At 40.5% G+C, this 275,834-nt stretch overlaps 1 protein-coding gene and 1 pseudogene across 1 annotated transcript; one reads left to right on the forward strand and one right to left on the reverse strand.

The window, feature by feature from the left end:
* Nucleotides 1-64,701: 64,701 nt before the first annotated feature.
* LOC138091092 (nuclear receptor coactivator 4-like) lies at nt 64,702-79,179 on the reverse strand (annotated as a pseudogene).
* A 35,446-nt stretch (nt 79,180-114,625) lies between these two features.
* On the forward strand, nt 114,626-243,284 carry MPP7 (MAGUK p55 scaffold protein 7). Its single transcript, XM_068986756.1, has 16 exons — nt 114,626-114,632; nt 115,374-115,492; nt 162,092-162,169; nt 164,492-164,572; nt 178,574-178,705; nt 181,718-181,799; nt 182,701-182,786; nt 186,581-186,655; nt 186,848-187,044; nt 187,516-187,580; nt 215,727-215,897; nt 232,292-232,372; nt 238,420-238,513; nt 240,232-240,340; nt 241,388-241,531; nt 243,105-243,284. The coding sequence occupies exons 1-16, from the start codon at nt 114,626-114,628 to the stop codon at nt 243,282-243,284; spliced, it is 1,701 nt and encodes a 566-aa protein (XP_068842857.1).
* The last annotated feature ends 32,550 nt before the right edge of the window (nt 243,285-275,834 follow it).

Consider the following 275,834-nt stretch of genomic DNA (forward strand, 5'->3'; position numbering starts at 1 on the left):
TTATAATATCTGCTTTAAAATTCAAGCCTGCTAATTCCAACATCTTAGTCATTCAGAATATATTTCCACTGACTGATTTTTCTTTTAAGTATGGATTACATTCCCCTGGTTCTTTACACATATAGTAATTTTTATGGTATAGAGGGCATTACAGATGACACATTGCAGACACTTCAGAATCTCTTATATTCCTTGAAGAGTGTTGACTTTTGTAATTGCAGGCAGTTATATTACTGAGTGATCTATTTTCACTTGTGGAGTCTTGATTATTTAGGGCATGTCTGTTTGTGTTTTGCTCTTACTCCTGGGGTAAATCCCTCAGTCCTGGGACGTACCCTCTACTTGTCAGGGAGAGCCCTTCTATGGTTTCAAAAACAAGAGAAAACTCTGTGATGTCTACCCAACTCCTCTAATTCAGTAGGTTTCAAAATTCTGTACTTTGTTTGCTTTTTGGTGGGAATGGCTAGAATCTCTGTTCAACTTTCTGTCTTGTGTCTTTTGTTTTCTGAAGACACTGCGCAGTCCACCCAGTGTATGCACAGTTGAGTCATTAGAGGGTTTGAGAGGGTTTATATTCAGACTCTGGGGCTTCCTCCTTCATGGCTCCCTTTTTTCCAGGATTTCCATCAATATCCCACCACTCAGCCATGCCACTCTCCTTCTATCCCTCAGTCCAGTAAGTCCAAGGCTTTCTTCTTGACTCCCAGCCACCTTTATACTGCCTAAAGCTTTCACCTGGCTTCTCCCCAGTGCCTTCAAACCATCAAAAAATTTTTTTCGAGTTTATAATTGCTATATCAAAAGTAAGGCCAGTGCAGTACAATCTACTCCACTCTTATCAACACTAAAACCCACAGATAGTATTCTCATTGGTGAGCACTAGCAGATGTGTTTGGTGGATGCAACGTGGTATCTGTTGGGAAACTATTCACAGCTTCTTGTCTCATTCATTCTCATATCACCTCAAAGTAGAGAGAAAAGAGGAGTTATCAGTCTTCCCATTGTACAAAAGCAAAACCCCTAATAGAGAGAAGGGGAGAAAGTGCTTATGATCAGAGTATTTTAGCCAGTGGATTGAGAGTGGGCTTCATATTTATTTTGCTTTTGTTGGTCAAGGTTCAAATCAGTACAGTTACGAAGCAAAAAAGTTTTATAGACATGTGCATGCCCTCAGTTACAGCAAAACTTCATTATTTCAGATGCTACACTTTGGTGATTTAAAATACCAATGTAATTCAATTTTACATGTCTATTAAAGAGTTTTGCAACTGAAAAACAATTAGAAATAGTAAAAGAATATAGCAAACTGGTTGGTTTTAAAAGTAATACACAAAAAACTTTTCTAAACTCAGAAAAGAAGATGAAAATATCAGGTACGAGAGACAGTGTTCACCCAGTCACAACAACAAACCAAAAATGTGAAGCACTTAGGAATAAACTTAAGGAGGAAGTATTCAAGGAATACTGAATTGCTTGTGATTCAGCTCAAGGCAGTAATCAAGGCTGCTGCTGCTGCTGCTAAGTCGCTTCAGTTGTGTCCGACTCTGTGCGACCCCATAGATGGCAGCCCACCAGGCTTCCCCGTCCCTGAGATTCTCCAGGCAAGAATACTGGAGTGGGTTGCCATTTCCTTCTCCAATGCATGAAAGTGAAAAGTGAAAGGGAAGTCGTGTCCGACTCTTAGCGACCCTGTGGACTGCAGCCTACCAGGCTCCTCCATCCATGGGATTTTCCAGGCAAGGGTACTGGAGTGGGGTGCCATTGCCTTCTCCAATTCAAGGCTGAATGCTATCTAAATTGATAGATATCCCAATTAATTGGAGGAGATGGAGCAGGCCAGATGACTTAGATTAGGCTACAGATTATTAATAGGTTCAAAGAGTAGCCAGGGTCATTTTGGAAAAGAATAGAAAAAATGAACCGTATCCCTTTATAATACATTTTAACATATGGTATAATAAATATAAAATATGATACGATAGTGGTTAAAATGGTGTGGTAGCATAAAAAATACACTGGTTAAAACTGTGGTAATTAAAATAAATACAGTAATGGAAAGAACACAGAGTCCAGTATACATAAAAGTTTAGTATTAAAAAAAATATTTCAAATCAGTGCTACATTGTATTTGGACAAATGGAAAGCCATTATACAGAACTGGGTTTATACTTTATTCTTTGTACCAAAATAAATTCCAGCTCTATAGAGAATGTAAAAGCTAAAAATAGAACTATGAGGTATTAAAAAAAAATGGGTCAAAATGTTTATAATTATGGAAGTCTTCCAATGGAGGAGAAAAGCATATAAATCTTCCTTCTTTTCAGTAGAAAAATAAGATCAGAACTATGAGTTTCTTTATTTGGAATAGAAATCAACTTTTAATCAAAATGTAGTTAAGGAAAAATCTCAAGGTGGAAGCATTTTTGTTTTTATATTTTTCAGGAATGACTGTGAGTAAACTTCTGACACTCAAAGAGAAAAACGAGAATCCTACCAGGACTTTATAAACTTACAGACTTCATCCATGTCACATTAAAATTCTGCCTGACTGGAAAAAAGGAACACTAGGAAAAATGTTCAGTTTTAAGGAGTTTACACTTTTAAAAACTATAAAATAGGCCTTCAGGAACAATTATTCTGTACTTCCGAAGATGTGAATTTGAACACTGAACCTCTTTATTGCATGTAAGTGAAAGTTCTAATCGGTTTTACTTATTTTTATCTTTTATTTAAAAATTCAAAAGTAGATCCAACAGAGATGACATTTTTTATTAAGCAGTCATCAAGAGTCCATTCTATTAATGAGGCCCTAAATGTTTAAGCCAAATAAGAAAAGCATTCATGGTTCCCAGGACAGAACAACAGTGTGTGTGAGGACAAGCACGTCTTTACTGTCATTGAATGTGGACAGAGACCACGTCAATGTCAACAACTGAAAGATACAAAGACATTTTCTTGTTCACCAGGTCAGGGGGACGGAGGGAACCCCAAGCCAAGTGCCATTTATTTCCTCTTATCTTATAAGGAGTTATTATCTGAGCTATTTTTGGTCCATGGAGCTCTTCCAATCACCTCTATTCTGTGCAGCACAATCAGCCAACGCCAGGCCAGGGCACAATGGCTGCCCTGTGCTGAGCTTCTAGGCTCTGGTCTGGGAATCAAAGTTTCACTTGGGTCTTGACTTGAAAAACCATGTTCTAAACATGTCCCTAAATAGTCAAGTGTGATTCACCCCCATTGGTAAAAATAGAAACCTCACTGGAACAATGGGAAATGGGTTAAACTGCTTCTGTCAAATAAATAATGAAATAAACAAATTCGGGCTCCAGTGAATCTGTAAATCTGAGTCTTTAAAAATCATGAAATATAAAACACAAGTTTTTAGTTCTCTTTATCCCACCCTTCTCATAGTATTAGAGACATTTTTTTACTGAATTACTACGCTGATCTGCCAGATTTCCTTATTATGGTCAAACAAGAAAGACAAATATTTTTTTTCTAGCTGCAGATATTTTTCATTCTTCTGCTGATGACAGTCAAATGAATATGAACTAAGCCAGGTAAAATGTAGAACACTTGTATTTTTAAGGTGTCTTTCCAAGGCATTTTCTCTCAGATGAATTAAAACATTTTTTAACCTTTTTGGCAAGTTGAAATCAAAGCCTGAGTGGCCCTAAGGCGCTGCCTTGCTCCTAGTTTGGGCTGTGCTGCACGATGAGCTATTTTTACTGCCGGCTTGGAGCCATCTGGTTTTCCCTGTGAAGGTTCACGGCGGCATTTTTCAGAGCAGCCAGTCACATGTACTCTTTCCCCAAGTCCAGGCTGGTGACCTGGAGAGGAATGTGTGAGACACTCTAGCATCTCCAGCCTTGTTGGTCCTCTGCTGTTAGTTGATACTCATGGTCCTCAGGGCTGAACGCTGGGCTTAGTGGCTACCAACCAGCTCTTAACTCCCTTTTGTACAGTTAGTGCTGAAGTTTGTAGGGAGAGCTGGAGCTGGGGTTTACAAAGCGCCTGGTAAATCGCCCGGCCTTTACCACCATGGTGGGATAAGGCCCACCCCCGCCATCCCCGCCCCATCACATTTTCTGCCTTGTTTCTGGGATCAGTGCGCCAGATGAATGTTAAGGAACTGAGTGCTTTGTTACAGTAGAAATATGCGGTGGACAGACATTAGAAAAACATCCAGAGCAGACTTATGGGGAAGAAGAACTTGTCTCACTCTGCTCCCGCAGCCTCGGGCAGGGCGCTCTCACGCTTCTCCAGGAGCGAGCGTTCCTGAGAGCTGCGGTGACTCTCACCCCGCACCCCAGGAAAGCCTTGCTAATGATCTGGACCCTTTTGTTGGTCTTTTTCGTTTAAAAAATTGCAACTGAAGTGTGGCCTGTCACCATTTGGAGAAATGTAAGTTTCTTTACCTTTCAACACCTTTCAATTCAATGACTATTTATAAGGTGCCTGGAGGACCTACCCTGTCTCTGCACCTCTGACCTCTCACGTTTCCAGACGACACCACGGAGGAAAGCCGCCCCCCTTCTCTGCAAGATAAACAGAGTTCTTTTCATTCTGCCAGACTGCTTTAGGTCCTAGGGTCTTTTGCTGACACTATCTACTAGAAGTGCAGAAAAAAATCCCAGTAATTAATATGGGATTGTATAAATGAAAATAATAGATTTTCATTGACCCAAGAACATTTTTCTGCATCATCACATCCCCCAAAGTCTTTGGTGTCCAGCTCTAGAATGGATGCTCACAGCCAGACAGCACTGGGTTCGGACAAGCCTCTGAGACTTAGAGGGTCAAGGTCGGCTGTGTCCTATGTGGACTTCATTGCTACGCAGCGGATTTTTCCCTTTAAGGATTTTCTTAATATTGGTCCGGACTATTCCTCACCCCCAGTCATATTTTCTTACTAATTACTTCTACCACTTATTCAATGACTCCTTTCAACTACCAGCCAATGGTGTTGACCCTGTCCATGAGGCAAACCTTCACCTAAAATCACTCTATGTGGTTGTTAAGAACACTGGCTGTGGAGCCAGATGTCAGCTCCATCACTTAGGAGCAGTGGACAAGTCATGTAACCTCCCAGAGCCTCAGCTCTCTCATCTATACGAAGGAATAAAAATGATGATACCTACTTTTCAGGGTTATGATGAGGATTAAATTAATCCTGGGGTCTATAAACCAGTGAATGCCTGTGAACTTGAATGGGGGAATTAGTTACATCTGGCCCATTAGTTTTTCAAAGTTTTGGTATCATTAAGCACATCACTGGATCTTATTATTTAATGTGTTAAGAAAGAAAAAAAACCACTTTGATTATCATATAATTTTTATTGTGTCAGCAACAGTCTCAGTATATTTAGTTTCTCTCTTTTAAAAATTATTTATTTGAAAAAAAAATTAAAAAATAATTTATTTGTTTTTGGCTGTGCTGGGTTTTCATTGCTGCTCGGCTTTTCCCTAGCTGTGGGGGCGGGAGGCTACCTTTTAGTTGTGGGGCATGGGCTTCTCATTGCGGCGGCTTCTCTTGTTATGGAGCACGGGCGGTAGGACACTCAGGCTTCAGTGGTTGTGGCTCATGGGCTTAGCTGCTGTGAGGCGTGTGGGATCTTCCCAGATCAGGGATCAAACCTGTGTCCCCTGCACTGGCAGGCAGATTCTGTTTCTCTTGGGTCCCATCCCTGATAGGGTCCACTAGACAGCCAAGAAAAACCAAAGACTCCTTGAATTAATACATGTGCTGAGTACTTACAGTCATTCCTGGCACATAATAATCATGATATATTTGTTCAATATTATTATCTCATTTAATTCTCACAATAACTGCTAAGAGGTAAATATAGCCATTATCGTCTGCTGGAACATATGCTTATGAAGGCAGGGATTGTCTTTCTGTTTTGTTCACTGTGTATCCCCAGAACCTAATATGTATCTGGCACATAGTAGACAGTTGACAGGTATCTGTTTAACAAATGTCCAGATCCCAGTTTTGCTAGTCATGGCTTGCAGACATGCTGCAGTCTAAACAAATTCTTTAAAAAAACAATTTTATAGAGAAAACTTAATCTGAAGGTTAAGAGTGACAGTTGAGAGTTTTGACTTTGACACACGGCAGACAGGTTTAATTACCAGCTGTGCCAATTATCAATTATCTAAATTTGGGCAATTGAGAATTCCCAGGCAGTCCAGTGGTTAGGACTCCAAGCTTTCACTGCTGAGGGTGTGTGGGTTCAGTCCTTGGTCAGGGAACTAAGATTCCACAAGCCACGTGGTGTGACCAAAATAATAATAATAATGGGGTAATTAACATAATTAAACTAGCCTCCATTTTCTCATCTAAATAACAGAGATAATAATATATATCCCATATGTTTACTGTGAGGACTGAATGCAAGAATCCAGGTAAGGTATTTAAAAGGTATTCACTATTACTTTTATTTAACATGGAGCAATTTAGGTGTACAGAACACTAGCATGAAAAGATCTTTTTCACTTGGTATCTATTTTCAGACCTATAATTAACCTTTTACTGGTTTTCCAAAACAGTCTGCCCCAAAGATATATTCTGTTCTCTCTCTTTTGTGGGATAGAAAATTGCTTACATGTTTGAAACATCAGCTCTTTTTTCTGACTTTGATCAGCATCATTATGGTTTGAAACCTTCCAGATCCAAGTTCAGGATGGGTATAGGTCTGGGAGTGGTGAACTTCTTGGATCCTCCATGGGAAGGAAGCTTCTCTGAGCAGAGTGTTTCAGGATGGGCGCTGGCTCTGAGGGGATCCCAGGGCCAGCCTCTCCCTTCTGGGATGCAGGATGGTTAGGGAGCTCTCTGTTCCCATGATCACATCCGGTTACAGTGAAGGGGATGAGCTGTACCGGGGCCATTCCCAGGTCCTTCCCTTGTAACGAAGCACTGTAGAACACACACGTACACATCCCAAAAGACACATTAGAAATTGAACATGTGGAAACAGATGATCTGAAATAGAAATTAATGGAAATGAAATAATTATTTTAAATTACTGAATAAAATACAACTATATATCCACAACTGTGAAGCAAAGACTTGGACCCTACCCTGAATACTAAGAGCATGGAAGGCAAAAAGGGTATGAAAAGAATTTGCAATAATTTCAACATGACCAGCTCCTCTATCTGTAAGCAATTGGTAACTTCAATAGTTATATTCATTTTTTAAGTAGGCTTATTGTAAGTTTCCTCTTTCTTACTAGTCTTGTAAAAAATAAAAGTAATTTCAATGATTTTACTTTGAAAGAGTCTTTTTTCCTCTACCAGATTAATTTTCCTAAAATACCATTTTCCTCACATGCGAAAAAGCTTTAGCAATTTCTTTTGGCTTTCAAAACTGATCCAAATTTCTCAGCCTGGCGATCTGGGTTATTCCATGGTTGTCCAACTCTTCCAGACCAAAATTTTCTGCTCCAGCTGGAATTCTCATTTTTCTCCAAACTTACCTTCGTACTCCTGCCTTGAACACCTTAACCATAAGGAATTCCAAAGGAAGTCCCTCCACAAGCCCCTCCGCGCCCTCCTCCCCCACCCCCCCGCCTGCCCAATTAATTTCTCTTCCTCCGATTTGTGCTGGTCTCTCACACTTTCCTCCTCCAGAGACACTAAGTGACTCCTTAGTAGACCTGTCCCAGGTGTGACAGGAAGTAAACACAGGATCCTCACAGAACCTTCAACAGAGCATTTTCCCTTCCCGAGGCAAAGAAGGTTAAATGTGAAGTTTTATGAATGGCGTCTTCAATTTTCAAATATTTAAATACCCTCTCTGAATTCAGGTCCTTAATTATTTCCGTGTGAGTGAAGTGAGTGCAAGTCGCTCAGTCATGTCCGACTCTATAGTCCATGGAATTCTCCAGGCCAGAATACTGGAGTGGGTAGCCTTTCCCTTCTCCAGGGGATCTTCCCAACCCACAAACTGAGCCCAGGTCTTCCGTATTGCAGGCAGATTCTTGACCAACTGAGCCACCAGGTTACTTCCATGTAACCAAATGTAATTCATAATGCAGCTAATTTAGAACACACAATCTCATTCTGAGTAAATGAATAAAGCCAGCAAAACTTTTGCAAGGAAAAATGTCTTCGAAAGGGATTCCTAAAGCTTCATCATGTTATATTTAGAAAGTGGTTCTTTAGTTAATAAGTTTATAACTTTAAAAATAAATTTTTAAGTAAATTTATTTTAATTAATTTATTTTTATAAATAAATTTACCTATTTATTTATAAATTTATAAGTCATAACCTGCTTCATGAAATACAGTTTTAAAAACACATTGTCTACAGATGGTGTTTATCTAGATTTAATGTCACTTAAGCAGGGAAGTGAAAAAAAGCCACGAGAAAAAGACACTATTTCATGTCCCTGCACACAGAGATAGAGGACTGTGTATCTTTAAAATTATTTATTTATTTATTATTGCATTTTTATGGTGGCTGTGCTGGGTCTTCGTTGCTGTGTGCAATGCGTCTAGCGGAGGCTACTCTCTAGTTGCAGTGCACAGACTTCTCACTGTGGGGGCCTGTCTCATTACAGATTGTGGGCTCCAGGGCATGTGTGCTCAGCAGCTGCAGCTCACGGGCCTAGTTACTCTGGGGCATGTGGAATCTTCCTGCTGAACCCATATCCCCTGTACTGGAAGGCAGATTCCCAACCCCTGGACCACCAGGGAAGTATCTGAAAGCACCTTCACGTGAACATCCTGTGACCTTTCAACAGAGAATCCCAACTTGGTAGGTGAGCCATGTAGGGAAGAAGGAACTGGGTATCCCAGGAGAGACTTGAGATCGGTGAGGTCCCGTACACAGTGCTTTGATGTGTTTTCCCACTTAAAGATCCTAACACCTCGGCACCACGAATGTTGTTATCCCCATTGTTATGGTTAAAGGCATTGCAATTATAGGCTCAGTGCAAGAGCTGGATTCTTTATTTCAATCCAAGGTAAACAAAATGACGATTACCTGTGACAGAAGGCCCACCCTGTTGGGAGAGTTATATACAAGGAGGCATGAAGGTGAATGCAAGCTTGCCACAGGTCTAAGTAGATGACACGTTGTCATAACAGAGGCACTCAGAATGACAGCATATGGTCGTGTGGCTTGGGCAGCACACAGGCAAATGTGGGCATCACAAGTTTGCAACTTTTGTTATTCTTGGCAGGTGGCACTGAAGTGTCTTGTCTTACCAAAAGCAGCACATTGCAGCAAATTTCCAGCAAATGGAAATGAAGCATCTCAAGGAGGGATGTCTTTTCCTAATCTCTGCCAAGGCGCCAATGGGTTGGTGGAGGCTGCCATGAAAGCCCTTCCTTCCTTCAACCGTTGATGATCCCAAGCCTCTCCTTGGGGGTCTCCATCACCGTGGTCTCCCTGCCCCTGTATCAATGTGGCAACACTTCCATGGTTTCCATCACCACCAGCCCTTGTAGACCTTCTTAAAATAGTTTTTTAAAAAGTTCAGTTCATTTCAGTTCAGTCGCTCAGCCGTGTCCGACTCTTTGCGACCCCATGAATTGCAGCATGCCAGGCCTCCCTGTCCATCACCATCTCCCGGAGTTCACTCAGACTCACATCCATCAATCGAGTCAGTGATGCCATCCAGCCATCTCATCCTCAGTCATCCCCTTCTCCTCCTGCCCCCAAGCCCTCCCAGAGTCTTTTCCAATGAGTCAACTCTTCTCATGAGGTGGCCAAAGTACTGGAGTTTCAGCTTTAGCATCATTCCTTCCAAAGAAATCCCAGGGCTGATCTCCTTCAGAATGGACTGGTTGGATCTCCTTGCAGTCCAAGGGACTCTCAAGAGTCTTCTCCAACACCACAGTTCAAAAGCATCAATTCTTTGGCGCTCAGCCTTCTTCACAGTCCAACTCTCACATCCATACATGACCACAGGGAAAACCATAGCCTTGACTAGACGGACCTTAGTCGGCAAAGTAATGTCTCTGCTTTTGAATATGCTATCTAGGTTGGTCATAACTTTTCTTCCAAGGAGTAAGTGTCTTTTAATTTCATGGCTGCAGTCACCATCTGCAGTGATTTTGGAGCCCCCCAAAATAAAGCCTGACACTGTTTCCACTGTTTCCCCATCTATTTCCCATGAAGTGATGGGGCCAGATGCCATGATCTTTATTTTCTGAATGTTGAGCTCTAAGCCAACTTTTTCACTCTCCTCTTTCACATTAAGGAATTGTATTTAGAAGTTTTAAGTGCTGGAGGACATCGTATTTTTTTTCAGAAGTCATTTTTTATGAATCTTGATTTCATAAAGTTTTGTAATCAACAGAAGAGTTTTGCTAGCATGTAAAATGGCAAATACAAATAGAAAGGATGCTGCTGCTTCGTTTTGGAATGTCTAGCCTTGAAGTTTTGGGATATTGACTTTATCAGCTAATATACAGAATACATATACATGTATTGGCTTCTCAGGTGGGTCAGTGGTAAAGAATCCTCCTGCCAATGCAGGAGACACAGGAGACACAGCTTCAATCTCTGGGATGGGAATATTCCCTGGAGGAGGAAATGGCAACCAACTTCAGTATTCTTGCCTGGAGAATCCCATGGACAGCGGAACCTGGTGGGCTACAGTCCATGGGGTCGCAGAGTCAGACACAACTGAGCACGCAGATATACATACATATAATCTCTTAAAAATAAACTTTGCTTTTTAAAATTAATTTTTGTTGGAGTATAGTTGCTTTACAATGGTTGTATTAGTTTCTGCTGTAAGGCAAAGAGAATCAACTATATCCCCTCTTTTCCGGATTTCCTTCCCATTTTAGGTCATCACAGAGCAATGACTAGACTTCCCTGTGCTCTATAGTAGGTGCTCATCAGTAAACATTTTTAAAGCAGTTTTAGCCTTCTTGAAAAATTCCACAGATGGTACGGAGAATTCCCATATTTACCCTGCGCCTAGTTTTCCCTTTTAGGAATATAGCACATTTATCACAATTAATGAACTAATATTGATACATTGTGATTAACCAAAATCTATATTTTATTCAGATCTCCTTAGTTTTACATGGTATCCTTCTTCTCTTCCAGGATTCCATTTGAGCTACCATATGACATCTACTTGTTATGTCTCATTAACCTTCTCTTGGCTGTGACTGTCTCAGACTTTTCTTGTTTTTGAAGATCTTGACAGTTTTGAGGAGTACACTGGTTAACTATTTTGGGGAATGTCCCATGCTGGGATTTGTGTGATATTTTTCCCATGATCAGACTGGGGTTCAGGGTTCTGGGAAGAAAGACCACACACACTGTCAACATGACTTATCACTGTTGATGCTGGCCTTGATCACCTGGCTAAGATGATATCAGTCAGGTCTGTAATCTCAAATTTATTATTACTTAGGGTGTCTTTATAAACTCTTTTGCTTACATGGTTTCTTTTTTAACCTTAGAATTTAAGCTTACACATCAGAGACTTATCTATTAAGTTCCTTTGTGGCCTGCTCTTTAGCAGGGAGAGGGAATTCAGGGATAAAGGAAAACTGCGTGAGTTAAGAAAACAGAGGCAGTGAAGCAAGAATGCTAAATTTAGGAGAGTCTCCTAAAGCACCATCTTTGTGGGCGGTGCACTCGAGTCCTAGGCGAACCCTCTGGATGTGTGTGCACAGTCGCAAGTTGTGTCTTTCCCTGCAGCTTTCACGGCTTTCTGTTCTGCTATGGGGGCTTCCCTGGTGGCTCAGTGGGAAAGAACGTGCCTGCCAATGCAGGAGAGACAGGTTCAACCCCTGGGTCGGGAAGATGCCCTGGAGAAGGAAGTGGCAACCCACTCCAGTATTCTTGCTTGGGAAACCATGGACAGAGGAGCCTGTTGGGCTACAGTCCATGGGGTCCTAAAGAGTTAACGACTAAGTAACAACAATTCTGCTATGGCTTCTCCTTACACATTTCTTAATCTTCTATATATAAAAAGGAGTCAGTTTCCAAGTGGCTTGATCAGGAAGCATCTGCTTTCCAGGTCAGCACGAGTTAATGAAGGATGGTGGATCGTAGTCTCCAGGGGATGTTAAGTAGAGCAACAGTGATTCAGCACGCGATTCTCCCTTGTGAACTCAGCGAGGTAAGTACAAAGATGACTGATAATTAAATACAAATTCTTAGTAACTCACTTCACTCTCTACTTTTCTCAGCCTTTCTATCAATGGCTTCCTTTCTCAATGTAAATGCTTACTCCAATCATAAGTAAATATGACAAAATGAAGGTAATCACTGTTCCTTGGGGCTGTTCTTGCACAGTGACTATAGCTAAATAGTAAGAAGACTCATTTGGGGGTACTTTTATCATTGTTCTCTGTTTATAATCATGGCAGAAAGAACTTTGGTCTTTCTCAAAAATGCCAAATGCAATTAAAGAATGATTTTCTTATCCTAACTTCAAATGCCATGGATTGAAGAGTAAAGTTGGGAGGATGGAGGCATATTTGATTCAGTATGAGAAATGTTAAGTGTGTGTGTATGTGTGTGTGTCAGTCAGACAGATGTGTATTACAGGCACATCTGAGACCACATAAAGCCTGAGGCTTCTCAAGTAAGCACACCAGCATTTAAGCAATTAACAGGTCTCATCATCCCAGAGGTCCTTAACTGTAACAATGGTGATATACCATGCTGAAGCCCACATACAGGTTTGTACAGAGGTGTTCATGGGGTCATTGGTAATCAAGGTTCCTTCACCCACATATCATGATGACATTTTTCACCCCTTTTCCTAAAGAGATATTACCAGCAGACCCCAAACTTCTTGGCACCAGGGACTGGTTTTGTGGAAGACAATTTTCCCAGAAGAACAGAGCAGAAATGTAGAGAGGCAGGTTTGAAGACAGAGAAAACTTCATGTGACTTCCTCATGACTTTTTAGTTTCTGGCTCCTGGGCTCTTGGCGTGCTTTTGCGCCAAGTTCCTTCAGCCGTGTCTGACTTTTTGTGACCACATCGACTGTAGCCCTCCAGGCCCCTCTGTCCATGGGATTTTCCAGGCAAGAATACTGGAGAGGGGTGCCATGCCCTCTTCTAGGGGATATTCCCAACCCAGGGATCAAACCTGTGTCTCTTATGTCTCCTGCATTGGCAGCCATGTTCTTTATCACTAGTGCCATCCGGGAAGCCCTCAGGCTCTTGGAGACTGGCTTATTTTTGCTTATATTTGGATGGTATAAGGCACCCCTCTTATCTTTAATTAATTTTGAACTCTATTATTAGGGTACAGGAATTACTTTTTCAGTGACTTTGAAGCACCATGTCAGACATTGTAAAGACTGCATTTTTTATATCTTAGTTACTTCATCTTCTGTTGTGCCATCAACCAGCCATACGGAGAGTCTATGCCATTCCCCAGCCTTTCCCCTCACTGGCTCCCTGTGGCATGTGCTGGGTCTCTTCCTTTATGGATACCTGCTAATTGTAACTTGAACTGATAGAGAGAAAGCATGCTAACCAGCACAGGGAACGGCTGCAACTAGAAGCACGGATCTCTACCTCAAGGGCTTCAGCTCTGTCCTAATTCTGGTAAATAGGATTAGCACTCTTAACCCATTACTATCCCCCAAAAGAACATTATAGTGACAAGTGGGTGTCCACTATCTTTAACGACTTTTGTTGAAGAAATGAAGGAGATGATGTGAAATAGCGATCAGTCTATTAATTCTCATACCCTGTCAGCTCCCTTGCCTTCTGAAGCTTTTAACTCATTGTATTTTTCTTTCCACCTCTGGGGCCATCCATGCAAGGCCAGCCTGTGAGGTGCAGAGAACTGATTTTTTACACAACGGTCTCTAAGTCTTCACATTAGAGTCTCTTCTTCCTGCCTGTTGCTCCCTGGATCTAGAACCTTGTCCCTCTTCACTGGGATGACTCCTGATTCAGTGACTCCTCATTTCCTTCACGACCGTGTCCTCAGAACCTTCAGGATTCTGTTCCCACAGCTCCCTTGGTCTCCTTATCATCGGTACAAAACTTGTTTGCTGGTGGATCCACCAGGGTCTTTGTCTTATGCCCAGCCTGTCTTGGCAAACAGTATGTTCTTCATAGATTTGTCTGATAGACTGACTTAGTGAATGAATGCCTATTTAAGCACTTAATGATTTTATTCCAACATTAGCAACTAAATAGAAAGAAGTCTCCTTTGCCCCTCTCTGAAAGAACATGGCCCACATGGGGAAATGGAGAGAAGGCCTACATGTCAATGAATGCTTGAAGTATTGATCCAAATATCAGGAATGCAAAAACACAAAAACAACGACAGGAAAAAAAAAAAAAGAGAGAAAGAAAAAAATATCAGGAATCCATGCAACAGAATAAAGACTTCTAATTATTGCCTCCCAGACCATGCTGCCCTCTCTGCCCTGCCAGGTACCTCCACCCTTCCTGACCAGACTAACCACCTGGCCTTCTTTCTGTTCCTTCAGCATGTCACTTCTCTTCCTCGCTTAGGGCCTCTGCCCTGCTGTTTCCCCCACCAGGAAGGCCATAGTCTTAGAACTTTGCAGAGATGGGGTATCTTATTTAGGTGGCAACACAAATGTTATCATTTCTTGTAGAGCATTTCACCTTAGAGTATTTCTCTCTCCTTTCCCAAATTAAAGTCACTCCTTCATCTCTCAAGTCTCTGTTTTCTTCTTTGCTCTGATCCCTCTCTGTAACTTCATCTGTTCAGTGGTTCGTTATTTGCCTTCCCTGGCTGATGAATAGCTTCCATATTGTCTTGTTCAAGACTATACTTAGCAGAGTGCCAGTCCATGGCAGGAACTAATACTTGGTAATTCATATTGATTACCTGTTTGGTGAGTTAGTGAATAAAAGAATAATCAAAAATTATGACCAACCTAAATAGCATATTGAAAAGCAGAGACATTACTTTGCCGACTAAGGTCCATCTAGTCAAGGCTATGGTTTTTCCAGTGGTCATGTATGGATGTGAGAGTTGGACTGTGAAGAAAGCTGAGCGCTGAAGAATTGATGCTTTTGAATCACATTGTTGGAGAAGACTCTTGAGAGTCCCTTGGACTGCAAGGAGATCCAACCAGTCCATTCTGAAGGAGATCAACCCTGGGATTTCTTTGGAAGGAATGATGCTAAAGCTGAAACTCCAGTACTTTGGCCACCTCATGTGAAGAGTTGACTCACTGGAAAAGACTCTGATGCTGGGAGGGATTGGGGGCAGGAGGAGAAGGGGATGACAGAGGATGAGATGGCTGGATGGCATCACGGACTCGATGGACGTAAGTTTGAGTGAACTCTGGGAGTTGGTGATGGACAGGGAGGCCTGGTGTGCTGCGATTCACGGGGTCGCAAAGAGTCGGACACGACTGAGCGACTGAACTGAACTGATATTAATTATTTAATCCCAAAGAAAGAATTTTAGTGACAGAATCTTAGGTTTTATTGTGGAATACACTTTTTGGAAAGTTTTCCCCCCAGTGTGTTCATACCAAGCAATTTAATCCCTTCTCTGCCCTCCCTCTTTCTTCTTTTAAACATAAGTAGGTCTCAACAGTAAGTTAGCGTCTCAGAATACTCTGGGACACATTTTCAGACTATCATTTAGAATTCCTTTTATTATAAGAGTTTTGTAAAGAAACATCTTTTAGGTAATGAGGTTACTGTGTCCTCCAAAGAGCTTTATTCTCTGGAAATGACAGGAAAAAAGGTTGGTCTCATTCTTTGTATTAGGACTCCTGTCCTAATGTCTCTTTCAGTTCATGTTTATCCTAACATTCTTTCCTTTTGTTCGACTTTTGTCGAACGCCATTTCTTCTCAATACTATAAAATTTGCAGAGTTGTTGGATGAAGTGTGGGTGTGTGCTCAGTGGTATCCCACTCTTTACAATCCTATGGACTGTAGCCAGCCATGCTCCTCTGTCCATGGGATTTTCCAGGCAAGAATAATGGAGTGGCTTGCCATTACCCATCCATCTCGTGTCTCCTGCATCGGCAGGCAGATTCTTTACCACTGAGCCACCTGGGAAGCCCTTTGGATGAAGTGCTTCACTTCAAATAGCCTATTTCAGAACCTCGTGGGAACGACAGAGAGAACAAACAGAAGAAGAAAGCGGCTAGAGTGTTAAGCAAGCGTGGTCTCCAGGTGAGAGCCGCTTCACTGCCTTTCTGCAGGGGCTGATGCAGTCTGAGAGCTCAGATGACTCTAATTTCAGGTCACTGGTCTTCACCTCCACTCCCTCCACCCCCTTTGCCTTCAGTCTTCAAAGTTCTCTCATCCCTGAGGGTTGTCATTCCTCTCTTTCTTAAATTCCCTCCATTACCTGACTTTTCCAATTTATCTTCTAAATTTCTTTCGGTAGCCTACTTTTTTTTGATTAAAGCTTTATTTTGTACTTTGGATTCTCAGTTCTTGCTATAAATCTGTTTACAGTGTAATTCATTGTACACTGTGTGTTGGGTAAATAGTAGTTATACGGAAAGGGTATTTGTCAAATTCTATAAGACAACTGAAGGGGGCCGATACCAGATCGTATTAGACACTTTTGATGGCCATCAGGTGTTGCGTTTATTTTCTTCTGTTGTGGAAGTATTAGCCCCCGGATACCGTCAAAGTTTGCCTTTACCATTCTCTGCACCTTATTCATTTTCTATTAATTTTTTTCTAATTATAAAAGTAATTACACGTTAATACGGAACAGGGAAAGGTAATTAAAAAAACACTCCAGCATAATCTTGCCAAGGGTGAAAACACTGCACGCCTTTTCTTTGGATGTCAATTTCTTCCTAAATCTTATGCAGCATTAAAAACAAATACCCAAGAGATCGCTCTAAATCCAGGCGATGCTGAAGATTAGCTGTTATTCACCAAGTTCATATGGAAATCAAAGACTCTTGGTGGAACAAGGAAGCTCGCTCTCAGCAAAGGAACCTGGGTACCCCGAGTTCCTTTCAAGGAGGTACCTCTTGCAGAAGACCGCGAGTTCCGCAGCCACCTGGGAGCCGAGTGGAGCGGGAGGAGGCGGAGCTTCCATGATTGGCATAGAGGGAGAGAAGTTACAGGGCTGCCACCAATCAGGACTCAGCTTTGTTTTCCCGTAGTGACCAATGAGAGAAGCGCTCCTGGGAAGCCTGTTTCCAAATGGAGACACCCACTTCTATTGCAACCAATCACCAGGCGCCTCTTATACGGCACCCGCCGTGCTCTCGCCCCGTGGGCGGAGCTTTCATACCCCGCCCCTCCGGCCGTGGCTCCGCCCCTCTGCGGGCGGGGGCCAAGGCGGTGACTCGCGGCTGGAGCCGGGGTGGGGGGGCCGGGTTCCCGGCTCCTGAGTCCTGCGCCTACCGTCGCGGTGCCGAAACCCGCAGGCTGCTGATTGTCCTTAGTGGTGGCCACGGCCGCAGCCGCCGTACTTCGGTCCCGGGCTGCCGACGCCTGAGAGAGCGCTCCTCCCGCGGCCACGGCCGCTCGGAGCAGGTAAGGGGCGCCAGGGCTGCAGCGCGTGTCCGAGCCCGAGCCCGAGCGCGGGTCGGGCGGCGGGCCAGCTCCCTGCTCTCCCGCCGCAGCCACGGGCCGATCGGGCCGCGTCTCCCAGAGACTCCCGCCCGCCTCGGGCGCCTCCGCCGGGATCCGCGGCCGCTGCACCTGGCAGGCGGTGGGGGCGGGACCCCCGGAGTCCCGGACGCGGCGGGACTCGGGGCGGCGGCCGGGCCGGCGGGGCGGGGGATGTGCAGGTGGAGGGAAACACGGAGTTGACTCAGCCGGGCTCCGGGGAGAAGGACCTGCTGATAAGCGGTGAGCAGCCCCGCGGCTTTTTATTTTTTTAAGCGAGAAAGGTATCTGCACTTAGATGGTGTGAGTTACACATTCCTGGAAACGGCGCTTTGCACTGCGCTTACCCAGGCACACGATTTACTTCTTATTTATTATTTTGAAATTCAAAGTAGCCTCTAACGTGAACTTACTTGGGGCTTTTTCTTCCGTGACAAGCAGACCCAGCAGTGTGACTCACCTTTGTCTGGGCTGCAGTGGGGGCCGGGTGGTTGGGGTGAGGCAAGGATGCTGAGCTGGTGTGGAAGATGGTGGGGGTGGGATTTTTTTTTTTTTTTTTTTTGGCCTCTCTCCGTGGGTGGGTGTTGAATTGCGATTCTTATTTCTTTAAACGTTAGCATTCGAATAATTATAATAATAAAAAAATCCTTTTCTAAACATAGTCTCTGGGCTTTAGGTTTTAGGGGGCTGCACCTGCTACCCAGGCAGTAGTACTCTGCAGACAAATAAGCAGTTGACTGCAATGATGTGATTCACCTCTAATGAAGCACCTTGATCGATGTTACCTTTTCTCTGACGTGCTTAAGCCTTTTCTCACTTTCCATTTGTTCACAAGTGAAATGAAGGTCACTAGTTTGAGTAGTAATGGCACAGGGAGGACTCTCGCAACAGTCCTCCCTTCCAGGTGCACTGCATTGAGGTCTTTTAATTGAGCAGCTCACCGCACTCCATCAACATTAGCATCCGCTTAACTCTCCAGATGCAGGTGCATCAACTCAAGGCCCTAAAGATGAAGGGAATTCTGCCCCAGATCACTTGACTTGTGCTCTTATACACCTGTTAAGGGGTTTAATGCAGGATCCAGGAAGATTCTTGCTGTCAATCAAGCTTCTGCGTGCAGGTTTGATTCACATGAACACCAGTCAGAGGTGGAGATGGTTATTTCCAAGTGAAATATTCTCTTAGACCTTTTTTTCTTCTAGGTTGCTAAGATAGTTTGAATTTCACCAGAAAGGTCATTTTTCACACAGGCAAGAAAACCTAGAGGTGCCACGTCTATTTTGACCTAGTGAAAAATCTCTATTTTAAGTTTTGGGAGGTTTTCCACATTAGAAAATGTTTTCTTTGTTTGCATCTCTGGCTTAGCATTGGGCTTGAGTAGTGTTTTCTGAATTCAGTTGAATTAGTTAATATTCATAAGGGAAGTAAGAATGAAGGGTAATACATTTTGGTTATGATTTTTTTTTTGCAGGAAGTTTTTGCTATAAATTTAGAAGTGTCAAACATGTAAAATCCTCCATCCTTTGATCAGAGTAACACAAGGGAATTTGAGGATTAATCGCAAGTAGGTTTAGTTGGATGGATGGGAGGGACTCCTTGAATAATGCCAAGGCGTGGGGAATCCTAGGGAGTTGTTAGGTTATGTTAAATTTATTAGTCATCAGGAACATGGAAATGCATTATTTATTACTGAATGGAACTATTTGATCATGAAGTAACCCCTTGTATTCATGGCAGGTGCTCTGCTGGGTGGAACATGTACATTTTGAAATAACTTATTTGTCAAGTAAAGCATCCTTCACACAGGCCTTGTTAGTCCAGTTCTGATTCTGTTTACTCATTTGTTCTTTTTTGCACTCAATGTCTTTACTTAATTTTTACTCTTTTGGTCAAATTAAAATTTATAGCACCCAAGCAGAACATTTCATAAAGAAACCTTTATCTGCTGATTTGTACAGAAAGTGATCTTTCTTTTGATGAGCATCTCTTGCATTGTGATGTGGGAAGTTGGAGAAAGATTTATTCTGTTTGCAGAGTGGTGGTGGTTTAGTCGCTAAGTTGTGTCCGACTCTTTGTGATCTCATGAACTGTAGCCTGCCAGGTTCCTCTGTCCGTGGGATTTTCCATTCAAGAACACTGGGTTTGGTTACCATTTCCTTCTCCAGGGAATCTTCCCAACCCAGGGTACTGAACCCTACTGTCCTGCATTGCAGGCGGATTCTTTACCACCGAGCCACCAGGGAAGCCTTGTAGGGTTTTTACCTGTATTCTTGCCTAGGGATCATAGCCCTCCTGTGATGTGAAGGGGTTCTACCCATCAAAAAAGATTTAATTACAACATTACAGTACTTCCACTAGATGGTGCACCGGGTGCTATTTAATGCAGATTTCAGGTTTTTTTAAAATAAGCATTTCACTGAAAAAGATACAAACGTACACCAGCTGTCATCACTGAAGTTCCGACAGAATTGCAATGAGTGATTTAAGTGAGCTTTATTAAATGAGATTAATTGGATGGACATGGCAGCTGAATTTAAAGTAAAGGAAGTTGTTAGTAATTTTAGAAATAACCTGTGAGAAAACTGGTTCTTGCTGTAGACAGGTACCTGGAACAGTGTCAATTTATTGGTCTTTATTTCTGTACACTTGAACCTGTTTGTTTTTAATGGTTTGTGTTTTGTTTGAATCTTATGTGAACTATGATGAGCTATTTGAGTGTGGTTTTATGCCTCCTATGAACAAACACGTAAACAGTTTTTTTCAGGTTCTGTAAAATTGTTTTTTTTTTTGCTTTTTCCTTGAATGCTCACTTAATAAGTCTTTCTATTCTTTTAGAAAAGCATGATTATCAGCTTCAAGTAGGAAAGAGAGAGGAGCTTTCTCTCCTGGAAGGCAGGAACTGTTGGCTTGCTAGTTACTGGTTAATTGCTGCTCACTAATTGTTACAGAAGGGAGATGAGAAAACATAGCTGCTGCTTTGATAATGCCACACCAGGTATAGAAATGACAGTGGAGAAGAAGGACTGGTTAGGGTGATTGCATTTTGTGAGGTGCTGCAGAAAACACTGGACTTTTAAAAGGCAAGATGAGCACTCAGGTGGGAAGGTGTTTGGCGGGTGCTATGTGTCTGTATAATTCAGTTCCACTGACTTTACGTGGGCAGGAGAGCTTTGGTATAATTTCTTGGAAGTAGTTCTGGTCCTCAGGGGATTTGATGGAGCTTTGGGAAGGGGAAATAAGTTGGTGACACTCCTTCTAGGAGGGAAGCTCCTGGCAGAGCTGCCAGCTCTTGGGAGAGTGTGGGCTGGGGCACGAAGGGTGGGTGGTTGTAAGCAACCGGGGAGATGAGAAAGCTGCCCGAGCGTGGGCTTCCTGGAGTTCTCTGTAGCTGAGCCCACAGAAGCAAGTCTGAGTATTCTCAGTCGTGTTTATAGCGGTCCCAGGGCCAGGCTTGGGCCACAAATTTATGTAAAATAAGCAGAATCCTGAAGTTGGTAAAATGAATGACTTTTGTATGCAAGTGAACAGCTTAAAAGAGTTATTTGGCATATGTTAGGTTCTAAAATTATGGTTCAGTTCAGTCACTCAGTTGTGTCCGACTCTTTGCGACCCCATGGACTGCAGCACGCCAGGCCTCCCAGTCCATCATCAATTCCCAGAGTTTACTCAGACTTGTGTCCATTGAGTCAGTGATGCCATCCAACCATCTCATCCTCTGTCATCCCCTTCTCCTCCCTCCTTCAATATACTTACTTTTGATAATGTTCTTTTACTCCCTCTAGAAACAGGCTTTATTAGAAATAAGTAGCCTTGAATATGGAGAAGGCAATGGCACCCCACTCCAGTACTCTTGCCTGGAAAATCCCATGGATGGAGGAGCCTGGTAGGCTGCAGTCCACAGGGTCTCGAAGAGTCAGAAACGACTGAGTGACTTCACTTTCACTTTTCACTTTCATGCATTGGAGAAGGAAATGGCAACCCACTCCGGTGTTCTTGCCTGGAGAATCCCAGGGACAGCGGGCTGTCTATAGGGTCTCACAGAGTCAGACACTACTGAAGCGACTTATCAGCAGAAGCATAGCGCTTTTGCTGTAGTTTGTATGTGTATACCAGAAAAGGGGCTTCCCAGGTGGCTCAGTGGTAAAGAATTCCCTGCCAATGAAGGAGACACAGGAGATGCAGGTTTGATCCTTGGGTCAGGAAGAGCCCCTGGAGGAGGAAATGGCAACCTGCTCCAGTATTATTGCTTGGAAAATTCCATAGAGAGAAGAGTTTGGTGGGTTGCAGTCCATGGGGTCACAAAGAGTCAAATACGACTGAGCAAGTACATGTGTATGTGTACATATGGCAAAAGTCTGATCAGCTTTACTCAGGATTAAAAACTTGCTCTTTGCAAGACAATGTCTCTGTATGTGTACTTAAAGTAGTTTGAATCTTGAGAATCAAATACTTCTGAGAGTTATAACTTCTTTTTCTGGCACTTGGAAGTTTGTGGAAATGATGTTGTAAAAATCTGGAGTTGAGCCAAAGAGAAAATCGTTTATGGAGCCATGGACCAAGACTTAGGAAGTTTCTACAGCTGATACAGAAACCATTTTTTCTTCTCTTCCTAATATGGCTTGTGATTTGACTTGAGGAGATTCTTTTTCGACCTTTGTGCTCTTTCCATGTTTTGAATTGAGTTCCCAGTAAGGCCCATCAGAGTTGACTGTTTTTTAGACGATTTCATCAGGGGACAGTGTTTAGGGGGAGGAGATGTTGGGCTGTGGGCAGTGAGGAGAGGAACTAATATAATTTTGATCTGTTTAGAGTATTTTTAAATAGGATCAAAATTTCTTATTTTGGAATTTTCAAAATGATATCATTTCATTTTTAACATATACAAAGTTGAGTATAAAAACTTTAAGCTGAGGTTCTCAAGCTTTACCATGTCTCAGAATCACTGCGGGGAGGGATTGTTAAAATTCCAGCGGCTGCTTCATTCTCATATTTTCTAAGTTCTCAGGTTTGGGAATAGGCCCTGCGAATACGTATTGCTAATAAGCTCCAGGGTGATGGCTCGCGATGCTTCTGGTCCAGGACCGCACTTCGAAATCCGCTGACATGATTCCAGGGGGAATGTAAATGTAGTGGTGAAGAACCCAGACTTTGACGTTTGAAAGATCTGGCTTTGAATCCCTGCTCTGCTACTTAGTACTTTCTTTGACAACAGGCAAATTTCTTACCTCTGGTTTTCATTTCTAAAATGGAAATAATGTAGTATTATGATGTTGGGAGTATCACATGACCTTGAATGTATGTAAAAAGTCATATACGACAGTGCCTGGAGGATTATAAGCATGCTGTAAATGCTGGCTTTTAGTCATACAAATCAATTAGTGAATGAAATACATAGGATCCTGAATCTTTTAAGTTGAAGTATGTTCCTTAAGGACAGAAGCATTTACATTTATCCTCATTTCCCTGCAGTGTGCTGTGGGAGAGATATATGAGTGCTTGACTTCTGTTTAATGAATGAAGGAGCTGTTTGTGGATCCTAGTAAGTTTCAAGAAACCTTTTTTACTGACGTAGAATATTGACATTGGTAGTATGTTTCTTTCCCCCGCCTTAAAAGATTGAACTCTTTGGTCAGAATATACTGGAGTTTAGCTATAATCATTGTAGTCCACATTTTATAGAGCAGGAGTCTTAGAGGTGGCTTTTGGGCATTCATTGCAGGAGGGAAGTCATCTTTTGAATACCTGCAGGCTCCCCTGGGGAGGGGTGACTGCCCTTGATGCCCTGGAGGCATTCATGGAGGTCCCACCCCAGCTGCTGGACACCTGGCTCCCTCCCTCACCACTGCCACCGCCCCCCCCCCCCCCCATCACCAAGAGCCCACCTCTCTCTGGCGGACATTCCCCCCTTCACCAGCCCCGCATGCCATCACTTCCTGGCACAGTCAACCGTTTATTTCCGTTGTAGCAGTTGTCACATGCTTACTGTAATTTTATCTGTTTCCTCTTTACGTTTCCTTCATTGGATGTCAGCTCTGAGGGTAGGGATCTGATCTTCAGCTGTGTCCCCAACGTGGGGCGCAGTGTCTAGTGTGTGGGGACTTGCTACATACTGTGATGGGGTGTATGAGGTGGTCGGGACTGGGACCCTCCCCAGTTGAGGGTGCAGACTGGAGTTACTGGCCTACTATCAACACTGGTCCAGGCAGAGCCACTCATGTTATTTTATTGTGTTTTCCCCCTTCCCGCATCAGCACTCTCTCCTGGGCATAAATGTAATTTCATTGAGTTCTGCCACGTTATTACCTGGGCTGGCTGTGGCTTGCTCCTACTCCCCACATTCTTGCTAACATTTGATCATTTCTGACCTTATAATTTTTTCCAATCTGATGCCACAGATGGAACAATCTTGAGCACATATGTTACTGTTCTTATTGGCAATTCTCTGTTTACTAGTACAGTTAAGTATCCTGTCAGATGCTTCTTAGGTGTGTGGGTTTTGCCTTTTGCGAATTGGCATTGACATGTTCTTTGCGTTGGGTTTCTTTATCTTCACATGTTTCAGCCTTAAGTTACAGAAGGTTTTTTTCTTTTTTTTTTTTTTTGTATATTCTTGATGTTAATCTCATTAGATTTTAAACGGTGCAAATATTTCCTTAGTTTTTTTTTGCATGTCGTTTTTTTATTGAACAGAATGTTAATTTTTGTTACAATTTGATCCATCCATTTATTCCACCTTCCGGGTCTTGTTTAGGAAATGTTTCTTCATTCTTAGTTAACAAAGGTGGCTTTCTAGTTTGTTCCAGTTCCACACTGGTTTTTGTTTTTATTTTTGCTATTACAACTTATGCTTTTGAACTGTGGTGTTGGAGAAGACTCTTGAGAGTCCCTTGGACTGCAAGGAGATCCAACCAGTCCATTCTAAAGGAGATCAACCCTGGGATTTCTTTGGAAGGAATGATGCTAAAGCTGAAGCTCCAGTACTTTGGCCACCTCATGCGAAGAGTTGACTCATTGGAAAAGACTCTGATGCTGGGAGGGATTGAGGGCAGGAGGAGAAGGGGACGACCGAGGATGAGATGGCTGGATGGCATCACGAACTCGATGGGTGTGAGTCTGAGTGAACTCCGGGAGATGGTGATGGACAGGGAGGCCTGGCGTGCTGAGATTCATGGGGTCGCAAAGAGTCGGACACGACTGAGCGACTGAACTGATTAAACTTATTTATATATTTTGCTGTGTGGAAGCGAGTCCCATCTGTGCGTCTTCAAAATTATTTAAGCTGGTGGTTTTCAACTCTGGCTTTATGTTAGAATTAACTGGATAGTTTTTTTTTAAAAAAAGACATGCCTGTTTATCCCAGATTAACTGAATCTTCTAGGGAGTGGAGCTCCTGCAGTTGAATTTTTAAAAAGGGCCTCTGATGATACTGATCTAGAGCCATGGTTGAAACCATGTATCAAAGATACCTATTTGCAGTGCAATAATAGAGACACACAGAGAGAGAGTAGCATTGACATATGTGTACATTAGATGGCTGGTGGGAAACTGCTGTGTAAAACAAGGAGCTCAGCCTGGTGCTCTGTGACAGCCTAGAGGGGTGGGAAGGGGTGGAAGGAGGCTCAGCAAGGAGGGTACACAGGTGTACTTAGGGCTGATTCACGTGGCACGGCAGAAACCAGCACAACATTGTAAAGCAGCTGTACTCTAATTAGAAAGAAAAGAGGAAAAGATAGCTATGGTTTTTCAATACAGTTTTCGTTTCTCCATGTTCTGTGTCTTTGTTGGATTAATTCCTAGGTATATCAGTTTTCGTTTATGTGTGAATGACACTTTTGACTCCTGTTCTCCCCATTTTTTCTCCCTTGTGGAGGGAATCCTACTGATACAGATGTGTCTGTATATATTGATGTAAGTCAGTTAGCTAACCTGTCTATATTTAACCTTTTCTGTGGGCGTAGCAATTGTGCTGAGTCTGTTGTATTTTAATGGCTACTTTTTCTTTTGGGTGTACTATGAAGGTGATTATTTCATCTTTACATAATGGCCGTGTGTCTTTTCCTTCCACGTCTCACCACCTTGCTCCGTGTTTGGTCTCTTCACTACATTTGTCTAGACTTGTGGTGATGAGTGAAGATTAGCAGAGATAGAGGCCACTTGATCGCTTTAACACCCTAGGGTGAATTCGGCCTTAGTTTTGACCAACCTAGATAGTATATTCAAAAGCAGAGACATTACTTTGCCGACTAAGGTCCATCTAGTCAAGGCTATGGTTTTTCCTGTGATCACATATGGATGTGAGAGTTGGACTGTGAAGAAGGCTGAGTGCCGAAGAATTGATGCTTTTGAACTGTGGTGTTGGAGAAGACTCTTGAGAGTCCCTTGGACTGCAAGCAGATGCAACCAGTCCATTCTGAAGGAGATCAGCCCTGGGATTTCTTTGGAAGGAATGATGCTAAAGCTGAAACTCCAGTACTTTGGCCACCTCATGTGAAGAGTTGACTCATTGGAAAAGTCTCTGATGCTGGGAGGGATTGGGGGCAGGAGGAGAGGGGGACGACCGAGGATGAGATGGCTGGATGGCATCATGGACTCGATGGACGTGAGTCTGAGTGAACTCCGGGAGTTGGTGATGGACAGGGAAGCCTGGCGTGCTGCAATTCATGGGGTCGCAAAGAGTCGGACACAACTGAGCGACTGAACTGAACTGAACTTTGCCTTTAGTCAGGAGATTTCATTTTTTACAGTTGTATTTGATTTCATTAAGAAATTGTGACTTCATTGTTGCGGTTTAAAAAACGCGAGAGATAAGCACAGAATTCTCTTCCTGATCTTGGCAAGGAAGCCAACCTAGATGGTATATAGCTTTTCTTAACCCAGAAAAGTTACGGTTGTCTGTATTGAGGCTTTTAAATTAAAATTAAAATTTTTAAGTTAAATATTTGATTATTTTCATCAGGCTCTTCCAAAGTAAGTTGTATGTAATGACTCCCCTTATAACAAACTGGAAGTTGTTCTGCATCTTAAACTGAATTTTAAAACATTTGCTCAAGTATAAGATATACCTAGAGAAATGCATACACCAGGTACCTAGAAAGATGTAATGCAACTGTCCTAAGTGTGCAGGTCACTGAATTTTCACAAAGCAGACACACTGTGTAACCAGCACTTGGGTGAAGACACATAACGTTACCGGGACCCTGGATGCCAGTCCCCTGCTCATTTTCGCTATCTTGACTTGTAACCTTGTGGAGTTAAAAGTGCTCTGTCCACTTGCTCCTGCTGGGCTGCCAACTTTTGGTGCTTCCTTTGAAGGAGAAATCAAAGTCACCTCTGATAGCTCTTTTGAAGATGCATGGCCTTGACCTCAGTTCTCACAGCTGCAGTTTTCAGACCTTTGGTCCCAGTATACTTCACACTCTTAAAAATTAAGGATGTTTTTGTTTGCATGGGTTGTATCTCTTAGTATTTACTGGCTTGCAGTTTCAAACAGGAAATTTTATTTATTGTATTTAAAGGCACAGCCTCTTAACATTGTCACATATTTTTAATGTCATGGATGTCCTGAAAGGTTCTTGAGGAGCCCCTGAGTTCCCAGATCCTGAGAGCAAAGAGCTGGCTCCTGAAACCTCCAGCATAGCTGAGCGCCAGCCCCTCATTCTGCTCTGTCTCCTTGGGGTGCTGAACCAGATCCAGCCTCTTCTCTTCCTCCCAAAGTGATCTTCTTAGAAGCAGGGACTTGCTACATCTTGGCTCAGCAGGGCTGTATTTTTTCCCAGTGAAAGAAAGCTTAGTAACACTAGGAAAGCAAATATTTCTGAGATTGGCAATTCCAGACCTGTACGAAGGGGCCCATTTTTCTCTCTTGACAGCATAAGCACATCTGTAAGCATGCTATTACTTGGCTGATTTTCCTCTCTTAAGATGGAGATAATCACAAAGAAACCTGCAAGAAATGTCCTGTGTCTGTGTATCAAAAAATATTTGCTTGGTGACATCATCATAATTAAGAAGAGTTATAACAGGTAGTAACCTGTGTTGATGCTTTCAGTTTAATGTGTGGTTTAACCTGTTCTTCTGTTCTTTTATTTCCTGTAAATGGTAACCTGATCTTGATTTGATTCAGTGTCTATTTTTTGGGACAATATTGCTTCACAGTGGTGTGGTGTACTTGTAGCTGGATTCAGACAATGTTGGTTGTCTCTTTGTAATATTCATAGTCATTAATAATCATTCTCTAGGTCCATTATTTTATTTCTCAGTCACTCAGTTGTGTCCAGCTCTTTGTGATCCCACGGACTGTAGCCCGCCAGGCTCCTTTCTCCATGGAATTTTCCAGGCAAGAGTACTGGAGCGGATTGCCATTTCCTTCTCAGGGGATCTTCTTGACCCAGGGATTGAACCTGTGTCTCTTGCGTCCCCTACCTTCTTTATCATTGCTCTTCCTGGGAAACCCCTTTATTTTATTAGGGGTTTGCAAAATGGTGATGTTTAAATTCTGTCTCCCTTTCTAATTTATTAGGATATCTTTATAAAGAGGAATTATATGATTTGAGATATAGTTAGTATAGAAGGCAGGTTAAATATTTGGTTTAAAAAATTAGTTTTCAACATTATAGGATTATAAGACAAGCAGGTTCAGGATGAAGAAATGGGTTCATCATTTTTCTTTGAAACAGCAACCTAAATTGTGTTGGTTTGCAGAAGTAAATCCAAAGGAAACTATGAATAGAAAAGTCCTTTTGTTGTATTCTTAAAGTAGCTTAACTTATTTGAAGTAAAAAAAATAATGGTAGACACTTCTTGGTGCTGTTAGGGACTTTTGTTTTTAGTTAAACCAAGACTTCTCTTGCCTCCACAGTGATGTATTTATTATGTATGACTATCCGTTCGGGTATCTTACACCGTGTTCTGAGACCAGATTTGAAAGTGTAAAAGGCATCCTGCCTTGAAAGGGTTGACAGTGCAGTAAAATAGGTGAAAAGCTGACCTTTAAAAATCATTTGTTTATTATTATTTTTGACTGCACCAGATCCTTGTTGCTGCTCGGGCTTTTCTGTAGATGTGGCAAGTCGGGGCTACTCTCCAATTGCAGTGCTTGGGCTCTGTGGGTTCTATTTATGACAGTATTTCCTCCTCTTAAAAATTTATAATACTGAGAAACAGGTGATAGAAAGTAAGCCATCTCTTAGGAGAAACCGAAAGCGGTAGGTGACACATTATCTGGGCTGCAAGTCAGATGGAGTAGACGGTCTGTTGGAATTCGGGTGAGAGAAAGAGGGAGGGTGCTTCCAGCCTCTCCCGGCAGGCGGTGCCAACTGTGAGTGGAGCAGGTCCTTCGGCTTCAGGTCGGGCTGGTTTTCAGCTACCCCTCCCTCCCCACATTCCATCTCGTCACTTGAGCGATACTTAGTACCTCGATGACAAAAGATGATATCAATATTTGTGTACGTTTGTGAAACCCCTCGTGGCACCTGATTAGTAAGAGCTGTCAGCAGTGGGATTCTTCAGACCTTCCTCTTCTGTGTGTTTCAGGTTGGTGTCCTTGGAAAAGTGTACATAGTTCAAGCACTGAGGTTTGTTAACTTGTTTTTGGTTCAGTGTCTTGAACTTTGTAAATGACAAAGAATGATGTTGGATTGGCTTCTGGTGTTCTCCATGTTTCTGATCTCCAGAGGACTCTCGAGCTGGGTAATTAAATGTACTCTTTTGTGTATGGATCCTAAAATATCCCTCAGGGACAGACTGACTGGTATGGCAGGACTGCTTATCAGAGTAGACATTTTCCTGTCTGAGCCTAATTGTGGACTTGGAAAAGCCTCAGAACACTTTAACAGACAGGGGCGGACTTGGAATTTACAAATAATAGCCAGTCTCAACCAAGCACTGTGCTAAGCTAGCTCTCTTTAGATATTTACGCTTAATTCTTACAGCAGCCTGTTAAGTTATTGTCATTTTTATTTTACAAATGGAAAAAAAAACAAGTCACAGAAAAGTTAAATACTTGGCCCTGAGTCATATAACTAGGAAGTGATAAAGCTTGGACTCAAAGCCAGGTCACCTGTTCTTCTAAAACATTGGAGTCCAGAAATTAAGAGACTACCATATGATTTAAATTCATATTGGACTTCTTCTCTTTTATATGTCTTCAGTCTTTTTTTCTTTGGCTTCTGATCTTAATCTGGAGAAACACAAGTCTGACTGACTTTGGCCAGTGTACTAAAATTTTTCACCACAGTGCACCCCTCAATAACAGAAATTTGCCTAGGAGAAGGCTGAGGCTCTTCAAAGAGTAGCCCACCGTGAGCATAAAGTTGTTCTGAAGTTTTGTTTGATTTGACAGTTGCAACATCATTTGCCATTGTGTAACATTGACATTCCAGAAAAGTGAAAAAGTGTGAAAGTGTTAGTCACTCAGTCATGTCCGACTCTTTGTGACCCCATGGACTATAACCCGCCAGACTCATCTGTCCATGGAATTCTCCAGGCAAGAATACTGAAGTGGGTTGCCATTCCCTCTCCAGGGGATCTTCCCAATCCAGGGATCAAACCCGAGTCTCCAGCATTGCAGGCAGATTCTTTACCTACTGAGCCAGCAGGGAAGCCCCAACATTCCAGAAAGAGGTGTCGTTTTCACGCCCACCCTTCATCCTCCACAAGAGACCTCAGTTGGAGAAACAAGTTTGTCGGACTTTGGGACTTTGCGGTGATGTCCTGATCACAGGTGGGGTTTAGATAATTCACCCTGTTGCGGTAGTGGGGTTGGATGGGGAAGGAGGGCAGAGGGACCCTGGTGAGGGGTTGACTTGGTGGGGGCGCTGTGGCAGGGGTGGGTCGGATGCGGATTTGGGCGGAATGATGGAAGGGATTTCACGCCAGATTGGGGAGCTTCGTTCTCCTACTGCTCAGACAGTGTAGCTTCTGCTCGGCTCAGTTTCTGCCCCGGCTTTTCTCCTTGCTCCTGTGCCTCAGTTGTGGGAGTGGCTCCATGGATGTGCGTATGGATGCCCTTGGCCCAAATTCAGGCGTCCTCCCCACCGCATGCCACTGCCTATTATCTCAGTTCCGGCCGTCCTTTCTGTGTGAGCGACTCTGAACTGCCGCAGTGCCAGCGGACTCCGGTCCACTGAGCCCACCTGGGCCTCATTTGTGGAGGCAGGTGTGCAGTCACTTTGTGGCATCACCTGGATGTTTGAGTGTCTCAGAGTTAGCATTAATTTCAACTGCTCTTTCATCTAAAACCAACGGTGACCTCTTTAGGCCGTCTGTGGTTGGGCCGGGAGAGAACATCTGGAAGTCCACCGTGCATCCCACTCAGATCCCTGTCTTATCAGCCGAAGGGACCGGACTCCCGAAGGGTGGATCTGAGGCAGCACCAGGTGGACCTCTTCCTCTGGCCCGTGGTTCCTGGGCACCTACCTGCGGGAACGTCAGGGCTTGTGTCGTGTTCCCAGGAGGTCTGCAGGAATGGTCCACGTGCTTCCTTTAAGGCAATGTGTATGAACAGCAGGTCCTCTGAGTTTTTCAGCTAAACCTGTCTTCCTCCCACCTTGTGGGGCGCCCAGGCTGAATTCTGAACGGTGACTCCGCCTCCAGTCTCCTGTGTCCTAGACACTGTTTCTCCAACTCGCTTCCTAGTTTAATTGATGTTTATTGCCCTGGTCACTGAAAATCTTAAGGCCTTATATCGTAACGGTTAAGAATGTAAACTGTAAGACAAAAAATATTTTTGCAAACCTCCTGATTGAGGTATGATTGACATACAAAAAGCTGAATATACTTGATGTCTGCGATTTATTTGGTTTCGAGATTCACATATGTCTGGAAACCATCACTGCACTCTGTGCCAGGAGCCTATTCATCACCTCTGGGAGTTTCTTCCTGCCCTGGCTCAGGTGGTAAAGAATCTGGCTACAGTGCAGAAGACCTGGGTTCAATCCCTGAGTCGGGAAGATCCCCTGGAGAAGGGTATGGCAACCCACTCCAGTATCCTTGCCTGGGGAATCCCATGGACAGAGGAGCCTGGCGGGCTACAGTCCATGGGGTACCAAAGAGTCAGACACGACTGAGCGCCTCAGCACAGCACATAGGGCCTGGAGGCTGATGTTCTCGTCATTGCGTTTGTCAGTGAGCAGATGCTCTTGTGTCTTCCTTGGTGCTACTTCGTGGCTGCTGCTCCTCGGACACCACGTCTGCTTGTCTCTTGTCCAGGCAGCTTGGCCAGCGCGTCCCTGCCCTTTACCATCCCTTCTCGACCATGTGGCGGTGCAGATGTGATCATCCTTTTTGGAAGTGGCCATGCATGCTTTGGCCCTCCCATTCTAACCCTGTGACTTTCGAAGCCTGTCCTATCTAGGCCCGCTTGTGGTTATTTTCCATTACTCTTTCTTACCGACCTTCTACTTTGGTCACAAGTTGGGTGTATTCTGGGACATGCATCGCCTTCCATGTAGTCTGGGCCAAGTCACAGGCACGTGCCCACCTTCTGACCCTGGACAGTTGAGATTTTGTTGTATGGAGGTTCCTGGATTGGAGATGCTCAAGCCTCGGTCCTCATACCCCCTCTTGGCTGGGCCCTGGCCTTATGTTAGAGGTCTGGAGTCTAAGTAATTTCGTTGCTCTATTATTAAACTGGAGTCTAGAGCGCTAGAAATTGCACCATCTTTTTTATGCCGAAATTCTGTTACAGGTCTTTTGTTCCTGGCGGTGTGAACTGCAGCATCTTTGGTTGCTTCTTTATGTCTTACTCTTCCTAAAGCGTGAAAGTGCTGGGTGTGTGCACAGTAGTGTTGTCTTCTATGTGCCTTTGTCCTCTTAGTTTAAAGAATCTTGGCAGTTGCTAAAATGAATACCTGGTTGATTAAAAAAAGGAGGATACAAGATGCAAGAGCTCACGTGTTCCTTGTCCTCTGGAAGCCCTTCAGCCGTGGCGGGTCCCCTGCTGTGCTCTGGGTACAGTGGGGAAGCCCCAGGTGCCCAGGCCTTTGTCCCATTCAAAAGGCCTGACCTCCGTTGAATGTTCTTCTTTCCTGGGCACCCATGGTCATCCTGTGTCATAATAATTCTACGGGACCATTTAGCTAGAGTTAAGATTTGATCTCCTTGGGTTTGGTGTGAGGGGCACTTTAAGAAACGGAGGGGGCGGCATGAGTAGATGAACAGACGTGTCCTTGGAGGGGGCATTGCCCTTCTGCTTACGTCCTCCTGCCCATCTGTTTACAGGGATGGTTAAGAGAGTAACTGGCTTCTTCTAGAAGCTGTTGTGTGTCTCCATGGTGAGCTGAGGAGGAGCCCAGGAGACTGGTGCTGGGTCTCTCCTGGAGGAGAGGAGCCTTTGGGCTTCCCCAGGAGGACTGGCCCTGGGAGATGCGGGGGCAGGACAGGGAACCGGGAGTGGATGGAGGTGGGAGGGAGATGATGAGCTTAAGTAGCAGCTTCTTACTTCTGGAATCTTTCTCTCAGCTCCCCTGAGAGACATGGATGCTTTCCCAGTTGTCGCCACTGAGGACTGGCCCATAATTAAGGCCCACCCCATAGGGGAATGGGCTTCCCTTGTGGCTCAGATGGTAAAGACATTGCTTGCAGTGCAGGAGGCCCGGGTTTGATCCCTGGATCGGGAAGTTCCCCTGGAGAAGGAAATGGCAACCCACTCTAGTATTCTTGCCTGGAGAATCCCGTGGACAGAGGAGCCTGGCCATGGGGTCACAAAGAGTCGAATACGACTGAGCAACTAGCTGCATAGGGGAATATCAGTTCAGATCTGCTAATTAGGCTCTTCTGGAATACGTCCAGAATAGAAGTTGGCTACGTGGCAAAGATGTGAACTTCACCCAGTGGAGCTGGGGTCATTCAGGCAGCAAAATGGATTAGATATATTCTGGGAGGTATTTTCATTAGGTTGAGAGCCTTGGATCCTTTTTTCCTTTTGAATAATTGGGGTAAAATTTCAGAAACATTTGAATGACAAGGAGACCAGAGTAAACATCGCATGACCTTCACCCCAGATGAACAGATGTTAACATTTTGGCTTATTTATTTCAGTTTTTTTTTTTTTAATGAAAGAAAGGAAACGTGCTAGATAAAGTTGAAGCATAATTTGTCGTCCCTCCCAGTTCTGTTGGCTTTTCTTTGCCACGAGCAATTGTGAATAGGAATTTGTATCCTTCCATCTTTTTCTAAATGTGCTTAAACATATGGTTGTTTCTGTTATCATAAGGGCATATACGGTGTTAAAATGATCAGCAGCAGGAAAGATATAATGCATGCTTTATTCTGTTACTTGCTTTTGAAAAATTGTTTTGATAGTAGCTAGTCATGGAAATAAGGAGATCAGATGACATTTTCAATTCTAATTTTTTATATTGTCTGCAGATGTCTTTTTGTACCTCATTGCTAATGGAAATCCATCATTGGTTCCCTAACATTTAATAGAAATCTTTTTGTTTGTAATGACTTAAACTGGTTAGAAGTTTAAAAACTGGTACTGTAAGTTGAAAGCCTAATTTGTGGCTGAGATTTCTACATGTACTTTGGGAGGCTAGTCTCAATTATTTTCTGCTCCAAAAAGATGCTGCAAAGATATTGCAATGGGTGTGGAATCGTTTGCAGGGGACAAGTGGGTGGGTGGCTGGGAGTGTCTGTCTTAAGCTGACATGTGCAGAAGCGCTGTTGCTAGGACTGCTTAGGGAAGATGGGATTGTGGGGGAGTGTGTTATTAGATGTTTTTCCTCCTTTTCTTGGCTAACAGTTATTAGTTTTTTTTTTAAATTATTAACACAATGTCTCCTTTGGTTTAAGAAGTATATCTTTCTTAAGCATAACATTAGTGCTGATAATATTAATCTCACTTGTTCTTCTCAGCAAGCTTCCATTATCATTGTCCACACTGTCTGGTGGGCATTGCAACTGGATTGATCATATTGACCTCACGCAAAGACTTAACATGGAAAAACAGGTCCACTTTTAAATGTACCCAAGTCCTGTGTATGGCATGATTATTTCGTTTCCTATCTGAGATTAGCAGCTGTAGAGTCATCTTTGAATTCCAACATGTATTTTTCATTTTTAGAGCTGCTTTCGCCCCTTGACATCCTATTGCACTAATTTCTTGGTCATGGCATTTCTGTCTTGGTCTGAGTTTGCTCACCTCTGACCTTGCTGCTGCTGCTTTAGCTGCTGCTTCACTGAATATACTGCTTTGGAGTCCTCTATGCCCTGTTATTGTTGTTCAGTCGCTCAGAAGTGTCTACCTCTTTGTGACCCCACTGACTGCAGCACACCAACCTTCCCTGTCCTCTACCATCTCCCAGAGTTTGCTCAAACTCATGTGCATTGAGTCAGTGATGCCATCCATCCATCTCATCCTCTGTTGTCCCCTTCTCCTCCTGCCTTCATTCCTTCCCAGCATCAGGGTCTTTTCCAATGAGTCAGCTCTTCCCTATTAGGTTTAAAAACACTCCTTGCTTTGCACTATTTTCAAAGAAGACTTCTCCCCTGTGGACCCTTAAGGGCTCTGAAGTTGCTGTAATCAAGCCCCAGTTCTAGCACTTATCAACTATATTAACCTTGAATATGCTGTAAATAGCTGAAGCTCCAAGACTCATTGGAAAAGACCCTGATGCTGGGAAAGACTGAAGGCAGGAGAAGGGGACGACACAGGATGAAATGGTTGGATGGCATCACAAACTCAATACACATGAGTTTGAGCAAGCTCCAGGAGATGGTGAAGGACAGGGAAGGCTGGTGTGCTGCAGTCCACGGGGTCTCAAAGAGACAGACACAGCTGAGTGACTGAACAGCAACATGTTGTAAATATTCTGAGACTCAATTTTCTCATGTGTTAACTGAGCATCAGGTTATAGGGGTGTGAAGGGCTTGAAGTCAGAGAACACACTTGAAGTACACTCGCTGGCACGGTCCACTGTTCAGGCTAATCAGATCGTCTTTCTCCCTTCACCCAGCTTCCATTGTTTTTCATATTGTGCTACTCTCTAAGCATTCAGCTTTAACCTTTAAAAACTATAAACTTGATCTGTAATCAGTTGAGTCTCACTGACCTTTTATCCCCTTCGCTTCCAATCAGACCTTTGCATATATGTAAACCTGGACTCCTGGAAATATGTACGCCTGCATGGCTGGATGCTTCAGGATTTTCTACCTATGGTATCTTCCTTTATATTCACATTCTGCCCATCCTTTAATAATCCCACTCAAAGATCCTCTTTTCTGTTGTGTTTTTTTTAACACTATACAACCATGGATTATTTTGTTTACCTTTAAATAATAACTTGTTGTTTAGTATTTTTATTTTTAATTTTTTTTAACATTTTGGGCCATACCTCGAGGCATATAGGACCTTAGTTCCCTGATCAGGTCTCAAACTTGTGCCCCCTGCGTTGTAAGGCAGAGTCTTTCTTAAAAAAATTTTTAATTTTATATTGGAGTATAGCCAGTTAACAGTGTTGTGATAGTTTCAGGTGGACAGCAAAGTGACTCAGTCTTACATGTAAAAATGTCTGTCCTCCTCAAACTCCCCTCCCACCCAGACTGTCAGATAACATTGAGCAGAGTGCCCTGTGCTGTACAGTAGGTCCTTGTTGGTTAACTATTTTAATTATAGCAATGTGTACATGCCCATTCCAAATTCCCTAACTGCCCTTTCCCCCTGTTGTTCTGCACTGGTAACCATAAGTTGTTCTCTCTGAGTCTGCTTCTGTTTTGTAGATAAGTTCATATGTATCATTTGTTTTCAGCTTCTGCATCTAAGGACTGTCATGCTGAAGGCAGAATCTTAACCACTGGACCACCAGGGAAGTCCCGGTTTAGTACCTTTATGTGGAAGCTATTTCCTTATCTGAGTTGTAAGTCCCTTCTGGACTGGACTCCTGTTTTCAACTACTGTTCTAGCCTGGCCAATGCCAGGTACTTAATAACATCTTGATAGACGCTTGCTACTTGGTAACATTCATACTCTGGGGTTGAAGTCTTTTTGGCCAGGACTACTTTACACGTGCATGAATATTGGTACTTGTGGACTCAGCAAGAGCTGGTACTGCAGGAGTATGATGGTGGGGTATAAGGTGGACAGGATTTCTGCTTGTGTTTGAAGGGAAGACTGCTGTCAGAGCTGGGAGGAGAGTGTGCTCAGTAGGGCGTGGGAGGCCCAGGTCGTACCTGGAGCAGAGGGGCCTATCTAGTCTGGGCTCACCCTCAGGAAGTGGTGGTTAAACAGAACCTGAGCATGGCTGACAGCATGGGGCCTGGAACAGTGTTTCAGGCCAGGGGATCAGTGTCCATGAAAACTGGGAGCTGAGACAAAGCTTGTTGTAGACTGCAGGTATTTAAGACTGGAACTCTGTTTTTTTTCCCTTATAAATTTTTAATTGAAGTATAATTGATTTACAGTGTTGTGTTAATTTCTGCTGTACAGCTAAGTGATTTATTATTCTTTTCCCCTATGATTTCCCTGGTGGCTCAGATGGTAAAGCGTCTGCCTACCAGGATAGAATGCGGGAAACCCAGGTTCAATCCCTGGGTCGGGAAGATCTCCTGGAGAAGGAAATGGCAACCCACTCCAGTATTCTTGCCTGGAAAATCCCATGAACGGAAGAGCCTAGTAGGCTACAGTCCATGGGGTCGCAAAAAGTCGGACATGACTGAGCCACTAAGGGACTTATTAAATATTCTTTTCCCCTATGGTTTTCACAGTATTGAATGTAATTCCCCAAGTTGTACAATGGGACCTTGTTGTTTATCTGAGACTGGGGCACTGAATGTGAAGGGGAATGTGATCCTGGATGAGCTGGTGAGGGGAGGAGGGGTTATATTGTCTAAGGTCTTCTTAAGCCATATTCTAGATTTTTAGATTAGATGCTAAGAGCAAGTTTTCAGGTTGGAAGTGAGCGAATACATTAGGAAGTGAGATAACACAAGATAGACATGCGTGAATGTATACACACACAAACACACACAGAGCTTTTTTTTAACAATTGCTCTTTAGTCATGTGGAGGCAGACAGTTGTTAAGTCCATAGGAAGGATGATTGGGAGGCTGGGGAGGTGCGAGGTGGTGTGCAATGGGGGGAAGTGGGCTAATTGGGCTAATTTCAGGAACATGAGGAGGACAACAGGCGTGGTGAATGGTTGAATGTAGGAGGGAAGGAGGGATCAGCCTCCACAGGGACCCTGAGAGTTCTAATGTGGGCTTCGAGAGGCAGGTCTGGGAAGTAGCAGGAAGACGTTCATTTTTAAACGTGTTGCGTCTGAGGGGTGTCTGCACATGGAGTGAGGATGCTGTTGGTCACAGGCTGGATCTTGGGCAGGAAGGGGGAGAACTACAGCTTCTGCTTACGGGTGACGATTGTTCCTTCATTTGCTATTCTTTAGTGGCAACATTTTTGGGTTCAACAGTACCTTTCAGGTACATAACAATTTTAGCTGACTGTTTCCCAAAAGTCTGTCCAGTACTGTTATTTAAAAGGCACAATGTTAGGCTCTGGGCAGACACAAAGAGGGAAATTATCTAGTTTTCCTCTTGGGACCTTAGCATTTAAAGATAAACTACCTAAACATTGAACAAAGCAGAATGAAACATGATTAGAAAGGCAAATAATGAGGGTCATTGTTTACAGATTATTTATGGTGCAGACTTTGAAAGCATGCAGAAACCCAGGAGGGCATGGGGAGGGAGGGAGTTGATTTTTACCAGAAGTTAGGTTTCTTTCCCTTTCAGTAGCAGGAAGCAGGGACGAGGTTGTCCAGTCAGCCTCCAAGATCTGTGGTCTGAGCAGGGTGACACTTGAGTCTATGATGTGGGCCCAGCGTGAGCGTTGGGTGCATGGCTGTGATTGTTCTGTAGATGGGTTTTACTACTGGTTATAGGGAAGTCAGAGTTCTAGTCTATTAAAAAGCTATGAGAAAATTAGCATATTTTATGAACCTGTATTGTTTGCATGGTGTTACTGTTGTGTGAAATACTGTTGATGGTTGAAGAATATGGGGCACAGTTTAGAGAGACTTCAGTTCAGTTCAGTCGCTCAGTCGTGTCCGACTCTTTGCGTCCCCATGAATCTCAGCACGCCAGGCCTCCCTGTCCATCACCATCTCCCGGATTTCACTCAGACTCAGGTCCATCGAGTCCGTGATGCCATCCAGCCATCTCATCCTCGGTCGTCCCCTTCTCCTCCTGCCCCCAATCCCTCCCAGCATCAGAGTCTTTTCCAATGAGTCAACTCTTCGCATGAGGTGGCCACAGTACTGCAGCTTCAGCTTTAGCATCATTCCTTCCAAAGAAATCCCAGGGCTGATCCCCTTCAGAATGGACTGGTTGGATCTCCTTGCAGTCCAAGGGACTCTCAAGAGTCTTCTCCAACACCACAGTTCAAAAGTATCAATTCTTCGGCGCTCAGCCTTCTTCACAGTCCAACTCTCACATCCATACATGACCGCAGGAAAAGTCATAGCCTTGACTAGACGGACCTTAGTCAGCAAAGTAATGTCTCTGCTTTTTAATATACTATCTAGGTTGGTCATAACTTTTCTTCCAAGGAGTAAGCGTCTTTTAATTTCATGGCTGCAGTCACCATCTGCAGTGATTTTGGAGCCCCAAAAAATAAAGTCTGACACTGTTTCTATAGTTTCCCCATCTATTTCCCATGAGATGATGGGACCAGATGCCATGATCTTCATTTTCTGAATGTTGAGCTTTAAGTCAACTTTTTCACTCTCCTCTTTCACTTTCATCAAGAGGCTTTTTAGCTCCTCTTCACTTTCTGCCATAAAGGTGGTGTCATCTGCATATCTGAGGTTATTGATATTTCTCCCGGCAGTCTTGATTCCAGCTTGTGTTTCTTCCAGCCCAGCGTTTCTCATGATGTATGCTGCATGTAAGTTAAATAAAGTGACTCTAAATGTAGTACTTTACTTTGCCAGCGAAGGTCTGTCTAGTCAAGACTATGGTTTTTCCAGTGGTCATGTATGGATGTGAGAGTTGGACTATAACGAAAGCTGAGTGCCGAAGAATTAATGCTTTTGAACTGTGGTGTTGGAGAAGACTCTTGAGAGTCCCTTGGACTGCCAGAAGATCCAACCAGTCTATTCTAAAGGAGATCAGTCCTGGGTGTTCATTGGAAGGAGTGATGTTGAAGCTGAAACTCCAATACTTTGGCCACCTGATGCAAACAGCTGACTCATTCCCACCTGATGCTGGGAAAGATTGAGGGCAGGAGCAGAAGGGGACGACAGGGGGTGAGATGGCTGGATGGCATCATCGACTAGATGGACATGGGTTTGGGTGGACTCCGGGAGTTGGTGATGGACAGGGAGGCCTGGCGTGTTGCGGTTCATGGGGTCGCAAAAAGTCGGACATGACTGAGTGACTGAACTGAACTAGTCAACATTCTGAGATGTGTATCTCTATGCATGCATGCATAGTAAGTTGCTTCAGTAGTGTCCAACTTTTTGCTACTCTATGGACTGTAGCCTACCAGGCTTCTCTGTCCATGGGATTCTTCAGACAACAAAACTGGAGTGCGTTGCCAGGCCTCCTCCAGGGGATCTTCCCGACCCAGGGATCGAACCCAAGTTTCCTGCGTTGGCAACTGTTCTTTACCACTAGCACCACCCAGCCATCACTTTGTCTGTCTAGGGATGGGAAGTCTAACAAATGCAGGGCTTTGAGCTGTTAATGTAAAGAGTGACTCCTGGGAGAGAGGCACTTGCATCTTGTGATGGTTTTCTTGATGCTATTGCCTTAAAGTAGACAGAAGACTTTTAGACTCTTTGCTTTCAAAAGTTCTTAATGATGACCCCTTAGATGTTACGGTGGGTGTAGGTGGGTTTTCATATTTCACTCAGTTTACTCTCCTTTCTGTGGTAAATAACTGCTTACGGATGTTTCCAGTTACCTGGTAACTGTACCAGTAAAGAGGTCACCTAAGAGATCTGGACAAATACATTGATCCAAGTGCTGTTACTCTTTTTTAGGCTGATCTTTCTCTCGATAGAAGTCTTTTGTGATTGTGCCAAATGATACAGAAAAGACTTCTGATTAATTTAGATGGCACTGACTTACCAGTCTCTTTCAGTCTGCTCCAGGTAACATTTGAACCTTTACACCAGGTAGTTTTGATCATAAAATGATATTGTGGGTTGTTTCACTTGGTTGGTGATGAAGTCACTATTTTTCATAGGAGGTAGTAAGGTTTAATAACTAGTGTATGAAACATCTGAAACTGCTCCAGCATCTCCAGCCCTCAGTTTCTGGAAAGCCTTATACCTTCCAGTTCTTTTTCTTCCTTCCTTTTATGTGTTTTTAAAAGTGAAAGTATGTACGACATTAAAATCCAAGCAAATTTTTATGAGTATTCAGTTAATGAATCTAGTTGAGGGAGGCCTTTAGCTGTATTTGATGACTCATCAGCAGTTGCTACTGGAACTGAATTATTTTGTAGTGCTATTTTCAGCTGTTAGGTGGTTGCAAATCACAATTCCACAAAATGTCACCACTTTTCATTATTTGAGTCTCTATCAATACCTGACATTACCTGTGTTAATTATTTTATATATGTACACATTGATGTATATGAATTTATATCATATGTATTTAATACATGTACAGATATAAATAAAACTTTTACAAGTACATAAAGTACCCTTGTCACAGTATAACATGATGGATTTTTTATAAGTTGGACACACCTGTGTAAATAGCAGATGTATTTGCATATATTTCAGTATACTTTACAAGTAATTACCTTAGGTTCATGTAACAGGAAGAAATGTTCTACGGCATGAATCTAGAGGTGCATTATAGTTTGGCTGAAGATGTCTGATTGTTTACATCTTGGGTATCTTTTTGACTTAAATGCTAAAGGTCAAGCTACGTAGGCTAGAATCTTGATCATCCACCAGTCTCAGTGTCAGAGGTGATTCTTAGTCTTGCCTCCTTCAGCTGCCCAAGTGCATCACTGTTGCTCCGAAGCTGTATGGGAGGATCTCAGCCCTGCCCTTAGACTTCTGTCAAGGAAGATGGATTTGTGTATGTCTCATGAAAGTCTTGTTAAACACTTGTTTGAATGAAGCAGTATTTAAACTCATGTATGTATACATGTACTTGTGTGTATATATATATACATGTATGTATATACGTGTGTGTCTGTGTATATACACACACACATTATACTAGCTATTTTAAAATACACTCCTGGATCAAGCCAGTATCATGAGCACAGCATTGTTATATGATGTTTTATGGACGGACTGAATTTTACTGAACTGTTGGTTGATGTGATGTTGATAAGTGTTGTCAGGAAATTAGTTTATGCTGTGCTTAGTGGCTCAGTCATGTCCAACTCTTTGTGACCCCATGGATTGTAGCCCTCTAGGCTCTTCTGTCTTTGGGGATTCTCCAGGCAAGAATACTGGAGTGGGTTGCCATGCCCTCCTCCAGGGGTTCTTCCTAACCCTGGGATCGAACCCCGCTCTCCCTCATTGCAGGTGGATTCTTTACTGTCTGAGCCACCAGGTAAGCCCAGGAATACTGGAGTGGGTAGCATATCCCTTCTCCAGGGGATCTTTCCAACCATGGAATAGGACTGGGGTCTCCTGCATTGCAGGTAGGTTCTTTACCAGCTGAAACACCAGGGAAGCCCAAAATTAGTTTCCCTTCTCAGACAAAGCAGATGAGTTTCAGAGTCTGTGACCACTGTCTGTCCACAGATGTCTCTTCTCTTCCCAACAGGACAGGCTGCACCTGGCAGCTCTGCTTGAGTCTACCCTGCTTAGAAATGTTGAGCACTTTTGGCCTTTCTGAATTGTTCAGTGGCTAAGTTGCATCTGACTCTTTTGCAACCCCATGGACTGTAGCCCACCAGGCTCGTCTGTCCAGTGGATTTCCCAGGCAAGAATACTGGAATGGATTGCCATTTCCTTTTCTGATTTTTTTTTTTCAGTGTTTCATGTTTTCGTTTGTGCATTAATGGCATCCTGCTTTCCGGGTCTTAGTTGCAGTGCATGGGGTCTTCGATCTTCAGTGTGGCATGTGGCATCTTTTAGGCTGTGGCATGCTAATAACTCTTAGTTGGGGCACATGGGATCTAGTTCCCTGACCAGGGATCAGACCAGGGCCCCCCGTGTTTAGAACACAGTCTTAGCGGCTGGACCACCAGGGAAGCCCAGTAGCATCCTGTGTTTAGGATGATGTTATTTTTCTCCTTTTGTACTTTTCCTTATTGTTTACATTGTTTATAATGAGTGTTCATCACTTCCCCTTGCAACAGGAGCTTTTTTCCTAAATCAACTTCATTGGGATATTATTTTTTATTTCTGTTATTTATCTATCATAAAATGCAGATTTCAAGTGACTCTCTCTGTGAATTCTGACCAATTTATACCGCCAGTCAAGACAGGATATTTCATCACTCTACAAAGTCCTTTCCCAGTGAGTCCCCCCAACCCCAGCTCTGGCAGCTACTCAACTGCTTTCTGTCTCTTTCTACTACATGTATCTTTTCTAGTTTCATGTAGATAATACAATACAATATATAGTCTTTTTGTGACTGGCTGCTTCTGCTCAGCATAATGTTTTAAAAAATTAAAACAAATCTTATACAATGCTTAAAGGCTACTTTTCATTTACAGTTATTACAAAATATTGGCTATAGATTAATATTTTAATTAAAGCACCCCAGTTGCCATCCATGACAAAGCAGAGCATTTCTACCTTTAATTATTGTGAATCTGGTTCTCTGGAGCCTGCCAGCTGTTTTGCTTACTGTTGTACTAAAACATCCAAAAGCAGATGGTTGGGGGCAGTCCCATCCTTGCTGTTTGTTTGTGTCATTCAAGGAAAAGTAACACCTGCTTATTTCAAAGAACTTTCATCTTCAAAACAGCTCTCTCCTCCTCAAAACCAGTAGCCCAAGCAGTACAGCTGCTCATATCTAATAAATTCCAGTCCAGCCGCTTCCTCAGAGCCGTGCTTAACTTGTGATCGTTTGGTATTTTCATATATCTTTCACAATAAACTTTCATTTCCTACTGAACAGCTAAGAAAATAGGACGGGGGGAGGTGGTGGTGGGATGAATTGGAAGATTGGGATTGACATATATACGCCACTGATACTAGATATAAAATAGATAACCTATGGTATAGCAGAATAAACTCGACTCAGTGCTCTGTGATAATCTAAATGGGAAGGAAGTCCGAAAAAGAGGGGATATATCTATAGCTGATCTACTTTGCTGTATAGTAGAAATTAATACAACATTGTAAAGCAACTATACTCTCCTCCAAATTAAGAAAAAGTTAAGCAAATCTTAAAAAAAAAAAAAGGCCGGAAGATATTCATGTCGTGGAAACTAAATTTTGACCTGCGTTGAGTAGTTTGTTTATTGCTCATTTATATATTTGGCTCCTTTTGTGTGGTTTGTCTTTTTTGCTTGCTGGACTTGAGTTTGGATGCACACAGCAGTAAGTGGCTGCTTGCAGTGAACAGTAGCGGGGAGCAAGACCTTAGTTCCCAGACCGAAAGTCTTAACCACTGGACCTCAGAGGCCAGCCACTGGGTCCTGGGCCCCTAGTCGTCCTTGCCTGCTTTTACAGAAAGAATCCTGGTGAACAGGCAGAAGGTAAAGAGAATACTTAAAATGTTTATTGAAAAGTACAGCAGAACTCAGAGTTGCATCTTTGGGAGTTCAAATCCTTTATAAGGTGGCTGTTTTCTGGGCCTTTGTCATCTCTTAGGCCAGTCATATTGCTTTGCCCTCCCCCTCCCATGCTAATTTGTCTCAGGACCCTCCTCTGGGTGCTCATGCACCCCTCAGCCAAGATGGATCTCGAAGTGAAGGCTTCTGGGAGGAGCAAGACTCCTATGGCCTGGTGTTGCCCCTGGACTTTAGATCCCCAAGGAGCCTTTCGGTGTGTGTAGTGTCTCTTGTCCCAAGAAGCGGGGCGGACAGAGATCCCTTAATCCTTTGCTCAAATAGGGTTTTGCCCCCCTCTGTTCTGCCATGACTATTATCCAAAGGTGTTTATAAGAGACAAGGCCCCATTTCTGTTGTACTTCCGTTTCTGGAGGACAAACTGGAGGCTGATTGTAAATCCCTTCCCTGGAGCCCACCTATCTCTTGTCTCAGGAAATGGAAACAGGAGGCCAGTTGTACATGTCTAACCCAGAGCCCATCTGTCTCCTGCCTCCGACTAGCAGCTCCATGAATACACGGGCCATGTCTTCCATTCCCCACTGTATACTCGGCACTGAAAGGCAGGGACTGCCTTGTAGGAAATCTTCTCACATTAGTTGACTCACTGAGTGATTGAGTCCATGCAGAGCTCAGCAAAGATTTCCTGGAGGGCCAGCTAGTAATTGTTTGATGCTTCGCAGGCTCCGTGGCTCTGTTGGCAGCTACTCAGCTCTGCCATTTTAACCCCTGCGTGGTGTGCACACTGGGTGAATGAAGGGGACTGTGCACCAGTGAGCCTTGCTGTGTAGAAATGGCCAGCTTGCTGTAGTCCGCTGGCTCCCCCAGACAGTGTATCGTGATAACATTTCTGATTAGGTTCCCTGTGATGCAGATTTTACCCAGAAGGCAGCCTGAGTGCAGGGAGCACTTGGGTTGCCTGTTGGTCAGAATTAACTGAAACAAGACCCAGTTCTTGAGCTCTTGACTACATGCTGGACACCCTAGAAACTAGGACACAGAGACTGGCTTCCTGACTAGGAGAAGCAGACATGTGAGACACAATGAGGCAGGCTGTCCTCAGGACTGTGAGGGGGACACACGTGGGTCTCGGGATGTCAGAGCTGTGGGATGATGGGCTGGGTGCGTGTGCCGAGTGCTGTCCATGGGACACCTGCTTTACTTCACAGCAAAGCTTTGGAGAAAATACTACAAGGACGTGAAGCTCAGGAAATCAGGGGATGGAGACAGGCCTTGTGGTTTGGGTCAGTGAAGGGTTATCTTAGAGTCAGACTCAGATTCAGGTCCTGCCCAACCTCTTCCTTTCAACCTGGGCCAGTTGTTGACCCTTAAAACTCAGAGGCTTGTTGTGAAGATCAGATGTGTCTTACAAATCAGTTAACACAGAAGCACTCATACTTCGAAATTTTCAGGTCATGAGGTTCTTGTGGTGAAGGCTAAAAATACATTGGAAACGTAGGTCTGGAAAATTTGAAAACCCATCTCTCCTTCCTACTCCACTTACTATGCTCATAACCTTTCACTAAAAAAAAATAAAAGAGCACAATTTGTGTTAAAATGTATTAATTGACTCGATCAAATTAAAGCTATGAAATCTATTTCTTGGTGGTTGAACAATGGAATCTGTTTCTTGGTGGTTGAGAAACTTACAGGAATTTTACACTGTGAAACTATAAGAAAAAGATTCTAAGTAGAGTTAATCTTTTTAGGTGTAAAGGCATCTTGATGTGAATTGGGCTCGCAGTCCTGTCCCTTTCGACTCTCCCATGTTCTATCCCTTACCCAGGGTTACTTTTTGCATCTTGAATTTCTTGGCTCAGGTCTGCCTGTAAACTCAGTGCGTCTATGGGAACTTGGGGAAGTCTCCTCTTTTCACACCTGACTTCTCAAAGGGCTGTGTGTGCTGAGCACTGCTGTTTCCTCACGGCATGTTCACAGTGCACGAACGGTACTCGTTTCTTCCTTTCTGACCATCACTATTTGCAGATGTGTCTTTGCCGGTTCTGCCCTTGAAACCTGCCTTCCTACCTCCACCCTCCATCTAATAAAACTGGGATGATGGTGGGTGTCTTTTAAGTAGTGTTTTTCTTTCTCTGAGTATAAACAGCCTTTGGAGATGATTGATGCCTTTTCCCTGAAACTCCGTCCCCTTTGCATCTGCGATGGTGCCAGTGAATTCGCTCTTTAGACTCAGCTCTGTGCACGTCCTTGCCATCCTTCACTCCCTCCCCCCATAAATTCCTTGGGCTGGCATTTAGGATCCTTCTTCGCTGATCGTAGCTCCCACTTCCATTCCAACACTTACCTTGTATTTTCTCCCAACTGTAATAAACAGTTTCCTTAGCGTGTCTCCTGCTTCCCACTCCCATATGTTTGCTCAAGCTGTCGGAGCCGGCGGGGATTCGTGCTGGGGCTCCGCAGACTCTCCTGGCATTTCTGTAATACTCAGAAATTCTCTGAGGCCAGGATTGGTGTCTGTCTCGCTTGTCTCCACTCTTACTCGGTGGTCCAGGCAGACACTGGGAAGGTAGAATTAAATGCTGAGCCGCTCGTCTGCCCTTGGGGCCGTCCTTAGGCTCTGGTGGTTGGGTTCAGGGCTGAGCGGAGGTTCCCTGCATGGATGTCCTCTGTTACTGACCAGACTGGGATCCAGGGTCCCCCGGCTCAGTTGCTGCTCTTAGTCCCGGTCTCTGTTAGGCTGGGGCTTCTTCACTCAATCCTCCTTTTCTGGGGATGGATGCCTCTGGAGTGGAGAGAGTCTGGGGCTCGGAGCTCTGTGGAACTGCCTCCCTGGAGGGCAAACCACATCCCTCCCCACCTGACTCCCAGGTGTGTTAGAACACCTGCGTGACTGGGGACAGTTACCTGGCAGAGGAAGAGCTGCTGCCTGTTGCCTGTCCTCTCAGTGTCTCACGACAAGACCACTTCTCCACCCGATATGTGGTCTGTTCTGTAGCACCAGCTGGGTGTTATAATTAACTTTTGACATCGTCTTCCTGGAGGCAGTGCCAGGTCAATCTCGCAAGACTGTCCCCCTTTTCCCCCGCGCCAACCACAAATCCAGGCTGCACCTGTGCTCCTGACTCCCCAGGAATACATTGGAGGGTCCCACGACCCCCTTCTTGGATTCAGTTACTTTGCTAGAGTGGCTCACTAGATCACCTGTTTATTAGAAGAAGATGCAGCCTGGGAATAGCCAGATGGGAGAGATGCAGGGGGGGGGCATGGGGGAATGGGCAGAGTTTGCATTCCTTCTCCAGGTGCCATGTACCCTGCACCAACACCCGTTCACCAGCCAACTAGTTCTCTGAACTCAGCATGTGTGTGTTAGTCGTTCAGTCATCTCCGACTTTGCGACCCCATGGACTGTAGCCTGCTAGGCTCCTCCATCCATGGAATTCTCCAGGCAAGAATACTGAAGTGGGTTGCCATTTCCTTCTCCAGGGGATCTCAGGGATCGAACCCAGGTCTCTTGCATTGCAAGCAGATTCTTTATTGTCTGAGCTTCTATAGAAGCCCTCTGAACTCAGTCCTGGGGTTTTTATAGAGGCCTTGTTACACAGATATGGTTGATTAATTTCTCTGGCCATTGGTGATTGAACTCAGTCGCCAGCCCCTCCCCGTTCCCTGGAAGTCAAAGGAAGAAAGTGAAAGTCACTCATTTGTGGCTGATCTTTGTGACCCCATGAACTATACAGTCCATGGAATTCTCCAGGCCAGAATACTGGAGTGGGTAGCTGTTTCCTCTCCAGGGGGCCTTTCCAGCCCAGGGATTGAATCCAGGTCTCCCACATTTGCAGGTGGATTCTTTACCAGTTGAGTCACCAGGGAAGCCTGGAGGTCAGGGTGGGACTCAATGTTCCAACTCTCCAGTCGAGGTTGGTCGCTTGGCCAGCACCCCATCCTTCTGTGTGTATGTGTTAATCACTTCGTTGTGTCACTCTTCGAGACCCGTAGACTGTAGCCCACCAGGCTCCTCTGTCCATGGGCTTCCCCAGAGTCACCTTATTCACACCAGCTCAGGTGTGGTTGAAAGGAGTTTGTTATCAGTAACAAAAAATACTATTATTGCTCTTATCAGTTAAGAAATATCAGAGGTTTGGGGAGCCAGGTAGAGGAGGAAGATCAAATATATGTTAATTATAAGTCACATACCTAGGTAGGTACACTCTCCTGACAATTCCAGCCCCTGAGTCATGATGAAGTTTCTCACATCCATTAGATGTTTTGCCTTGCTCCTGTTTGAACTGTTAAAAAATTACTTATGACAGCTGTGAAAGTAAGGCTGACTTTATTCAATAGAGGCCATTGCGATGAGTGGAGGGACCACTGTGGCGGGCTGTTGGAGTCAGGGGCATGGTGGAGTGGGGAGACTGGACTCAAGTACACAGACAGCTTGAGCGAATAGGAGTTTATATCCAAAGTCAGGGGTCAGGATGGACATCCTTGTGCGGAGATTTACTGAAAGGGGAGAGCAGGGGAGGGACTGAGGATTCTGTCCAAACCAACCTAAGAGGATTCCTGTTGAAGGCAGGCCAGGGTGATGGGCCTTACCTGGGGGGTGGAGGGAGCTGCGCCCGACCAGATACCGAGGGTGAGATGTTCTGGTTAAACTGGCTGAGAAGGATTCTTGCTGAAATTGGGCGATGCAGGAAGCCCTGGAGTCAGGCCTGGATTATGAAGGATTTCAGGGGATCCTGAGGGTGCTTGGTCAATGACAGGAGCTTCCTTATGCTCTCAGCTGCAGCTCCTCGAAGTCTAAGCCGGTGGTCTTTCATCTCGCTCTCCTCTCCCCGTTGCCTGCTCCCCTCCTGCCTGCAGCAGGGTCAGCTCCAGGATCCCTCCCCTGCTCTCCTGACTACCTGGGTCCTGCTTCAGAAATACCGCAGTGTTGATTTTAAAGGCTTTCCGTGTATGTCTCATGAGCTAATCCAGTTTTTCATAGTCATAAACATTGATGGAAAAATGTAGCATTGGAGTACTTCAAGATCCTGCTGTCAGTGGTGAAGTGTGCTATCATCCCCCCCGCCCCCATTGTTTGATATGAACAGTTGCTGTTTTCTTAATATTTATTTGGAGAGCTATGCCAAGCACAGCCTCAGTACCTGTAACCTCCATCCTCCCATCACATCAAATCCCTAATTCCTTAAATTTCTAGAGCTCCTGGTGGCCTTTTCATTGTGTTTAGGTACAAAGCAATTTGATTATGCTACCACCAAGGAATTTCAGTTTTCCTTAACAGTGTTTTGTAATTGCATCCGGCTGAAATGTGATCAGGTGCTTAGATACACAGATAAGCAGCAGCCTGAAGGCACCTCTTCTCACGTGTGATACTGGGGTGTGTTAGGCTTGTCAAGTTTCTGCAGCAGGAGTTCTTGACTGGGCACATGGACAGAGTCTTCTGGCTCCACGGTCTGCCTGGATTAGGTGCAGCTTTCTGTGAAGGTCGGTGGTTTTCACGAGATCCAAAAATATCACTGGATTCTGAAATGCCAAAGGCCATTGTACTCAGTATTATTTATGGAACTGAAATGGTAACATAACACATGGGTGGCAGTTTTTAAATGTGCCTAGTTTAGGACTTGTGATGGTGGACACCTAGTGTATTGCATTGTGCCTTTTATTGAGCTGTGCTGTTTCACCCTAATTCACTAGTTCAGTCAAAAATATGTACGTATATATATATATAGAGAGAGAGTCTGTAGGAGTCTGGCAGCTTGTGGTTATCACATGAGCAGACATTACCACCTCGCCAGTTGGAAGATGTTCCATGTCAGTCACTGGAGGCTTCTTATGCCCATGGCTCACACTCAAGGGTCACCTGATGGGGAGAGCTGTGCTGTGGAGACGTATACTTGAAGGTCAGAGGAAGAATGGAGGTGGTGTTGACCTTGAATAAGGACTGTGACTTTTCACTGGTTCCTGGTGTTATAGAACAGAGTTCAGTGGAATTGAACACTTTGGAGTTGATATATTTTAAAGAGTAAGAGTAAACTGGAGACTAAGGGTGTTGCATTTGAGGAGCAGTTTCCTCTGCAGGGTTGAGCCCCGAGTGTTTTCCTTGTCTGATGTAGGCCCTTTCTTTGCCCCCTTAGCTGTTCATTGCAGCAGTAACCTGGTATTTCCACAGCCACTGTTTTACTTTTCTGCTTCACGTAGGACTCTCTCCCCTAATACGCAGCCTGCCCTCGGAGTGGGGACTGCACCGTCTCTGTCTCTGGCTCTGCTTGCCTGATGGAGTGGAAAGAACATGAAGTTCTAGACCGGGGTCTTCTGCATCCTGTTGTGTGGATCTGGGACAGGAAGGGTGAAGTGAGGTGTAACCTGCCTCAGAGGGTCGTGGGTCACATGAAATCATAGCTGTGTATTCAGCATTGCTAGGATCTGCAGGAGTGTGTTTTTATTTCCTACTCTAAATGTCAGCCTAAGTCTAAGTGTGTGCTCAGTCGTGTCCAGTTCAGTTCAGTCGTTCAGTCGTGTCTGACTTTTTGTGACCCCATAGACTGCAGCACCCCAGGCCTCCCTGTCCATCACCAACTCCCAGAGCTTGCTCAAACTCATGTCCATTGAGTCGGTGATGCCATCCAACCATCTCACCCTCTGTCATCCCCTTCTTTTTTCAATCTTTCCCAGCATCAGGGTCTTTTCCAGTGAGTCAGTTCTTCCCATCAAGTGGCCAAAGTATAGGAGTTTCAGCTTCAGCATCAGTCCTTCCAATGAATATTCAGGAACTGGAATGAATGCCATGAGCTCTTGCCCTCCAGGCTCCTTTGTCCGTGGGATTCTTCCAGGCAAGGTTACTGGAGTGGGTTGGCATTTTCTCCTCCAGGGGATCTTGCCGACCCAGGGCTTGAACCTGTGTCTCCTGCATTGGCAGGTGAATTCTTTACCACTGAGCCACCTGAGCCCGGCTCTGTAAGTGTTAGCACATGATTATAAATGCCTTACCTGGAAACTTTTGTGTCCACCCCTCCCCCCAACATAACCTATCTGCCTTTTTCTCATTGAAAAACAAAAACAAAGCCCCCATCCGCAAACAAAAGCCTGCCTCCTTGTTTATTGCATTTCTGTAAGGTACCTCAGATCTTTAGGGGGAAGGAGTCAGTATGAATTCATAAATACTTCTTTTAACTGTTGATATAATTTTTTTTTCTGAAGAACATTGGTAGTTCTAGAATATCTTATGGCTGATTTAAAACAAAACAAAAATAAAACATAGTTCTTTTCATCTTTGAAAGATACTTTTGTTAGGAGTTGATAGTGGTGTCCTATTTTCTGCGACCTGGAGAGGCAAGTGTGTAAGAAGCTTACTTGGAGCTTACAGGTAATTCTGATGGACCATTTATTGACCATGATACATGACTTAACGTTCGCTGACTATTATATGTCAGGCACTGTGAATAGCATTTAGTTACATTTCACACTTTGAGGAAGACATTGTTATTTCTGTTTAGGAGGAAAAGAATGCTGGTGGGTGGCAGAGCTTGGATTTGAGTCCAGGTTTGAATGACTCAAAAGTCCAGTGATTGTTTGCCCTGGCTGTACTGCTGATTCACTGGGGAGTCTTACTGGTGCTGGTGAAATTCTGTTTCATGGCTTACATTTTCTTCAGTTCAAACTAGCTGTGATTATAATGTTCATGTCTGTGATTAATAATGTTCTCCAGTGTCTGAGTTACCAGTTAATTTATTTCTGTTGTCTTTTTCTGTTGGCTCTGTCTCTTGATATGTCTGATAATTTTTGGTTGAATATTGGATATCTTAGAAAACTGCAGTGTCGTAGTCTGTTGGGGTCCCACTGAAAGCTGGTCTGTTCAGTTCAGTTCAGTCGCTCAGTCGTGTCCGACTCTTTGTGACCCCATGAATCTCAGCACGCCAGGCCTCCCTGTCCATCACCAACTCCTGGAGTTCACCCAGACTCGCGTCCATCAAGTCCGTGATGCCATCCAGCCATCTCATCCTCAGTCGTCCCCTTCTCCTCCTGCTCCCAATCCCTCCCAGCATCAGAGTTTTTTTCCAATGAGTCAACTCTTCGCATGAGGTGGCCAAAGTACTGGAGTTTCAGCTTTAGCATCATTCCCTCCAAAGAAATCCCAGGGTTGATCTCCTTCAGAATGGACTGGTTGGATCTGCTTGTAGTCCAAGGGACTCTCAAGAGTCTTCTCCAACACCACAGTTCAAAAGCATCAATTCTTCGGCACTCAGCCTTCTTCACAGTCCAACTCTCACATCCATACATGACCACAGAAAAAACCATAGCCTTGACTAGACGGACCTTAGTCGGCAAAGTAATGTCTCTGCTTTTTAATATACTATCTAGGTTGATCATAACTTTCCTGCCAAGGAGTAAGCGTCTTTTAATTTCATGGCTGCAGTCACCATCTGCAGTGATTTTGGAGCCCCAAAAAATAAAGTCTGACACTGTTTCCACTGTTTCCCCATCTATTTCCCATGAGGTGATGGGACCAGATGCCATGATCTTCGTTTTCTGAATGTTGAGCTGTAAGTCAACTTTTTCACTCTCCTCTTTCACTTTCATCAAGAGGGTTTTTAGCTCCTCTGCACTTTCTGCCATAAGGGTGGTGTCATCTGCATATCTGAGGTTATTGATATTTCTCCCGGCAATCTTGATTCCAGCTTGTGTTTCTTCCAGTCCAGTGTTTCTCATGATGTACCCTGCATAGAAGTTAAATAAGCAGGGTGACAATATACAGCCTTGACGTACTCCTTTTCCTATTTGGAGCCAGTCTGTTGTTCCATGTCCAGTTCTAACTGTTGCTTCTTGACCTGCATACAGATTTCTCAAGAGGCAGGTTAGGTGCTCTGGTATTCTCATCTCTTTCAGAATTTTCCACAGTTTATTGTGATCCACACAGTCAAAGGCTTTGGCATAGTCAATAAAGCAGAAATAGATGTTTTTCTGGAACTCTCTTGCTTTTTCCATGATCCAGCGGATGTTGGCAATTTGATCTCTGGTTCCTCTGCCTTTTCGAAAACCAGCTTGAACATCAGGGAGTTCACGGTTCACATATTGCTGAAGCCTGGCTTGGAGAATTTTGAGCATTACTTTACTAGCGTGTGAGATGAGTCCAGTTGTGTGGTAGTTTGAGCATTCTTTGGCATTGCCTTTCTTTGGGATTGGAATGAAAACTGCCCTTTTCCAGTCCTGTGGCCACTGCTGAGGTTTCCAAATTTGCTGGCATATTGAGGGCAGCACTTTCACAGCATCATCTTTCAGGATTTGAAACAGCTCAACTGGAATTCCATCACCTCCACTAGCTTTGTTCATAGTGATGCTTTTTAAGGCCCACTTGACTTCACATTCCAAGATGTCTAGATTAGTGATCACATCATCATGACTATCTGTTTGTGAAGATCTTTTTTGTACAGTTCTTCTGTGTATTCTTGCTACCTCTTCTTAATATCTTCTGCTTCAGTTAGGTCCATTACCATTTCTGTCCTTTATCGAGCCCATCTTTGCATGAAATGTTCCCTTGGTATCTCTAATTTTCTTGAAGAGAGCTGGTGGGATTTAGTAATTCTCCTCTGCCTGGTGGGGCTCCAAACTCCAGTTTTTGTCAGATGAGATAGACTGTCTCTGCACAGCTTCTCAGTTCCTGAATTCTATTAACTTTTCATCCCTGTGGCTTGGTTTGCTAATGAACCAGTGAGTGCTTTGAGAAGAAAGGCAGCTCAGACTGCTCGATTTATTTCTTTGTGCTTTTCTTCTCACTGGAATTCTGGCCCCTCAAGTTCTAGTTGCCCTATTAGTTCTTGAAGTTACAATTTTTGTCTTCCCAGTCCAGTCACACTGACTGAGGCTCCTTTTAAAACTGTTTTTTTTTTTTTTAATAGTTTTAATTTTTTTTTTAACTTATTTTTTAAGCCCCGACTGTGCAACCTGTGGGATCTTAGTCCCGACCAGGGATCAAACCTGCACCCTCTGAATTCAAAGTGCAGAGTCTTAACCATTGGACTGCCAAGGAAGTCCTAATTCTTTTTTTTTTCAAACAATTGTCTTCTTCTTAACGTCTTTATTTGCACTTCTTACGAATTGGGAGAAAGCAGTGTTGGGTACATCTCAGTTTATGTACTCTTAAAGGGTACATCTCAAGATCCCTTTTCTCCAGGATCTTGGCCAAAGTGGGACTTCCCACTTTGCAAGGTGTGTTTGTTTTCTTTTTAGCTTTCAGATAGATTAAAAAAATGTTTATCCATGTTTTCTAGTTTTTTTTCTTATTATCCTTGTTTGGAATTAATTGTTAGGTAGAGCATAAACTGTTCTTTGTTAGTTTTTATAATTGTTACATTTATTTGTGCTTGACTTTTGAAATTGACAATTAGCCAAAGACTGATTTTGATGGAATTTTATGACTTTTTTAAAAAAGAAATAAAAATGTTTATTTCTCAAAACAGATAATTGAACCTAATTGAATTTCATTAAAGATTTCATAAAGCTTTCAAGCTTTATGAAAGTAATTTTCTCTGTCTTGATTACATATGAATGTAATTGTATAGTTTACTACTTTCTGAGAATTTTAATAAATGAAAATTTTATCTCTTTGTATTTTGCTTACTGTGAGACTATTTTAAAATTCTTAGATTGAAGATAAGCTAGAAATATTTTGAAAAATTGACATTTGCAAACTGTAAATACTGAAAATCCCTTAAAGTCCTCATATTGTAAATGATTTATATTAGGATATTTGTTTTCCCATCCTCATGAAAAACTTTTGAAGTTACGCCTGAAATAATAAACAAGATAAATATAGAAGGCTAAGACTTTGGCATTAATTAAATAACGTAATAAAAGATCATCTCACATTTGACCTTGCATACATACCTTGGTAATCCTTCTCTTTCTCAACCTAAATACCTCTTTGCATGGAAGGTTATTGCATGAAGCATTGGTACTAAGCAGACTGCCCTGGTATCTTTTTTTTTTTTTTGCTCTGGTATCTTAAAACACAGCATTCATCCTATGCGTCCTAGACTAGTAATTTTTCAAACGTTTGGAAAGGCAAAATAAGCAGAATTCTTTTTTGAGCTCAGTATAACCTTTAGGTTGAATTATGAAGCTAGTTACACAATTCGTTACTAAGACTGAAATCCACTATTATTTTTATAGAACTCTGAATTGCTTAATTTGCTGCCTGTCAAGGAAACTTTGAACACTATGTCAGAAACCAGTGAAGAAAAGAAAATTTAAAAATCATTTTACTTCTGGGTAATATTTTTAGTAGACTTATGAAAACAACATTTATATAGAAGAGTATGAAATCACAAGAAATTTCAAGATAAATCAACACAAGTTATGAATGAAGATTTACTAATAGAACTCCGTAGAACTCTTGGAGACACACAGTTGGAAGAACATTATTTGTACATACTACCAGCACACTGCGGGACTTGAAATATTCTTAATGATCAGTGAACAAATCAAAGGATATAAGATGCTGTAGAAACATTCACAAGTTTGTTCACTGATAGTACAGTGGCATTGATCAAAAGTATAAAGTTGTTTTGAAAAAAACTTTGTTTCAAGTTATTATTATTTTTATCCACAGAGAAGCTTTTATATAAAAGTTTGCTATAAGTCTGAATTCTTTATCAAGTGATATTGTTAAAAATAGTGAATCTAACAACATCCTAGCTGTCTTAAAGTTTACTTCTGGCCCTCCATCTTTCCCCACCCCCTTTTCTTGTCTTTATGCCAAGAAATGGAATCAGTATGCCAATGTCACTGTTTCATACTTCAGTGTCAGTAGACCCAAAGAAAGGTTTTGTCAAGAGTTTGAGTGTAAGAAGAATTAGTTTTTCTGTGTGTAGATGGTTCTCACTTTCTGGATTTGATTTTAAATGTATTACCTTGTGTGAGCAAAGTTTATTGTTGTTGAGGCTGTATCTGAAATATGAAGAGCTTATCTGTGCTTCATCAATGAGCTCAGAACCCAGTATAAGAAAGTTTGTTTACAGAAACAAGCTTATTAAAAAATCTGAGCAGATTTTCTTTGGATGTGTTGTATGAATTTTTAATGTAATATCTTCCCTAATACTTTGTATTTCAGTTTCCTGATCATAATTATAGGATATAAGGAGAGCATAGTTGATTTGTTTCCCCAAAAGCAGACATCCGGGCCCCAGAAAAATATTTCTAACCTGTGCCGTGACATGAAACATTGAACTGAATTTGCTGCTTTTTCATCCTTGGTGGCTCAGATGGTAAAGCATCTGCCTACAATGCAGGAGACCGGGGTTCGATCCCTGGGTCGGGAAGATCCCCTGGAGAAGGAAATGGCAACACACTCCAGTATTCATGCCTGGAAAATCCCATGGACCGAGGAGGCTGGTGGGCTACACAGTCCATGGGGTCGCAAAGAGTCCGACACAACTGAGTGACTTCACTGACTTCACTTTTTTTTAACACTGTGGAGGTGACTTCTAGGGGAGTCACTTAGTTCTTAATCTACTGTGGGTGTTTTTGGGCTAGAGTCCATCTGTGGAGCCTTGAACCTTCTACGGGATTGTGGAACATTTTGAAATGTATACAGTTTCTTGAGAACAATCTGTATCCTTGCAGTTGGTCAGGCTGACATGCCTCGGAAAACCTCCAGTCCTCACCTTAACCAGGTGTGGTCGCCCGGTAACCTTCGGGCATGTGTGTACTTGCTCATTTATTCACTCAGCATATATTAAAAAAAATTATTTATTTGGCTGTACCAGGTCTTAGTTACAGCAATCGGGATCTTTGACCTTTGTTGTGCCATGAGGGATCTAGTTCCCTGACCAGGGATCAAACCTGGGTCCCCTACATTGGAAGCATGGAGTCTTAGCCATCAGCATACATTTAATGAGCTTCTCTGTGCCAGGCATTGTGGAATAGAATTTATATTTCTTAAGAAATCTTTGATTTCTTGGAGAGGAAAATCAGATACTTAAACATAAATGTATTACATAAAATGATTGATTAAATAGGCCTTGAAACTGATGAGGGAATTGTGAAGTTTCGAAAGATGGCCGTAGTGTTAAACCTTCTGTTTTTAATTATATAAGAATTGAATAAGTACTTCAGTTCAGTTCAGTCACTCAGTTGTGTCCGACTGTTTGCGACCCCATGAACTGTAGCCCACCAGGCTCCTCAGTCCATGGGATTTTCCAGGCATGAATACTGGAGGCAGGCCTCCTTGTCCATCACCAACTCCTTGAGTTTACTCAAACACATGTCCATTGAGTCAGTGATGCCATCCATCCATCTCATCCTCTGTTATCCCCTTCTCCTCCTGCCTTCAATCTTTCCCAGCATCAGGGTCTTTTTCAGTGAGTCAGTTCTTCGCGTCAGGTGGCCAAGGTATTAGAGTTTCAGCTTCAGCATCAGTCCTTCCAATGAATATTCAGGACTGATTGCCTTTAGGATGGACTGGTTGAATAAGTTCTTAGAATCCTAAGAATTAGTAGGCTTTTCTTTAAAAGGTAACTTAGAACTCAGGATGCTGTGGGCATGTTAGTTGTAGAAATTGTCTGGAGGACCACAGTCCTGTGGTCTGGCTGCAGCATCTGCAGAGGTCTGTAGAAGTTGCGGGTGTCCTTGGATTGTCTGTGTCTCTTCTCGGTTCATCTTCAGCTGCCCACCACCCCCCGGGCCCTCGCCGCCACCTCCTGCCCCGGAGCCACCCCTGCCCTCTTGTCCCCTGTCCAGATGTTGTCGTTCATTCACTCCCTCTTCCCCACACTGTTCCCAGTCCTCATACCCATGGACCTTGGTCAGGCTCAATTCTGATGGCTGGGGTCTTCTATCAGTGCCAAATTATGTACAGAGTGACATTTCACTCATCCTGAAAGAAGTGACATTCCTGGGCAGGAGTGTCCTGTTTACTGTCTATTCCCTCTCCTCTCCTCCTTCCAGTGCTTCTCTACAGACTTTCTGGGATACATCTTAGTTTTATGCCCAGAAATGTTTCTGGTTGTTTAACCCACAGATATGACAGCATGCTGGTATTCTCTCTCTGGGTTGGGATGCTCTGGGATCAGAATTTTGTTAGCTGGTTAAAATCCACCAGGAACAAGCATTTCAACAATATATTTATAGAATTAAGAAAAAATGAGTTCCTACCTCTTTCCTACACATTTTTTCCCCCAGAATCTCTTTGCACTGAGTTTGAATGAGCCCCATAATTTGCAGATAAAAGGGGCGAGTGCTAAAAATTCAAGATTCTCCAGTTTCCATGTTGCAACAAGTTCATGTTTGTTGTTTGGGTGCAGATTCCTGCTGGAATCCTCCCCTCTCCCCCAGACCCCACCCCAGGTCTCCCACCCTTATTCAGTGGTTTTCAAACCTGCGGTACATAGCGATTTGTGGAGGCTTTGAGTGTGGACCCCTGACTTTTGTACAGGCTCCCCTGTGTACACATGCCACGGGCTGGCTTCCTGAGGTCTCCCTGGGCTGATTGCGTGTGCTGGGGTGGGACATGGGTCCCCAGCCTAAATGCACTGTCGATGCGTAAGACAGTAAGCTTGACCTTGCTTTTCCTTGGCCATTCCTGTGCTTGTGGCTGGAGACCCAGCTAAAGAAGAGGCAGCAGAATGACTCAGTCAGGTGCATTCTGCCCTAGATTTCACTCTGAGATAAATCTTTTTCATGGTTCTTTGCATAATACACATTATCTCCACCCAGGATAATTCCATTGAATAGGTTTTAAATAATTATCTCTAGTCTCATTTTTTATTTGCTAGTTCAGCTATAATCTAGGAATCCTTAGTATTTAAAAGGATAAGATCAGATATTCACTCAGGATAGTTCAGCACTGATGTATTTATTAGTTGTGTTCGCTGTGCATGAGTGCTAAGTGACTTTGTCTGAGTCTGCGCCACCCTATGGACTGTAGCCTGCCAGGCTCCTCTGTCCATGGGGTTCTCCAAATAAGGATACTGGAGTGGGTTGCCCTGCCCTCCTCCAGGGGATCTTCCTGACCCAGGGATTGAACCCACATCTCTTCCATCTCCTGCGTTGGCAGTCAGGTTCTTTACCACTAGTGCCACCTGGGAATAGCTTTGCAAAATTAGAATTTAAGGACATATGCCCAATGCTTTTAGGTAATCCCTCCCTCCCTGAGACATCTGTTACAACAATGTCATTGCTTTCCAGAGCAGTTCAGTTTGCTCAGTTGTGTCTGACTCTGTGTGACCCTATGGACTGCAGTACACCAGGCTTCCCTGTCCATCACCAACTCCCAGAGCTTGCTCAAACTCTTGTCCATTGAGTTGGTGATGCCATCCAACCATCTCATCCTCTGTTGTCCCCTTCTCCTCCTTTCCAGATGGTCACTTTTTATTTTATTGGGCCTGTTTTTTCCCCTTTCCTGTCTACAGCAATTTAATCCTCAGAGGTTAGGGTGAAGAAACACAACCCTTGAACCACAAGACAAGCAAGAAAGACAGCCCTTGAACTGCCAGACAAGTTTAGCAAGATTTTCAGAATCTGTATACCTTGGCTCCTTTGTGAAATTAATGGTTTTAGAAATGTTCTCAAGTGGTGGAAGTGAAGTGAAGTTGCTCAGTTGTATCCAACTCTTTGCGACCCCATGGACTGTAGCCCAACAGGCTCCTCCGTCCATGGGATTTTCCAGGCAAGAGTGCTAGAGTGGGTTGCCATTTCCTTCTGCAGAGGATCTTCCCAATCCAGGGATCGAACCTGGGTCTCCTGCATTGTAGGCAGATGCTTTACCGTCCGAGTCACAGGGAAGCCTCTCAAGTGGTTGAGGGCAGAGTAAAAAGAATCTTTCGGAGACATTGTCACAGTTTCTTCATCCAAAGAGATCACAGTGCAGTTGAAGACAGCCCAGACATAGGACTGGACGTAGCACAGGTCTCTCTTTTTAGCAACTGGGAAGTGATGTCTCAGTTGCGTGGACACAATTGCTTGGTTTGCTTTGTGTAACTGTTGGAAAAATTCTGAAATTGCAAAACCAGAACTGAGAATGGATTAGGAACTAACTAGTTTAGGAATCTATAGACCAGAAGACCCAAAGCAAAAGAAACTGCCAAGGTTTGAATGAAGAGGTAGAAGGGAGCAGGGGCCCCATGTGTTGGTGCAGATACACTGGAGTCAGGACACTGTGTGTTAAGAGTCTGATCCACGGTGATGCTGCGAGTGGAGCCGTAGCTGCAGTAACGATACTGTCCTTGCAAACGTGGACCTTTCCCCAGTGTACTTCAGTGTCACTTGATTGATCCATTGTTGCCTGCTTGTTTATTTTCTTAGATAAATTCCTACAAATAAGTCAAGTTGTTGGTTCAGAGGGTGTAGACATATTTAGAATTTTGGTGTATCATCATGTGGTTTCTTTCTTAAATAGGGAAAAAAAGGCATTCGTTCACATTACAGAAATATTGGATGTTTTCATTTTCAAATTTCTAATTTATCAGAAATATAATTTTTAGGGTTTGCTACAGAGCTGAAGTTGTGAAAGCTGCTTTTGTGACTATGACAAATTCTCCTTTTAAAAAGTGAAATTATGGCACCCTCTGCTGAATTTGAAAGGAATTGCTGAATGGTAATGTGCAGGTTTGATTAAGAAAACAAATAAATGTGCACTTTAGACTTTCTTGTCCCTTGTATGGTGATTTTTGTTACTGGTCATTATTAGGCAGTGTGATGATGGATGGTTGATTAAACCCATATTTTTTTGACTGTGAGGAGCATTTTTAAAAATTTATTGTTTAAACTTTTTGTTTTATATTGGAGCATAGCCAATTAACAATTTTGTGATAGTTTCAGGTGAACAGAAAAGGGACTCAGCTATACGTACACATGTATCCATTCTCCCCCAAACTCCCCTCCCATCCAGGCTGCCACATAACATTGAGCAGAATTCCCTGTGATGTACAGTAGGTCCTTGTTGGTTATCCATTTTAAGTATAGCAGAGTATACATGTCCCTCTCAAACTTGCTACCTATCCCTTCTCACCATTCTTCCCCAATGGCAGCCGTAAGTTTTTGCTCTAAGTCTGTGAGTCTGTTTCTGTCTTGTAAATAAGTTCATTTGTATCATTTCTTTTTAGATTCCACATAGAAAGGGTGTCACGATATTCCTCTTTCTCTGACTTCACTCAGTATGACAATCTCTATGTCTGTGTTGCTACAAATGGCATTATTTCATTCTTTGTAATGGCTGAGTAATATTCCATTGTATATATTAAACCCATAGTTTGATGTGGGCAGAAGATCTCGAGTGAGCAGGTTTATAGAGGCAGGAAATGATGGGGTGTGCAGAAAATTAGAGTGAGTCCATGTGGTGCTTTGCAATGAAAGAAACTGGTAAGAACAGAGGGCTGGTATCCTTTTTGGAATTTAAACTTTATCATGAACGTGCTGTTGAGTCATTGGATAGTTTTTTTTATGTTTTTTTTTTTCCAGCAGTAACCGGATTGTTTAATATCTTAGAGGATGCTGGCAGCAGTGGGCAGGAGGGTTGGAGGTGGGGACAGAGCAGCTGGAGAGTCAGGCATTTACTAAGTAGGGTCCCAGAGAGAGAGAAAGAGAACAAGAGAGAGACAGACAGAGTTCTGAGGAGCTGGGTAATATACTTGGTTTGTTTGTAAAGAAACTTCATCACAAAACTTCGAGCATACAGGGAGGTAGAAAGAGCAGTACAGTGAACACCACATGTCTGTCTTCTGTGATCCTCGTTCTTCTCTCTCTCCTTTCCCTTCCCCTCTTTCTCTCTCCTGGAGTATTTGAGAGTAAGCTGCAGATGTCTTTACTGGACATTCTCAGTACATCAGCAAGCATCTCTCCAGAATGACTTCATGGGAGAGATGTCCAGGGAGATAAAATCTGGAAAGTTTAGGATTTGAGGGTAAAGATGACAGGTTCTGTTATATCCTGTAAGAGGTGGCATGAGGGCACAAAGGCTTGGTTTAATGGTTAGTTTGTGCTTCTCTGGCATTTTCCGCTTTTCCTTTTGAGACACTGGGAGATGGATATATGGTGAACACTTAACATTTTACATAGAAACTTTCAAAAGTTTTTTTTTTCTTATCAGAAGAAATGTCAAGCATGCTCAGTGGTTGAAGAGGCCAGTGTTCTTGGCTGAGGCCATGGCCCAGGCCGCTTCTCCCAAGGAGGAGAGAGAGGTCACTGCAGAGGAGGGGGCCAGCCTTCCCCTCGAGGTGGAAGAAGAGCCAGGCCCTTGGATGGTGTGAGAAGGCAGGTGTGCACTAGTGCAAGCATCATCTGACCTGCCCATGAGGCAGACCGTGCACACACACCAGGCAGGCCCCTGGCACCTGCACAGGCTGCTTGCCTCGGGGTGGTGTAGAGTGGGGAGCCGGAAGTGCCAGTGGACACTGGGCATAAATGCTGACATTTGAAGATAGGAAATTTGCTGACTCTGGTCTAATAACTTTCACATCATGATGAGTGGGACTAGCAACTCTCCCTCCTTTGGGCAGGAAAACTAGGAAGGGGGTGGGCAGAGGCATATGATACCCACCCTGCTATCTATAAAATAGATAACTAATAAGGACCTGCTGTACAGCACAGAGAACTCTAGTCAATATTCTGTAATGGCCAAGAAGGAAAAGAATATAAAAAAAGCGAATATTTATCTATATATAACTGAATCACTTTGCTGTACCTGAAACTAACACAACGTTGTAAATCAGCTATACTCCAATAAAAAAATAGACTAAAAATAAAAAGCAAAAACAAAATATAATCGTAGCAGAAATCCATTGTACTAAATATCCATCGTAGCAGGATCCAACAGTGGACCCACTGTTGACTCATTCATTCTTTCCTTCAACAAACATTAGGGAGCCACCTATTATTGTATACTGGCAAACACTATTGTAAGACACTGGGAATTCTTTTTTTTTTCTTAGAAAAGACATGGAACTTTATTTGGGTTCAAGTTCTACCTGTTTTTTTTTTTGGCTGTTATGCTTTTAATAAATGGAGGGAGATACAAAATGCATGGATGCAAAAGAATGGTTTACATACTCATTAGCATAGTGATTAATGTTAATTTAGGGTTACACAATGTGTTAAACCTCAACTACAAAGTTTCCTGCAACCTAAGATAATGGAAAAGCTGCTTAAGTTTTTACCCACCACCTTTAAAGTTCTAAATGGTATCTGGAAGAGCCAAAAAGTAATAGGCTCCTTTCAGCTGTGGTTAAGAACTCTAGTGAAGCTGTATGGCAGTGACAGTGGGACCGTGATGTTTCCCCAAAGGGGCTTTCCAGATGACCACATCACAGTCTTTAAAGGTATTTCCAATAACAGGCAAGTTGAGTGGCTTAATAGTTTAAAAGTGGAAAGCAGCTACGATGTCTCATTTTAGAGAATTTTAAAACATGGTATAAATACCACCTCTTTTCTACAGAGAAACTTTTTAAAGCACGGACATAACTTTAAGGATACTAAGGAAACATCGATAGTTTTCATAAAGCTTCAGTAAACACCCCAAGGCACAAGTGTTCAAAACTTCCTATTCACTAAAATGTCACTGCGTTATACTTTTATTAGAGGTATAGGTATGCTGTGCTTGCAGTGAGCGGACGTTTAATTTATGCCTAGTTAAAAGCACCAGGTGTCAAGTTCAGCTTTCATTTACACAGGATGCACCAATAACACTTAGGATAGTGAATAGTTCAAGTACATTTCCAACATACTTTGCTTTTTGATTAGCCAGCACTGGGGTTCTGCTGCCTGTAGTTCTTCAGAATATTTTGGAAGAGGCTAGAACTACTCTGAACATAGTCTTCAACAATATGGAGCCCTTCTGAAAGAGATGTTTTTTCATAATAACATTTAGAGAAGGAAATAAAGACAGATCTTGCAAAATCTGAATGTCTTTCAAAAGAAGAAAAATAATGTAGAATCTGGCACCTAAGCTAAAATGTTTTGTGATAAATGTCAAAAATTGCCAAGACTTTCAATATGTGTTTTGGTAAGAGAAAACCACTATATTGGCAAGGTTAATGATGTAAAATACAATAGTATATTAATTAAATAGAAGAATTCACCATTAATGGAAGAAAACCCACAATAAGGGAAGCATCCAAAGACTGCCAATCAAAAGGTAATTTTACTAGCTTTAGAACACATCAACACACTTTGATTATAGAACTATTTCATTTTTAAAACTACAGTGTTTTAATGTACTTCTAAAAACCACCCAATCTAAGCAGCCATGGAGGCTTATGAGAAAGACCTACCCACTAAGATGCTTTTCTAGCATAGGGGTGAATTAATACTTCTGTAAGAAAGAACCTGAGTCACCTCAGCATCAACAAATCGCCTTTTTCTTTTACACAGTAATTCATAATTTGATAACTAATTCTCTTTACTAGTCGAAATTGGGGAGGAAAGGAACTACATCAGACCCAGAGACAATGATTTTGGAAGCCACAGTCACTCAGCTCATGGATTTGTGATAATCTGCAGAAAATTTGGTTGACTAGTACTTGATTCCTTCACATCTGTAGAGGAGTTCAATACAATCACTTTTCTTTATCAACTTTAAGCTGCATACAGGCAAAGAGATCACAAACTGCTGGAAGGCAGTAACGGTCTGGGGGAAAGTTGTGTTCTTCCTGTAGGGCCGAATTAAGTAATACTTCCTTGGCCTTCTTTCGAAGTAGCCACTTGTCCTCTCCTGAGGATAACTGGCTAAGATCTCCTTTCTTCTTTCCTGGCAAGACCCAGTCAGCTGTGTTAAAGGGACACCAGGCAGTGGCCAAGGGGCTTGTAAGCTTTTGTTTGCCAGCCCTGTCCTCTGTAAGAGGCACTTCCTTGTTGGGATATCCTTCTTTGTGTCAGGGGGTCATGAGCCACTCTGACAAGGGAGTGTCCCTTCTGACCTGGAAGGAATCAGCAATTCTAGAAGCCCTTGCCTTGGGCGCCTTAGCTTGCTCTGCTGCCTCTCTTCTGGATGGAGACAGCCACATGTTCAGGGAATCTTTACGTTGCTCAGGTCCAGGTCTTGGTTCCACAGGCATACCATTTTTATCCTTTCCTTCTTTCTTCAGAAGCCATGTACACAGAGCTTCCTTCTTGCGATTTTCATCACACACACACTGCAAAACTTGTTACAGGGCTCATTGGCTTTGCAGACCTCCTCTACTTTATATGGATCTTGATGGTTCTGGACAAGCCAATCCTCAGTAGTCAGGCTGGGGGTGGACAAGGGTTTCTTGGCCTCCAAGTGGTCACTCAGGCATTTCAGACTGCCCAGGTTCTCAATCTCCACACCTTTGGGCTGGTTACCCTGACAACAGGGACAGGAATTGGACTTGACAAGCCAATCATTCACATTGTAGGACGCCTGGAGCACCTGGAACAAGAGCTTAAACTTCTCACTGGTGGTTTCACAGCCGCCATTCTTGGGCTTCTCAAGCTTATGGGATTCCTGGGGAGCTGCCAGCCAGTCAGAAAGATCCATCTCATCTTGATCAAGAGGCTCTAGATCTCCAAGCTTTTCGATTTCCATGGCGTAAGAACTGGCAGTAGAATAGCTGTTAGACTTTTGGTAACTTAGTTTTTCAGAAACTTCTTGTTGCTGACTCTTGTGGAGCCAGTTTTCCAAACCCTTTAGGTTGCCCCAGACTTTATTCAAGAAACTGCAGGCTCTAGCAGACGTCTGACTGTTCTCCAAGGCCTGCTTCTGGTTGAGCCAGTTCTGGAGATTGGTGCTGGGCAGGTAAGGAGCCTGGTGACCGACGGCAGGATTGCTTCCAAGGAGCCATTCACTGAGAGGGACAGCTGTGGTGCTGTTTGGCGACTTCTGCTCTGGCAATGGGATATAGCCTCTCTTCTCTAAGGACCCAATATTTGATGAACTAGCATGAGCTCAGGAATTTGAATGGTCTTGAGAGACCCAAATGTGTTGATTGCCTGGCACAGGGCAGTTATGTCGGCTTCAAAGAGGGGCGGGGCGCTCTCTGGGGCCCCAGGATAAAGCAGCGTCCTGCTTGCTGGGCAGCTCGTGCGCTGGGGCCTAGCTTGAGAGGAGGAGCAAGGTGCAGAATGAGTACCTCACAGGACCAGAGTGGCTGCCCCACTAATAAAGAACCCCTCTTGAGGTGTTGTGATGCACGGAGGGACTTGGAGCTTGCTATTGGTGGAGTTCTCCGGGCTGAGCAGCAAATTAAAGATAACTTTCGAGAGGTCAAAGCCCAGATTCACAGCTGCATAAGTCGCCACCTGGAATGCCTTCGAAGCCATGAGGTGTGGCTGGATGAACAGGTAGATCTCATCTATCAGCTTAAAGAGGAGAGGCTTCAGCAGCAGGCCCAACAGCTCTACTGGCTACTGGGCCAGTTCAACTGTCTTATTCATCAGCTGGAGTGCACCCAAAACAAAGACCTAGCCGATCAAGTCTCAGCTTGCCTGGAGAGATTGGGCAGTCTGACCCTCAAACCTGAAGATTCTACCTGTTTCTTATTGTTGTTGTTTTGTCGCTAAGTTGTGCCCAGCTCTTTTGCAACCCCATGGACTGTAGCCTGCCAGGCTCCTCTGTCCATGGTATTTCCCAGGCAAGAATATTGGAGTGGGTTGCCATTTTCTTCTCCAACTGGGAATTTCTGTAGCTGATATTCTAGTGGGAAAGACAGTAGACTAGATAAATGAAATGCAGCAATTAGATAATGATGAGCACAAAGAAGAAACAGTAAGTGAGGGTAGGTGTCTGTGTGGAGATTCTGGAAAGGGTGGCCGAGGGAGTCTACTGAGTTGCCATTTGGGGAGAGACCCATGCACCCCAATAGCTGTGCCCGTGTGCTCAGAGTCTGTCATTTGCTGTCCCCACCTGGAGCTGTCTCCCCTGAGAAACGCACATGTAGGAAGTGTCGTACAGCCAGTCTCCCTGTGGCCTTTAAAATTTTTTTCTATCTCTGCATGGGCTGTTTTTTCAGCTATATTTGCCCTCTAACCCTAAGATTTCTTTACATAAATGAATCCTAAATTGAGTTTCTCCTTATCACATTGTATCTTCCAGAGTGTTAGTATAAGACAGTGTGTCCGTAAGTCCACTCAAAGGCTTTGCAGAGCTCTGTGGAATGTTCTTTTGTGTAAACCGTGGTTTTTGAACAATGACTGGCATGTTACTTCCCTTAGCGACTTAATTTTTGTTCCATCCTCACATGAAACTTTGGAAATGTTAGCTTTTTCCCCCTTTTCTATTCATTCATTTCACCCTGGAAATGAAAATAATTCTTTTCAGAGTTGTGATATGCAGACTAAAAATTTACAAAATATAGTCAGTAGATTTCTGCAACTAATATTAATGGTTTAAATGTTGAAGTAGTTGAAGAAAATAACATTAGAAGGTATGTGAACAAAGAGATGCTCAAAGTTAATTACTCTTGGGTATCACTGACTCCAGGTGTGAGGTTCTCCGCTATTTAATACTTGAAGGGCCAGTGCAGAACAGGTACTCTTTTCATCAATAGTAGGTTTCACTTTTTCTGTACAATATAACATTAGGGTTTTGAATTGTTCTTAAGGGGGTTGTTCTCTTTGTTTTCAGCTTTTTTGTATCATTAAAGTAGATGAGGTCTGTATAGTCAAAGTCCATATAGATAAGGCTGTGGTGTTCCCAGTGGTCATGTATGGTTGTGACAGCTGGACCATAAAGAAGGCAAAAGTGCCAAAGAATTGATGCCTTTGAACTGTGGTGCTGGAGAGGGCTCCAGAAAGCCCCTTGGACTGCAAGGAGATCAAAACAGTCAATCCCATGAGGGAGATCAATCTTGAATACTCTTTGGAAGGACTGATGCTGAAGCTCCAGTAATTTGGTCATCTGATGTGAACAGCTGACTCATTGGAGAAGTCACTGATGCTGGGAAAGATTGAGGGCAGAAGGAGAAGAGGGCATCAGAGGATAAAATGGCTGGATGGCATTACCGATGCAATGGACATGAACGTAGGCAAACTTCAGGAGATGGTAAGGGACAGGGAGGCCTGGTGTGCTGCAGTCCATGGGGTCACAAAGAGCTGGACATGACTGAGCGACTGAACAACAGCAAAGTAGATGAGAATGTTAAAAGATAGGAACTTGAACAAAATCTCATGTGCAATAACGTGAGGGTTTCCTTTAAGAGTATGGAGGAAAATTTAGTACAAAGTTGTCTGTGTTATAAATGAAGAGGGCTTTTGAGTTAGATGTTTTATTTTATCACTATCATGGCTTTAAAAATGCACATATAAATGTGCATTAACTCTTGTAGTTTAACTCTTTGGTCCTGTCCTTAGAAAATACAGTTAACATTGGTGTTATGACATAATTAATATTTTGCACATAAGAATTGATTTTTGGAAAGTTTATTTTTTTGATGTTTCTGTTGCAGGCCTGAGAAACTGACAGCAGTATACAATCTGCATAATTTCTGTTATCAATAAACCTATGAAATCATGTTTATAAATGTCCAGATTCATTTCAGATGTTTTCAGCAGGCTACATTTCAAGGCACTACTATTTTGAACCACACAATATTGATTAGTACCTAGTAAACAGCAGTGTAAATACTTACATGATTATGTCATTTAGAAATCATGCCACTGATTTCTGCACATGATCAGTTTACCCGTCAGGAGTGGCTCGGTTGTGCTTCAGTAGCACACAGCCCAGTAGCATGCTTGCCTCTGGCTTCTGCTATCTGTCCATCATGTGTTGGTGGGGGTGCTGTTCCATGCTGTCTGTTAGGCACGTGGGCTGATGGAGATGCTGGTGTCTGGAACGTGGGAAGCTTGTGAAAAACAGGTGTCAAATCCCATGGAGGCTCTTAATTGCATTTTCCTGGAAGTAAACAGCCTGTTGGCTCCATTGTTACTACAGGTCAAGGCGTCAGGGTCCATCGGAGAAGTGTCGTCAGGTGGCTCCAGAGCAAGTGAGGGTGTGGATTTGAGAAGGGCCGCTTTCTTACTTGTAAATACAGGGGATAAGATAAGAGGGTATCCAGGGGAAGACTGAGGGCGTGGAGAAGCTAGCATTTGGGCATCTGCTGTGTTCTCAGTGCTTCAGATATTTTTATTTAGTCATCATCACAAGACATAATGAGTCCTAGGAATGATTTCTCTCTGACTCTTGAGGGGACTGAATGGATGGGATTAATTAAGAGTGAAGAGATGGCTTGTGTAGTGTGGTTACCAACCTGCCCCTTGGAGTCACACACTGACGTTAGAATCCCCTCAGGCTGTGGCTTAGGGCAAGTGGCTTAGAATTATTTCCTCATCTGTAAGACACTGATAACAGTGCATGTTATGAAATTATTGGGAAAATTAAATGAGACATGTTGCACGTTTAACCCTGGTAGCTCAGAGGTTAAAGTATCTGCCTGCAATGTGGGAGACCTGGGTTCGATCCCTGGGTTGGGAAGATCCCCTGGAGAAGGAAATGGCAACCCACTCCGGTACTCTTGCCTGGAGAATCCCATGGACGGAGGAGCCTGGTGGGCTACAGTCCACGCGCTCGCAAAGAGTCAGACATGACTGAGCAACTTCACTTTCACTTTCTGAGAAATTGAGTGCATTCAGTGGTGTCTGTCACTCACATTTATATATGTGTGTGTGTGGCTGTATTTTTTCTTTGGTTTTATTTGATTTCCCAAGGTCTCATACCTTGTGAGTTGTGCATGTAGGAATGGATAGAATCAGGGGACTGGACTGTCTCCCACAAAAGCCTGTCTTCTTTTCACTGGTTGGTTGGTTGAGTCGCTAAGTCGTGTCTGACTCTTGCGACCTCATGGACTATAGCCCACCAGGCTCCTCGGTCCATGGGATTCTCCAGGCAAGAATACTGGAGTGGGTTGCCATGCCCTTCTCCAGGGTTCTTTTCACTATAGGGCTTTAAATATTTGCTGCTGCTACTGTTAAATCACTTCAGTTGTGTCCGACTCTGTGTGACCCCTAGACGGCAGCCCACCAGGCTTCCCCATCTCTGGGATTCTCCAGGCAAGAACACTGGAGTGGGTTGCCATTTCCTCCTCCAATGCATGAAAGTGAAAAGTGAAAGTGAAGTCACTCAGTCGTGTCTGACTCAGCGACCCCATGGACTACAGCCTTCCAGGTTTCTCCATCCATGGGATTTTCCAGGCAAGAGTACCGGAGTGGGGTGCCATTGTGATTGGAGGAAATGAGAGGTGGAGAGTGATGAAAGTGTGATTGAAGAGTATACATAAAAGCTGTCATGTGTTGATTGGCTCCTATGGGTTAGGTATTTTACTTATGTCATTGCATTTAATCTCATTTCGTTAAATAGCCTGGCCGAGATTTTGGAGTTCACCTGGAGGGCAGGGCTGGGCTCTGATCTGAGGTCTGTCTCGTGTCCACTCTACCCTCTCATCTTTAGTCTGTGCTGTCTCCCTGTACGTAAAATCATGAAGTTACACTGACCTCGAAGGATCAGGTCAGAGTTCTGGAAGCTCTTGAGCCCTTAGCAGCTTGGAGCTGGTCACACAGAGCAGCACTTCTGACTGGGGGCTATTTGCAGTTCTGAGGGAGGTATGGTGATACAGGCTCCAGCTTCAAAGAAGTCTAGTGGGGGACATAAGCCCAATTGATGTGTCTTAATGGTCCAAAATGGCTGGTTTCTCCAGTAGAGAGGACTTCAGGGAATGCTGGTGGAACTTTGGGAAGCGTCTGGAATTGAGAATTAGTCAAGGAAAATGGTTGCAAAGAGTTGGACACGATTAAGCGACTAAGCACGCAAGCACACACATGCAAGGAAAATATAACTCAGAAATTATCAATTCTCTCCTGTCCCCAGCAGTTAGAGGAAAGAGTTAAACGCAACAAAAAAGTGGTTTGTTCATGGTTGATGATGTAATCTTGAAGACTGTTCAAGACTTTTTAGTAGTGTGTGTATGTGTGTGTGTGTGTATAAGTTGCTCAGTCATGTCCAACCCTTTTGTGACCCCATGGACTGTAGCCCGCTAGGGTTCTCTGTCTATGGAATGCTCCAGGCAAGAATTCTATAGTGGGTAGCCATTCCCTCCACGGGATCTTCCAGACCCAGGGTTCGAACACAGGTCTCCTGTTTTGTAGGCAGATTCTTTAACATCTGAGCCAGGGTGGTAGAAGATAAATACAATGAAAAAAGGTCATCATCAAAAGAGAGGTTTTAGCGTGGGGGTGGGACTGTGCACAGCTGGAAAGGCTGCTGGTTTTCCTTGTGGACCATCTGAGAATAAACACGGGCCATGGGGCACTGGTTATGGTGGATGGTTTGGGTCATTTGGAGTGGGGTCACAGCTGGTGAGCACAGTTCATTCCTTATACCTGGGGCAGATGGGTGAGTGATAGGCACTGCCTCCCATGAGCACCCTGGTGCCCCTTCCAGCAGGTGACCTGGGGCTTCTGTGATTTTCCTGACAGCCTTGAAACCTGGGTGTCCTCACCTGGGGGTCAGAAAGCAGTGTTTCTTAGGTTTCCTCTTCTGAGTCATCAAAGGTTTATGTTGTTGTTCAGTTGCTCATTCATGTCCGACTCTTTGTGACCCCATGCAGCACACCAGGCTTCCCTGTCTTTGACAGTCTGCTAGAGTTTGCCCAAACTCATGTCCATTGAATCAGTGATGCCATCCAACCATCTTATCCTCTGTCATCCCCTTTTCCTCCTGCCTTTAGTCTTTCCCAGCACCACAGTTTGAAGGCATCAATTCTTCAGTGCTCAGCCTTTTTTACTGTCCAGGCCTCACATCTGTACATGACTACTGGAAAAACCATAGCTTTGAAAGGTTCGTATAGACAAACAAACCTTTGCCTAGAAAAGTTTATAGGATGCTTTCAATGGGAGCCCTCTTTTCTGTGGCTTTTGTATTTTCCTTTCCATTTGTGATATGTTAAGTTTTGTGTTGCATACCGATTGAACCCCAGTGACTTGGTAAAACGTGAGGATGTTTTAATTTTTTTAAGTGTTCCCCTTATTTTTTGCTTTCTGCTTTTGGTTATATAAAGCATAGTTTCATACATATGGCACCAAATGTATTGTCAGTGGTAAACATTTTTTTATTGTCTATGTTTACTGACAAAATCTAAGATTCTTGAAATAGACAAAATTGAAATGTGATTTGGGTTTCTGAATAGGAACTGTGTAGTCTAAAATTTCATATCTTTTATTTTGGATACATTTCTGCATAATAAAAAACTGACAAAAATTTGAACTGACTTTCTTTGAATACTTAAAGAATAACCAATAAAATTGTTGCCAGAAATCATGCTACTCTTGGCCCCTAAAGTCACTGACACATAGGGTGTAATGTGTAGGATACTGCCAGCAAATCTGACGCTCTGCTCTCTTGGAAATAAATTTATACTTGGGAGTAGGGTCACACCCATCATTTGCATATTGTCTGTGTTGAGCTCAATACCACAGAGTGTAAAGTGTTTACTGTCTACCTTTTGTCGAACATTTTTGCATGCCTGGGCCATGTGAAGCAGTTCTCAAACTTTGGGGTCTCTGGACCTTTTTACACTCTTAAAAATTATTGAAGACCCCAAAGAATTTTGTTTATGTATATTGATATTTACCATACTGGAAATTAAAACAAATTAAAAAACACGGTTTCAATTCACTTAAAAAGAAGAGTACTAAACTTGCTGCATGTTAACATAAGTTATGTTTTTAGGAAAAATGACTATTTTCCAAAAATGAAAACATGAGTGAATTGAAGATTTCTTTAATGCCTGGCCTAATTGGAGACAGTTATGTGCTTAGATCTCCATCTACTTTCCATTTTTGCTCTTTGTTTTGGTTGAAGGATGAAGACAAACCAACCTTTCTCCTCCCTTTCCCAGCCATAGATTTGTGTATTTTAATAAGCTGTTCAGTTAATCGTAGCTATTCTGTTAACTACAGTTGATCCTTGAGCAGTGTGAGGTTTAGGGACGATAGCCATCCATGAAGTTGAAAATCCACTTATAACTTGTAGTTGGCCTTCTGTCTCTATGGATTCAATCCACTGTAGATCCTGTGGTCCTTTCAAATCTATGCCAATGGCACCGCGCAGATCAAACCCCTTGTTTGAGGCCAACTAACTGTACATCATAGCTCGACATGGGGTAGTTTCAGTGTTGCAATATGGAATCTGCAAATATATAAATAGATGTATCATATTGGGACTTTACAATCTGATGGTATATCCTGCATTTTGAATGGATCTTTTTTTAAACAATATAATTATTTTAAAAAATTTATTTATTTGGCTGTGTTGGGTCTAAGTTGCGGCATGTCAGATCTTTCACTGCGGTTCACAGACTCTCTGGTTGTGCTGAGGGCTCAGTAGTTGCAGTGTGAAGGCTTAGTTGCCCTGCAGCATGTAAAATCTAAGTTCTGGACCAGGAACTGAACCTGCGTCCCCTGCCTTGCAAGGTGTATTATTTTTTTTTAATACTTCATCTTGCTTTTATCAAAATGTTTTAGAATAGTTTAAGTAGAGTATCTTTTTAGAGAAACAGATTAACTTTTTAAAATTCAAGTTTAATTACTTTATTTCCTTCACAAGGTGTATTCTTAACCACTTTACCATCAAGGAAGTCCCTGAATGGATCTTTCATTCACATATTTAAAAAATATTATGCATGGAAAATTTAAAAAATGTACTGGTTCACTATCCAAAGGTTGAAACACAATACCAAAAAAAAAAATCACTTTCGTGCATATCTCCACTGATCTTCTCAGAAGAGCCTGGAGGTTTGCGGATGCTGATGTACCTGTACAGAGCAGGAACAAGTTCCAGGATTTTGGTTAACACAGTGCCTTGCAAGGCGGTGACACCCTATAGTGGACACAAGTTTTATAAAGTTCTACTGGGTTGGCCAAATTGTTCATTTGGGTTTTTCCATAACATGGAAAAACTTGAGTGAACTTTTGGGCTAACCCAGTATTTTTATGCTTGAGTGTTTACACTTTATCATTAGCAATGCCTCAAGGGTCAGTTATTACTTTTACTACTTCGTGAAGGGCATTCTAAAGTCAGCCTTTTTGTTCACTTCTGTTTTTTTTTTTTCTTTATGAAAGTGCTTGGCAGGGAAGAATACTCTTAATAATTAGGATGAATAGTTTCTGTTTGCTACTGTTTTATTGGTTTGTGCTGAGGTAACAGTGGTTTTATCCACCAGTGCTTTTCATCATTCGTGCAAATGTCCACACAGTGCAAAAGGCAAGTAACATCTTGATATTTTTATGAGCGTAGTTTGATATCGAAGACCACCTGTGAAAGGATCTGAGAGATCACTGGGGTCTGCAGACCACACTGTGAGAACTGATGGCATAAAAGGTTTAAATGCCATTTTCTGTAAGCAGATTAATGCCACTTATCTACATTGCTTCCTTTATTTTCTAACAATTATAATTTATGAAAGTTTGAATAATGTAACAGATACCAGTGTGCTGCTTACATTGGCTAATGCAACTCATCTTTCAGGTAGAATTTTATTTTTTTTAATGTCAGATTTGTTAAAAAAAAAAAAGAAAAAAAGAGAAAGTTTACTCTTTTTTCACTATATTAGGTTTTGAAAGTGTAACTTGAAAATATTTGTGATCATGAAGTAATTTACAGATGAATTACCGGCCACAATTATTGTCTCTTGAAATTATGAGATATTATTATGATTATTAGTTTACTTATGATGACAGTTAATTAAACATTTTCATGTTGTTGAATACTCCTCCAAATAGAGAGGACATGAGTTTGGAAAATTAGCTCTGGCACTTGATTTCCTGTTTATCTGTGTTAATAACTGTGTGTATGTGAAATATTGTGATTTATAATAAATGTGTCTATGTAACCCTTTCTGCTTCTGAAACCCTTGAGATTTCCTAAGTGATAAGAGTAATAAAAGTGCCTTTTGTTTTTACTAACTACTTTCAGTCATCAGTTCAGTTCAGCTGCTCAGTCGTGTCTGACTCTTTGCAGTCATACCTTTGTGTTAATGGGGTGACGTTTGGGAAGCCCTTGTGGATGGAGCTAGTTGCTGAGGGACCACCCTTGATTGGAGGTTTGCAACTTTCAGTTGAAACTGAAGGGGCTGGAGAGTGAGTTCAGTCACCAAAGGTCAGGGATTTAATTAACCATGCCTGCGTAATGAAGCCTCCATAACACCCGAAAAGTGTAGGGTCTGGAGAGCTTCCAGGTTGGAGGACATGTGGAGATCTGGGAAGGATGTTGCTTTTGGGGAAGGCATGGGAATTCCGCTCCCCGCCCCACACACCTTACCCTGTGTGTCTCTTCTCTCTGACTGTTCCTTACGCTTTCCTTTTATAACTAGCCAGCAATGTAATAAGTGGGCTTCCCAGGCGGCATTAAGTGGTAAAGAATCCGGCTGCTAATGCAGAAGACGCGAGAGACTAGGGCACGAGCCCTGTGTTGGGAAGATTCCCTGGAGGAGGGCATGGCACCCCGCTTCAGTATTCTTGCCTGGGAAATCTCACGGACAGCGGAGCCTGGTGGGCTACAAAGAGTCGGGCATGAGTGAGCACCCCCCTCAATCTAATAAGCCAGTGTTCCCCTGAGTTCTGAGGGCTGCACCGGAGGGAGTTGTGGGAACCTCTGATTTGTCAGAAGCACAGGTGACAGGTGATAACCTGGATTTGATATCGACATCAGAAGGGGGCTCATCTTATAGGACTGAGCCCCCACCCTGTGGGGTCCGATGCCGTCTCCAGATAGATGGTGTCAGAACTGAGTTAGATTGAAGGATGCCCAGCTGGGTCACAGGATTGCTTGATGTGTAGAAAATCACACCTGGTGTCAGAGGTGTAATAGTGTTGTAGTGCAGTATTGAGAGTAGAGGAGACACACAGGAGAAGTGTGTGTGCACATTAATAAAAATTTTTCAGAAAATTATTTCACTGCATACAATTAAGACAATTTTTTTTAAAATGGAAATCTTAGAAAGCTTTCTGCTACAGATACATGCACTTCTGTGGTTGACCACTAGATGTCGCAAGAGCCCCGGGAGCCCCTAAAGGGTTGCCCAGGGCGGGTAGAAATTGAACATTGTAGGCTCTAGACCTTCACATATTTCACTGTTTCCACATGATCGATGCCAGCAGAACCTGATACAGTGTGATATATAGAAGCAAGGTATGACTGGAATAATGAAATTTCAAAAATAAGCCCTTTTAAAGGAGGGTTGTAATAGTTCTGTTGGGGATTGTAAACGTTTCAGGTGCACTTGACGCTGGTTTCGTTCCTGGCGTTCGGGTCTCTCTTTTTTGTTTTTTATGGAAAGATGGATTGAACTTCAATTTAAGAATATTCGGTAATCCCTCTCAGGACATACTGTAACAGCTGGTATTTTTGTGTTGTAGTAAATCGATTCCATACAACAGTCAGTAATAATCACAACTGGGTTCTGACAAATTCCAAAGCATTTTCAGTAAGTTTAGCCAAAGAAAATATCATGATTACTACAGAAATTTAACTCAGTTTGAAAGTTAAAGCCAGCAACTCCGCTTCGTTCCACAGAATATTAACCATTTTCCCCGTTGAGATTTTATCAAGCCACTTATTTTTTTTATTGATATACTTGTATATGTTCTGAGAAGATAATTACCTTGTAGCGTATATTTCTTAAATAATACATTTTTGGAAAAAATTACCTTGAGTGTTTACTGTGAAATAAAAGGTGAGAAATGCTATGATAAAATCTTCTATCTCAGGCATACGTGGAAGGCTGCAGCATCAACTCAGAAGGATGTTTTGATGTGAAATGCAAGGTGGTTTTTAGTTTTAATAGGATGTTTGTTATAAGCATAAATAGATTTATTATATGTTGTATGTGGTTTATGAAATTGAAACATTGTAAATTCTTTAAGGCTTGAAGAAAGTTGTAGTTTGCATGGTATAGATTATGTAGTATGTGTATTTCTGTAGTTAGGTAATCTGTACCATACAAATTGTGATTTATGGCATAAAGAACTTAAATTACATACATACACACTATAATAAATACCTGCATATATACGTTTTGTCCTAATGATAGAAGTATGTGTGCATACATTTTACAAATTATAACCGTTTTTCCTTTTCTTCTCGGCAGCAGAACAAAAGTTTACTAATTGAATGCATTTTTAAAATTATGTATGGTCTGTTTTTTATTTTCTTTGTGTTTGAATCGAGGAAAACTTTTATGTAGTTGACTCTGAATCTGGATTGTTAGGATAGCTTATGAAAACAAAGCAGTGTTACCTTTTAAAATTATGAGGGAAAATAGCTTCAGAGATGTGTGTTAATGAAACCTTGATTTTCCCTTTTTGTCTTATTTTTAGCTTAGTGATTTGTATTTTCACTTGGTATTTAAAATAACTGCCATCACATTTTTAATTAACACAGAGAGGATCTCTGTATGGATTTGTATGCATATTTTCACCACGTCAACCTTTGTAACATAAAACAGAACTCAAGACACTGCATCCAGTTACTTGGTCCAAGATAGTCTTTTTGATGGTGAATATTTTTATAGTAATATTTACTTTGATAATTAAAAAGCTGATTTAGAAAGCTTTAATAGAATTTTATAGTTTGGGTTTCTTCATGAAGAATTTGGCGAGCTCATTTTCTTTATTCTGTAATGTGAATCAGCAATTTAAACGCTTTTAAGAACTGAAGTGAGCCAGTTTTTCAAATGTTTACAGTATCAGTTTTTCTTGTTAATATATGTTAAAATATGCTTTTAAATCACTGATCTTGCTTTATAGAGAACGGGGTGTTGGGGGGGAATGCACTAAAAAGTGAGTTTAAACACATTGTGTGGTTCTTCTGATTTCTGAAAAATGTAAATGTGGTGTATTTTCCGTTATTAGGCAGCTGTGGTCCAAATTTAAACCACATGGCCTCCCTCTAGGTGTCAGGCCAAGGTAAATTTTAATCTTGCTACTTTGATGTTTTCATTTTATAATCTCATTACCTGAATTTAAAAAACCCAGTCATCATATTCATTGTTTGCAGTATGCTGTTTTGTATCCTCTGGCTCATTGGAAGGTCAAGCAATTCTAAATTGCTATTATCTTCATTTGCACATAAGGAAATTAAAGCTTAATAAGGTTAAACAACTAGATCACGGGGCTAGCAGGATTAGAGGCTAAGCCAAACACTAGAGCCCTTGCTTTTAGTTATTACACAATAATGCCTTTACTGCTTATTTGGGGATAAACATTACTGAAAACAGTTATTTAAAGAATCAATATTTTTCAAGATCCAGCAAAGCTTAGGTTTTACTACAACAATTTATTTTCGTTTATTAGCTTGGATTGTTAGGTTTCGTTTAGATTATCAACAGTTCTGTAAATCTAAAATGACATCTTGCTTTAATCCTAAAATTCTTTCAAGGTCGTTTGTGATCTTCAGTTAGCAAATTTGCAGTTGTTGTATTAGGATGATCTACTTAAATTAGTTATAAGTTGTTGACAACTTACAGACTCTTTTTTACATTTAGAAATACAGTTTAGAATTCTAATGAAGGGGAAGAGTTTTAGAAAGACACTGGCTTACAAAATCTTCCTTAAGTCCTCCATCTGTACCGTCAGCGATTTTCAAAGCAACTGTAAAAATCTTTACAGAAGGCTTGACACATGCACGAAGTACTTGTGTGTTTTTAATTAGAAGTCCCATGTCAAAATCAAAAACTCTCCCACTTCCTATTTGTCTGTGCTCTCTAGACGAAAAACGGTGAAGCTTGTGATCTCATAATGTGTTGGGATCGGCATTTTGAATTAGTTACAGCAAGTTGCAATGTAGCCATCCTGCCTCTTCTATTTTTTAATGTGTTCCTTTTCTTTGTAGAAACGGCCTGCACGGGGACACACAGATCTCGGTAGTCGGCCCGGGAGTGGCTGCAGGGGTTGGCATCTCGGCCGCCTTCCAGGGGAGTGAGTTGGCAGCACTGGGCCGGCCTCAGCATCATGCCCGCGCTGTCCACAGGCTCGGGGAACGACACAGGTACAGAGCCCATGAGGACGCTTTCCTTCCCATCCTTATAAACATCCTTTCCGCACTGAAAACCGGCGTTGCTTTAAGCCAGTGCAGACAGGTCATGCTTGTTGTTCGGTAACCAACCCCAGGGCCATCACCTTGGCTTTCCAGGATGAACGTTGCCTCGGTGTGGGCTGAAGTGGCTTTCTCCGGGTAGTGACGGCTCCTGCTGATGCTCTTGTCCTCTCCTGCGCTTTGGAATAATGTCGTATATTTACATTTGTTTTGAATTAAGTTTTTTAAAGATACAGAAGAGTGTAGACAGTTTTCATGCTACTCATATTACCCTCCACTCCAGTTTAATCATAACTATGAATTTCTTGGGCCATATTTGCTCAGACCTCTCATTTTTTTCTATATCCCTCCTGCCCCCTCCTCCCCTCTTTTGCCATTTTCTTTCTTCCTGCCTAGAGATAAAAACTGTTCTGCAGTTGATATATGTCATTAAAGGACTCAATTAAAACAAACATTTCACCTTGTTATCACTTGTAAGAATTAGTGATACTTAGAATAAAGATTTCCAAGAAAGGGAAAAAAGCTCACGCATGTAGGTATGTGTGAAACGCCCTCCTCTGCTCTGATTCAGGAGGTGGGGTGGGGGTGGTCAATGCCCCTTTTCTGGAATTCCCGAGTTAGCACTTTAAAAAAATGTAAACTCCTGGACCCTCCTCAGAATTATTAAAACAGAATGTAACTGGGGTTGGGGAGCTGTAGCTTGCATTTTTTTTAAAAGTTGTCTAGTTTTATTGAGAGTGAGTGGGGGCTGCTCTCTAGTTGTGGTACATGCGCTTCTCAGTGTGGGGCTTCTCTTGTGTCAGAACACAGGCTCAGTAGTTGGAGCACAATTAGCTGCTTCCTGGAATGTGGGATTCTCCTGAATCAGGGATCAAACGCCTTGTTCTCTGCATTGGCAGGCGGATTGTTATCCATTGCACCACCAGGGAAGTCCAGCTTGTGTTTTTAAGACCACTCGAAAGCAGGGGTGGCATAGAATGTGACTATGAGGGATGTCCTTTGTGGCACTGACCACACTGAATTGGTCCCCACAGCCTTCTGCAGCCACTGAGACCCATCTCATCCTGGACAGGTCCAGGCACCGTAGGTTCGAAAGAGCCGAATCACAGATGTGATTTTGGGTCGTGTAGGTTACCCTGGCCTTTTCGTTTGCACTGTGTACTCAGGTCATTCGTCGCTATTTCAAGCTGAGATATACTTATTCACTTTGGCAAATTTTGTCTCCTCTTTATCCATCAAGAGTGATGTTTTTCTACTGTGATTTATGCTGAGCATTAGTTTTACTTAGGAAGTGATTTTGATTTTTAAATTGCATGAAAATCTTTTTTTCTCAAGACGTGAGCTTGGAAGCAGCTCCTTTGGAAAAAACAAATTTCTCTTTTTCTTTTCAATTTTTATATAGTCCCACATTGTGTTTGACTATATAAAATGAATGATTTAAGTTTCCGTAGTGGTTTGGGAAATTATAGATAAAATTTATTTGAACCATAAATTTGCTACACTTTATGTAATGAAAAAGTTTTATGCTTTGCCATTCACCAAAAAATGTCTTAGTTTAATTGAATGCAAAATATTTTTGTTGATTACACTTAACATGGGGAATGATTAAAATGGAGTATTTATAGTTTAGGCGTCAATCATAAAAAATACCATAGGCTCTTTAGAATGGAGAAAAGATACTCCATACTGCCTGCTTGGTGCACACCTCAAATGCTGCTGTGACAGTGCAGCAGTATTGCAGTGTGGCTTTGTAGTATTTTTTTGCCCAGCATGTCCCAACAAGGTTGGAAATGGCAGAGGAGACTGTTACAAGAGTCACTGTAGTCAGGGGAGCCCCAGGGTGTGGGCACCTGTGATGTGCTCAGGTTCCCTGTCCTTCCCTGGAGGCCACATGCCCTTGGCCAGTCAGGGGTCATTGTTGCTGTCAGCAGGTTGCTTAGCAAGGAGGTTGCTGTTCTCTCAAGTCTCCCAGGGGACAGTTAGCATAGCTGAAGGCAGACCTCATGCAAGAAGAGGGGACGACTCACAGTGATCCCAGAGCTCACGTGGGGAAATAGTTCCTGTGTAAACTTCTACCACTTCTTTCTCTAACAGCAAACAGTTAGTTATACAAGTAAGGCAGAAGAACATTGCTGCCGTCAAAGATACATAGATAAAAAAGGAAAGAAAATCTTTTCAACCACTTTTCTCCCTCACCCTCCATCTCCTTTTCTTTCTGTTTGATGAGGGTCCTGCAAGAATTTTCTGTACATTAAACATTTACATGCATGCATATGTAATTTTCTGTACATTAAATACTTACATGCATATGTACGTAAAAGTGTATGTACATAAATAACATTGTTTTGTTTTTTTTCTTTGTGTTTTAATCACAGATTTTATCATACTGTATGGATTATTCCATAGCTTTTCTTCTACACCAAGTACTATGTCTCAGAGAGGTATTTCTATGAGGTGTGTGTGTATGTATATGCCTGTATATATAGATATATGGATATCCTCCAATTTCTTTTAAGTGAATGCATAGTTTTCTATTGTGTCACAGTTTAACGAACCAGACTACTCTTAATGAAAGCCCTGGCTTTGTTACTTTTGTATTATTTTAGGAGAAAAGATGTATGCATTTAATAGATGTTGCCAGATTGTTCTGCAGAGGGGTTGGACCACTTAACAGTATGTGGACATTGCATTCAAAATCATTTCCCCTGTGTTCTTGCCAATATTCAGTATTATGTCCTTATCATTTTTACCCATCTGATGGGGGAAAACAGGGTGTCTTAAGTGTGAAGTGTGCACCACTCCTGACATTGAGCACATTTTCACTTTTTTAATGGACATTTATTCCTCTGGTTTGTTTGTTCATATCCCTTTCCCATCATTCTGTTGGTTTATCACTTTCTTATTTATTTGCAGTATCTTTTTATTTGTGTTTTGGATATTAATCCTTTGGGTCATTTTAGGTTGAACACCATTTTTCCTCATCAGTCATTTGTCCTTTTTTTCTTCCTTAAGTAGTACCATTGTTAAATAGAAGTTGAAAATGTTCATATGGGCAGGTATATTCTGAATGGGGAATGCTTTTTTCCTTCTGCTTAGGAAGACCTTTCCAAGAGGATTTCAAAATCTTATTTTAATAATTAAAAAAAAATTGTATTTACATTATTTGAAATTTCAGTCCAACTAGTTTGCACATGGAAGGAGACAGGGATCTAATAAAATCTTAACTTATTTCCCTGTTGAAGAATAGGCAGTCTCTGTCTGCCACCTACTCTGGAGGAGAGTGTGTCTTGCCCCCTTTCCTTCCGGGTGAAGTATCCATGTAAGTTGTTTGGAATAATTTGTCTCTTCTCTCCCATCAATTTATTCAGTCTGTATCAGTGTGGATTCTTGGATGTTTGTTTATACTTTGGGACATCACCCAGTTCTACTTCATTTATTTGGTTGTTCAAATTGCCCCAGCTTTGGGCACAGGAGCTTTTCCAGTTCATTTCTTTGACATACCCCCATCCACAGAGGGTTTGTTTTTAATCTTTCCTCCCTTTGGGCACGATGAGGTGCTCCGGGTTGATCTTGCCATGCCCCATTTAGAATCAGCTAGTTTTCAAAGGACAACTGGTTACTGTTATTAGGGAATGGAGTAGAAGCCAAGATCTGGATGATAGCTTTGCACAGTGTGGTTGCACATATATGAACATTTCTATATGCAATCATCTGTAAGTATATTAAGCTAAATATGAGCATGGCTCTGAAGTTTCCTTAGGCTTTCCTTGTGTTTGATGACATTAATGGTTTTTGTGAGTACTTAGTGATGTCTCCAGCTCTAATCCGTAGGAAATAAGTTGTTTTAGCCTCTTTCTCTTGTCTGTAAATCCCACTGGCTGCCATATATCCATCATCCTTCTACCTAATTATTTATTTACACAGTTTATGTGTATAGTAGTATCTGAATTGTTACCTGTCCTCTTTGAAAAACAGCTTTTATCAACCAGAGAGCTGATCTTGTTTTGTTCCTGTGATAGTACCATTCTGTTCTGAATTTTATGGGATCATTCTTTCCCTGCCTAGTGCTTAAATGTTAGTATTAGTTTTATAAATTCATTAGGTCTGGATTTTACAAATATCATATGATGTGAAATGTAATATATATACAGAAATGCATATAAAACTTTTTATAATACAGTTTTAAAAGTGATTATGATTCAAGTGACCACCACCTGAGTAAAGAAATTGAACACTCTGAGGGCAGTCCAAGCACTTCTTCCCATTCAGCACCTCCTCTTCCCTGGTAGCTCAGACTGTGAAGAATCTGCCTGCAACACAGAAGACCTGGGTTCAGTCCCTGGGTCGGGCAGATTCCTTGGAGAAGGGAATGGCAACCCACTGCAGGATCCTTGCCTGGGAAATTTCCATGGACAGATGAGCCTGGTGGTCTATAGTCCATGGGGTTGCAAAGAGTTGGACATGACTGAGCGACTCACACACACACACACACACACACACACAACTTCTTTAGAGATGGACAGAAAAGGAAAAGATTGCTACCTCACATGGTGCACAAAAAATACGTTTTAAACATCCCTAGGCACTTTGGTTTAATTTTGCCTGTCGTTAGAATTACAGTGTATGAATTTTTTTTTTTAGGTGACTATGTAGAATGTGAAAAAAATAACAAATTATAAAATTTTTTAAGTGGATACATAAAACAAATATTACAAAATCCAGAGGAAAAGCAAAATATTTTAACTGCTTGACATACCTCTGTACTTGCTTTTCTTCTGTATTTTTTGACTATCTACTTTTTGATTGTCTCTGCCTGTGACAAAGATATTGTAATATTGACTTTAAGACCATCTGGTCTGTAAAGGGGAAGCGCAGGTTACTTGTATAGATGGTACTTCTGACACACAGTGGTTCTGACACCAGTTCTGTGGTTTTTTTTTTTTCTTTCCTCTGTGACTCCAGCTGGGTGTCTTACAGTTCAGTTTTGACACACATTGACACACCTCACAGGTTATGGGTGCAGCTCCCTGAGACTTATCCACCATTTCAGATACCGATTACAAGCAATAGGTCCTCAGGTTACCCCAATTTCTATCTAGCTCGGCTGCAAATCAGAGGTTCCCATAACTGCATCCTTGCATTCAGTCATGTGCTAGAACAGCTCAAAGGACTAAGGGAAACATTTAACTTGTCTTGGTCAGATTGTTGTTGTTTAGTTGCTAAGTCGTGTCTGACTCTTTTGAGACCCCGTGGACTGTAGCCCACCAGGCTCCTCTGTCCATAGGATTTCCCAGGCAAGAATACTGGAGTGGGTTGCTCTTTTCTTCTCCAGGGAATCTTCCCAACCCATGGACTGAACTGGTGTCTCCTGCATTGGCAGGTAGAATCTTTACCATCTGAACCACCAGGGGAGCCCTTTGTCAGGTTATATTATATCACATAATAAAGGACATGGTGAAGGATACAGGTGAAGAGATACCTAGGGTGAGGTTTGGAAGGGTCCAGAGATCAGAAGATTCTATCCCAGGGAGTTGGGGTCCATCAACCTCCTGGTGTGTAGAAACTCACTGGACCCATAGTACTGGGGTTTTTATGGTGGCTTCAACATGTAAGCGTGACCCATGATTAACTCCGCCTTCAGTCCTTTTCCTTCTCCTCCAGAGTGTGGGAGTGATCCTGTCTCTTCATCTCTTGTATCTGTTGCTCACTGTGGTCCATGTGTAGTGATAGCTCATGGTATTGAATAGTTTTAATTTTCATTTCTTGGTTATTTATGAGGTTGGACACATTTTCACATTGGCGACTTAGATTTCCTCTTTGCTGAAGTACTAGTTTAAATCTTCCACTCATTTTTTAAGTGCCTGGTCTTCTGTGTAGGACATGTTTTTATGTTATGGATTCTGTGCTTCATAAGCTTTGCTGGTTACCCGTGTGATACCATCTTTCTCGATCTGGGGCCATCTTCTCCTCCATGCTTCCTTCCCTGGTCCACATGTAGGAGGTGCACATTTCAGTGTAGCTCATTACCATGGACTTAATGGTTAGTGATGTCTGTATTTTATTCATGAAATATTTCCTTAGCTTACGGTCAGGAAGTTGCTCCTCCTTTGTTTTACATTTTGATTGTAATGCGCTAGAACAGATTTTCGTATAAGGTGTGAGTCGGGCTCCAGGATGTCCAGTTGTCCACCATGAGGTTGTGAAGACCACCTTCTCTCCCCTGCTCACACAGCTGCCCACTAGTACCCTGGTTACAGTGTTGATGTCAGTGTGACTTGTATCATCCTCATTTTTAGTTCTAGGTCTCAAAAGGAATTACGTCAACGTTTCTTGTTTCTTCTTTGTCATATTTGCTTAAAGTTTTGTTCATGTATGCCTTTTATTAGATTAAAGAAGTTTCCTTTTATTCTTAGTTTGCAGAAAAAATTTTTTAATGATTAGCCATTGAATTTTGTCAAGTGCTTTTTATTTATTCATTGTAATCAATATAATTTGTTTCATGTAAATCTCAATATAACAAATCTCACTGATTTTTAAAAACTTTATTTTATATTGGGGTATAGCTGATTAACAATGTTATGATACTTTCAGGTGAATAGCCAAGGAACTCAGCCATACACGTACATGTGTCTATTCTCCCCTAAACGCCCCTCACATCCACATAACACTGAGCAGAGTTCGTTCCATATGGTATACAATAGGTCCTGGTTGGTTTTCCATCTTACTTAGATGTGTGTGCCTATCCATCCCAAACTCTCTATCCTCCCATCCCTTCCCTGGCATCCAGTCTGTGAGTCTCTTTCTGTTTTGTAAGTTCATTTGTATCATTCCTTTTTAGAGTCTATGTTTAAGGGATGTCATATGATACCCCTCTTTCTGTCTTACCTCACTTAGTATGACAATCTCTAGGTCCATCCATGTTACTGCAAATGGCATTATTTCATTCTTTTTTAATGGCCGAGTACTATTCCATTGTATATACATGCCAATAAACTGTGGAAAATTCTGAAAGAGATGGGAATACCAGACCACCTGACCTGCCTCTTGAGAAACCTATATGCAGGTCAGGAAGCAACAGTTAGAACTGGACATGGAACAACAGACTGGTTCCAAATAGGAAAAGGAGTACGTCAAGGCTGTGTATTGTCACCCTGCTTATTTAACTTATATGCAGAGTACATCATGAGAAACGCTGGGCTGGAAGAGGCGCAAGCCGGAATCAAGATTGCTGGGAGAAATACCAATAACCTCAGATATGCAGATGACACCACCCTTATGGCAAAAAGTGAAGAGGAACTAAAAACCCTCTTGATGAAAGTGAAAGAGGAGAGCAAAAAAGTTGGCTTAAAGCTCAACATTCAGAAAACTAAGATCATGGCATCTGGTCCCATCACTTCATGGGGAATAGATGGGGAAACAGTGTCAGACTTTAGTTTTTTGGGCTCCAAAATCACTGCAGATGATGACTGCAGCCATGAAATTAAAAGACACTTACTCCTTGGAAGGAAAGTTATGACCAACCTAGATAGCATATTCAAAAGCAGAGACATTACTTTGCCAACTAAGGTCCATCTAGTCAAGGCTATGGTTTTTCCAGTGGTCATGTATGGATGTGAGAGTTGGACTGTGAAGAAAGCTGAGTGCTGAAGAATTGATGCTTTTGAACTGTGGTGTTGGAGAAGACTCTTGCGAGTTCCTTGGACTGCAAGGAAATCCAACCAGTCCATTGTAAAGGAGATCAGCCCTGGGTGTTCTTTGGAAGGAATGATGCTGAAGCTTAAACTCCAGTACTTTGGCCACCTCATGCGAAGAGTTGACTCATTGGAAAAGACTCTGATGCTGGGAGGGATTGGGGGCAGGAGGAGAAGGGGACAACCGAGGATGAGATAGCTGGATGGCATCACGGACTCGATGGACGTGAGTCTGGGTGAACTCCTGGAGATGGTGATGGACAGGGACGCTTGGTGTGCTGCAATTCATGGGGTCGCAAAGAGTCAGACATGACTGAGCAACTGAACTGATATACATACCACATCTTCTTTGTCCAGTCCTCTCTCAATGGACATTTAGGTTGCTTCCATGTCTTGGCTATTGTAAACAGTGCTGCAGTGAACACTGGCGTGCATGTATGCTTTTGGATCATGTTTTTCTCTAGATCTGTGCCCAAGAGTGGGATTGCAGGGTCATGTGGTAGTTCTATTTTTAGTTTTTTTTTTTTTTTTAAGGAGCCTCCCTACTATTCTCCGTAGTGGCTGTATCAATTTACATTCCCAACAACAGTGTCGGAGGGTTCGCTTCTCTCCATACCCTCTCCAGCATTTATCATTTGTGGATTTTTTGATGACAGCCATTCTGACTCATGTAAGGTGATATCTTATTGTAGTTTTGCTTTGCATTTCTCTAATAATTAGTGATGTTGAACATCTTTTCATGTGTCTCTTGGGTCTTCTGCCTATTTTTTGAATGGGTTGCTTGTTTTAATTCTGTTACATATCATGAGCTGTTTGTAAAATTTGAAGACTAATCCCTTGTTGGTCACATCATTTACAAATATGATCTCCCAGTCTGTGGGTTGTCCTTTCATTTAGTTTATTGTTTCCTTTGCTGTGCAAAAGCTTTTGAGTTTAAGTAGGTTCCATTTGTTTATTTTTGTTTTTAATTTACATTTTTCTGGGAGATGGATCAAAAAAGATACTGTTGTGATTTATGTCAGAGTATTCTGGCTATGTTTTCCTCTAGGAGTTTGGTAGTGTCCAGTCTCACATTAGGTCTTTAATCCATTTTGAGCTTATTTATGTATTTGGTGTTAAAGAATGGTCTAATTTCATTCCTCTTTTTTTTTTTTTTTAACATGTCCAGTTTTCCCAGCACCATTTGTTGAACAGACTGACTAATCTCACTAAGTTTTGAATGTCAAACCAACTGGCATTTTAGGGATAAATCCAATTTGCTCGCAATTTATCATCCTTTTCATATAGCCTGCTTAATTTGATTTGCTCATGTTTTATGTCCAACTTTAATATCTATGTTTATGAGTGAGTTTAGCCTGTAATTCTCCTTTCTTATTATCTCAGATTTTCACGGTTGTGCAGTGTGTTGGAAGGGGTCTTTACTACCTGGCTAATTATTTTGAAGTTATACTTTCTCTTTCTCTTTTTTTTAGTAGCTATCTTAGAAATTACAACATGCACCCTTTATTACAAAATCTCCTCTTAATCTGTACCTTTATTGTTATCCTGTATTCTTGCCTAGAAAATCCCACGGGCGGGCTACAATCCATAAGGTCTGAAATAGTTGGACATGACTGAGTGAGCACACGTGGACAAGTGAAAAAAATCCAAACAATGAAGAGTCTTTTATTTCATCTGTAGAGCATCTTACAATTTGGTATTTTAATCCAAAATAACTTTTCCAATGTAGAAATCTTTAGAGCTTCCACTATCAAAGGTCTGCTTCGTTTATCTATTGATCAGTGAAGGTCTGCTGATGTCCAGCTCTCTGTGTGATCATGTCCGACGTGCTTCCATTGCCTTCATTTTGAAAGGTATTCTTACTAAGCATAGAATTCTAGGTTAGAATTGTTATTTTTTCAGTGTACTAGGAGCCAGAAGATGAACACATGATATCTTAAAAGCTGCTGTATAGAAATGAGTTGTTAGGCTCTATGTGTTCATGGTTCCCTTTCACAGCAAGTCGAGCTCATTTGACATGTGGTTAACTGGTAGCTGTTCTCTGTGAACAAAAAGCAGTGTGTGAATCCACGTTTGGGTATAGTTTTTTTTTTTTTTTTGGTTATAGTCTACATAGTGCTTGTGTTCCTTTTAAACTGAAGCTGTACACTTATTTTCATCCTTGTCTCTGCTCACACAATGTTTATGAGCCAAATGTAGAGGTTCTGTCCAAGTAGTGTGGGTTTTTCAGTGGTAAATAGAAAAATCACCGTGTGGCATTTTCTCCCAGGGGCTCACAAGTGGAGTCTGTGTCTCAGCTTCTGTCCTGCCCATAGTTTCTTGCAAAGGTATGGTCAGCATCTGCCAGCGTGACTACGTGATAGCAATCACTCTTCCTCGTGCATACCTTCACCACTGTGGAGTCCAACAGAATCATCTCAAGCAATAATTTTGCCAGTAATTTTCATTCATTGCGTAATATTTGTCTTTCAGTCTGAGGCTTATTTTGCAATCTTTATGGCTACGGTGTGACCTGTTTTAGCTATACTCCTTATTTATCTATAAGGAGTGTAGTATTTAGTGATGTCTGTGTAGTTTTTGTTTTTTTTTACTTTTAAGTTTTTTAAAATTGTAAAATGCACGTAAAATTTGATACATTAACCATTTGAAGTGTATAATTTAGTAGCATTCATTATATTCAAAATGTGCAAACATCACCACTATTTATTTCCAAAACATTTTCATCACCCCAAACAGAAACCCTGTATCCACTTAACGATAACTCCACTTGCCCCCCACCACCAGTGTCTGGCAGTCACCATTCCACTTTCTGTTCTGCCTGTTTTAGATATTTCCTGTAAATGGAGTTATACAATATTTGTCCTTTTGTGACTGACTTATACCACTTAATATAATATTTTCAAGATATATCCACATTATGATCTATGTATCAGAACTTCATTCACTTTTATGGTTGAAGAATATTCTTCTGTATGTATATATGTATGGATTCTTCTGTATGCTGAATTTTGTTTACCCATTTTTCTGTTGATGGATGCTTGAGATGCTTTTAGTTTCTGGCTGTTGTGAGTAATGCTGTAATGTACATTGCAGTTCAAGTATCTGTTTAAATCTTTGATTTCAATTCTTCTAGGTGTGTACCTCGGGACAGAATTTCCTGGTCAGATTCTGAGTTTAGCTTTCTGAGGAAGCACCAGACTGTTTTCTGCAGTCTGCACCATTTTATATTTCCACCAGCAAAGAATGAGAGCTTATATCCTCATCCATTCTTGTTATTTTATGTATGTTAAAAGTTACAGTCATCCTAGTAGGTGTGAAGTGGTAGCTCATTGTGGTTTTTGTTTGCATTTTCCTAATGACTAATACTGGTAACGATTGAAGGCAGGAGGAGAAGGGTACAAAAGAGGATGAAATGGTTGAATGGCATCAGTAACTCAATGGATATTAGTTTGAGCAAGCTCTGGGAGATGGTGAAAGACAGGCAAGCCTAGCGTACTACAGTCCATGGAGTCTCAAAGAATTGGACATGATTTAGCAACTGACCAACAAATGACTAATGATGTTGAGCTTTGTTTCATGTGCTTGTTGGCCATTTGTACAGTTGACCCTTGAATGACACAGGTCAGTTTTTTCTATATCGTTATGCTTTTGTACATTACATCCCCATGTCTTATTTTTGTTATAACTGTAATTTTGTACCTTTTATTCCTTTTGCTCGTTTTGTCCAACTTCCACCCTTGCGTTTGGCAGTCACTAGTTCTTATTATCTGTGAGCTGCTTGTTGTTGTTTTTTAGATTCCACATATAAGTGAGATCATACAGTATTTGTCTTTCTCTATCTTATTTCACTTAGCATAATACTTTCGAGGTCCAGCCATGTTGTTATAGATGGCAAGATTTCATTTGCTTTTTAAAAGGCTGAATAATATGCCTCTGTGTGTGTGTGTGAAATATTTTCTCTATCCATCTGTCAGTGGACATTTAGGTTATTTCCATATCTTGGCTATTATAAGTAATGCTGTAATGAACATATATCTTTTTGAGTCAGTGTTTTTATTTTCCTTGGATAAATATCCAGAAATGGATATACTGGATCATATGGTAGTTCTACTTTAAATTTTTTTTTTAAGAACTCCGTACTGTTTGGAAAAGACTGTGATGCTGGGAGGGATTGGGGGCAGGAGGAACAGGGGACGACAGAGGATGAGATGGCTGGATGGCATCACTGACTCGATAGACGTGAGTTTGAGTGAACTCTGGGAGTTGGTGATGGACAGGGAGGCCTGGCGTGCTGCAATTCATGGGTCGCAGAGTCGGGCACGACTGAGCTACTGAACTGAACTGATACTGTTCTCCATAGTGGCTGCACCAATTTGCAATCCCCCAACAGTGTACTAGGATTCGCTGTTTTTCACATCCTTATCAGAACTTATTTCTTACCTTTTTAATACTAGCCATTCTAATAGGTGTGAAGTGTTATCTCACTGTGGTTTTGATTTGCATTACTCTAATAATTAGCAGTGTTGAACATCTTTTCATGTACCTGTTGGCCCACTGTATGTCTTATTTGGAAAAATGTCTATTTGGATAATCTGCCTTCTTTTTAACCCCTTATGAGATATATGAATGGCAAATATTATTATTTTGTAGGTTGCCTTTTGATTTTGTGGATGGTTTCCTTTGCCACGCAAAAGCCTTTTAAATTTACATAGTCTTGCATGTTTATTTTTGCTTTTGCTGCTTTTGCTTCCAGTGTTAAATCCCAATAATCATTGCTAAGGCCAGGGTCAACGAGGCTTCCAGCCTGTTTCCTTCTAGAAGTTTTATCATTTCAGATCTTATAGTCACATCTTTAATCCATTTTGAGTTAGTCTTTTGTGTAAGATAATGATCTAGTTTCTTTTTTTTTTTCTGTCTTGGCTGTCCAACACCAGTTACTGAAGAAACTCTCCTTTATCCATTGTATATTCTTAGCTCCTTTGTCATAAATTGAATGACCGTAGATGCCTATTTCTGGGCTCTCTATTCTGTTCAGTTGGACTATGTGTCTTTTTTTTTCTTTTTATCATCTTACGATACTGTTTTGCTTACTATAGCTTTGTGATATAGTTTGAAATCAGGGAGCATTATGCCTCCACCTTTTTCTTCCTTAAGCTTCCCTTACCTATTGGGGTCTCTTATAGTTCCATACAAATTTTATGATTGATTGTTCTATTTCTGTGAAAAATGCCATTGAAATTCTCATAGGGATTGCACTGAATTTGTAGATTTCTTTGGGTAGTAGGGACATTTTAACAATATTAATTCTTCCAATCCATAAGTGTATGGAATATCTTTCCGTTTATTTGTGTTTCTCAGTGTCTTTCATCAGTGTCATAGTTTTCAGTGAACAAGTCTTTAACTTTATTGGTAAAAATTATTTCTAAGTATTTTATTCTTTTTGATGCAATTGTAAATAGGATTGCTTTCTTAATTTCTTTTTCTGAGAGTTTAGTGTATGGAAACACAGTAGATTTCTGTCCATGATTTTGTATCCTGCAACTTTAGTGAATCCATTTATTTATTCTAACTTGGTGGAGTCGTTAGGGTTTTCTATATATAATATCTTGTCATCTGTAAAGAGTTACAGTTTTACTTCTTCCTTTTTGATTTAGATGCCTTTTACTTCCTTTTGTCTGATTGCCGTGACTATGACTTCTAATACTTTGTTGACTAAAAGTGGTGAGAGGGAGCATCCTTGTTCTGCTCCTCATCTTAGGAGAAATGCTTTCAGCTTTTCACCTCTGACTATGATATTAGCTCTGGGTTTGTCATAGACGGCCTTTATTATATTGAGATGTGTGTCCACTCTACCCCCTCTGTTGAGAGTTTTTATCATGAAGGTGTGTTGAATCTAGTCACATGGTTTTTCTGCATCTATTGAGATGATCATATGATTTTTATTATTTACTCTGTTAATGTGGTATATCTCATTGATTTGCAGATGCTGAACCATCCTTGCATACCTGAAATCCCACTTTCTTATGGTGCGTCAACTTTCTAATGTAATGTTGAATTTGGTTTGCTAATATTTTGTTGAGGATTTTTACAGCTATGTTCATCAGGGATATTGGCTTGTGATTTTCTTTTCTTGCATTGTCCTTGCCTGGTTTTGCTATTAGGGTAATGCAGGCCTTGTAAAATGAGTTTGGAAGTGGTCCTTCTATTTCTTGGAAGAGTTTGAGAAGGATTGGTGTTGATTCTTTGAATGTTTGGTATAATACACTGGTGCAGCCATCTGGTCCTGGACTTTTGCTTGCTGAGAGGTTTTTGATTACTAATTCAATCTCCTTACTAGTAATGTCTGTCCACATTTTCCTTTCTTTATGATCCACTCTTTGTAGGTTGTATGTTTCTAAGAAATTTACCCATTTCTTCTAGGTTGTCCAATTTGTTGGTGTATATTGTTTGTAGTAGTCCCTTAATGATACTTTCGTTTTTGTAGTATCAGTTATAACAGCTACTCTTTCATTCTTAATTTATTTATTTGAGTCCTTTTTTTTTTTTCTTGGTAAGTTAGTTTTGTTTCTTTTCAAAGAACCAGCTCTTGGTTTTATTGATCTATTTTCCCCCCCTTTGTTCTTTTTATGGTCCTTGAGTTATAAAGCTTGTTTATTTGAGATTTTTCTTGTTTCTTGAGTAAGGTATTCATATCTATGAAATTCCCTCTGCTTTTGCTGCATTACCTAAGTTTTGGTATGTTGTATTTCCATTTTTATTTCTTTAAAGGTACTTTTTGACTTCTCCTTTGATTTCTAAATTGACCCATTAGCTGTTCAGTAACGTATTATTTAATGGCCACATATTTTGGTATTACATCTTTTTATCTTGTATCCCTTAACTAGTTATTGTGGGTATAGTCATGCTCACAGCTTTTGCCTTTTAAACTTCACATTGACTTTTTAAGTGATTAATCCACTACCTTTTCTATGTATTTACCTTTACCAATGAGATTGCTACTTTTACAGATTTTCCTGTTATTAAGGAGCATCATTTCTTTTCAGCTTAAAGTCCCTTTAACATTTAAGGCCTGTTTAGTGGTGATGAACTACTTTTGCTCTTACTTGTCTGGAAAACTCTTCTCTTAATTCTGAGTGGTAATTTTGCCTGGTAGAATATTCATGGTTGAAAATTTTATTTTTTAGCAGTTTGACTATATCATGCCACTTCCTCTGGGCTGCAGTTTCTGTTGAGAACCTACTCATCATATCATGGGGACTCTCTTTACATAAGAAGTTGTTTGTCTCTTGCTGCTTATGAGATTCTGTCCTTGTCTTTAGCTTTTGACGTTTTAATTGTAATGTGTCTTGGTGTGGTTCTCTTTGAGTTCATTGTATTTGGAGTTCTCTGGGCTTCCGGGATCTGGGTGTTGTTTCCTTCCCCAGGTTAGGGAAGTTTTTAGTTAGTATTTCTTCAAATAAGTTTTCTGCCGTTTTTCTCTCTCTTCTTCTGGGACCCCTATATTTTGAATGTTAGTTTGCTTACTGTTGTCTCATAAGTTCCTTAGCTGTCTTAACCCTGTACCTCCTTTTTTAAATTTCCTTCTCCTCTAATTTCCTCTTCTGTGTCTTTGAGTTCACTGATCCTCTTTTTCTTATTCATATGGTCTACTGTTGAACTCCTTTAATGTAGTTTTAGGTCCATTATTTTATTTTTGAGTTCTGTTACTTCTCTTTGGTACTTTTTATATTTTCTGTCCCTTAGTTGTACTTCTCACTGTGTTTATCCATTCTCCTCCTGAGTCAAGGGAGCAACTTTATCACCATTATTTTTTCCTTCTTATGAGGTCAGTGACATATGACTGTTCATCAAGGTTTTTTCCCTAGGTTTTTACCTTATTCTTTCATTTGGGATGTATTTCTCTGTATCTTCATTTGCTTGACTCTGTTGGTTTCTATGTATTAGATGAAATAGCTACTTTTCCAAGTCATGAAGGGTTGGCCTTGTGTAGGAGATGAACCTTATTTTTCAACCCTGCCCTAGCTGTTGTCTCTAAAACCTTTGTGATTTTCCAACCATCCTATTTTATTTTTAGGAGCTTCCAGCTGCTGAGGGTGTGCCAAGACTAGTCATTGTCCCAATGGGGAGGATCTTGTTCAGCATCTAAGTTCAGGGTCTGATTGGAAGCCAGACACTCAAGCAGTAGCTTTTAAAGGATGTAGCTATATATCACATCTTATGAGTGTAAGCCCTGCTGTCTACAGACCTGGTGAGCTGGAGGTGTCCCCTGGGTGGTATGGGAGATGCTAGTGCTCTGGGGAGTGTGAAGATGTTGCACACTGGCTGGAATGAGAGGAGGTGTACATAGTTGGCATCTACTGAAAAAAGAAAAAAAAATGAGGAAAATAAGATGGTGCTCACTGGTCTTAGCAAGGCAGAGGAAGAGTATGGAAGATGACACCCACCAGAAAGGAAAGAAAAAAAAATGCACCTGCTGGCTTTAGCAAGTGTCTACTGAAAAAAGTGCACAGCCTGAAAGTTGAGAATTATATTCTATTTGGCAAACTTTCTGAGCACTTAAGCCCAAGAGGCAGCCTCTCAGACCACTTTGAAAGACTATTCTGAAGAGGTAAGGGAGGAGCCAGGATATATAGGAGTTTGGAACAAAAATCAGGTAGTTGGAACATCAAAAGATTACTGATAATTAAAAAAACCAGACATGTCATGTTAATGAAATTACCAGTTTTCTGTGTATGGGAGGATGTGAGGATTTGGACTCACTGAAGTCATTCCTTTGATAGTAACCTTAGCTAGCTAGGGCCATCTGTCCTGGTTTTCTCCATCCTGAATCTCCCTCAGGGTGGAGTTTGCCGGGGGTGGGAAACAGCTGCGGTGGCTGACGGCTAAATGGCTGCATCATTCTTTGTTTACTGATATTCATGGAGGACTTCGTCCACACAAGGCAGGAGAGTAGGGAGATGGTCCCCACCAACTTCTGTCCTTGGAGAGAATCCTAGGAGCCCCCTGCCCCTCAGACCAACACTTTAAAGTTAGCAAATAAATCTTTTTCACTTAAAGTCTGGGTGATTTCTCCAAGGCTCTTTCTGTGCTGGTCCTGAGGTGGGCGAATCTGTGTAGGGGCCCTTTAAGGCTGTTCCTCAGTTTCCCACAGTCCAGTGGGTCTCGTGGGTACGAGCCCCGCTGTGACCACACTTTAATTTAATTAACAGTGTTTTAGGGTATAGTGTAATTGCAACTCTGTGCTAGTCTCAGCGTGAATGAAGAATGGAGCATCCTGAAATTTTCTTTGTTGGCATGGCATGATATGGCTGACAACACTTTATAATGACACTTTAACTTTTCCAACAGGATTCTAAAAAGGGCACTTTAACAAAAATATTTGGAGTCTTCAGTTTCTATTGAAGTGATTTTTTTTTTTTTTTTAAGTTTGGCATTCAGATTGTTCCCTCTTGAAGTGCGATGCATTGTCAGGCCTGTGTTTTCTTCCTTGCTTGTTAGGAAAGACCTCTTTCAGGGACTCATACATCACCTTCATTACTTGTCATTTTCACCTTTACCTGTGTCATCAAAGGTAAAAGCCAATAATGTTAGTGTATAGGCATGTATTTGATAGGAGAGGACATTGAATGAGGGTTAATATTGTAGGCTGTAAGTCTGTTAGTGAATATTATGTTTGCTTGCCTTTGTAACCTTGAACATTTGGTACTCAGATCATAAATACTCAGAAGATCAGGAACCTCTATGTTTGTGTTACTATTTTCCATCACTGTTTTATGCTTCTGTGAGACTGAACATCTGACTTGATATAATTGTTATTGTGTAAAGCATTAATTTTCCAAATACAAGTAGCAATAAGGAGATACCATGGAAGTTGATGAGAAGGAACAAGAGTTCTGATTGGCATAACCTCTGCATCACCTGTACGGCTTTTGTAACAATGATAGCACTAGATTTCTGCAAAAAAAAGCATCCCTTTGTTGAAAATTTGAATATGGGTCAACAAAATTTTGATTTTTTTTCTCTTGGACAGTGCTAAATTCCCAGTGGGAAAAAGTGCCTGCAGACTATCTAAGGGACCATTGGACCCTGAAATGTTCAGAAGGAGATACCTTAAGAAAGAAGAATTGATCTGCTGTTTCATAATGCTGTAAACCTAAAACTAATACTGTTACATATGTTTATTAATTTTATTTCAATAATAGTAACAAGTAGAATTAATCTATTCTCTTGTATTATTTCGTGAGAGACTTTAAACCCAATTCCAAACTTGGAAAAGTGCCTTCCTTGCTCCCCCAGCAATCTCTTGATCGGTAGAACATACGGTGCAAAGTGACATTTAAATTAAAGGGGGCGTTTTTGGTGGTCTTTCTATGAAATAAATGAGGATAGTTATATCAAGGGTCTCTTTTTACAGCTCAAATCTCATATATACTTGTGTGTACGGCATGTATGTGCTAGGGCTTCCCTAGGGGCTCAGACGGTGAAGAATCCACCTGCCAATGCAGGAGACATGCGTTCGATCCCTGGGTCGGGAAGATCCCCTGGAGAAGGAAATGGCAACCCACTCCAGTATTCTTGCTTGGAGAATCCCATGGACGAAGGAGCCTGGCAGGCTAAAATCCATGGGTCACAAAAGAGTCAGATACTGCTTAGCAACTAAACAATGATAACAAATATGTGCTAACTAAAATTCACCAAATCAATAGCTTTGTTTTGCAATATTTTTCCTTATCACAAAAGAAATTTTGCCTAAGAAGATACTCTTAATATTATCTTAGGGTTTAGTTTTCAAAGGTTATTGGCAGTTTGAGTGACCTTGGTAGATTTTAAATCCGTGTTGCATGAAATTGTTCATTATAAAATATTCTTTTCTCTTTGACAGTTGGAACTTTAGTGGGTTTATATTGCCCTGGGAAATTGGCATGCAAGAGATGTGACTGGTTTTTCCTTTTAGAAGAATACTTGAGGGACACACAGTGAGCAGTTACAAAACCAAACTGTCACCAAATTGGTTAACCCCTTGTCCTAGCCAAGGAAGCTGTTTTTCTGATTGGATTTGTACAGCCAATAATGAAACCAATGCTGATACTGCAACAGAACTAGCTTTATTAAACAGTCAAGGGATGGAGAAATGGGAACCTAGTTTGAATATCAGTTTCTCAAGCCAAATGAAATTAAGACACAACATATATGGGGGCAGGGGCTCGAGGTAAAAGGGAGGGACTTGGGAAGAGAGGGAGGAATGTTCATGAGTTATTCGAGAACAGGGGTGTGGTTTGGACGCCTTTTCAATCCTTGTATGGGCTTTTCTGGTTATTGTCATGGCAACTGTCAACTGTCTTGGGTTGATGGGTGTGTCATTTAGCTAATGGGTTATATTAACTGTGGCATGAGGCCCAAGGTCACTGGAAGGCAAATCTTCCACCATTTTGGGTTTAGCTGGTTCCAGCCAGTTCTTGTTCTTGTTCTTGTTTTTCTTTTTGCAGCTTCCTTCTGAAACTTCCTTCTAGGAAGAGCAGGAGTATAATTCTGGTACATCCACCTTGGTAACAAAACCAGGAAGATGGTTTTATGCTGTTAAGATGTGATTGAACAGTAATTATAAGGCTATTGAAATCACTACAATTTAAAAACATTTTATTTGCCCAAACTCACATTATATGTTAAACTTCTCTTTCTGGTTTAGTATACTTGAACCTCCTAAAATTTTAAATACTGTTCAAGAAGTATGTGTGAACATGTTTTAAGATACAGGATAGACTCGCTCGAGGCTATATATTTAGCTGCTTTTTGACAAGTGAGGATTGTGGGGGAAAAAACCACTCTTGTAAATATCGTGAAAGGGTTTTTGTGATAGCCGATATTCCTTAGACTGACTTTTTATGACATAGTTTGAATGCAAACATGTTATTTAGGATTGCCTTCATTATGTAGGGATCTAGTGTAGTATTTGATTTCATTTTTTTCCTGGAAAGGTAATTCAGTGATGTAGCACTCATAGTAGAATGATTTCTCACTACTCACCTGGTTTGCAAGGCTACCTTTATCTTACACTCAATTCTTTATGTGCACTAGGTCTCTTTCCGGATGTTCTCTTACATTTTAGCAGCTTTAACTGGCCCCTCCTGGAGTTTGAGGGTGGGGTTTACCGCTGGTGATTATGATTTCTGTTGCAGACAAAATTTCAAGCAGTTTAAAGAAGATAGACTGGAAGGGCGGGAAGTGTTTAGGTTAGCGGTTATCAGTTTCAAACCACCGGTTTATTTTCAGCTTAAAATAAAATGTAGTTACACTATAGATCATTCCATTTATTACTAAAATTTCTTTTTGGAAGTGCTTTGTCCTCATTAGTTAGAAACTGTCTCACCTACCACATCTTTTCCCCATGGAAACAGTTTTTAAATGTTTTTGCTAACCTAGGTTTTCTTTGGAGTACAGCTATTACATGATTGTGAAGCAGATTGTTCTTGGGGATGTTGTGAAGGGTTTTGCAGGAGAATCCTGGAAAAGAAAGCCATTGAAGATGATTCTGTCTCTTAAACTTGGCTTGGGACTTTCCTTTCACTTAATTGTTTATTAATTCAGCTAACAAATTGCCAAGAGGAGATGATAAAAAGGATAGTGGCAGTTACCTGTTTAGCTGCTAAGGGTGGTCCAGGTGTATTTCTTCCATTCATCCCACTGTAGAACAGGGAGGTGTAAGTTAGGTGCTGAGCTCTTTCTTTTATCTCTGTGGTTCTTGCAGTTGTCCTGGGAGAAACGCTTACCTCTCTTTCTGTGCAATCCGTGAACAACCTTCTGCTTAACTCGGTTTCTCTTCTTGATGAACGCTGGTACCTTCTGGTCTGTTCATTATTTACCATTCAATACACTGAAGCTACAGGAGTAAGATCAGAGTTAAGGTGAGGTTGCTGTCCTGCAGTGCAAGTTAAAATCCAGATAGACTGTTTGACTTGGTCTCACTACATGTTATGCTAAATTTTAAATATATTACAAATGGTGAAATAAATGGAAATAAATCCTATTGTACCATTAACTGCAATACAGTGCTTTAGCTTTTGTGGCCAATGGTTCCAGGCCAGGAGGCCCTGTAACTGGTTAAATACAGTATAAATGCATCCAGTTTTCTAGAAGACAGCTTTAGGCTGTACTTTATACGAGTTTTACAGATAATTGCCCCTTTGCTGTGGCTTCATCTTCATCTTTTGGAATCAGAGTTCCGTCACCCTGGCCGGGGTGGAGGACACTGGTGCAGGACCGTGGACTGCCAGTGCGTAGTTGGCTACACCTTGGACTTGACCTGAACTTAGAGACGGTGTCTAGAAATGGAAGTTATGTACAAGTGTGTGCACTTACCTCTGTTAGTTTTCCCTGATTTATAGACTTTCAGGTACAGGATACCTTGTTTTATTGCACTTCTTACTGATTTTACAAATTAAAGGTTTGTGGCAACCCTGCATTGTCAGATGATGGTTAGCATTTTTTAGCAATAAAATATTTGTTAATTAAGGCAAGCACATTGGGTTTTTGGACATAATGCTGTTGAACACTTAATAGGCCACAGTATAGTGAATCATAATTCTTATGTGTACTGTGAAACCAGAAAATCTGTGTGACTCACTTAATAGTGATATTTGCTGTCTTATGGTGGTCTGGAACCAAAGTGCAGTGTCTCTGAGGTAGGCTTGTAATCCTATAAGCTGTTACTAAGCAATCTGCCACTTTATAATTATTTAAATTATTAATATTTTGCATAGTTAAAAACCCAGCCTGCTGAATGCTTTAATAAGTTATTTGCAGTTGAGAGGGAGAGAGAGTGTGAAAAAGAGAATGCCTCTGTTCAGGGTTGAATTAAAATATTTTAGTAGTATAGGTACTTTTGGAAATAAAACCTAGTTTAAATGAGAAAAATTGAGGCCTGTTATGAATGGCACCGAACAGTGCTGATTATTTTACCTTTGACAAAGTGGAAAATTTAAAGCTTGGTGTATCCCATTTTATTAATATAATAAAGTTTTATAGTGTTGTTCTGGGCGTCGATATATGTTCTTTAGTGTTTATTAGCCCATGGTTATAGTAAAACGTTTTAGTTCTATGCCTGGCTATTCTGTACAGAATGCAAATATTAAAGCGAAGGGAAAAAAATTGAATCTCTATCTTTCTCTTCCCCAAGTCTTTTTCTATATGATTTCTAAATATTTTGGTTGTGTATGGCATCTAATATGATTGGACACAGAGAACATCTTTTTTATCATTTAACGTAGGTTAATAGCTTCCCCAGACTTGTTCTAATAATGAAGCTATGAGGGAAATGACAAGAATGGTGGTTTTAAATTTCTCTAGACTCACAGTAAATTTTTCCATCCTGATGGCAGGAATCTTGAGCATCTGGAATCTGTGAGAAGAGCGAATTGTTCATGGCGGGAAGACTGTCATCAAATTCTGAGCCATTTATTCTCTTAGGAACTACTGTCCTGTACAGAATATTATATTTTTACGGAGGCACTTTTCTGGAACTGGGGAAATATCTTCACTTCTTCATGTATTCTGTGTTTTTGAGATGTTATTTTGAGAATTAGTGTCACATCTTGTCATTAATTTCCATTATTTATATTATTATGTTCATATTTATATTAATTAATCATTTATATTTGTCCAAATATAGTTTTGAAAAAGCAATAGAAAATAAACTGTCTTAAAGATTTCTTTCTGGTTTATATAGGTAAATCTATGATCTATACTTTGTCATCTAATTTCTTCAGTTTTCAGAATATCTACAATATATATTTGTGATACTTTCTACCTATATTATGGCATAGATGTAATTCTTCAAATGTTTGCTCTGGAGAGGGAAGGAAGGAGTGTGCGAAATTCGCTGTTAAGTTTTGGTGAAAACGTTTCTCAAATCAGGAGTCAAGTTTCTGATTAGCCCTGGATCATGCTGGGCGTTTACAATAAGTTTAAGCTGGTAGAAATTTCTCATTTTCTTTTTAAAATTCTTGTATGTGTGTGTGTGTGTGTGTATGTGTTTAAAGACAGTAAAACCTTTTTCCCTGTTCAGTAGGTTTTTGACTCTGAACGAGACTCTCCTGAGTCTGTGGGCATCTGCCTCACCTGCTCTCCTTGTGTTTGGATGTAGTGTTGCTGAGGCTGGGCTTGATTGTTATGGCAGGGCAGGTAGGTGTCATTGCCTAAGACCAGCATGAGCCAGCATCTTTGATTGGGCTGCTTCCTATTAGGTCTTGCTAGTGTGTTCATGCATTGTGGATACCTACTCTAGGTATCGGAGAAGGCAATGGCAACCCACTCCAGTACTCTTGCCTGCAAAATCCCATGGACAGAGGAGCCTGGTAGGCTGCAGTCTATGGGGTCGCACAGAGTCGGACACGACTGAAGCAACTTAGTAGCAGCAGCAGCAGCACTGTAACAGCTCAGTAGTTTGTTCACTTAGGTAAGATGCTCTTCTGCTTCCCAGTTTAGCAGTGTTTAGTCTGTGGGCATCTGCCTCACCTGTTCTCCATCATCAGCTCAGATGAAACACGAGGCCTGTGGGGGTCCTTCCTCCTACACACGGTTCTGTTACTCAGGTGTCCAGGAGCATGGGTTTCTGGATGGATAAATAGTCTTAGTGTCTTATCTGTACTTTACTCTGAAGATTCCTTCTTCCTCCACTAAATCACGATGCTCGGTGTCCTGCCCACCCCTCCTGCCGCCTGGCAGTGCTCCCACTCCACCACTGCCCCAGGGGACCTGCGGCCACTTTGCCATCAGACTGTGGACATCCTGTCCCCACTGCTGTGAGGTTAGTCCTTGTCGCTGCTTTGAATGGTTATCTACTCATCACTTTGATCTGGCCCCAGAGGGACTTTAAGTCGCAGTGGGATTTGTTATTTTCATTTAGACTTCAAGTTTGCACCAGCAGCCATGAACCATCTTCCCTCTAATGAGCAGTAAAATCATAGCCCCCCGCCCTTTGCCCACTTCTCTCCAGACTTTCTGAACCCCTGCACTAGGGTAGGTTAGGGGCTTCTGTTTTTTGGTTTGCCCTTGGATTACTTTTGATGTGGTCCAGATGCTGTGTCTAACGCTTCACAGTCTCCTTGATAAAAGACACTTCTCTCTTGTTTGACAAAAGTGATAACTCTGGTCACTTTCCTCTGTTACAGAGCGTTAGGCCTTTTTCTCATCTGTGCAGGAAATAAACATGTTGCCTGATTTCTTTTTTTATCCATTATTCCTGTTCCCCATCCACCACTCTGTTTTAATGATTCAGAAGAAAATTTTCACAAGAAAGATCAGTTTTGCAAAGTGGTTTGTGCCAAATGGTGAAGTCTCTGTGACTTTTTGGTATAAGTTCTTGACTGATGCAGTTTTCTTGACTTTTGGAGATGCTGTATTCTGTGTGGAGGATGTCTGTGTAAAGTTTCAAGTTCCAGAATCTTTTATATTTTGATAGAACTGTATCTCTTTGGAAGATAAAAGTCAGAGATGTTTCAGCACTTAAACTGTAAACAGAAATCCTTAAAGAGGAATTCTTGGCTTTTTTTTTTCTTTTTTCTTTTTCTTTTTTGATTGGAGTATAATTACTTCATAATGTTGTAGTAGTTTCTGGTATATTCTTGGCTTTTTTCTTATGAAAATGTTAATTATATCAAGAACTCATGGGAAAAATTGCTGAGAGACCAATTGTTAAAAGGTTCAAAGACAAGATCTGTTGTTTTTTTTTTTTTTTAAAGACAATTACTACCTCTTGAGATGGATTATGCTGCTGGCTGGTTTTGCCTCTATCTCTGCATGCAGCCGGGTTCCCTGAGGCTTAGTTTCGCCAAAAGGAGGACGATATGAGTGATTTTATGACAAAGCTGATCCAGTATCTGATGAGCCATTTTCCACTGTCCTCTCAAGAGGCAATGACCCCAAGATCCAGAGTGATTGAATAATTTGAACGAACATCTGTTGTCAGGTCTGCTCTGAGTCATTTGTTTTTGCGAGGCCATTCCGGCGTGGTGTGGCTCTTCATCTCCAGAGTGTTTCCTTGTATGTCTGACCTTGGCAGGGCAGACAAAGAGAGGAGGATATATAATTATCTCAGTGAAGGGATTACTAGTATTCTTCTATAATCACATGAAGCGTGTTAAGATGAGTCCAATTATTCAACCTGTTTAGGCTGAATGATGAATGATGGGCTCCCAGGAGCTTCAGTCTGGATTTTGAATTAAGCTTGTAAGTCGACATACATACATAAGCCATTGTCATAAGAACTTTGTCAATGATTACATGACTTTGATATAATCAAAATTATAGTTATTGCCACTTCTTGCAAGTGATTGTTGCATGATGCTTATTGAGAAAGCTTTAAGCGATTTTAAAGCTGGGACTGTTTGGCATTTTTCTTCTTCACTTGTATAGGTGTCTAGACTGACCCACCTCGGGGATCAGATCACTTTTTTCATTTCTCTTCTCTCTAGTTCACACTTTACCCAGTACGTGGGGTCCATCACTGCCTGTCTTTATTGCCTGTTGTGAAAAGCTGTCCAGCAGTATAACCTCACATTTTCTCCTCTGTGATGCCTTGGCATACACATACATTTTAACATTTAATTTGGAATTTATTTTAAACATGCTTATGAGGCTATACAGTGAAATGAGGCATCACTCTGAGCTTTACGAATAGCTCATTTAATCATTATTATTACCCTAGTCAGGCTAGTATAACTGTGCCTTTATACAGTTTAGAAACTGGATGCACAGAGATGTGAACCAATTAACAGCTGCAGTGTTGGGACTTGTATTTATGTTACTTGGCTGCAGAGTCTAAGCATCTTCCCCAGGGCCTTTGTCTGTGCATTTCTTTTCCCTATAGGGTTTTTCTGCCTCCGACTTCATCATCCCCGGTTGATGTCTGTTCTTTGACCATCTCAGCACAAGCTTCGTTTTCCCGAGGAAGCTCTCCCTGAGCTTGTTCAAGTCCCACTCTTACACTGTCGTGGTTTACACCCCCTCCCTTGCAGCAGTTCACAGTTAGAGCTTCACATGTGTATTCACAATGTATGATGCCTGTTTCCACTGGCACACTGCGGCATGACTGTCGTTGCTTCCCTTTCTCTCCCTCCCCCTATATTCCCATCCCTAAACACTCGGGTCCATGGTGAGTACTCCGTATTTGCAGAATGAAGGCTGGAAAGGACCTGGAGGAATTTTGAAATACAGAGGAATTCAGGAGTTTGCCAGCTCCCTTTCACACATTCGAGACGTTGTCCATTTGTTATGTTAAGCCTGTTCCTGAAACTCTGAGGTCAGACAGTTACCGTGCTTGTTTTGTCTTCCAGATAATCTTGGGTCCTGAGGGAGGGGACTATGACAGCAGTAGCGATCTCCAGGAAGTTAATTATTTAGTGAGTTGGTGTAAGATATCTGGAAACAGTTACACTTTCAGGGGATAGCCAGTAGCAGCGGTCCACTGTGGCTAGAACAGAATTGGAGAGTGAGGCATGAAACTTTTAAAACTGTAAAAATAATGTCTATTTTGTATAAAATCAAACAATGCAAAAATATGTGTGTGTGTATATATGTGTCGTATATATATGCACAGCAAATATGAAGTATACACACATATAGTAAAATGTAAGTAATTATTTCCTGTTCCTTTTAGTTTCTCTTCCTGGATTAAATGCTGATAGAGTTGGATATAGATTTAGGCTCCCTGGAAGTGGGATGAATGAGGGAATGAACGAGCCGGATCAAAGGGAATGCACGTAGGCTTAAAATCCTCATATTGCCAGTAAACTACCAATTTATGATTTCCCTGCTTTATTCATCTTTCCATTCTCTCAGGTGACTCTTTCCAACCTTTTCTTTCTCACACAGACTTTTGATCCTGTGTCCTCACTCCCCATGGGCAACCGCGTTTCATAGTTTACTGAAAATACTGCTACGATCCATCCTGAGGGAGTCACTGCAGGTCCCCCCACCCCGCCCCAATATCTGCCTCCCTCCTGGGAGCCCTGGGTACCCTGTCCACATGTGCACTGACCCTGTTCCTCTCATCTCTTGAGAGGGGGCCACCAGCAATGCCCCCGTGGTCAGCATTTCCCCTGCAGTAGATCAAAGCCCTTAGTGCACATATGGTCTATTTTTTTTTCATCTTAAAAAACCTTCTTTATCCCCCCACCCCTGCAGACATTGATTCTTTTTTGTACCAACCCTCCTCCTAACAGCAGTCAATATTTGCTCTTGCCAGTGTGTCACCTGCTATTGTTAATGCTCCTCAGCCATCGCCAGTCCAGGCAGCTGGACCTCTCGGGCAGTTCCCCCTGCCCTGACTGTGGCCTCTCCTGCCTCAGGTCGGTCATCCTTCCCGCCACACTGGGCCACCAGGACAGCACATGTCTGTGTCCCTCCTCCTCGTGTCAAGTGTGTTATCTTAAGCCTGTCTGTGAAACTCTGAGGTCAGACAGTGGAGACCCCAGGACTCAGTCCTTGGCTCCTCTTTCTACTGTGTCCACGCTCACACCCGTGGGGTCTCATCCAGGCTCTTGAGTTTAAATACCACCCCCCTGCCCAGGGCTCCTACGTGTATGTCTTCAGCTCAGGCCTCTCCGCTGAGCCCCTGACCCCTCCCTCCAGCTGCCCGCTGCATCTCCCCAGGACATTCAGTCCACGTCTTCAGCTCATCGGGTCTGAAACTGAGCTTCTCGTCTCCCTTGGCAGCAGCTTCAGTGTTGGCAGTCATGTTTGTTTCTTTTTTTTTTTCTTCTCCTATCCCACCTTCAGTCAGACAGAAATTCATCGTTGGCTCTTCCCTCAGAATCTGTCCAGAATCCCCATGCTCCTTATACCTCCCTCTGGCTACTGCCTGGGTGCCGGTCCTCTTTCGTCTGGGTCACTCTCAGACCCTCTGACTCGTTCTCGGCCTCTGTGCTCCCCTTCCCCCTCTTCTCAATGTAGCAGCTGGAGCAATGCTCTTACAATGTCACTCAAATCATGTTACTCCTTTGCTCAGAAACCCAGCAATGGCAGTGTCCCTATGAAGTAAAAGTTAAGTTCTTTGCAGTGTCTGTCCTACAAGGCCCTGCGAGACCTGGTCCCTGTTTCCTCTCTGACATCAACTCGCCCCCCCTTCTCTCCCTCTGCCTGTCACACTGGGCGCCTTGCTCTCCTCTGATGCTCCAGGCTTAGAGGCTGGGTTTTCTGTGTTGTCTGGTCCCTCTCCCTGAGTGCTTGTCCCTCAGATGCCCACCAACTCTGTCACCTTCTTCCTGCCTCTGACCACCAGAGTGTGTTCCCTGACCACCTCCTCTGTCCCTGTCCGTGCCGGTGGCCCAGCCCTGAATCTGCGTACACAGCTTGGGTTTCTCTTTTTCTATCAATATCTGTCACCTTCTTACATACTGTATAATTTACTTACTTGTGTTTATTATTTGCCTTCCCCCTAGAGTGTTATCTCGGCTTCCCAGGTGCCGCAGTGGTAAAGAATCCGCCTGCCAGTGCAGGAGACTCAAGAGATGCGAATTTGATCCCTGGGTCGGGAAGTTCTCCTGGAGTGGGAGATGGCAACCCGCTCCAACATCCTTGCCTGGAGAATTCCATGGACAGAGGAGCTTAGGGTGCTACAGTCCATGGGGTCACAAAGAGTTGGACACGACTGAGTGACTGTCACATACATGAAATGTTATCTAGGGCTCTTTGCTGATCTATCCAGACACCTTGAATAGCATCTGGCCTGGAGAAGGTACAGTGGTCAGTGGATGCTGACTGAATGAATGAGTGTACATCCCACCAAGTGACTGCTGGGCGTCTGCTCTCATGCCCTGTGGTTAGTCACTCAGTTGTGTCTGACTCTGTGACCCCATGGACTGTATTCCACTAGGCTCCTCTGTCCATGGGATTCTCCAGCAAGAATACTGGAGTGAGTGGCCATGCCCTCCTCCAGGGGATCTTCCCAACCCAGGGATCGAACCCAGGTCTCCCGCATTGCAGGTGGATTCTTGACTGTCTGAGCCACCAGGGAAATCACTTTCATGCTCTAAGAATGGGTATTTGCGAACTTAATTATCTCCTAAATTGATAAAAGAAAATGATATGCTTTAACTTAAAAAGATTTGTTTATTGGCTGTACTGGATCTTCGTTGCTGCGTGTCGGCTTTTCTCCAGGTGCGGCAGGTGGGGGCTTCTCGTTGCGCGTGGCTTCTCCTGTTGCAGACACAGGCTTCGGGTACACAAGCTTCAGTAGTGGTGGGACATTGGCTTAGTTGCTCCACGACATGTGGAAGCCTCCCAGACCAGGGATTGAACTCGTGTCCCCTGTGTTGGCAGGTGGATTCTTAACCAATGGGCGACCAGTGAAATCCTGCTTTGACTTACAAGAATCATATTATTTCTTAGATTGAACATTACTTTATATACTGATTTTGCGGGGCATCTATTTCTTCTGCCACCATTTGACTGTTCATGTGCTATTGCCCATTTTTCTCTTTTACTCATCTTTTATTATTCTTGATATCAATCACTTGGTTGTTGGAGATAACTTTTGGCCGTTTCTCTGTAAACTTCCTTGGTTTTTTTGATGCATGAAAATTTTGTCACAAATTCTACCATAATTTTTTTTTTTTTTGATTTCTAGGTTCTTTGTTTTCTAAGACAAACATTTAACTCCAAGATGATAAAAATACTCTTTGAGATTGTCCTCTAGATTATATTTGGAATATTTGATCCATTTGTAATTTGGGTGTCCCAGTTAGGCATTTAACTTTTCTTTTGAGGGATCTCTTGAAGGTTTTTGAGTAGAAGGTTTATGTGATGGGTTATTCTGGGAGACATAGTTTAAGTCCTGACTGCCACTTACTGGCTAAGTGTATGTCCTCCTGTAAAATGGAGACAGGAATAGGACCTGCTGATGGAGAGCATGAAGTGAGGTGGCCTGTAAAGCACTTTACCATAGCTCATACCACAGTATTAGGTATGGTTAATACTACTGGGAACTGCTTCTGGTAGTAATTTTTACTAAGTATTATTTTGGGAAGCTTTAGGGGTTGGTGGTAGGAAGGATAGATTAAGGAGGGGGAGACAAAAGAAACAGATGTAATTTTTAGCAGCTAGTTTTATTCGGTGGGCTTCCCAGGTGGCTCAGCTGGTAAAGAATTGGCCTGCAGTGCAGGAGACCTGGGTTCGATCCCTGCGTGGGAAGATTCTGTGGAGGAGGGCATGACAACCCACTCCAGTATTCTTGCCTGGAGAATCCCCATGAACAGAGGAGCCTGATGGGCTACAGTCCATGGGGTTGCAAAGAGACACGACTAAGCACAGCAAAGCACAGTTTTAGGCAGGGTGAGAATCACTCAGGGTCTGACCATGATTATAGCAAACTTTATGCAGAGTTAGAATTACTATCATATATTTTAGTAAATGGGTAAATCTTACAAAGTAATGAAATTTTAATGTAAGGATGACACTTTATCATTTTCTTCTGGTTAATGTATTATGACTTCGGGTGAATTGTTTATTCAGCATGATTGGGTCAGTGTTACCTGCCTTTCACAATCCTTAATCAAATCTCCTGGTTCTGACTTACATACAAGATCCTGATAGAAAGCTTTACAATACTACTCTTATCTAAATATTGCAAAAAAAAAAAAAAAAAAAAAGACAAACAACTTACTTGAAGTTGCTAAAGCACCAAAGTATTTATGCATGAGTGCTCAGTTGTGTCCAACTCTTTGCGACCCCATGGACTGTAGCCCACCAGACTCCTCTATCCATGGTATTTTCCAGGCAACAGTGCTGGAATGGATTGCCATTTGCTCCTCTGGGGCATCTTCCTGACCCAGGGATTGAACTCCATCTCTTCTGTCTCCTGCATTGGCAGGCAGATTCTTTACCACTGTGCCACCTGAGAAACCAGTGGTTAAGAATCCACAGTTTTCATATCTGTATGTAAAACAGTGAGCCTTTCCAGGTAGTGCTAGTGGTGAAGAATCTGCCTCCTGATGCAGAAAATGCAAGTGGCATGGGTTTGATCCCTGGGTTGGGAAGATCCCCTGGAGTAGGAAATGACACCATACTGCAGCATTGTTGCCTGGGAAATTCAATGGGGAGAGGAGCCCAACAGGCTACAGTCCATGGGGCCACAAAAACACTACAGCTGACCCTGTCATTTGTTTTGCCAGGCTTCAGAAGGCATCAAGATCATACTCTGAGCATAGGTTGTTGAGAGAGAACAAGCATGTACAGTGGACCCTTGAACAACATGGACCTGAACCGTGCAGGTCCACTTACATGCAGAGTTTTTCACTAAGCATGGTACTGCGTAGTCAGCATGAGGTTGAATCTGTTCTTGTGGACGGCAGATGTAGAGGGCAGCTGTGGTGCTTGGTCTTCTGTGGGTGCCCTGGATACCAAGGGACGACAGTGAGTGGTTGTTTTTATTCATCTTTAAAAAAATGACAAGTGTTTCACCCTGCAGTGCAGCAAAGCTCAGAGAAGTCAGCACATGTAGCTCCAGTCAGGTACCTAGGTCAATGATGTGGTGGTCCACACATGTGTTGGCTTAATGAACTGCCTGGTGGAATGGGCAGTTTATACTGTATGGAAAGCATTCTCCATAGGATGTTATTCTTCATGACGTCAGACGGCCAGCATTTGTCATCTCACCTTCTTCTGGAAAGGGGAGAAGAGGTTACTACTGAGCTTGTAGATAACAGGCTTCAGTACCAACTCAGAGATCTTTCGAGCATCTTTGCGTCTCTCTGCAATTGGCTCCTATTACTGTGAATACCTTCCTTACCCCAGCAGACTCACCCTCCTGGGCTTTTCTTCCTTTTGGGCCCCAGCCCATGGCCTGCCAGCTTCATTCTGACCCCACTGATGGCTCTCTGCTTAAAATTGCTGTAATAATTATTATATATATATTAATCAGGTGACCCTCAACCTATTTTAGTTTTGCTGTTATTGATTTCTTTTTCTCCACATATAAAATGCACTAATTTAAAAGTATCTTTTTTTCTGTTGGAATATTTTTATGAAATAAGTTTATTGAAACCCTCCCCAGGCATCCTGGACAGTGTCCTGTGTTGTATGTGCCCAAATATAAGGTGAGTTTTTTTCCTCCATAAGATGATCTCTTAGAGAAGAGAGAGCTGGCTTATAGTCAGGTCCGTACAAAATCTCTTACAGAGAACTTTCTCTGTTTATTCACATGCACAAAAGTGTGTGGAATGGGGAAACTGAAAGTATTCACATATAATGAAATTCATAATTTTAGAAATTATTGAGAGTTCCTTTGACAGATTTTTTTTTTAAAGGAGACAAAGTTTAGACTAGATTTAATTATCCCTTGAAGAAGGATTAAAAACCTCACATTTGCAATTGATAGAATTTTAAAAAGTAGGTAAGTAGGTTTGTTGAGGAAAAACCAATCAGCTTTACCCAGATTCTCAGTGATGGCATCTCAAATATTCAAAACGGTGTTGCATCTCAACTGACCTGGAAGTGAAAACAATCTATTCTAATTCTCAAGTGGCACTTGTGATGAGAAAGAATCTCACTCTGAAGAATTCAAATGGTCGTGTGAAATGTGCAAATGGGGCAAAAACACTATCTACATTAATGTATTTTTCTTCATAGGTAATTCACAGTAAGAGTTTCTAACTAAATTGCAATTTAAATGTTAGAGGCGGTCATGAACATCTTAGTAACATCACTGACATTTGTCTGTGTTGTCAGCTGCCTGAATATCTATTTATTTTGCTTGGAAGAGAAAAATGTTTCAGATCTTAATTGGGCAAATAGGAGATCATTATATTTGGGATTGAAAGATGCTTGCTCATATATGGACTGCATTCTGTGTCATCCAAGGTTGTGAGCTCTCTGGGGAGAGATAGCATTACATTATGGACTTAGTTCTGTGCCTGGCGCTCTGACTCTGAGAGCTGATTCTTGGGAATGGAGCCTTCACGGCCCCAACTCGGGTGTTCTTCCTGCCTAAAGGTTTCTTGATGTCATCTTCCTCCCCCTGGAGGAACTGACCACTTCCCCTGCCTCTGCCCCACAGTCTAACCTGGTCCTGCACATAACTTTGTTGTAGACGCCTGTGGACAAGAAATCACGTCCGACTTGTCTTAGACCTTCAGAGCTGTGGATGCTCTGGGTTCATGAGTGCCTAGATGTTTATGGAAATGAGCTTGGATGACTACAGAAGAGCACAGGTTGACTTTCATGGCCCCAGTTCTTGTTCAGGGAACAGGTGGATTTAGGAAAAAGTTTTAAAGACACACATTGCTTTCTCAACTCTTGTTCTGGCTCTCTGAATTTCAAGGACCATTGTATTTCATAGTGTTCTTCATGATTGGGACTCAAGGAACTGAACATAGGACTCCTTTAAAGCACATGTAAGTACACAGACCTAGTTTTAGATGTGGACTTGAGGTGTTTTCTGGGGCTGGGTCACTGGTTTGAGTGGCAGTGCTTTTCCTTGTTGCCTGCATTGACACTGCTTGCAGCTAGCAATGCTCTTTGCTGGCAGCTCTTTTTTACCATCTTTTGAATTTCTGATTGGCATGGTCCTGTCTCTCTGGCTTTGTTTTGTGGTACAAGGTATGGATACCAGGGGCTTCCCTGGTGGCTCAGCTGGTAAAGAATCTGTCTACAATGCAGGAGACCCTGGTTCAATCCATGGGTCGGGAAGATCCCCTGGAGAAGGGATAGGATAGTCACTCTGGTATTCTTGGGCTTCCCTGATGGCTCAGACAGTAAATAATCTGCTTGCAATGCGGGAGACCTGGCTTTGATCCTTGAGTTGGGAAGATCCCCTGGAGGAGGGCATAGCCACCCACTCTAGTATTCTTGCCTGGAAAGTCCCCATGGATAAAGGTGCCTGTTGGGCTACAATCCATGGGGTTGCAAGGAGTCAGACATGGCTGAGTGACTAAGGACAGCACACAAGATTGGGGAGATGAAGAGAAGTGAGTGTTGTTGTGCTCTAGTGGACCATGCAAGTGAGGATTGCATAGAGCTAGAGAAGCACAGAAAACTCAGGCTTCTGTGCTTTGACTAACAAAGAAGTTATTATTATTTTAAAAATTGAGCCTAACATGGATTATTCCCACAAAAAGCTAAGGTGTATGTAGGTAAGTTGAACAGTTTCCATGTATAGAAGACCAGAGTGGTTTCATTTCTGAGTATGGTGTTTTGTCCAGTTGGCACCTATCGCTAAGCTGGGTGTCTAGTTACAAGCGTTGCACTGAGATTTTCCTTGTTAGGAAACAAACTGAGGAAAGATGGATATTGTTATTTTTAATCAATGCCTGTGAATTGTGAATTGTTTGCTGAATCCTTACAGCGACTGTATTTACCACAATTTCTTCTTTTGTTTCAGCTTTATTTTGAGATAATTATAGAGTCACATGTTGTAGGAAATAACACAGAGAAATCCTGTGTACTTTCACCAGTTCCCCTGCGGGCACATTATTCGTGACTGTGGTGGTGTGTCACAGCTGGGAGAGCGTCATCCACACCAGTGGTTCCCCTTTGTCAATTTCCCTGGTTTTACATGTGCTTATGCGTGTCTGTGTGTGTGTGTGTATTTATTTAGTTCTATGCAGTTTTACCACATATGTAGGTTATCATTTCTTTTTCAACACGTGAGGGTAACAAGGTTTATATAAATTATGTGAAATACTTAAAGTGGAGACCTGGGGTTTGCATCTAGGACTGTTCGATCCAGATTTTTGCTTTTTTAGTAATAATAATGATGGATAACAGTCGTAATCGGTAATACAATGGCTGAAACTTGCATTACATGTGAAACATCAAGTATTTACCATGTGCCAGGACTGTTAAAGTGTATGAACTCATTTAATCCCCCCAAGAGCTGTACCATATAAATTATATCACAGTTGAATTTGTATCATACAGCTCTAATCATATTACTAAGGAATAGGTAATCATTTTTACTACGCCTGAAATCGGTAATAGAATAGTGAAATTCTACCTTCCTTTTACATAATTTCATAGTTTGAACCTCTGACCTTAAATGCTGATCTTGGTGGTTGTGTGTGTGTATGTATTTGTATAAACTGAGACCTGTACATTGACTTAGGTTGAGATACCATAAGAATATTTTTACTGAATTGTAAATAAGTGCTAGTTTAGGAAGGGTGCCAGGTTTTTATGGGAACAAATATAAACCACCAATACTTAAGAATGTAATTGGGAGAAGGTTTTATTTATTTACTTTTCCCTAGAGTATTTTAGATCTTTGTGGCCAAATATAGTCCCAGGAATGTTTCAATTTAATTGAATCTCAAGTTACATATCTCACTTCCAAAGTGGTACCGAATGTATTTGGTTGTGAGTTAATCACGTTATCAGAATATTATAACGCTTTAGGAAGATAACAGCTACACTGATCAGAAGGCCATCATTTACGAATCTTTGCTGGTGGAATATCTTGTAAAGCTGTCTCTCTGATGAACAGCAGCACTTATTCAGACCAGAAATAACAACAGTCCCATGTGCTAGTAAATCCCAGGAGGTCTCGGTGTTTTTGTAGACAGCAGACAGAAATAAAAGGAATTTTGTCCTTTTTACCTCATGTAATCCTGCTGGAAAATGAAACATGTGCTCTGAGTTGATACTGACTTCTGCCAGGTCACCTCCCTGAAGAGTCCGGGCAAGCACTGTTGCAACAGTTCTTGGACAGGAATCTGCCGGCCCCTGAACGCGATGGATGGTCTGCACAGCCTGCTCCTGGGACACTGTGCTACTGTCTGCTCGAGGGAGCTTCCAGCGAGAACATGCGTGACCTGCATCTGTTGCCTTGACTCTTCTCAAGGGCATCACATACCCTCAAATTAGAGTTGCATTTAGGCTAAGTGCTGCAGAGTTTGTTGTTGTTAAAAAAAAAATAGGGTGGCTACAAACAATGCCACACCAAGTACGGTTTCTTCTGGCTTACTTTTTAGAACTTGACTTTGGACGTTCGATAATGCAAATGTTTTTGAAGCTATATATTATTAGGAACCGTTTGGAAACCACAAAACCTTTTTAATGGACCATGCTATCAATTTTCTGCTCTTCTAAAGAAGTTTTTCCTATTCATGACTCACTTCACTCTTTGGCTAACGTCGAGGGAAATGTAATAACGATTAACGGAAGGAATGTATGCGTTTTCTTCTTTTCGATTTTTTTTTTTGAAAGCTTGTACATATTTTTTTTTGTTTCGGGTTATGCAAACTTGGAGGGCTGTAAAATGTTGACCACCACAGGAGGTAAAAACAGGCCTGCTGTACATATATCTTTAGAATTTAAAAATCCAAAAGCTTCCTTTGTTTTTTGGAGAAGAGTTTTGCTTGATGGCCCAGAATACAGATCCAGTAAAAATGACATGTTCAGCCATCAATTACACACACCTTAAGTGAAATTAATGAGATCACTCTGAGATTACACTTTGTGTTTTATTTTCGTTTTATAGGTCTGTATGAGCTGTTGGTGGCTCTGCCAGCCCAGCTGCAGCCACATGTGGACAGCCAGGAAGACCTGACCTTCCTCTGGGATGTGTTTGGTGAAAAAAGCCTGCATTCACTAGTCAAGGTAAACCATGGTGATGTCAGATTTTTCTTTGCGGAAAAACATATGGAAAAATATTTTGAGCGCCATCCAGTAAACCAGAGATCAAATTATTGCCCTCCAAAAACAAAACAGCCTTGTTCCATTTCACTGACAGGCGTGGAAGTTGTTAAAAAAGATTCTACCAAAAATACATAGATGATTTCACTTAATGGTGGCAACCTGGCTGTGCATACTAATAGAGCAAGCCTGCGCCTGCCCTTGTTTAGAAAAAGAATGTGAAATAGTCGCAAGAAGGTTTAGACTCCTCATGGTCAACATTCATGAGCTGGAGTTTAACTTAAATAAATAAATGTTCGCAGCAAAAATTAGAAGGAATATATTTTCTGAGGTTAAGGATGGCAGCTGTTCAGTAGCCACATTAATTTAAAATAATTTCCTCTAACAAAGTCAAATGAAATTCTAGCAAGCTGTTTCTCTTCTTGGCCCAGCGCCACTGACATGGTATTTTGTGTATAAATACACTGACGCTAAATAGGAATAAAAAACAGTGTTTGGAGACCAGTTTCGCCAAGCGTCATACCCTGGAAATGATCAACCACCAGAAATCAGATCTTGCCACACAGCAGTGCTGGGAGTGATCAGGAGTCTTAAAATAGTAAAACGAGAACAAGGAACTTACTGGAAAATATGCCACTCTTGCTTCTGGAAATATGAATTGCATTTTCTCCCATTTAACTCAAGCTGAAAGGAATTTAAAGTCTTACAGAGTCTGCAGGAGATAGAAACTTATGCTTCAACAGTGTCTGATCCTATACTTAATTCAGCTCCATCTGTTACGGTTGTCTGTTGTGATAAGAGGCTTTTTGACTGATGTATAGTATTTGGAAATGAGGGACCATTGTTTCACAGGACAGGACAATTCTTACTGCATTTTTTTTTTTTTTCTCATCAAATTTGCTGAAATTTGTGTGCTTTAAGTCTAGCAATTCTCAAGAGATTAGTGTTGATCTGTGGCATTTTCCTAGCTTTACATTTAAAGAATGCTTTATTGTGTGTGTTGTTTTAATTTTTTTTTTTAGTTTTTGTATTATTGCCAAGATATCTTTGTATTCTAAATAATTTTAGGTAGTTTAGTTACTCTCTTGGGATGTATTAGAAATGGTCTTGGGCTAATAATTGGTAAAGTTTATGACTTAGTGAAGCAATCATGAAAATACTCCTGTATTAAATGTTTGGAAGTTGGATAGTTATGGATTGTTTAGATTGATTTGATCTTGATAGAAGGAATAAAATACATTTCAAATAGCACCATCACTTCTTAATCAGTAAACAAATATGCCCCCCAAACAATGGATGTGTATGTTTGTATTTATTTATATTGTGGCTACTATCTCAGTTTCCTTGCTTATAAATGGAAATTATATTATCTATTGATAAGATTTTTAAAATTAAACTTTTTAGTTTATATTGGAGAATAGCCGATTAACAATGTTGTGATAGTTTCAGGTGGACAGCAAAGGGACTCAGCCATATATATGCATGTATCCATTCTCCCCCCAACTCCCCTCCTGCCAGGCTACCATATAATATTGACAGAATTCCCTCTGCTACACAGTAGGACCTGCTTGATTATCCATTTAAAATGTATCAGTATGTACATGTCCTTCCCAAACTCTTGAACCATCCCTCCCCCCATCCTCCTGCCCCTTGCAACCATAACTTTGTTCTCTAAGTCTGTGAGTCTGTATCTGTTTGACAAGGTTGTTTGTTGACAGAGAGTTTCCAATAAAATAGTGAAGCTCTTAGTTCTTTTGGTAGTTATATAGGTTAGGTGAATAAATTATTAAGAAGAAGCTTAATTATCATAGCATGTGAAGGACCAAAAAGAATTGACAGAGATGGTTGTTATTTTTAGTATTAAAATAATAAAACTTAAGTGTAAAAAATTCTTAGTTACACTAGCTGTTGAGTTTTCAGCATAAGTTGTTATTCAAAGTATGTGTCCATAATTAAGTGGCTAGGAAGCATATTGTTACCAATATCTGGTTTATAAAAACAATGTAGCAAATAAATGGATGTTGCTAGTCTTTAAATAGCATAGTAACATTTGCTCTATTCCAAATGTTTTTCAGTAATTGCCATAAAATGTATTTTAAAATTTAGTTTTATTATGTAATTCTAGTATGTTCTCAGTTTCTTACTAGATGCTGCCCCCCCTCCTTTTCTCATGCACAGACTCAAGGTGTCCTTTGACTGACCCATTATGTTAGTTTTCAAGTAGGAAAACCTAGGATGCCTCCAGAAGGCAGGTCTCACGGGATCAGGAGCGTAGTTTAAACAGCTGGAACAATCTGCTTACCCGTCTTCCAAGAGCCTCTACTGCAGGGTGGAGGAGAGCAGGCTTCTGCTTCTATACATAAATCTCGGTAGAGCAAAAGGAATTTGTTTGAAAAGATTCATTTTGTGTGCTTTGATGTTATGCTCTTTTGCCTGCAGTTAACGCTGTTGGTACATGATTTAGAACTGGGTGAACGGAAAACTTGATTTTATTCTAGCCCCCAATCTTCACAGTTCTCATCTTTTGATTAAAAAAAGAAAGTGGTTGTTAAATTGCCTCGCAGTTTTAAATGCAGACAACTTGCTGATCTGATGTAAAATACACTTAAGAAGAGGCAGGTTTGGTGCTGGGGTCTGCAGCAGGTATGGCATGCCACCTTAAGATCTTGAGCTCCATTCTGAGGGGAATACTGTAGGTTGTGAGTTGTCATTGGAAGAGAACCATGATGATCCTATACTGTAACTGAAGATTTTTTTAAAAGAAAAATTTCTAAATAGAAAAGTTGAATAATAAAAACCATGAATATGAGATTCCAAAAAGGAGTTAAGTTTAAATCAGAAGAAAGTTGATATCGGGACTTCCCTGGCAGTCCAGTGGTTAAGACTCTGTGCTTTCAATGCAGGGGGTATGGGTTCAGTTCCTGGTCAGGAACCTAAGATTCAACATACTGTGTGGTATGGCCAAAAAATAAAAAACAAATAAATAAAGAAGATAGATGGTACCTATTGAAGACCTTGGAAATATTATATATAAGAATGGAAATATCCTATCTAATGTGAGACCAGACAAGGACATCAGTTTCCACATTATCTAGTGAAGGTGATGGACACACAGAGCCACATTTTGGAACTGTGTTTTTGCAAGTTTATAGACCCATGAAGCATGTTGTTTGTGCCCAAATCCCATTTCCAAATCTTATCTCCTATCCTTGTGGTTTTTCCTTTTGAAATTCCTTTACTTTAAATTTTATATTATTCAGTTACATTGTGTGTATTTTTATAATCTGGATTAAGTTCATTTTAAGCCAACAAAATGTGGCTTAAAGACTTACTTAACTATTAATTTTAAAAAAGATCAGTAGTTCTCTTTCTTCAAGAAATTTTTGTTCTTATTTCACAATTGTGTTGGATTTCTAGGATAAGAATATAAAAATTTTAGTACCTTTTAAATAGCTGCCTATGTTTTTTTTTTCCCTTGCCTTTTCAAATAGTTGCATATTTGTGTGGGGCAGGAGAAAAAAAGGTAGCAATCTGAATTTTATTCTTTTGGAGAGTCTGAAGTATTTCAACAAAACACAACTATTATTTCCAAGGAAAATTTCCTGTTATGATTACATTGTTGTGTATATTTTTTGTGATTTCAGTCTTAAAGGAGTCATGGTAAAACTCAACCAGACCCTGATAACATTTAGTTACATAGTTTTAATTTCTGATGCTTGACTGTTTTGTTCATGCTGTCTTTGTTGAGGTCTCACTCTGTGCCAGACAGTATGTAGGACACCAGGGATAAGCTTTCTAATAGAGCAGGTTTAGCCCCTTGTTTTATAGGGTCTTCAGCCCCCCAGAGGACATGGTGATGCGCATTCCACGGTGGCCCACGGTCTCAGCTTTTTGATATGCAGAAGGGGCATCCCTCAATGCTGGCCTCAGAGAGGCGCTGGAGGAGGAACTGGTATTTTCAGCTAAAACTGCATGTTGAAGAAATCTTCTCTATTCTGAGTTTGTTGAGTGTATTTTTTTTTTTAGTCATAAATGGATGTTGGATTTTTTTTTCAAATGATTCTTTCACATCTACTGTTTTGATCATATAGACTTTCTTTATCCTGTTGCTATGATGGATTACTTTATTCCTTCTGAATATTGAACCAGACTTTGCGTTCCTGGGAAAAATCCCACTTGGTTTTGGTATATAGTTCATGTTATCCTTGGTTGGATTTGATTTGCTAATGTTTTGCTGAGGATTTTTACATCTCTGTTCATAAGAGATATTAGTCTGTAGTTTTCCTTTCTTGTAATGTCTTTATCTGGTTTTGGTAATGCTTGGTGTATAGTTAGGAAGTATACTCTCTGCTTCTATTTTTTTACTGGAAGAATTTGTAGAATATTGGTAGGATTTTTTCCATAAATTCACCATTGAAACCATCTGGGCCTAGTGCTAGCTGTTTGGGAAGGTTTTTAACTATTGATTTCTTTGGTAGATATAAGCCTATTTAGATCACCTATTTATTTTTGTGTAGAGTTTTTGTCATTTGTATCTTTCAAGGAATTGGTGGAATCATGTAAGTTACCAAATTTGAGGGCATGGAATTGTTTATAATCTTTTATTATCTTTTTAATGTCCTTAGGATCCATAATGATGACTCTTCTTTCATTTTTGATATTATTAGGAGTTTATGCCTCATTTTCTTATTAGCCTGGCTGTGGGTTCATCAGTTAATCTTTTCAAAGAACCAGCTTTTGGTTTCACTGAATTTTTTTTTTCCTGTTTCAATTCTGTTGCTTTTTGCTTGTATTTTATTCTTTCTTTCTTTTTTTCCTCCTTGCTCTTTTCCCTCTAGTTTCCTAAGGGAGAAGCTTAGAAAATTGATTTTAGTTCTGTTTTTTTTTTTTTTTATGTTCAATGCCATGCTTTCCCTCTAACCACTACTTCTGCATCATTCCACAAATTTTGTTAAACCATATTTTCATTTATTGCAAAATGTTTAAAAAATTTATCTTGAAACTTCTCCCTTGGCCCATGTGTACTTTAGAATTGTTGGTTAGTTCCCAAACATGTGGAGATTTTACTGCTGTCTTTCTGTTATTGATTTCTATTTTAACTCCATGTGACCTGAGAGCATATCCTATATGATTTCCATTTTATTAAGGTGTATTATGGTTCAGAATGTGGTCTGTCTTGTTCTGTGTGAGCTTGAGAAGAATGTGTATTCTGCTGTTGTTGGATGAAGTATTTGATTAAGTTGGTTGATGGTGCTAAATACTGATTTTCGGCCTGCTGGATCTGTCAATCACTGATAAAAGAGTGTTGGAGTTTTCTAGTACAGAAGTGGCTTTGTTCATTTCTTCTTGCAATCTTATCAGTTTTGCATCCTGTGTTCTGAGGCTGTCTTGTTAGATGCATGCACACTGAGGATTATGATGTTTTCTCAGAGGGTTGACTCTGTTTTCATCATGTAATACCCTCCTGTATCGCTTACAGTTTACTTTGTTCTGCTGTCCACTTTGTCTGAAACTGATGTGGGTACTGCAGCTTTCTTTTGGTTAGTGTTAGCATGGTCTATTGGAGAAGGAAGTGGCAACCCACTCCAGTGTTCTTGCCTGGAGAATCCCAGGGATGGGGGAGCCTGGTGGGCTGCTGTCTATGGGGTCGCACAGAGTCGGACACGACTGAAGTGACTTAGCAGCAGCAGCAGCAGCAGCAGCAGCAGCAGCGTGGTCTATCTTTCTCTCTTTCTTTCTTTTAATCCATCTATATTTATAGATATATTTGTCACACCCAGGAGAGCTGGGTGTGTTCTATTTGTAAGATGGGTTCTTATAGACATTAGTTTCTTCCCTTTTCAATCTACTCTCATAGTCTTTGTCTTTCAATTGATATATTTAGACCATTCATATTTAGAGTGTTTGTTGATATAACTGGTTATATTTGCCATGTCTGCCACTGATTTCTGTTCATAGCACTTGTTCTTTTTTTTTTTTTTAAATCACCCTCTCTCTTCCTACTCTGCTTTTAGGTGAACATTTTATATGATTCCATCCTAACATATCAAATTTTTTTTAGTGCTTGCCATTATTGAGTTTGCTACATACATTAACAGCTAATCTAGGTCTACTCTGAAGTAACACTGTACCTTGTTGCAGGTAGTTGCAGGTATCTTATAAAGAATATTCTTAATTCCTTTTTCTATGTCCTTTATAGCATTGCTGTCATTCATGTCACCTATCCATATACTATCATCACCCAATGCATTGCTGTTATTCTTTGAACAAAGAGTTGTCAGATCAATTAAGAGTAGGAAAAATAACAGATTTTGTTTTACCTTTATTTACTCCTTCTCTGATGCTCTTCTTTTCTTGATGTATTTCTAGTGCCTGACCTATATCACTTTCCTTGTCTCTTAAAGAATTTCTTTTAACACTTGTTGCAAGGCAGGTCTACTGACAGCAGATTTCTTTTAAAGTTTGTGTGTTTATTTCTCCGTTACTTTCAAAGTACAGTTTCATTGGATACAGAATTCTAGAGTGGTGGTTTTTCCTTTCAACACTTGAAATATTTTACTCCAGTTTCTCCTTGCTTACATAGTTTCTGATGAGGTGTCTGATGTTATTCTTGTCTTTGCCTTCTATAGGGAAGGTGTTTTTTCACTTGGAATTATTTCAATATTTTCTCTTTATTTTTGGATCTTGCAGTTTGAATATGGTGTACCAAAGGGTAGATTATTGGGCATTTATTCTGTTGGATATTTTCTGAGCTTCCTGGATCTGTGGTTTGGTGTTTTGTTGTTAATTTTGGAGAATTCTCAGTCATTATTACTTTGAGTATTTCTTCTTTTTCTCTTTGTTACAGAAGATGTATGGAACGTGTCCCATAGTTCTTGGATATGGTGTTCCTTTTTAAAAATTTCATCTCATTTCTCTTTGTTTCAGTTTGGGGAATTTCCATTAACATATTTTCAGTCTTACTGATTCTTTCCTTGGCCGTGTCCAGTCTACTGATGAGCACATCAAAAGCATTCTTCATGTCTGTTATGGTGTTCCTTGTTTCTAGCATTCGTTTTGATTCTGTCTTAGAGTTTCCATCTCTCTGCTTACATTTTCCATCTGTTCTTGCATGTGGTCCACTTTTTCCATTAGCGCTATTAGCCTATTAATCATGTGTATTTTAAATTCCCTATTTCATAGTTCCAACTTCTGTGTCAGAGTTGAGTCTTTTTCGGATCCTTGCTTTATCTCTTCAGACTGTGCTTTTATTGCCTTTTATTATGCTTTGTGATTTTCTATTGAAAGTTGGACATGATGTATTGGGTAATAGGTACTGAGGTGATTAGGCTTTACATGTGAGTTTTGGCTTTGACCTGGCTGTGTTTAATGTTTGCTGAAGCTCTCAGTACCCGAGGCTCCAGTTTCCTTAGTGTCTCTCCCTCCCCTGTTCCCTTTGTCTTTCTTTAAGAATGCTCTTGGAGTCTGTATCTTTGGCTGTCTCAGTTATAACCCAGTGTTATTTTACTGGAGCCCTTTTGGTGATGGTGAGGTCTTGGAGAGAGGAATTGTTATATAATATTCTGATTAAATGTCAGTACCTGGGATATGAGGACCTTCAAAAGCATTTCTTAGCCTTTTTTTTTTCTTTTTTTTTTCCCCTTTTTTCCCTTATTTGAGATAGGAAGGCTGGGAGATGGGGATGTGGTTGTTTTCTTACTGCCGTTTTCCCAGGTCAAATACGGCTCTGATAAATAAAGCCACTCTCTTGGAGGGATAGCTCAGTTGGTAAAGAATCCACCTGCAATGCAGGAGACCTCGGTTCAATTCCTGCGTTGAGAAGATCCGCTGGAGAAGGGATAGGCTACCCACTCCAATATTGTTGGGCTTCCCTTGTGGCTCAGCTGGTAAAGAATTTGCCTGCAATGCAGGAGACCTGGGTTTGATCCCTGGGTTGGGAAAATCCCCTGGAGAAGGGAAAGGCTACCCACTCCAGTATTCTGGCCTGGAGAATTTCATGGACTGTATAGAAACCCCAGACTGGAACAGACTGTACTGGGGTTGCAAGAGTCTGACATGACTGAGCGACTTTAACTTTCACTCAGAGGGAAGGGGTTTCTCAGGTGATTCTAAAGGTAAAGAACCCACCGGCCAGTGCAGGAGGCGAAGAGACATGGGTTCAATTCCTGGGTTGGGAATATCCCCTGGAGGAGAGCACGGCAACCCACTCCAGTATTCTTGCCTGGAGAATCCTATGGACAGAGGAGCATGGTGGGCTACAGTCCACAGGGTCGCAAAGCAACTGAAGCAGCTTAGCATGTATGCATGCTTGGAGAGGAGAGAGCTCTTGGCCTTTGTATTGCAAAATGGTTACTTTTCTCCTTCCCCTGCTTGAAACACTAGGGGATTTTCTCCTGTTTTCACCATGAGAACTTGGTAGGGCTTTTTTTTTTTTTTCTTTTGAGTAGAGCTCTTTGAGGAAAGTGCAAGGTTCTCCTCCAAGACCGAGTCCCTCAGACTAGTTACCTTTGCCCAGCATTAATTTGTCAAAATGACTGGTTAAGGGTTTCTGCAAGTTTCTGGCTCGAGCAGTTTCTACCCCTGCTAAGTTGATTTCAGCCATGATTTTCCCTCCCGATTCCAGGTGACAGTTAGTCCTGCAAGTTCCTTTCCCTTCACATGTCTGAGCTGAAACCAGACATCTTCCTTTGCCCTCTTTTTTGGTTATGATTTCATTATTGATTTGCAAGAGTTCTTTATTTTGGATAACTGCTTCTTACCAAATTATAATTGAAAATATTTAATTTCTCTTCTTAAAGATGCCCTGCAGTTTTATTTTTAATGAAACACATGATGTCATGGGCAGGGTAGTTGACACGTGGAAGCTAGATATGAGGGATAACTTAGTGGCAGTTTATTTTCCATCTCTGTATGAATGTGAATTCGTGAAGTCTTTAATGCTTGTGAAGTTAGGTAGGATTTTAAAAGTGAAAACCTTACTCTTGAGTCTGAAAATAAGTCTTGAGCAGATGCTCAGAAAGCAACCTGTGAATGAGAATGTACTTTAAAAATTTTATATCTCCAACCTGGAAACTTCAGGAAATGAAAAACCAGCTTGAAGGTAATGCTTGATCTTAATCTTCCAATAATTCCAGTTTTCTTAATCATTAGCACCATGAGACTTGCCTGGAAAGTAGTTATTTCCAGGATAATTGATATAGTCAAGCCATAAAGGAGAGAGACAGATAATTTTATTGGGTAGTGGTTTTATAATCATGCAGGCACTCCACATTCTTCTCTTCTTTTCATCTAGAAGCAGTGGAAAGCTTCGTATGGGGCTGGGGAAGGTGATATTTACATGGTAGTAAATCAGCTTCAAGGCTGAAAGGCTATTTTACAAGAAGCTTGCTGGTCCCAGCTCTTTAGACACAAATTGTGCTGTTTTGGAGGGGAGAGAGGGGTGTGGGGTTCAGAGAGAAAGCCCGCTGGGGAGGTTATGTTACTTGCCTCTGCAATCCCATTTGCCTTGGTGGGAGGAAAAGGAAAAGGCAGTCAGACACTGCGAATGATCCCCGGCCACCTGGGCTGACGGAGGGGAGAGCTGGGTGTCAGCAGCTGGTAACGCTCCTCGGCCAATCAAAGGTAATTGTTTGGCCAGCTCTATTGGAGCCAGACGAAGTTATTTCTTACGTTATAGTTTACATTTTTTCAGGCACAGAAACATGTAAAGTCTGCTGAAGATATGAATTCCTGAGACCCTGAGTAAATTGTTGCCTTTGTAATTCACACTCTCAAAACAGAGGCCATATGTAATCCTTCTTAGAGATTTGCTCAGGACTGGGGATGGGGGGACCCAGGGGCCAGGACTGAGGGTACTTGATAGGGTTGCTTCCTCCTGCTGGGTGTGTGTTTCACATCATGGAACAGCACCTTTTGAAAGTTGCTGTGAGATTTAGATATTTATTTGAATATGCTTTGCTTTAGAGCAGTCATCTTAATTTGCATATATTCATAATTGACTAACAGGGAGTCTGTTTACTCCACACACTCATGTGGGGTATCCTACCTGATTTAAAGAGCAGTTCATTCCCTATTACTCAGCCATAGAATGGAATGAAATTGGGTCATCTGTAGAGATCTAGATGGACTTCGAGACTCATACAGAGTGAAGTAAGTCACAAAGAGAAAAATAAATATTGTATGTTAACACATACATATGGAATCTAGAAAATGGTACTATGAGCCTATTTGCAGGGCAGAAATAGAGATGCAGACGTAGAGAACGAACTCGTGGACATAGCAGGGGAAGGAGAGGGTGGGATGAATTGACAGGGTAGCATTGAAATACATACATTACCTTGTGTAAAATAGATAGCCACTGGGAAACTGCTGTATAACACAGGGGACTCAGCTCAATGCTCTGTGATGACCTAGAGGGGTATGATGGAGGGGCCGTGGGAGGGAGGCTTAAGAGGGAGGAGATATATATATATTTATACATATATATATGTGCACACACACGTACATACAATTGATTCACGTTGCTGTACAGCAGAAACTCAGAAACTAACATAACTTTATAAAGCAATTTTATTCCAATAAAATAGTAAAAAAAGGAAAGAACAATGTATTCCTTAGAATGGGTAGAGGCAGGAAACCAGTAATCCTCTCACTTCCTTGTAGAGGTGATTCCTGCTATTCTCCAATTCCAGAGAACTGGAATTTCAGTAGGAATACATGGAACTTCTCTGGATTTTCTACCTAGCAGTGGGGTTGCTGGGCAAAGTTGCGCATCCCCCTTCATTAGGTTCTGCTGAGTTGTTCTGTAGGTGTGGTTGGACATAGCCAGCAAGGGAATGATTGGCTCAGGGAGTTGTATGTTTGCAGTTCTGGTGCCTGGATCAGCTCTCATTTCCACCCTGATATCTGGACTGTGGTGTTTTTGGAGACTTCACCGTAAGGCGAGGGCGGGCAATTGTTTGTGTCCTGTTACTAGGATGCTGTTGGGCCATGAGTGTGGTCTTCCTGCTCTGAATTGGTTCTCAAAGTACATTGACTATAGATGGTTGTGGACCCAGAGAGGAAAAGGGAGGGGCCTGTTCCTCAGGGCCCCGATGGACTATGAGGTGGCAGGGTCACTTAGAGCTAGGTCCTCGCCTCTCTGGGCTGTGTTGGAAGGTGTGCAGGAACACACATGCTGTTCACAGGAGACTCAAGGTTGAGGTGGAATTTCACATAACAGATTTGAACATGCTTTTGTGGGCTGGCTTGGAGACCTCGCTGCCATTTTAAACAGTGTTTCTAGAATTGTCTTTGCGACCCCATGGACTTCAGCACGCCAGGCCTCTCTGTCCCTCACCATCTCCCAAAGTTTGCCCAAGTTCATATCCATTGCACCAGTGATGCTATCCAGCCATCTTGTCCTCTGACGCCCTCTTCTCCTTCTGCCGTCAATCTTTCCCAGAATTAGGGACTTTTCCAATGAGTCCTGGACTTATGTAGTTTCTAGCATGTGTCTCCAAATCTTAAAAAAAATTAGAAGCAGAAGTAAACTTTTGGTGTAAACTCCATTTGATCTGGAGGGAGGGATTGGATAATATTCCCTGGAGTTTAGTTTGGTGCGTCAGGCACTCAGCTCATAATCATTAAGTGAATGAGTGGGTTCCCTATGTGGCTGAACAGGTAATTTCTAGAGGGAGGAATCTTGGAAGCTCCAGGGACAGCTTTGATTATTCAGATTACCTTTGGACTTTTGTCTGCCTCTTTTTTCCTTTTTTCTCCCACTCTTGCAGTCATTTCATTCTCCTTGTGTTGGTCTAGCTGCCTTGCGAGCAGTGCATGAATCATGGACTTTTGGGGATACTGAGGAGTGTTCCGTGCCCACTCTTGCCCTTCATGGGGACACACGTCTGCAGTAGTGGCTCAGAGCTGGGGCCCTGGAGCCACATTGCTGGGTCTCAGATCCTGGCTGTGCCAAGGACATGTACCAACAGTAAGACGACAGTAACAGTCATAGTGTTTTACTTCACGGTGTCTCCTTTTCCTTATGTATTAAGGGGAGACAGTAGTAGTTATGAGGACTGAATGAATGAATATATGAAATATGCTTTAAATGGTCTGGTACATAAGTCGCTATGGTTGTTATCATCTTAAACCTACATTTCTTTCTGTTTGCTATGTTCAGTGCTTATCCCAGAATTTACACTGTTTTCTTTTCATCATCCCTTTGGCTACATTCTGCTTTTTTCACGATGATGTTGTCTTGCCTTAATAAACTTTTGTTCTTGCCTTTTTACTTCCTTGCTCTCACTCTGTGAAATTGCAGTGGAAATTGATATAGTCTATGATTTGAAACTCTTGAAAAAGTTCTTGAGTTGGCTAAATGTGTTTTCTAACTTTTCCTTCACTTTTAAAATGTCATAGAATATTTGGGGCATGAGGAAAGGCAGAATCACAGCTTGAATACCCGCATATTCACCACACAGCATAGGAAAGAAAACACTGCAGGTTCGGTTGAAGCCTGAGTGTCCTTTCTTGTTTCTGTTTTTTTTTCCTCGCCTGCCAGAGGTCACCTTATCTTGAATTTCTGTTCTGGAAAAATACAAAATACTACTTTGTGCGTTTGAAAACTTTTTATAATTAGAATGATAGTCAACAACTTTCTGTCTTTTGTTGTTGCTGTTGTTGAACATTTTGCTGTATATTTTGAGATGTATTTATGGTGATACAGATAACTCTGATTCAGTACTTTCCATGGCTATATGGCATTCTTTGACTTAATTACAAATTGTTTATTCTCTTGGTGATGGCTGCTTACATTGAAAGATTGTCCTTCACATTCAAGATGCCTTCACTTGGAAACCAGTGTTGTCTCCTTGTCACTTTGAGCAAACCGTGAACTTGGGCAAACGTCGGGAGAGGGTGAGGGACAGGAAGGCCTGGCCTGCTGCAGTCCATGGGGTTGCAAAGAGCTGGACATGAACGGGCGACTGAACTACAAAGAGTCCTCTGGGGCAGACAGGAGATGCTGCTCTAGAGTGGGTGCATCTCACGCTTCTTTAGGTATGACCAGGTTACTCTTCTAAGCTTGTTTCCTGTTACATTCCCACCAGCGGAAGGAGAGTCTCCATTGCTTTATGTCTGTGTTAACACTTGGAATTAATTTTTGCCAACAGGGTCAGTTTGAAATATTGTCCGCTTATTTGAGTTTCTGCTCATCTGAATACTAGAGATTGAGCTATTCCAGTCTCCTTTCTCTGATCTTTGGCTGTTGTTTCTCTCTTGTTGCGTGTCTTCATCTGGCTGATTTGTGGGAACTACTTCATATATCTGGTACTGGATCTCTGTTTGTATGTGTTGTGTCTTCTGGTCTCTGCTCCGTTCACTTTTTATGATAGTTTATTGCATCCAAGCATACATTTGCACAGATTCTATTTGTCTTAAATGCAGAAGACAGAGCATCTTGGACAGACCCACCACCCAGTACAAAATCCTTCGCTCGTGGGTCTAGGAGGACATATAGTAGGGTGTGAGGTGTGTAGACTTCACCCAAGACTGAGGTCTGAGTTATTTTTAAATGCTGATTCTGTGACTCTTTGCACTCATCTAATATTGTAAGCATCTATGTGACGTATTTTGGCACCTACTGTAGTTATGGGTATGGTGTTCATTGAAGCCAGTCCTTTCTGGCAGGAGCTGTGCATAATCCATCCTTGCATATTCCACGTGGCTTACAGGTGATGTAGGTGTTGAGGGGAGGGTTGCTGTTGAGAGGGACTGGACACCTTCCCTTGCAGGCTTCACTCTGCCCAGTTTGGTTACCATTTATTTTACAAATACTCGAGTGCCCGCTGAGGGCATAGTGACTTTTGCTCACATCCCATTGAGTTTGTTTATGGCAATACTATGGTCCTTCATAAATAACTGATACTGTAGTTTTGTTTTTTAAATCACTTTCAGTTAGAATTCAAGTTGTGGAAGTTGTGTCATCTTTATTACAGATAGATGACAGTAAAGATTTTAATCCACCTGTTTTAAAATGAAAGGTACTGTTAATATTTTTTAGATGTCAGTACAGATAGTAGGAATGAGAGGTGTTCTTTGGGGGTCATGATTTGAATATGTGTATGGATGATTTTATTTTTCTTTCCATCTTCACATAAAATATTTAGAAAATCTGTAACATTTTCAAATGAAGTACTTTCAAACGTTTCAAAATGTTATTTAAAATGCTCTATTGGAATTTTTAAAACCAAGACTTTAATGCAATTTTATTATTTAAAAAACCCTCAAAGTGAAATCATAGGCTTTTGTGTATATAAAATGCAATGAATTAATTTTAAATGATTTTGCACTGAGTCACAGAAACATCTACCCTGCCATCCCTCCGTTGGTAATACTATTTGCAGGCACATGTGAGGTCACATTGGCTGTGTCCCTTGATGTGGGCGAAAGACTTGTGGAGTCAATAAAATGTGAGTGAACATGAGATGTGACTACAGCCAGGAGCCCCGAGGAGCCGGGCCGTGGTTGCCTCGTCTCTGGCCATTGCTGGTTATCGGGAGTGTGAGATACTGGGGCACCCTCCACTTGGCCTGGCAGGTGGGCATGTGAGCAGAGTCCTCAGGACTTGGAGTGTTAACGGGACCACAGGCTTCACTGTTAGAAGCCGCTAAGACTCAGGGGGTGGTTATCACCACCGGTTACCCCACTCAGACCCAACAGGGGCCTTTGCTGTGTGGTGGTACTCTATTTTTCACGTTCAGCTGGGTGATGTAGCGCTGAAGATAAATGCGTGTTCACAGTGCAGCCTTCGCTTGAAGCTTGTTCCTTTAAGTGGTTGCTATTGATCTGACAGTCGTGCTATAAAAAGTTAGTGTTTGCAGGGCAGAAATAGAGACACAGACATAGAGAACAGATGTGTGGACGTGGGGCACAGTGGGATGAATTGGGAGATTAGCAATGACATGTATATATACTACCATATGTAGCTTTCCACAGCTAGTGGAAAGCTGCTGTGTAGCACAGAGGCTCAGCCCGATGCTCTGTGATAACCTAGAGGTCGGGGATGGGTCGGTGGGAGAGAGGCTCAGGATGGGGGGGGGGGATATATGAATATGTATGGCTGATCCACTTTGTTGTACAGTGGAAACTAACACAACATTGTAAAGCAGTTGTACTCCAATAAAAATTTTTATATGGAAATGCAAAAAGAAAATGGTTAAAAGGGTAAATATTATGCATGTTTTACCATAGTAAAGAAGATGCATAAAGAAAAAAGAAGATGCATAAAAAAGTTAGGGTTTGTTTTCTTATCAAAACTTAGTAATATTTTCTTTCTTGATACGCATGCATCTCCCTCCTAACTGCTATGTCAAGGCTTGGGGAAAGGAGACGTGCGTTTTACAGTCTCACTGGTTTTTTGTGATGTTCCCAGTGCAGTCGGGTGTGCTGGCCTGGGTCCTCCATCTCTAACTTCATATTCTTTCTCATCATGACTACATCTATGTTATTCTCACAGTTTCTTGTTTTCTTACTAAATTTCATGAGATTGTTTTGGGTTGACATGAGGACTTTCAAGATCAAAATATAAAATGTGTGTGTACATACATACCTTCTGATAGACCTTTGCTAATTAATAAATGGCCTTTAATATATCCAGTCATGTATTTTGCATGCAATTAGTGTTTCAATAGTGCCTTCCTTTTCTTTTATACCTGGGTAGAACAGCAGCTATATGTGATTTTTTCCCCTTATTTTCATTTCTGTGTTTAGTTCAGTTAGAAGCCAAATGGAACAGTGTTAACTGTCAACTTAAAAAATACACTGTATTTATGCACTTCATTTGTTCAAGTTGGTATGTTTTAGATTATGCAGGTGATAAAAATTTGATTTTCACTACGTGATAAACTTGACTTACATCTTTGGTTTCCAATTTGAGTAAATATTTGTGTGGTCACTGTTGTGTGCATACCAAGATTCAGATCATTGCCTTGCCATGCTTTTTGATCTTCTGTCCTTCCACTAGGTGGCGCTCGCTCCTTTAGGAAACCTGAGCATTCAAGGAACTTGCTGGTTGTTACTGAAGGATTACAAATAAAAAGAAGCAAATGCAGGCCAAAGCAGTATGAAAAACATGTGAAATTTCCTTATGTCCTATAAAGAGCCATAGAACTTTGTGATAGAGGTCGTTATTATTAGTAATATGTTTCCAAGGAATATATTTCCAAGTGATTTTATTACATAGGTCCTTCGTATAAAAAGTACTTAAACATTTCTCATACCTGGTGTTAGGTGGTTGGGATATGATGGCAAAAAATAGACATGGTGGTCTGTATTCTATGTGACTCTTGAAATAAATACTCAAATAATCACTTAAATAAGGGTAAATTTTATAGCCATATACAGAGAGGTTTTTGGTACTTAGAATGTGTAGGAGTGGGCGTGGTAGGAGTGTTTGCTCATGTTTGGGAAAGTTTTGCTGAAGAAGTGATTATTGAGCTAGTTAATGATGTCTAAGGGATGCTTAAGAACTAGCTGGGTAAGAGTGGATTGAGGCAGGAATTTCACAACGAGCATCACTGTGTTGGGGGTTCTCTGACTGCACCCCAGTGTTGTCGAGGGATCCAGCAGGCCTTTTCAGTTTGGAGACTTTGTTCTTCAGTTCTTATGCCTTTGATAATTTCCTTTCCTCAGTTCTTTTGCATCTTTCTGGAAGTCATTTTAGCTATGTACTGGTCTTTCTCGATTAGCAGTCTGATTTTTTTTTCCCTTCTGCTCTTTCTGAAAGATATCCTCAACCTTTCCTTTCCATCTTTCTATTTAATTTGTAAAAAATACGCTGTTAAAATTGTAATTCCAAATATGTTTGCGTGTGTGTCTGTGTCGCTGTTCCTTTTTCATAACATCCTAATCTTATACCATGGGTGCACTGTAGAATTAAGAATAATTAAAACAAAATGCCCCACCTCTTATGTATTGATTGCTTATTATGTGCCACGTGCTTTTCAAAGTTTTACATACCTAGTTTAGTTCTTCGAGTAACTCTGAGAGATGTGTACTAACTAGTCTTTATCCCTATTGTGAAGATTAGAACAGTGTACTGCTTTGACTGAAGTTACACAAGCAGTTAAGTGGTGGATCTGGTCTGGAACCCGGGTTGGTTCTGTGAATTTAACATCTAGCTTTTCTGCAGACTTAAACAGACATTTCTCCAAAGAAGACATATAGATGGCCAATGAACAGATGCAGAGATGCTCAATATCACTAATTATTAGAGAAATGCAGACTGAAACCAGGAATTATCACCTCACACTAGTCAGAATGGCCATCTTCGAAAAGTCTACAGATAATAAATGCTGGAGAGGGTGTGGAGAAAGTGAAACCCTTCTACACTGTTGGTGGTAATGTAAATTGCTGCAGCTACTATGCAGAATAGTATGGCGGTACCTTTAAAAACTAAAAATAGAGCTACCATATGATCCAGCAATTCCACTGCTGGGCATCTATCTGAAAAAGACAAAAATTCTAATATGAGAAGATATCTGCGCCCCAGTTGTTCACAGCAGCACTATTTACAACAGCCTAGACATGGAAGCAACCTGAATGTCCATTGACAGATACATGGATTAAGAAGATGTAGAATATTATTGAGCCTCAAAAAAAGAATAAAATATTGCCATTTGCAGTAACATGGATGGACCTCAAGATTATCATAAGTTCAGTAAGTGAGAAAGAGAAAGACAAATAACATGTGATGTCACTTATGTGTGGAATCTAAACTATGACACACATGACCTTGTTTACACATCAGAAACAGACTCACAAACACAGAAAACAAACAGGGTAAGTGGCTAGGGGAGGAATAAATGTAGTGTTTGAAGGTAACAGACACACTACTATATATAAAGTAAGTAAATAACAGGGACCTTCTGTATAGCACAGGGAGCTATATTCAATATTTTATAATAACCTGTAATTATTAATCTATAAAATAATCTTAAAGAATACACACACACGTATAAAACTGAATCACTTGCTGTACACCTGAAACTAACACAATATTATAAATCAACTACAGTTCAATTTTTAAAAATCAAGCTATTCTGCTGGTGTATAGATACTCAGTGGAATGGTTTTGATTTTATTTTCAATTCTCTATTGTTTTGTTAATAAATCCTTCTTTACTCTGGGACTTTATTTCTGTTGGTCTGCTTGGTGTTTGTCCTATTGAAGGCTTCTGTCAGATGTCTGTTCATTCTTGGTTATCTGCCTGTATTTAATAGTGAGGTGTTAAGAGACTCATGGGAGGCTCTTGGTCTGGAACTGGTGGACTTGGAACAGTGGTTTTTCAAATTGGGAGGGGAGTTGGAGAGAACCGAGGAGAAGGGGAGATTTTGCAATATTTGAAGACATTTTTTGATGGTCAGGGTTTGAAGGGAGAGTGCTGCAGGCATTTAGTGGATAGAGGCCAGGGATGCTGCTAAGAAGCCCAGGACAGGCTCCCGTAACAAAGTATCATAGCCAGTCTAACATCTGAGTAGTGTCAAGGTGGAGAAACCCAGCTTTGGAGTGAAGGGAAGAAAAATTGGCTACTGTTGGTTGTGGAAGGTTGCATATTGCCTAATGTAGAGGCCTTTCCCCCTGCAGTTTCGGGTGTTCTCATCATGGAAACCTGAGGTCTGCTGCCTGGGACTCAGCGTGGCTGGCTGCGTGGCACTCTGGGAAGGGGAAGGGAGAAGACCCCCGTCAGGGTCAAGCTTTCGTCCCCCCCCCACGCCTGGTCACTAAGCATCACAGTATCCCTGGACCAGATTCGCTTCTTCCTGTACTGCTCCCAGTCTGTTCTCATTCTGTGTTGTGGCTTCCCTTTTCTATTAATAGAAATTCATTGTCTGGTCTCTGACTGCCACATAACCACTAGTTTTCATTTTTTTTCTTAAAAACATCATTTTAGTGCATCTGAGGTTGGAGAAGAGATTCCTGTCTGGTGTAAATCACTAAACTTAGTAACCATAAATGTCACAGTCATTATTATTAATACTGCAATCCATCAGCTTCTTATACCAAAATTTATTCATTTTCTTAGAAGTTTTTCTTATCAAGTCCTAGGTTACTTTGAAATGCAGCTTATATTGGGGCCATGGGCTAGAGTCTTTCCTTTAACTTAAAAATTACTTCCTTGGCGGTCTAGTGGTTAAGACTGTATCTTCCAATGCAGGCGGTGTGGGTTTGATCCCTGCTTGGGGAGTTAAGATCCCACATGCATCTTGGCCAAAAAAACAAAAGGTAACAAACAGAAACAATATTGTAACAGATTTAATGAAGACTTAAAAAAATTAAAAAATTTTTTCAGAATATTGTTTTGGTACCTTAACATTTGCCAAAGTTAGTCAGTAATCTTTTTTTTTTTAATGTTTCATTATGAATTTAAGGATTAAAAAAAAATATTTGGTAGGTGTCAATTCATTGTAGTCATCCCTTTTGAAGCTCCAGTCACCCCACCTTTGGCCCATGGGAACCTCTTCAGTTTGGCTCTTCGGTTTTTGACCCAGCACTGTTGGACTGTGCTCCTGTGTTTTTCAGCCTGAGAGGGTGTCTCAGGCTTAAAATACACCTTTTTTTTTGCCCTGTGTATTTTAAGGGAGATTCACAGAAATGGGATGCTGTCTTTTTCAGATACCGTCAGTTCCTAACAGTGACCAATAGAAACTCCCTTACTCTGCTGTTCACAGCTTCTCATTTGCTTTATTCTATTTTTTACTTGGCTCAGAGGTTAAAGTGTCTGCCTGGAATGCGGGAGACCCGGGTTCGATCCCTGGGTCAGGAGGATCCCCTGGAGAAGGAAATGGCAACCCACTCCAGTACTCTTGCCTGGAGAATCCCATGGAGGGAGGAGCCTGGTAGGCTACTAGTCCATGGGGTCGTAAAGAGTCGGACACAACTGAGTGACTTCACTTCACTTCACAATGCCTGTTGGCTTCCCTGGTGACTCTGATGATAAAGAATCTACCTGCAATGAGGGAGACCTGGGTTTGATCCCTGAGCCAGGAAGATCCCTGGAGAAGGGAATGGCAACCCACTCCAGTATCCTGCCTGGAAAATCCCATGGACAGAAGAGTCTGACTGACTATAGTCCATGGGATCTCAAAGAGTCGGACACCACTGAGCAACTCACGCTTACTTCCTTTAATGCCTACTAGGTGATCAGTGAGTTTATTTATTTTCCATGTATTCTCTCCCATCTCTTTCTAGTTTTTGGTGCTTGTATTTGACCCACATTCCAGATCTGCTTTTTCACCCTTAGTCCCACCATTCGTCTAGCGTTGGATTGTTTGGTGACCAACAGTCTTTATCCTGAAGCTTCTGTGATTTTTTTTAGAAATTCATTCCCTAGTAGCTTTCTCGTGGGCAGGGCTCATGGGAACAGTTTTCCTAAAAGTTCTTGTGGTCTTTGTATTAATATTTGAGGGTCAGTTTGTCTGAAATGGAAATCTTGGGTATCTTAAGTATGTTCCCTCTTCAACTCCTGGCATACAGTGTTCCTGCCTGAGTCTGATGCCAACATAACTTCTTTCCTTTATATCTGTTTTTGTCTTGATGATTAAAGGATATTTTCCTTTTTATTTTTAAATTCTTAAAGAATCGTTCTCATTGTTGGCTGCTAGTTTTCCCAAGTATTCACTTGCCCTTTTTATCACATGCTTTTATTTCATGGTAGTTTTTTAATCCCTCCAAAATACACCTCTCCTCATCTCTACTTCCTAAGGGCAAAATACTATTCTGACTTTAAACTTTAGGGTTCATTTTGGGCTTCCCCTATGGCTCAAGTGAAAGGCGAAAGATTTATGCAATCCGAGGAGAAACCAGAATATATGCCAACAGCTCAAGTGGTAAAGAATCTGCCTGTAGTGCAGGGGACACAGGAGACATGGGTTTGATCCCTGGGTCGGGAAAATCTCCTGGAGGAAGGCATGGCAACCCACTCCAGCAGTCTTGCCTGGGAAATCCCATGGACAGAGGAGCCTGGCGGGCTTCAGTCCATGGGTTTGCAAAGAATTGAATGCGACTGAGCACACCCACTTGACTGTTCTTAGAAGTTTTGATGGGACTGCACGGTATGTAATTGTATCTCTGTGTCTGACTGTCTTTTACTCGAATGATATTGATGTGGTTCACTTATGTTATGAGTAGAGAGTTCATTTGCCTTTGTTGCTGAAGGATATTCTGTTCTGTAAGTACACTGCAGTTTATGGAGCTGTTGATGGACATTCTGACTGTTTTTGATTTAGACTGTGTGGATAAAGCTGCCGTACAGGTCCTTGGTTTACTCCTGGATGTGTTGGGTGTGTGCAGTGCGGCGTACACACACACACACATTTCTTGGGTGTATGTAGTTAATAACGGTGGCAACAGGGTCTTGTGCAAAGTGTTTGTTCCTGTTCCCACCACACGCAGGGCACTTGCTGCTGCCCCACACCCATCCTGACCGGCCGTTGGTGTTGTAAGGGGTTCTGTTTCATTCTATTTCGTTTTTAAACTACCTACGGTATTCCAGTGGGTTTCAAATTTGGATTCCCAGCGATTTTTCAGGCGTTTGTTGGCCATTTGGGCATCCTTTCTGATGAGGTTAGGATCAGTTAAGGTTGTTAGGTCTTCTGCCCAGTTTTCTCTGGTTGTGTGTATTACGAATACCTCCTGCCCTCTATGGTTTTCCTTGGTGAACTGAAGTCCCCAGGTGTAGCATAGCAGAGTTGATTCATCTTTCCTCGGTGGTTAGTGCGTTTTGTATCCTGCTCAGGAAAACCACGGGTACTTCAAGGTCATGGAGATGCTTCCTGCGTCACTTGCAGATGCTTTATTATCTTGCCTTCCACATTTAGATCTGCCATCTCTCTCGAGTTGATTTTGTGGTGTGGGGTGAGATAGGCATCCATTTGTGGAAAGGCTAGCCTCTCCCCGCAGCTCTGCAGCACCACCTTCCTCATGAGTCTTGTGTCCAGATATGCACGGTCTGTTTCTGGGCTCTCTCGCCTTTTCTTTCTGTCCTTAGGTCAGTGTCATGCTGTCTTAAGTACAGGAAAACCTGTTAGGGTTTGACTGTTATTGCGTTGGATTCCTAGTTCAATTTGGGTAGAATAGATACCTTTACAGTACTGGATCTTATAATTCACACGTATGGTCTATCTTTTCATTTACTTAGGTTTTTCATTTCTCTTAGTAACACTTTATAATTTTAATTTACATCCTGCATATCCTTCATTTGGAGACGGAAATGGCAACCCACTGCAGTATTCTTGCTTGAAAAATCCCATGGATGGAGGAGCCTGGCAGGCTACAGTCCCTGGGGTCGCAAAGAGTTGGACAGGACTGAAGCAAGTTCACTTCACTATCCATCATTAGTTTCTTTTTAGGTATTTAAAATATTATTTGTAATTGTTTGCTGCTGCTACATGGAAATGTATTGATGCAGTATAGTGTCCTTGTACCCTGCAATTTGCTTAATTCACTTAGAAATTTGATTTATTTACTGTAGTTTTGTTGTTATTAATAGTGGCAGTTTTATTTTTTTCCATTTTCATCCTTATATTATCTATCCATCTATCAGTCATTTATTTTTCTGTGTATTTACCTCATGCTTTTCATTCCAGGACCTCTAGTAGCAGTGTTAAATGGACATTATAATGATGAGTCTTTCCCCATGAATTCTCTTTTCCACCTTTCTTCATTACTATGTGATCTAAATTTTGTTTCTTCATTGTATTGTTTGTTTCCCTTAACTGTAACTTTCTATGTCTTTTGATTGTCTTTCTAATCTCTCTCCATGTTTGAGTGAAATGAGTCTCTTTGTACCTTTAGAGGGTGGAGGGAGGTCAGCTGTGTGAGACTGGGTGATACTCGAGAGCAATTTTTCTAGATTTGTGCCTCCCGTTGCTTCTTTGTCTGTTGCTGTGAAATGTGAATAATGATCAAAAAGGTTTTTCTCCGCGCAGGTACCATTTTCTTCCTCGTAGACTCTTCTCTCTCTGGCCCCTCCTGCACTGACTCAGAGCTCTCTCCGCCTTGTCCCTCCAGGCTTCTGTCTTGCTCACACTGCTTTTGTTTCCAGCATCTCTGTCTCACGGTCTCTCTTTACGCGAGGGAACTTATGCTGCCATCTTGCCTCCACTTGGCTTATATTTATTTTTTTAAAAAATCATTGAAACACTTTATGTCCTTTCAACCAAATCCAGTGATATACAGTCTATAATGTGAGAAGTCATAATGCTTATATGATTATTGAAAACGTTAGAGGAACCAATCCCCGTGAAGTGTCAAGAACAGTACCAGGCTGCAGTAAGCACACAGTGTTGGTTGGTCTTAGAATTATTAGTAATAATTAGTAAATGCCATATTCATACACTCAGCAAAGTAAATAACTACTTGAATACAGTGTTAAAGTTGGTAGTGATTCAAAGAAAAATGTAGAGAATAGGACTAGTTTATTACTAGTCTGACTCATTTTTTGGCGAACATGTATAATTAGATATACAAGGAGCAATCAGTATAATTTCTATAACTCAGAAAAGCCCTTTTTGGGGAAATATTGCATTCTTTAATATTTTATTAGGTTTATTTTTCTCGTTTGGAACGTGATGAAAAGCATTATTTCATCTCAGCTGGAAAAGCAATTCTCTGCTACCTCTTGTTGGCAAGTATTTTGTTAGACCCACATTATCTGAGTTGGTATCACAGACTCTTGATACCTGAACAGTAGCTGCTTTGGCAGAAGTAGAAAACAGAGCAGGAGTCTAGAATGAAATAAGATTTATACATGTGCTACCCAGAGGTTTTTAATCTTCCTATATAAATCAGAAGTGGGAGAGGATTGAATAATGTCTAGCTTTTTTTTTTTTTTAACAGTTTTTCATACAGTTCCAAGAGTATTCCTTTTTTTTTTTTTTTGAGTATTTCAAAATCACACATTTTACCTAGTGATATATTTATTTCTACTATATTAAAATTATCCATGGTGTGTTGAAGTCCCTAACTTAACATTTTGGTAAAATATGCTCTTGAAATTCATTAGGACAGTTTGATTTGGTATCTTGCAACTTTAGGAAGCTATGCTGCCAAGGTCTGTGACATCATTCTCTCTGTAGGCCAGTGAAAGTCCATTGCATCATCTGGATCTGGCAGTCTGTGGAGTCTGCAGAGATGTTAGCACATGCTCCCCCGTGCTGCTGGACAGTGATGACTTGGCCTTGGCAAAGCTACTGAGCGTGTCCAGGGAAGGACTGCAATGATCTAGGGGACGGTGGAGCCACTGGGGTGGAAACAGTTTGGTGCTTGACGAACTGCATGAGACAGGGAGGCCAGCCGCTCTCCCTCTCATTTCTCATGAGACCCTCTCTGGAACAGGACATGAGCAAGATGTAAGATGGGCCAGAAAGGAAAGACATTACAAAACTATCAAACGTGTGCTCTGGAGAAAGACTGATCACAAGTGTAGAAATGCAGTGCAAGTGTAGGATATCATAATTGAGACTTACATAGACCACGTGCCAGTGTTACTGATGATTTGTTTGTCTGTGTGCTTAGTCGCTCAGTTGTGTCTGACTCTTTGCACTCCCATGGACTGTAGCCCGCCAGGCTCCTCTGGCCATGGGATTCTCCAGGCAAGAATACTGGAGTGGGTTGCCATTTCCTTCGCCATTGTTTGTCTGAGGGTTCTATAAAATTCTTACTTCACCTGCAAAGTTGAAAATATAGTACGCTGAAAAAGTTTGGTCCCAAGCATACTCTTTTAACTGCAACCTGTTTGAAAACTTCAGTATACATGTAGAGAAGACCCAGCTAAATTTTAGTTGCTCTTTCCATTGAGATGGCATATTTTGTACTTTAAAAAATCTCTGGCCCCATATGAAGTGTTCCTGACTCCAAAGTTTGGCTTCCTTCGCTTATTGCCACCAAGCCTACCCAGAACTTGTTTTTCTTCAGCTATTAAAATATAAAACCATAAGGAAAATAGACTTTTCCCACAGCTTAGGAGTCTGAGGTTAAAAATAAAAAGAAGACAAGTTAGAGGTAGCAGGCACAAAAATTTCCCTGACTTTCCTGCTTCTGGTTTTCATCAATTTCTGTTTTCTTTTGTTCACATCTGTTCATTTTCTTTTTGGAGAAAATTGATTAAAAAGCAATTTAAAGCAACTGTAATTAACTGTAGGTAGTGAGTGGCTTGTCATTCCCTTCAACTGGTGTGCTATAAACGTCAAGGAAGTACTGTGTTTCTCTTTTATCCCTGAATATCCTTGGTCCTGATGTGTCATGTTGTGCTTAGTCCGACTAAGCCATGTCCGACTCTCTGTGACCCCAGGGACTGTAGCCTGCCAGGCTCCTCTGTCCATGGGGATTCTCTGGGCAAGAATACTGGGGTGCATGGCCATGCCCTCCTCCAGGGAATCTTCCCCACCCAGGGATCAAACCCAGGTCTCATGTATTCCAGGAAGATTCTTTACCATCTGAGCCACCAGGGAAGCCCACATTACTTGGCACCTAGTAGACACTTATTTATTTGTATTGTTGTATATCATGTGACATTCTTAGAATTTTTGTGACAGTTTATCTTTTGCAACCATTGTGGGATGCTGAAGTTGTTTAAATCAGTTCAGAGTGATTAGGTTTTATTACATAACTGTTACATAATGATGTCAGATTAAGCCAGTCAATCCTAAAGGAAATCAACCCTGAATACTCATTGGAAGGACTTGCCACCTGATGCGAAGAGCTGATTCACTGGAAAAGACCCTGATGCTGGGAAAGATTGAAGGCAAAAGGAGAAGAGGGCGGCAGAAGATAAGATGGTTAGACAGCATCACCAACTCAATGGACATGAACTTGAGCAAACTCTGGGAGATGGTGGAGGACAGGGAAGTCTGGTGTGCTACAGTCCATGGGGTTGCAAAGGGTTGGATACGACTAAGTGGCTGAGCAACAACAGCAGCTATGTCAGAGAACACCTTCCTCAGACTATTACCTGAGCGGGAAACTAAAAGGGAGAAAACAAAGATACAGAGGATGCTCTCCCAGAAATGAGCTAAAGTGAGAGATTAATGGTTAACAAGCAGACTTGGGCAGAAAATGAAACTTCTAAAAGTGTAGCTGTGGAATTAAAAGCCTAAGTGGATTTAATAGCTTAGATTGTGAATTAGATACAACTAAAGAGAATTAGTGAACTTTAAAGCTGATCTGAAGAATGAGGAGAGACTTGAGGGTGAGTGGCTATAAGTTTTCCAGAACTGAAGGAAACCATGGTTTCATAGCTTCAGGGAGCACATATTCAAAATATATACATATATAAGACATTTTAAAGTATCTCCATGTCTAGGTGCATTGTTGTGAAACCACAGAGCAATAAAGAAAAAAAGAGAAGAGTGTAAAAGGATCCAGATAGAAAGGACTAAGAATGACAATTCAAGCATTAGCAGACTTCTCAAAATCAAAAAATATAAGCCAGAAGATAGTAATAACCTTCCGAGTACTGAAAGAAAAGTACTGTTAACCTAGACATACCTCTGCAGAATTATTTTCTAGAAATGAAGTGAAAAAAAGTTGACACTTGAACAGTGTGGGTTTGAACTGCCTGGGTCCACTTATATTTATTATTTTTCAGTAATAAATGCTGCAGTCCTACAGGGTCCGTGGTTGGTTGGCTCCAAGGATGCTGAGGGCACAGTTTAAGTTATATGTGGATTAACTCCTTCATTTTTCAAGGGTCACCAGCATAAGGGATACTGCGCAAGCTTGCTAACCTGAGGCTTACACTGAAGGAAGAGCTTAGGGATGGATTTAGGGGGAGATGGAATTCCAGATGGAAGTGGATGACTTGAGATGATGCAAGGTGTGATGATCAGATAAAAATGCCATCATATGTGTCCCTCTAAACAATATTGTTTATGGAAAATGACTTCTGAAAGGTCAGACTTGGTTGTCTAAAATAAAGACAAAGCTAGAATACTGTGGGCAGCATGTCTGGACCCAGTAGCATTTGAGTTGGGAGGGAAATGATAGAATTTAAAGGGTTTTAAAGTCCATGTAGTGTTCTGACAGTAATTAAGACGGTGATTCACTTTATGTTAAATGTGCATGGAAAAATGTAAGGTGACCCTACACGTAATAGAGAGCGTAAGTTTCCAACCATTCAGAGAGCGGGGAAAAAGAAGAAAAACAAGAAAAAAGAAAAAAGAGCAACACAAGAAAATGAGGGAGGCAATACAAAAGTAGACACAAGAGAAAGAAAAGTAATATGGAAAGAAACAAGGAGACGTAAACATAAAGTTCATGCGTATCAGTGGGCGTTAGAAAAACCCACAGACTGTTAACAGTATAATTTAGTCATATACTATTTGTAAGAAACATGCCTAAAACATAAAGTTTAAAGTAAAAAGGTGGAAAATGATTATCAGGGCAAGTACTGAACCAAAGTGGAAAAGTTATAATACTATCAAGCAAAGTAGACATTGAAATAAATGCCACTATAGTATTAGAGATGGAGAAGGTCATTATAAAATGATGAATTAACAGCTATTCACTTTGAAACTTGTGTACGTGCAACAAAACTGCCTCAAAATGAATAAGCAAAAATTTATTAAGGAGAGATAATTCAACAGATTCATTACAGTAGGATTTCAACACATAGGATGCATAATATAAATTGATCATATGTAAGTAAGTAAGTCTTAATTGCTAAGTCATGTCCGACTCTTTGCGACCCCTTGGACCCCTTTTGTGACCTCTGTCAGCCTTCTCTGTCCATGGGATTTTCCAGGCAAGAATTACTGGAGTGGGTTGCCATTTCCTTCCCCAGGAGATTGTCTCAACCCAGTGATCAAACCCACATCTCCTGAATTGGCAGGCAGATTCTTTACCACTGAACCTCCAGGGAAGCTGTTAAGTCAGCTAGAGATGATTTAAAGTATATGGGAGGCGGTGTGTCAGTTATATGCAAATACTCTGCCATTTTATATTAAGGACTTGAGCATCTGAAGATTTTATCTTCAGTGTCTGAAACTGTATTCAGTCCCCATACTGAGGAATGATTGTATGGAGGAATGGGAGGAAACTTTCTTGTAGATATCTATCAAAGTTTTTAAGAAGTTCATATTCTTCAGGAGAAAAATTAGAACCATTCCTTTTAAAATCAGAATAAATGAAAAGTATTTTCTATGATTACTTAAATTTCTTTTTTAATGGAGATCCTAATCAAAGGCATAAGAGAAGGGGGTGAAGAAGTGGGAAAAAGACACAAAGCTGTTGTCCTTCACCGAGGATGCGATTGTCCCCACCGAGCCAACTCTCTACAGGCTGTTAGTAGAGAGGGTAGCACTGGGGGGCTGACTGCAAGGTGTACACGAAAATCAGTTGATTATAGTCTCCAGCAACAAATGGAATATGAAATAGAGATTTTTTTTTTTTACCCTGTTGACAATTGCAGCAAAAGCCATGTTACCAAAGAAGAATTGCAACAAAAATGTTGGACTCATACACAAGAAATTATGAGCCTTTCCTGAACCATTTTAGAGAAGATGCAGCAGGTAGAGAGTGATGCCCTCTTCCTGTAGGAAGACTCAGAATTGTCAAGTTGCCATTTGTCTCCCCAGGGTCTTACAGCTTTAGTTTATATAGACCAGCAAAGTGTCAGCAAGAGCCAGCATCTTCTGATGCAGATAAGGGCGGGGGATGGTGGGTTTGGTGGTACTTTAAGGAAATAGCAACCCACTCCAGTATTCTTGCCTGGAAAATCCCATGGACAGAGGAGCCTGGTAGGCTACAGTCCATGGGATTGGAAAGAGTTGGACACGACTGAGCGACTTCGCTTTTGCTTTTCTACTAGGGATCAAGGTTTATCATGAAATCTCCCTTGTGAAGATGGCCTGGTCTTGGTACAGGCATAGGGTGAACCAAGGACACAGGAGTTCCTGGTACAGACCTTCAAGTGCGGGGTCACCCTGGTTTATCCACATTAAAAAAGAGTGGATTTGGATCTCTAACCTACTTCATAATGAAAACCAGTGTTCAGTGGATTATAAATCCAAAAGTGAGAAGCAAAACTTGAAAATCTTTGGGGGAGATGGGAGAGTATCATTCTATTTGTCATAAAAATAATGTGAAAATTTTGATTACATTAAAACTAAGAAATGTGGTTTGTCAAAGTAGTCCATAAATAAGTGAAAAGACAAGCCATAAATTGAGAGTTATAATACTTTTTTAAAAATGTATTTACTTTTGATTGGAGGATAATTGCTTTATAGTATTGTGTTGGTTTCTGCCATATAACAACATGAATCAGCCATAGGTATATAATACTTAAAATTGGCAAAGGTTTCACTTCCTGAAAATCTAAAGACCTACCTGTAAGAGGAATAAAAACAATTCAGTAGAAAATGGGTAAAAGCAACAGAAATCCATTGGACCAGGAGACATAGAAAATGTAATTATCAGTAAGCATGACTTGCAAATTAATAGCACAGTGAGGTAGCTGTTTGTTTACCCCATGAGACTGGCAAAAATTAAGACTCTGTTAAAAGGAAGTATTGGTTGGATATGTGGATGAACATTTTGCTAGTGGGGGTGTAACTAAATATCACCATTTTAGAAAGCAATTTGACATTAACTCATCAAGTTAAAAATAATTATGCTCCGTGACCCAGCAGTTCTGTGTGCCAGGAAATGTTTGCAGCATTCTTAGCAGCCGCAGAACTTGAAATAACTCAGAAACCCATTAAAAGAAAACGGATAATAATTTGGGCTTTCTTTGTACAATGAAGTATTATGCAGCAGCAAAAAAAAATCTAGAAGACGTACAACGAAACGAGTGAATTTTCAAAACATAATGTTGGGTGTGGATGGAAAGTCTCAGAAAACTACTTACAGTCTGATATTATTTTGTGAGGCTTACAAACAAGCAAAACTGAACATGAACAATGTATTAGTGAAACATTCGCATACAAGTTACAAAGAGTTTTTTTGTTTAAGAGAGAAAATTTTGCTGGTTTGCTTGGAAGATAAGGATCTCCAGGACCATGTGGGAAACTACATTCCAATTCTAATTTATTTTGATTGGTCTGACAGGGTCAGTGCTTAGCAGAATGATGGTTGGAAGACGTCATGCCCAGGTTCTTTTGTTTTTGATGTGAAGCACTTTGGCTGCCTTTAAAATCTTTGTGACCACAGTCATCCTGTCCTACTGTCGGACAGGGCTCATATTCAGTGTAACCCACTGGAACCATGTCTTCAGTGACTGCCCTTCTGTGATTTTCATCCTGAATTTGGTGCATCTTCATTTATAAATACGTGAGTCCAGTCTGACAAGTGGAGATGGTTGGTTTGGCCAACTTCCCCTTCTAAGCGTGGTGGTTGCTGGCTTCATAGGATGAATGGGCCTGAAGAGATCTCCCAACTTTTGGTCCTTTCAGACAAGCTGGGTGGTGGGGCTGCGGGGGGGAAGGTTTAAGACTTAGGATGCTTTGTTATGTGTACTAAGTAAATATACTGTGCAAATGCTGCGTCCACTTCACTGATGCAGTTCCTAAGCCTCCTAAACCTGTACGTATTACTTTCTTATTGCTGCTGCAACAAATTACAACAATCTTGTTGGCTTACAGGAACACAAATTTATTCTTTCACAGTCTGGAGGCCAGAAGTCTCACTTGAGCTAAGATTAAGGTGTCCATGGGGTGGTTTCTTCTGAACCCTCAAGGGGAGAATCCATCACCATTTCCAGCTTTTAGGTGCCGTTCTCTTCCCTGGGGCCTGTATCACATGGCTTTTTTCCCTCTTTGCTTCCATCATCACATGGCCTTCTGTCTAATATTTCTGCATCCCGATTATATGAACCCTGTGATTACCCTGGGCCCACGTGAATGATCCAGGTTAATGTTCTATTTCAGTGTCTGTAACTTAGGGCTTCCCTGGTGGCTTGTATGGGCATTTCTGTGGGATCCTGAGTAAGAGGGGTGATGAACTGGTGGACACAGTTCACCATCTCTAAAATGGAAGCTCTTCTGTCCTGGAACTGGGATTGTTGATGTTTCCACATGAAATATTAAGTTGATAGGAAAACTGTTCTTTTGCTTTCACAGAGAGTTATCTTAGCGTCTCTTGAGATCTTGTTTCATTCAGGTTTCAGTATTAAACAATACTTACTTTTAATTGATTTGAGGGGAAGCTCAGCTCCATCTTTTAAAGTTCAGAGGTAAGATTTGACGGATTCAGCTCTGAAGATTGAATTGGATTATATTTTGAATTGTGACTTGGAATTTGGAGGCCTAAACCAAACCAGTAATTCTATTTTAACCTCTACCATTTAAAAATAATTAGATTTTATATTTATGTACCTTTTGGTGTCTGAGATAGTTTTAAAGCTAGTAGAAGGGCATAAAAGGTTTATAGCTTCATTTCCATAAAGATGTTTTCACATATACCGTTTCAGTTCTAAGGACTTAATAGAGTGAAAATTTGGAAAAATAATCTTAGAAAATTGAGGGTTCTTTTTTTAATTAGAAATAAATTACAGATATTTAAACTTACACTTTAAAAGTCTAGGACATTGAGCTTTGAGGTGGTTGGAAAATTTTGTTTTGGAACAAGATTAAAATGGTAATTTTGGTCTGAATTTCTCCAGTACATGCAGAGACCATCTCCCTATAAGCAAAGTCATTTTAAGTTTTTGTTTCTTATTGACCAAGAGGTATATTTGATTATTCATGCCTGCAAATCCTCATGTATATTAGCAGCTTTGTTTTTCTGTTTAAAAATGCTTTTTCATGGAAAGACAAACATTTTAGTTAACTCTGCCAAGAATAAGAGAGGAGTAGTTAGCTGTGTCTTATATAAAACTTAGAGGAGGAAGAAAATAATGCCTTTTTTGTAGATGTGGTACACTTGCCGTCGATTTGCTACAATTGCAAATAGAATTATTTAAGGGCATGAAAATATTCTAGCTGTGATGCTAGTAGAACAAGCTAATGGCTTTTTATGTTATTAGAGAAAGCAGAAAAATAAAAGAGCATTTTAGAATAGAAAAATGTGTAAAAAGAAAAAATATAAATTGAAAAACGTACATAAATGTGTGAGAGAAAGAACAGTTTTGAAACAGTGCAATAAATAAAAGAAGATGATAAGAGCAGTCTTGGGCTGATGCCAGAGGCACTTGGTCTGGGACACTGTTATAAATTGCATAGGTTTAAATGTACTAACATTTGCAGCAACAGGCCAGAGTGAAAGACATCAAATGTCAGGACTCTGACAAAAATGTGAATAATGAGACATTCAGGGATGGAGCCAACCTAAATTTCATGGAATGCTGAAGCCTGTTGTGTGTCTCTGCTTAACTCTTTGCTGCTGCTAAGTCACTTCAGTCGTGTCCAACTCTTCACGACCCCATGGTCTGCAGCCTACCAGGCTCCTCCGACCATGGGATTTTCCAGGCAAGAGTTTAACTCTTTAAAGTATACTTAGTCTTTTACTTGGCTTCCCTGGTGAGTCAATTGGTAATGCAGGAGATGCCGGTTCAATCCTTGGATCGGGACGATCCCCTGAAGAAGGGAATGGCAACTCGCTCCAATTTTCTTGTCTGGGAAATCCCATGGATAGAGGAGCCTGGCGGGCTACAGTCCATGGGGTCACAAGAGCCAGACACTACTTAGCAACTAAACCACCACCAGTCTTTCATTTAAAGCTTCTCGTCACCACTTTTCAGACTTGGAACACATGGCTTTATAGAAAAGTACCACCTGGTTCTGAGAGTAATAGGTATCAGGAACCAACTCGCCTGCCAATGCAGGAGGTGCTGGAGACACACGTTCAGTCCTAGATTGAGACGATCCCCTTGGAGAAGGGCATGACAACCCACTCTAGTATTCTTGCCTGGAGAATCCCCATGGACAGAGAAGCCTGGTGGGCTAGTCAGCTGGGGTTGCGAAGAGTCGGACATGACTGAAGTGACTTAGCATGCACGTGTGCACCACCTCATTCTGAGAGTAATAGGTATCAGGAACCCGGACAGGTTCAGGTCAAATGCTGGATCCCAAAGAAAGTATGAGTAAGGTAGAAAATATTAACATTCTTTTTCTAGAGTCAAACAGTTCACTGTGGGTGGGACAACCACAAAGAAATGTTAGCTTCTGCTTTCATTTACTATAGGCACTCAGAATTTTATATAGGGGCGACTTGATTCTCAGAGTGTGGTCTGTGGAACCCTGAGGGTCCTAGAGACTTTCAGGGGTCTGCAAGGTCAAAGCTGTTTTTGTAATAATATTATGATGTTATTTACTTTTTATCACTGGATTGGCATTTGCATTGGTGGGTCAGAGTACCGGTGTGTCCACAGAAGTCAGGGCAGTGGTCCCATGGCCATCATTACATTCTTACTACTGCACACACACAGTAAGAAACAAATGTCAGTTTTAATTAAGAATGTGCTTGGTCAAGCAAAAAAAGATGAATTGCATTAAATGACAACTATGGAGGATGTGTCTTTCTACCCTCCTTGTAACACAGAAGATGGGAGATGTACTCAGAAGCCCTTTGGATCAGAGTAGTTGTAGGATTGAGAACTAAACCAGCTGCCATTTTCATAGGATACCATTTGCACCTTTCAGAATGACCAATACAGAAACTACATTTATTCGGATAAGGTGATGTTTGAAAACATTTTCTCAAATAACTGAAGTCAGCCTGTCACTTCAGGGATGGCAATTCACCATAGTGTTGCCAATGATAAAATTCAAGCTTTCAAAGAGTCGCTAGAATTTTGAAGACCTGTGTCGGCCAACACCATGAGATCGGTGGTTATATTAGTGAATATGATTCTGTTGTTGTGCCATGAAATGTGTAAACATTTTGAAAACTCGTGTAACTCATTGAAGCACTGTTTTCCACATGAACATTGCCTGAAATCAAAAAATTATATGTGGACAGAGGGCCATGTGGAGGGCAGAGGAGGTCCATAATTGTGATGGAATCTGGGAGGCTCATGGATATCACCCCAGAGTTCACATTGCAGCTCTACCTACCACCTATAGCCATCTCTCTATCACTGAGTCCCAAGACTCTTCAAAGTCAGTGGAAATAATATGACTTCTTTCTCCCAGCTTGTGTGAGGCCTGATTTTCTTCTTGTATTTCAACGAAAGTGACCTGTCCCAACACACTGAATGCAGAGGCACACTGGAAAATTCAGCTGCTTCAGCCAGAATGGAAAGATACTGATAAATTTGTAAAATAGTATAACTTCTTTCTAAAATTTTTATTCTGAAAATGTTTGCATTTTATGAAAAATGTTAACATGGTGTTTATTCTAAATTACTAAAAATTTAAAATTTCTTAGTTTAAATTTCACTGCTGCAAATATCAATGAAAAAGACCCACATAAGAATCTGCTTCACATAAGAATCTGATGGTAAAGAATCTGCCTGCAATGCAGGAGACCCGCGTTTGATCCCTGGGTAGGGAAGATCCCCTGGAGGAGGGAATACAACCCACTCTAGTATTCTTGCCTGGAGAATTCCATGGAAAAAGGAGCCTGGCAGGCTAGAGCCCATGGGGTCTCAAAGAGTTGGACACGGATGAGCGAGTAACACTTTTACTTTCAAGAACTCTTTGAGGTCCTCATTGAATTTTAAGAGGATGAAGGGGATCTGATACAGAAAGTATGAGATGGCAGTTGGTTGGAACCACTGTAATCAGCACACTGAACTGCTCAGTGCAAATAAAAGGCAGTTTTAATTTTCCTCCAGTCCCTGTACCAAACTTTGTTACATTGAGACTAGCTTTTCTATGTATGAAGTAAAATTTCTTTCAAAGTCTGTAACTCCTAAGACTTTTTCAGGTATTAAAGGATCTTAAGGCTCCCTTGTCATATCGGATTTATATCTCACCTTCTTCCTTCCCTAGGGCCAGCCAGGGGTAGCCAAGCTGATGGGGTGGGGTGGGCAGTATGTCGTTTCATCCCCTCACCGGTCTATGCATGCACACACACAACTCCCTACCCTCTCCCCTCCACCCCCCACCCTCATCTGTCTCTCTCTCTCTTTCTCCCCTTGGGAGATGGCCTGGTTTACTCTTGGGAGATCAAGTTTGGGAGTAAAAAAAGAGGTGAGGGGGAATGGGACACTATTTTTTGCTTAATTGTCTGCATTGTTGCTGCTTTTCAGACTGACACACTTCCTGGCATGTGCATCTCTTTGTGTTAAGGACACAGAAGTTACATATCTCCTGGGGCACAGTTGGTGTGATGACAGCCTTTGCTGTGCAGTTTTTTGGGCTCCAAAATCACTGCAGATGGTGACTGCAGTCATGAAATTAAAAGACTCTTACTCCTTGGAAAGAAAGTTATGACCAACCTAGATAGCATATTCAAAAGCAGAGACATTAGTTTGCCAACTAAGGTCCGTCTAGTCAAGGCTATGGTTTTTCCAGTGGTCATGTATGGATGTGAAAGTTGGACTGTGAAGAAAGCTGAGCACCGAAGAATTGATGCTTTTGAACTGTGGTGTTGGAGAAGACTCTTGAGAGTCCCTTGGACTGCAAGGAGATCCAACCAGTCCATTCTGAAGGAGATCAACCCTGGGATTTCTTTGGAAGGACTAATGCTAAAGCTGAAACTCCAATACTTTGGCCACCTGATGCGAAGAGTTGACTCATTGGAAAAGACTCTGATCCTGGGAGGGACTGGGGGCAGGAGGAGAAGGGGGTGACAGAGGATGAGATGGCTGTATGGCATCACTGACTTGATGGACGTGAGTCTGAGTGAACTCTGGGAGTTGGTGATGGACAGGGAGGCCTGGCATGCTGTGATTCATGGGATTGCAAAGAGTTGGACACTACTGAGCGACTGAATTGAACTGGACTGGCTGGGTTACCAGCAAGGCAGCTCAAGCTACTACCTTCAGTGGGGGCCCCATACCCACCCAGGAAATCCAAATGTCATTGAACACCAAGCTAGAGTGCCCCCACCACTCTAGATGTATCCTGCCATTTCTTCTCATTTCTCTCCATCCTCTGGTTAGATCGACACAAAGGCTAAACCAACTAGTTGGCCGCCTGAGCTGGAGAGTATCTTTTCAGTATCTTTTGTTATCTGTACTTCATTCTCTGTGAGGGATTCTCTTAGAGGATTGCTTTGCTAGCCTGAAGACTCCTTATTCCTAGTTTGCTCTTTTTCCTGTCTTGATAAGACAATTTTTCTTTGTCTTCTTTTGTATAGAGTTACACACACACACATACTCTCTACATGCACACACAGGGAAGGGACAGATGGGACAGTAGCCATGGTCGATGGTTATATTTCAACCACCTCTACAGCTCTCGACAGATACATTTCTAGTCGTTGGATATTTTCTTTTTCTTTTTTTTTTTTAATTTTAAAATCTTTAATTCTTACATGTGTTCCCAAACATGAACCCCCCTCCCACCTCTCTTCCCATAACATCTCTGTGGTGGATATTTTCTTAGACTGTGGACTTAACTGGCTTCTCAGGTAGCTTCCAACAGCTAGTGGTAAAGAACACACCTGCCGTTGAAGGGGACATAAGAGATGGGGGTTTGATCACTGGGTTGGGAAGATCTTCGGGAGAAGGGCACGGCAACTCACTCCAGTATTCTTGCCTGGAAAATCTCAGACTGAGAATCCTGTCAGGCTCCAGTCCATAAGATTGCAAAGAGTTGGACATGACTGAAGTGACTTAGCACGCATATGGACTTAACACTTTTTCTTCAGCTATGGGCACTAGACATCAGTTTGGTGGCAAGAAGGAAAAAAAAAATCACACCATCCTTTTAAATTGTGATCTTAGAATGTTACTGGCTAGCTGGGATTTCAAGATTCATAGATCCCTTTATCATGAATAATAATGAAAACTTTTGAGCTTCTGTTTTATGAGAGGTATTGGACTAGGAGTGAAGGATATAGTAGGAACTCTAGGGACATTGCCCTTAGTTTATGGATTTCATTATCTCATGGGGACAGGTGCAAGCCAATAGAGAAATTGTCAGCGAATCTGAAATCTGGTCATGGTGATGATCAAAAAAAAGGGGGGGAATATCAGGACAGATAGTGGGGGTGCTAATTTGAGTGGGTGGGACCCTCAGGGACTGTGTTTTTGTATAAGTGAGACCCAAAGCTGTGTGTGGGCACCCGCATAGCTCAGCAGCATAACAGGCAGAGTGAATGCCCTGATGGAGGAGGAGGCCTGGGGGGTGAGGAACTAGCCTAAAGTCCCCGTGGTTGGCACTTGTTGGGGGCACAGCTCCAGCTGGAATCAGGTAGGGGCTGGGCCATGCAGGAGCCCAGCTACCTTGAATTTCAAGGTGCATTGGCAGCCTACCTTTAATCTCAAGTGCAGTGTCAAAGCATAGACAGATTTGAGTAAGGAAGTGACAACTAATTTATGATTGCTGGGTGTTTCTACTGTGAGTGAAGTCTGGATTCTGACACTCGTTTTCCATATAGTCACGTTGGAATGTACTGCCCTCTCTTTACCAGATCCTAGCTCATCTCAAAACTATGCGTTTCCTCATCAACTTCAACAGAACTTGGGGTTGTGGGCAAAGGGTCTTTAAATTCCCATAGGGAGTTGAGAGCCAACCATGGTGGCTAGTTTGGTGTGGTCTCTGAAGTAATTCTGGTGGTGACTGTCCGTTTTCCAAGAACCCTTGCATCTAGCAGTTAAACTCTTTTCTGTGTGAGGACTTTGTGCTTTCTTCTCCCCAAAGACAGGACTTTCTCTTTTGGGAACAGGGCATCCAGGGTGATGCTTGCTTTACACGGGTCCCTTTTTCACATGGGGACAAATGTACCCATTTACATTTTTCATCACAGACCACATTCTGCCAGGAAATCCCATGGGTCTTGTGCCCTCTCCACCATTTGCTACTTGCTGTGGTCAGATTTAACATCTGCCTTTTCTGCGTTCACCCAGGCTTTCTTAACCCTGTGGCCACTGCCTTCATTCAAGTCCATTTATTCTTTTACTTTGTTTTTGAAGACATGTTGGGATGGGGGATGGCATTTAATCAGAAACATGTATTTTCTGCTTGTACTGAGGTGGTAATTTTGCTTCGATGTTTTATCTTCAAGCATTAACTGTATCTTATGTGTGTGCGATGTGATATTGTCAAGGAGAAACTAGTGCGTCCTCTCCTTGGAATGTTAGTGGAGGGTCTGAGGGAAAATCAGGACATACACTATCATTTTGGGGGTATATTCTATTTTCTAGAGACAGCGTGAAGCTCTTTTAATGGTTACTTTAATTTTCACAATATCATAGGTTTTAGGGCTTCCCAGGTGGCTCAGTGTAAATAATTCACCTGCAATGCAGGAAACCCAGGTTCGATCCCTGGACTGGGAAGATCCCCTAGAGAAGGAAATGGCAAGCCACTCACTCCAGTATTCTTGCCTGGGGAATGGACAGAGGAGCCTGGTAGGCTGCAGTTCGTGGGGTCACAAAGAGTTGGACACATCTTTGCTACTAAACAACAACGATAGTAGGTACTATAGGTACTATTCTTATGCTGTTCTGAAGGCTGGAAGTCCAGGATCAGTGCTGCAGCAGATCTGAGGTCTGGTGAGGGCCTGCTTCCTGGATCGTAAACATCCCTCATTTTGTTCTGTGTCCTCCCCTGTGGACTGGGGAAGGAGGGGGAGGCACCCTCTGGGGTCTTTTTTATTAGAGCACTAACCTTTTTGAGGAGATGTCTGCTCTCCTGACCTGATCACCCCCTATAGACCCACCTCCTGGTAACATCACATTAGGGGAATAAGTGGCAACATATGAAACATGAAGACTTTCTTTTAGAGCTGTAATGACAGTGCTTGCATGTTAACATGTAAACTCCAAGTAAGCCTAGAACATAATTATTGCTACTTGTATTCTGAGACCTGTCCCAGCTCCATGTCCTTACATTACCCCATCTGCCATTCGCGATACCATCTTCCATCTCTCTGATGAACATTTAGCAGTTCCTGGCTTTTCAATTATTATTGAAATAACAGATCTTTTTTTAATGGCAATCTGATCATTTCACTATGAGGCGAAGAATGAACGAGGTATGTACCAATATTGGATGGTTTATATACTTCTGGAGTGAATAACTCAAGTTCAGTTTTTGTTGAATCACTAACACATTCCAAAGACACTTTAATGCCCTGGCTACTCCCTCTAGAATATTGTTCTGGGAACTAAAGGAATCCGATCTGCCGAGAAAGTTCTGGGAAGTAATTTCAAATAGAAGCACTACATAGTCAACCAAAATCAAGTTTGTTGCTTTTTATAATTTATCTTAAGCCTAAAAACCGTTTTTTGATATTTACAACCACTTTATCCCATGTCCCTTATAAGAATCTTTGTAGCAATGTTGCCGGCATCCTGGCCTGAATTGCAGGCAAAGTAGCAGGGGCTCCCCTCTTCCTCCTTCTGGCTGTGTTCCAGGAATAGGTACAGGCTCAAAGTTCTGTTTTTTAGCTGTGCTTGTAAGCACAGGCATACTCATAAACTCGCATCACAGAGAACAGCAGTCTGAAGACAAACGTAAGGATCTCTCCTTCAACCACCAAAAAGTTAATTCAAATTAAATGGACTGTTCTTTTCAACTTAAAAAATCCCCAAACAAACCATTAAGATCAGGTAGAAACACTGACCAAAATGGATCTCACTGGGCAAATGAACCTAATTACTCATGAAAGTTCAAATATAAAGGTACCTTGAATCTCCTCCTGGAAGCAAAAAGTGATTTTTTCCTCTCACTTTTCTAATAATATTGCACAAGGGAAACGGATGCTACCTTATTAGATGCCAGAATTAATTTACATTAAATTACTGACCCAGTCTTGTAATTCTTACAAGAAGTTCTTCGAAGTTCTGGGTAAGAGTCGCAGGCGTTTAAAAAATACATTACTGAGCTTGTAAGAAAGCAAGGAAAATCACTAGTTGTAGAAATGAGGTGGAAACTGAATGCTCTGCAGGTAACTGGTGTTGAGCTTCTGTTGTGTCTGTGATGAGGGGAATGGCCAGAGGTGGGGTAGGGGGCCACTGTCTTGACGTTCGGGCTGCAGGAGATATTGAGAAACAGAGAAAATGGTTACTCTGTTAGTGAATGCTCAGGGGAGGAAAATTCTGAGTCCCTTTCTAGGGAGAGGGTGAGGAATTTGATCTGTCTCTTCTTGGGATTAGGTAGGAACAGAAGAAAGTCCACTTTAAGAATGGTAACCATGAGTTGGTTGCTCCACAGCTTGGGGTTTGAGTTTTTTACCTACAAAATCTAAGTGCCCTGGGCTGTGACATTAAGCGGAAGGGCTAATGATGGTTCTACCTCACCTATCAGAAGCAAATAAAAAAAATATTTCTGTAAAGGTATACCTTTTACCTAGGACTCCTTCATGTAACACCCCAACTGAAGATTTTAACAACCCTCAATTACAGAGCATTTGAGAATACAGTTTATCTTCAGCATCTAGTTTATCTTCAGCATCTAGTCAGCTGACACCACCAACAGCAAGATTAAAACATAAGCACTCTATATAATCAATGTTGTATAGCCTATAAAATAAGGACATTTAAAGTGATATTAGTCACAAAAGAAGGCCTTGATCATAGTAACTGGTGGTAGGAAAAGAGAACAGAAAGATCTGTCAAATTCTTTGAACTATAGAAATAAAAAGTATAGTCATTAAAAAAAAAAAATCACCCAAAAACTCTGTGTCTAGATTCATCAGAGATTAGACAAGGCTTAAGAGAACAAAGTAAAAGGGGAATTAGATCTCAGGAAAACTCCCAGGATGCAGAGAGAGAATGAAATTAAGACATACCTACTTGGTGGTTCTTTTGATTATAGGATGCAAAAAGCTTTGTATAAGAATAAAGGGCTAAGAAGTTTGGTCTTAATAACTATTGAGAGTGTAGATCAAAAGTGCAAACACCAAATAAGAAATGGCAACAAGAGAAAAACTATGGAGTAAATTCAAAGACTTCTAACAGACTATTTTGTGTGACTAGCACTTTCACTTTTCACTTTCATGCATTGGAGAAGGAAATGGGAACCTACTCCAGTGTTCTTGCCTGGAGAATCCCAGGGACGGTGGAGCCTGGTGGGCTGCCGTCTATGGGGTTGCACAGAGTCGGACACGACTGAAGCAACTTTGCAGCAGCAGCAGCAGCAGCTTCAGATAGCTCCTTTTAAAGCCAGACAAAAATGGGTAACTTTCTAGGGAATAGTATTTTCTGCACCTACTAGGACACATAGAAACAACAAATTGGAGAAATTGCTATTAACAAAGCAGAGGAAATAAAATATCAAAACACCAGAGTCAGCTGGTTCCTCAGGGGAACACCATCAGATATTTAAGAAAGATATCACTGCACTGGTATTTAGATGCTTCCAAAGCACATAAAGGGAGAAAGCTTCCATAGTTTAAAAATAATCAAAGTGTAGCTTTGATATCAAAGACCCAGTAGGGACCAAAAGAAGTACCAGTATTAATTATGAATATTGATGCAGAAATTCTAAATAGAGTATTGGTCAATGGAATTCTCCACTGATTAAAAGAACAATATGTTGTAACACATGAAGTTCATGGTGGGAATACAGGGATGGGTCGGTATTTGGAAACCTCTAAAGAGAACTCGTATTAATCGGTCAGATAGGAAAAACAGTATGAATATACTATAAAACATTTTGTGGATTTGAGCATTCATTCTCTAAAAGTACTCTTAATAGATTTAGAGCATGTAGATACTGATTTCACAAGATAGGTCTATGGCACTGTAAAGCCAATGTTTATCACCTTAAAGGCAAGAATAAAACAAGCATTCAACTCTCATCAGTTTTATACCCTTTTTTGGTTTTATCTGGAGGTGTCAGCCGAGAAAATTAGCCCTGAGAGGGAGACGAGGCGTGTGAGGGCAGAGGAGGACGCACAGTTGGCACCACTGCCTCTGGTCTTGGTTGTTTTCGTGTTTTAAATTCACAACTTCTCTTCCTCATCCCTTTTGTTCTCTCGAGCTAAAGTTTTGGTTTTTTTTTTTTCCCCCTTTTGGAGAAAGATTAAATTATTAGTCTTAAAAGAGGGTCTCAGCCATTAGAGTACTTTGATTTTAAAAAATGTTTACACAATATCATGTGTAATTCTTGGCTGTCATTGTGCCCAGTGGGTCTTCTTTTAATACCGAATTCCCTCTTCTCTGTGTTTTAAATAAAGGAGGGAGATAGGTGTGTGTGTGCACACATGCATGCATGTAGTGTCTGTATGCAAACACGTGCCACTTTTGGATGAGTACTATGATTGAACACAGCAGAGATTCAAACTACTGTATAGTTCTTTTCAGTGCTTTTTAGTACTCATAATAGAAGGCAAGGAAAGGATTTTACAGCTTTGATTTATTTACTGTCATTCAGATAACCTCGGCTGTGTTTGGCAGTTTACCTCTGCACATCATTGAGACATTATTTAAAACAAATGATTGCATCGAGACTACTCAGGTTTTATTTACTGAAGCTTATTTAAGGCAGTTTCTTCTGTACATGTACCAAAGTGAGAATACTGGCACCAGATTTCCTTACAAACATTGAACATTTATTTTCAAGATGTGAATGTAAATAAAGGTACTTAGGCAATGGCACCCCACTCCAGTACTCTTGCCTGGAAAATCCCATGGACGGAGGAGCCTGGTGGGTTGCAGTGTATGGGGTCACTAAGAGTCAGACAAGACTGAGCAACTTCACTTTCACTTTTCACTTTCATGCATTGGAGAAGGCAATGGCAACCCACTCCAGTGTTCTTGCCTGGAGAATCCCAGGGACGGGGGAGCCTGGTGGGCTGCCGTTTATGGGGTCGCACAGAGTCAGACACGACTGAAGCGACTTAGCAGTAGCAGCAGCAGCAGCAGAGCTTTCCTATAAGATTTGGTTACATCTAGAAATGACTTTTATTTTAAATGACTTCTCTCCTGTTTAGATATGTAATTATAGAAAACAAGCCCTTATGAGCACTATTTAATGGAGCATAAATGTATGTATGTTTTGAATTATCCTTTTTTCTTAATAGTATGTTGTAAACATTTTAACATATGCCATTCCTTTTTAGGATTTTTTTTGAATAATTGCATATATTTTTATCATATGAAATTAATGTAACCAGAGTTTCCTCTTCTGTCCAGTTTTCTTTAACCCCTAGCTTCTTTCTATCTTCAGTTTCTTCCATTTTTGCTGTCTTATTCTTCAAGGGAGAAAAGCGAAGTACACTTTTATTATGTAGTTGAATCTGCAAAGGGAAATGTTTAATTAAAATAAATGAGATTTTTCAGATTTGGGGATCCATTGTATTTAGTAAGGGATGCTATTTGTCTTATTGCTGAAGGACATCTTGGATTATTTATCTGTCTTTTGGATTCCAGAATGTTTCCCCTCAGGGGAACTTGCCAAACTATATATCAGCGTGAACTTTTCTGGGGCATTACAGAGTGAATAATATAAAGTGTTGCCATGTTATCTAATATAAAAGCCACTGGTCACATAGGAATTTTTAAATGAAAATTAAAAATTCATTTCCTCACGTCCAGTAGCCATGCTCAGTCCAGGAACCCCAAGGCTAGTGACTCAGCTCCTGGGCAAGCAGGGCAGGTCCAGCCTCAGAAGGTTTCTTTGTGAACCTTGGGGTCACGTCTGTACATCCTACGTGTTTGTGTATTACAGTTTTTACATCAGTTTGGTTTTAAAGTTTTGTTCCTAGTATACTGGGCTTCCCTAGTGGCTCAGTGGTAAAGAATCTGCCTGCAATGGAAGAGATGTCAGTTTGATCCCTGGCTCAGGAAGATCCCCTGGAGAAGAAAATGGCAATCCACTCCAGTATTCTTATTTGGAAAATCCCATGGACAGAGAAGCCTGCTGGGCTTCAGTCCATAGGGTTGCAAAGAGTGACCATGACTGAGCTACTAAATAACAGCCATTATAAATACTAGTAAAAAACAGAATTTCAGTATGTTTGGAAAAAGTGAACAGTTCAAAATTATTTAGAGTAATTTTTACTTTGCTAACCAACTTAATTTTTAAAATTATGTTTTGAAGTAGCACACCTTTGAACAAAGGGTTTCCAGTATCTGGAAATTCTAGGAGAACATTTAAAATACTACTAGTATAGTATAGCTGGAGACGGCAATGGCAGCCCACTCCAGTACTCTTGCCTGGAAAATCCCATGGACGGAGAAGCCTGGTAGGCTGCAGTCCGTGGGGTCGCTAAGAGTCGGACACGACTGAGCGACTTCACTTTCACTTTTCACTTTCGTGCATTGGAGAAGGAAATAGCAACCCACTCCAGTGTTCTTTCCTGGAGAAACCCAGAGGCGGCAGAGCCTGGTGGCCTGCCGTCTATGGAATCGCACAGTCGGACACAACTGAAGCGGCTTAGCAGCAGCAGCAGCAGTATAATACAGAGTCCAGGGATGGGCAGGGAGGGATGGACTCTTACACCTTTGAGTGAGGATCTAGAGAGGATGATGTAGAAAGAGGAAGCTGTTTTTAAAAGATACTCAGAAGCAGCAAATTAAATGGAGAAATAGAGCACTTATCTGGGGCATGTAATTTAAGGTTATAATTATAGTAGTTTGATAAATTGAGAAAAATGAGCAACCAGAAGAAAGGAAAAACCAAGGGGAGGGGTGGATGGGAACTGTCAGTCATCCTGTTGTCATTGGCAACAGCCATTGTGATTTGTCGCTTCTCTATCCAGCCTCCTTTCTGTCATATTCACTCAGCTGTGAATGAGGTCAGTGGAGAATGTGGATGAGATGTTAGTCTGAGACAAACTAGTGGAGTGATTAAGTGCTGTGATGCTGAGCCAGATGGCCTGAGTTTTAAATCCCAGCTCCTCCATTTACTATTTGTGGGACCACAGCCAGTCATTTAACTGTGTATCTGTTTATCTGTAAGATGGTGCTGTCTACCTTTCAATGTTCTTGTGAGGGTCATGGAATTAAAATCTACTAAACTCATTGAAGCCCGTATTATTAAGAGTACTAATGACTAGTCTGAGGTAGTACAGGCATATGGTGAAAGCCTGATTTGGATAAGCCTTGGGGTTTATTGTTGCAGGAAGGCGGGACGCTTAAAGAGGTAGCTGCAATACAGTTAGATGAGTTTTGTGGGCAAGGAAGTTTAGTATTCTATGATAGTATCTGTTCAAGTGACCTAATTCTTGATAATTATTTAAGCAAAATTAGTTTAACTTTTAGGATGGTTGGTTTTTATTTTAGAGTATACTTTAATAGTTTCTTCAAATCAACTATTACTTGTTTCATAGCTTGTATTCTCCAAAATTTGTTTATTTTCATAATATGATAAAAGTTGCAAGCTTCCAAGATGTTAAATAAGAACGTTACCTTGATCATTCTGGTAATATCATAAGTGTCAAAACTCTTTCCCTGATGCTCTGCATTGCGGTTGCCAACAAGGTAAGAAAATCCTCTCTTAGCAATAGCATCTGGCTAATCAAAATAAAATCTGTCTTCCAGACTTTTTACGAGAGTTTGCTTAGTTTCAAGCATAATTAAGAGAGTATTTTACTTGATACCTATTAAGAACAGGAAATCATGAGATACAACTGTTTTTCAAATATAAGTGGGAGAGCAGTTATCTCAAAAGTAAATACAAAGAGGCTAAAGTATATTTTCAAGCATAAAAATGTAAAGGCACCCATGTAAGAGCTGAAATAGATTACACTTAGGTGCTAAGAGTTATACATTTGTCAAAGCACCTTTCATTTCTTAACTATCTTTCTGGTTGTATTTTTAAATTTATTTTTTATTAACTATCATTCTAGATTTTTTTTTAAAGGAACTCAGTTTGTCCTATAATGCATTAAAATATATTCTTTTGTGTTCCTAGGGTAATGGTGATGGGAAATGAAGAATAAAATTATCCTGTATTAAGAGAATTTTTACTGGTTTTCCAAAATGAAAAACTGAAGCTGAATAGTTATGAGAGATGTCTCTAGTTATGAGAAATCCCTTTGTTTTGTAGAAGTTTGGATGGGTGCAGGGGAAAAAATAAAGGCGTGAAGGAGCCCTGTGCTGGGTGAGATGTCTTCCTAGAGGGCTGGCCCTTAGTCTGCACATTGCCTGGTTCTTCGTTCTGGGCCGTTATTACACACCAACTGTCAGGATGTGGCTGCCAGTTTCTTGCTTAGCTTTAATCATAATTTATGTTTTTAGCAGGAATATAACCTATGACCACTGCCTGAAGTACTGAAGCAATTATGTTTTACAAATTAAAGATTATATAAAACTAATGGTTATTTGGGGGGAACAAAGATTTCATTTTCTCATGAGTTCTGTGTCACGATAATCCCACCCCCTGCCTCCCCAGTTTGGCTTCATGTTACAAACATGGAAGTGTTGTCCTAGATGAATTATACACACCTATTATCATCGGTGGGTTTATAGAAACGTGTTTGTCTAGAATGTTCAGTAGACCAGTCTCTATTGAAATGATCAGAATGTGTAAACGTCTCAGGTGATTTGCTGGCAGGTGAACTTAAATTCGTTTGCCTTTCTTCTAGATTCATGAGAAACTTCACTACTACGAGAAGCAGAACCCTGTGCCTGTCCTCCAGGGTGCGGCAGCCTTGGCCAATGATGTAAGTGTGCCTTCCCGGCTCAGGTGGACTCGTCCTCTGCGACCCCCTGGGGCAGGACTCATCCTAGTGTAGACAGATGTGTGTGCTCTGGAACTGCACACTGAAAGAAGCTGTAGATGCCTCTAAAAGGCCTGAGTTTACCACTGAGTTTACACTGACCCTAGGCTGATTTTCCTTCACTTTCCTGTCTTAAAGATTTTGCATGGAGATGCCCTCTAGTCCTTCCTTGGTAACTACAGAATAGAAATTTTAGACTGTGCCTCTGTGGGGAGAGATGCTATCAGCTGCCAGTGTCTGAGAAAGTCCCAGGCAAGAGAAATGCTTTGGAGAAATAGAGACAAATGAGATGGCTCTATCGCTGACAGTCCTGAAAACGACAGATGCTAGCATAGGAATGAGGCGGATGAAATACATAAAAAGACAGGGTTGTTTTTAAAATGGATTATAAAGCATGGTCATGATTTATGGATGTGAGACCTTTCCAAATTACCTTCATAACCAAAAAATAAATTTGAGCTGCAGTTGGCATTGATGGAGTAGTTAATTTCCTGTAGCTATAATTTTATTTTAAATGTGGAACAGGGAACTAACTTGCTGTTTCTTACTGTTAACTTTCGGACTCAGATGAATTGAGCACAGATCTGGATAAACTGGAGGGGACACTTAAGCTGGACAAGAAGCACATGTGGTTGGAAGCTGGTTTTAGTGACATCCTTCAGCCTGCTGTTTTTTAATGTTTTAAACTACTATGATAAAACTATAGTTCAGTTTAGTAAGAGATTAGAGCTATAAGTATAATATTATGGAAACAAAAACTAACCATCTTCAGAGGTTGATTTTCTTTGTTAGTACTGTGTATTCTAGTTTAGAAAATAAAGCTTGTATAGTGAATCTCCAAGTTGTATATTTTCCATTTAGTTCCCAAACATTTTTTTCTTCCATTTGTAGCTACAGAGATTACAAATTACAAGGATGTTGCAATATACATGTTTTGTGAAGAAGCTTACCTCTGAGTTGCAGAACCTAAACACTTGACACTTGGAAAAACCTTGAAAACCAGTTTTAAAACATTTACTGTTGAGAGTTTGGGGAAATATTTATTTATAAAACAATGTAATTGAGGCACAATCATGTTACAACATATTGCACTTTTTTTAAATTAGAGATTTTTGTGCAAATATAATCTTAGCATTTTGTAATTTATCTCAGAAGTGTATTTAAATGTTTAAAAGTGCAAAAAGCCCTTTGTGTCTTTTTGTAAATTAAAAATTTTGTAAAATTGTTACCTTGAAAAAGGAAAAGTACCTTTTGAAATATATTCAGTGAATGTATCAATTTTATCTGGTCTTATTTTCTGTGTATAATTTATTATTACACCCCTCATTTAGAGAAAAGTCCTTTCCCAAGATATGAACAATTATTTTTAACTTGCTAGAAACTATAGGGACAAATGGAAAATTGATGCAGTGTTTTGAGAAGGGTTTTTAAATGAAAATATATGTACATATTTTGCATTCTGTGCTGCATTTTTCATATTTTGAATGTTTTTTTTCCTATTTGAATCTTGCTTTTCTTCTTATGAAAATGTTATGATCCTTCTGAGAGCCTAAGATTGCATAGAGATTTTGATAAAAAGGCCCTCTTAATGAAGAATACCAGGTAGGGTCCAAGCTCTGCTCCTTTATCTAGCTGGAAGCAACCAATGGGAATTTATAATCCTGGTCAGAGAACAGTCAGGATCTGTGGGACCAGCATAGTTGTCAAGCTATTATAAGTCATTTTATGATTTACCTATTTTATATGTAACAGACTGTGTAGGTAAACATAATAAAAGTTTCACATCATTTGCTCCTTTAGGGGCATTCTCATTCTTTTTACCCCAGCTCTAAACAGCAAGCTACTGTGGGTTTTTGGAAACCCTGTGGATTTCACCACCTCATTCAGAAGTTCTTTTTTCTGTTTTTTTTTCCTTTTTTTCTTTTTACGGTGTCAACACTTGATCCAGTCCTTTTTACAAGTGGTCCTTTGTCTGCATGCAAAAGACCATTTTGCAGATGAAGTGCTGGGGTTTGCCCTTATTGCAATAAATCAGAAAGGGATCTGGCTGATACGATTTCTTGAGTTGTACTCAGCCGGGAGCTGGGTCTGAAAGCAGGGCTACTAAGAGCCTCAAAAGAAGAGCAGTGATTGATAGTCTGTTTTCTTTCTTGCTGACTTGAGCTTAATCGCTGGAAAGTAGCAAGATAGCTTCTCAGTTGTCACAGGTGGAGCACACCCTGTTCTCACTAACTGTTCTTCATGTCAATGTGATCTCCCGTGCAGCTGGCGGAGGAGCTTCAGAACAAGCCATTAAACAGTGAGATCAGAGAGCTGTTGAAGCTACTGTCAAAACCCAATGTGAAGGTGAGGACGTGTGACACCTGTAATAAATATCTCCAAAAAGGGCCAGTTTCTGGGACTTGAGATGGATTTTGTTTCAACCATCAATTTTCAAGTAAATATGTTTTCGAATAGTGCACAGTATTTTAATCACTTTAATCCCGTTAAGGAAGAAGAGTTGCGTTTTTGATGATGATGTTGTGACAGTCTATAAAATACTTAAATTGGGAGGCTCATGATTTAAGTTGGAAAACAGAATGGAGCTTCAAGGTCATTTTTCTTTTAAATGAAGTTTAGAGTACAGGATACAGAACCTTTTAAGTGATTTTGTGTAGGTTTGTTTTACTTGGCTAGTTAATGGTGTGCCAGTATGTTTGACAACAATATCTATTTCTCTATGGGACCTTGTCAGCATTCCTCTTCCTCCTCCAGCTTCCTCTGCATTTCCTGCCCACTCCTCTATCATTTTGTGTTTCAGTGGACCCTGCTATTTTACAGAGCAAAGCAGTTTTCCAGTAAAATATTGGTAGATCCATCTTGATTCTCCCCACCATTTTTTGTACAAGTTTATCACTTATTTTTCCTCCAGCTGTGATTGGTCAACATAACCTATACATTTTGGACTTGATAACTAATGTACTTGTATGTGAAATATTGTTCAGGAGTCAGAATAACATATAAGTAGGTAATTATGTAATTAAAGTGATCAGGTATCTCATATTTCTGTTAAGCATTTATAGACTGTTGAATGAAAATGTCCACCTAAATGCAAAAACTAGTGATTTCTACCTTTTTTGAAAAATGTCCTTTGCAGTGATACTATATGTGGTCTTACTGATATTCTGTACAAAAAAGATCTTCACGACACAGATAATCACGATGGTGTGATCATTCACCTAGAGCCAGACATCCAGGAACGTGAAGTCAAGTGGGCCTTAGAAAGCATCACTATGAGCAAAGCTAGTGGAGTTGATGGAATTCCAGTTGAGCTATTTCAAATCCTGAAAGATGATGCTGTGAAAGTGCTGCACTCAATATGCCAGCAATACTGTAAAAATTAACAGTGGCCACAGGACTGGAAAAGGTCAATTTTCATTCCAATCCCAAAGAAAGGCAATGCCAAAGAATGCTCAAACTACCACACAATTGCACTCATCTCACACACTAGTAAAGTAATTGCTCAAAATTCTCCAAACCAGGCGTCAGCAATACGTAAACCGTGAACTTCCAGATGTTCCAGATGTTCAAGCTGGTTTTAGAAAAGGCAGAGGAACCAGAGATCAAATTGCCAACATCCGCTGGATCATGGAAAAAGCAAGAGAGTTCCAGAAAAACATCTATTTCTGCTTTATTGACTATGCCAAAGCCTTTGACTGTGTGGATCACGATAAACTGTGGGAAATTCTGAAAGAGATGGGAATACCAGGCCACCGGACCTGCCTCTTGAGAAATCTGTATGCAGGTCAGGAAACAACAGTTAGAACTGGACATGGAACAACAGACTGGTTCGAAATAAGAAAAGGAGTACGTCAAGGCTGTATATTGTCACCCTAATTATTTAACTTCTATGCAGAGTACATCATGAGAAATGCTGGGCTGGAAGAAACACAAGCTGGAATCAAGATTGCCGGGAGAAATATCAATAACCTCAGATATGCAGATGACACCACCCTTACGGCAGAAAGTGAAGAGGAGCTAAAAACCCTCTTGATGAAAGTGAAAGAGGAGAGTGAGAAAGTTGGCTTAAAGTTCAACATTCAGAAAACGAAGATCATGGCATCTGGTCCCATCACTTCATGGGAAATAGATGGGGAAACAGTGTCAAAGACTTTATTTTGGGGGGCTCCAAAATCACTGCAGATGGTGACTGCGGCCATGAAATTAAAAGACGCTTACTCCTTGGAAGAAAAATTATGACCAACCTAGATAGCATATTCAAAAGCAGAGACATTACTTTGTCGACTAAGGTCCGTCTAGTTAAGGCTATGGTTTTTCCTGTGGTCATGTATGGATGTGAGAGTTGGACTGTGAAGAAAGCTGAGTGCTGAATTGATGCTTTTGAACTGTGGTGTTGGAGAAGACTCTTGAGAGTCCCTTGGACTGCAAGGAGATCCAACCAGGCCATTCTGAAGGAGATCAGCCCTGGGATTTCTTTGGAAGGAATGATACTAAAGCTGAAACTCCAGTACTTTGGCCACCTCATGAGAAGAGTTGACTCATTGGAAAAGACTCTGATGCTGGGAGGGATTGAGGGCAGGAGGAGAAGGGGACGACAGAGGATGAGATGGCTGGATGGCATCGCGGACTCAATGGACGTGAGTCTGAGTGAACTCCAGGAGATGGTGACGGACAGGGAGGCCTGGCGTGCTCTGATTCATGGGGTCGCAAAGAGTCGGACACGACTGAGTGACTGAACTGAACTGAAGCTGATATTCAGAAAAAGAAAGTATTAAATAAAACATAAAGTGAGAACATGTATGGCCTATGATTTCTCAACCATATAAGCAAATATAACGCAAATGAATGTATATCTGTAAAGGGTAAATGAACTATGACTAGTGATGTGAGGTGAACTGGCTGGCGCAGAGAAGATTTGCTGCATTTAGTTCTAGAAGAAGAAAGATCCTATTACTGTAGAATGGTTGCCTGATATTGAAGAGAGAGTACACAGAAAGTGAAGAGCTTAGGGGAGATTCATGAGTGCTCTGAAACGTTCTTCACTGGGCCTTCCATGTTCTGCACATGGAAAGTTGATATTAATCAGAACATAGGGAGAAGCCTTGAGGTGCTTGGTAAGCTCCTTGTTGAGAGTATTATCTTGGTTTGAATCTTGGAAACTAAAGAGGAATGTTTCTGACCCCTAGCAAACAAAATGTATTTTTTGTATTCCATTCAAGAGTGTTTGAAATGGAATAGCTAGTAATTAGGAGGGTTTCAGTTCAGTTCAGTTCAGTCGCTCAGTTGTGTCCAACTCTTTGTGACCCCATGAATCACAGGACGCCAGGCCTCCCTGTCCATCACCATCTCCTGGAGTTCACTCCGACTCACGTCCATCGAGTCCGTGATGCCATCCAGCCATCTCATCCTCTGTCGTCCCCTACTCCTCCTGCCCCCAATCCCTCCCAGCATCAGAGTCTTTTCCAATGAGTCAACTCTTCGCATGAGGTGGCCAAAGTACTGGAGTTTCAGCTTTAGCATCATTCCTTCCAAAGAAATCCCAGGGCTGATCTCCTTCAGAATGGCCTGGTTGGATCTCCTTGCCGTCCAAGGGACTCTCAAGAGTCTTCTCCAACACCACAGTTCAAAAGCATCAATTCTTCGGCGCTCAGCCTTTTTCACAGTCCAACTCTCACATCCATACGTGACCACAGGAAAAACCATAGCCTTGACTAGACGGACCTTAGTTGGCAAAGTAATATCTCTGCTTTTGGATATACTATCTAGGTTGGTCGTAACTTTTCTTCCAAGGAGTAAGCGTCTTTTAGTTTCATGGCCGCAGTCACCATCTGCAGTGATTTTGGAGCCCAAAAAAATAAAGTCTGACACTGTTTCCCCTTCTATTTCCCATGAAGTGATGGGACCAGATGCCATGTTCTTCGTTTTCTGAATGTTGAGCTTTAAGCCAAATTTTCGCTCTCCTATTTCACTTTCATCAAAAGGCTTTTTAGATCCTCTTCACTTTCTGCCATAAGGGTGGTATCATCTGCATATCTGAGGTTATTGATATTTCTCCTGGCAATCTTGATTCCAGCTTGTGTTTCTTCCACTCCAGCGTTTCTCATGATGTACTCTGCATAGAAGTTAAATAAGCAGGGTGACAATATACAGCCTTGATGTATTCCTTTTCCTATTTGGAACCAGTCTCTTGTTCCATGTCCAGTTCTAACTGTTTCTTCCTGACCCGCATACAGATTTCTCAAGAGGCAGGTCAGGTGGCCTGGTATTCCCATCTCTTTCAGAATCTTCCACAGTTTATTGTGATCCACACAGTCAAAGGCTTTGGCGTAGTCAATAAAGCTGAAATAGATGTTTTTCTGGAACTCTCTTGCTTTTTCGATGATCCAGCGGATGTTGGCAATTTGATCTCTGGTTCGTCTGCCTTTTCTAAAACCAGCTTAAACATCAGGGAGTTCACAGTTCACGTGTTGCTGAAGCCTGGCTTGGAGAATTTTGAGCGTTACTTTTCTAGCATGTGAGATGAGTGCAATTGTGCAGTAGTTTGAGCATTCTTTTGCATTTCCTTTCTTTGGGATTGGAATGAAAACTGACCTTTTCCAGTCAACTGGATGGAAACTGGTGTTTGGCTGGAGAGCGGTGCTGGATCTCAGTTGGTTATGAGGTAATAGAAGATGTGTCTGCCCCAGGTTCCTAGATAGTTTCCTGAGTGATGAGAGCACTGGGAGCATCTTTTGTACTTACATATGTCTCTGGCCCAGTCCGTGGCACAGGTCTCCTGAAAACCTTGTAACTTTCTAAGTGATAAGGGCAATAGGAGCATCTCTGTTCTAATGCGGTAACTCTGGGTGGGTTCCTATCTGGAGGCTGGTCCCTAGCAAGACCACACCAGGATTAGAAGCTTAGAATTTTCAGCCTTACTCTCTAACCAATTATGTTTTAGAAATTAAAGATTTTATAAAGTTAATGGTTATTTGGGGGAAACAAAGCTTTCATTTTCACATGAGTTCTAGTAATGATGATCCCACTCCCTAGTTTGACTTCATGTTACAAATATGGAAGCATCATAATAGATGAATTAATTATGCCTACATGAGAAAGTTCCACAAAATCCCCAAAGTGTAACGTCCAGAGAACTTTCAGGCTCAGGACACATCCATGTACCAGGAAGGGGATGCACCCAACGCCATGGGGCAGAAACTCCTACCCTCCCCTGTGTAACTCTTCATCTGGCTGTTCATCTATGTCTTTTTATCATAGCCTTTAATAAACTGGTAAATGTAGGTGCTTCCCTGAATCCTGTGACATGCTGGAGCAAGTTGTTCAAACCCATGGAGGGGGTTATTGGGACCTCTGATCTACAATGGGTTGACCAGAGGCACAGGTGGCCACCTGAAGTGGTGACCTTGTGCTCTGTCCCAGAAGATGAACTCAGAACTGGGTTGAATTCCAGGACACCCAGATGGCATCATAGAAAATGCGTGGTGTCAAGAATCCCCCCCCCCCCCAACACATTTGGTAATGAGAGTTTTGTTTTGTGTGAGCAGAAAGGGAGGCACACAGGAGGAAAGGAAACAAACTCCAGAAGGAAGAGAAATGTGGGTTCCCTTTATGATGGCATCGTGCAACACCATTGGATGAAGCTTTATAATTAAGTGCTTAAACTTTGTTATGGCAAAAATACCTCAGATGAATCATTTTGTCTATTTTCACATTTATATAACAGAGTGGCTAAGGAATGGCTGAGAAGTCAGCATGGAAGGTGTGTATTCACCTTTCATGTAGGAAAATAACATGTAGAAAATGGGTTATGTTGCAGACTCATGATGGTACAGTCAACAGCGACAATTTCTCGTTCACCAGTCTTGAGAAGAAAATATTTTTCTTTGCAGTTTCCCCTAGCGTTTAACATTACTTTCTTCGAAATCATTTCTACTAACCACCATCACGCTGAATCTCTCTTTTGAAGGTAATTACTTTAAGAGGCATAGTTCCCAAATAAATTTTAAGCTATTTCAAAATACAATCAAATACTTTTTGTCTTGGGAACAAAAAAAAAATTTGCTTTTTGCATTTTTTCTGAGAGCAAAGCAAGGTGCAGTGGAATATAACATATATACATGAATAGTGAGTGAAAGTTGCTCAGTTGGGTCCAACTGTTTGCCATCCCATGGACTGTAGCCCACCAGGCTTCTCTGTCCATGGACTTCTTCAGGTAAGAAGACAGGAGTAGGTTGCCATTTCCTTTTCTAATTAGGGGAGATAGGGGAACGAATTATTTACTTTTTGAAGATTGCTCTTCCAGTTAAAATATTTAATTCACAATACTGAAAGGAAACCTGAAGTGTACCTCTGAAGTAATAATGATTTTTTAAAAACACGCATATATATATACAACCAAGTATACAGCCCACGATAAAATGATGATATGTGATTTCTATAGATCTGCCAGCTCATTTTTGAAAAGCGTTAAAACTTTCTTTGGTAAATTGTAAATGTCAGCACAGTTGGATCTTTGTTCATTTATTTTTACATAAATTCAGTGCCTCCTCTGTGCAGTCCCCATAGATACACCTTGAGGAAGATACATGAACACATGTGAAGAATAGTGAAGGTGATAGGAGAAATAGTGGGTGAAAAGAGGGAACACCTAGAAATAGTGTGGAGCACGTAGGAATGGAGACAGGGTTGAAGAATACTTTGCAGACAGGGGATGTGGTCCATATAAGGTGACAGCCGGAGATTGAGTGTGAGGTAACCAGAGAGTCAGGAATCGGTCAGGAGAGGGAGGCAAAGAAAGAAAGGTTTCAGTACAGTGACTAGTATGTGAAGTCCCACAAAGAAAATAATTTGTCAAGTTCGAGGATGTACAGCAGACTTCAAACTGTGGCTGATAAACAGCTTATAAAAAAGGGAAGGGCAGGAGCTGGACAGTAATGCCTGTGAGTCAGGGCTGGACATCCTGGTTTGCCCAGGACAGTCTTTTTTTTGCCAGACCAGTTCCAGTGTTATTAACAGCCTCCCTTTTAATTTTCCTTGTTTCCTTATTTAGATGGTATATTCTATGGACTTTCTAATTATGGGCTTATTCAAAAGTTTGAGTTTCCTTCTAGGAGCAGTGGAAAGTCATTGGAAGGGTTTGAATAAGTGACACCATCAATCTTGAGTGTAATATGCACAGCAGTTCCCTGGGGTGGAGGGTTGGTGGCAGGATCAGAGGAATGGGTCCCGAATGGAGGAAGCCGAGGGGGAGCCTATAGAAATGATTAGGGTGATATGTGACTGTGGTCCTAACAACGAATGTGAAGGATGGAGGCAAGGGAGTGGGGGAAGGGTGGAATTGGATGTATCTTCAATACGAGGTGTTGGGACAGCTGCTTAATTATTTGGGAAAAATAAAGAGGCCTACTAAAATGGAATCCAAACATATTAAAGATGGAAGTGTAAAAATTGAACCATAATCATGGGATAGAAGAAGAGCATTTGCAGCTTCAGGGACAGTTGGACACACACACATGAAAAGTTAAAAAAAAAATTCATACATGAGGTTGGAAGGAATAACATCTTTATAAATGATTTGTGATATTGCCTTTAATAAAATATGCTAGTTTATTTGTTGCTGTTCAGTTGCTAAGTCGTGTCCAACTCTTTGCGACCCCATGGACTGCAGCATGCCAGGCTCCTCTGTCCTCCACTGGCTCCCAGAGTTTGCACAGATTGGTGTCCATTGATTTGGTGATGCTATCTAACCATCTCATCCTCTGCTGCTCCTTTCTCCTTTTGCCTTCAGTCTCTCCCAGCATTAGGGTGTTTTCCTAGTGAGTTGGCTCTTTGTGTCAGGTGGCCAAAGTATTGGAGCTTCAGCAACAGTCTTTCCAATAGTTTACTACTTTGACTTTAGTTTTACCTTTAACAAGTGACTTGATAAAACTTAAAGAAATAAGGAGAAAGCAATTTTGGATAATACACAATTGTGTTTTGAATTTAAATTAAAAAACAGAAGTCTCTATCCGTTGCTTTCCTAGTGAAGACCATTCATATGCTTAATGACTTTTTATTTCTTCTGTAAATCATGTATTCATACACTTTCAGCGGTAGTTCATCTTAACTGACTGCATCACCTTTCATTCTTTTTTGTATGCAAAAATATTGCACATATATTTCCCACCATTATAAATAGGGTAATAGGATGCACTACTTCCTGTATTGGATTACACTCAGTCTTCAAATTTTTGAATTGATCAGTTGCCATATACAAAAAATTAATAGTTGTTATTCAGTAGTGTCTACAAAATCCCTTATTGTCCAAATCTTAAAGTCCAGGAAAAGTAAAGTATAAAGGAAGCCACATGGTGAGAAAACGGTGGTGGTAGTGTCACAAAAGGCCACATAGATATAACACACTCTAAAGCATGCTGCAGTGGGGGAAGGGGAAGGACCCATGTAGGGGCACTGAAGGAGGGAGCCTGATTTCTACAGAGACTTTGTTTCCAGAGAAAGCAGAATCATCAGTAAATAAAAGCACTTCCTAGGCATCACCTTGCCACATTAAAGGCAAATCAGCCTCTTTGAGTTGTCATTCAGTGGCTGGCTCTTTTTTGATAAAAGTGAGGTGACATCATCTCTAGAACATGGTTTTATAATTTAGGAAGTCAGGGAAAATTTGGTAGATTTTTTAAAAGGCAATAAAATAAAAAGATTTGTTGTAATTTTTTAGCTTTCCAAAACATTCACTTACCAGAAATTACTCATTGCCCGGGCATGCAGAAAGGACGAGACTTCATTAAAGCATACTGAAGGGAAAAGTTAAGCTTCCTTCTGGAGGAATAAATCAAGGTTACTCATCCTTATGAGTTAGACACTTAATTCTAAGGACCTGACAGATACTTAGAACATAGAGTTGACTCCAGGGGGTCCAAGGCAGCAAGAGCTCAGAAGTCTGATGAGTTACAAAGCCCAGTGTTCCATTTCCTGCAGATTCTTCTAAGCAACAGGTAAACCCATCAGTTGTGATTGGTGGCTATGGCATATGGAAACACAATTTCATTTAGGTATTGCCTTTTGAAGGGAAAATCTGTATAGTCAAGAATAAGTTGGTTAAAACAGAAGAGTGGAAAACAAAGTTACTTTTACTTGTCCAAAATAAAAATGCTGCTAACAAAACTACTTATGCAGCAAAGCTGTTAAAAATTATGAATTTGGTATCTGTAAATCTTAAAAGTTTTTTATTTTTGGAATCCAGATATGAAAATACAATGCTAAGGAGGAAAAATACATAGCTGGTGTTTTATCATTGCCTTTCAACCATCATGAAAGTGTTAGTTGCTCATCATGTCTGACTCTTTGTGACCCATGGACTGTAGCCCGGTAGGCTCCTCTGTCCATGGAATTCTCCAGACAAGAATACTGGAATGGGTAGCCATTCCCTTCTCCAGGGGATTTTCCCGACACAGGGATTGAGCCTGGGTCTCCTGCATTGCCAGCAGATTCTTTACTGTCTGAGCCATCACAGAAGCCCCAGCCATCATATCCACTTTAAAATATGTTCGTTAGCATTCACTATTATTTTTACTAGGTGCAAGATGGTTACCATAAACACACAGATAGTGAACAATTCTAGTGCTCTTATTAGATCTGTGTTCCCATCTGTGATTACTCCTCCTGTCTGAAAGACTTCTTGTAACATTTTTGGTAATGCAAGTCTGCTGGTGATGAATACCTTCAGCTTCTGTGTGTCTTTAAGAAGTTCACAATATTCCTTGCTTTGAAAAGGTGTTTTTGCTAGGTATAGAATTTTAGGTTGACAATAGTTTTCTTTGAGTATTTTCAAGATGTTGCTCCATTGTCCCGTGGCTCACATTGTTGCTGATGGGAAGCGAGGAGACATTTTTATCTTTTTTCTTTTGTATGTAATGTGCTTTTTTTTTTTGACTGATTTTAAGATTTCCTTTTTCACTAGTTTTATGCAATTTGATGTTATTTATTTTCTGTTTATTGTGCTTTGAAACATTTGGGCTTTTTTATTTCCATCAAGTTTGGAGTCTTTTCTGTCATATTTCTTCATACTTTTTAAAGAACCTCTCCTGTCTTTGGAGATGCCAATTAGGTGCATATAATAGGCCACTGAAGTCCCACAGCTCAATAATCATGTGTTCACAGTTTTTCTTTATATTTTCTTTGTGTTTCATTTTGCATAATTTTTTGCTTTGCCTACAAGTGTTAATCTCATTCAGTGTACTTTTTTTCATTCATTCACTGTACCTTTTAATCTATAGAAGCTTGATTTGAATGTTTTTTGTATATCTCATCTCATGTTCAGCCCTTCTAGCTTTCTGAACATTTAGAGTGCAATTATAACTGTTAATTTTCTTTTCTGTGATTTGTCTATAAGATTTAGTTCTGTATAATTTTAACATCTGTGTAATTTTTCAGGGTTTAGTTAATAGCTTTATATTTTTCATCATTGTGTAGTTTCTGCTTTCTTTACATGCCTAGTAATTTTTGACTGACAGTCATTGTGAGTTTTACTTCCTTTGATGCTGGATATTTTTGTATTTTTATAGATAATATTCTTGATTTCACATCATGCAGTTAAGTAACCTGGAAACATTTTGATCCTTCAGAGGCTTGCTATTAAGCTGTGTTAGGTGAGATCTTAGCAGTGTATAATCTTGGGCTAATTATTTCCCACTATGAAGACAGTGCCCTTTCTCTACTAATTCTCTTCAATGCCCTGCGAATTGTGATAATTTTAACTTGTGGGAACAGTAGCTACTCCTACCCTGTGCAAGCTTCAGGGATCCGCTTCCTCTCATGCAGGGTTTCTCAGCCTCGAAACTGTTGAAGTTTGAGAACTGATAATTATCAGGGGGCGGGGCAGGGATTGCTCAGTATGGTGTCAGTTGCTGGGGAGCATCTCTGGCCTCTGTGCCCTAGATGGCATCGGATGGTTGTGTGCTCAGTTATGTCTGCCTCCTTGTGACCCCATGGACTGTAGCCCACCAGACTCCCCTGTCCATGGGATTTTCCAAGCAAAATTGCTGTTGCTGTTTCTTCCTCCAAGGGATCTTCCTGACCCAGGGATAAAACCTACATCTCTTGCATCCACTGCATTGGCAGGCAGATTCTTTACCACTGAGCCACCTGGGAAGCCAGATGGCAATGGCATCCTTTGAATCATGACAAACCAAAGATGTCCCCAGACAGCCCTCTGTTCCCAGTCACTCTTCTAATCCTTTCTGGGAGCTGTCCATACACAAGCCTTGGCTAAGGACTCAAGAAACTCTGTGTCTGTGTTGCTCACTCTACTCTCATCCCTTCGCTGAGAACTTTAACCCCTTGACCTCCCTAGATTCCCAGCTCTCTCATCTCCACTAAGGAAGACTGCTGCATTCCACCTGGGTTCCTTTTCCTCCAACACAGCCAGGAACCTTGCTCTAGACAGTAAGCTGGGCAGTCTTAGGGCCACAGTTATTTCCTTTCTCTCAGTGGTCATTGTTCTTCTTTTATTTCATGTCCAATGTTTTAAAAAAAATCATTGGTTCGTTATCTTTTTCTGAAAATTCTCTCTAATAGGTACCTGGTAACTTCACCTTCGTTTCCATCCTCATTCTTGAACAGTACTTTTGCTAGATACACAATTCTGAGCTGACTATTATTTTTTAATATGTTTTTATCTTCTAGTTATATTGCTGCTTGATCACTCAGTTCTTTTTTTTTTTTCTTTCTCATGATCTGTGTTTTTCTCTGGTATTTTTAAGAACTACTTTCTGGCATTCTGTCTTTTCACTATGATGTATGTAAGCATGGGTTAATTTTTATTTTTCCTGCTTCCTGAATCTTCAGATTGTGTTTCCCATCAACTATCAGAAATGTGCAGCTATTTATCTTGTCAGATATTTTATCATCTTGATGCTGTTCATTCTATCCCTTTAAAAATTTTGTTGGGTACCACAAACCGTAAAGGAAAAAATGTTATTGGGCTCATTAATTTGGACCCTTTTTTTAAAATAAAAAAATACTAATAAGAAAGTGAAAGGACAAGTTACCAAATGGGAGAATGAGAGAATGTATTTATGGCACAAAGCCTTGGATCCAGTGTATTATAAAGGACTGTTACAAATCAAGAAGAGAAAGAGAAAGAGAAAGAGGAAGGGAAAAATGTGCAAGGATCTTGAACAGGCATTTCTTAAAGGTGTTATGAGAATGATGAACTTTCAACCATTAGAAGATACCACTGTATACTCAGAATGGTCAGATTTAAACTAATACTGTAAACTATTGGATCCTGAGACAGAGCTAGAACTCACATAGCTGCTGGTGGGAGTGTAGCTGGAGCAACCTGTTTGTCTCATCTGCCTGTGTTGAATGACCCAGACATTATACACTTAAATACACTTAACCCAAATTTGTGTATCTATGCATCAACAGATATGTGCATAATAGAATTGCTTTAATAGCCAAAAGTAAAAACAACCTCAGTGTCCCTCAGAGGCATAATGGGTAAAGAAACTATGAAATATATACACGTTGGAGTGCTGCACAACAATGAAAACAGATGACTACCAGTAACAGCATGGATGAATCTCACTTATTAGCAGGAAAAAGAAACATCTGCTTATGATTCCATTTATGCAGTATTTAAATAGAGGTCATGGTGACTAGGAAGGAGCATACCTAGGGGCCCCTGGAGTTCTGTTAATGTTGTGTTTCTTGCTTGGGTGATATTTACAGGGACATAGACATTTTTGAAGATTCACATTACAGTGTGCTTATGAATTATTATAGTCAATAAGAAAGCTTATAGTCAATAAAGAAACCATTTCTTTGCCCTCTTAAGAGCTTCTGTTTCAGCAGATAGCAAACATATACATAAAAACATAAATGTGGTTAAAAGTTATGAGCATGTATTAAAGCAAAGAAGATGGTGCTATGAGATCAAGTAACCTGGGGTTTGCTTTTACATCAGATGTTTTAGTCACTCTAGAGAAAGAGGCCAGTTATATAAGCTGAGTGAGGAGGACAGTGGAGATGAGGTAGGGTTGAAGACAAATACAAGACTGGAACATGCTTTAGAGTTTGAGTTTGCTTTTCATCCCATGCTTTTCATTCACGGACTGTATAGTCCATGGGGTCGCAAAGAGTCAAACACGACTGAGAGACTTTCATTCACTCATTCTTCAACCCCAAACCAGTGTAGATTTACAGGAGTTATTAGTAGACCAGTTACATGATTTGCTCTTTTAAGTTTCAAAACAATCACTCTGGCTACACTGTGAGTCATGGATTTGAAAATGAGCCAAAGGTGAATGCAGCTGGACCAGCTGGGGCTTCAGGTAAAAATGCCCCAGGTAAAAAATGATGGCATTGATGATCTCAACCAAGGATATGCCAACTTTTATGTAAAAAGTGTGTGTGGCTTCTATTCAGTTTCACCATTGTAACACGACAGCCAACATAAACAAACCATACGTCAATGAATGAGTGTGGCTGTGTTCCAACCAAGCTTCATTTACAAACTAGGTGGCATAGTCTGCCAACCTCTTGCCCTGGACTAGAGAGAAGATAACAAGTGTCAGCATACATGTTAGAAGCAGATTTAACAGGATATGGGCTGGATGTTGGGAGTGTAGCCGAGAGGAGAGGTTTCAAGGATTTCTAAGCTTCTGGCTGGAATAACTGATGGATCATACTGATTGGGGAACAAATCAGTTAGAAGTCTAGACCCAGTCACCCCAAATATACTGATATGTCACGTTTTTCTCATCTTTGGTCTCTAGTGACAATGCAGTTGTTTTGAGAACTTTTACCACCATAACAGTCATGACTTGAAATAACCTTTTTTTAAAAATACACATAAGTCACCTGTTACACCAAACATTAAAAAGTGAGAATACCATAGAAGAATGAAAACTTGTCAGTTGTATTATCAGTTCTTTTTGTGTTTTCTGCTAATAGAAGGAAAGGGAAAAAAAATAAATGCTTAGTTTCCCCAGTTTCCCGCTGGCCCATTGATCATGTATTTATAGCCTCATTTTCTCCCTCCCTTCAAAAGTAACCCCGCCACCCCCCGACACACACACCCCCTCCCCAGCTGCCACCTTTCTAGGATGAACCAGAGGATACACAGCTTAGAAGGTGCCTTATGCTGATTCTTCTTGTCCATTAGTGACCATGGAGGGCTGCCTCTGCTGTTCTGCAGCCCCCTTGCCCAATTTGTAAGAGGTTTCTTTCCAAATAGTTGCATTATTATCGTTGCTGTGCCACAACTAGAACATTGATTTCATTTTCCTCATAGTTGGGTGTGTTTAGGGTTTTATACTGAACACTTTTCACCTTTGACTTTGATAGGCTTTGCTCTCTGTGCATGACACTGTGGCTCAGAAGAATTATGATCCTGTGTTGCCTCCTATGCCCGATGACATTGATGATGAGGAAGACTCAGTGAAAATCATCCGCCTGGTCAAAAATAGAGAACCACTGGTGAGTTTTGGTCCATCTTTTATGCTCAGCCAAGAGTGCATACCATGATAAAGACCAGTCTGATGGGTGCATATCATTTATTCCTCTCTTTAAACTATGCTTCCTCTGTGTCTTCAAACTCAGAAATAAATGGAGCATTCACATCTAAAGGAGATGATGGAGAAAAATAAAAACAGAGCCAAAGAAACTGGCATTCTTTTGGTTATAAATAGCAATCTTTTTAAAGTGTTACTGGTTGTCATTTATAAGGGATGACGTGACATGCACCAACTGCAGCTGATTAGAGATTAAAAAGTGCAACTGAAAATAATTGCTTATGGCTTTTCTAGAAATGGATTGATTTTAAAGTGATGGGAAATTAACCAGGAATCTGATAGTTCAAAATGTAGATGTTGCTGTTTGTTTTTGCACCAGGATTTAGGCAGCTCTGCGTCATGTCCAGGGCCTGTGGTAGTGGGACAGTGCCTCCCACTCACCCCCTTAAATCTTCCTTAAAAGGCAAAAGGAACTTTTTGTAGTTAAAGATCTTGACGTGGGGACCATCTCTTGGATTGTCAGGTGGGACCAAGATAATCATAAGGGTTCTTATGAAAGTGAAAGAGGGAGGCAGAAGGGTTAGAGTTAGAAAAAGAGATGTGATGATGAAGCAAGGGCTGGAGTGATGAGACCAGGAGCCAAGGGGTGCTTTTGTACAATGCCACATGGAATGTGCCCTTGTTTTATTGGATTTTGATCTTATTTTCATGCAAGTACATTGCACTAAGAATACTTCAAGGAAGTGTGCTCATAAGGGTTTGGAAAGCAATATGGAAATAGAAAATCTTCAGGAATGTAGGGATCAAGAAGAAGATTGAGTTAAGTGCTATTAATAGTGTCATGTAGAAAGTGAGACACCATTTCTCATGTCATGTTTTCAAGGATCAGGAGAATCAGCAGATAGCCAGCATTTCTGTTCCAGGGTCCTATCTATATTGATGCATAAATATATTTCAGGGCCTTTAACAAGTCCTTGAAGTGTTGAGTGCTTTCCGTTCTCTGCATATTCTGGAAGTGATCCCTCCAGCTGTGACTTGAAAAACCACTTGTGTGCCGGTGACTCGCAGGTTCCATTTCTCTTACAGATCTTTCTTCTAATCTTTTAAGTTTGTATGTCCATCATTCTGCCCAGTATCTCCATTTGGATGTCTGGTAGGCATCTCAGTCTTCACGTGTCCAAAAGTCAGCCAGTCTTTGTCCCTGAATCTGTTCCACCCTGTGGTTCCCCAGTGGACAGTCTCATCTTTCCAGTTACTCAGCCAAAAGCCATAGCATCTGACGTCCCACAGATACTGTGTCTCAAGGGACCCAGCTGCAAGTCTTCCCACAGCCTTAGATGCCCTGGAATCTATTCACCACTCGATGTAGCGACCTGACCGGCACATTCAAAGAGGGAAGAACTGATAATATGCATCTGCAAAAGTAGTATATTTATAACCTTATGAATACAGGGTTATAGAAGGATTCAGAAGATTATTAGTTTTGAATGATAAGGTTAGAAACAGCAATTCTGTTCAGTTTGCTTTAGATAAGCTCTGACTTTGCTACATACTAGTTGTCTGATCTTAGACAAGTCATAACCATTTGTCATGCACTTTCTCATCTACAAAAGATAGATAAGTAGTCTTAAATTAAACTTAAACTCTGGGAGATGGTGGAGGACAAAGAAGCCTGGCATGCTGCAGCCTATGGGGTCGCAGAGTCATACATGCCTTAGCAACTGAACAACAATAAACAATTTTAGATTACTAGACCTTTCTGATCATTAGGCATACTTTAGTCAGTTTGAGACACATTCTTAAAGAAAGTAAAAGTTGATCTAACTACACTAATTAGTTGTAGTAAGAATATTACAATTCCAGTCATCTTGGCTATAAGCTACCTGCAGAAAATACCAGGAATTGGACAGTCTAAGGTTTATAACCATGGAGAGGTACTCATTCAAGTCTTCAGCCTTGAGGGCATGTGTAGGTGATTAAAAATGCCACAAAATCATCCTAGCATGGAGTTTTTAAATTTTTTGCTGTTATTAGGTATGTATTTGACAGCTATCACATATAAAATAAAATGTCATGCATAAAATGCTTATAAAACAAAACTAGGAATCCTTTTATAATATCTATTTTATAATACTGTAAATAAATGTGTTCACTATCAAACTTCTTTTTGTGGGGTGAACCTTACCCCCACCTAATGTGCTTCTCTCCAGCTGTGTCATGTGACATAGATGGTTTGTCTAAACCACTGCCAGTTTCTTGGAAGAAAGTCATGAAGAGGCATTCAAAGTAACCATTTGTGCTTGCTATGCTGACAAAAAGTGTTCAGTTGATTTGCTTCTAAACACCCATAAATGAAGAATTTCTGGATTCTTTTTGAAATTATTTCCTAATCTCCTGCCAGAATGTTAGTTCCATTTGTGCTAAGTATAATCCTAGTTCATAAAAACTAGGAGTATCAGATCTTTTTTTTCTTTCCATTTTGTTTATTATCATCTCTGAGTTTGTTTACTGTAATACTGTAGTAGAAGGGTTGCTGAACAAAAGGTCAGGTGGTCTGGGTTTTAGTTTTCTAGTTTATTTTCTATTCACTTCACCTCCTCTATGTACATGACCTTCTTACAGGGCTTCGGTTAAAGATAAAGGGAAATGAGGAAATACTGTCAAAGTGTAAAAACAAATAGTATTCAAATGTCAGAATCATAATGGGAAGAAGATATATACTCCATAGTATTGAAAGGAATAAAGATTCAAAAATTTTTGGACTGTGCTGAAAACCTTAGATGATATATGCTGTAGAAGACTGTGTGTTTAATGATGAGTATTTGTGAGGTGCCTGCCATGATATCTGTTCCTTCTGCCTCCTTTTAATATTTTTGTAGCTGTTTTTACATTTTCCAGATAAGGTCCCTATTCTGCCCTCTTACCACCCAGTATGTGCATTTACCCACAAATACTGTCTTTTTTTTTTTCTTTAAAGGGAGCCACTATTAAAAAGGATGAGCAGACCGGGGCCATCGTGGTGGCCAGGATCATGAGAGGAGGGGCTGCAGACAGAAGTGGTGAGAGGGCACACGTTCGGCGGGTGTGGGCGAGTCACGCGGGCTTTATGTGTCACATTTCCGGTACATAACTGAGAGGATAGCAGGATTTAGATAGTGCAACAAGACAGCAATAAGGTATTTTTCTCTATGTTCAAATGTGGTTATTGTTCAGTTGCTAAGTTGTGTCTTGATTTTTTGCAACCGCATGGACTATAGCACCCAGGTTTCCCTGTCCATCGCTAGTTCCTGGAGCTTGTTCAAACTGATGTCCATTGAGTCAGTGATGCCATCCAACTGTCTCATCCTCTGTTGCCCCCTTCTTCTCTTGCCTTCGATCTTTCCCAGCGTCAGGGTCTCTTCCAGTGAGTCATCTCTTCACATCAAGTGGCCAAAGTATTGGAACTTCAGCTTCAGCATTGGTCCTTCTAATGAACATTCAGGGTTGATTTCCTTTAGGATTAACTAGCTTGACCTCCTTGTTGTCCAGAGGACTCTCAAGAGTCTTCTCCAGCATCATAGTTCAAATGAACCTACCTATTTAAATAAATTATAAATCTCATTTTGCTTTACTGTCTTCACTTATATGGGCTTCCAAGGTTATAAGACTTATTTCAATGTTTCTGATTTCAAAAGTACTACTAAAAGCATGCAGCCTTTAAAAATACTATTTTGAAGATGAAAGTAATGTGCATTTTTAGAAAAAGACTGAGATGCTGGTGCTGTTCCTTTGGCAGAGTTGTGAGGTTGTGGTCTTAGAGTTGTTCTCTGGGGGCTCAGCCTCTGAAACCTGAGAGGCATGAGCTGTGTTGCCCTCACAGGCACTGGGGGACCACACGGCGCGTTCAGTGTGGACACAGTCACAAACCATGGTTTCTTTTGTAGGTAATGCTGCTGGTTTTCTGAATTTGCTTTTTCTCAGGTCTTATTCATGTTGGCGATGAACTTAGGGAAGTGAATGGGATACTGGTCGAGGATAAAAGGCCTGAGGAAATAATCCAGATCTTGGTAAGCTGAAAATTTATTTTAAAATTGCCATGAAAATGAAATTGAATCGCTGTGTTTCAGACCTGGTAATGAACACAGGATTTGGATTCGGCAATCCAGGATTTGGATCCTGACTTTATTAACTTAATCCCTTGGAAAATACCTTCATCTTTTTATTGCTTCCCTGTATTCATCTAAGAAATGAGAATAAGAAGTAAATCTCTCACTGGAGCGTTCAAAGATTCAACGAGCTCCTGTAGGTCAGGAGTTTGACAGGACTCGTCCCAAATTAGGTCTTTAATACACACTGCCAGTGATACATTTATATCTGGGGCCTGTATTTTCCAGGTATATAAAGTAGTGAAACTAACTTAGGTGTCGTAAGTCTAAAATGGAATGAAACTACTATAGGCCTTGGCAATATAAATTCTCAAATTCATTTGTTTATTTATAAGGACAAAATAGAGATTATCCCTGTTATGTATAAAAACATATTATTAACCTGTCAGGAGTCTTGGTATCTCAAAACAGACCTCAGTGTATATGAAAATTTAGTAAATGATTAAGAGAGCATTTTAAATGAGTGTGAAAGGAGTGAGATTGTTTCATAAATGGTATTGGATTAATTGATTATTCAGTTAGAAAAATAGTCCTTATTGTACAACTCACACAAAACTAGATTCCCCCAAATTAAGTTTTTAAAAAGATCATTGTGCTCTGTCATGTCTGACTCTTTGTGACCCCATGTACTATATAGCCCACCAGCTCCTCTGAGGAATTTTTCAGGCAAGAATACTGGAGCAGGTTGCCATCTACTCCAGGGAGATCTTCCCAACCCAGGGATTGAACCTGCATCTCGTGTTTCCTGCATTGGCAGGCAGATTCTTTACTATCTTTTTCTTTTTCTTTTTTTTTTTTTTTACTACTGTGCCACCTGAGAAGCCCCCATACTACACTTGATCTTAGCCAAAATGCCAAGAAAAAATTTCTGACCTTGATGTGAAATTCAAATAGATGTAATGACTAGAACTGAAATTTTTTTCTACAGAAAAAGATCCTGTACATAAAGTTTAAAAGACAAATGAGGTTATAGGCAAAATATTTTCAATTTATATGATTGAAGGCTCATGTTGTAATGTATATGAGAGTTCTTAACAATCATTAAGAAACAAGCAGTTATAGAACAGCAAAGCATATGTACAGACAAAAATGATCAAAAAACATGGTGTCTGAAAAATATCGGACTGATGGTTATTTAAAAGCTTGATAATGCCTAGAGTTAGCCAGATGACAAGGAAATAATGTTTATATGCTTTTGTTTGGTAGGATAAGCTAATAGAATCTTTTGAGATGGCTATCTGAAACTATCCACTCTAAATTTGTGTACTCTTTACTAAGAAATTCAGCTATTGACTTCCCTGGCAGTTCAGTGACTAAGACTCTGCATTTCCACTGCAGGGAGCATGGGTTCAATTCATGGTCAGAAAACAAAGAAAGATCCCACATGCCATGCAGCATGGTCTCACACACATACACACCCACAAACACAAAAGTATTCACAAGAAATTCAACTGTTACAAATTAACCCTAAGGAAGTAATTTGGCAAATGTGTATAAACAAGATAGTTTAACAATATCTAGAAACTATTAAGAAGGTTGCACTGATTGAATAATTGTTCATCCAAGTGATGGATTATTGTGACGTGTTCACACTGGCTGATAGACCTTATGATTTAGTAATAACAATAGTACTAGTGATTGCTTACACTGATTGAGCCCTTAGTGATACTGTTGTAAGGGCTTTACATAAATTAAAACACATGCACAAACTAGACGAATGGGAAGGGATTATTGAGAAGACTTGCTTTCTTTCTACTTTCTTTTGGTATTCTTGGTAAGATTAGTGAGTTATTTTATGATAAGCAGTAGCAACCGTATTATCATTTTGACATCACTCCTTTATGAAATTCTGATATTTATGCTGTTAAACTCCATTTTACCTGAGTGTCTAAGCTGCACTAGAGTTGCTTCCATATGCTGACAAAAACTGATTCTATTCTCTAAAAAAGTGAATTTGTTTACAAAACAGAAACAGAGTCACAGATGTGAAAAACAAATTTATGGTTCCCAGGGGGCGATGGGGGAGAGATAAATTGGGAGGTTGAGATTGACATATATACGCACTGCTATGTATAAAATAGATGACTAATAAGGGCCTACTGGAGAGCAAAGGGAACTCTACTCAATACTCTGTAATGACCTATATGGGAAAAGAATCTAAAAAAACGAATAGGTGTATGTATAACTGATTCACTTTGCCGTACAGCGGAAACTAACAATATTGTAAATCACCTATACTCTAATAAAAATTTTAAAAAGTGAAAAAAGGCTGACTCTATGCAGCTTTTCCCATCTTGGCTTTCAGTGACTTTATGCTGATACATTAAAATCGGCTATGGTGGGAGTATTCACACCATGGAAATTGACAGACAGTACTAGTCGGGGTCTTTTTAACCAAATGGTGTCCTGGTTACAGCACTTGCTGATGGTGAGCCTCAGAGAGGTCCATCTTCTTCTCTCCCTCCCTTCCTGTCTCCACCTTTTCCTCTTTTCTTCCATCCTTCATTCCTCTTAAATATGTACCAGATATTTAGAGCTTTCACAGAGCTTACAATTTAGTGGGGGTACAGACATTAGGGCTTCCCTGATAACTCAGAAGGCAAAGAGGCCACCTGCAATGAAGGAGACCCAGGTTCCATCCCCTGAAGAAGGGAATGGCAACTCCAGTATTCTTGCCTCAAGAGTTCCATAGACAGAGGAGTTGGACACAACTGAGTGACTAACACTTTAAGTACCTTTCATGTTCACTCGAAACATAACTAGTTTGATCAGTAAAACTTGGAAGCGATTTCTTCAACAGACATTCAGAAATAATTGTATAAGTAATTATATAGATCTGGTTATGACAAATGCTAGCTAAAAGAAGGGAAAGAATGGTATAAGAGTGTGTTAAAGGAAGACCTACTCTTAAAAACTGTTTTTTCTGAAGTATAGTTGATTTAGAATGTCATGCCAGTTTCAGATGTACAGCAAAGTGATTGAGTAACACACACACATATTCTTTTTCAGATTCTTTTCTGATACAGGATATTGTAGAATATTGAGCAGAGTTCCCTGTGTTAGACAGTAGGTCCTTGTTACTTACTGTTGTGTGAGGTAGTCAGCAAAGAATTGTGGGTATTGTTGCTTGTTTTCATTAAATTAGATAATCTTTTCATCTTTTAATTAATCTACATCATTTGGTACTTTACTTACTAACCAGAATCTTATAGAGATGAGTGTTCTTCATTATTTTTCTGATGAACCTTGCAACTGATTGAGTCATGTATTTATAATCACATTACTGACAGTTGTAGGTATTTTGTCCCTGAAAATGAGGTCCTTGGACGTGAAGGTCTGAGCCTCACACGCAGTCTGTTCTTTGCATTTAATCCCGTCTGTGTAAGACACTGTGCACATTCTCGGTCTCTATTTTGAAGTAACATGGATGGTAATACATTCACCGGCGTTTTTAAAGTGCACAGGAGGTAGAAGTGGATTTAGTGGTTAATGTTTTTTAACTTATTTGACAAACTTTAGCACTTTCTCACATTACAGGAATTTCTACAAAAATAGTTTCCTTGGTTTGTTTTATCTAAGAGTAGAAAATCCCAAGCGTGTAAATTTGCAGACTTATTTCATTTTCTGCCTATTTTAGTTCCTTTTTCTTTGGTTCCTGAGGTTTTCTTATAACACTTTCTTTCCTCTGATAACAGGCTCAGTCTCAGGGTGCAATAACGTTTAAGATTATACCCAGCATCAAAGAAGAGACACCGTCGAAGGAAGGCAAGGTAATCATTCCTTAGAAATCCTTTTTCTTTCCCCCCAGGAGGAACTGATGTTTTTCCATTCAATATATATCTTTTTTGTCTCAGCAAGTTGACCTTAATATTCTGTTTTTTAAATAAATCAGAGTTAGAAGAATACTGGCCATTTCACATTTACTCTTATATTTATTCATCATAAATGGAACTCTCTTCTAGATGTTTATCAAAGCGCTCTTTGACTATGACCCTAATGAGGATAAAGCAATTCCATGTAAGGAAGCCGGGCTTTCTTTCAAAAAGGGAGATATTCTTCAGATTATGAGCCAAGATGATGCAACGTGGTGGCAAGCGAAGCATGAAGGAGATGCCAACCCCAGAGCAGGACTGATTCCCTCTAAGCATTTCCAGGAAAGGTGAGTTCCTGGCCCAGAATCATGGCCTGTCTGCAGCTGACCTTTTGTTCCCTGCAAAATACCATTTCAGCATAGTTGTGATAAAATAAGCCCTGAAACCTTGCCTTCGAAGCCTTTATCCCTCAGGTTTGGGTTTCTGTTTTGTCTAATGAAGTATGAATAATGACCAAAAATAACATGACAGTCTCAGGTCATATTCACTTTTTGTTATGAAGCAAATGGAAAATAGCACATTAATATCTGAACCTGCATTGATGTGAAAGCTAGAAGAAAAAAAAAAGTGATTTCAGAGTCGGGAGAATTTATAAAAATTTGGAAGTTAGAGGATTTATTTCTTAATTTGAGTAGATTGCATTGTATTCATTTTTTCCTCCAACTTTCCATTTTTTCTTAAGACTTAGTATTTTGGTATTATATTAGTCTTGGATCTGTCCTGAAAATTGATAGGCATATTGACCTTCTTTTCCCCAGGAGACTGGCTCTGAGACGACCAGAAATATTAGTCCAGCCCCTGAGAGTTTCCAATAGGAAATCATGTAAGTTTGTTAATAAGAATGCAGAAAACCTAAACCTTGCTGTTTATTTTTGACTATTATAGCAGGTGTTTGTGGTAGAATAAGAGGTCCTATTATGTGCAGTAACTTTTGGATCATTTCATAAGAACCAACAAGTAAGAAATTCATAATGGGAAAGGTAAAGTGAATCTTTTGAAGAAAGGGGTCTTTGGGGTTGTTTATAATAAACCCATGACTCACTCTTTAAGGAAAAAAAAAAGATTGCTGTTTTTGTTTTCTGAATTTAGGTATTTTATATTGTAACCTAAAATGCATCTCTTACTTCTCTAAAGCTAAGAGGTTTGGTTCAGATAATTCTTGGTAAAGATTAGAGGGGGAAAAAAAATCCATCGTTTTCTTGGGCACAAAAGCACTTGCGCCTAAAACAGTTGTTCTTGTTCTATTTTGTTCCTTGTTTGTTTTGACATCATAGTAGCTCTGACCTTCACCCTGTCTGTTCAGAGTTATTACCAGACTAGATTAAAAGAAAATAAGAGTAAGAAAAACAAGGATGTAGGATTGCTGGAAGAGATAGTGTGGTTTTTCTTTCAACCTACCCTTCTCTCAGCCTCTTTTGACTTCCCATCTCCCACCTCTTATAAGTCCCCAGCTTATCTTTAAATGTCCTGCCTTATCTTCTTTGTTTCATGGTTCTAGGTATTTTAAGAGTTTTTAAAAAGCCCTTTGTTTTCAGCATAGAAATTGTACATTAAAAGGTGAAATGAGCAAATAAGTGGTCCTGGAATTATACACCAACATCTGTTTTTGGTATCGCTGCGCTTTCACATCTCCTGTTATGTCTGTCAGTTAGTAGGAGCATAGAGCCCAGGAATCATGTTAGAAGGGAGCCAAACTGCAGTCGAGTATAAATCTCACCAGCAGGCCTCAAGCAGAGCACTGATGCAAAAGCCTGCTTGTTCTTGCTCTGTTCAGTCTGGGCAGAAGGAAAAAACCCTTATCGTAGACAGCCACGTGGACTGTGACACTTAGGGCTTCAAGTTTAACCAGAGTGTGTTGTGTTGTTCAACGTGATGAATTTTCACTGGGAGCACATCCAGAGGAAAGGAGCTTTGAGGCCCCTACCTGACTTGCTCTCTGAGGGACTTTTGAATTTGAGGGCCTGCACACTTCTTATATATGTGGGACAAAATATGTGTAACCTGAAAATGAAGTATGTGTGATTCTACTCAAATCTGAATGCATACTCAAATTGGCTTGAGTTTTAGACAATGTAAAAATGTACAATTGGTTATAATTATGAATGTTCACTTATGTAAAATTTTTGATAGATGTATTTTTTTTCTTTAAAGAACTGTACAAAGTAGAGAGGTTGTCTTTTTAATAGCTCTGCCCACTGGTTTCGGTATAAATGTTTGTGAATGTAAGAGGGTGTGTGTGTGTGTGTGTGTGTATAGACGCACTAATCATAATGGAGACTTTTTGTCTTTGAATGTACATAATTTCTTTTATATGTTAATACTGTAGTATCTGAGCTGAGGACTTGTCTTTATGGAATTTGGAGGACCTTTCACACTTTTTTTTCCTTTTCTTCTTGTCTTTTTTTTTTAACTTAGATTTTGATTCACTGAGAGATGCATTGTTCTCATATTTAGGTGTTCCTTATTTTTAAATAAAAATAAATCTGCTCAATATTAGCTGAAGTAAATCACTAGCATATAGTAAATACAGCCTTGTTCAGAGAAGCGTTATATTTCTGTGAAAATTAAATAGAAAGCCAATGTCTTTATTCTCAAAGAATTGAAATTCCACTTGAAATTTCTTTGAATGTTGTCTCATAAACCCCTGAACTCAAAAGTTATGCAAAAATCATTGCACTGGATCTGAACATTTTTAAAAGCATTTAAAAGCACTTTTGTTTTGTAGCCTGTGTATTTGAAAATGACTTTTTTTTTTTAATGTAACAATCTCATAAAAGCCATCTGACTCAACACTTCCTGGACTTCAACTTTTGGTACTTAGATTGTTGGAGTAGAATATTCATGTTTTCATGCCCTTTGCTGAATTGTAGAATAATACTATGAAGAAAAGCAGAAAGCTAATATAAAGTCTTTTATTTTTATATTTCATTTTATTGAAAAAATCTACTATATATATTTTATAATCATTCTATTTAATTACATTGAATAACATATAATAAGTTTTAAAGTTTCTGATTTAATATAAAATTTCTAAAAGAAGAATAATCTACCTTGGTGTTTATAAATTTATGGAAAAAACTCATGTTTATAAAGATTTTCTTCACAAAATTTCCCAAGGGCATGTAAAACCTAGGAAGATAATGGTTAAGGCATGGAATTTAGAAAAATGACTAGTCTAAAAATATCAAATTAGCCAGTTAACTTTTCCACAAAGTGATTGCTTTTGCATTACTAGTGTTTTACTCTTTATTTTAGTACACTGTATCACTGAAGTGTGCATGGAGGGAAAGATTGTGGGTAATGGCCCTGGTACTATAGGGGTGCAGTTAGTGTGAATGTAGAAGTCAAGAAGGGTTGGAGCATCCCAGGGTTGTGTTATCTCTGCCTTTGTGTTTGTGCTAGAACTCTAGTTCCTGGCTCCATTAGACCCAGAATAAAGTAAATCAATTTTATTCGGAATAAAATTAGAAGACTTCTTCAGGCTTTACAACTGCCATCCTTATATACAAAATTCTGAGTGTATGTGGTATTCAACCTTGATGCTTAGTTATAGTTCCTCTCCTTCAGAATCCACGTATATCTAATACATATCCAGAAAAATGGGCTCCTCAAACAAAATAATTTGCTTCTTACACATTCTTTAAAACTGAAACAGGAACTCTTAAAACTAAAACATTCCTGAATCTTAGAAGTTTGACATAACAACTCATCTCCTCCTCTTCCACTTCCTCCTCCTCTTATCCAACAAAGAAATTTTTTAACTTTCTATTTTATATTGGAGTGTAGCTGATAAACAATGTTGTGATAGTTTCAGGTGGACAGCAAAGGGATTCAGCCATCTATGTACTACATGTATCCATTCTCCCCCAAACTCCCCTCCCATCCAGGCTGCCATGTAACATTGAGCGGAGTTCCCTGGGTCGTACAGTAGGTCTTTCCAACAAAGAAGTTTATTTAGAATTTTGTCTGCTTGCCTTCCCTGCTTCATCTAATGCTAGGCTGTCACATGATGAATGTTAATAATAGACAGAAGAACAGAGCTGGAAGGCTGACAGGTGTTCTTTGCTGTGATGAGGGTTTAGATCGTTACCAGAAGGACACAGGGTGTTTGGGGCTGAGTACGAGCACATTTTATGTCTCCAGGGGTACGTAGGGATAGATATCCTGACAGACGACTTGGCAGCTTGCGATACTTGTGTCGATATAGTTTAAAGGAACTATGTTTCTTCTGTCAAAGCTGATTTTTATAGTTCATTTGCATATGTAATGCCATATGATGTCACCTAACTTCTAAAAAGAAATATGAATTTCTTTGATTACTTGAAATATTATTTGTTCCCTTTCTATTGAAACGTAAGTATATAAGTTAGGAATTACTTAGTAGCATAAACTTTAACTTCAATTCGATGTCATTTATATTTAAATTGAGTCTGTGTGGGATTCAGAAAAGACTCTTATTCATGGAGTCTATTTTACTTTAGAATGTTCAAGTATGATATTTATTTACAGTGCTTATTTTCCTGTTTTTAGTTATCAAAGTATAAATACCTGATTATTTCTAATAATAATGATTGAATATTAATGAAAATATTTTCTTTTACAAAATAGCTTTAATAGAATTCCAGTTATAAAAACACAAAATTGTACAACTTACTGACTTTTTAAAAATTAGAAGGTAGAGACACAAAATATTTTAGAATTTGTTTTAGCCAATGTTGATTGTTATCATGTGGGTAAAAAAGAAAACATTTAACTGCAGTCAAAGGGTGTCCATTGAAATAGAGTCACCAGGTTCATTCAAAGACAAACATTTTGTGAACTGAAGATCACAGTCTACTAGCAATAAAATTTAAACATTGAGAAAAAGAGTGAATTCATTCACATGGTACCAGTGATCTGGAAGGCCAAACATTTGAGAATAAGATATATATGTATATATCATTACTCTACAGGCTGTTGTAACAGTACTTTCCAAGTTGAGTAAGCCCCTTCTTCCTGGCATCTTAGATAATGTTTATTTACTGTTTTCACACATACATTTAATTCAGAAATTAACAAATAGATTACATTCTTAAGTTTGTGTGTCTAATACTTTGCTACATACTTTCTGAATATTGGTGGGATTGTGTGTAAGAGAAACATAGGAGGTTTTAAAAATATGGGAAATACTTTTTTGCCCCGACGGCTTTTGGGAGATATCAAAGATCAGTTTGTGTAGAAAGAGGTGTAGATGAATTAAGTTGTAATTGCACATCCAATCATGAGATGGTTGAGGTGAAGACCTTTCTTGTTGTTGCTTAGTTTTCATCTCAATAAATTGTGATCTTCTCTCACACATAAAGATAAGACTGTCAGGGTGTATGTGTTTAGCTTTTCCATGTGAGAGATTCTCAACCATATTGTCTTTTGCTGTTCATACAGGCAAGAGAGTTGACCAGCAGTTAGAGGTCTGCCGTGTGGTCATGGATTCCTGCAGCCTTTAGGGGAGATTACAGTGAGGGGTGAGCGGTCTGAGAAAGCAGTTTCTAGAGCAGGGCCTAACTCTGCCCCAGAGAATATCCCATCAATACAGACACAGTTTCTCCACTTGTCAGGAGCATCTGATGGGTCCCACTCTGGTAACCTCCAGCTACAAGTCCATCCTGCCGGGGATGCAGTGCTTTTCCTTCCTCCGAGGACATTGCTCTCTCTCATTGTGACCTTGGTCTGTCTCTCTGCTGTGCTTTTTATAATTGTTGCATCCTGCATGTCGGTGCTCAGTGATGTAGAGTGGACTCTTGCTGCGGCTGGGAGAGGAGAAGGCCCTTCCCTGGCTCCCCTGGCAGGCAAACACCTACGAGGCTGAGGATTCTGGGTGGGCAGAGGCTGGAGCAGTGGAGGGTGGAAGGAGGTAGTCAGGAACCTTGACAGAAATCTGTTATTTCCAGGGACCTTTCTCTTGACTTACGTTTCCTACTTCGAAGCTCCAGGTATTAAAAAGTGACTTTTGGTGTGATTGCATGGTAATTCAAAACTCAGACTCTGGAACTGGACTGCATGGGTCCACATCCCAGTTGTGCCACTTATGAGTGCCTTATCCCTCTCTACCTCTGATTTCCCATCTGTAAAATGGGGATAATACTTCCAGCCTCATAGGGTTGTTGAAGAATTATGTAACGCTATGCGTTTGATGTGCATCCAGCAGTGCCTAACTGAAGCAAGAGTCCTGCAGCTTACCCCAGCTCTCTTCTGAGATCCACCTTTTCCTCTTTGCTTTTTCTACTGGGTTCTGTTAAGCATGATACTTGCTGTTGGATATTTACGTGTATGTTATGTCATGCTAAAGATACCATCTCTTCCTACTTTGGAATTGCAAGGAGGAAATGTTCTTTTGAGATTTTATACAGCATATTTAGGACCTCTTATTAGGGGTTTCCCTGGTGGCTCAGAGGTTTAAGCATCTGCCTGCAATGCGGGAGACCTGGGTTCCTGCCTGCAATGCGGGAGACCTGGGTTCGATCCCTGGGTCAGGAAGATCCCCTGGAGAAGGAAATGGCAACCCACTCCAGTATTCGTGTCTAGAGAATCCCATGGACTGAGGAGCCTGGTGGGCTGCAGTCCACAGGGTCGCAAAGAGTTGGACACGACTGAGCGACTTCACTTTCACTTTCACTTTTCATTAGAATATGAAATGTACATATGCTGCATATATTTTAAGTTACAGATTTTATTTTTATGTGGATGGACTTGGTGTTTTAATGTGTGTGTGTGTGTGTGTGTGTGAGAGAGACATGGCTTTTTATCATCTGATTTATGTAATGTGGAGTCTTTAATCGAGAATGCAATATTCAGTCTATCTTATTGTGTATTATCACAAAGTACACTCTGTTTAACAATCTATTAATGCTTTACAGCAGAAATGTCTGAGATCACAGATTGGTCAGTCTTTAACATGACCTGTTTTTATTTCTACTTAGATGTTGGGCTTGGCTATCCTGTGTCACATCCCTTCATTGTTTGTTTTCTAATCATTTGTTTTAGATGCACTTGGTATTTCAGAGCTCCTAAGAAATGAGGATAAATAAACTCACAACTTGAGTGACTCATACTGTAAACCTGAATAGTAATAATTTGCTTGTCATCTTGGCAAATGACTGTCCCAATAAAGCTAAGGCAGGTTAAAGACTCATGGGTATTTGAAAAGTAAAAATAAGATGTTGTGCACACTTTCTCCAAAGTGTTTTCTTTGGCTTCTGTGCTGTCCTGTGAAGAGAGAAACGAGCAGAGAGCTATTCTGATTGGTCCTGTTCACTCAGTAAGGTCAGGTAGCAAAACATCTCCTGCCTTGACTTGTGGTTACAATGTTCTTCTGTTAAATATCCAGTTCTCCCTCCTCCATTAACTGAAGAGCAGTCTCCTAGGTCAAACCTAACTCATAATGCCTTCTTATTAGTAACTTAAGAATTATTTCAGATTACTTCTTAAAATACTTTTCATCCTGTAATATAGACAGAATAAAAATAAAGGGTTCTGTCTGACTCATTTCATATCTATAATAAATTGACGACAGTTGTCAGGATATTGTTACATTTACAGGATATATAGACACTTTAAGGGCAAAATTTGTTGCTTCAAAAATGTTTACTTCTTTTTACTATTTTCATCATGAAATATCCTTAGTTCTAAATAGTTTAGAAATAGAACTGTGCCATGAAAATTAATATAATCCACTTATAGAAGATATTTTTAAGAAATGCTGATGGTTTTTTCCGGTTATTTTCCCTTTTGGGTGTTTAATAAACTATATGAAGACTTTTGTGTTTTTACTGCTTAAGTGTATACATTATTTTTAGACCATAACTACAGTGTAGTCTAAAATGTAGTTTTTCAGATTCTATTTTATTATTTTGAAATATTTAAAATACATTTGTTTTTTCCCTTTGGCTTTTCTAAGATGAGGAGACAGTTGAGAGTGGTAGGTGGATTTTTTTTTTTTTTTTGGTCCCTTGGGTGCAGTATCGTCCTACTTTAATTGTATTTTCTGCACATTTAATCATTTCCTCTTTTTCTTTTTTTGTGCTTCTCAGAGGAAATTAAAGGTACATGTATACAAGTTTCCCTGCATAGTCTAGTAATTTTGTTTAGTGCACATATGTAGAGGATTAAATTGACCATAGTAAGCAGTTTATATTTAAAAGATAATTATACATCCTAACTTTCATCTTGACATTATAGTACCCGCAGCCATGGTTGGACTTTGTTTTAGAAAGAAATGTACACTTTTTTTTTTTGCTTCATAAAGCAGCAGTATACATAGTATTCTAATGTAGTACATTACTTTTATCTGTAATAGTCTCAAATAAAGATAAATGAAGAAAACAGTGCTATTCATATCTACTGACAGACTTATTATTACCTAAGGATGTGGGGAGCGTCTTCTTAACTATTTAATTTCTGCACAGTTTGTGCTATTAGTCTTAGAAGTATATTTGTGTAAAGATGAGAAGCCTAAAATAGTTAGGACCCCACTACTTAAATTAAAAACTTAAGATTTGCATAACCCAGTATTTGTTTAATTCTTGTCAATAATTAATAGCATATTGTTTATTTTAAAATGTTTTCATCTGTTCATTTTTTTTTAACAAAAGAAGGGCTGTGTCTTCATTTTAACCTTTCTGTCTACTCCAGTGAGCCAAAATAAGTGCTATATTTTACATATTCTCAAAGAGCCTGATTTACAAAAATAAATTTACTTTGGGGATCAAGTGGTATAATTTTCTTGATTGGTAAAATATAAATGTATCAGACAAGTCTGTTAAAATGTTCTTGGCACTGCAGTTAAGGCACTTCCAAAGAAGTGTGAAAAAAGAATTGCATGATGTTTCAAAATGTTACTGTAAACTTAAATATAAAACAAAAAGTTTTATGTTTAAGAGTAGCATTGTGAGGGCTGTTCTTTGGTGTGCTTTATGATTGTTTGAAGTGATTTATTTTTTTGCATCTGTGGCTGGGCTTCTAACTGTTCTGCTTTGTTTCTTGGCTTTCGTTCTGTCTGCTCTTACACTCCATCCAGAAGATGCTGAATATGGTGGTATCAGCAGTGGAACCTATCTCGGTGAGCAATTAGTCATGGAAGAGGAGTTCTTTCTTTCTGTTGCTTTCTTCAAACCCATTATACTGTTTTGTCTTAAATTAGCATATTTACATTAGCATGCTCTGCTATCAGTCAGGGGTAGCATGAACCTTTATTTTAAACTGGCTCAGTTGGTTGGACACAAAGGTATTCAAAATGTGCTTTGGTTTATTATTCAGGAAGCTTCCCAGATGCTCTGTTTTTGAAAACCATGGTAATTTTTTGATAGAGGATGACAGAGCATCTATGTGTGCTAAGTAAGTTTATTGAATTAGTTGTGTCTGGATTTCTCTAAATTATCTAGCTAGCTGTAAATTATTCAAAACTTCTAAATAACTTGCATCTTCCTAAATAACTGTGGTTCCATTTCCTAATGACTTATTATTCCTATAACCCTCACCCCCCCCAAAATACCCACTGATCAGCTCCCTGTACAATTAAAGTTTATGATTAACTTGCTCCTCTGTTTTGGATGGAAATTTTTCCACTTTGGAGATGCCAAGGGATGTTATAAACAAAAGTCAGGATATCCAGAGATTGTTAAAGCCTTCAGAGTTAGCTTCATCTCAATTTAGACCTTTCCTTGCTCTGCTGTGTGTTGGAACACTGACAAATTCTTCACTTGCAGTCATGAGGGATAGTGGCATGGAAACTCAGTTTGAGAGAGAAGTCTTTCAATCTCCTTATTTTAAGATTAATATTTAGCAATGTTTATGTACATGATGATAATATCTCTTGGTTATTAAAGAACGGTGCCAGATCCTGTATTTGTTATTTAATATATATCTTACCTCCCTTTTTAAATTAAAAAAAAAAAATCTTATCTCTCATATGGTGAAATTGGTGGTATTTTATCCACTTAAAAAAAAAAAAGAAAAAGAAACTGAGACACAGAAATCTTACCAGATTTACCAAAGACAACACATGTTGCATCCTGGTTTCAAATCCACAGCTATGTAGGTATAATACCTACTGTGTCTTTTACAGTATGCTGCCCTCTAGCTTTTCATTCTACAAAACAAACCAACCACAAAAATATTGCAGATCATAGGGTATTTTAATTTATACGCTAATTTACAGAGAGAGAATTGGATGATCAGAGAGAGGTTAAAATTCCCTCAATTCTTCACTCAATTCAGAACAATACAATGTGCCAGATACTCTGTATATTAATCGATCCTCTCTTACAATCTTAGAAGCCTTAATGGCTTCAAACCAGAGGCATTGATTAGTCCCCTGATCCTGTGGTCAGCTGGGCAGTTCTGGTCTGTGTCAGCCTGACAGATGGCTGGAGGCTGGTTGTTTGGCTGGGGTCTGCCTGGTCTGGGGGGCAGGAGTGCTCAGTTGGGCAAACTTGTTTCTATCCCACATAGTTTTTCACCCTCCAGTAAACTACCCATGTAGAGGTCTCGGGACTCTGCAGAGCCACAAGGGAACCATCACTGGTATGTAAGTGCAATGAAGCCCCTGCTTATATCACATCTGCTGATGGCCCATTGGCCAGAATAAGTCTTTTTGCCACCCCAGAGTCTGTCGGGGGTTGATAGGTGGACTGCCCTGGAAGTTGGGGGACAGGGAGAAGCCGTCACTGCAAACTTCTGCCTGTTTCTGAACTAGAAAGAGGGGCACCTATCCTTGGTCTGTGTATATTTATCCAGTGAAGAACTGTGGCATACTGTGCATGGGGTTCTCAAGGCAAGAACACTGAAGTGGTTTGCCATTGCCTTCTCCAATGGACCACATTTTGTCAGAACTCTCCACCATGACCTGTCCATCTTGGGTGGCCCTACACGGCGTGGCTCATAGTTTCATTGAGTTAAACAAGGGTGTGGTCCATGTGAGCAGTTTGATTAGTTTTCTGATTGTGGTTTTCATTCTGTCTACCCTCTGATGGATTAAGGATAAGAAGCTTATGGAAGCTTCCTAATGGGAGAGACTGACTGAGGGGAAAATGGTCTTGTTCTGATGGGCAGGGCCATGCTCAGTAAATGAGATGGTTGGATGGCATCACTGACTCAATGGACATGAGTTTGAGTAAGCTACAGGAGTTGGTCATGGACAGGGAAGCCTGATGTGCTGCAGTCCATGGGGTCACAAAGAGTCAGACATGACTGAGCGACTGAACTGACTGAACTGAACTGAAGAACTATGGCATAAAGGATTACTGGATGAATGTCAGCTTCCCTGGTGGCTCAGATGGTGAAGAATCTGCCTGCTATGCAGGTGGCCCGGGTTTCATCCTGGGGTGGGGAAGAGCCCCTGGAGAAGGGACTGACAAACCTTTCCAGTATTCTTGCCTGGAGGATTTTGTGGACAGAGGAGCCTAGTGGGCTGCAAGTCTATGGGGTCACAAAGAGTCGGGCACAACTGAGTGACTAACACTTCACATAAAATACGGTAATTCAGAGGATGTGATGATCATCTGAGGCTGGGGCAGTGAGGGAGTCGGTCCCATGAGAGGGGACACTGGAACAGGCTCGGTGGTTTAGGCGGAGTCAGTTAGTGCCAGAGGATGAGGGCAGGAGTAGCAGTATGGACAGGGGTGGCTGTTGCAGAGCACAGGCAACAGGTGGGTGGAAGCACTGAAAACTGACCGTCGTGCTTGATGGTGTGAGATCTTCAGCGGCAGGCCAAGTAGCTTACACACTTCATTAGCATTTTACCTGGTTTTTGGACTCACGTAATTCTTCGTATAAAATTTTATCCAAAGTATGAAATACAGGTTTTATTCTACATCTCTCTGATAGAATGTAGGGTTTTATAAAGTTAATATTTAGTAGATATGACTTGAAACTCAAAAGCAAAGGTGATTAGCACAATGGGCTGCTTTCAGGAGCTCAAAGGGCATGAGTTCTGATAAAATGCCACTGCATCTGGCAACTCGGAATCACTGCTGACGCCTGAGAAATGACTTTACTGGAAGCCAAAGCCTTGCAAGTGAGGGTGGACTGTGAAGGGAGAGGTCAGCTGAGGTCAAGGTGGTTTGTGTAGTTGTGACCCATGGACTAGCCCACCAATCTCCTCCGTCCATGGGATTCTCCAGGCAAGAATACTGGAGTGGGTTGCCATTTCCTTCTCCAGGGAATCTTCCCGACCCAGGGATCGAACCCAGGTCTCCCACATTGCAGGCAGACACTTTAACCTCTGCAGTTTAGTGGGAGGGGATAATTGGTTCATATCTGTAGGCAGAGATAAAGGATTGATGGTAAAGGATTAAGTTCTGAGATAGAAAGTGGTTCCTTGATCAAAATCCCAAACCAGATGAGATTGGGTGGAATTAAGACCACAGAATCTTTATCACTTAGATCAAGTGAAGCCTGCAGATACCACAGGTCCCAGGAAAATATTCTTTAGAAAGTGCAGAGGGCTTAGTCCTTCCAAGAGACCACTCTGTGGTTGTTCCAGTTGCTTCAGTTGTGTCCGACTCTGTGACCCTATGGACTGTAGCCCGCCAGGCTCCTTTATCCATGGGATTCTCCAGGCAAGAACCCTGGAGTGGGTGCCATGCCCCTCTCCAGGGGATCTTCTCAACCCCGGGATCGAACCCTTGTCTCTCATGTTTCCTGCACTGGCAGGCGGGTTCTTTACCACTGGCACCACCTGGGAAGGCCCGCTTTGCAACACCCCTCCCCCCAGTTATGGATAAAAATAGGGCACAATCCAGGTGAAAGGGGAATATCATGAGTCATTTAATAACTTGTATCAGGGGGTTCACAGACAGTCATCAGGCTGTGTTTAGGCAAAAGATCCATTTTTGTAGACCCACAAACATGAGAAATTTCATGTTTCCTGGCTCCTTTGAACAAATTTGACCAAACTAGGCCTTCATTTTCCAGTGTTAAGAATTAGCTGAGGCTCAGTTACAAGTAGCCCCTTAAATGAACACAAGCTCTCCAGTTCAGCACAGCCTCGCCATGCTGTGGCTGAGCCAGCCCGGAGACGGGATCCCGCGACACTCTTCTAACAGTCGTGTTGATGCTTGTGCTATGTAACAGTGAAGTCTTTCTTTATGTCCCAGTTCTCAAACGTGGGGAAATAAAAGTAACCAAAGAGCAGTTAAGGGAAAATGGGACCACCTAGTTCTTCAAGGAGTGAATACTGTACAAATCGTGTTAGTGTTGACAGAATGCAATTTAAGATATTTCTGCCTGTCTAGCTTCTGTTGGCTTTTGGATTTTGCAAGTCCTGATTACAGAGCCTAACTCTCGACTCCGTTCAACTCCTGGTCATGGAGACAAGTTTTCCTTTCCATACCTGACTGGCCAACAGGAGAGCCAGGTCAACATGGTTTTGAAGATGTGTGTCATGACATCTTTCTTCTTTCGGGTCTAAATGCTTGTTCTGATACAAGAGCAGCAAGAGAGTCACAGATTCGAGGCACCTAGGGGTTCATGTAGCTGCAGGTGGGGTCAGGTATCTGAGAAGAGAAGCATACAGAAAGACAACTTTGTGTTGATATGATATAGTAGGATACAGAAATTAATAGTTTCTGATAAAAGCTTTTTCTTTTAAGGAAGCCCTTCAATGAATGACTACTGAGTGGAAATTGTATCTTTTTGTGGGATACACAAGTTTGATGGTATTTCTCTGGTTAGTTTTAGTAGTATTAAAGAGTTACCTTGTTATAAATAGACTAAGCAAATGGACTGCCTTGTGGAATGCTATTTTGGCTCCCACCAAGAACCAAACCCTCAAAATGCTACGGATTTTTATACATTTTTAAAAGCAGTCTCATAAGCAGCATCCTAACATTTATGGCAAAGCTATTTTTTTGGTATAAATATTATTTGATAAACACCTTTAAATATAAAGAATGCCTGTGTAGGAGACCCAGGTTCTATCCCTGGGTCAGGAAGATCCCCTGGCCAAGGGAATGGCTACCCACTCCAGTATTCTTGCCTGGAGAATCCCATGGACAGAGGAGTCTAGTGGGCTGTAGTCCATGGGGTCACAAAGAGTTGGACATGACTGAGTGACTAACAATTTTCACTTTCACTTTAGATATAGTTACAATGTAATAGTGTGACGTTTTATTAATTTTTCTTCTTTTCTTTCATTGAATAATCATGTCTCTACCTATTTATTTTTTTCCTATCGGGTTCTTTATCAGTCTCCTGTTAATGTTATGAGCCCTTTGTGTATCATCCACATTAGCCCTCTCTGCTGTGTGCATTTTCTTCTGGTCCTTTGGTTGCATTTTACCTTATTTTTTTTAATGTCAAGTTTAACATCATATAGACATTTTAATTTTCACATAGTCAAATCTATGAATTCTTTTCTCTGTTTTCAGAGTTTTGTATTCCCCACACCAAAATTTTTAATTTATATCTTTTGCAAAGTAATATGTACATTAGGTCGAAACATGTGAAATTGCTGTGTTTTGTTTTTTTGTTTTTTTTGTAGGTCAAAAGTCATCAGAATGTCAGCAGTTTCATACAGCTCTATTTAGTAAATTGTTTGAAAAGTGAAATGGCATTGTAAGTTCTTGCAGGCAAAAGCAGGATCCTTTTCCCCTCTTCCTCCTTGGTGTCCTGTCTTCCTTCAAAAGATCCCACATTAGCTCTGGTTAGCAGATTCTTATGGTATTTGCAGAATATAACTTTCTTGTAATGGTATTTCTGGATTGGTTTCCTGATATTTATTGAGCACCTATTATGTTCCGGACCCTCAGGGTTTCAGCAGAGATCAAAAGCAGACCTCTCCCTTTCATAGAGTAGGGAAGTGGGGTGAAGACATAACTAAATAAATTGCACTAAATAAATTACCTAATACATTCAATGGTGAGACATGCCATGAAGAAAAGTGAAGCTGGAACGGCCACTGGGAGAGGTAAGGACACATGGCTTCAGTTTTCCCCAGGGTGGTCACTGAAGGCCTCCCTGAGGCATGGTGCAGAAAACCCCTGAGGGGGCCTTGTGGAAAAGCAGTAGTGGGGCAGTCATGTGCAAAGGCCCTGAGATAGGCCCTGGGGAATCTGTGGAGCAGGGAGACCAGTGTGACCCGAGCAGAGTGAACAAAGGAAAGAGTGACAGGCTTTGAGGCTGGTGAAGTAACAGGATGCTGGTGTGAGGGGTACTGAGCTGACCAAAGGGCTCTTACTTGTGTGGGATGGGAAGTCGAACAGGGGTTTGGAGCAGAGTGACGTGCCTGGCTGTGAGCTTCAGGGTCACTCCAGCTGATTTGCTGAGAATGTGCTGTAAGAGAGCCAGGGCAGAGGAGGACAGCTTTGTGTCATCCAGACAAGAAGTGACTGTGCTACTGCTGCTAAGTTGCTTCAGTCGTGTCCGACTCTGTGCGACCCCATAGACAGCAGCCCACCAGGCTCTGCCGTCCCTGGGATTCTCCAGGCAAGAATGCTGGAGTGGGTTGCTATTTCCTTCTCCAGTGCATGAAAGTGAAAAGTGAAAGTGAAGTCGCTCAGTCGTGTCTGACTCTTCGCGACCCCATGGACTGCAGCCCACCAGGCTCCTCCGTCCATGGGATTTTCCAGGCAAGAGTACTGGAGTGGGTTGCCATTGCCTTCTCCAAGAAGTGACTGTCATGTCAGTTCAGTTCAGTTGCTCAGTCGTGTCCGACTCTTTGCAACCCCATGAATCGCAGCACACCAGGCCTCCCTGTCCATCACCAACTCCCGGAGTTCACTCAGACTCACGTCCATCAGGTCAGTGATGGCATCCAGCCATCTCATCCTCTGTCGTCCCTTCTCCTCCTGCCCCCAATCCCTCCCAGCATCAGAGTCTTTTCCAATGAGTCAACTCTTCGCATGAGGTGGCCAAAGTACTGGAATTTCAGCTTTAGCATCATTCCTTCCAAAGAAATCCCAGGGCTGATCTCCTTCAGAATGGACTGGTTGGATCTCCTTTAGCTGGAACCAAAATGTCATCAGTAGAGGTGGCCCTGGTGGCTCAGTCAGTAAAGAATCTGCCTGCAGGAGACCCAGGTTTGATCCCAGGGATTGGGAAGATCCCCTGGAGAAGAGAATGGCAACCCACTCCAGTATTCTTGCCTGGAGAGAATCCCGTGGACAGAGGACAAGTCCATGACGTCGCAAAGAGTAGGACACGACTGAGTGACTATCACTCACTCATACATATACATACACACAGAGATTTTAAGGAATTGGATCATGTGACTGTGGAGGCTTAATAAGTCAACATCTATAGGCTAGGTAGCAGACTGGAGACCAGGGAAGAGCTGCAGTTTGAGCGAAAGGCTTGTCTGCTGCTGGAAATCCTTCTTGCTCAGGGAGAGGTTAGTCTCTTTTCCATTAAGATCTTCAACTGACTGTATAAGGCCCACCCACATTATAGAAAGTCATCTGCTTTGAGAGGGTGAGATGAATTGAGAGAATAGCGTTGACGTATATATATTACCACATGTGAAGTAGATAGCTAGTGGGAAGCTGCTGTATATAGTACAGGGAACTCAGCTTGGTGCTCTGTGAAGACCTAGATGAGGAATGGTGGGAGGGGATATATATGTAAATTTATAGCTGATTTACATTGTTATATAGCAGAAACTAACAACATTGTAAAGCAGTTATACTCCAATAAAAAAATAGAAGAAGAAAAAGAAAAAGTAACCTGCTTTATTCCAAGTCTACTGATCTAAATGTTAGCCTTTATCCAAGAAACACCTTTACCAGAGGCATCCAGAATAATGTTTGATCATCTGGGCACTGTGACCCAGCCAAGTTGACACATAAGATTAAGTGTCACATTCTCCATTCTCTTACTCTAGGTTAAATATATCTATGGTAATTACTGTGGTGAGGGAAAATTTACCCTTTGGAGATTTGATATGTCATTAAATGTTTCTCTCACTAAAAGAAGTAATTTAAACCATACAAGTCAACAACATGGAATGGATCTGTGACATTTCAGGCGATTACTACAAGTCATACAGTACTCTGGTGACTCCAGAGCTCAGCCACTACTGCTGCTTTCTCAGACATGCCTGGTTCTAAAGAACAGCCTTTGCACAGGATGCGTCTGTATTCATCCTCAGCACAGGACACCTTCTCCAGCTCTAGGACCCCTCTGGAATATGGCCAATGGAATTCCTAGGAAGTCTGCCTTCTCATGAGGTCATTTCCAAGGACTTCTTACATAGAAGAATTTCTTCCCCTCACTCCTTATCTGCCTCCACACTGTTATTTCCTGAGTCCACAGATGCAGGATAGCAGGAGTGATTATCCTGCAGATAGAATATTCTTGGACCCCAAGTGGAAATGCCCAGGGTCACTATTGATCTAAGTGAGGCCGATAATCATTTAGTGAATACATTTGACTATTTTCACTTACTCTGATGTGCATAAAGTCAAGCACAAAACAGTATAAGTAGCCATTTCCCTGATGACTGATTACATTTTTGAAAAATACTTTCCATGTCAAATTGATCTAAGTTGACTCTTGAAAGCAGTAGCACTGTAATACTCCAAGCATTGAATGTCTCTTTGTATAAGAATTATATCTTGAAATCGTATTTAGTGAGCCATCACTGATACGAATGTACACTGGGTTGTAGGATTCTTATTGATGTGTAACGCTGGATTTCTTAAAGGTCACTGTATTTATCGATAAAAGATGTTTGGTTATTAGTGGAGGGAAGGAAAAAAGCTTACTGACTAGGCAGTGTAAGTTGTGCATTGTTTGCATAAAATTAATAAGCTGAGGTTAAATTGATAGTATGCTATAAACATGAACCGTAGAAAATTACACCTTTGAAAGTGTGTGTGTGTTCAGTTCAGTTCAGTCGCTCAGTAGTGTCCGACTCTTTGTGACCACGTGAATTGCAGCACGCCAGGCCTCCCTGTCCACCACCACCTGCCGGAGTTCGCTCAGACTCACGTCCATCGAGTCCGTGATGCCATCCAGCCATCTCGTCCTCGGTCGTCCCCTTCTCTTCCTGCCCTCAATCCGTCCCAGCATCAGAGTCTTTTCCAATGAGTCAACTCTTCGCATGAGGTGGCCAAAGTACTGGAGTTTCAGCTTTAGCATCATTCCTTCCAAAGAAATCCCAGGGCTGATCTCCTTCAGAATGGCCTGGTTGGATCTCCTTGCAGTGTGTGTGTATATATATATATATAAATACTTAAAGTATACACACATATACACACACGTGAATTATTAATAACTCACTTCCTCCTATAAACTCTAAACAACTTCCTTTAGTTTTGATGGGTGGTGTGAGAGTTAGTGTGTCTTTGGTGTGTGTGTGTACACATGCATATGCTGACTTCTGAAGGGTGATTGCTTCTCAGTGGTAGAAATGCAAGCTTTCAAGATTCTGTCTCCCTTTTCCTACTACAATACAAAATAGTTCTTATGAAGAATAACTGGCCTTTTCTTTAACTGGTAAGAATTACAGAATGTTTTCGCTCTGTTTAATTCATTATAGAAATTGTGTTATAAACAATTCACAAAGCACTGCTTATCACGCATCTGTCTTCCAACCCAATTTCTTGCAAATGATCTCCTGAAAAATCATCAGTTTTTCTCCACTTCTGCTCCTGCTGGAGCACTTCATGCATTCTTTTAAAACAAGATCAGTTTTGGGCCTTCTGTAAGTTACGACTGTTCTTTCTATTTAACGAAAGTGTTTACCATAAAATTCAGTAAAAACAAATCGATTCATTTGCTGTTATTTCTTTTAAAACTATTTACCCATCTCTAATTGTGTATTTCTTCCTAATCCTGTTTCTTATTTGTCCCATGTTTAAGCACCAGTGAGTCTCTAGTTACATTGCCTATTGTATAAATCTAGCATAGGACTCCACTTGTTCCAATATTTACTCATTTTATTAAAGAATGTTATGTAGGTAAGTACAGCTATGTGAAAATATACTGCTTTAATATTTTTCCAAAAAATAAAATTTATACACAGAGAACATTTAGAAGTATTCTTTCAGACGTGGTACAGGTTCTTTCTTGAGTAAGAAAGAACTCTGCATAATCTCAACATGTCTGGAATACTACTTGGAAATATTCTCTCTGACAGAAACCATTCCTGCTTGGAGAATTTTAGGTTGCATAGACTCAACTTAAAAAAATAACATTAAAATTTCAAATCCAATTTTCCCCTTTTCAGAATTATATTTTTATATTCATTTTTATGTGTGCATACTGTATTTTCTTATAATTTTGAAAGAGTAAGTAAGACTCATTTCTTTATTAGCTGGCTGGAAGAAGATTAAATTCTCATATGGTTTTTCTTTTTCTTAAATGGTAATGCTGTGCTATACTTAAAAAAAATTGTCGATGGTATCAGGAAAACTTTTTAAGACCTAGGTGATTTTTTTTTTCTTGGACATTGCAGGTTGATATTTTATATTAGCTTCCATGATTTCATTAGATATTTTGAGTTTCTGTTTTTACTTTTAGCTGGAGATGAGCTGAAAAATTCAAGGGTATTTATGGCATTTGAACATTTCTTTTATACTCAGAGCAACTTTGTACTTGTAACATTCCAGAAGTGAATTTTCCCTGTTCAAAAGCCTTTTCCTCCTTTTTATACAAAATTAGCATTGTATGGCCACTTAATATAATCCATGATGACATTCATGTTTCTCTCTCTCTCTCTTTTTTTTTCCCCCTCCCTGATACTGTTTTATAAGGTGGATGTAGAAGGTGACTAATTCAGTCTCTCCATCTCCAGATCTCTGTAACTTTTGCAGTTTTGTGCTGGCATTGCTTTTCAGTCTAAACTTCTTCCCAAGATTTTTACTTGTTTGTTGTTTTAAGATGTTTTTAATTATCTTTCTTTGTCTTTGGGATAATTTTATGGCTGGCATACTCTGGGAGCATCACTTCAACAATAACTTTGTCATAGGATCATGTTACTACATAGTTTTTACATGTCTGTTATGATTTATATCATCATAACAAGACTGGCATTATATTCAAAACGTTTATTTTAATGGAAATTTTCAACATTTTGTTGTCAGAAGTCTATCATTATATAATTACTTCCAGCCACTTAGTTTTTATTAATGTGTACATGAGTTTTTTAAAAGTCTTAAAAAGTTCATTCATTGTAATATTTTCTCTTCCTTGTAATTAAGGTACCTACTGAACTCGTTAAATATTTGCTTGGTCAAATTAATTCATTGTTTTAAGAAAATAACTTTCATACAGTATTTTTGGCAGTTCTCCTGATTTTTAAAAGTAGCATATTTTAGTATATTTAAGGTGAGAAGAAAGAATTAAAATGCTTATTTTTATTTTCTTTTAAGAAACTAAGCCCTTTTCTTTACTTGCAAAAACTAAATGTATTTCTTCAAAAAATTAGGAACTTCTATAAATCTCTTAAATTTGAGGTGCTTATGACTGATATTGCTTTGCTATTAATTCAAGCAGTTTTAACTGAAACTCTTTCTGTAGGCATCTGTAACATCTAACATATTAAAAGCTTATATTCTTAGAAACATTGAGGATGCATAGTTTCTAATGTTACTACCAGACTGGTTACAGAAATATCACCAAAGATGGAACCTGTACCATTTGAAAAGTCCAAATGGTCACATACTAGTATGTATTTTCTTATGGTTAACAGAGAGGCAGGTCACACTCTCATTCACACATGCGATTTCTGAGGCTGTTAGTGTTGGTGGTGAGTTACCATGACTCTGTTGGAGGGGAAGGCCTTTTTTGTTAATGCAGATACTGCCCATAAAATGATCATGTATTTTTTAAAATAAAATGTCATCATAAATGTCAAAATTTTATGAAAATAAGTTCATTAAAATGATAAATATTTACATTGTAAAAATCTTCACTGAAACTATTTATAGGAGCCAAAGAAACTGATAACTTTAAAAAATCACATTCAGTTTTTTATTAGTTTAGTTCTAAATTTCCAACACCCAGGCTGCTTTTCTTTTACCGTCTTCACTTCTTAGGTGAGTCCACTGGTTCTCTCTTTATCTTCCTTGATCTTTGATCTTTAGTTTTTATACGATGTTCTCACTAAAATTTTTTTGCCATTGTTTTTGTTTTCATTGCTTTTTAAGTATTTAAGTGTTTTAATCTATTGGCTATTCCTAACCTTTAAGAATCTAAAAATTTGATCTATTTTCATAATCATTTCAAAATACAGGAAAGTAGAACCTGCCTCTGAGACACAGGCAAAATATATTTTCTGTTATATATTGATGTAACCTCGCAGATACATCTACCAATCCTGTATTTGATTTGTTTGGTGTTTTTGTGTATTTTTTTAAATGGTAAAATTATGTAACATTATGGAAAATCTTTTAAAAATAGGACAAAATAGTTGCCCCCCAGCCCTCTCCCCCTAGTATATTGTCTGCTTTTATACTTTTGTGTTCATACCAGTTTTTATATTAGTAAAACTCAGTATAATTATGACTATTGCATATGCCAGTTTTTTCCATTTATTGCTGTAGCAAATACATTTCTTTTTTTTTTTTTAGCAAATACATTTCTTAATGGTGTTGTATAGTTCTTTTTAAATTTTTATTTTACATTGAAGTATAGTTGATTAACAGTGTTGTATTAGTTTCAGGTGTATAGGAAAGTGATCCAGTTATATATATACATGTATCTATTCCTTTTCTTTTCCCACTTAGGTTATTGTAGAATATTGAGCAGCATTTCCCTTGCTATACGACAGGTCCTTGTTGGTTATATATTTTAAATATAGCAGTGTCTTAAGCCCCCTTTCTTTGAAAAGGTGTTTCATAGTTAATCATTCCCATACTTCTATATATTTTGAACGCTTCAAGGTGTTTTTTACTATTAAAAATATCACTAACATTTGAAATTATAGGATGTGAAAATCGCTCAGTCATGTCCAGCTCTTTGTGACCGCCATGGACTATACAGTCCATGGAATTTTCCAGGCCAGAATACTGGAGTGGGTATCCTTTCTCTTCTCCAGGGGATCTTCCCAACCCAAGAATCAAACCCAGGTCTCCTGCATTGTGGGTGGATTCTTTACCAGCTGAGCCAGAGGGAAGCCCGAAATTATAGGATGGATATATATAATACTTATCTATAATTATTTGAAGTTAATACCAAATGATTCTTAATTTACATGTGTGTGCATTAAATTTAATACCCTTTTTGATGAATAGTGTTAATCCATGGTGTTATATCAATACTATTATATCAAATATAGTGAAGTAGTTTGAAGATAACCAAATAACAACTGCCTGAGTTTAATTTGTTTTTTCTTCTTAGGAGAAATGTCAAGTCAAATCAGATTAGAAGTACTTGCTAAAAAATTTTCTGTCCTGAGCCTATGTTGTGAAAACACTTAAATTACAAGTATTTGGAATAATCTCTGTTCCCCTAGTAGATCAGGAATACTTTGAGGGCAATGACACTGTTGTATATATTTTTCTATTTTACACGTCATCTTAAATACAGAGGAATATCAAATATTTATTTTTAATTATATTTGAAAAATATCTAACAGAAAAAGAGCTTATGATTTTTACTCCCTAAATTAAACTGCTCCTTCTCTTTGGTAAACTTTTTCTAGTAAGTTATTTCATAAAACCACTGACGGTCCTACTGTATAGCACAGGGAACTCTGCTCAATGTTATGTGGCAGTCTGGATGGAGGGGAGTTTGGGGGAGAATGGATACAAGTATATGTATGGTTGAGTCCTTCTGCTGTCCACCTGAAACTCTCACATTATTAATAGGCATACTCATGTACAAAATTAAAAGTTTAGTAAAAAAACAAAAGTCATTGAAAGCTTAACAGTTTTTCTCTTAAACATCTGTGTGTGTAGAATAACATTTCAAGCTTTCTTCTGGACTTTCAAGATTTAATGTTTGAACCAAGGATTGTTTTCTTTTTTTAATTTTTATTTATTTATTTTAAATTTTAAAATCTTTAATTCTTACATGCGTTCCCAAACATGAACCCCCCTCCCACCTCCCTCCCCATAACATCTCTGTGGGTCATCCCCATGCACCAGCCCCAAGCATGCTGTATCCTGCGTCAGACATAGACTGGCGATTCAATTCTTACATGATAGTATACATGTTAGAATGCCATTCTCCCAAATCATCCCACCCTCTCCCTCTCCCTCTGAGTCCAAAAGTCCATTATACACATCTGTGTCTTTTTTCCTGTCTTGCATACAGGGTCGTCATTGCCATCTTTCTAAATTCCATATATATGTGTTAGTATACTGTATTGGTGTTTTTCTTTCTGGCTAAGAAGAGTTACTTAAACCTGTTAGATTGTTACGCCTGCCCCATTTGTTGTTGTGAGAATTAAATGAACCGATCCATATAAGTGCTTCAGACGGTGTCCGTAATCTGTAAGTTCTCAACAAATGCCCACTACCACCACCACCACTGCTTCTGTTGTTTTGATATTGAAATTAATAATAAGGGAATGATCTAAACTCAAACCAAGAATCACCTTTTTTTTTTTTTTTTTTTTTTGGTCAAAACATCATATCTCACTATCTGGTGTTTCAGTACAAAGTGTGTATTAACATAAAGTGGGTAAACGGTTGTTCAGTAAGGATTTCTGGGGCCATTGGCTAATTATTTAGAAAACTGTAAAGTTACAGCCTCATCTCACAGACTTGATCTCATAATCATACCTGAGTAATTCCAGATGAATTTAAAAAATTAACTGTAAAGCTATGTAACCTATTTTTTTAATTTAAGAAAATTTGGGTGTTTATCAGATTAAGGGTAGGAAAGTCATAAAAATAGTGGAAGAAATTACAAAGGAAAGAAATTCACAGATTCAAATAAATAAACCTTTAAAATTTCTTTGAAAAGGAAAACTGAAAATCTTAACGTCTTTGCAATAAATAAGGCCAAGTGTTATGACCTTAAAAGATACATGAATGTGTATGCTATTTATGTAGACCCCCCAAAAAATGATCAGCAAGTATTAACTAACAATTCACAGAAGAAAGAAATGCAAATGAGTTACAAATATGAAAAACAGGTTCAACTTAACAGTTAAAATGAAACGGTATACAATTTTCACTTGTAAGATCACTAAAGATTTTTAAATGATAGAAGTCCTTTGATGAGAGAATGGTAAAACATGCAGTGGGGCTTGCTGCCAGTGGAGATGTATGTTCTTATTAACCCATCTGAGAAGCATTTGGACAAGATCCATCAAGCTTCTTGCAATTTGCCCTAATGAAGTCATCAGTGACACAGAGTAAGAGGAATGTACAGGAATGTTTGTTGCAACTTGTGTCATCTGTTATAATAAAAAAATAAAATTTACTTTAAGCAGAACCACGCAACTAAGTAAGTTAGTGAGTTATCGTAAATTATTCCTGCTGGAAAATATTAGATAAGAAGTGTCTCCGAGTGATGAAGGGCTGACCCGCACCTGCGGTTTCTCTGTGAAGCCACTTTCCTATTGTAATAAAGCTGACGTGCTGTTCTCTTAAAAAAACACAAATCTCTAGCAGCTGTGGGTAAGAGCCATGGAAAAAGCTTGTCCATAAAAATGTTGAGCCAATTATAAATTACAAAAATGTGAAATATAAGGAAAAATATATTTTGCATGAAACCGTTCCTTTACTCCAAATTCCTTGTTAGTGCTGCTTTGCCGCTCCTGGTGTCTAAAAGCCAGCTCTTGCTAAGACTTGTGCACTGAAAACGAACTAGAATGAAATACGCTCTAGGTGATTTATTCCCATTTACTGGAAAGAACCTTCTGCTTGCTTTCAATTTAAGTACACATTCTTGAGCTTCCTTTTAATAAGAGAACCACCTAAGACCCGAAGGCCAGAAATGATTAACCCCTTTTCCTGATGTAGAGCTCAGTCTCCTTTAAGATTAGACTTAACCAAGCTGTGCTGACATGCCCGCACTGTGTCACTGAAATTTGAAAATGATAGTCTCTATGCTGCCTTGAGTGGCAGGCTTCTGTGCTACCTGGTTTGGCTTTGTTTTTATCTGAGAAACAAGTAACAACTCTGGATTTCATACCTTTTGTTATATCCTCTATTCTGGCTGTTTTATTAATTGTTCTGAGTTGGGGATTTTTCTTGTTTTCTGACTCTATTTTTGTGTATGCATAGATGTGTGTGTGGGGGGGGTGGGGGAGGGGCTTTCCCAATGGCTCAGTGGGGAAAGAATCTGCCTACAATGTGGGAGACACAGGAGATGTGGGTTTGATCTCTGGATTGGAAAGATCCCCTGGAGGAGGAAATGGCAGCTCACTCCAGTATTCTTGTCTGGAGAATTTCATGGGCAGGGGAGCCTGGTAGGCTACAGCCCATGGGTGGGGGTTGCAGAGTCAGACACAAATGAGTGACATAAACGGCAAAACAACATATATGTGTATGTATGTATGTGTGTGTCCATATGTATGGGTACATGAGTGTATATATTTATTGTGTGGTGTAAATATGTGACATATATACGTGAGTGTGTTGAGGGAGTGAGGGACCATAAGTAAGGACAGAAAAGAGAGATGTTCTCTAAATGTAACTGTAATAACAGAGATAGCACATTCCCAGAAAGAGTATCTAAAAAGAAATAAAAGGATAGGTAACATATACTGAATCTTTATCTCTTTAAAAATGCCTTACTGCTTTAATCAACTACTTTTAATAGTTAACATATTTAAATCTGGATTTAATATTTTGTGTCTTTTATGACATTACTCAAACATGAAGCCCCTTCATTTGCTTTTCCCGTTCCTGCTAGACGTGTGCTATGGGAACAACAGGGAACATAGTGTGTTCCTGCCTTGGAGACACTTTGAGGTTAGGTGGGACCCAGTCAGGTGCTAATCTGTCTACTGTGTAACGCGTTTACCATACACCAGGTCCTGGGCAAATGCTTCACATAAATTGTTTAATCCTTAATATCCTGTGAGAGGTCGATAGTATTATCCTCATTTTAAAGCTGAGAAATGAGGCTTCAGAAAGGTTTTAAAACATTGGCGAGTCACCCCAGTTGGTAAGGAAGCCAGCGACCCAGGTCTGAGCCTTTAACACTCAGCAAGGAGCCCTGTACCCTTGGGATCCCAGCGGACCTGGCTGACTTTTCCCCTTTTGTTTTCTAAACGAGGCGCTGGGCCAAGACACTCAGGCCTCAGAACCTGTGGGAATTCTGCGTGCGTGGTCGTGGCCACCTGGAAAACACGTGAACGAGGTCAGGGCCGTGTCGTGCACGGGCCAGCGCAGGGCTGTCCCTGAGGCGCTGGCCGGGTGGGGTCCCAGCAACCTGACGCTCTCCTCTCCGGGGCCGCTCCAGCCCTGAACCTTCATGGACGCGGTGCTGTGTCCTTTTTGTCGGCTTCATGCAGTTATCTTTGTGAAAATCCCAAATGTGTCCGGCTTTCTTTGTCGAAATTTACATCAAAGAAACAGGACCGATAGTAGAATTTTAGGGGCTGCCTTTTTAAAATCCTGTTTAGAACATCTGTTGTCATGGTTTCAGTTGTTAGGTCATGTCCGAATCTTTGGTGACCCCATGGACTACATATATAGCCTGCCAGGCTCCTCTGTCCATGGGATTTCCGAGGCAAGGGTACTGGAGTGGGTTGCCATTTCCTTCTCCAAGGGATCTTTCTGATCCGGGGAATAAACCCGTGTCTCCTGCATTGGCAGGCAGATTCTCTACCACTGAGCCACCAGAGATTTTAATAAAGCACCTTTTCTGTACCAAGTGCTGTACAGCTCACACCCCCCAGTGACCCCCAGCTCCTCACTCTGCATGTCCATGGAGATCTCACATTAGAAATCCGGTTCCCTTTTCTCTTCCCCCCACTATATCATTACTGTTTACAACAAAGGTGAAAACTTCAGTTAATCATAAAGACTCCATTAGGTAAGCATTTTCACTGAAATTCAGGATTTAGTTGGGATTCCTCGATCAGGAATTTTTCTGGGTTTTGCTTTTGGACTCATTGTGGATGAGACATGTATGTCTTCGATCCATTTCTGTGCCAGATGTTTGCAGTGACTTGAGGAAATCCCTCCCTCCATATGAGGAATAATTGTGAAGGGATTTTTTAGTTCTATCTGCTAATCCTACAGGATGTCTCATGAGTCTTTCCCCCCAAAAATACAAAACATAGTTACAGTTTGTCCTCTGACCGTCACCGTAGAAGTTTGACTTCTCTGTGCAGTTAAGATTCTTAGAATTCACCCATCTTTTCTTCATCCTAGGACCAGGTTGGTACATTTCCTCTTTGTCCCTGAAATCTCACCTTTCTTTGTAAGATGATATGTTTCATCATTTATTCTGTTGCTTTTTCCTTTTGTCTTTAATAGATTATTAGAGCAGCTGTCTTCCTTGTTTCAAATTCTTTGTAAATCTTCTCCCTCAAATAATTCAAGTATCTCAAAATCAGACCGATTCTTAGTGGGTTCCAGGAACATATTTATCATTCCATTCTTAATATTTTGATTTTTATTAAACTGTGAATCTATAAGGTAAGTGATAGAACTCCATGGACATTCATTAATTGTTTTTTTAATACTGCCTTTATTTTGAATATTAATTTTTAAATCCAGTAGTACTATTTATTTTTCTTTGTTCTCTAAAATTCACATTATTGCATTTTATTGTAAAATACCTTTATTAAAGTTTTGTTCCTGTTTACCAGATTTGATTAGTATTCTTTTTAAAGAGAATCTGTTTTTATACATTTTAAAATATGCTTGCATTTGTTTTATGTTATGAAACTGCTATAGAATATTTATCATATTGTAATAAACAGGCTGTTGCCTCCCTTTAAAGTCTGGATTTTGAGAGTGTTGGTTAGGCCAAGAATCCTTGAATGATGTGTATGGTAAATACCACTCTTCAAGAAAAGACATTAAACCAGAATGTTATAACTATGTGAAGAACAAGTAGAGTGAAATAGGGTTTGCCTGAGACAAGGAACTTTTGCCTTCGCTTTTCTAAGCCAACATTTCAAATGACAGCATTGTGCTGGAGGGAGCTGTTTAAGCAGACAGGAAACTTACTTAAATACTTGAAAAGGTGTCTTAGTAAAATATGGTACGGTATTAGTAAGAGTACACAACTGTGGCTCAGAAACTGATTTTCAAATTGCAGTCAGCTTCACATTATAAAGGGCTTCCCTAATGACTCAGATAGTAAGGAATCTGCCTGCAATGCAGGAGGCCCAGGTTCGGTCCCTGAGTTAGGAAGATGCCCCAGAGAAGGGAATGGCTATTCACTTCAGTATTAGCATAGAATTTCTATAGGAGAAAAGAACCTGAGGCTTGGTCATTTACTCCACCTACTGGGGTCTCAGAGCGGTGAAGTAACTTGCTGTCAGTGATAGTCTGGTTCTGTCTGGCTGATCCAGTCAGAGGTCTTTTGGACACATTAGGCCACTTCTGTGGGCCACTTGTAGGACACATTTTGGACACTTTAGTTTTCTTTCTGTTTAACAATAGATGCTGTCTGTGCCACAGGGATGTTGTTAGGCTGTGCTTAGAACACAGTGTAAAAGATTCTAGTATTTATGAATGGGAGAATTCATCATTTATATTTAAAAGGTTTCTGCAGTGCTTTTACCTTTTTCTTACAATTGTGTTCATCAGTCTGTGCAAAAATGTTCTTTATGATATCTGACCTCTTTATTTCGTTTCCTGATTTTTGAAAAGAACTCTTTATGATTGGGAAGCAAACAAAACTTAAAAGTATTATAACAATACAATTAAAGGTTAGATGATTCTTTTATCAGTGGTTTTAATGAAATCGTGGAGGATCTATTTCCCTTTTATTACTCAGTGCCCTGGTAATGCTATTATGGTAAATAAAATCCAGCCCAACTTTGAGGGGTTTAAAAAAATTTTTTTTAGAGGGGGTGTCTTTTTTTAGTTTTAACTGCTAAAAAGGTGTGGTTTTTTTTTTTTTGTATTTGCAGCTGGTTTTAGAAGAAGTTTCCGTCTTAGTAGAAAAGATAAGAAAACAAATAAATCCATGTATGAGTGCAAGAGGAGTGACCAGTACGACACAGCCGACGTGCCCACGTATGAGGAAGTAACACCCTATCGACGGCAGACGAATGAGAAGTACAGACTCGTTGTCTTGGTTGGTAAGTGATGGCTTGTGTGATGCTGAGGAAGTGAGACAGTGAGAATTTAACTTCAGAGGGCACAATGCTGGAAGTGTTCAAGTGAAAAAAAAAAAAAATCTCATCTTGAACACCTTTTGACCTCTAAAATGAAATCTTTGTAGTCTTTTTGTACTTATGACATTGAGACTTTACCAGATCTCTGTGTCATGGGTTTGGCGTTTCACTGGACCTTCTCTCTGTAGCAGTGTGTGTGTACTAAGTATCCATGGCCTGTAGCCCACCAGGCTCCTCTGTCCATGGGATTCTCCAAGCAAGAATACTGGAGTGGGTTGCCATGCCTTCCTCTAGGGAATCTTTCTGACCCAGGATTCGAACCTGTGTCTTGTGTCTCCTGCATTGGCAAGTGGGTTCTTTACCACTAGCGCCACCTGGGAAGCCCCTTTCTCTGCCTTCTTTGGATTTCTTTTTCTTTTTCTAGTTTTATCAAGTTGAATCTTTGATCACTGAGCAAAAACCCCTTTACAAATGTTTAAGTATTAACTGGGCATAAATTTAAATTTGCCTCTAAGCACTGCATCCTACAACTTTTGATTGTGTTTTTATAACATATCATTAAGATCAGAATATTTTCTAATTTCTGTTGTGACTTCTTTGATCAGTGAGTTGTTCACATATGTGTTGTTTAATTTTCAGATACTTAGGGATTATCCAGGTATCTTTTGGCTATTGATTTCTTATTTAATTCCATTATAGTCAGAGTATATGCTTTGTATGATTTCAATTATTTTTTTAAGTTTGTCAGAATTTTTTTCTTTTTTTTTTAGCCCAGAATACAAAGAATGTGTTCTTTGTATTTGTAAAAAGAATGTGTTACGTTGTTGTTGAATAGAGTGTTTTATACATATTATGTAAGTCAAGTAGGTTGATATTATTATTCAGGTCTTCTGTATTTTTATTATTTGTCCACTTGCTCTGTTAATTGTTGGGAGAAGACTGTTAAATTCTCTAACTGTAGATGTGTCTATTTCTCTTTTCACATTAATCCACTTTTACTTAATAGATTTAGAAGCTCTGTTGCTGGGTGGATACACATTTAGGAGTATTATGTTTTCTTAGTGAAGTCACTTTTATTGTGTAATATTCTTTTTTTACCCCTGGTAATATTCATTATCCTGAAGTCACTTTATGTGATATATAACATAGCCACTCAAGCTTTCTTTTGCTTATTGTTTGCCTGGTACATCACTTTCTTTTACTTTAATCCATCTGTGTCTTTCAGACAGGATAGTATTGGGTCTTTTTTAGATATCCAATTTAATAATCAGTGTCTTTTATTGATATGTTTAAAGTTTAATATAGGGCTTCTGTGGTGGCTCAGACAGTAAAGACTCCACCTGCAATGCGGGAAACCTGGGTTTGATCCCTGGGTTAGGAAGATCCCCTGGAGGGCATGGCAACCTACTCTATAATTCTTGTCTAGAGAATCCCCATGGACAGAGGAGCCTGGCGGGCTACATTCCATGGGATCACAGAGAGTCTGACACAACTGAGCAACTAAGCACACACATATATGTTCATATTAAATTTACATTTAACTATTGATATGGTTGGATTTAAGCCTACTATTGATATTTTATGATTTGTTTTCTCTTTGGCCCCTTGTACTTTTCAAAATTTTTCTTTGTTCCTCTTTCCTGCCTTCTTTTGGGTAACGTGATTATTTTTTTTCTTATTTTATATTAATATATTGATGACTTTTTGGCTTTATCTCTATGTGTAATTATTCTCTAGTTGTTTTCAAGTTTTCTCCTTATCTTTGATTTTTAGCACTGATCACGATGTGTCTTTTGAATTTAACCTGTCTGGATTTCCCAGACTTCTCAAATCTGAAAATTTATGACATTCATCAAATTTTTGGCCATTTTCTTCCCCAAGATGTTTGTTTTGACCCATCCTTTCCCCTCTACTCTGAGACTCCAGTAGCACATATTTTAGACCCTTTAAGGTGGTTTCACAAGTTCTTATAAGTTTTTTCCCAGAGCTTCTCTGTTGTTCAAATTTGATTTCTTGGTTTTTTTTTTTTTCCTCTCAAGATCTCTAACTCTTTTCCTCATTATCTGTTTGCTGTTTAGCCCACTGAGCAATTTTTTTTCTTTCAGGTATTTTCTTCATTTGGGAAATTACTAGCTCTTTTTCATAGTTTTTGCTTATTTCGTAAGAACTGTACGTTTCCATTCAAGTGTGTTTAGTTTTATCTTCTGAAGCTTAGCCACCCTCTCGTCTTAGATGGTTCCAGCATCTAAGGGTTGGCATCTGTTGATTGTCTTTCTCCTTGAGAATTGTTCACCTTTACCTAGTTCTGTTTGTCGAATCATTTGTTCCATCTCTTGGATGTTCTGAACATTATTTGATATAGACTTTGGGTCTTACTAAATTCCTCTGGATTATGCTGTTTTTAGCCCAGTAGGCCAGGCTCTTCACTGCTTCTGGTCTGTGCCATGCATATGGCCCTTGGGGTGAGAGAGACTTAGACATTGGTTTACATCTTAGTTCGTTTCTCAGAGCCTCTGTTGTGCTGCTTTAGGTTCATCTCAGTCATCACAGCTTTTGTGGGATCTCAGCTGCACAGCCTCCTGCTCCACGGTGCAGCTCTGAGACAGAGCCTCATCCTCTGGGCAAAGTCAAAGAAGAGAAGAAAAATAAAATGGGAACCTTCACCCCTTGGAGGCTTCCCTTCATAGCTCAGTTGGTTAAGAATTTGCCTGCAATGCAGGAGACCTGGGTTCAATCCTTGGGTTGGGAAGATCCCCCTGGAGAAGGAAATTGCAACCCACTCCAGTATTCTTGCCTGGAGAATCCCATGGACAGAGGAGCCTGGCAGGCTACAGTCCATTGGGTTGCAAGAGTCGGACACGACTTCATGATTAAACCACCACCATCACACCTCCTTGGGGCTCACCTCTCAGGGCCTGACTTCCTTTTACACTCTGCCTGCTTTTGTTTGCTTCTCCAAAACCCCCAGATCATTGCTTTTTGTGTGCTGTCCAGAGGTTTCAGTTGTAATCAGTGGGACAGACAGGCTGTGTTAGGCTTTCCCCACCGGCGTGAAGCTGGAACTCCCATCATACACAGCTTGCCTCTGTGGAGACAGGCATTCCCAATCAGCCTCCTCAGAACTGGACAACACAGCCCTCACTGACATACCTCCTACCCAGTTTCAAAGGGCATTGGGACAGAATAAAAACACAGCATCACCCCAACTACCTTTTCAGGTAAATTAATGCTCCCAGAAAACTGTATCACAGCGTTCCATTGTGAGCTCCAATCACAGTGATCTGCAGTGTTTGGGGTGCTGCTTTACATGAGTGCTGATTGTCTAGATCCACGATGACTGAACTAAAATATATCTGGGTAAAATCTTTAACGAAGAAGTTAATTTTTTATTTTTTAAATTTATTTGGCTGCATCGAGTCTTAGTTGCAGCGCATGAGCTCAGTAGCTGTGGTGTGCAGGCTTAGTTACTCCTTGGCATGTGGGATCTTAGTTCCCCGACCAGGGATCAAGCCTGCATCCCCCACGTTGGAGGGTGGATTCTTAACCACTGGACCACCTGAGACTAATTAGTCCTGAGGCTAATTTAGCTGTGGGCACTCACCTTGCCCTAAATCCCCTTTGTCCCTTGATCTTCGGGTTCCTGGCACCTGACCTCTAAGTTGAATGTGGATCTGTCTAGTGAGCCAGGTGCCTTCGTTTCTAACCACATACTGTGTGCTCTCGTCACTGTATGTTTATACTCTAGGCCGATCCTAGGGCTTTCTTCACTTTTAGTTGTTCAGCCTGTGACATCACTCAGCCTGCAGTGAGTGCTCTTAACTCTCTCCTTCTTGGAATTCCTTAGGTTTCTGAGGCCTGATTCTTGGGGGAAATTCTTTTATCTCCCCAAAGGGGTATTAACTCCAAGATACTCCTACACTGGGGATGCTCAGTGTTGATGCTTCAAAGTGGTATAGTCAGTGAAGAGTCTTATTTCCTTTGCTATGCATTTCTCCCCATTAACGTGTCCTTCCTCTTTGGAGTTTTCCAGGCCTTGAGTAAATAATTCACTGCATTTCTTCATCAACAACTAAAACACCCCTTTTCGTGACTTAGGTTTCTCTATTACAAACTGAGATCTAACTGTCATGTTTTCTTACTCTCTGCTGTACCCAACTGCTTTGAAACTGTCCCAATGGTTTTTCAGTTTTAACTTGTTTCTTAGGCAGGTCCCACCCTTCCTGAGCCCTGTGTCATAACAGTGGCTGATGTGTATTGAGTCCAGGCCCTGTGCTCAGGGGGATGCTGTTATTATTTCCTCAGCCCTCACTGTGGCTATGAGGTAAATACTTTTCATGTCCCCATTTTACAGAAGAAGAAACTCAAGCACACAGATGAGAGAAGTCAGTCACTGGCCCTGGATCCAGCTTCTAAGCCGTGGAGCCCATTTTGCCCCAGACAGTTCAAGACCAGAGCCTGTTCCTCATCTCCCTGTGGAGTACTGCTTTTGATCTGCAAAATCAGGGCTGTGTCGACACTGTGTGCCAGTCCTGAATATCCTACTTTTCTCTTTTTTCCTTTGGTTTAGGGCCCTCCATTCATTTTTCTAACAGATACCTCGACGTTCTGTGAAAGTTCAGTTCCGAGTCTCTTGAGAGCCTCTCTGTGCACAAGAGCTGCAGCCTGAGTCACATTTCCTCTGGAGGGGGGGTGGGCCAGGGTCCGGTCAGCTCTGCCTCCCCCACGCTGGCCACATGGGGCGCCACATTGCACATGGCATGACTGGTCCACTTTCCTGATTCTTGAGTTTGCCAGCACTTCCCTAAAGCATCCTAGCAGGTTTGCCTGCTCTCTCCTCCGATCTGTTCCCATGTTCGGCTGGCCCCCACCCTGCAGCCCTCTCAGCCACCAGGGAGGATTCCTGGGCTTGCTTTTACCATCTGCTTTGTCTGCAGCCTTCAGTCCCCCAGTCCTGTCATGCTGGTGTAGACAGAGACCCCCGCTATCCCTGAGGCCACCAACACCAACTCAGCCAGCCCAGACTCCAGCGCTTCTCAAACTTCCAAAGGCATTTGAGTCACTTGTGAATCTTGTTAAAATGCAGGTTCTGATCTGGGAGTCCCAGGCGAGGCCAGAGATTCTGCGTTTTGCTTTTTACCTGTTGCTCCTTGTAACACTGAAGTCCTTAGCCCCTACACCCTAGGGAAGCCCCTTGCTCTGTTTGGTTGGGTTCAGTTGCCATTGCATTCTTTGTTGATTGTTGCCAACTGGCTGCAATTTATTGAGCTGACCAGAAAGTTCTTTTGAGTTTTTCTATAACATCTTATGAGAAAACGTAAACGAAGCTTTTGGCCAACCCAATATTTTGATTTTCTACTTTTCTTAACATCACACTTCCATTTTGTTCTTTGTCATACATATGTTATAATGATGGTTTTAAAACTTCTGATTTTGTCTTAATAGACAATCTATTGTCTTAATCTATTCTGAATTTGCTCAGTGATATTTATCTATTTAGAGCAACTGGTTTATTATTAGTCTTTATTCTGAAATTTTTATTGGAAAAATAAGTTTATATGAAACTCTTACACTTCATTTACCTATTTGGGAACAAGTGCTGGTAAAAGATAGTTTTTAATAATGCAGAACTTTTAAAGTCCATATTATTGCATTATAGCAGAACAGACTTAATGGAGAATACTAGTCTTATTTTTTTGTAATGTTAAAGTACATAGTATACCCAGGCAAATAGAATATCCTGAATCTCTATGTGAAATAGAGAAAGAAAATCATGTTAAAATACTAAATTCACACAAGCTACTTCTCTTGTTTCTACTAAAGGAAGGATTTGGAAACCTTTTAAAATCAGGAATGCTTGTACAGGTGGAGGTGTGGAAGTGGCCTTCAGCTGTGTCTTTTGTCTTCTCCCGCACTGTGGCCTCTGTAGACTGGGCTTCTAAGAATTTCCCATTATTCACTTTCTTCTATGTGCTCACCACTTGGAAAATCTTCCAGCTTGTCCCATATGGTGCTGTTGAAGGTATCCGTTTATTGTCTCGAGGAATCTCTGTCTATTAGGTCCCATGATGGTATAGTACAGGACAGTGTGGACGGTGACAAGCAGACTTCTGGGCAGGACAGGCTCATCCCTGTTCAGTTCTGTGATTCAGTATCTGGGAACACGACACCTGCACATTTCACATGTCTTCTGGCTGCAGTTTCTTCATCTAAAAAATGAAAATAGCAAGATCACTTTCTTGCTTTCTAAGTTTGTTTGAGAGCTAGAGGAAGTATTTACGACAGGTTTAGACCAATACCTGGCTCTACTAGTCTTTTAATAAAATGGAGCTCTTGTATCTTAGCTAAAAATACTATTGAAACGTTAAAATATGAATAGGCCTCTGCTGATTTGGAAGCTCAGTGTTCAAAATACTTAATAAATTAGATCATTTAGCCATTTATCATCATCTGAAAGAGTGTGTCCAGCAGTGAATTAAAATTTTGGAAATTCTCATTGTTCCTGCATTAACTGTTTGCCTTTCCTAATTGTAAAAATTATATTTAAAAAATAGTTCTCAGATGCTGTAACGTGTGTGTGCTAAGTTTTCAGTTGTGTCAAACTCTTTGTGACCCCATGGACCCTAGCCCGTCAGGTTCCTCTGTCCATGGGATTCTCCAGACAAGAATACTGGAGTGTGTTGCCATGCCCTCCTCCAGGGGATCTTCCCAACCCAGGGATCGATCCCACGTCTCTAATGTCTCCTGCATTGGCAGGCGGGTTCTTTACTACTAGTGCCACCTGGGAAGCCCATAATTTACAGAGCTGGAAAGAATATAAGCAGATTCCTCCAGCCTCATTTGTCTCCTCCCAGTATTTGCAAAGCCACTGCGAATAAAGGTGTTTGCCCTGAAACTGTTAGATAAGTAACATTAAAAGGCTGTTCAGAATCTACATTTTTTTAACCATAATATTTTGTGATTTTAATTCTTGGACTTAATGTTCAGGAAGTTAAAATTATCCAAGTTGTTCACATGACAAAAATATGACAGGGGAATTTGAACCTTGATCAGAAGTATTTAATTTTCTCTTCATTTTGAAAAGATGCTATTTCAAGCTACATTTCAGCCACTAAAACATCTCTGTGACAGTTTCTGTTATATTCCCCTCTGCATTTAAAAGTATTTTCCAAAAGTATGTTAAAACTAAGTATACTAAATTTAGTGTATTTTCTATATAAGTGTTATCTTTAGCGAAACCTGAATTTTTAAAGAGTAAAGTAATAAAGCCAAATACTAAGAGCGTGTTTGCAGGGAGAAAGCTTTGGTGTTAAAAAGCTACTAAAACATTTCACAGCTTAAGGCAGTAAAGAGCACAAATTCATCTTGCGGATAGTCAGACAATTTGTGACTTGTTCTGTCTGGTTATGAGACATAGGAGGAAACTGACAATAAATCTTTCTGTATATTTCATGTTTCTAGCTTGAGCATGAAGTACTATTCCTTCTCCTTTCTGCGGAGTCTTGTATGTCGCCTAGAGTCTGCCTTGGGGAAGTAGTTTGAATAAATCGACCTTTATAAGACTGTCACCATTTTCCCATAAAACTGGCAAAACAAAAAGCCTTCCACATAAAGCAGAGAGGAAAGTAAGCAGTCAAGACTAACTGTAAATGTTAATATGTTTATCAGAATTCCTATAACTTTTGTTGGAGGTTGATTGAATGTTGGTGGGAATTAAGAGACTGCTCTGCAGGGTTTTATATGGACAACTGTAAACACCAAAGTTATAATTGAGTCTATGAGTGTGTGATGGATTTAAAATTATAATCCTTGTATATAAGAGGTAAATATGATCTTTATTAGAACCACAGTTGGCTTTTTATGCTGTTGGTCTGTCTTGCATGTTTACACTCTGGCAGCCTTTCTGGGCATAAATCACACTGATGTTCGTTCAGTACATTTGTGTGGGAAGGAACAGGCAGTGCCTGGCACTGTTCTAGATCCGTGAGTCTGTCATTGAAGAGCACAAACATTGTTTCCCTGGGAAGGACATATAGACAGAAAACTTATTCATAATAAATTATTAATAAATAATAAAGTCAATCATATTGTACTTAGAGGGTGATAAATGATGTAGAAGAACGTAGAAGCAGAGTAGAATCAGGGGACTTGGGCATTGGCTATTTTAAATAAAGAATCATGGTACCTCATTGAAAAAGTTGCATTTTTGAACAAGTAAGGAAATGATCCATGCTCTGTTCTACTAAGCTAAGGAAGACTCAAGGATGGTTTTATCTTGCCTTTTAGTTTTATTGCACTCTTGCCATAACCCTGAGTCAAGGGTGAGACAAATACTTATAAGTCATTCTTATCTAAGTCTGGTGTAATAGCTGCTTTGGAAAAAATAATGCTGTTTCAACAAGCTTCCTACTTCCTTTTTCTTTTCATTCTCCTTCTCCCTTTTTTCTCCTCCCCCTCCTGACAGCAATATAAAAATTGATGCCTCATTAATTGCATTTTTCTCTCACTATAGAACAACAGAGGAAAGAAAATCAATTTCTCTCAAGGCTCGTTATGAACTGCTAAGTTGCTATGTTTTCTATATAGTTGATTCCCAGGGAACTTTAAATTGAGCTTTATAAACAGATCTGTCACTCCCCAACACAAAAATTCAGCCACCCACTAATGTGATCATTATAAGATTGTGAGCCAAATAGCTTGTTTTTATTTTATGCCTTGAGCAGCAAATATAGTAGTGCTACCATATGATAAGTAGACTTTTTATAACATGGGTCTGATCCAAGGGATACCCAGAGATTTCATTTGTTTTGCAATAAATCAAATGAGTAAGTGTGGCTTTTTTAGGTCACAAAAACAGTTTGGATATTTATTGCAGTCTTCAGTAATTCTGATGTTTCATCGGATAGTAAGAGTGACAAGTCTGGCCAACGTCTGGGAGAAAATGCAGAAGGATTGTCGTGTTAAGCAGTACAGGTACACTGGAGGTAAACACGCAGTAAAAGCTGCATCTGTGTCAGTTGCTTTCCACAGAATATACTGTCTTCATGTTTGCGCCAACCTGTTCAAAGATCAGGAACAGAAGTGAATAGTTCTTGGCCAGAGCAACAGATTTCTTTCCTATATACAACTTACTATTAGACTCAAATAAAAATTATCTTATTCATACACTGTGGCTTTCTAGATGAGTGTACAGTATGTTAAAACTAATTGGGCTAATCTCTACCTACCTGAATCTCTTTCTGAGAAGTTTATTTCCTAACAGATTAATACTATGATTTTTAGCATATTGACCTTTTATGTGTAAGGTACCACCCATCCTGATGTACATTATTAAATTCATCAGCCTTAAGAAAAACTACAACTAAATTCTGTGCTTGATGTTTACAAATGAGAAATTACTTTATGCTAACTCTTTGCAGGACTACATCATGAGTGTCATTTGAAAAAAATACCATATTTCATTGGTCTCTGTAAACATGATTTTCACAGTAATACATTATTGTTCTAGTAAATAATTATTCACTGTTCAGTGACTCAGGCTTTCTAAATAAGTAGATGGTTGAAGTTTAAAAGTACACTGTCAGAGAGCATGGCTTTTTAAATTATTTTTTTGATGTAAGAACATCATAGCCTCTTACATAGAGTGTAAGAACACCCTCATCCAGCAACATGAGAGAGAACTCTACACATGGACATCACCAGATGGTCAATACTGAAATCAGATTGATTATATTCTTTATAACCCAAGATGGAGAAGCTCTGTACAGTCAGCAAAAACAAGACCTGGAGCTGACTATGGCTCAGATCATCAGCTCCTTATTGCAAAATTCAGGCTTAAATTGAAGAAAGTAGGGGAAAATCACTAGGCCATTCAGCTAAGACCTAAATCAAATCCCTTGTGATTTTAAACAGTGGAAGTGACAAATACATCCAGGGGATTAGATCTGGTAGACAAAGTGCCTGAAGAACTATGGATAGAGGTTCTTAACATTGTACAGGAGACAGTGACCAAAACCATCCCTGAGGAAAAGAAATGTAAGAAGGTAAAGTGGTTGTCTGAGGAGGCTTTACAAATAGCTGAGGAAAGAAGAGAAGCAAAAAGCAAAGGAGAAAGGGGAAGATATACACAACTGAATGCAGAGTTCCAGGGAAGAGAAAGGAGAGATGAGAAGGCCTTCTTAAATGAACAATGCAAAGAAATAGAGGAAAACAGTAGAATGGGAAAGACTTCAGATTTCCTTTCAAATTTCTGCCCCATGCAGGGATTCAGAGTGTGGAGGGTTCTGTAGTTGTCCTCTAAGAGCAGCGTCTTCTATTCCCCACGGCTCTCTGGCTCTCCTGAAAGTAAGCCCCTCTGCCCTTTAAAGCCAGAAGTTCTTGGAGCTCGTCTTCTTGTGCAGGACCCCCAGGCTAGGGAGCCGGATGTGGGACCCGGATGCCTTGCTCTTTGGGGAGAACCTCTGCAATTGTAAATTTCCCCCTGTTTGTGGGTCACCTACCTGGGGTGGGTGGGTCTTGATTATACCTTATCTCCACGCCTCCGACCCATCTTGTTGTGGACTTGTTATATCTTTAGTTGTGTAAGATCTTTCTACCCGTCTTCAGGTTGTTCTCATTGATAGTTGCTCTGTAAATATTTGTTAATGTTGGTGTGCTCGTGGTGGGAGGTGAGCTCAGCCTTCCTACTCCACCACCTTGACCCCACCCTCCAAAATCTTTCTTTATAAGATAAAAATAAAGGCATTTTTACATTAGTTAATGTGCATATTTTCCTAAATGTAAAGCTTTAAATAGAAATTTTACTAGCATCATTTTATTAACCCCCAAATGGGCTGTATTTCTGTGGCTGAAATGAATGAGCCTTTATATAAAACCACACACAACACATTTGCCTACTCTCAGAAAGGAGTTACTAATTAAATGCATTCAAGTATTGAAAGTAATATGCCTTTCTGAAGAACACAAGACATATTATCACTGCTGTGGTATTCTGGGTGAAAATACATAATAAAATAATCTACAGCCAAAAAAGAAAAATATATACCTTTCTAATTATCTTACTTCTCCATTTAATGTATTTTTACAAGAATTTCAACTAATGCAGATGACTCGTGACTTTATTCTTTCTAGAATTTGCATGGAAAATGATTTTCTAAATTCTTATCAGATTAAAAAAAAAGACACATTTACATTTCTGCTTTGAATAGAGTCATTCCTTTGTTTTTAAAGCTAGCAAGCCCATCCACTGTACGAATAACATTTGCTGCATGCATTCCAAATTAGTGAACTCCAAATGATTTTTTAATGTGCTTTTTTGCCTTCTCCTTTGATAGCATCAGTCCGTCTGATTTTCCTTAGTCCTGAATCAAAAATCTGAATAGACATGCCCTGTGTATGTTGTCCAGGCCTGGTATGCTTGTCATCTTCATTAAGTTTAGTTTAGAGTTCTCAGAAGTTCTGCACAGGGTAAGATTTGAGTTCACCAGATTTGACTTCTGCCATTTTTTGTAGCCTGAGTCTTGTATTCCACAAGTATAACTTTTCATCACTGTTTAAAGTGCGAGGCAACTTGGAATGGGGTGAAAGACTCTGTGAAGTTATGGGTCACAGCTACAAACAGCTGAGCACCTCGTTACCTGAGCCTGTGTCCTGTCAGCATTCTTTCGATAAGATGATGGATTGAGTGGAAAGTATGTGGACTCTTGAGCAGACACACAGGCTTCTGAATACCAGCTAAGCCACACTCCAGATGTGCGACCTTGGGAAAATTACTGGCCCTTTCATCATCTCGGTTTTCTCATCTGTAAAGTGAGGATAATAATACCTTTCTTGCAGGGATGTTTTAAAGATTAGTCATGGTGTATGTGAACCACGTGATACAAGCCTGACCTCCCTGTATCGTCATCATCTTTGCCTTTCCAAAGCCTGCTGTCTGTGATTTAAATATGCGCTATTTAGACTGTCTTCTCTGCTTCTCTTTAGCATGAACAACTCGTGTCCGACTCTTTGCAACCCCATGGGCTATACAGTCTGTGAATTTCTCCAGGACAGAATATGGAGTGGGTAGCCATTCCCTTCTCCAGGAGATCTTCCCAACCCAGGGATCAAACCCAGGTCTCCCACATTGCAGGCGGATTCTTTACCAGCTGAGCCACAAGAGAAGCCCTGGACAACCACAGCTGGACACAAACTCTAGAGTAACTTATTTGCATACATATGTGTCAGTTCCTTTCACCAATTGCGGTAAAAAAATTTATACACTGCAAAGCAAATGAATGTGTCTCCTTACAGGTGTATGAATGAACCTAACTCCGTGTGCATCCCTAAGCCAACTGTGGTGTAAGTAGTCTAAATACAAATCATTCAGCTAAAAATGTGAGTGTATGCCCTTCGATCCCTGGAGAAGGAAATGACAACCCACTCCAGTATTCCTGCCTGGAGCATCACATGGACAGAGGAGCCCAGTGGGCTGCAGTCCAGGGGTTGCAAAGAGTTGGATGCGACTGAGCACATATACATAAGATGTGATCTTAAGCTCAGGATCTAAAAGAGGAAAACACCCAGAACTTCACCAGTATGGATAATAGAATTGATTCAAGGACCTGGCAGGGAGGATGCTGTTTATTGGTCTGCCAGGCAATTTTGTATAAGAATGATTAAAATTACGTCCCTATTTTAGTTATTTTGTGAGAGTATCCCACACAGTATCCCACCATGAAGATAATGTCTTCAAATAACCTAATCTAGGGGAAATTTTTAAAATTGTTTGCCACTGCACATTCTTGGCATGGTCTGTGGGTGTGCAATAAAGCAAGGTCCCTAGTAAGAGTTAGGTTATGAGGGCTGGAGTTGAAAGTAGTCCAAATTTAAGGGTATCACGTTAAAAAGCAGCATACTTTCCCCCCACTAATTCAAACATACCTAGTTTTTTCCTCCAGAGTTAAAATAAATCACTGTGGTTTTTTGGCATGGGTAGAAGAAGAAAGAAAAAAAGGAAAAAATGCTAGACTTTCACTCAGCAAATTAGCTCACACTCTGGGAAGTACTCCAGAACTTAGACCTGCTGAAGGAGTAGTGAATTCATGGCCCCCTTTAGTTCTTGGTGCCTTGGTGGGCAGCAGGCAGGCCAGGGCCCACCCAACTAGTTAAGTTTTAGTATTTTCTTTGCTTCTTTTTCAGTTTTTTTGGAGCATATACAATCAGGTTTGCATCATCCACAAAGCATCGTAAAACCCCTTGTTTTTCTTGTTTGTTTTCTGTTTTTATTTAAAGGAGGAAGTTTGAGTACTTACTCAAAATGTTGTTGGTCCCTTCAGAGGAGATAAAACACATCAGCCCCTGCATGGTGCCTGGGTTTTGGAGATCAGTGCTCATCATTTTTTCTCCCTTCTGCTTCACTCACAGGGAGACCCCCACCCTGCACTTCCTATCACACTGTACTCCTTGCCTGAACTTAGGGGGACGGATTTCTGTCCCTCAAGCTCACTGTCGCAGAGGCAGATCCATCACCCTCCCTTCTGCTTAAGACTCAGGAGCCAAGTTCAAATGTGAGCTCCACCAACCTCTGCGTGTTATCTAACCAGCACATCCAGACATTCTAGGTGCAAACACTTCTTCCTTTAACTCCCATGCCTTGGGTTCATTTGGCAAATAGTTTTACTTCTGTCACAGCATAATGACTGAAGTGAAGTGAAGGGTTAGTTGCTCAGTCGTGTCCAACTCTTTGCAACCCCATGGACTGCAGCCCACCAGGTTCCACTGTCCATGGAATTCTCCAGGCAAGAATACTGGAGTGGGTTGCCACTCCCTTCTCCAGGGAGTCTTCCTGACCCAGGGATCAAACCTGGGTCTCCCACATTATAGGCAAATTCTTGACCATCTGAGCCATTAGATGCTCAGTAATTACTGAATGTAACTGAAATAAATAAATCAAACTAGTAAGTGTCTACATTTTGCCAAAGGAAGCAATTGGTGACATCGCTGAGTCTGTTAGAGGATAAGGACAAGTAGACCACTGCGCAGAGTGTGGTCTACTGATGCGCAAGTACAGGGAGCACAAGAAAATGGCCTTCGACCCACATTTAAGGTGTTAGAGGAAAATCCCACAGCTAAGCTGAATCCCGAACAACAGGCATGACTTAGCAGGCCAGGAAAGGACAGGACTGTTTCTGTAAAAGTGAGAGGCCTGTGATGAGGACCCAGCAGCACAAAGGAGAATTTGCTACATTCCAGGGTGGGAGGTCTCATGCAGCAGGAGTGTGCAGAGAGAGGTGAGAATGAAGGTTATGGAGAAACACATGGCTCCCAACATGCAATCTGTGCAGACCTGTCAAAGGATCCATATTTGACTCTCCTCCCGGTGGAGGAAGAATGGGTGATGCTGGTGAGAAGTGACTAAAGCCTAGAGATGCTGGGACAGGAGTGTGCAGTGACTTGGAGGAGAATATAAGGTTAGGGGGAGGTGTTTTTGAGTTTTCCTGGTCATTCTTACTGTTTTAAGGTATGTGACAATATTAACTTTTTGAGTATTGTTGGGAAGGAGCTTGAAACAGAAAGCAAGAGCGGTGAAGACGCAGGAAGAGACGTTCCTAAGAGAAGGCGTCGGGCGTGTGCCTGGAGAGGAGGCTGTTGCGGGGGTGCGGCCACATCTAGATGTGTGTGTTTCGGGGAGGACTCTGAGGCATGCATGTGTGGGCATCTCTGTTCTCCACATCGCTGAGGTCTCCTGAGCCTCGTGTGGTGATGGGAGCCCTAGAAGTTAGGTTCATTCAGCGACAATCTGGAGGGCTGACCTTATGGGGAAGGGAAACAACAGAATATGATTCCTGCTCTCACAGTGCCTCTGTTTGGTGGTAGAAAAGAAAGTGAAGCCACTCAATCCTGTCTGACTCTTTGTGAGACCATGGACTGTAGCCTACCAGGATCCTCAGTCCATGGGATTTTCCAGGCAAAAATACTGGAGCGGGTTGCCATTTCCTTCTCTAGGGGATCTTCCCGACCCAGGGATCGAACCCAGGTCTCCTGCATTATAGGCAGATGCTAGGCCATTAAGCAATGCATCCTCCAGTTGTTTGTTACGATTTTTAAGTATTATGAGGGAGGTATCAGGATACTCTGATAACTTAAGGATGAGACAGAGGGGCAGGAGAGACACTCCTGAGAAAGGGTTGTTTGAGCAGAGCTCTGAAAAATGCATCAGAACTACCTGGGGCTTCTGCACTGCAGGCCAATTCTTTACCCACGGAGCCACTGGGCAAGCCACCTGGGGCTTCAGCTGAAGGGAAGAGTGGAGGTCACTAAACAGACCCTGATGGCAGTGCTGTGGGCAGCTAGCTGTCCAGGGCTTGTGTCCTTCTGACTTTAGATTTCAGATTTGTGTTTGAAACTGCTTTTTGTTTTCTGTCCCGTGTCTCCTAATCATTTCATGTCACTCTCCCAACCTAGTTATTTCTCTTTGAAGGCAAACTTCACACATCACCTCTGATTCTTCACAGCTTTTACATATGCCTTGTTCGCTCCAGGTTGTTCAGTATGTGCACACTGATTTGAATATGTAATGTCTATACTTCCCTGCTGGCTCAGACAGTAAAGAATCCACCTGCAATGCAGGAGACCTGGGTACGATCCCTGGGTTGGGAAGATCCCATGGAGGAGGGCATGGCAACCCACTCCACTTGGTGGGCTACAGTCCACGGGGTCGCAAAGAGTCAAACATCACTGAGCAACTGAGCACACAGCACAACACAAGGTCTTTGCAAGTTTTCAAAGACTTAAGGACCAACTGAGAATATACAGGGTTGCACAGGGTCTTAACATGGTGCTGCCAGTTGTGCAAATTTAAAATGGATAGCTAGGTTTGCACCTAAAATCAAGGTTCAAAGATTTTCTTTTATGAAGATTTAAATATTTATATTTAAATATAAATATTTAAAATTGAAGGGATCCCTATCCAGACTGTGTAATTCCACTTTTTTAAAGGTGAACCTATTTTTTAAGCTCTTCTGGATACTGTTACCTGTTCATGTACTCAAACAACACTCGAGTATGTTTCATTGAAAACAAAGATTTCTGATCTTTTTAATGGCAAGGTGGGAATTTAAATTTGAAAAGTAGAAAAGTGAAATACAAAAAATAATAATTAAAAAAATAAAAAGTAGAAAAACCACCAGATAACTCCTAGCTTTTTCTTATGTACAGGTAACTCCCTAGTTTTTTCTTATGTACAACTTGACTAGAGATAATCTCTTTACTTGGGATGCATATGAAGTTGGATACACATTTTCAGTCTGTCTTATGGATTCAGGTCAGTTGTTTCTATGGAGTTTTGTTGAGGGATGAATTTCTGTTATCCTGTCTTTCAGGTCCTGTCGGAGTAGGTTTGAATGAACTGAAACGAAAGCTGCTGATCAGTGACACACAGCACTATGGCGTGACAGTGCCCCGTAAGTTCTGTCCTGTTCGATGCTGCACATGCTGGCCCAGCACTTACACAGCATGCGTGCTGCAAGCTGGCTGCCAGCATACACAGCTAGTCTTCACCCCAGCCCTGGGGAGGACAGAGTGACCTTATCCACATTTTACAAAGGAGGAAACTGAGGCCTGAAAGTTCAGGGAAAAGCCCCAGATTACACAGGCAAGGTATTTGTTGGCTTCAGCTTCCCACTCAGTTTTTATGGTGAATTTTAGTGCATGTATGTCATTAATTATTACTTACCAGTTTTCTTCTAAATAGAAGTGTATTCTACTTCTTTAATTTCCAGAGTTTTCAACAAGCTTTAAGATTAGAAGGACCAAACTACAGAGAGCTAAGGGAGGCTTCTTGTAATATAAATGTTTCTTAATTACTTTTCATATTGTAGTCATTGACATATAGTAAAATGAGCTTTTCATGGCCATATAATCTGAATGTGGTAGGCTTCTTTTCAGTATAGAGAATAAGGTCTGTTTTTATAAAACTGGTTTTCACAGGCATGCTTACAAATGAAACATGATCCTGGAAGCATTTTGATATTCAGAATAAATGCCATTTAACTCCTTAATAATTTGTTGATATTAGGGAGCCATCTAAAAGACTAGATTGAAATGTTGGCTTTTTGAGTGGTTTTAGTAATGTTAAAAAAAAAAAAAGTTGTTTGTATATTGCCCTCAGCAGTGTTCTCCAGTTTTGGACGAGTTTGACTTTATTTTAAAATTATAGTTTTCTGTTACCTCATTACTACATTTTTCCAAGTTATTGTTCATAATCATTTTCAGCCATAAGTTACAGGGTTGCTAATTTCTACCAAAAGAGATGAAAGTAAAGGAAAAATGGAAATATGTAATTAAATAGTTTCTTTTTATTTTCCTTTAATTATGCACTACTCTCACAAAAGCTGAATCATAATATGCAAGTCATTAGAAAATCTTGAAAAACAATAAGCTTACAGGTGAGTGATTGCAGATGAATCCTAGAGGAAAACAGATTACAAAGTAAAAAACAAATTTAATAATTTACTAGTTTCTTCATTGCCTTTGTCTTATTTTGTTCTCCCAACAATGATATAAGATGGTCAAGATCCCCATTTCACAGAGGAGGAAACAGGTAAAAGGATACTTTGACTTACCCAGAAGTTCTGTAGGCAATCATCACACTTGATTTGAAACCAGGTTTCATGTTCTTCCTCCCACGTAACACTACACAAGCCTTTCCAGCTCCAGATCCTCTTTACTGTAGCCCAATGAGTGTGTGTGCACTAAGTCTCTTCAGTCGTGTCCAACTGTTTGCCGCCCTATGAACTGTAGCCCGCCAGGCTCCTCTGTCCATGGGATTCTCCCAGCAAGACCACTAGAATGGGTTGCCATGCCCTCCCCCAGGGGATCTCCCCAACCCAGGGATTGAACCCACATCTCTTATGTCTCCTGCATCAGCAGGTGGGTTCTTTACCACTAGCACCACCTAGAGTAAAAACTAACTTCTTTTGAAGAGGATAAATCTTAATAAGAGTGTCTATCAAATGTAACCCTCCCTGGTAGTTTTGATATTATTCAAGGCACCTTGGACTTCCTGGTGGTTCAGATGGTAAATAATCCACCTGCAATGCAGGAGACCCAGGTTCAATCCCTGGGTCAGGAAGATTCCCTGGAGAAAGAAATGGCAACCCACTCGAGTATTGCCTGGAGAATTCCATGGACAGAGGAACCTGGTGGGCTACAGTTCATGGGGTCACAAAGAGTCACCACTGCACCTTGGACTCAGTGTATCCATCTATTAAAATATTATCTACATCTAAAGTTGTTACAGAAATGAACAACATCCAGAAATGTTCTAGGGCTCAGACTCCCCAAAGAAATCCCAAAAAGAGTAATTGTCCTTCTTAAACAGGTGCTAATGTTAAAAGATCCCCAGAACAATGTTTTCCATACTTGCCTGATAATATGAATCCCTTGAGATTCCAGAGAGATTCTCCTGGAGATCTGACAGAATTCCTGAAAATCTGAGTTCACAGACAGCATCCCAGGTGATTCACTGTATTAGACATGTGTGGGGAAACAGCCATAGTATCAAATGTGGATGATGTAATTAATTAAAGAAGATATTTTTAAGAGCAGTTTTAGAATTTTAGATAGGTTTGGCCTCCCTAGTTGGCACTAGTGGTAAAGAATCTGCCAGTTGATGGTTGGGAAGCTCCCCTGGAGGAGGAAATGGCAACCCACTCCAGTATTCTTGCCTGGAAAATTCCATGGACAAAGGAGCCTCACGCTGCAGTCCGTGCAGTCTCAGAGAGTTGGACACAACTGAAGCGACTTAACACGCAGCAGGTAAAAGGCTTTATTAGGCAGTTATGATGATTTGGAGAAAAATTGCTTTGATTATACCACCAGTATTCTGTTTGATGTTTAACTCCATAATCTCCATTCCCACAACCTCTTTTTCATCCTTTATATTGGTGATTTTCTCTTTTTATCTTGATCAGTGTGACTCAGTTTTTAAATTTTGTTTTCCTTTATTGTTTTCTAAAAATATTTTGTTAATTTCTGTTCTTTACTATTTTACATGTGAAAAGAATGTGTATTCTGCTGTTACTGGACGTGATTCTACGTAGACATTAACTAGACCCAGGAAGTTGGTAGTGGTGTTCAGATCACCTGTGTCTTGCTGACATTTTGTCTGGTCCTATCAAATGTTGCAAGAGGGGGCACTGAAATCTCTTACTATGATTGTGAGATTATCCACTTCTCCATTTAACTCAGTCCAGTTTTGCTTTGTTATTATGTATGTCAGAGAAGGCAATGGCAACCCACTCCAGTGCTCTTGCCTGGAAAACCCCATGGATGGAGGAGCCTGGTAGGCTGCAGTCCATGGGGTCGCACAGAATACATTTATCTTTTATCATTTTAAAATATTCTTTTTTTCCTTGAGGTATCTTATCTAAGTAGCCACTTCAGCCTTCTTATTCTTAGTGTTTATATGGTATATCATCTTGTGTTTCTTATCAACATATCCGTGTCTTTATATTTCATGTGTCTTTCCTATAGACTTGTAGACAGTATGTACTAGGATCTTGGATTTTCACCCATTCTATGGCTCTCTGCCTTTTAAGAGAAATATATAGACCATTAACATTTTTTGAATTGATGAAATGATTTAAGCCACACTTTTATTATTTGTTTTCCGTTTATTCCCTTTGTTTTTTAATTCCTTGTCTACTTTGTGAGGGTGATATTTGAATGTTCTTTAGTATTCCATTTTAATTTACCTAGTGGCTCTCTGCCTATATCTCGTTGGCATTGCTTTTTTACTGGTTGCTCTAGGGATTACAATTGCATATATCTGACCATTCACAGTTTAAGTAACTTTGTGACATTTTACATAAAATATAGAAACCTTGCAATTAAGTTCCTAAAAGACATGATTTCATTGATGTTTTAATGCATATGGTAAGAAATCTGTAGTCACTGAACTCACGTGTCTGTACCCTGTGTATGTACTGTGATTTTGCTTTTGTTGTTGTTTTCTGGATGCTTTCAAGATTTTTTCTTTACTTTTCTTTCACTTTGAGTTGTTTGGATGTGCTATGTCCAAGCATTATTGTCTTTGAATTTTTCCTGTTTGGGATTTGTTGAGTTCTGAACTTTGTAAAATGTATGTCTTTAATCAGATTTTAGCAGTTTGGGACGTTATTTCTTCAAATGCTTTTTTAAGCCTCAGTCTTTTTCAGTCTTTCTGGCGTCCCCATTACACATCTGTTAGGTGTTTCAGTCAGCATTTTCATACAGGTTTCTAGGGCTCCATTTATTTTTTTTTCAATTTTCTTTCTCTTGGTTGCCCAGATTTTATAATTCCTATTGATCTGTCTTCAAGTTCACTGGCTATTTCCCCTGTCATCTCCATTCTGCTACTGAGCCTATCTAGTGGATGGTTTTTGTAAAATATATTTCAGTTCCAAAATTTCCAGTGTTTTCTTCTTTCTAGTTTCTATTTCTTTGCTAAGAATTCATGTTTTCATTCATTCCAGGTATATTTTCCTTTACCCTATGAAGCATAGTTGCAATAGTTGCTTTAAAGTCTTTGATAGTTCTAACTTCTTGGTCATTCAGGGCTGTCTTCTATTATCTTTCCCTTTGAGAAATAAATGCTCATTTTTTTCAGTTCTTTTATGTTGAATAATATAAAATTGCATCCGGGATATTATGAATGCTATGTTGTATTGACACCAGATCCTGTCATTCTGAAAAATGGTAATGTTTATAGTAAGCAAGTAACCAACTAGTTTTTGTTTAGACCATAAGTTTTATCTCATTTTCTATAAATTATGGTTTAAATCTCACTTCAATTTTCTAAGCTTTGCTATGTTGGTTTGAGTCTGCCCTGTCTTGTGCAGTTAAGGGATCAGTCTGCAACTTTATGTGAATAGCGCAGGTCTCAGCTCCACTCTCTATGCCTTCTGTACACTGGTTTGGGCATGTTCTGTGCTTCTACTACTTGTGGGCTAGGCTGAAGCTTGTGCATTCTAATCTTTGTTGTTTGTTGTTACGTCGTGTCAGACTTGGTAGCCCACCAGGCACCTCTGTCTATGGGATTTCTGAGGCAAGAATACTGGAATGAGTTGCTGTTTCCTCCTTCAGGGTATCTTCCTGACCAGGGACTGAACCTGAGTCTCCTGCTTGGCAGGCAGATTCATTATCACCAAGCCCCCTGGGAAGCAATTCTAATCTTAGTTCACTTCTTAAAACTTTGCTGGTTGGAGTCTGGGCTTCATGTGCACAGCTTAGGGGTTATTCTTAGATTAGTGTTGATTTCTTCACAGAATTGGCATATTTCCTTCTTCAGCTTTCTCCCTTCCTGGATTCCTTGCACACTCTTCAATGCACAGGGGAGTTTTCTTCCTGGTTCTTTTCACCAGAAAGTCAGGGCTTCTGTTGGAATTTAGACAAACATTCCTCCATACTGCTCTGTGAACGAGCCCACCCATACGGCAAAGTAAAAGAAAGTGAAGTCACTCAGTCATGTCTGACTCTTTGCAACCCCAGGGACTGCAGCCTACCAGGCTCCTCTGTCCATGGAAATTTCCAGGGAAGAGTACTGGAGTGGGTTGCCATTTCCTTCTCCAGGGGATCTTCCAACCCAGGGATCGAACCTAGGTCTCCCTCATTGCAGGCAGATGGTTTACCATCTGAGCCACCAGGGAAGTCCCCCATAGGGCAAAGCTAAAGGGAAATAAAAGTTAAAGTCTCCCTTACTGAGGCTGACTCTCTTCCACAGTCTACCTGCTTTATTTGTTTTCAAAGTGCTCAAAACAAAAATAGATGTTTTGGGTTCAGAGTTTTTAGTTGTAATCAGGAGGGATGGACCGCAGTCAGTTTTATACTTGCCACCTCAGCACTGCAATTCCTGAGGGTTTTACTTTTGTTTTTAAAGTTAATACTGTATTTTCTGCTCCATTATAATTCAGTAGCAAATGATTAGGCAAAATGACTAAAAAGTTTAGAAGTTCACTTGTATTTCAAGAAGTTTATAATTTTGCAAAGGAGAAATTAATAGAGGTCTTTGATTAGTAAAGCAAACGTTAATGGCATACCCTATGTACCATGTGTAAAACAAAATAATTTCAGAGTTTACCTTTCAACCTAGTGAGCAGTAAACTTGCTTCAATGAATAAAGAATCAATAAATGATGATAATAAGTGTATTATTTGCAAAAAAGGAAATTTTCCCTCGAATTTAAATACCATTTTATTTAATTGACACATTAATGCCCCTTCAGAATAATTAATGGCATAAACACAATGCAGCTCAATATTTAATCCACCCTTAAGTCAATATAACTTTAGTATTAGTGGAAAAACTGAATTAATGGGATTCCTATATTTTATTAGCTAATGTGCTTTTTTAAAGTTTTAAATCTTATTTATGAAAACTCCTTTAATCAAATACATAACTTCTTTTTTAGTATTTCTCTTAGGGTGGATGATGTAGATACTTTTTTGAACTCTTGTTAATTAAATCACAGATACCACCAGACCAAGAAGAAGCCAGGAGAGCGATGGTGTTGAATATATTTTCATTTCCAAGCATTTGTTTGAGACAGATGTACAAAATAACAAGTATGTGGAAGATTTTTGAAGAATTTTCATGAAACTACTGTTTTAAGCATGTGGCCATATATGCAGTTATAAACAATTCCATTTGAAGTGAATTTTCACTTCTATAATAATATTTGAAACTGATAAATATATTTCAATTAGTGGTTATTACTAACCTTTGCCTTTAACTTTTCAATAACCTAGGCCTGTTGTGTATCTGGTTACGTTGAATGTGTAGGGATTATTTTGAAGAGTAAGGGAGTGTTGCTAGTGTATTCCTGTCACGTCTTCCCACCCCACTAACTAATCTTAACATAGAATTTGGATATAACTTTATTTTAAAAACTAGTAACTGTGTAATAGATCCCTAGATACGATCTCGGGTGGCTTTGGCCTGTAATGGCATGAAGCGGGGCTTGGTTCCCAGCCAGAGATGGGGCTGGGTCCTGATGGTGGAAGCAGCAGATGGTAGCCACTAGACCAATGGTCAGTGACAAGGACCCTGGCCCTTTGGCTTTGCGGAAAAGAATTTCCACAAAGATGGAAAGTAGTGAAGCAACTGAAGTACTTATTAACAGGAAAAAAAGAGTATAGTATGATGTGTGGACAGACACGAGTGGCGAGAGAGTCACTGAGCTGCACCCTCGTGGCAGTCTGAATTACTTTTATGGAGTTTTCTTCTGGGTTTCCTTTGACTAATCACTTTGATTTGCCTGGTTCACAGTCCCTATTTGGTATATCTCAGGATCCTTCCATGTGTGCACATGCATCTCTTAGCCAAGATGGATCCTACCACAAAGGCACATGGGTAGGAAACATCCCTTAACATAACTTCCCTTTGGCCTCCAAGGAGCCTTTTTTGCACATGTATGGTCAGGGAGGTCTCCTGACTTTGAGAAAGATGTCATCTGGGCAGGGCCCAGACTCCTCCCTTAATTGCCCTGCTATTCTCCTCCTGGAGTTACAGTCAATAGGGAATGAATCTCCCAATCTCTTTATGCTGATGATTGGGGGGAATGGGGGGTGTGGGTAGGGCTCATCTAGCTCCTGCCTCAGTTCCAGCATTTGCCACATACCTCTGTCTCTCACTGGCTTTTCAAAAAGTTAAATAAAAAATAATGTTAAGCATCTTGCTTATATCATAGCTTCATGCAAGCCCTAAGTCTCCTAACCCAGGTTTTCCATTTGCTTAAGGATGAATGTTTTAGGCTATCAGGGAGCAATGTGTGTATTAAAGCAAGGTTGTGGGATTTTATTGAAACATCAAAATGCTTTTTTCATGTTTGGCACAGTGACTTTTGAGTTTTTATAGCACGTGATCAGCCGCCCTGGTTCCATTAGCCACCAGCCAGTCCCTCCTCTTATGCTAAAGCTGAGCTTGGTTATTCTTTCGTGTGTAGTGAAATTTCAGTAGTTTCTATTGTTTGGTTTATTCACTGTTTTATTGCATTGCATTAGCTCTGAAAAAGAGGTGATGGAAAACATTAGAGTACTGCTGGACTAAAGTACTTCTTTCTGCTTAAGTGTAATACAAGCAAGTGTTACTGATTTGAAAAAGTAAAATAGAAGATTTTTTAGAAATTGACATTCTGAAGTACTTGGACCTAGTTATTTTATTAAAAACAGTTTGAAAATTACATGTTCAGCAAAACATCTTTTATATATATGAATTACGTCTGCCATATATATATATATATGTATATATACATGTAATTCACAAATGATTCTAATTTCTACAGGTTTATTGAATATGGTGAATATAAAAACAACTATTATGGCACAAGTATAGACTCAGTTCGGTCTGTCCTGGCTAAAAACAAAGTTTGTTTGTTGGATGTTCAGCCTCATGTAAGTGAAGAGTGACCTAGTCAACACACTTCTAGCCCATCTGAGCATTTCATTATGGGGTAAATCTGAAATCTACTCACTTTTGGGATTTAGGTGCCTTTCCTAAGGTGACAAAAGCATTTAAATGTAATTTGAGATGGCTCTGCTGGAAAAAAAACACAAAACCCATGTTGTTAGAAGAAAGCCTGGAGATGTGTGTTTGTAACTCTTAGATTCAGTGTGTGCCAAGTATAATGACTCTTATTCTATGTATTTTATATATAAAAATATATTACATTGTATGTATAATGTATTCTCCTATATGTATTATAAGTGTTCATAATTGTTGGCAATGGACATTTTGGTTCTCGGTCCTCTTTCATGGATTTTGGATCTATAATTAGCCTCGAAATGTAAAACCCTGGCAAGAGCCGTGGGCGCCTCACAGGAGTTGTACAGCTGCCGGGTAGAGCTCACCTGGCACCCGGGGGACTCGGTACAGGTGGATTGAGAGACAGCGGGTGAAGCAGCTCACTTTCCTGTCTCACCACAGACCACTTCCATCAGCCCCCACCACCCTACCCCTGCAGAGGCCCACCCAGAGCATGCTCCTCACTACCCGGGAGCAGTGCTGACTTCAAAGCAGGAGACTTGCCCCTGAAGGGGACTCTGAAGGCAGGATGAAAGAGAAGGGACACCTCATTCTGAGACCAGGAGGAGGCTTAGATGGCATGGCTGGAAGACTTGCATGTAAAGACAGTTAACTCATAGCGTCTTTTGGGCATTAGATCTAAGAACTAGCTTTCTGGTATCTTTAGCTGCTTCTACTCAAGATTTAATGATGGCATATATCAAAGCATTTTAAAGACAGGTTACATTCTCCATTTGTCTAGAGGTATCTAGTAACATTTCATTGTCAACAAACGAACAATAATCTAGTGAAAGGGCTGCTAACCTTAATTAGGAAATAATTTTAAGGAATTTTCTCCTTAGAAAATTCAGTTTTACTACAAAACATACTCCTGATATTATGAAGAAATGAAAGAAAATGTATTTCCTTCCTTGCAGACGGTGAAGCACTTAAGGACACTAGAATTTAAGCCGTTTGTGATATTTATAAAGCCTCCATCAATAGAGCGTTTGAGGGAGACAAGAAAAAATGCAAAGATTATCTCAAGCAGAGATGACCAAGGTGCTGCAAAGCCCTTTACGGTGAGTATGAGGGTGCTTTACTGAAAATGCATAAGCAGGAGTTAAAGTCATATATGCAGTAGTGACCACATTAAGGAGACTGAGAGATGAGGCTGTGGTCCAAACATCCAGTCAGGACAGAACTGCATTTGGGTACATACATTTTTTTTTTTTTTCCACTTTATTTTACTTTACAATACTGTATTGGGTACATACATTTTGTGATTGCCCTGATTGTTTTTTCTGCTATTGTGAATGGATCTTCATATTACATTGACCCAAAAACTATTTTGTATGCCTTTATGCATACTTATAAAATTTCTGAAGGCACATGTGAAAAAAAACCACTGAGTTTTCAACTAGCCTTATTTTTAAAGGGGAAAATACCAGTCAGTTACTATTACTCATTAATAGTCTAGATGAAAATTTAATAATTTGCCTTTTGTACCAACATCATATATAGCATAATAAAAGAAAAAGCATCATTTGGGGGTATAGGACAAATAGACTCGTATTGTTCAATTTGTATTTCCTTTGACTGTTGTTAGAAATGGCACCTGAAACTTTCACAACATTGTTGATGGGCTATACTCCAATATAAAATAAAAGGTTTAAAAAAGAAATCATAGCTATGGTGGGTTAATGATTAGAATGACTGGCATGGTCTCTGTTTTTTGTTTTTAACCTTGAGACAGTGTATTATACTTTAGGATCAAGAGAATGGCAGAAGCATTTTTCCCCTCCCTCTTTTAAGTAACTCATCTTTAACCTTAGTCCATATTAATCTATAAACTATTAATTGTGGGTATCAAATACACATGATGTTTTTGATTTCCAGTATTTTAACAGTATCTTTTTTTCAAAAGTGCTGACATACTAAGTAGGTACTGTTATATGATGTTAATTACTCAGGGCTCTGGATTAACACTAAAATTAAAATCTCTGTTGTGAAAATCTTCTGTGACCTTGAGAAATCGACTCTGAAATGACTTCAGGATGTCACAGTATAAAGAATTATTGTATTATTTATTACAGTCTTTTACAGTGTAAAGGTTTCTCAATGAAGATAATAAACGATAACATAGTCCAAAGATTTAACTCACATTTATGTATATGGTCTTGCTATATAACCAAATAAAATTTTTCCTGGTTTCAAAAATGTATGGAGGGCCCCTTACCCACTTGTACTGAAACAAAGAAGGAGATGATATACATGTCCTTTCATAAATGTATCCAACTCTGAAAAAGTAGTTTTTCTTATACATTCCTTGCTATGAATAAATGTGGACATTGCAGGCAAAGCATCAGGATAAACACTTCTGCTTTAATACTGAAACATCCCTGTAATGATAAGTGACTAATTATCCTGAAAGGTGGGAGTTTTGACTCTTGTCAGAGCAGTTTTAGTTACAAGCAAATAGAGAATATTAGAAATTATGGCTTCTGAAGAATTTATAGTTAAAGAGGATAATTTTCTTTCATGGCTGAGGTGAAATAGTGAACACAGAACAGCATTAGATAAACCAGTTGTGTAATAACTGCACTGATGTGATGGAACTGCCTGGTTAACCAATTCTATTTAATACTTTTGTAGGAAGATGACTTCCAAGAAATGATTAAATCTGCCCAGATAATGGAGAGTCAGTATGGTCATCTTTTTGACAAAACTATAGTAAATGATGATCTTGCTGTGGCCTTCAATGAGCTGAAAACAACTTTTGACAAGTTGGAGACAGATACTCATTGGGTTCCAGTGAGCTGGTTACATTCATAACTAAGGGAAGTTTTCATAATTATTTTTTTTTTTTGTAGAGTGCATGATTAAATCAGTTACCATTTTGGTGGTAGGGTTTTTTTTTTTAATCTATATCACTGTTAGAGATGTGCAATCTTGGTTAAAATTGAATGTTGGTTTTGTATCTTTTTATAGTCTTATTTCAAACACAGTGTTTGAGTATAAGATCCAGAATTAAAATGTGCACAGTACTGTATTCTGAGCAGAGCTTTGAACCATCTGGCTGTCTTGAGTACAAAGCTCCACCTCCAAGAGGAGGTGGAACTTTTTATAGAAAGTCTTAGCTAGAGTATACACATGGGCATCCAGTGCTTCTGCTGGTCTCAGATGTGGTCACTGCCTTTGCCGTTTGCATGTTAGCCATTGAGGATGATAAGTTTACAGCTTTGAGCAGCTCCAGACAAGACAGCTTAGGTGTACTTTGGGTAGATCATCATAGATGGACCTGGACTGGCAGTAAGGTGGAGTCCTCTTAACTATCTTAAAAGTGCAACATTTTCTCTTACATAGACACAGTATAGTCACAGTGTGTGCACTCAAGAATCTCTCTTTAAAGGAATTACTGAAAATCTGTCTTAGCGAGTGGCCTTCGTGTTATAGTTTGAGAAGGCTTTGTGAGTACATATACTAGTGACTCAATAAATGTTTAATAAGGGAGGGCAGGCTTTGAAAATTATTACATATGAAGCTAAAAACCTTTCCTTGTTAGAATGGTGATTACATACCCAAAAGCACTGATTACAAAGGACAATTTATAAATTCTCAGACATTTCTTTCTGGACTCACTAGAAATTCTGGAGCCAGTTATCTGACTTCGCATTTTCCCAGTAGATTACAAGAATGAATCCTATTCTAAATGTAGGTTTTACATGTTACTGATACAGTTAAAGAAAATGTGGCCATTTCCCCAAATATGTGCAGTTGATCACATTTAAATTTCACTATAAATTGTATTTTAGAAAACTGTTCATGTAATGTTAACTTTTCTTTGTCATCAAAATATTTCTTTACATTGGCCAGCAGATACCATCCTAATCTTGCTGTTTTTAAAGAAGTTTAAGACTCTCATATTGTAAATAGGTAGATGGGATCTCTCATTTTTCTTTGATACTGCTGACCTTCAGCGAGTAAATTATACAGCTGAAAATACTAGAAATGTGCATAGTTGTATAAAAGAATATGCTTCCCATTCTTGCATGCAGTAAGACTCTGCCAATTAGAGAATCATTGTATCTGTGACTTTTAAACAGAAAAAAAAATATTTTTGTTGATTTCTAAAGAGAGTTTAGATGTCCTGTTTAAAGAAAAATACTGTAGTGAAATTTTATATATTTATGAAATATTTGAAAGGCATATTTTTTTAATTATCAAATGAGGCTATTCATAAAACAAATTGTATGTAAAGATGTCGTTAATTTAAAATAGTTTTTTAAATCAGGGTCAACATTCCATGTAAATATTTTGACCTTTGTTTGTACTCAGATCCACATGTGTGCTGTGTGCACATCTAATGGCATGACTCACTGGTTTCCTTCATACATGTGAGATTTCATACCTGATACACACTCGCAGCTAAATAGTTAGATAACCAATGTTACCAGACAACCTAATTCAAACAGCAAATTCTAAGTTAATTAAGTAAACAGCAACCAATTCAGTTTAAAAAGAGGTTTGGGGTTGCCAAGTCTAATACTGAAGCCATACTTCATGGTTGTGTGGCTGGTCTAACAAGTCTCCTTGGATGGTTTGGTTAATATTCTTTTTGAACACTGATCGAAATTTCCAGTACATTGCCTTTCTAGGAAATGAATTATAATTTAAGTAGTCCGAATTCTTTGTTCAGAAATAGAACATGGTTTGTTTTTGTTTTTTGCCTCAATTCTTTACTGTGGAGGTAGAGAGTATGTGATAACAATGGAGTCCCTTTCGGTGGTGGGGCTGGTGATGGAAGTGTTATAAAAATATAATTGTCCAATCTCTCTCCCTTTTTTACACTAGAGCTGAAAAGTATTTTTTAAAGAAATGGAAAAGGGGCAATTCAGCAATTTGAAAACTCTTTCATCAGTAGTACACATATGTGGTCTTGCTAGTGACGTCTCCATAGCCACCTTGATGCTTAGAAAGAGATTCCATTCTCTTTAATTTTGTAAGGCTAGTAGCTCCATGGGCTTGGGGATAAATGTTGCAAAGGGCCCTCAATCCTGTACTTGGTGTACCCCTGGCTCCCCCTGGAGGGAGGAGAGACTGGTTCTTTAGGCAGTCTGCTCTCAAGACAATGTCAGTCACTATTTGAGAGAACAGGAATATTTATTTTTTTGAGTCCAAATATTTAATATCCAAGATTAAGAAGATAACCCTGTATTCCCATCAATAACAAACTGGAATCTGTTTGCTTTTTCTTTCTTTAGGTGAAATTGAAATACCATTTTTTACCATTATTTTACTTACCAGTATTGATGGGCTGACCTTCCTGGTATCATGGTATCATGTAATGACTGAATGTATCTAAATTGTAATAATTTAAAATTGACAAGCATTTAAAGCAAAACTATGTTGTTAAAAGTTTCCTGAAGATACAGATTTTTATTATTTATTTCCTTTTGACTAGAAAGAGTTTATAAATAAAAGGAATGGAAAACCTTTGAGCGTAATAAAGTATCTTCAAATTATATGTATGCTTTCTTGAAGACTGTTCTTGCACTTGGTATCTCCTTCACTGTTTCTGATGGTAGAACAAGTTGTTTTTTTACTGACACCACGTGATTTGAACTGCTTCTGTCTAAAACAAAATTTCATACTGGTTTCAGACATTAACTGGTTTCATCAAAGTTGTTGGAGAGATGAAATCCACTAGCCTCAATCCTACTCAGTTCAGCCAATCAAAGATGTGGAGGAAAAAATGGGATGGTTGATCCCAGCCCTTCCACGGTAGAAACACCCCGCCCCTACTCCTCCCATCAGGAATGGAACATTGCCCATGTCCTCTGCCTGAGTTGGAGGTGGAAGTGAAAGTGTTAGTCACTCAGTTGTGTCCAACTTTTGTGACCCCACGGACTGTAGCCCACCAGGCTCTCCATGGGATTCTCCAGGCAAGAATACTGGAGTGGGTTGCCATTTTTTCCTGCAGAGGATCTTCCTGACGCAGAGGTCGAGCCCGTGTCTCCTACATTGCAGGCAAATTTTTTTTTTTTATCATCATCTAAGCCTATGAAGACAAACGACCACCTCTTGCTGCTGCTGCTGCTAAGTCGCTTCAGTCGTGTCCAACTCTGTGCGACCCCATAGATGGCAGCCCACGAGGCTCCCCCGTCCCTGGGATTCTCCAGGCAAGAACACTGGAGTAGGTTGCCATTTCCTTCTCCAATGCGTGAAAGTGAAAACGCTTAGTCGTGTCCGACCCTTAGCGACCCCATGGACTGCAGCCCAACAGGCTCTTCCGTCCATGGGATTTTCCAGGCAAGAGTACTGGAGTGGGGTGCCATTGCCACCTCTTACAGACAAACTAATTAGCTTTGGCCTGGCTTCAGTGGTTGAGCCCTTTAGCCCAGCCCTGCTTCCAGTGAGACATGACCTGTTAGGAGCATGGGATCTGGAGCGATTTGTTAAGTTTGGCTTTGCCTATTATTAGTTTTTACTTTACTAGCGTGTGAGATGAGTGCAATTGTGCAGTAGTTTGAGCATTCTTTGGCATTGCCTTTCTTTGGGATTGGAATGAAAACTGACCTTTTCCAGTCCTGTGGCCACTGCTGAGTTTTCCATATTTGCTGGCATATTGAGTGCAGCACTTTCACAGCATCATCTTTCAGGATTTCAAATAACTCAACTGGAAGTCCATCACTTCCACTAGCTTTGTTTGTAGTGATGTTTTCTAAGGCCCACTTGACTTCACATTCCAGGATGTCTGGCTCTAGGTGAGTGATCACACCATTGTGATTATCTTGGTCATGAAGATCTTTCTTGTACAGTTCTTCTGTGTATTCTTGCCACCTTTTCTTAATAGCTTCTGCTTCTGTTAGGTCCCTACCATTTCTGTCCTTTATTGAGCCCATCTTTGCATGAAATGTTCCCTTGGTATCTCAGATTTTCTTGAAGAGATCTCTAGTCTTTCCCATTCTATTGTTTTCCTCTATTTCTCTGCATTGATCTCTGAGGAAGGCCTTCTTATCTCTCCTTGCTACTCTCTGGAACTCTGCATTCAAATTGGCATATCTTTCCTTTTCTCCTTTGCTTTTTGCTTCCCGTCTTTTCACAGCTATTTGTAAGGCCTCCTCAGACAATCGTTTTGCTTTTTTGCATTTCTTTTTCTTGGGGATGGTCTTGATTCCTGTCTGTTGTACAGTGTCACGAACCTCCATCCATAGTTTATCAGGCACTCTATCAGATCTAGTCCCTTAATTATGTTTCTCACTCCCACTGTATAGTCATAAGGGATTTGATTTAGGTCATACCTGAATGGTCTAGGGGCTCCCCTGGTGGCTCAGAGGGTAAAGCGTCTGCCTGCAATGCAGGAGACCCAGGTTCGATCCCTGGGTTGGGAAGATCCCCTCAAGAAGGAAATGTCAACCCACTCCAGTATCCTTGCCTGGAGAATCCCATGGACAGAATAGCCTAGTGGGCTACAGTCCATGGGGTCACAAAGAGTCGGACATGACTGAGCAACTTCACTTTCACTTTGAATGGTCTAGTGGTTTTCTCCACTTTCTTCAATTTCAGTCTGAATTTGGCAATAAGGAGTTCATGATCCAAGCCACAGTCAACTCCCAGTCTGCTTTTGGTGGTCCTCAACAGGAAAGTGAACCAAGTTTTATCTTTAGCCATTGTTAGGGAATATATCTGATATCAACTGAAAGAAGTGTCCCTTAACTGTGTTCATGCCCCTTCCTAGACTGCTACACCTTTCCAGATGCTTGCTCACTTGCACTTAGTTATCTGGAGGGCAAGGAATATTGTACTTTTATAACAGCTCTTATTCACATATACCTACATGGGCTACATCATCAAACATCTGCAGGATTTATATACAGTTTCATTTAATCCTCATAACTACATTATACGGTACTAGTACCTTATATGGAAGTATAGTGCCTTATATAGAAGTGTGGGCTTATGTTCCTTGCCCAAGGTAACAGGGGTGACGAGTAAGGATCGGGGTTCAATTGTGGTCAGGCTCCTCCAACACCAGGATGATTTCACTGCACTGCTTGCTGGTGTTGCTATACCTTGAGCCAATTCTGGAAATAGGTGAGATTTGGTAATTAGGAGTGATTATTCATCCTTTTTATGCATAGGCAATTTACAGAGAGTTTTCTCAGAAGACTGTTGCTCTAGTCAGATAGCTCTTGATTCCTCTATGCCTCTATTGTGGGCTAATCTTCAAACAGCCTGGTGTGCTGCGGTTCATGGGGTCGCAGAGAGTCAGACATGACTGAGAGACTGAACTGAACTTCAAACAATGACTATTATCAAAAGCATACAAAAAAGTTAGCATAATATGCAATTTTTCTGTTTTGTCTGAATCCTAGTCCTTAATGATGGAGCATGATTTGTCTAATCAGTTGTGATAATCTCCTCTCTGCCAGGATTGATCTGAGTTGGTCCAGCCACTCGATTCCAGGTAATGTCTGTCAGAGGAGCTGTGAGTTGAGTTGTTTCCTTGGTTGAAGCAAACACCTGCATGAGGTTAAAATCCTCTATGCTCCTGCCCCCATTCCTCCTGTTTGAGATGCTTCTATTACATTGTGGTGCTTAACAAGATGACAGCCAGAATCCTAACCCTAAATCAATGGATGAAAAAGGTCAATCTATAGATGAGTGAGTAAAAAAAAAAAAAGATCCTAAATCCATAACGTCACTGAGCTGTTGAAAAAATCTTTGGGACCTCTTTCCTCTAATTACTGAATAAACAATGTTTTTTTTTAATGTATTTTTAATTGAAGGATAATTTCTTTATAATGTTGTGTTGGTTTCTGCCATGCAACACCATGAATCAGCCACAAGTATACATATGGCTTCTCACTCTGAAACCTCCCTCCCACCCCCCATCTGACCCCTCTAGGCTGTTACAGAGGACCAGGTTGAGCTCCCTGTGTTATTCAACAACTTAAAATGAAAAGACAACCCTCAGGATGGGAGAAAATAATTGCAAATGAAACTGACAAAGGATTAATCTTCAAAATATATAAGCATCTCATTAAGCTCAATATCAGACAAACATGAAGCTCAATATCAGAAAAACAAATAACCCAATAAAAAAAACTGGCAGAAGACCTAAACAGACATTTCTCCAAAGAAGACATGCAGATGGCCAACAGACACATGAAAAAATGCTCAACACTGCTCATTATTAGCAGAATGCAAATCAAGACAATGTTATTTTATGCTCTGTTGGTGGGGATGTAAATTGGTATAGCCACTATGGAAATCGGTAGGGGGGTTGTTCCTCAAAAAAATGAAAATTGAGCTACCATATGAGCCAGCAGTCCCACTCCTGGGCATATATCTGAAGGAAATGAAATCACCATTTTTAAAAGAGATCTGCACCCCGACTTTCCACATGCACTGCAAGATTATTCACTGCAGCTGAGACAAGGAAACAACATGTCCATCAACAGATGAATGAAGAATCTAGGGGATGTACATATACACATTTACATACACGTAAAAAGAAGTGTTATTCAATGGTAAAAAAATAGGTATATTCTGCCTTTTGTGACAACATGGATGTATCTTGAAGGCATTATTCTAAGTAAAATAAGTCAGAGAAAGACAAATAACTATATGTGGTGCCAGAGAAGACTCTTGAGAGTCCTTTGGACAGAAAGGAGATCAAACCAGTCTATCCTAAAGGAAATCAACCATGAATATTCATTGGAGGGACTGATGCTGAAGCTGAAGCTTTAATACTTTGGCCGTCTGATGCAAAGGGCTGACTCACTGGAAAAGACCCTGAAAGACTGAAGGTAGGAGAAGCAGGTGGCAGAGGATGAGATGGTTGGATGACATCACTGACTCAATGGATGTGAGTTTAAGCAAACTCACAGAGATAGTGAAGGACAGGGAAGCCTGGTGCACTGCAGATCGTGGAGTTGCAGAGAGTTAGATCCAACTGAGCGACTGAACAACAATCACTTGTATAAGGCATCTACAAGAGCTGAACTCAGAAAGTAGAATGGTAGTTACCAGGGGTTGGATGGAAAAGGCGGGGTGTTGGTCAGAAGGCACAAGCTTCCAGGTATGAGATGAGTAAGTTCTGGGGATGTGACGGCATGGTGACTGTTGTTAACAACACTGTATTACATGCTTGAAAGTAGCTAAAAGAGTAGATCTTAAATGTTATTAACACACACACAAGGTAATTAGGTGATGGAAGTGTTAAATAACTTTATTGTGGTAATCATTTCACCATATATACATATATCAAACCATCACACTGTACATGTTAAACTTATACAACTTTATGTTAATTATATCAAAACTAGAGAAGATGTTCTCTTAAAAAGTGTTACTATTAGGTTGCTGTTTGCTTGCTGCTGGAAGCATTCCTAATGGAAAGCAGTATCCATGACCACCCAGGCCACTCCCAGTGTCTGCATCACTTACCAAAAATGTCACTTGTCTTGCAATGAAGCATTGAACCTTAAAAAATTCTGTAACCTGTAGCATAAAATAAAGCAAGAGACTCCATTTACATTTTATTTTGCTTGTGTTCCACTTTTTATTTTTCCTCCACAATGTAACATTTAAGTTTGGGGAAAGTTGTTCTGTGTTTTGGGATTTACAAATTGATCATGGTTGTGAATCTACAATTTTGGCAAAGTGATATCTCTGTGATTAAATTTGACCTGGGCACTAGTAATACCTGAAAGTATTTGTCATGACAAAGTTCCATTTGTCATGCCCCTGCCCTGTGCCAGGTACTCTGCTTGTTAGTAGTAGGTGACCTGTTTGTGATCATCAGCTCCACTTAAACAGATAAAGGACCTAAATAGAAATGTTTAAATAACAGTGGCTACAAAACAATATAATTACATGCTAATGAAAGCTATATAGCTTAAAGTAATAACTGAGGAAAATATACTGCTCTAAGGAACCTAGAAGATACCAAAACAGCTGAGGATGGAAGAAAGAAGGATGAAAACAAACATGCTTAAATATTAGTTAAAATATTTTAGGTATCTGAAGGCAATTATTTGTGGAATTGAAAGTAAATGCAAAGAGGAATCAGACAAAATGAGAAGACAAAAAAAGGCCAAATGGGTCTCTTATTACAGACTTAAATGGCATAAACTCATGTAGTAAGAGACCATTTTTCAACTACATCAAAAGTGGACATCAACCATATTCTTTAAGAAGAGAAAGATTTATCGTAAGAGGATTGGCAAAAATGTGCAAATGCGAGGCAGAAGGAAACAGAGCCGAAGACATGATAATAATATCAAAATTGAGGTCAATGCTTGGGGCAAAAAGTCATTCTTTAGTAATCCGTGGTATAAGCCAAAAAAGGAAGTGTTAAAGACATAGAGTAAAACCTTGAGGAGTGCAGTCAATAAAACCACATTATTTGGTCATCTTTAAAATACTTCTCTTAGACCTCAAAAAGAAGTGATTATAGAAGGTCCATATAGGGACTTCCCTGGTGGCCTAGTGGTTAAGAATCTACCTTCCAATGCAGGAGATATGGGTTTGATCCTCGTCAGGGAACTAAGACACCACATGCTACAGGGCAACTAAGGCCACATGCCACAATGAAGACCCAGCTCAGCCCCCCACAAAATTTCATATATCACAACTCCTCAGCTGATCTCATAGCCATGGAAAGAATGTTTTTTCCTGCAAACAGATGACACCTTCGGTTCAAGAGTCACACTGATAATTTACAAAACCCAATCCTAAAGCCACAAGAAAAGCCTCATTAAATTCCAAAATATTTAAGTACTTCAAATCACATCTAATGACTACAGTCCAATAGAACTTAAAGTGAATAACCAGTAGACACCAAAACAGAGCTCTCAGAAAAACTCATAATTAACAACAGAACATCCTGATCATGGAGGAATTAAAAATAAAACTGTAGATTATTCAGAGAATAACAATGTAACTATCAGAATCTATGGACTAGGACTGAAAAACTGAGCTCAGGAAAACTTGTTGCCTTAAAAGCTTTTCAAGGGGAAAAAAATAAAAATAAACACTGGCTCAAGCAACTCGGGAAAGAATAACATGAGTGGTATTTTGGCTAGGTTATAATATACACTGACTTTTCCAGGAATGCGCTACCATGTAAATCAAAGGAAGACTGTACTTCAAGTTTTCTTCACTATTTTGGGACATCATGTCACTAATGGCAATAGTACTCGTGGTGTCAGAGTCTCCTGCATGGCGTGTCTGGACACACCCATGCCACAGTGTGTGAACCTACCCTGTGCGTGGATCATTGCTGTCTTCAGAGGACTGCTGCTTGAGCGTTTATATCTCACAGTGTGAACTATTTTATTCTCCATTGCTTTCCTTTTCTTTCTCCCTTTTATTATAAGGGGGTTCCATTGTATTATTTTATTTTACTGCACCATGTGCCAAGTGGGGTTTTAGTTCCCTGACCAGGGATTGAACCTGTGCCCCCTGCAGTAGAAGCACAGATTCTTAACCACTAGACCACCAGGGAAGCTTCTGGGACAAAATCTCTTATAGACAAGGAACACTGAGTATAATAGGGAGTGATTACTGCTGCTTCAGACAGATGGCCACATAGATCCCATTTATGTTGCAGACTTTGAGCTAGCTGTTTTAAAAATATTATGTTTTGATATGATTAATACGTAACTGAGCATCAAGTTACGCTGAAATTTGGCTACAATATTAGAAGGTATCTATTGTTTGCACTTGGCTTCCCTGGTGGCTCAGTGGTAAAGAGAGACTGAGGAGACATGGGTTCTCCTGGGTCAGGAAGATCCCTGGAGGAGGAAATGGCAACCCACCCCAGTATTCTTGCCTGAGGAATCCCATGGATAGAGGAGGGCTATGGTCCATGGGGTCTCAAATAGATACAACTGAGAGTGCACGGACACACACACACACACATTTTGAGTATCAAGTAGTATCCTTGAGTATACTGCTGCTACGAATAGGCTCTTGCAGAAGAAAACAGTTTTACAGTTTAAAATATTTTCCAAAACTAGGTAATGGAATTAATAAGAGAAGAGACATTATTACAGACCTAAATACTAAAAGATCATAGACTCTCCCAGAACACAATTTTAACAGCATAAGATTTGAGAACAATCTTGAGACATGGCAGGTAAATCTAAAAAGAAGGAGATCAAGATGGCAGAGTGGGAGGACAGACTCACCCCCGCCCCCCCAAAGTACATGTACGTGTGGAGCAATTCTCACTGAAAACTAACTGGAGACAGGCAGAAACACTCCTGTACAACCAAGGCTGTAAGAAAACCCACATGGAATTAGGCGGGAAGGGAAGTGATCAGATTGAGACTTTGTGCTCCTGGGAGGGGACACAGAAGATGGGGGTTACGTGGGTGGAGATTCTCCCTGAAATGAGGGCTTCGAGCCACATATTCTGCACCCCAGCCCTGAGGTCTGACACTGGAAAGACGAGTCACCTCAGCTGGCTTGAAAATCAGTGGGACTAACAGGAGGGCTGTAAGAAACCTAGAGTCCGCCTGTGAAGAGAGGGCACAGACTTGCCTACTCCTGAAACGAAGTGGCGAAAGACTGCAACTGCACAGGACTCTAGCCAGTTTCCCCCAACCAACCTGCAGCATGCCCCAGCCTGAGCCAAGTGCCCATGCAGGCCCCATTTGCCCTGTGGCACGGCTCCACACTAGCATGAGAGCTGGCATGGCTGAGGGGGTTGCTCAGGGAGGGGACGGCTGGAGTAGGCTTGGGCCTGGAATGGCATCTGAACGGGGCAGGGACAACCATTACTGGTGTTCAGAGAGAGGCCCAGGACTCTGGGGCCAGGACTGGCACTGTCCATACACCAAGCACTCACGCCAGCCCCTTCTTGCTCCAGTACTACTTCTCTGGGGCAAAGGTGCTGATGCTAGGAGGCAGGAGGATACACACTTGGATGGAACAGAGTCATCTCTGACCAGACCCTCAGGACTTCCATTCCAGCAACTTAGGACCTGAGCAACCCTGCAGTAGGGGAGGTTGGTCACTGACCAGAGGAGAAGCACTGGCACACATGCCTGGCTAGTACGGCTCTTGCTCCTACCAAGGTAATAGGTGCCAGCACACCCGGAAGAAAGCGTGACTGGTGCTCACCTCTTCCAGCTGACCCACCAAAGCTACAGGGCACCTGCAGACTATACAGGGACACTCCCATATGGGCACATCCCTTCAAGGCGGGAGGAGGTAACTATCTCACTTTAACTCATACAGAGAAAGATAAGCAAAATGAGAAGACAGAAGGATTTGTTTCAATTGAAACAATAAGGAAAACCTAACGAAGCAGAAATACATAATTTACCAGATACAGAGTTCAAAGCATCAGCAGTAAGAAGGCTAACTCAATTAAGGAAAAGAATAGATGAACAGAGTGAAAACTTTAGCAAGGAACTAGAAAATGTAAAAAAGGACCAGTCATAAAGGAAGAATAGAATAGGAGGAATTAATAATAGACTAGGTGATAGAGATCCTGATAGACAGTGGACTAGGTGGAAAGACCCTGACGCTGGGAAAGATTGAAGGCAGGAGGAGAAGGGGACGATAAAGGACGAGATGGTTGGATGGCGTCACTGACTCAACAGACATGAGATGCTCCAGGAGATGGTGAAGGACGTGGAAACCTGGCATGCTGTAGTCCATGGGGCCGCAAAGAGTCGGATACGACTGAGCGACTGAACAGCAACAAAAAGGTGACACATCTTGAAGACAAAATAATGGAAACTATCCAGTCAGAACAGTAAAAAGCAAATTTTTTAAAAATGAGAACAATTTAAGGGACCTCTGGGACACTATCAGGTATGCCAACGTTCACATTATAGGGATCCCAGAAGGAGAGAAAGGGGTCAAAAATGTATTTGATGAAATTAGGTTGAAAACGTCACTGAAGAAGGAAACAGATATCCAGGTACAGGAAACACAGAGGGTCCCAAACAGGATGAATGCAAATTCATTCACACCAAGACATAATTAAAATGGCGAAAGTTACAGAGAGATTCTGAAATCACCAAGAGAAAAACAGTTACATACAAGGGAATTCCCATAGGACTATTACCTTTTTCTGCCAAAACTGCAGGCCAAAAGGGAGTGGCCTGATATGCTGAAAGGGAAAAACCTGCAACCTAGGATTATCTACTGAACAAGATAATCATTTAGAATAGGAGAGATTGAAAAGAAAAAAAAACTTAGATAAGCAAAAACTATGAGAGTTCATGAGAACATTTAACATTTCTTTTAGGGTAGGCTCCCTCCAGTGTCTCTAGCCAGGATTCTCCCAGGCTACCCTCACCTCTCCACTGTGTTAGGCAAAATGTGGACCTGACCCCCAGAACCCCCACCCTCTGGTGTACCTACACTTTGAGTTGTTCAACCAAATCCTAACTTAGGCGCTCCTAGAAAGGCATGTGGCAGATGCAGTTAAGGTTTCAAATCAGTTGCCTCTGAAATAAAAAGGGCTGGGGGGGCGGGATTTACCCTGGTCTAACCAAGTATGCCCTTAAAAAGTGCCTCAGCTTTTCCTGAACAACAAAGAAAGATTTGGAGTGTGAGAAGGATTTGATCTGAGGAGATTCCCTCTTAGTGGTTTTGACAATGGAGAGGACCACAAGGCAGTGAATGCAATTAGCCTCTAAGACCTGAGAGCAGCCCCTGGCTGACAGCAACAAAGCTAAGACCTCGGTCTTCAAACTAAGAATTGAATGCTGCCTGCAACCCACTGAACTTGGAGATGAACCCGAAGCTCCAAGTGAGATGAACATTGAGTCCTGCTGAAGCCTTGACTTTAGACTTGTGAGACTCTGAGCTGAGAACTCAGCCATGCCTGGACTTCTGACCTACAGAACTGTGAGCTCAAAATGAGTGTTGTTTTAAACTACTAAGTTTGTAGTGTTACTGAAGAACAGAAAACGAGGATGTTCAGCCACTGAATCCTATCAGAAATCTCTTAACTCCATCCTACATTCTCTTTTTCTCTTATTTTATTGTGGTAAGAACACTTAAAACCTACCAACTGATGCTGAAGCTGAAGCTTCAATATTTTGGCCATCTGATGCAAAGAACTGACTCATTGGAAAAGACCCTGATGCTGGAATGATTAAAGGCAGGAGGAAAAAGGGATGACAGAGGATGAGATGGTTGGATGGCATCACCAACTCGATGGACATGAGTTTGAAAAAGTTCCAGGAGTTGGTGATGGACTGGGAGCCCTGGAGTCCATGGGGTTGCAAAGAGTCAGACACAACTGAGCGACTAAACTGAACTTAACAAATTTTAAAGTTTACAATACGCTATTGTCATCTATAGGCACAATGTTACAAACAGATCTCTAATATTTTTAACACTCATCTTGTAAAACTAAAATATACTTGTTGATTAGTAATCCCCCATTTCCACATCTCCCCAACCCCAACAACCACTGTTCTATTCTTTGCTTCTAGGAGATTGATTATGTTAGATACCTCAGAGAAGTGGAATCGTGCAATATATGTCCTTCTGTGACTAGCTTATTTAACTTAGCATAGCTTCCTTAAGGTTCACCCTTGTTATCTTAAATTGCAGGATTTCTTTCTTTTCAAGGCTGAATAACATGATGTTTTATGCGACCCCGTGGACTGTAGCCCACCTGGCTCTTCTGTCCATGGACTTCTCCAGGCAAGAATACTGGAGTGGGTTGCCATTCCCTTCTCCAGGGGATCTTCCCGACCCAGGGACTGAACCCAGGTCTCCTTCACTGCAGACAGATTCTTTACCATCTGAGCCACCAGGGAAGCCTTTTGTGTATATATCACATTTTAAAAAATCCATTCTTCCATCAGTGGACATTTGTTTTCCATCTTAGCTATTGTGAATAGTGCTGCTATGAACATGGAAATTAAGATATCTCTTTGAGATCCTGATTTCAATTCTTTTGGATAAGTAGCTAGAAGTGGATTGCTGAGTCATATGGTAGTTCTATATTTAATTTTTTGAGGAACCTCTATACTGTTTTCCATAGTGGTTGCACCATTTGCATTCCCAGCAACAGAGTACAAGAACTGATTCTCTACAATTCTTGTCTCTTTTGTTTTGATTCACATTTCCTTAATAATTAATGACACTGAATATCTTTTCATATACTGTTGGTCATCTGTAAATCTTTGGTGAAATGTCTATGTAAGTCCTGAGACCATTTTTAAATCAAGACTTTTTTTTTATTGAATTGTAAGAGTTCCTTACAAATTCTGGAACCTAATCCCTTATCAGATATATGGTTTGCAATTATTTTCTCCCATTACACTGGTGGCCTTTTCACTCTGAGGATTTCCTTTGCTCTGCTTTGAAGTTTGATGTAGTTCCACTTATCTGTGCTTTTGGTGTCATCTAAGCAATCACTGTAAAGACCAATGTCATGAAGCTTTCCCCCTATGTTTTGTTTTAGGAGTTTTATCATTTCAGGTTTTACACTTAAATCTTTAATCCATTTTGAGTTGATTTTTATGTATGGTGTCAGATAAAGGTTCAATATCACTATTTTGCATGTGGATATCCAGTTTTCCAGAGAAGGCAATGGCAACCCATTCCAGTATTCTTGCCTGGAAAATCCCATGAACAGAGGAGCCTGGTAGGCTGCAGTCCATGAGGTCACTAAGAGTCAGACACGACTGAGCAACTTCACTTTCACTTTTCACTTTTATGCATTGGAGAAGGAAATGGCAACCCACTCCAGTGTTCTTGCCTGGAGAATCCCAGGGACGGGGGAGCCTGGTGGGCTGCCGTCTATGGGGTAGCACAGAGTCGGACACGACTGAAGCAACTTAGCAGCATCCAGTTTTCCCAACACCATTTGTTGAAAGGATTTTCTTTCTCTATTGTGTATTTTTTGGAGATGGAAATGGCAACCCATACCAGTATTCTTGCCTGGAGAATCCCATGGACAGAGGACTCTGGCAGGCTACAGTCCATGGGGTTGCAAGAGTCAGACATGACTTAGCGACTAAACTTTTGTGTATTTTTGGCACATATGTTAAAGATCAGTTAACAAGATATGTGTGTGGATTTATTTCTGGGTCCTCTATTCTGTTCCACATATATATATATATATATGTAAATATATATATACACATATATATAGTATTTATGCTGTTTTAATTACTAAAACTTTGTAATACATTTTGAAATCAGGAGTTGTGATGTCTCTAGTTTTGTTCTTTTCTTTTAAGACCATTTTGCCTATTTGGGTCTTTTTCAGTTCTATATGAATTTTACAATTTTTTATGTAAAAAAATACTATTGGGATTTTAATTGCAATTGCATTTTATCTGTAGATTTGTGTAGCATGAACATTTTAACAATATTGTCTTTCAGTCCATGAACACAAGATGTCTTTCCGTTTGTGACATTAATTCTTTCATCAGTGCTTTATAGTTTACAGTGTACAAGTCTTTGCATGTCTTGAGTTTATTCCTATTAAATTCTTTTTGATGTTACTGTAAATGAAATTATTTTCCTAATTTCCTTTTCAATTTTCTATTAGTGTACAGAAATTCAACTGATTTTTGTAGATTGATATTATATCCTGAAACTTAACTGAATTCATTTACTAGCTTTCCCAGTTCTTCTGTGTGGAGTCTTTAGGTTTTCTCTATATAAGATCATATCACCACATATAGGGCCAATTTTACTTATTTCAATTTGGATGCCTTTTTGCTATGGTCCGAATGTCTGGGTCTCCTCAAAATTCATATGTTGAAATCCTAACCCACAAAGTGGGCCCTCTGGGAGGTGATTAGGTCCTAAGTATGGTTGGAAAATCATGAGTGGTATTAGGGCTCTTCAAAAAGAAATCCCACAGTTGCCTAGCCTCTTCCATCATGTGGGAATAACAATGAGAAGTCTACAACCCCAGAGAGGGCATGTACCTGATCGTGTTGTCACCCTGATCTTGGACTTACAGCCCTAGAACCATGAGCAAAACATTTCTGCTGTTTATAAACCACCCCAGGCTGTGCTAGTTTGTTAGAGCAGCCTGAAAGAAGCTAACACGTTTATATTTCTGCTTTTGTGTGTTTGTTTTTTGCCTAAATATTCCGGTTGGGACTTCCAGTGCTAGGTTTAATATAAGTGGTGAGAGTGGGCATCCTTATCCTGTTTCTGATCTTAATGGGAAAACTTTCACTTTTTAATCATTGATTATTTTAGCAATGGATTTTTCTTATATGGCCTTTACATATACCAACAAACTACATAGCCTATAAGAAATGGAAATATTCCTAGAAACATGCAACCTACCAAGACAGAATCACAAAGAAATAAAAAGTCTGAACAGATGTATAACTAGCAAGGAGACTGAATCAATAATCAAAAGCCTTCCAACAGAGAAAAGCTCAAGACCAGATGGTTTCACTTGGTCAATTCCACCAAACATTTAGAGCAGAATTAATGCCAATCCTTCTCAAACTCTTCCCAGAAAACCGAAGAGGAGGAAACACTTCCAAACTCATTTTATAAGAACAGAATTACTCCAATAGCAATGTCAGACAAGGATGCTACAAGAAAATTACAGACCAATATCCCTAATGAATACAGATATAAAAAGCCTCAACAGAATATTAGCAAAATGAATTCAGCAGCAGATGAAGAGGCTCATACACCATAATCACATGGGGTTTATCAGTGGAATACAGGATGGTTTAACATATGAAAATTAGTGTGATATATCATATTACAGAATGAAGGATAAAAATCACATGGACATCTCAAAAAATGCAAATAAAGTACCTGATAAAATTCAATACCCTTTCATAATAAAAACATAAACCTTTCGCCCAATGATACACAGGACCCTCCTGATCCTGGCTCTTGCTTCTCCCATCTTACTTCTTTCTCACTGTTCACTGACTTTATAAACTAGAAAAAGAGGAAAATTACCTCTGTGTTCAGAAGCTCATGATCTCCTTTCTCCACCATTACAATGGCTTAATGGCCCCCTATTCCATGAGCATCTTCCCTTTTGGTTCATTCTTAACACTGTAACTATTACTCCCACCTTCCATCTCCTCGTTGCTCTCTTACCATCTACCCCTCTGTCTGTTTATACTATTAACAAATTTCCCATTTCTGTAGCAGAGAAACAGCTAGCAAGGGTAGGGAGAACAAGTAGGCACACTTTATGGAAGAAACATTTGAGTGCCTGCTGTCTATCAGCCTGTGCTTGGGATGAGGACTAGTGAGGTGAATGGCACACAGCCCTGTCTTTAAGGTGCTCACATTGTAGAGGGAGAAAGGGGCACACAAATTGGGCATTTTGAGAACCATCATAAGAGCAATAATGGAGATATACACATGGAAGCTTAAAAGAAGATCTGGCCTGCTGAACAGAAGGGGAAAAGATGAGGGAGAGACGAAGATTGGGAGGATAAGACATTAAGGCCTGCTGCAAGAAAGGAGACATGAGCTAAAAATCTCAGTGAATACATACGAGATAACCAAGCAAGGAGGGTGTAGAGCGAGGGGTAGGATCTGGGTATTTCAGTAGAGACATGAACAAAATCATCGAATGCAACACAGTGAGGTAAAATATGGGCATTTAGGACCATGGAAATGTGGAGCTAAAGTCAGTGAACAGTGAGAAAGAAGATGGGGGAAGCAAGAGCCAGGATCAGGAGGGTCCTGTGTATCACTGGGCCAAAGGTTCCGACATTTTAATGTGTGTATCACTGAGGTACATGTGGGGAAACTCAAAATTTCTAGGCAGCCGCTGGAGGGTATGATTTAGCAGGACTGTTGTAAGGTTCAGGAATCAGGACTGTCACAAGCAGCTCAGGTAAGCCTGATGAGGATACTGTCTGGTTGACAATCTGAGAAACACCATTGGCAATGAGGAGGCAATGAAGGAAACTGCACAGGCCAGGAGGAAATGGAGTTTTGCCTGGGTACGTTTCCATACTAGGCCTTCTGGAGGCTTGTAAGAAGCTTAATTTGAACAGAAAAAGAAAGACCTAATCCTTGGGGAAAAGGACAATAATCCAAACTATGGTTTGGATGTGGAGAAGTGATGAAGATGGAGAGAAGAAACATTCTGGAAGTCTTTGGCAGGCAAAATCTGTAGGATGCGTGCTGGATTAGAAGTGAGAGGTCAAGAAGAGGGAGGGGCCAGGTTTCTAACCTGAGTGCCTGGGTGGTGGTGTGTTGCCAACTGAACTAGAAAATGTGTAATAGAAGGAAGATCCGATGGGGCTGGGGGAGTATTACTGGGTCTGTTTTGGACCTGTTGAATGTGGGCTGTCAGAGGTGGAAGCTTAGGGGGAAGTCTGGGATAGGTATCCAGATTCTAGAATCCACGGAACACAGTCCTAGTCAAGAGAGAAGAAGGGAATAAGAGCATACGGAGAGCATGTGAGAGGGAAGGAATAATGTGCTAGAAGCAGAATCCTAGATAATGTCAACTTTCACCAGGTACATGGAAGAGGGGTTAATAAAGGAGGCAGTGATGGAAAAGCCAAAACTGTGAAGAGAATTAAAAGAGTGGTACCATCGAAGTCAAAGAATTAGAGAAGAAAAGAATGACCAATGATATCAAACACAGGTGAGAACCTAAGAAATTATCCACTAGATTCAGCGTAGGTTGGGCACTGGTAATCCACTAGTTAGGATTCCCCTGGTAATCCTAATGGAAACATTTTCAAATAAGTGGTGATGAGAGAAGTCAAACTGAAGTACATTAGGGAGTAAGGCAATTAGTAAACTGATGCTACTTTACTTGTAAGGTTTGAGTGGGAAGTGGTGGTTAAGCTGGACCATACTCCAAGAGTGGGAATTTTGAATATATTTATGGCAGGGAGGCTTCAGAGATGGAGAGGTGGGCACACAGCAGGGGGAAGAGTGACCTAAGAAGCAAGGTCCTGGGAGGCGCAGGAAGGCAGAGGGTCACAGGCACAGGGGTGAGGAAGCCCTCCCCAGGAGTTAGCACCGTATCTGAGAAAGGAGGAAGAAAAGGGCCATGTTGATAAGAGTGTCCAAGTGTCCTTAATTTTATCCATAAATCAGGAGAGAAGGTTCTCTGCTAAGAGTGAATTCTCATTAGATTAGTGGTTTTTATTGTTTTTTGTTTTTAAAAAAAATACGTATCTTCACTGACTGGCTTAGAATAGTGTTTGCATGTTGTATTCCTTAGAATTCCTTCAGTCTTAAGTGTCAAGATATGCAGGCCAAACTGGCTTCAGTCAAAAGGTAATCTGCGTTTCTATCTGGATAGCCCACGGCAGAGCTGGCTTGAGTGTGCTGGATGTCGGGCTCCAGCAGTATTATCAAGACCTGGTTCTCTCTGCCCAAGGCGCAGGGCTTGGCCCAGCTCATGAGGCTTTCTTCCACTCACTGGCTTCATTCTCAGACAGGTTCTCCATTTGGGATTACAAACCAGCCGTACAAGGAACTGAGTCCAAAGCAGTTGGAAGAACAGGAGTCTTCTGGGAGCTTTGGATGAAGTCAAGACATTTACTTTAACTAGGCAAGCACAGGACCTGGGTTCCGCTCCTGATCTGCGGTGCCTGAGATTAGGGAAGGAGGGGGGCTCCCCATGGTAGTAGCAGCAGAATTACCTAGAGAGTCTGGGCCCTGCACTGGAATGTCTGATTCAGGAGGTCTAGGGTGGAGCCTGGGAATTTGCATTTCTAACTCATGCCTGGGTGAGGCTGATGCTGCCAGTCCAGGGACCACACTGAGAGAACCACTGATCGGCATATAGGATGTTGGGGTATAGTTACCCAAGAAGACGAAGGGCTTTCTACACCCATTCTCTACCCTTCAGAGCCTGTATCTATCATACACCTGGCGTGTCCTGTAAAATGAGGCTAGGGAAGCCTCACTTCTCCCACATAGAATGGAAGCCCTGCTCAGGAGATTAGAACCAGGTGGGTGAAAAAAGCCCAAGCACAAAGCACAGTGGCAGGGACTCAGATGACGTGACATAGAGTGACTTTCTTCACAGCTGGAGTTTTTGTAAAATTATTCTAGGCTGTTGCCAGGAGCACAATGAAAAAAAAAATTATTTTTTTTTGTTATACTCCTGATGTGTGGATTTCTGCTCTTAAGTCAAATAAAAATAGTCTGTCTAGATAGTGAATTTTGACACTCCTATAAATAATATCCTCTACTCTTGGGACTTTCCTGGTGGTCCAGTGGTTAAAAATCCACCTTCCAAGGCAGGGGATGCGGGTTTGATCCCTGTTCAGGGAACTAAGATCCCACATGCCACAGGGCAACTAAGCCCGTGCATCGCGACAGAGAAGCCCTTGCATACCATAGCTAGAGAAAGCCTTCATGTCACAGTGAAGACCCAGGGCAGGCAAAAAATAAAACAAATAAAACCCTCTACTCTTGTTCTCTCAATTTTACCCAAACTTACATTTTCATCAAGTTAATTTAACAGTATAAAGTAAAGTGTACTGGCTGGGGGAATACACACAAATGATATCAGAAGCTGATGTCTTATTTGTGTGTATTTTCAAGTCCCCTCCCCTACACACACACACACACCCCTCAGGTGAATTAATAAAAATTTAAATGCCAGATTTCTTCACTTCAGTCACTCAGACATGTCCAACTCTTTGCGACCCCATGAATTGCAGCATGCCAGGCCTCCCTGTCCATCACCAACTCCCGGAGTTCAACCAAATTTATGTCCATCGAGTTGGTGATGCCATCCAGCCATCGCATCTTCTGTCGCCCCCTTCTCCTCCTGCCCCCAATTCCTCCCAGCATCAGAGTCTTTTCCAATGAGTCAACTCTTCCCATGAGGTGGCCAAAGTATTGGAGCTTCAGCTTCATCAGTCCTTCCAAAGAACACCCAGGACTAATCTCCTTTAGAATGGACTGGTTGGATCTCCTTGCAGTTCAAGGGACTCTCAAGAGTCTTCTCCAACACCAGATTTCTTACTCATATTTAAATAGATTTTCTTCCATCTTAATAACAAGTGTTAATTTCTAATCTTCAAATATAAGTGAAGTTAAGGTCATCTTCAAGTGGGTTTATCACCAGTGGAGGATGAATGACTATAAGCCAGCCCTCCAGTCCATGATGGCCAGAGTGCCTTCCATGGCTGGGACTGAGGTCAATTTCTTACTAGGTATACTCCTGTATAATAATAGGGCACATGACACAGACACATAATCTAGACGTGTGGAGCTGGAGAGTGTTCTTAGAAGAAGGCATCCTAGCCAACATCTGAAGACAGTCAGCAGAGTTATCCAGAGCAGAGGGGTGGCTGCTGAAGGTGCAGGGGTAGGAATATGGAAGAAACATCACATGATTGGATCATAGCTTTCGAGGACTGAGGCTCAAGAAGAAAATATAATAATATAGGCAGAGTAAAACTGAAAGCATGGGAAAAGATACATAAATATTAATTAAATACCAGCAGGATGGCTTAATTAATAACAGATAAAATAGATCTCAGGGCAAAGACAATTACCAGAGACATAGGAGGGCATTATATACTGATAAAAGGATCAATCCACCAAGATCTAGCAATCTAAAATGTGCCTGAACCAAAAAACAGGATTCTAGTTATGTGAAACTGAGACAGACAGCTGAAAGTACAAGTGGATATCTCCATAGTTACAGCTGGAGACTTCAAAAATCCCTATCTCAGAAACTGATAGAATGACTAGAACTGAAAACACCATCAACCAACAAGATACAACCCATATCTACAGATCTGCCCACCCAACAATGTTAGAATACATACACTTCTTAAGCATCCATGCAACATATGCCATCCTGAGCTATCAAAGAAACCTCAACAAATTTTAAAAGAATGGAAATCATAAGAATATGTTCTTTAACCACAATAGAATCAAACTAGAAACCAGTAACAAAATGCTAAAAAAAAAGAACATCTTAAAAAATTGAAATTAAATAACATACTTCCCAATAAACCATCTATCAAACAGAAGTCTCAAACTGGACAGCTACATGTAAAAGAGTGAAATTAGAACATTCTGTAATACCAAAACTCAAAATGGATTAAAGACTTAAATGTAAGACCAGGTATTATAAAACTCTCAGAGGACAACATAGGCAGAACTATCTCTCACATGAATCACAGCAAGATCTTTTTTGATTCACCTCTTATAGTAGAGAATGGAATTCAAAAATTTTAAATGTGCAAGAAGAAATCTCCAGATTCAGTTCATTTCACTGAAAAAGGCTGTAAAACACTGACACCAGTTCTACACAATGTCATTCAAAAAACAGAAGAGGGAAGAGTACCTGTCAATTCATTTTATTAAGCTATTATTACCTTGACACCAAAACCAGAGAAATACAATTTAAAAAACTTCAGACCAATATCTCTCGTCAGTTCAGTCACTCAGTCATGTCCAACTCTTTGTGACCCCATGGACTGCAGCGCTCCAGGCTTCCCCGTCCATCACCAACTCCCAGAGCGACTGAACTGAACTGAAAAAGAATATACACAAAATCAAGTGGGGTTTACTTCAGGGATACAAGGTTGGTAGAATCTTCAAAAATCAATGTAGAAAAATCTTATGATCATATCAACTAATTAGAGAAACAATATTTGATAAAGTTTCAAACCTATTCATGATTTTTTAAAAAAAATCTCTCAGACAAAAAGGAAGAGTGGGAAATCTCCACAACTTGATAAAGAATATGTATAAAAAACTACAGTTAACATCCTAGTTAATGATAAAAGACCTCAGTTCAGTTCAGTTCAGTCGCTCAGTTGTGTCCGACTCTTTGCGACCCCATGATTCGCAGCACGCCAGGCCTCCTTGTCCATCACCAACTCCCGGAGTTCACTCAGACTCATGTCCATTGAGTCGGTGATGCCATCCAGCCATCTCATCCTGGGTCATCCCCTTCTTCTCCTGCCCCCAATCCCTCCCAGCATCAGAGTCTTTTCCAATGAGTCAACTCTTTGCATGAATGGTGGCCAAAGTACTGGAGTTTCAGCTTTAGCATCATTCCTTCCAAAGAAATCCCAGGGCTGATCTCTTTCAGAATGGACTGGTTGGATCTCCTTGCAGTCCAAGCGACTCTCAAGAGTCTTCCCCAACACCACAGTTCAAAAGCATCAATTCTTTGGCGCTCTGCCCACAGTCCAACTCTCACATCCATACATGGCCACAGGAAAAACCATAGCCTTGACTAGATGGACCTTAGTCGGCAAAGTAATGTCTCTGCTTTTGAATATGCTATCTAGGTTGGTCATAACTTTTCTTCCACGGAGTAAGCATCTTTTAATTTCATGGCTGAAGTCACCATCTGCAGTGATTTTGGAGCCCAAAAAAATAAAGTCTGACACTGCTTCCACTGCTTCTCCATCTATTTGCCATGAAGTGATGGGACCGGATGCCATGATCTTCGTTTTTTGAATGTTGAGCTTTAAGCCAACTTTTTCACTCTCCTCTTTCACTTTCATCAAGAGGCATCTTAGTTCCTCTTCACTTTCTGCCATATGGGTGGTGTCATCTGATAAAAGACCTAGTTAATGATAAATGATATGCTTTCCTATTAAGACCTGGAACGAGGTAAGGATGTCTGTTCTGACAACTCTCATAGAACATAGTGCTGGCAGTTCTGTTCAGAGCAATAAGGCAAGAAAAAGGAAATAAAAGACATAGAGATACAAAATGAAGACATATAGCTGTCCCTATGTTAAGATGAAATGATTGTCTACATAGAAAATTCCAAAGATTCTACAATAGAACTAGAACTAAGAAAATTCAAGAAAGTCACAGGTTACAAGAGAAAGATGAAATATAATTTCTGTATACTAGCAGTAAACACGTGAACACTAAAATTAAGATCCAGTGCTGTTATAATCACTTAAAATATCCAGAGGGGTGGTCAGGGAGGGAGGAGGGAGGAGGGTTCAGGATGGGGAATGCATGTATACCTGTGGCAGATTCATGTTGATGTATGGCAAAACCAATACAATAGTGTAAAGTAATTAACCTCCAATTAAAATAAATAAATTTATATTAAAAAATACTAGGTGTAAATCTGTCAAAATGAGCAGTACTTGTGTATGCCAAAAACTGCACAATACTGATTAAAAAAATCAAAGATGACCTCAATAAATGGAAAAACATACTATGTTCATTGACTACAAGACTCAACACAGTAAAGACATCAGTTATCCACAAATTGATATGTAGGTTTAATGCAATTCCTTTCAAAATCCCAGCGAGACTTTTTTAGGTATAGACAAAATTATTGCAAAATTTATATTGAAGTTCAAGGAAATTAAATGACTATTTTTTTTTAAATAGAAGAATTAAGTATGAGGAATTATTCTACTTGATTTCAAAACTTACTTTATTGCTACAGTAATCAAGATTGTGTAGTATTGATGGACGAGTTGACAAACAGATCCATGGTACAGAATGAAGAACTCAGACTCAAAAAAAGTTGCTTAACTGATCAACCACACAAATAGAAACAAGAGATAAAAAAAGATTATATGGAGACTAAACAACATGCTACTAAAACAACCAATGGGTCAGTGATGAAATCAGAGAGGAAATTTAAAAATACCTGAGACAAATGACAATAAAAACAAAACCATATAAAATCCATGAGATGGAGAAAAGCAGTCCTAAAAGGGAAGTTCACAGCAATATAGACTTTCCTCAAAAAAACAAGGAAAAAACTCAAATAAACAACTTAACCTACCATCCAAAAGAATTATAAACCCAAAGTCAGGAGAAAGAAGGAAATAATAAAGATCAAGAAGGAAATAAGTAAAACAGAGATTAGGGGGAAAAATTAGTAAAACCAAGAGCTCATATTTTAAAGGATAAATCAACAAGCCTCTGGCCAGGCTCACCAAGAAGAAAAAAGAAGAAATAAAACAGGAGAAATAACAACTGATTCTAGAAGCATACAGAATACATACATGATTCTAGCAACATATAGCCCACCAAAACTGAATCGAGAAGAAATATAGAATTTGAACAGACTGACCACGAGAAGTGAAACAGACTCTGTAATTAAACAAACAAACAAACAAACCACCTTGTAAACAACAGCCCAGGACCAGATGCCTTCACTGAGGAACTCAAATAAACATACAAAGAACTTGTACTGATCCTTTTCAACTCTTCCAAAAGACTGAAGAGGAAGGAACGATCCCAAAATCATCCTGTGAAGCCACCATCACCGTGACACTAAAACCACACAATATACTACCAAAAAAAAAAAAGTTACAGGCAAGTATATTTGATGGATATGGATCCAAAGACCCTCAATAAAATATCAGCAAACCAAATCCAACAACACATAAACAGGATCAAGTTGGTTTTACCCCAGGGTCACAAAGATGGTTCAAAATGCACAAATCAGCCAATGTGGTTTACCACATCAACAAAAGAAAAAAACCACATGATCATCTCAATAGATGCAGAAAAATCATTTGATAAAATTCAATACCCATTCATGGTAAAACCCTTACCAAAGTGGGTATAGAGGGAACATAACTCAGCATAAAAAAAGCTATTTATGACAAACCCACAGCCAACAGTCAACAATACTCAACAGTGAAAAGCTGAAAGTTTTTCCCCTAAAATCTAGAAAAAGACAAGGATGCTCACTCACCACTTCTATTCGGCATAATATTGGAAGTCCTAGCCATAGCAATCAGAGAAGAAAAAAATAAAAAGTATTCAAATTGGAAGGAAAGAGGTAAAATTTTCATTATATGCAGATGACATGATACTATATATAGAAAACCCGAAAGACTTCATACAAAAACTATTAGAAGTTATAAACAAACTCAGCAAGGTAGCAAGATACAAGACTAACATACAAAAATCAGCTGCACTTCTTTACACTAACAATGAAGTATCAGAAGGTTAAAAAAAAATCCCCTTTAAAAGGGTATCAAAAATAAAAAATATATATATCAAGAAATAAACTTGACCAAGAAGCTAAAAGACTTACTACACCGAGAACTATAAAATACTGATAAAAGAAACTGAAGATGATGTAAAGAAATGGAAGGATATCTCAGATATTGTTAAAAATGGTCATACCACCCAAAGGCAGTCTAAAGATTTAGTGTGATCCCTATCAAATTACCCATGAAATTTTTCACAGAACTATTAATAAAAGAAATACTCCTAAAATGTATATGGAACCACAAAAGACCCAGAGTTGACAAAGCAATTCTGAGGGGAAAAGAAAAATGTTTTAGGCATAACCCTTTCCAGACTTCAGAAAATACTATGAAGCTACAGTAATCAAAATATCATGCTACTGGACACACAAAAAAACAGACATATGGATCAATGGAACAGAACAGAAAGCCCAAAAATAAACCCACACACCTACAGTCAACAAAGGAGGCAAGAATATACAATGGAGAAAAGACAGGCCCTTCAGCAAGTGGTGCTGGGAAAGTTGGACAGCTGTATGTAAATTAATGAAGTCAGAAAACTCCCTCACACTATATACAAAAATAAACTCAAAATGGCTTAAAGACTCAAGTGTAAGACATGACACCATAAAACTCCTAGATGAGAACATAGGCAAAACATTCCCTGACATAAACTGTAGCTATGTTTTTTTAGGTCAATCTCCCAAGGCAAAAGAAATATAAGCAAAAATAAACAAATGGGACCTAATCAAAGTTATAAGCTTTTGCACAGCCAAGGAAACCAAAAACAAAACAAAAAGACAACATACAGAATGGGAGAAAATATTTACAAATGATGAGACTGACAAGGGCTTAATTTCCAAAATATACAAATAGCTCATACAAGTCAATGTCAGAAAAACAAAATATTCAATCAAAAAATGGGCAGAACACTCAAACAGACATTTCTCCAAAGAAGACATACAGGCAGCCAACAGGTACATGAAAAGATGCTCAACACTGCTAATTATTAGAGAAATGCAAACCAAAACTACAATCAAGCATCATCTCACACAATTCAGAATGGTCATCATCAAAAAATCTACAAATAATAATTGCCAGAGAGGGTGTGGAGAAAAGGGAATGCTCCTACACTGTTGGTGGGAACATAAATTGTTGCAGTCACTATGGAAAACAGTATGGAGTTTCCTTAAAAACTAAAAAGTGTTATTAGATGATCCAGCAATCCAACTCCTGGGCATATGTCTGGAAAAAACAAAAACTATCATTCAAAAATAGATATGCACTCCAAAGTTCACAGTAGCACTATTTACAATGGCCAAGACAAGGAAACAATATAAGTGCACAGTGACAGATGAATGGATAAAGAAGATTATGCATGTATGTCTATATATACACACACACATACACATATGGGGCTTCTCTGGTAGCTCAGCTGGTAAAGAATCCACCTGTAATGCAGGAGACCCTGGTTCGATTCCTGGGTTACCCACTCCAGTGCTCTTCCCTGGAGAATCACCATGGGCAGAGGAGCATGGCAGGCTACAGTCCACAGGGTCACAAAGAGTCAGACACGACCGAGCGACTAAGCATGGCATATAAAATATAGACACATAATACATGCACAGTGGAATTCTGCTTTCATAAAAAGAATGAAATGCTGTCATTTACAGCAACATGGATGGACCCAGAGATAATCACACTAAGTAAAGTCAAAGAAAAGCAAGTATCACATAATATCACTTATATGTGGAATCTAAAAGAATGATATTAATGAACTTATTTACAAAACAGAAATAGACTCACAGACGTAGAAAATAAACTTATGGTTTTCCAAGGGAAAAGTGGAGGAAAGAGTAAATTAGGAATACAGGGGTCCCTTACATCTGAACCTTCAAGTTGTAAACTTTCAAAGATGTGAATGTGTTCCCACGTCCAATCACATAAATCAGTTCCTGTGTCTGACATACATTGTCGTGTGAGTGCAGCCTCTACAAGTGGTTATACTTTTGTGTACTTTATTGTACAGTACTGTATACAGTACAGCAGTACAGTATCTTTTTTTCCAAGCCCTGCACATCCTGAAGCAAAGCAGTAACAATGGAAACAAAAGTGAAAATGAGAGAGTGGAGCAAGGTAAAAAGATGCTCCATTTGTTTTAACATGGATCATTCAACCATCAGCACGATTCTAAAGAACAAGGGTGAGATCATGAACACATGAAGTCTGCTATGCTGATGATGTCAACAAGTATACTGAAGAAGTGTGGAACAGCGATGGAGGAGATGGAGAAACTTCTCAGGGTGCAGAGGCAGGATCAGCATCAATGTCGAGTCCTGCTCAGTTTAATGCTGATTCAAGAGAAAACTAAAAGCCTTTATGAAGACCTGAAGAAGAAACACAGTGAAGAATCAGAGGGCTCATCTTCTAATGCCCAACCAGGGCTGGTTTCAGATGGTTCAAGGCAGGAGCCAACCTTCATGACGTAAACGTAAGTGGTGAGCCGGTGAGTGCAGATACGGTAGCTGCCTAGGAATTTCCTGAAAAGCTTTGAGAAATTATTGATGAAGGTGCGTATTTAACTGAGCAGGTTTTTAAGGTGGATGAGACAGGACTGTACTGGAAGAGGATGCCAGACCGAGGTTACATCAGTAAGGAGGAAAAGCTGATGCCAAGCTATAAAGTGGCAAAGGATAGGCAAACTCTTGTTTGGTGGCAATGCTTCCAGCGAAATGAAGCTGAAGCCTCTCTTAGTTCATCATTCAGAGAATCCAAGAGCCCTTAAAAATACAGCCACGTTACCATCTTTCTAAATTCCATATATATGCGTTAGTATACTGTATTGGTGTTTTTCTTTCTGGCTTCACTCTGTATAACTGGCTCCAGTTTCATCCACCTCATTAGAACTGATTCAAATGTATTCTTTTTAATGGCTGAGTAATACTCCATTGTCTATATGTACCACAGCTTTCTTATCCATTCATCTGCTGATGGACAACTAGGTTGCTTCCATGTCCTGGCTATTATAAACAGTGCTGGGATGAACATTGGGATACACGTCTCTCTTTCAATTCTGATTTCCTTGGTGTGTATGCCCAGCAGTGGGATTGCTGGGTCATAAGGCAGTTCTATTTCCAGTTTTTTAAGGAATCTCCGCACTGTTCTCCCTGTATGCAATAACCCTGTATGTGAGATAGCAAAAGAGACACAGATGCATAGAACAGACTTTTGGATTCTGTGGGAGAGGGAAAGGGTGGGATGATTTGGGAGAATGGCATTCAAATATGTATAATATCATGTAAGAAATGAATTGCCAGTCTAGGTTCGATGCAGGATACAGGATGCTTGGGGCTGGTGCACTGGGATGACCCAGAGAGATGGTATGGGGAGGGAGGTGGGAGCGGGGTTCAGGATTGGGAACACATGTACACCCGTGGTGGATTCATGCTAATGTATGGCAAAACCAATACAGTATTGTAAAGTAAAATAAAGAAAAGAAAGACGGAAAAAAAAAAAAATAGCCACGGGCTCTCTTTCTGTTATGTGGAAGAGTAACCTCAAACCCCAGCTGACACAGGCCATTTTCCAGGACTGATTTTTCAACCACTTAATCCTGCAGGTAGAGAAATATTGCTTGGAGTAGAACATCCTATTCAACATTCTTTTGCTGCTTGACAATGCTCAGGCCACCCTCATTCATGGACGACTTTCATCCCAATGTGAAAGTAGTGCATCTGCCATCAAGTACTGTGTTGCTCATCCAACCTATGGACCAGGGAGTTATACTGCAGAGACTTTCAAGATATATTATATATGTCAAACTTTTCATCAGGCAGTGAAGGCAACTGATGAATCAGGAACAGCCTTGCAACAATTCTGGAAGGACTCTAACACCTACAAGTCCATAAAAAACACTGAGTTTGCTTGGTGTGAAGTTACGGCCATCACCATGAATGGGGCTTGGAATAATTTTTGCCCACAGCTTATTCACAATTTTCATGGACTTGAGAATGTGGATGAGGAGTCCAAAGAGGTCTTCAGTAACTGAGTAACCCTCAGCAAGAAGCTGGGACTAGATCTGCTCGAGGACAACTTCACTGACTCCTTGCTGGGCAACGCGAGGACTTACTAATGAAGACCTGAAGGAACTGGAGACTCAGAGAAAGGACAAAGAGAGACAAGAGGAAGAAGAAGTAACTGAAGAACAAAACAGATCTATGAGCAGGAAATGGCGAGGGGACTGTCTTTATTTGAGGAGGCATTGTTCAATTTTGAGGCACAGAACCCAAATGTAAAATGGTACACAAGGTACCATGGAACACAATCCAGTGCTACCATGTCATCTATGCTAAGAAAAAGAAAGGTCCTTAACCCAGACATCACTGGAGCATTTTTTCAAGAAGGTAGCTATAGATGAATGCAGCAAGGAACCAGAACCTGGGACACCAACATCAGGTGTGAGCAAAATCGCTGCTCGCCCTCCATCTACAACTTTCGATACTTCGGCTCTACCATCTCCCACTTCCTCTCCCTCCTCCAGTCAGTAACTCTTCTTGCCTGTTCACTCAATATCAGCCCTTGGATGCCAGCTGTTATACTGTACTGTTGTACTTTTCAAGATACTGGAAGAGTTAAAATGTTGTATGTATTTTTTTATGTGTTACTCGTGTGAAAAGTATTATAAACATATTACAGTATAGTACTATATAGCTGATTGTGTTAATTAGGTACCTAGGTTAACTTTGTCAGTCTCACGAATAAATTGGACTTATGAACATACTCTCAGAATTGACTCATCTGTATGGAGGGGACTTACTGTATGAGATTAAGAGATATAAACTATTAAATACAACACAGATAAATAGCAAGTCCCTACTGTATTGCACAGGGAATTATATTAATATAATAATGTATAGTAGAAAAATGGAAAAGAATCTGCAAAAGAACATGTAATATCATTTTGCTGTACACCTGAAACCAACACAACATTGTAAAGCAACTAAACCTCAATTAAAAAACAGAGCATTTCAGCTTTGGCTTCTCTCTGAAATCCATCCTTGCATTCATAGCCTAAGTAAGCAACAGCAAGATAAAAAGGACACAAGCAAAGTTTCTGAACTGTACAGAAAAATTAATTTTCCTTCCTATGTATGATTGTACACACAACCTAGAGAGGAGTATGCCAGGTATTAATTTTGATTTCTGTTTCACCATAGTAAACTACACTCAATCTAGGTAAAACACTATGAGCAAAAAGACAGAAAGCAAAATTCTCTTTTAAAAAGTGGTAAGATTAGTAAGCTTGATATTCCACTTCACAAATGAGCCCTAATTCCATTATTCCAGTTGCACATAGGTCATTTCTTCTTGGATGACATATTATCATCAGATTCAACTGGTCCCAATCTAAACTGAGCAATTTCAAAATAATTGTTTTAAATGCTCTCTTGATACTGCCAATGGCACCAGTTAGGTTTAAAGTATTAAAAGAAATTTGACTTAGATACATTACATAGAACAGTGTAGATGAAGAGGTGAGTGAAATAGATAAAGGGGACCAACTGTGTGGTGAGCTTCCATATAGATGGAAACTAAATTTTTGGTGGTGAGCATGTTGTATTGTAGGGTATCTCTCTCTCTCTTGCTGAGTCACTTCAGTCATGTCCGACTCTCGGTGACCCCATGGACCAGGGCCTGCCAGGTTCCCCTGTCCATGGGATTCTCCAGGCAAGAACACTGGAGTGGGTTGCCATTTCCTCCTCCATAGATAAAGCATGAAGTGAGTGAAGTGAAGTTGCTCAGTTGTGTCCGACTCTTTGCGACCCCATGGACTGTAGCCCACCAGGCTCCTCTGTCCATGGGATTTTCCAGGCAAGAGTACTGGAGTGGGGTGCTATTGCCCTCTCCAATTGTAGGGTATACAGAAGCAGAAATACGATATCATACACATGAAACTTAGATAATGCTATAAATCAAAGCTTTATAAAAAATGAATTGTCCTTTCCAAAAAGAAAAAAAAGATAAACTCAACTGATTTTTGGAGAAGTTGCGAAAGCAATTCCATTGAGGAGAGATAGCATTTCAACAACCGCTATTTGAGCAATACGACATCCAGAGATTAGGAAAAAAAAAATGTTGATCTAAGTCTTACACCTAAAACAAAAACTGATTCAAAACAGATCACTAAAATAGTCTCTAATATAAAATATGGAACTACAAATACTTTTAGAAAAAAGGAGATGATCGCTTGCATCTCTGAAGAGTTCTTAAATTTGAGACCAAACCTTGATCCCTAAAAGAAAAAATGGACAAACTGAACTCCATCAAAATTTTTAAAGTTTTTGCTCTACATAAGACCATATTAAGGTTTTTTTAAGTTACAAAGTGGGAGGAGATATTTGCAAACCACATATATGACAAAAGAGTAGTCTTGAATATATTAAGAATTTTCAAACTCCTTCAGTAAAAA

Source organism: Capricornis sumatraensis, chromosome 15, assembly GCF_032405125.1.
Source record: "Capricornis sumatraensis isolate serow.1 chromosome 15, serow.2, whole genome shotgun sequence".
Classification (NCBI taxonomy): Eukaryota; Metazoa; Chordata; class Mammalia; order Artiodactyla; family Bovidae; genus Capricornis; species Capricornis sumatraensis.

Bases quoted from the DNA above. Each gene is read 5' to 3' on its own strand.
- MPP7 (XM_068986756.1), top strand. The intron at 178,706-181,717 runs GTGAGTTTTGGT...TTTTCTTTAAAG, and splicing joins TCAAAAATAGAGAACCACTG to GGAGCCACTATTAAAAAGGA. The intron at 187,045-187,515 runs GTGAGTTCCTGG...TCTTTTCCCCAG, and splicing joins TCTAAGCATTTCCAGGAAAG to GAGACTGGCTCTGAGACGAC.